The 250431-nt window shown below is 35.1% G+C and overlaps 2 protein-coding genes across 10 annotated transcripts; one reads left to right on the top strand and one right to left on the bottom strand.

Moving 5' to 3' along the window:
• Positions 1–16229: 16229 nt before the first annotated feature.
• Positions 16230–21916, top strand: LOC111051028 (pre-mRNA-processing factor 40 homolog B). The gene is made up of 4 exons (XM_022337446.2): positions 16230–16519; positions 18347–18376; positions 20015–20256; positions 21841–21916. Exons 1-3 carry the CDS (start codon positions 16472–16474, stop codon positions 20201–20203), a joined length of 267 nt encoding a protein of 88 aa, XP_022193138.2. The 5' UTR covers positions 16230–16471; the 3' UTR covers positions 20204–20256; positions 21841–21916.
• A 29522-nt stretch (positions 21917–51438) lies between these two features.
• Positions 51439–247785, bottom strand: LOC111051029. Of its 9 annotated transcripts, none has more exons than XM_039432099.1 (9): positions 247578–247758; positions 200918–200977; positions 104558–104623; positions 94938–95140; positions 79061–79196; positions 67802–67935; positions 56314–56503; positions 55002–55148; positions 51439–53655 (listed from the first exon to the last, which is right to left on the bottom strand). In XM_039432099.1, exons 2-8 carry the CDS (start codon positions 200958–200960, stop codon positions 55012–55014), a joined length of 909 nt encoding a protein of 302 aa, XP_039288033.1. In that variant the 5' UTR covers positions 200961–200977; positions 247578–247758; the 3' UTR covers positions 51439–53655; positions 55002–55011. The 9 variants fall into 9 exon arrangements, with proteins under 9 accessions (XP_039288033.1, XP_039288034.1, XP_039288032.1 ...); XM_039432100.1 differs by lacking the exon at positions 247578–247758 and adding an exon at positions 233994–234215 and having other exon boundaries at positions 51439–53690; XM_039432098.1 differs by lacking the exon at positions 247578–247758 and adding an exon at positions 233994–234214.
• Positions 247786–250431: the final 2646 nt, after the last annotated feature.

Below are 250431 nucleotides of genomic sequence, written 5' to 3'. Positions count from 1 at the left end.
ATATTATTCAAAGACACATTTTAAATGTGTATAGCTGTTTTGAAAACTGTGTGATTCAAGTATTCTGGGAATTACTGAGCGTATATGTTCCAAAGACCTTAAAGAGATATAGACCCACAATGCCTATGCCTTCCCAATGATAGCTCTTACTTGAAATTGAAGGCCGCCATTGGGGTATTTTAGCACGAGATATTATTTCTATATATTTGTAATACTATAGATTACAAAGGCATTGGTATGTAATAATCTTATGGGTTGCCCCCTCAATGGCCGATTTCAATTCCAAGTACGACACTAGCGCTGCATGTAAGTCTATGCATCTTTAAGGTCTTTGATATGTTCGATTATGATGTTTTTTACTTTCCTTGCCCTATTACCATAGGTAAGGAAAGTATTGCTTTCCGAAAAAAATTAAGGTACCCCAATTTCCTAATTTCCATACGTTTCAAGGTCCCCTGAGTCCAAAAAAGTGGTTTTGGGTATTGGTCTGTGTGTGATACACGATATCTCATCTCCCAATTAACGGAATGACTTGAAATTTGGAACTCAAGGTCCTTTCACTATAAGGATCCGACACGAACAATTTCGATCAAATGCTATTGAAGATGGCGGCTAAAATGGCGAAAATGTTGTCAAAAACAGGGTTTTTCGTGTTTTTATCGGAAACGGCTCCAACGATTTCGATCAAATTCATACCTAAAATAGTCATCGATAAGCTCTATCAACTGCCACAAGTCCCATATCTGTAAAAATTTCAGGAGCTCCGCCCCATCTATGCAGATAGATTCCCAATTATCAGGCTTCAGATACAATTGAAACAAAAAAAATCAAGTGGAGTAGATTGAACATGAAAATCTCTACAATTAATATTCAGTAACATTTTCACCTAAAATTGAAAATAAGCTTTAAATTCGAGAAAATGTGATTATTTAATTGGAAATTATTGTTGATTCTATTAAAATCATTCACTATGAAGGGATAGCAGACCTCATGTGTGTCTCCAGCGTTATTGCCCTGTCACCAGCTGGCTCAAATCTTTGAATAGTAGTCTTGAGATGCGTGAACACTAGCGTCAGGTGATCAATTTTCATAACGGCAAGGAAAGTTGTGTGAGTGCGCCACACCAGATTTTTCCATAAATGTTTATAAAATAATAAGAGGATATATTGGAATTCAAGAACTTTATAATTCACTGGGAAGCATACGTTATCCTCGCCCACTGATTTCAGTTGCTAATTCTTCCGTTCCTCATTTTTTAAAATGTAGTCATGAATTGAAATTAAGAAGTGAGAATTTGAAACAATATTTTCTCCCTTGCAATCTTTAACTTCAAAAGAGATAGCTGCCGACTACATACTCGCTTCTGACATCATTTATGTTATGCAGCCGGAACTAGGAGACTGGACAATTTGCTTTGAATCTAATCCAATAAACAGATGATACATTTTTTAGGAATTCCATTGCTTTTTAAGATAGGCGCTTGCCTTCGTTACTTGAGCGTTGTCGGCCTTGTAGCTATTTGGCAAAACATGTGAAAGGATAGAAGAAAGAAAGAAAGAAAGAAAAAGCCGAAAAAGAGAAGAAAGAAGAAGAAGAGAAGAAGAAGAAGAAGAAGAAGGGGGGAGAAGGAGTAGGAGGAGGAAAAGGAGAAGATGGAGGAGGAGAATGCAAGTGGAAAGTGAAACGAAGCGGATGTCTGGCTTTTGTTTTTGTTACGGACAAAAATTTAATTAAAAACGTAAGCCAGAGGGCGGCTACTAGCCACAAGGGATGATGAGGGGGGTCGTTGGTGGTGGGGGTTACAGGGGGGTATGTGGCTTTGAAATGACCAGCTGAGTAGTTCTTCTCGCCGCTAGCTCTTGTTTTGCACTGCCAAACCTAATTTTGGGGTTAGTTTTACGTGTTGCGTCGGTCCTCTCCCACGTTTTGGCCTTTTCCTTATTACAAACTCCCTCCTTCATTTCTCTTTCAGTTGGGCTTCCTCCTCTTTTTTATATTTTTTCTCTCTTTCATTATCTGTATTCAACTAGATATTGTAAAGAGACATGTATGACACTATTTTTTGGTGTATATGAATCATAGATGAATGAATTATTTCATAGTTTATATGGTGATATGCAGTAGTACCAAGACTACTTCCAAGGTAGCTTACCTACTTCCAGGTAACTTCCAAGATAGGATAAACTATGGAGATTTGAATCATGTTCACAAATTGACAAATTCCCAATACCAAAAATTAATTTCGAATTCTTCAAATATTTTGATTTTTATATGAAATACAGTGACAAATAATATTTGGAAGAGAAGATGAGATATATCATGAGATATATTCCTCATAACAGCAGTCATCCAGGATAGCAACAGAGCAAGCAATTTTATCAAATGAATAATACGTTATTGGATTGTATTGCACCAATACCAATATTTGGTATTCTGTATTACACCATCTCTCTCGTCTTTATTTGAAGAGAACCTATGTTTTTGACAGCGTTAGTCTAAGTTGTATGTCCTTTGGGCCCTGTGTCCTCAGACTTCATCTCCACCTAAGTTTGATACTAATCATAGACCTACCCATATCCTAGCTAGCAATACAATATCATGTCATAGTTATTTATCACTAGGAAAATATGATACAGAAGAATATTCACCTCTGAAATTCCCTCATTGATTCAAGTCATCAAAGAAAGAACAAAACTTGTTTTGTACAAAGTAAGAGAAAAACAAACCAGTTGAATTGAATTGAATATGCTAAAGATGCTACTACATAAATGTTCACTCTAGAATAGGATTCTTTATGCGCGGGTGAATGGGAGAGATGATTAAAATATATTAATATAGTCATCGAAATGGGCTCAAAGAATTGTGTTGTTTGAAAAAGAAAGTTGTAAAAACGAAAATAAACAGAAGTTTATAAAGTAAGTTGGGAGAATCTTATTTCAAAATATAGGATATCCTACATTTACTTATAACTTAATCTATAAACTTCTGTTTATTTTCGTTTTTACAACTTTCTTTTCTACACAAACTAATTCATATAGAGCCTCATTTTCAAGTGTGTTTTGAATCCACGAGAAGTGATGCCAAGGCTCATAAGTGTCTATTCAGTTAACAGAGCTGACAGTACAAGCAAACACCCACAACACCAGAAAGCAAACACCCACCTTACAACAGAAGAACGAAGTGCATGCTGATCTAAAACAAATTTTAATGCCTGTGAGAGATCTCGCTCCAGTTGCGAAAAGGTAAGACATCCAAGCAAGATCAAGCAAGACATCCCCTCAACAGTAATATTTTAATGAGAAATTAAATATCTATGAACCAGTCAGTGTATGCTTCAAATTTGAATGCTATGAGGTATTTCGGGAAGAAAAATCTGGTGTGGAGCACTCACACAACTTTCCTTGCCTTTATGAAAGTTTCCATTACAATTTGAAATTGATCAGCTGACGAGATCAATTCTGCTATCTCTTACAATGAATGATTCAATAGAATCAAAAGTTGCCTCTCTAATTAAGTTTGCATTTGAATAATTACATTTTCTCGAATTTCGAGCTTTTTTTCAATTTTAGGTGGAAATGCTACTGGACATCAATTGTAGAGATGTTCATGTTAAATAATATATTCCACTTGAAATTTTTTGTTAAAATTGTATCTGGAGCCTGATAATATTGGAAATCTAAAATCAAACTTCTCATAGATGAGGCGGAGCTCCTGAAATTTTTACAGATATAGGACCTGTTGCAGTTGATAGAGCTCATCACTGACTATTTCAGGCTATTCAGGTATAAATTTGATCAAAATCTTTGAAGCCGTTTTCAATAAAATCTCGAAAAACCCTGTTTTCGACATCATTTTAGCCGCCATCTTGAATTGCATTTGATCGAAATTGTTCGTGTCGGATCCTTATAGTGTGAGGACCTTAAGTTCCAAATTTCAAGTCATTCCGTTAATTGGGAGATGAGATATCGTGTACACAGACATACATATATATACATTCATACATACAGTATACAGACTAATACCAAAAAAAACTTTTTTAGACTCAGGGGACCTTTAAACGTATAGAAGTTTAGAAATTTGGGTACCTTAATTTTTTTTTGGAAAGCAATACTTTCCTTACCTATGGTAATAGGGCAAGGAGAGTAAAAATAGCTAATTGGGTGGTTTTTAAAATCAACCACACTCTTGCAAACCAAGAATACCTGTTGCTGACTTCTTATCTGACTTGTAGCTATAAACTTGTTGCATGCGGCTGTATAGGAAGCCACTATGTAAGGATGAAGGAAGGGGTGGAGCATGCATTGCGCCATGGTGATCCTGTTTAATTATTGAGGATATTCTGAGCAATGCTTGCCCTGCACTCCCTCCGGGGAACAGTTAATGTGCTTCTTCAGCATCCGATGCTGCATCCTGTCTAGGGTCATTCAAAACTTTCCCGGCAAAGCTTTCCTCCGTGGAAAGCTGTTTTCTTACGCGAAAAGCCGTTTCCAGTTTTCTTCCTGTACAACAGCCACTTGCGTATGCAGTGAAAAGCCAAATTGGAAAAGTTTCAATACACTTCTAGAGTAACTTAGAACGAGCCTACATTCTCAGGTGGCTTCCTGATCTGGATAGAGTCTCTAGATAATCTTGTTATCTTTGTTCTAATCTGCATCAACTGTCTTCATACAGACTACTTTTAATGACATGCAGAAGAATAGTTTTGAGTTGTAATCTGGATATCCCTGTCCACTGACCTTATTTAATAACCGATGACTGCTTCAATTGGGACTGAAACTAATAGGTAGATGTCTGGAAGATTAGGCTATCTGCTCGATTGAGCAGAAATTGTTGCTGTACACTTCACATACTAGTATGTGTTCCTAGAGTTTGTAGGGTTCACAGACTAGTATAGGTACTTGAATTTTCTTCAATTGGTGGTTCACTATTCTGAGTAGTCTACGTCCTCTAGGTTGAAAATCTTTGCAAAAATTGTCAAGAGTGTTGAAGACTGTACAGTATTTTAAAGTATATATCAATATCTCATTGGTCGCATCCCGACACATATTCATATATAGTGGGGGCCACATTTTCTTAGATCAGCAAATAATCAACCAATTATATTAATACTTTGTAAATAATTGTAGCTTATATGCTTTTTGTATCATGTCAAATTATATTTTGAATGAACTCTTCTCGTCGTGTTGTACCCTCGACCAGAGAAACAATTATTATATGAAACTTGATTGCTCGGGAAAACGGAAACGCTCTGCATTATACTGAAAAAACTGGCATTTTCAACTGATGAATTATTATTTCCCTCACTGTAATATAAAGCTCATCGTTGTTTCCCCTAGGTACAACATCTTACAGTTAGATCCACTTCTTTTCTGGATTTCCGCAGAACTATTCATTGAAATCTTCATAGTTGGATGAGCTTTCTTATTTTATCCTAATGGCTTTCTCTCACTGAAGCTCTCACAATGCAATAATTGGAAGTGGCGCTAATATTACCACAAGAAAACATGTGAAGCTAGAACCTATAATCTATGGAATTTCTTAAAGGGAAGCATGTTGACACTAACACTAGAAATAGAGATGATTGGAGCCCTCTACATTTACCAGTTATATCAATATTATAAAATCGAAAAAAAACGATGATATGATTATTGCTGCATGATGAATTTTGCAACGCACAACAAAACAGGGGGCACTGCTATTGTATTGATAAGAATGGCGCTTCAATTATTCATTATTTTGAACGTTCACAACATATTGTGAACACAGGTGCAAATTCAGCGAGCACCGTACGAGGATCGGGTCGGAGCTTTTGGCTAATTCCAGAACAATAAAGTTGGCCGATACGAAGATTGGCCGTAATGATTCCCAGTTGGAATTGATAACCTGGTGATTAGGCTGCTATCACGTATGCACTGCCGCCGCCTCGCCTAATGATGTTTTGTGGTCATTGTCATTATTAACTGGCAATTGTCCTTCCTGGCCCGGCAACAACTGGGAATCTCACAATAGCCGCCGAGCTTCAATGAGGTTAGGTTAGGTGAGAGGTGGTGAGGTGAGGTGAGCTACAGGGTTGAGGTTTAGCAACAGGCATACCGCTCATTCTAAGCCTACTCCACACTGACCAACAGGCATGTCAAAAACATGCATTCAACAATACAATAAAATCTGTTATTGCTATTCCCCTTATTTCGTGCAATGTCTCTTATATAAGAGTTAAGCTGCGTTTACACCAAAGTTATCAACAAAATTTTATTTCTCCGTCCTTATAGATCCCATTAGATTGAATCATAGAGAAACAATAGCATATAGATATCCCATGGTATACAGCGTTTATGTCGCAACTTTAACTGTTATCTCCGATAGTCCATGTAGTTCTTTCCCGTGAAGCTGTGTGACGCTGGTAGTCTCTCATATTGTGCCGTTCATACACTCTCACCCCAACAAAACAGTGAAAATCGACTATAATCGACAGTAATCGTCTTGAGTTAACAGTAAAAATTGCGACATAAACGCCCTATACCATGGGATATCTACTTATTGTTTCTCTATGATTGAATATAACTTATCATACACATGATGAACATATGTGTTTGTCAAGTTCTGTTCAATCTAATAGAATCTATAAGGACGGAAAAATCATCAGTCGAAAATATACTAGGCTACTGTTATACTACTAAAGTATTGTTGATTGTGAATGGTGAGCTCCAATGTTGTCCACGAAGGATTGCTGACAACCATATCACGTGTCTTTGCACTTCAGCAGGCTTCATCAGTTTTGCGTAGGTCTTTTGTAGAAGTAGTAGGTCTTTGGAGACCTGACAAGCTGATAGAAATCGATGTGGCACAGGAGAAAAATCACCAAGATTATAAAACTCAAACAATCTTTGCAGGCCTACAAGAAATTTAGTTACACTTTCAAAACAGCCTGGTTTTTGTGTAAACTACAAACATGATTGTACTTGCTGAGGTTATCAGGACTAAATTGATTTGTGATAATCAAGTCTCATTCTTACATACATATTGAGAATTAGGTACACAAAATAAACATTTACAAATAATATCGGGGCACCGAGCTTCGCTCGTTATTTTTATTTATTGACTAGCCGTCAGGCTCGCTTCGCTCGCCATATCCGTGTAGCCAGGGGGCTCCGCCCCCTGGACCCCCGACTGGATCGTCCAAGAATGAGATCAGCAGGCTCGCTTCGCTCGCATGCATTTTTCATTTGGGCATTTTTATCATATGTTAGGACAATCCAGTCGGGGGTCCAGACTAAACGGCTGGCTAAACGGATATGGCGAGCGAAGCGAGCCTGACTGCTAGTAATATAATATTCCCAGGATTGAAGTGTCTGTGCCCAATCAATTTTTCCGCGATAAATGCATTTAAAACTTCAACTTGGTGCCAACCTAACAAAGTCAACTCAACTTAATGCCAACCTGACAAAATTATTAATTTAGTTGCCAGTTTACAACTGTTTCGAAGAGGTACTCTATCTAGATTATAGTTCTATAGTAACATATGATATGGAAATTTCAATTATAATTAAGAGATTGGGAGAAGAAGAATATACATGCTAAAAGACAAACTTCAAACCCTTAAAAACAACCCTTAGAGTTAAAATATTGCCAAAAGATTTCTTAGTGCGCCTCTAAAGGGCCAACTGAACATACCTACCAAATTTGAACGTTTTTGGTCCGGTAGATTTTTAGTTATGCGAGTGAGTGAGTGAGTGAGTGAGTGAGTGAGTCAGTCAGTGAATGAGTGCCATTTCGCTTTTATATATATAGATAGATAAACAGAACACAATTCTCTAAAATGTTCGTGTTTATACAGCTGGCTATATGTCATCTTATGAATTTCGGGGATGCGATATTTTGATTTTTCACATACTAACTCGCTCACTCACTATTTCACTATCCACAGCTGTTTCAGCCAAGAATGAATTATCCTGTTGTTCAGCCTATGTTGTTTATCCTATGTCGTTCAGCGAGTTTTCCCAAGGATGAGACCTAGTGCAATCTAATTTTAATATAATAAACCTATTATGTTCCAAAATCTTGGAAATCGTTAGAGCCGTCTCCGAGATCAGTTGAACATAAATAACCAGATATAAATTAATATAAATAACCAGATAGATAACCAGATATAAAAATACAGAAATTGCTCGCTTAATATAATAGGATTTAGACCTACAAGAAATTAAGTTACACTTTTAAAACAGCTGGATTTGAAAACAACAACAACAAACTTGATTGCTTCAAACTACAAACTAGCTATCAGTACTGAATTAATTATTTTTGATAATTGAGTCCTATTTTCACAAATATATTCAGAAGTATTACAAATTTTTAAAGTTTCAAAAGCTACGAAATTGAAGGTAATGTCGACAATCTACATTATTATTTAGCAATAGACTCTACTGAAATAATGTTGCAATAAACCATGCCCATAGCATTGACGTTCGATCATCTCCATCTCATTAATTCTCCAACGTAATTTCCATCACTAAAATAAAATAATAATCAAGGAGAGGCTACATTCAAGAATAAAGTTAGGGAGGCCGAGAATAAGGTGGGAAGATGAAGTGAGAGACGATCTCCAAAAAATGGGATATAGAGGATGGAGACAATATTAACAGAGGACCGAGAAGCGTGGAGAGCTGTAGTGGAGGCGGCCAAAGCTCATATTGGGCTGTAGTGCTGAAAAAAAAAATTCCATCACACACGCACAAGCAAGAAGGTCATGTGGGTATCATCCACTATAAATAAATAAACTTGACTCATTAAATGTAATGTCTCATGAAACAATTTTGATTTTGACAAATTTAAAATTCAAGTACCCAACTTATAAAATTGATATGAATTGGTAGCAGCACTTGATTATGTTCTGTGAACAACATTTTCTGGAATAGCAGTAATGATGCATATTGAAATCTGAAATATATTTAGGTAAGGTCGATACCTATCTTTCCAATTAACAAAAAATCTATATACGAATAATATACGAGATTGGATGCGAATATATACAATAATATCCTGGAAATTTCACTTCCCATTCTTCCTTCACAGCTCGTGCTACAACTTGATAGTGTAGTTACAACTTTGAGTCCGATGTATTCAGAGATCATCAATACAGCCATGAAACCGCCATCACATCCGAGTTAGTCGTAGGCCTAATGTAAAGTAGGGCTTAATGCAGGACAGGGCCTACAACATCAGTTCATGCCTAATAGATGAACTCTGCAAATGACATCTTCATGCAGCTGAGATGAAACCAGATCTGTGTCAGACGCCGCCGTCATATCAACTCAACGCAGCGCGACGCCTGCATAGTGTTAAGTGTGATAACGACAAACGTTAACAGGGTCTGTGACAAGCAAACAAGTCGTTATCCAGAGCTGGCTTATTAGCATCCTACTTCACCCCCATCCTCTCTCAACCATCCCCCCAAACTGCTGCTATCAACCCCCCCACCCCCTACTACACACTTAGTATAACCCCCGCTGACACTGACCCCTCATAATGAGTATGGAGTGAGGGATCAGTTACAAAATCGTAAAATAGCACTTTGCCACTATTAGGATTGTGATATTGGGTTTACATTGATGATGGTAAATGTTGCTGAGATGAGGGTTTTGCGAGTGACGTCAGAAGTTTCAATTCTCGATAGTTTTGATCGATTTAATTGAAATGAGGTATATACTATACACCCTCATAATGGGTATGGAGTGAGGAATCAGTTACAAATCGTAAAATAGCGCTTCGCCACTATTAGGATTGTGATATTGGGTTTACATCGATGATGGTGAATGTTTTTAAGATGAGGGTTTGACGTCAGAAGTTTCAATTCTCGATAGTTTTATTTTTGATCGATTTAATTGAAATTTGGTGTATACTTTATGTTCTATCGTTTTTAATAATAATAAGATAATATTAAGTGACCTGACTGGCTCAGGTCAGGTGTCAGAGTTTTCAGGTCTTAGATGATCAATTTCAGGGGCTCTGACATGATCTAACGACTGTTTTTTTTCTAGGCAGCCGGGGCCGACGATTTAACGTGTACATCCGATCATAGGAGTGGCTCGAGAAAAATATCTAAAAATGATGAATAGATAAATGCCTTCATTCCCACCGTTCAGATACAATTACAAATGCTCAAAATTGAATATTGTCACCTTTCTTATATACTAGTTTCATTTTCATAAATTCCACACGGATTGTTTATTACACAGGATTTGACATGATATGTACCGTACCGTATCGACTATATTTATTCAATCATTTGATTATATTTTTGTTGATGAAGTCTCTCCATAATGAATAGAACAAATAAGGAGTTTTCAAATACTATTTATTTGCTACCACAGGTGTGAAAACCCTTCCCAAGACCATGGACGCACCCCTCCTAAAATGGGGAAAAAATAAAAAAGCTGCTACCCCACCCCTTTAATTGAAAACCCAAAAAACCTCATCATTCAAACCTATCATTCATTCTAAACACTGGTGACTTTGACCTTATTTTGGTACCTCCTCCCCCTATCAAGAATTTGAAGGTTAATTTATAATTAAGTAACAAGAGGGCACTTTATCAAGGTCTATAAAAACAGGTCATGACACGATCCCGTGACAAAATCCATTTTGTGGGGTTCTAGTTCACCAATTTTTAAATCAGCTGTTATCATTATAGATTAAACAAATGATGTGTTATTTTTAATATTGTTCACGGGATATTGCTTGGCTTCGAATTTCAAATAAATTCTCCCGACAGAATAATAATATTTAGAGTCCAACTGGGAACTGAATTAATGATTTTTAGATTCAATTGATTGGGAACTTTAAACTGTTTTTGAGGTTAGCCTCTTGTCCCAATGCCTTGTGAATCATAACATGTTACAAGAATAAGAACAATTTTTAATAATAAATAAATGAGTTATTAAACCATTAATTATTGACATTTCATTATTAAAAATGTAAACCTGAATTTATGTATTATCTGAGCCAGAATATTGTTTTTAAAATGCATAATTTGGACTGATGAATCTTTCTATGAAAACTAATCTTTATACTTTTATTCTTATTTAAATTAATTTGTATCAAACATGGAAAATGAAAACGAGTTGAGTGGAATTATTTATTTTCTTTTTTTATAACCATATTTATTGTTACAAAAATCTTGGTTATCATTGGAATTGGTTAACCATATTTGAGATATTTTTATGAGCAGTTATTGACACTTATGACCAAACTATTGGGGATCAAGGAGTGATCCGTGGTCTAGTGGATAGAGTGCTTGCGTAGCAGCATCGAGATCCCGGGTTCAAACCCTCTCAATACCAAAAGTTTTTTAACCAGATCACTCCCGTGTTATCGGATGGGCACGCTAACTGTCGGTCGCGGCTGAAGTATGACAGTCGTAAGGCTCATTGACGGCTTAAATTATATATTCAGGCGGTGGGACCTTCCCGCAAGGGTCTCCCCACCAACAAAAGCCATACGAATTTATTTATTTACCCAACTATTGAAATAGATTGATCGTTCTCTGATGGATTCAGGTGTGCATTCTGTTACACATCTCACTCTATTTTCAGCTATGACCTTTCATTGTTGATTCCAAACCAGATTCCATCAAATCAATAGAGCACTATTCCTGCTATCCACATTGAAGTTCCAGTTTAGTAGAAACCATGTCAACACCTTCATTAATTTTTTTTACAGAGTTATAGACAAAATCCTACTACATTTGAAATTTTCAGTTCAATATTATCATCAGAATGTTTATACTTTTTGCTTTTAAAATGTGATTTCGTGTTTGAAAATAGTTTCTTGATTTAAAAATTCATAAAATAGAAACTCAGGAAGTGAAAGTGCATATTTTAGTGAGAAAACATGAAGAACCTAAGACGTAACCTATGAACTTGAGTGTTGATAGGAAATGACATTGGGTATTACGGCAAGGCAGAACATCCGAAAGGATCTCTCTGCCGATAAAAGCCATTAGAGTGAATAATAACTACATCAGACATTATATTCCATGATAGTCTCCTTCGAAAAGCATTTTTTTTGTAAATCTACAAATACCACATGAAGATTCGTGTCTGTAGAGTATTACATTTCATGAGAGTAGAAAGCTTCAAGATTCAACTAACAATTTTTTGTGAGTCAACAAATATGAGGATTCGCTCCTGTAGGCGAGAAGGAACTCTCCATAGAACAATAATTAGTGAGACTGTTCATTTTGCATGGAAATGCATGTTCGGTCCTGTGGAGTTGCGTTTCTTAAGAGTTGCACCTTTATCTATCAAACTTCTTGTGAATCTACATGTCTGACATGAGAATCCTCCTGGAGAGTTATCAAACTGATTGTGAATCTGCAAGCTTCACATAGGATGCATCTTAGATCCTGCAGAGTTCAACCAGCTCCTGAAAGTTGGTCTCAACAAATAGTGAAGTCCACCAGCCAGCTGTTGCCGGGTGTTAAGCTGATTGCCAATGACAACAACCCAATCAGACCGGAACCGGAAGTGGTAGTCGTAGTGGAAGCGGAAACGGAACAAGTCCCGGTGGAATTTGTCTGTGGAATGCTAATGTTTGCTGTGTGGGTGCTAAGGCAGGCCCCGAACGTGTGGGATTCGCTTGGCATTCCTTAGCATTAGACGGATACTTTTCACTGAAACTAGGTACACCCACAAGCTGCGCCTATCCCACCTACAAAAAGCAACAAGTACTGAGGGACCTCGCCTTCATATAAATGCATGAGGCGTCCTCGGGTTTCCATGGTAACCAATTCCTCCCACCTCTCTAGTTACTTCTTTCAACGATCCCCTTCAACAATGAAAAAATACTTGGGATTTGTTCGTCGCTTCGCAGCTACCATTTTTCACAATTTTTCCCTCGCTCGGGTGCTCAGGTGGTCAAGTGCTCGTTGCTTCTCATTTATCGTCTGCGCTGTAATGTGGTCATTCTAGATAAAAAGTAATGGGTTTGTCGCGATGCTTGCAACAGTTTAATGGTTGATGATGAGGTGGAACTTGGGTATGAATCCACAAACTAAATGGAAAATACTTTGAATTCAGTGATAAAAAAGACAAAAAAGAAACCTAATGAATTGTGTATTATCAAATCAATATTCACCAATCAATTCTATAGATTCAGTATTCTGAATTTTCAGAATGAGATTTTATAATATCAACCAGGAAGTTTCTGAACCATTCAGCACACGACAAACAATAAATGAAAGGTATTCCTATTTTCAGAACTGTAATGAGCCCGTGGGATGGAGATAAATGAAATGTATTCCAATTTTCAGAACTGAAATGAGTCCGTGGGATAGTTGATTACAAAATAATAATATTATTATATACATTTCAATACCTGATAAGTTTGATGCTTTAGATATTGAAATATGATACTTGGAACCGTCTCTTGATACCAATTATTGATAACGTTACATACTTTAATCATTTAATATCTTCTAGATAACATATGTACACTCCCAAATAGAAACAGTCGATATTCAACACCGTGTCCACCGTGTCGATATGAACAGTAATGCAATAATTTATTTGATATTCTGTGATTGATGAGCTGTTGATTCTTGATCATGAAATTCACAAATTTATTATGTATTCTGTAATGAGTATAAAATTTAAATCAATTGAGTTCAAGTAATTAGAGTATTTTATAAAAAAATCAAAGATAAGACTGGTTCACCTATTTCAAAACTTCTCTTACAGAGAATAACATACTACTTGCACAAGTAGAATGCTTGGAATACAAGGCACATAATACTCTACCGAGAAATACTGATGCCCACTTGCACAATTAGGACTTGTCAAATCGACTTTGATGCTTGCCAAATTAACTTCAATCCAACTGAACCTGGAAGGAACATTTTATATTGTAAAATGAATGTTTATTCAATTGAATGTCCATTGTAAAGTTTATTCAATGAAACTTCAAGTAGTCTACATGAACACAAGTACCAGAATCTACGCTAAGCTAGCATTCCATTACTCTCATTACTTCACCTCTCACAATACTCCATTATCGCTGCTAAATGAGCGCCAATCATTCTCCTCTTACACCTATTTACCCCTTTCAAATTACTACTATTACCGCAAATTGGATGACGTGTAATTTTCGCCGCATATCACCACGTTGAGTGGTGCAAGTCTAGCTCGGTTAGAGTAAGAGAGAGTGAGAGACAGAGGGAGGGAGAGAGAGAGAAGTGGTTGTCCGGAGTCTTCTCACATATCTTACTAAGTCTTGCGAAGGCTGCTGCTGCTTACACTTTGTAGTCCTCTTCTACATCCGGGGAGTGTTCACATTAGCCACAAGTGATGCCTTGAGGAAGGTGAGTGTGAAGAAGGGAAAAAAGAGGGAAGAAAAGGGTAAGAGGGAGGAAGTAGCGAGAGTGAAGAGAGGAAAGAGGAAAAACAATTTAGAGCGGTCGGTGGTGTATCAAAGAACGGTGATGGGAATACATTACATTAGAGCGCCATATACAAGGCACATTCTCCCTTATCTTACACTTCCGTCTACTGACTTCCTCCCCCCTCCACACCCCTCATCACCACTCAACCATCAATCCCTCGCCGACCGCGTTTTTTTCAATATGGCTGGCGTAGTAGGTCTCTCTGAAAATCACCCTTTCCTAACCTCAAAAAACCACCTTATTCTGTCACCCGGGGTTTCTATCGACAAACTTCAACCACCTCTTCACCCCTAACCACAACCACAGAGACCATCTGTGAGCCACTTTTGGAAGGGTTGTGGGTGGGGGGAGGTAGTATCAAGCTTCATCATCGTCAATCACATCTCTATATTCCGGCGCATCGCTTTGCTACATTTGTGACTTTCGCCGTGTCAGGAAACCGCATTCACTGCTCTGATATTTTCACCTGCCATCTTTGGTTTGGTTGTTGCTGTATATCTTCTTCTTGAAATCTCATAAATTTTGTTTGGGAAAATACAGATTATTTGAGTAATGGGATACAGATATATTGAGTAATGTGATTCAAAGCATCATGGGAGATCAAAGTGGGGTGTATTTTTGTAAACCAACATTGCCAAATTTTATACAGCCCAATATTACTTGAAATTTTATCACTGATTCAATTAATGATTCCAATGGGTTACTCACATTTGGCCCAAGAGAACATGGAAAATGAGAAAGGAAAGCTATCTAGACATACATAATTTGATGAATAATAATTTATTTTTTTAGAAGACTGTATTATAAAGAAGCTATATAAAGATCAATTCTCCATCATAACTCCAAGCTGTTAAAGTGAAAGATGGAAGCTATCATTAAATTTATATGATTTTTTGAAATGGAATCTGAATTATTAGGATGATATTGTTTTTATGCATCGAACTGTATCAATATAATAATATCATTATATCATAATGTATAGAAATTACAGTTGCGGATTACTTTTACGGTTGAAATTCAGTGCATGAATTCTATCATTACTACTAATCTGCTTTTCAACTTACCAAAACTGTGATTCATTCTACAATACTTTTACTATCTGAATTGTATTTAAAATCATACAAACATTGAGTTGGTCCAGTTCCTCTGATAAATAATAATAAAAATACTACATTAATGGCGGAATTAAACGAAGAAGCAGCAACGTTATATGCTCATGTCTTGAAACACCTAGAACAATATTTTGAAATCCCCCGAAAGTCAAAATAGGATGAGCATTTCTATAATGATGAATGAAAAACAAATCAAGATGAAGAAAACTTGGTGAATGAGAATTTTAATCTGAATTGCAGTTTGCGATGAAGAATAATATTATAGTAGAATTTTTGTAGATTATTTATTATTTGATGGAAATGTGAGAAAATATATTGTGAAAGAATATTGTTCATGAGGAAAATGGTGTGAAATACTCCAATATCTAACGTGAAAGAAATTTAAAATTGTATGTTAGAAGGATACAGTGAATAAATGAATGAAACATGGTAGCAGAAACACCAAAACTACTTTACAACGTTTGAAACTCAATTGATATAGATGTAAGACCTGACATACTCCACATTTCACTGGATCAATTATTACTGTCATCATTGACTGAAACAAATCTGTCTCGATTATTAGAACTGATTCGATCAAAACGAAAGATCAACCTTACAACTAAAATAATAATTGTTGATTCGATCAACTATTGTGATTGATTATGAATGTTTACATGAGACGTTAATAGATGTGCAAGATGTCAGGTGTCAAGAGCCACGTATTGTTATCGATTTTTGAGAGCTATTCAGTTGTCACACCTATTGTTATTTTCAAAGTTCTATAATTTGTTCAAATAAGTTTTGACGTTTCTCTTATCCTAAAATCAAATGAACTGTGATTGGGGAGATAGATTTTGGTATAAAAGGTTTGGAAAAGAAGTGATCAATCACACTTTCAGCAGTTACAGTTGCCTTTCTTCTGTGCTCAGCCTACACCAACACCATGCAAATGAGGAGTGCTATCATACTTGTCTTGTCTGGCATCTTGGCTGTAAGTAGAAACCATTTCTGTCTATTCCAATTTCAATTCACGCCTTGAGTAACATCAAAGCTCGATCCCCTCTACAATACCATCTTGAATACATAAATATAAGTTGTTATTTTCCATAAACCCTGCAAATTTTATCGATTTACATCATGATGCCATTTTGAAGTCATGTTATATGATTTGTTATTTATATCTTGGCTGTAAGTAGAAAAAATTTCTGTTTATTTCAATTCAAATTCACGCCTTGAGTAACATGAGAGCTCGATTCCCTTGTACTATTCTGAATACATAATACAGGTTGTTATTATCCATACACTCCTTGAATTTTGTCGATTTCCATCATAATAAGATTTTGAATACATAATATCAGCTGTTATTTTTCACACAAATCTTGAATTTTGTCAAAGGTACTTTGATATACAAATTTAAGAATACAAATGGTGAGACACCATACTATACACATTTCGTATAATTATCCTAGGTACCGTACCTTATCATTAGGGTAGAGTGGTTCTTGAATGATAATTTTTCATAAGTTATGAATTATTTTTCATGAAATCAATTGTCTTTTTTTTATTTCGAGGTCAATGTTAAACGGTGATTTTGAACTGACTACATTGCTACATGCCTGATTTAGAATTTCTTGCACAATAGCCTTGAATCATATACGTATTTCCTAGTATAATTTTGTATAGTTACACTATTATTCTTCAATAGCTTATATTGAATATAGTTTTCCAGAGTCTTTTAAAAAAATCTTACCAGTCCAATTTATACTTCTCATGTTGAGAGAGGTCGTCAATCTTAGCTATATAGAACCTCCTGTTCTCTCTATTAAATACTTTTTCCTACAGCTACCTCGGAAAGTTGCTGTTCCTGTACAATACCCAAAGATTCACTTTTCCGCTCTAGTGCGGGAAAAATGTTTTCTGCACTCCAGATTTGCAACATGGCAACACAAAATAGTTAGTAGGTTATATGGAGCACCAGTGCAGCAAAATCAAAATTAAGTTGGTAGCTGTGGTATAGTGTGGTATAGTGTTGTGGTGCACGTTATAATAATATGAAGGCAGTGGACAACAGTGGATGACAGCGACAGCCACCACATCAGTGACAGCTACCTTCATTCATTTACTACTACATTATTCATTTTTAAATAAATTAAGGTTCTCATTAATAATAAAATTACACAGAAAAACATTTGATGGATTTCAGGGAATTTTACCCATAATTACCCACTTTTCATATTCAATGGTAACTGTAGGAAAAATTTAATGTGAAATACGTGCGCAAAGTTCCTCTGCTGCACTCAAGAAATCATTCCGCCCTCGCCTACGGCTCAGGCGTAAACGTTTCTTTCGGTGCAGCAAACTGTCACTGCGCACTAGTTGCACAAATAACTATTACTTTTCTCTAATATCGTACATTCCCTCTGATCTCTTTTACATACGCCCTTTATTGGAAGTGATTGGAGTACTCTTTTCTATTTTCCGAGAGAAACTAGAAGAAAAACATGAAAGAAAAATTAAGAAAAAACTAAAAAAACTCACTCATAAAAATTAAGAAGAAACTAAAAAAACTCACTCATAAAAATATTGTTTTGATTCTTATAGTCTATAGGATTATGTGGAAGAGAATTCAAGCTTCTGTTTTATTTGGAAAAAATATTGAAATCAACCAGATGACACCATACCTGAGGGTGAAGCAGTCAGGTCATTCCTAACTTTTTAACAAGCAGAAAGAGCTAGAATCTTGCACCGATATGAGAAGCAAAGATTTGAACTCTTCAGAATTTGATCGATCCATAGAAATAATTTTTTTCTGTTTCAGCTTGCTACCGCAGAGCCTAGGCCAGGTCCGGTAAGTCGTCATCCGTCTTGTAGGCTACTCATAAATATTACAAATGTTTTTTCCTTGAAAATGTATTGTTTGTTGAAATTATATTAATTCAGTAAGTTGCCTACCAAATCTAATGAAGTAGCATGAAGTACTTCATTATCAAATATCAACAGATTCGCATTAAATAATTGAACGAGAATCAATTTTAATATAAAATATAATTATAATAATCATTGTAGTTTTAGTGTTATTAAATATTCATGCTATTTAGCATTGAAACCTAGGTCTTGTATGGATGGAGCTGAGCAGGTAGAAAGATAACATATTGTGTTTTAGAATATTTAATGACAATTTTTCACTCCAATCAATTATTATTGTGTTCAACCATACAATAAGCATAGCATATGCTTGCTCTATGATTATACAAAATTTTGGCATTTTAGTAAAACAAATCATTCTGTGAATTTCACTGTTTGTTGTATTGATTATAGCTTGAAATCAATAGAAACTAAGGGTGAGACTGACGGGAGACCACACATAGAGGATATATATATGAGTTCTAGGAGTTTCACTTGAACTTTCAGCATTTCTTACAAGTGACATCAATGCTTCCCATTCAACCAATGCTGACAGTTTGGAGAGAATTCCACCATAGATATTATGAAAACCTACTACGGAATAGCAAAATTCCACTTTGGCAAGCTCATAAGTAACGCTGAGAAATTATTAAATTTAAGTATTTTCATAAGTGGGTTACTTCTCACCATTAGGGAACCGCTGGTCTGAACTTTATTTTGTTGAATTATGAGTTATTTTTGCATGACTATTCATGTTTATGTTTGGATTGCTGGAGCCTATTGATTTTGGTCTATCCTAGTGTGATATGATTGACCAAGCGAAGTGAGGTCTAAGATTCAAGTCGACGGTTTTGCATTTCTCTTTATGTTTATATTTATGTTCCGAATTTACAGCAAAAGCGGGAATAGATTCTCATGAAATTTGACAGGTATGTTCCTTTTTGGATTTCGCGTCGACGTGTATATAAGGTTTTTTTGAAATTTTGAATGTTAAGGATAATACAAAAGGAAAAGGAGTCTCCTTCGAACGCCAATATTACCGTAAAAAACCAGACTATAGAGTTATTCATCATAAATCAGCTGTCGTGTGGACTATTAATATTGTCTCTCGACTTTTCTCTGCTTTGAACTCGGGCTTACCTCTTGCCAGTATGTCTTGAAGAAGATTAGATTTTTATGTTAGCATTTTTGATACACCAACCCCAATAGCAATTAGCCGTTTTCACACCGATATCTCGCCGACACGACATACAGACAGGATTTATTCTGATGGACAGTATAAGAGAAGGATGTCGATTATGAATGCGCGAGGTCTACTGTTCCCAGAACTACTAGTATTCTTATTATTGGTTTCAAAAATTCACTCCAATAAACGTATATATAATAACTTTTTTACAGATGAAAATTACTGATATATTGCAATTATTCAAAATAATAATTTTTGAATAGTAGCGCTCATCGAATTTCCATCTAGCTGTTTACTCTGTTGTCAATATTTGCAGTAGCAGAAGTCTTTGGGGTGAATTTCAGCATTTAATTTGATTTTCGTTCAATAATAATAATAAATAATTTTTTATTGCAGGAGCCAGCACCATTCATGTTTCCACCATTCGGCCCATTCAGCCCATTTATGATGACACCAATGGGGATGATGCCCAACCCTATGATGCCACCTATGATGCCCCCAATGATGCCCCCAATGATGCCCCCAATGATGCCCCCTATGATGCCCCCTATGATGCCCCCCGTGGGTCCGCCCATCCTCATGTAATTGCATCGCTGAGCTGAAAAGGGGACCTCGCTTCAAGGCATTGCCAAGCACAAGTAGGTGATACAAGAATATTATCATTGCGAAGTAGCAATGATAATAATTTGAAGAAACTTCAAAGTTTCTTCAGCATACATATAAGGTTACTTGTTGAAGATACATATCTGATGTAGCTGAGTTTGTACAGAACTGATGTTGGTTTTATTCATTCACTAGCCGTCAGGCTCGCTTCGCTCGCCATATCCGTCTAGCCAGGGGGCTCCGCCCCTGGACCCCCGACTGGATCGTCAACAGATGAGATCAGCGGGCTCGCTTCGCTCGCCTACATTTTCATTTGAGCATGCTTCAGAAAGTCAAAGTACTGAGAAAACGCAGAAAAGCTGAGAAAAACGTTGGAAAAACGCCGATTTTGGGCGTATCTTTGATGAAATTTTAAAGTCACCTCTTTACAAAATTTTTAGACCCTAGCTAAACCTCTGAACCAAATTCGAACATTTTCTGTCTAATATGTGATGAAAGAAATGAGAAAACGCAAAAAAAACGCTAATTTTGGGCATATATTTGATATTATTGCAAATTCCTTCCAACACAACATTTTTACACCCTAGCTGAGCTTCTGTACTAAATTTGAACATTTTCTGTTCATTTGTTCTCGATAAAGCTGAGAAAACGCTAAAAAACGCTGGAAAAATGCAAATTTTGGGCGTATCTTTGAAAATTTTCCCAAATCCGTTCTTAGTGTACCTTTAAAGGGCCAACTGAGCATACCTACCAAATTTGAACGTTTTTGGTCCGGTAGATTTTTAGTTCTGCGAGTGAGTGAGTGAATCAGTCAGTCAGTCAATCAGTCAGTGAGTGAGTGCCATTTCGCTTTTATTTATATAGATTGGACAGAGCAAACAATTTTGGGAGTAGACGTCTTCTCTATACTACGATAGAGAAAATATAGCATACGAAAATATTCCATGATATAGGTCGTTTATGTTCCAAATTTCAAACCGATTTTTGTTAACTCAAGCCAACTACTGTCGAATACTTACTGTTTTGGTGAGAGTGTAAAAATGGCACAGTATGAGAGACTTCCAGCGTCATATAGCTTCACAAAAAAGAACTACTAGGACTATCTATCGGCTTGAGTTAACAGTAAAATTTGAAACATAAACGCTCTATACCATGGGATATCTTCTTATGCTATCTTTGCCCTATACTACGCTATACTTTGCCCTGTACTACGATACTTCCTACTTGAACGATAAAATTATATCAAGACTCCACTAATAAACGTTCTCCAATAAGTAATTTGTAAAAAAAGTGTGTGCAAATGGAGAGTGGTCAGGCGTTCCGAGTTCCAGCGGTCCTAGAAGGATAAAGATAAACATCATTTTATTGTATCATTGATATTCTATAATGATTATTATTATATCCTCTTAAGACCACTCTGACCGCTGACCGCTCTCCGTGTTAACGCATCCGTTATTTTCGAAATATTATCATTTTTTATTCTTCATTTTATCAATTTTTGAATAGTATTTTCTCATTGAATTGATTCATTATTTATATTTTAAATATTTGTATTCAGGAATTCAATTTTCAAGCAACATAAATTGGATTACACTAATAATAATTTCCGTTTTTTGCAGTATGAACGTGGGATAACTGGGCACTGAAGATATAGTGGTATTTTAATCTGCTGGCAATAAAGAAAATTCCATCAAATTGCAATAACTCATTATTTTTATCCTTTTATCCTTGCTATAACCAATAGACGTAGAATAAACAATGGATAGAGTATGTCAAGTTATGCTCCTTGGGGGTTATCTCTTATGATAGAGTCCCATGTTGTGAAGCCATTATGTAAAGATGTAAATTGCAAATTCTTTACAGATGATACAATGTTCTTGAAATTTATAAGAGCAGTCGCTAAATTCCCTCTTTTGTGAATAAATTCACAAAAAATTAAGGCCGTCCGGCTCGCAAAATTGCTGGGTTCAAACCTCAGCTCTAGTTCAGGGGTAGAAACATGAATTTTCTTAATATAATTAGTCACCATAGGGTTCAATGACCGGTGATTATTAATTCTTACCGCTGCTTCTTTGAAGTTCTTGAAGAATACCAAAGAGGAAATCAAAAGAATATTTGATGACTGATTATCAGTAACCATGTACCCACTAGAGAATAATAAAGACCAACTATAGTTTTTTCTAGTTGATTCTTAAAAAGCTCACCATGAATACAGGTATTCTCCAATTTATCCTTCTGAAATTCCTTAGAACTTACAGCGCCAGTTCTTGAAGCTCTCTGGATCCTTATATGATATAACTGGAACCTTATTAATATAATTTTCAATATACTTGTTCTGGCAGACTAAAATGATTATCATCAAAGGATGATAAATACTGAGTGCTCTTAATAAGATCAATATTAATTGATTCAATAATTTTATGTGCTGCTGAATATTTATTGGTATCAAAACAGCTCAAACTGTATATCACGAGATGAATTAGGATAAAATAAATTTCTATGATTTTGTATGCTGACATAAAACACAAAATATATTCCCATAAAACAGTGTATATAAAATAGTTGATATCTTTAATTTTTCAATATATAAAAAAAATTTCTTATATCTATAATTCTCTTTAAATAAATTCTTTTCTAAAATCTGAGCAATTATCATAGGATTTGCTAGTATTCACAATAGTGAGTTTCAAAATTTATAAATATATTATATTTAATACTGATGCTTAGACTTCCAGTCAATTCAAAATTCTACAAATAAAAACCTGTTTGGTCTATAGATTTGATATGATATACTTTGTTCAATTAGCAAAAATAATAATTAACCAATTAATATTCAAACATGAGATCTCAGGGATTTATATGAGTTTGGGCCGTGCATGGAAGTAAGCTTCCTACATATATCAAATAAATTTATAAAATGTTCTTATGAACTATGTGCTATCACTCAACATGTTGTGACTTTTTCTTTAATTTAAGTTAATTTGAATAGCGCTTTGATTAATTCCCCCAACTATGCGTAGAAAGCCTAAAACGAGCTCGTTTGATTTATCACTCACATTAATGACGTTCTTGATGGTCTCGTGGATTGAATTAATTATTTCCAATAATTAATTGGGCAGGCTCCTTTCGTCTCTGCTGGGCTAACGCGTGGTCCAGATTTCTTATAGATTTCTTTCTAAATTAAAGATATATTTATAGGGAATGATTACAATCACTAACTCTTTAACAACACTGAGTTCACATATAATTTGACATTAATTACAAATATTTCACATTTAAAAAAGGGGTTGGCTTGATAATTTTAAAATTTTAAAGGAAGAAAAAACCCCAAACTCCATGTGCATCCTCTCAGGTCAAGATCTTAAGCCAGAAGAAAGAGGTTTTCAGAAAAATTTATCTCTTCCTAGAACAATTTTGTAAGCTTCTTTCTGATTGGCCTTCAATTTAATAAACTCAATACAATTGGTCGCCTCAAGATCAGGGCTTCTTCAACTTTATAATAGGAAAAATTTAAATAAAAAGTTTTTATATAAATATATGGAGTGTTTATCTTGAATTAATTCCATAAATAAATTGCAATATACGATGTTAATAAACAATATACATTTAGTTTTTTATATGAGTTTTGTATACTCTGGATTTTCGTGCTTTTTAGATTATAATAGATATTTATACAGCAATAATAGTTGTCCGTATTTCTATACATCAACCTTCCTTAGTATTGTGAAGTTGTGAATTGTAAATCCTTCACAGATAATACGATGTTTCTGATATTTACAAGAGCAGTCTCTAAATTCCCTCTTTCGCAAATAAATTCACAAAAAATTAAGGCCGTCCGGCTCGCAAAATTACTGGGTTCAAACCTCAGCTCTAGCTCAGTGGTAGATACATGAATTTTACAAATATATATAATCACCATAAGGTTCAAGGACCGGTGATTAATAATTCTTACCGCTGCTTCTATGAAGTTCTTGAAGAATACCAATAAGGAAAGTAAAAGAATATTTGATGACTGATTATCAGTATAGAGAATAATAAGGACCAACTATAGTGGTTTCTAGTTGATTCTTAAAACGCTCACTGTGAATACAGATATTCACCAATATATCCTTCCAAAATTCCTTGGAACTTACAACGCCAGTTCTTGAAGCTCTCTGGATCCTTATATGATATAACTGGAACCTTATTAATATAATTTCTTAATATACTTGTTCTGGTAGTTGAGATGAATATCATCAAAGGATGATAAATATTGAGTGCTCTGAATAAGATTAATATTACTTGATTCAATAATTTTAAGTGCTGCTAAATATTTGTTGGTATTAAAACAGCTCAAACTGTATATCACGAGATGAGTTAGGATATAATAAAAAATTCTATGAGTTTGTATGCTGACATAAAACACAAAATAGCCGTCAGGCTCGCTTCGCTCGCCATATCCGTCTAGCCAGGGGGCTCCGCCCCTGGACCCCCGACTGGATCGTCAACAGATGAGATCAGCGGGCTCGCTTCGCTCGCCTACATTTTCATTTGAGCATGCTTCAGAAAGTCAAAGTACTGAGAAAACGCAGAAAAGCTGAGAAAAACGTTGGAAAAACGCCGATTTTGGGCGTATCTTTGATGAAATTTTAAAGTCACCTCTTTACAAAATTTTTAGACCCTAGCTAAACCTCTGAACCAAATTCGAACATTTTCTGTCTAATATGTGATGAAAGAAATGAGAAAACGCAAAAAGAACGCAAAAAAAAACGCTAATTTTGGGCATATATTTGATATTATTGCAAATTCCTTCCAACACAACATTTTTACACCCTAGCTGAGCTTCTGTACTAAATTTGAACATTTTCTGTTCATTTGTTCTCGATAAAGCTGAGAAAACGCTAAAAAACGCTGGAAAAATGCAAATTTTGGGCGTATCTTTGAAAATTTTCCCAAATCCGTTCTTAGTGTACCTTTAAAGGGCCAACTGAGCATACCTACCAAATTTGAACGTTTTTGGTCCGGTAGATTTTTAGTTCTGCGAGTGAGTGTGTGAATCAGTCAGTCAGTCAATCAGTCAGTGAGTGAGTGCCATTTTGCTTTTATTTATATAGATTGGACAGAGCAAACAATTTTGGGAGTAGACATCTTCTCTATACTACGATAGAGAAAATATAGCATACGAAAATATTCCATGATATAGGTCTTTTATGTTCCAAATTTCAAACCGATTTTTGTTAACTCAAGCCAACTACTGTCGAATACTTACTGTTCTGGTGAGAGTGTAAAAATGGCACAGTATGAGAGACTTCCAGCGTCATATAGCTTCACAAAAAAGAACTACTAGGACTATCTATCAGCTTGAGTTAACAGTAAAATTTGAAACATAAACGCTCTATACCATGGGAAATCTTCTTATGCTATCTTTGCCCTATACTACGCTATACTTTGTTCAATTAACAAAATTATAATTAATAAATTAATATTCAAACATGAGATCTCAGGGATTTATATGAATTCGGGCTGTGCATGGAAGTAAGCTTCCTACATATATTAAATAATTCATAAAATTTCTTATGAACTATGTGATGTTATTCAACATGTGGTGACTTTTTATTTAATTCAAGTTAATTTGAATAGCGCTTTTTTATTAATTCCCCCACTGTACATAGGCCTAAAACGAGCTCGTTTGACTTATCACTCACTGAACTGAAGTTCTTGATGGTCTCGTGGATTGAATTAATTATTTCCAATAATTAATTAGGTAGGCTCCTTTTCGTTACTGCTGGGCTAATGCGTGATCCAGATTCTTATAAGTTTCTTTCGAATTAAAGATATTTTTATGGGAATCGTTACAAATTACGAACTCTTTAACAGCACTGAGTTCACAGATAATTGAACATTTAATACAAATACTTCACATTAAAAAAGGGTTTGGCATAATAGTTTTAAAATTTTAAAAAGAGGAAGAAAGAACCCTAGACTCTGTGTGCATCCTCTCAGGTCAAGATCTTAAGCCAGAAGAAGGAGGTTTTCAGAAAAATTTGTCTCTTCCACGAATAATTCTGTAAGCTACTCTCTCATTGGCCTTCAATTTAATAAACTCAATACAATTGGTTGCCTTGGGAATCAGGGCTTCCTCGACTTTATAATAGAAAAAATTAAATAAAAAAGAGTTTTTATACAAATATAGTAGTGTTTATCTTAAATTGATTTCATAAATAAATCATAACATGCGATTTTAATACATTTAGTTTTTATATGAGTTTTGTATACTCTTGATTTATCATGCTTTTTTAGATTATAATAAATATTTATACAGAAATAATGGGTGTTCGTATTTCTACACATCGACTTCCTTTAGTATACATGATATATCCTTTATGAGTAAATTTTATATAATTCAACCTGTTATATGGGTTGATCGAATAATCAGCTGATTCGTTCAGTATTGATTTTAATAATTATCGATTTATCCAAGATCGACTAATTCTTTTCAAAATGTAAACAAATAATTCTAACCTCAATGTTCATGCATTTTATTTTTTATAATCCGCCAATAATAAGTAAGCCGCTTTATAATTTTTTTGATCCTACCAATGGGTTCTCATAATTATTAAATCACAATTATACATGTTTTCCTATCGTTTTTGATAACGCTATTACTCCTAATCGCTAATGATACTTGATTTAAGTTGATTTATCCTTTGAGTAGGTCTAACCTTCTTTCCAATTTATAGTTCTATTACATTTCATTGGTTCATTTTAAAATATTTGGTGGTTTTAAATTAACAGGCTTGAAGTTATAAAACAATCAAACTTCTAGAGCAGCTGTGTTGAAAGCTTCCAGTACTTTAATGGAGGAGTGCTTGCGCGTAGCTATTCTGATAGTTGATAAATTATTAAATGTTGGGAACCATCTGGTGAACTGCGTTTTATTGCTCATTAAATTTTTCTCACGCCTATGAGCTGATTATGTAGTTGAGCTGTTAACATTTTATGTGGTGCTCAACAATCATGATAGTCCTATAGTATATCAAGTGTATTCATTCTATACTCACTGGAAAATAATCTGGTACGAATACCAGAAACGGAATACCACGAACGGAAAATAAATAAAAGTATAAAGAATAACGAATTCTTTCAAAAATAAAATGACTCAATTATGGTGAAAGGATAGAATTGGAGACGTTATCCAAAATTCATAAAGGGCTTGATAAAACTCTCTTAAACAAACATATTCACTCCAAGATTAGAATTCATTCAATTATCATGAATGTACTGAAAATATAGTCTGTTAAACTTTGGGGAAGAAACAGCTCTGGCTTGAGATTATTTTGTCTTAGTTATTGTTATGCTCTTTGCATTCATGCGTGGAAGCATCAATCTCTTCAAAGTTATTTGGGTGGATAACATTATGACACAGATTAATAAATGAAATAATATTTCTTGGTAATCTGTAAAACATTGGCGTCGGCAGCACTCTCTGACGGGGACATCCGCATGATGGGGAGGTGACCCCTTCGGGGAAGTGGTGGTTCGGGAGGGGGGTATTCCCGGTTACCCCATAAGCATGAAACTTGAATTGTCGGAAAAGATTTATAGAATTGAATAAGAACAATAAGAAATTGTCAAAAAATCACAGATTTATTGAAAGTTAGAAAGACAGGTTTCGGTTGTTACACCATTGTCAATCTCTGATAAACTCCTCGTCTGATAAACTCCAAATTCTTGGAATGATGAAAAAAATGAAATCAGTACCTAACACTACTTGATATCAGGTCAATATCATAGCCTGTAAAAATCTCAGCTTTCAATGCCAAATTTATCTAACTTTTTTATTTATTCAGTCATGTACAATTAATTATTACACTTATGTGTGAATGCACCACAGGCTTATGCCCAAAAGTGTCTCCTCTCAAATTCATACTGCAGTCCAAATCAAAATGTAGGTTACGCTACTATCACTTATTAAAATAACAATTTAAACTTCAGAAATACTATCCTGAAATATTTTTGTTTGTATTTTTTGTATGAGATGGAGTATTATGTATTTCTTGCTTATCTATTGTTTTTATAATTTACCTCACCTTATACCTTATACGCGGGTTTTTACAGCCTCTGCCTCTATCTCTCCATACGTCTTGTTGGATTTTATAATTTATAATTCATAAAAAGTCTTAATCACTCTAAAAACAGAATAGAATAGAATGACTGCCTTTATTTTATACCTGAGGATAATACAAAGGATAATATACATGTTATGTATATTACTTGTGAACTTTTGAACATAAATCATAGAGATAAAATCAGTGTCACTATAACAACGTAAAATCAAATCAATGTAATTATTTTATCATATCCTACGCTTCTTGCACGGTTTAATCTCATATCTTCTCCTATATATTTTGGAAAGTATACTATAGAAAAAGTTTGGATAGTTTGAAATGTTGAATAGTAAAACTTGTCTGAGGAACCAGGCTGTAATCTGTAATTTAGATACAAAATATGGAAGATAATAGTAGTATTAAAATATCTACATGCAATTCAATTCTGGATGAAGTTTATCAAGACGTTTTCAAAATTTCGAAGTGGTAACCACATTAGCTGCCCAAGTATCGATCAAATGTCAGCAATTATCTTGAAAGCCGCATCATTTCTTGAGAACCGAGATGGCAATCAGAAGCGACAGCAAGAACTGATCAAACTTGACGTGTAGCGTGAGAACACTGCGAGCTTTAAGACAGCGTCGCCTAGCAACCTATCCACGAGACACAGCCTATGCATTTGCTATGAGTCTCCCTCACCTCACTGTGCTGATTGCATTTCTGGCTTTGGCCTTCACACAAAGTTCATGACACATGTTGTCTACATCCAGCATACACACTCCAACTGAAACAAGGTTTTCATTTTATCATATATGGCTCCTGGCAACTAACTCCGTGTATGGAAATGTGTCTTGCCTCGCCAAACAACCGACGTATCAATTTTCTAATGGGGAATTTGAAATCAAACCATCCTCCAAGACAGAGTTGCTGCCACATTGATTTAATTATTTCTCAGAAACTAAGTTAACTGGCATTCGAACTTCAGGGGCTGAGAACTTCAACTGGTTCATGAATTTTATCAATTTGAATTCATGGTCACGATAAGTCGAAAATTGAATAATTTGAGTTATCTAGTTTGGAAGGAATGCTGTCATGCTGATTCACTTATTCTGGGTTTCATCAAGAGATCTGACACAATTTGAGACACAAGGATCTGAATGCTATAGCATAGACTTTAATGAAAATCTTAGTGCCGGTTGCACAAAATCCTGTTAAGTTTTTACAAGAACCAATCAGAAAAGAAATTCTCTGATTGGTTCTTGTGGAATTAATCACTGTTAAAATTTAACCGGCTGTTGTGCAAGCGGCTTTTAATCTTTTCTCTATGGTTATAGCCTATGTAGTTCACTACATATGAGTAATACAAGCTTGTTTTCTAGCGACTTCTAGATCATTGAAATAATGTGAGTTCAGTTGAAACTAGACTTGTGGTTTTAATATAAGTTTTTTTTTTTTAGTTGAAGGAACAAAGGGTTGTGTTGGAATAGGCGGATTGTGATGTGTGCTCATAGTTTATTTGTGTGTCTATAATGATTTTTCCAAATAAAATTTGTTTAATCTAAGACATATCAAGCTGCCATATTTTTTGTGAATTACATCTACTGCTGCTCATTGCTGCTCTTATAGTACGTGGAAGAATTTGACTATTCTTCACTTCAGTTAACATCGTCTAGCACGTATTCACGTATAAGTATTCTTCATTTTCGTAACCCTAATGAATTACAGGAAATATAACAACTGAAAAACGGAAAAATGAATAAGATGTTTGAATCACTATATTCTGTACAAAATTACTTCTTACTTGGGATGGACATGCGCAGCAGAGAAAGCATACAGCGGGAGGGATACAGAGGCGCGATGTTGCCGTTTTGAAGCGGCCAGCGTTCTCCAACTTCTAGTGACTGTTCATGTGCTCATGCTACACATGTGAAGTTTCCTGTCTGAAAGCAGTCACACTGTAATTACACTGTAATTAGCTGATCTCCCTCCATTTCTCTGCGCCGCATATTCCTCCAAGTCAGAAGTAATTTTGTACGGACTATAGTAGTTTACTCAACTAGTGTGTATACTCTTGATGTACTTACAGAGAGTTAGACCTCACCTCTTCAAAAGGTATCAATCAGTTGCATTCAGTACCATATGAATTGTGTAATCCTAATTCTGATGTATTCTGTCACATGCAATACTATAATAATGCATTGAAGGTGATTCTACAATTATACCCGCTGGGAATTATTCAAGACACAACAATTACAAATGTGCACTAACATCTTGTCTGTGAAGGAGATGATAATCAAAATGGCGTCGTTTGTTGTTCCATAGCCTCCAGCTAGTCAGGTGAGCTTTTGTCCGTCTGACAGTCTGTTATGATGAGATAATTAACTTGATTTGATATTCCAGTCTGTGGTTTTAAGGGCACACAGCAAGGCAACATATCATATCATTTACCGGTAACTTATCACTGCCACGAGTCAGCACATCCACATTTCCCGAATCATTTACTACACGTTTCAAATAAATGAGTGACACTGCTATGACGTGTAATTTATTTTATGGAATAGATTTTGCAGTATCCAAATTTCATGATGTAATATGTGTTCTGTACATGATAATTTTAATTTATTCAATAGAATATAATTTATGGTAATTCGTGTTAAGTACTGTGTACTGAATAGCCTACTTTGTAGCGAATCAAGCCTATTGTGAACCGCCAAAGTGACGTTTGGATGAACCGCTAATTGTGGGAGTGGCTTGTCTAGGCCAATAGCAGACGTTCACTATGATTCATCTACCAATCATGGCGCTTGCTTGTTGCTATTATATTCTGTATTTTCTGCTGCTCTGTACTTCAGTTGAAGTTTATCCGAGATTGACAGAAGTGTAGAATCCGAAGACGGTACATCGTTATTCTAAGAGATTTTGGTTTGATGACTTCAAATAATTTTCTCAATAGAAACCAATTTATATTTAGCTCTGCTGAATCAACTCATTTTACAGAGATTGTCATATTGCTATTGGGAGTCTTTCCTCATGGAAACTTATGCATTATTTACCTAACTAATGTATTATGCAAGATTTTCTAAAATATAATAAATAAAAAGATAAGGAATGTCGACATAAAAGCTGAATTGAATGTAGAACCGCTATTGGATATTCTGAAGAAATATCGGGGAAATTTGTCCACTCATTTATCCAGAATGCCATCGAATAGGCTCTCAATATTAGCATGGGAGTACAAACCCGAAGGAAAGCGAGGCATAGGGAGACCAAGAAAGAAATGGATGTCGGTACAGGCCAATAGAGCCTAATCCTTGTAAGAAGCAGATGATGATGATGATGAAATCTTATGAAGTCATAAGATCAATAATCATGATTGGGAATATTCATTATAATTTGTGCTTCAATTCTGAAGATTCAATCTCCAATTTTTTTTATCTCTATTTAATACTTCTTTAAATGACATCCAACAATGAAAAAGTAACATCCAACTTCAATCTTAATAGAAACTAGTGCATCATTAATGTCTCCGTGATGTAAAAAGTAATTTCGTGGAGTAGCTTGGCGAAATAACTTAGTGTAGCAATGCAGTTATGTCTACAAGAAGTGAACAGCAAACATTCTTAGCTGATTCTTATCTATTCATTTCTCAACCGAAACTGTAAATGGCTCTAGAAACGAGCAGTGATGGAGGGGGATAGAAACATCTTGAGAGTGTGAGGATGGCAGGGAAAGGCTTGAGGATTGGATGAAACCGAAGGGGTTGCGGGAGGTGGTGAAAAAGGGTGAGTAAGAGGGTTGTGGCGAAAAGCTCACCGACTTCCATTTAATTAATTAGCTAGAAATTAATCATCCTGAAAATATCTCACGTTGAGCACCAGATAATAATTTCTTACTGCGAGTTTCAAATACCGCGCTGCGAATCTGAGATAGATGCAGCTCGGAGAAGAAATAGGAGTAGAAGAAAAGGAAAGAGCAGTAAGAGATGGAAGTTGCCGTTTTTGTTGCAGATTGAAAGCGTTTGACGAATTATCTATCTTCCTGTCAATGTTGACAAAAAGTGTGAGTTAGTTACTTGCAATTCTAATAAATGGAAATGAATATCAGGGAAGTTGGCTGGCATTTATTGTAGTGGAATGATGGATTCGCAAGCAATTTATTGATTCGAAGCGGAAACTTGCTGGAAATGTTATTAGAGTGAGTGCTGCAGTTATAGCTCTTCGAGAACTTCATAATTTTTAATCCATTAAAAGTTTGTGATAGTTTGTTCACTGCTGGAGTCGTAAGGAATGAAGGAGATTTTCTGTATCCCGTCGAATATTGTGATTAAATTTTCTCCTGAATAAAGTCTGATACGACTATTTTTCTTCTCTATCTTTCACTCTACTATTCTTCGAATATTTATGATGTTTACATTTTTCGTCTGACTGAAAATTCTACCGTCGCTAACCGTTGACAATAACGTTTTATTTCAAAATGAATTTTCAAAAAAAAAATTAAAATTCTCGTGCTTAGTAATCCAGCTTTCTCTTGCAATTACATCTACCTCTCCTGCAATTCGCCCTGTTTTCCAGCATTTCAGTATCATTATAATGATTACCATTCCTTAGTTACTTGCGTGGAAGCAATATTGCAAATTAAAGTGTCAGAAGCTAGAAGAGAATAGTTCAGTTGGGTTGACACACCTCTGCAATTGGCTGAAAACAACTTAGACTAAAATCAACCTGGCTAAATACAACATTTTTTTGTATTATTTAAACATATAAACCTATGATATTAAACATATAAACCTAAGTTTTGTTTCGGTTTTGTATATGTTTGGACTTTTTAACATCAAAATTAACTTTATTTCGAAGTGAAAAGTGTAAATTTAAAGTATTATGCTCACTATAACCTTAGTGTCCGGTTTCCCATTAGGGAACTTTGCGCTATATACGGCGAGGTGGAACTACCCACCTTGGGTCTCCCCACCATTCAAAGCCATACGCTAATAATAATAATAATAATAATACAACCTAAATCATATTTTTCATGACGACTCAGTAAATTAACATGATAATGTTGTTCACTTTTTTCTAATCATTTTCCTAATTGTTCCAATGAAATTAGTTCATTTATTATCCCAGTTTGTTCATTCATTTATATTATTAAATAATCATCCCCATTGAATAAATTAGTACCCTCCTTTCGGTTTTTTTTCAAGACTCTAATAGTTTCGGCTTATTAATCTTAATAAAAATAATAATAATTATATTGTGAAAATAATTAAGGACTGAAAATTTTGTGAAGTGAACAACTACAAGACAATCTATTTCGGACTATGTGTAATCTTATCTAATTTTGTAAATGGAATAGCACAAGGTTACCTTATTTTTTCTCTCCCTATCATTTTGATGATGTACTTTTTGTATGAATCAGTAAAGAATAAGGAATGACTGAGTATCTTCATAGAGAAAACATAAGTACCAATTTCTCTATTATTATTCTATGCTCTATGAAAGCTCTAAGCTCTAAGCTCTAACTCCTATGCTCTATACACTTTGAAAATAAATTGAAACTAGAATAATTGAAGTACCATAAAACTATAAGAACTGAGCAATACACTGCAAGGCTTCATTCAATTTATTTTTTCTGGTCCTACCTCCATTGTGATTTTTCCATTGCTATTGTGAGAGGAGAAATTAGACTTGGTAGATAAATGAATTTGTGCAGAGACGAACAAGAATCGGAAACGGATGATCACAAGAGATCGCATGAAAGCGCACCCTTTTCCAGTCTATTCTATTATGACTTCCTTTTCAATCTGCCTTATCAGTTTTCCGTCTTCCTTCCATCCTATTAATGCAGCAGTCGCTGCCTTTTACGGGATTCATCTTTGTCAGCACTCATTGTGCTGCCTTCAATTTTCTGTCTGAATTAGCAAGCTCAACATATGAAGAAAATCACACAATTAATTATATTCTTTAAAAACTTGTTAGGTGTAATAACAGACTCAAAATGAAACTTAAATATATCGAGATGTATATTTGAAACCATTTCTTTGGGGAAGTACATATCAAACATCCCTGTTAAAGGTCCTGAAGTACAGAAACAGCACGTTATAGCCAACTTATTATTAATAACACCATGGAATAAACAATTTAACTATTTTTCAGCTACTGTATAGAGTAATGTAGCCAATTATTTGCCATGAATTTTCACAATCCAAGACCCCATTGTTTAAAAATTTAATAGTGTTGACAAAAATCAATAGATGACAGTGAAAATTTTACTAGAAAAATAGATGCCTCTTAGTAATCGGTTACGAGGACGGGACCTGCAACTGTCTACATAAAATGTAAGAGTGTTCTCTGATTACACCATCACCAGGATATTCTGATATCCATAGTATATCTATACCAGGATATCCAGGTGTCAGGCTTCGGTTCATAACTAGGTTCAGTCAGCTGGTCAGCACGAGTTGAAAGCATGAGGGCTAAAGAAACTTTGAATAAATAGGGTTGAATGCATTGGAATTAATAATATTCATGTAGGCCTATGTATAGAATTGAAGCTGAACCATGACTTAAGCTGAGTTTACACCAAAGTTATTAACAAAATGTTTATTTTTCCTTCCTTATAGATCCTAAGCCGATCTCCTGGTGACAAATGATTTTGTTGGAGAAGGCTTAGTTGTTGAAATTGTGCTAGACCCTGAGATCTGCGGATTTTTATCTGATCAATAATGTGATCCTAATTCTAGTGGTTTGAGGGTCTTGGAATTAAAAACATAGATATGCGGTTGACTGACTGCTCTTATGATAATGAGAATAATATAGAGAATATTACAAAATACATCTTTACATGGATAATCTAATAATCAATCTGTCTTTAAGAGACCGAATACACATGTCTTTAAGAGACCAAATACAATATGTCTTTAAGAGACCAAATTTACGGGGCACATCTGATATTGTAGTGGGGGTATCAAGTACTTATCTAAAATCTGTCGTCCTCGAGTCCGGTGTCCAAAGGGTGATGGATGAGGATGAAGGGTTATGGCCTCCAGGCGTCAGATCGAAGATCGTCTTTCAGCCCCGCACGGCAAGGTCAGATGTCCGATATCACCGGCCATCTCGGTCGGCGAATTCGTAAGCCCTTGTTCGACAGCAAGGCATATTTACAGCACGATCCTCGAATGAGTATTCAAGAATACACACACACACAAAAAAAACCTGCAACACAAGTCACAACTACTTAGTAATGCTAGAATAAATAACATACTAAATATTGTATTCAATAATGATTTCTCAAGAAATCATCTAATGAATACAATACATACAATTTACATGAATATTAAAATTAGAGGAATTAATTGTAGAATTTGAAATCTATAATGAATGGGATTATGAAAAGAAATTACTAGTTAAAAGAATGATGAACAGTTACAGAGTTACAGTTGATGTACAACCAGTGAGTATTTCAAACTTTACTCACGATTACAAAATTCCAGAGATATAAATGACTGTATCAATAAAAAATAGGAATATACTCCATTTAGTATAGCTTTCTTGTACATTAGGATATCGTCATACATCTCAGATGTAAGACTACAAAATTGAGTGGAGAATTAATTAAATTAATTGAATAATTGTTAAATCAGGGGTTGTTACCTGATACATCAAAATAAAGACAATACAACGATACTATAAAATATTCATTACTCACCCTTAAATGGGTTTTCGACTGTCACTAATCCATAGCCTACAATAATAATAAAGTGCAGCAGTCAACCGCTCTGAATGGAAATTAACTATGCCATTAATAATTTAATGAAAGAATTAGCGAATTTAAAACTGATGGGATAAATGATTCCCAATAATATAATTTTAGTCTCCGAGAGAGAATAAAAAACTATCTGGAAAAGACATTATTGAATCAGGTCAATAAATAATTAAGCTCAGAAAACATGTCTGTACTCTACAGAAGATAAAAACGGTCTCCTGTTCAGGTCTCCAAGTCGACCGAATCAGGCTCAAAAATAGGTATCAGGGCTGGCAATATTATGCATTAGAAAATACCAAATTACAAAGGACGTGGTGGGGACGACAATAATTTCCCTCAATAGAACGAGAAAGGAATACAACTAACAAAGACAGAATACAGGAAAATTCCCTCGATCAAAGTAGAAGACTCAGCAATAGAATGGACGTTCAACTGATTTTTTATGATGAATTTGCGTTTACAACAATTCTAAGTACTCTAGGAAAACGTTTGAAAACAATAGAGGAAATATCAGAATTTAATTACGTAATGTGCGGAATGACATCATGAAACTATTCCGATACCGTGAGAAAATCACAACGTTAATCCAGCACTCTAATAAAATTTTATCTTGGAAAAGTTATAATTTCGAAAAAATAAATAAATTTTGGCACAATCCTATTGGATTAAACGGAGCTTGACAAACACATATGCACATCATGTGTATGATAAGTTATCTTGAATATAGTAGGATCTATAAGGACGGAACGGAAAAATAAACATTTCGTTAATAACAAAAACGCAGCTTTGTGTAAACGCAGTTTACAAAAACGGTGTAAATGCAGCTCTAGTAGTAGTACAGCATTACTAGCTCGTTGGACATGACATTTGACTAAAAATTGCTGTTCCATTTTCAATTTCATTGAGCATCTATCATATTGTTTTAATCCACATTGATATTGATCAAAACGGTAATAATCCCAAAGAACTTGTTCTTGAATAGAATATATAGAAGACAATATCTATCACAGGAGAAAGTTTTCTGAGTTTATGTATTATTCGAGCGATTTTTATATTGTAATCTAATTTATTTAATTCAGTTGACAAATTCTATTCTATAAACCCCAAACACTAACCTCTTTACATTCTTTTCTCCTTCTGTTATTTTCTCTCGTTTGAGAGTGCGTATTCAAGCAATCCCTCTCAACGCTTCTTCTCCGTTGTAAGTACTATTTCCTTTTTCCTCATCTCATCACTTATTCTTACTGTACTATCGAAGACTTGATTCAACACTGTGCGGTTAACTAAGGAAACCCCAAAACCGAACCTCAAGCGGCGTGTATTTTGATTGGAACTCAATTAACTACTACCATCGTTGTTGCTGAAGCAGTTTGAAGTGTCTTATCCCCTCCTTCCACCCTCTCACTAAACCTTCCTCCAACACCCCCCTTCCCTCGGGAGAGTTTGTCATCGCATCCGCTAAGGTCCGATAACGGCAGATACTTGTGAATAAATTAATGAGAAACTGGACTTACGCTGGATGACGATGCTGGTGGACAAAGTAGTTGAAAAGCCGGCTGGGGACTGAAGGGACACACAGAGACAGGGACAGGGTCAGTTTGCTGAAGGGTCTTCATCCCTTCAATGGCGAGCCAGCAAACAAAACAACGTCCACTGCTGCTTGACCGGATGAAGCCTAGCTCACCCCTAATGAATCATTCTTACCTTGATGGGATGTCGGCCATCACAACTTGGCCAAGTCAAGTGTGTGCCTCCATCCTTCCAGCTATTCTTGAAAAGGTGCTTACAAAGTAGATGATTCGAAAAATACATTGATTATGAGATCAGAGAGGATACGAAAAATTTATTATAATCAGAGAATTGATAATTAAATTCGTGCTCAAGTGTGTACTTCAATCATTGGATCTTTACGTTCTGGGAAAATACAGTGAGCTTAATCATCCACTGGTTGAGTTATCACTTTCTGTGTAGTTGTGAAGTTGATATTGTGGTAATTATTTAAATTAAATAATACTAAAAATACTAAAAAATTGTCAAAACCACAGATTTTACAAAAGTAAAAAGACCGGTTTCGGTTGTTACATCATTATCAACCAGATTGAGTTATTATTTTGAGAGAGAGAGTTATGAATAATCATATTGGATGAAAGTGAATGAGAGATTACATTTGTTAAAATGCTAATGAACATATACAATAATATTGTTGAACGAAAATCAAAATCAATTTATGGATAGTAGCTCTCATCGAATTTATTTTTTGCAGTAGGCCTATATCCTGTTGTCAATATTCGAAGTAGGAGAGGTTTCCGGGTTGATTGACAGCATTCTATTTCGATTTTTGTTTGATAATATTATTTAATGATCATTATCTTCTTCTTTCTTACTGATCAAAATTAGTATAGGAGACAAATGATAAGTCTAATAGTATAATAATTATACGATGAGTATAATATTCATCAATAAAACAGTGTATCTTGTAGCGTGGACATGAGCCAATTCATTGATGAAGGAAGTAGACGTTGTATAGTGGTATTGGAAAAATCAACGTCTTATTCTTCATGGAGAAATACGAAGACATCTCTTACCAAACAATCAAATTATTAATCCATTCATAGTTGAGCTTATTGACCAAATTACAATTCGATACAAATTGGACTTATAGTACAAAGATTAAAAAAATCCTCTATTAATGTATTAGAAGGAATAAAAACCCAACACACAGAGTTCTTAGGGTGTTGATATACGAAGTGTCCAGCAAGAGAAGTTACCCAGCCCCCTGAATAGTAAGCATAACCTGCAGCTAGCAACAGTGTTCTCCATTTGTTGTCCTTTTAGTAGCACTTATGAAGAGTACCCAAGGTCCACCAATACACGGCACAGAGAGCATTCACTCTGAAACGCTCGTTTCACAGCGACGACATTTCCATGAAGGAAAAAGCCTTGCATTGTGAATAGCACAAAGAAGACATTAATCCAACTGGAGTAGCTCATTTATCATCTCACTGACCCTTGTTCCACTTATTTCCTTCCTCCCCCCGCAATCACCAACCTCCCAACCACCCAATATCCCCCCCACTCCAGCACCCAAACATCTTTTACACATCTCGTTTCATCTGTTGCAATTATTTTGCGGCGCCTCCCTAAGTGACAGGAAACTGAGCTGCTTTTCAGGACCAGAATTTCCATTCAGAGAAAGAGTCGGCGAGTTTCAGTGATTTCTGAATGGAGGCGAACTGTTGATCTATTGAGAGGAGTTTCTTCCGATGCTTTTGAAACAAGAAAAGTAGAGCTACTTTGATATTTCCAGTAGATTTGAATAGTCTGAGAAGGAATCATTAGTTTGAACATTAGGACTAAGAATAACTCCATTCAAAAACTGTTCTATTCTATGTATATTATAAATGATTCATATTTTCTGCAGGTTTGAATAATCCAAGTGGAGGAAGGAATCATTCATTTGAAAACTAGAACAAATGAGAACTTAGTCCATTCAAAAATTTTTTCTGTAAAGTGTGAAGTTTTTAGCTCAAAAATTTCTAGTTTCATTCAAAATTTAGACTTTTAAAATGATTATTAACTTACTGTTCTAGATTTTTTAATTTTAGACTCTGATAGTATCTATTTGATTCAAAATTTGCTCGTTATCTGAGTATTGGAGAGCGTAAATTGTATTTTGAAAAGTGCAAGTGACATAACCAACATTTTGATTTGGACAGTATACAGTAGTTTACATTGGAAATGGGACAGTTTTGGGCATGAACCTGTTGTGCATTTCCTCATGTTAAGTATTTGTACACAATGTGATAAAAACTGTTCAATTTTATTTACGAAGATCTAAATAAAGAAATGATTCAATGCAGCTTCTACTCTATTTGAACGTAATTTACCAAAATCTGTTATTGTAAAGCTTAAGAAATGAGAGTAGGATGGCAAATTTTGATACTTTCACGATTTTGATATGAGGTTCGTTCAACTTGTGCAATATTAGTCTGATTTCGTGATTTGTTAGCCAGTAGAACGAAATAAATGAAGCCTCAAGTAGACTCTCAAATTAGAAAGGGAATGTGAAATTAAGGCAATACCTAGTTTCCTAGTAATATTTCCGGTCTATTTAATTGAACCTCTGTAGAATGATGTCATCTACGGAGAAAAATGTCAGGAAAATCGTCAATGATAAAATCTGACGAAAATGCTATCACGTCAATATATTTTACAACGATTACATTTGATAGACGTGAATGCAAAATACGATTGATGTCACGAATAATAATGATACATACAATTACGTATAATAATTCCATCTTCAATAAATTCTTTCCTACTTTAATCATCATTATAAATATCCTAGTTCATCATAAATAATGCTCTCGACAAATAACAACGATTCATTGAGAACATTTTACTGGATTGAACTGGAATAATACAATCATCTTCACTAGTATCGCAAGTTAATAATATTTCTAAAGTTGTTAATGAAGTAGTTTAATAGGGCTACTTTGAAGTTAAATTATAGAGAATAACTTATAGAGTACTCTTGTAATATTTTTAATTAAACACGACCAGTTACGACATTTATTCAGTGTTGAAATTAGTCGTGTTCAATTCAAAGTTATTACGAGTGTACTAGTTATTTTCCACAATTGCCGTATTGATCAAATTTTAAACACTTTCTTTGGATCAAGTAATATTATAGTGCGATTACATGACCCAACGAGTTGATTCAAAATAAGACTTATAAAATGATACATTCCGACACTGGAAGATCGTCACCCGCCTCTATTGTCAATTGCAGTTTTCGTCCAAACTATGTTTTGTTGTCATATCCTTCCCACTTATTTGAAATTTGAAATTTATTTGCAAAAAAATTCAAACTGGATTCATAATAGGTTGAGAAAAAACATCACAACTGGCTTCACTCACAACAAAATATTTCGAAGTCCTCTACCACTGAATTCAATTTTGCCAGAACGCTGCACACTTGATAATAATTATCCTGCCTGGTTGCAAGAATATTTGTCATTTGAAATGAATAACAAAGATAGGCGAAATGAATAGACTGAGAGTGAAACCAGCCGTATGGTGACCTGCTAATTAAATGTAAATATTGTTTCGCGCATCGCGCGGCGCTCCGTTAAAAGCGTTCAGCTGTAGTGTGGTGTACTCAACCATATATGTCTAGTCAGATACACAGATATAGCTTTGTATGCATGTTTGCATGAAATTGACTCTTCAATCGCGTTAGATGCTTAATGCAAATTTGAATTGATCATATTATTCATATTGCCTCATTCATTATACATGGCAACGAGTGCTGTAATCTATCGCTTTCTATCAATATTTGCAGATAATGATAACAATGCAGAGCTGTATCGGGTTTTCATGGCTTGCATGTGATGTGCTGCATGACAGTGTGCAAAAGAGTATACTATCGTAAAAACTTTTTGAAAAAGATTATAAATGGACTCATAGATTTCAATAGGTATGGAATTGTAATGCAATGAAAATAGGTATTCTCTTTTTTTAACCAAGAAATTGAACGTTCATCAACAAAACCTTATTTATTCAATAATGCACAAATCATGATTGACGAAAACGTCATCCCTACATTTTGATATAGAAAAACTGGTTGGTAGTACGTGTGTTATATTTAATCGCGATTAAGTGACGTCATCGCACTGCGTCCGACTGTCGTCCATTTGTTGTCGAAGCATTTATTCTATTAGATGACGTCAGTTATTCTCGTTAAAACTTAATATAGTGAGGTCCACGTTATAATGGCAGTGTGTGATTTGCAATGGTGTTGCTATCCTTGTCTATCATTCAGCAAAGCAGATGGCGTTATCTCTTTCACGCTTTGCAATGTTGCCACATCGTTTATCAACAATGTAGAAATACAACTAATTGACGAAATATTTAATCTCAATCATGAAAATTTATTATTACATCTCTAAAAAATATATTTTCTTAACAAATAAAATATGATTAACGATTTTCAACAATAATGAACAGTTAAATTCATCAGATATACCAGTATCAGCTGTTTGGGTGGCAAGGCTGAGATCTGGCAACCATTTTTTCATACCTTCCTACACTGCCATTATAACGTGCACCTCACTATAGATGTAAGTTACGTGAAATCTGAAGAAAATGCTCCAGAAATAGGGCTGTGCTTCCACTTCAACAATTTGCGACCAATTCTCAAGTCCGTGAATAAAAGAACCAGAATTTTTGAGTTTGAATTGATTATTAGAAAACATATCGAACACCAATGCAATTCATTCACAATATCATTGATACGCCTAATATTTGTATCTAATACACCCACTTGATTGATAAATATTAGTTAATTGGAAGTGTTGAATTACAAAATTCCATCTCACCATAACTGATTCAATATGATTATGTACTATGCAAAGATTATGATTGAAAGATTCCACGATTATTCGAACAACATTATTCATCATTTGTATGTGCACAGGTGTCTAAATCATCTGGAACTAGATCATCATCCTCACCTATGCTTTAAAGTACTGGATATTGTGAAGTTGTGCTCCTTGGAGGGCTTATCTCTTATGATAGAGTCCCACGTTGTGAAGCTATTATTATGTGAAGTTGTTAATTGTAAATCCTTCACAGATGATACGATGTTCTGATATTTATAAGAGCAGTCTCTAAATTCCCTCTTTTGCGAATAAATTCACAAAAATTAAGGCCGTCCGGCTCGCAAAATTACTGGGTTCAAACCTCAGCTCTAGCTCAGTGGTAGAAACATGAATTTTATAAATACAAATAATCACCATAAGGTTCAGTGACCGGTGATTGGTAATTCTTACCGCTGCTTCTATGAAGTTCTTGAAGAATACCAATACGGAAAATAAAAGAATATTTGATGACTGATTACCAGTAACCATGCATCACTAGAGAATAATAAGGACCAACTATAGTTGTTTCTAGTTGATTCTTAAAACGCTCGTCGTGAATACAAGTATTCACCAATATACCCTTCCAAATTCCTTAGAACTTACAACGCCAGTTCTGGAAGCTCTCTGGATCCTTATATGATATAACTGGAACCTTATTAATATAATTTCTTAATATACTTGTTCTGGCTGATAAAATGAATATCATCAAAGGATGATAAATATGAGTGCTCTGAATAAGATTAATATCACTTGATTCAATAATTTTAAGTGCTGCAAAATATTTGTTGATATTAAAACAGCTCAAACTGTATATCACGAGATGAACTAGGATAAAATAAATTTCTACGATTTGTATGCTGACATAAAACACAAAATATATTCCCACAAAAAAGATGTGCATAAGATATTCGATAAATCTATAATTCACTTAAATAATCTACTTTTAAAATCTGAATAATTATCACAGGCTTTGCTAATATTCACAATAATGAGTTTCAAATTCATAAATATATTATATTTAATACTGGTACTTAGACTTCCAATCAATACAAAATTCTACCAATAAAAACCTGTTCGGTCTATAAGTTTGATATGATATACTTTGGTCAATTAACAAAATTAATATTTAATAAATTAATATTCAAACATGAGATCTCAGGGATTTATATGAGTTCGGGCTGTGCATGGAAGTAAGCTTCCTACATATAATAAATAAATTTATAAAAGGTTCTTATGAACTATGTGATATTGTTCAACACGTGGTGACTTTTTATTTTAACTCAAATTAATTGGAATAGCGCTTTTTAGTTAATTAATTACCCCCACTGGACGTAGAAAAAACGAGCTCGTTTGGTTTGACTTATCACTCACTGAACTGAAGTTCTAGATGTTCTCGTGGGTTGAATTAATTATTTCCAATAATTATTGGGTAGGCTCCTTTTCGTCACTGCTGGGCTAACGCGTGATCCAGATTTTTATAAGTTTCTTTCGAATTAAAGCTATTTTTATGGGAATCTCTACAATTACGAACTCCTTGACAGCACTGAGTTCACAAATAATTAACATTCAACACAAATACATTACATTTAAAAAAGGGTTTGGCTTAATAGTTCATTAAACATTTTTAAAAGGAATAAGAAAAAACCCTAAACTCCATGTGCATCCTCTCCGGTCAGGATCTTAAGCCAGAAGAAGGAGGTTTTCAGAAAAATTTGCCTCTTCCTAGAATAATTCTATAAGCTACTCTCTGATTGGCCTTCAATTTAATAGACTCAATACAATTGGTTGCCTTGGGAATCAGGGCTTCCTCGGCTTTATAATAGAAAAAATTAAATAAAAGAAGTTTTTATACAAATATATGGAGTGTTTATCTTAAATTTAATTCATAAATAAATCGTAACATACAATTTTAATAGATAATACATTTAGTTTTTATATGAGTTTTGTATACTCTTGATTTATCATGCTTTTTTGGATTATAATAAATATTATACAGAAATAATAGTTGTTTGTAAGTCTACACATCGACTTCCTTTAGTATACATAGTATATCCTTTATGAGTGAATTTTATATGATTCAACCGGTCATATGGGTTGATCGAATAATCAGCTGATTCGCTCAGTATTGATTCTAATAATTATCGATTTATCCAAGATCGACTAATTCTTTTCAAAATGCAAACAAGTAACTCTAACCTCAATGTTCATGCATTTTATTTTTTTTTTATAATCCGCCAATAATAAGTATGCCGCTTTATAATTTTTTGATCTTACCAATGGGTTCTCATAATTATTAAATCACAATAATACATGTTTTCTTATCGTTTGTTGATAATGCTATTACTCCTAATCGCTAATAATACTTGATTTGAGTTGTTTTATCCTTTGGGTAGGTCTAACCTTCTTTCCAATTTTATAGTTCTATTACATTTCATTGGCTCATTTAAAAATATTTGGTGGTTTTAAATTACCACGTGACAATATTTAATCCATTACAATTGCACGGGTATATATTGTATGTGTATGAGTGATTATTCAATCACTATCAGTCACACCCAGATAGCCACACTCAGCTAATGTAGGTCAAAATCTCGGCTTTCAGAAGACATTAGGCGATTTGACTATCCCTCCCACTCCGTATTGATTACTCAAGCCAAACCAATCTGTAGAAGTGGCAGAATATTAGCGAGAATGTCTTCCATGTTGGTTAAGAGTCGTATAGTGATCCATCGATCTAGTCAATGAATAGTTAATCGAAATTAATGGAAAAATATAAAAACTTGTAGTACCCTTTATTATTAAAAACTTTAAAATGTTTCAACGACTAGTTTCGATCATAACTTAGGTCATTTTCAAGTTGAAATCTAGGTCAAACCTAAGTTATGGTCGAAACTAGTCCTTAAAATATTTCAAAGTTTTCAACAATAAAGGGTACTACAAGTTTTTATATTGTTTTTATTAATTTGTACAAAAGTAGCCCATATAAGTGAAGTGTTTTTATAATAAATTCATGGAATATGCGACGATTCTCCGCTTCCTTCATTGGTTTGTACGTTTGTAGTGGTTTCGAGTTGAACTAATGCTCTCACCTGTTGCATGTGAAAATACAAGCTAATATTTATGTAATTTCCTATTCTGATAACTAGCTAATAGCTGATTACTAATATTATTAGTATGTTTTTTCTCATGCGCTAGGCTGCTGGTGGCTTAGCACGGGACCTCCTAAATACCTAGTATTTAAGAGGTCCTGCTTAGCATGAGGTGATAGGAGCGTTTAGGAGACACTAGTACGACTATTAATTCCATTAATATGTTCCACCTCATTTCCTGTGAATAATTGACTCTAAAGAAAACATTTCTCGTATATAAAATAAAGCTGAATTAGTTTCAAAGAGGTCTCTAAAGTTTTGTCGTAAGTTACAAAATGATATAAAGTTGAGCAAACTAAATTTGATGCTCTGCACAGTGTTGTTGAAAGCACAACATTTTCTGAGATATGATTAGCTGATTTTTTTAATAAAATAAGATTATAGTACCCTCTAAAATTAATAAAATAAAAAAAAAACAATAATATAAATTGTAACGTAACTACTAGTTTCGATGATCACACCATCGTCAGGTTATAAAAGTTAATTACCAATAAATGTTTACTAATAGTTTTGTTATTTTAAATATTCTATTCAAGTAAATTATATTAGCAGCTGCCCCTATCTAAATAATTCTATTTTTTTATAAATACAAGAAAGTAAGAAATACAAGCTCAGGGCTGCCCCTGAATTCATACATTTTAAAAATGAATAGCTGGCATTAGTTGTTGTTGCAAGAAAACTACTGAAAGCAAGAAGCAAATAACAGCTGAATAAGTGAAGTGGATATGTTGGGAAAGTAATCGATTTTCAGCTTTACTCATTTGTAGATTCCCACTTTCTGTAATACGAGAAACAGTGTCGAAGGAATGAACAAGCAAATACTGGCGCTCACCCAAACAGGTAGCCAAGAGCTTGTTTCTTCACTTTTCAGCTTACTGCTTCACTCTCCAATAACATTTGGTTGATACTTGCGAACTGAGTTCAAACTTCCCGTATTGATCTGTGTTTTTGATTTCTATGAAGCATATCATTCTGTGTGAGAACTCTGAATGAGTTCACTTCTTCATGAACCTTCTACTTCTTCTACCTCAGGATTATGTGCTCATTCGGAATGACCGATTACACAAGAATGGGGGAGGGGTTGCCGCGTTTGTCAAGCGTTCTCTGCTGCCTGTTCATAAGTTTTCCTCTGATACCTCCCGTGCAGCTAGACCTGAATACATGTTTATTGAGGTTAAGTGTAACGGGGTTAAAATGTTAATAGCAGTTTGCTACAGGCCGCCTCATATTGGGTATATGTCAGAATTTGAGGAAGCACTACTTGAGCTGATGGTGCCCTATGAACATGTGGCTATCATGGGTGACTTCAATACTGACTTACTTGGACCTGATACTCATGACAAAATACAACTGACCACTATGTTTTTTGCGAATGGTATGACCTTGCTGCCTCTCCAAGCTACGCACCGTACATCCACTTCGGACACATTGCTTGATCTTATTGCAGTTGCCGATGTGAGAGCAGCTGTGTGCCATGGGCAGATCCCCTTTCAGGCCTCTCTGCACATGATATGATATTCCTAGTTTATAATATTAAGAGGCCTAAACCTAAACCAAAAATAATCACTTATAGAGATTACAAGAATATAAACTACCACAATTTGTTCAATGATGCAATTAACCTTGACTGGTTACAGATATTACAAACTAACAATGTTAATGTTATGTTGGACATTCTTAACCACAATATATTTTCTCTTTTTGAAAAACATGTTACTTTAAAAAATCGCAGAGTAACCAGAGATCCTGCTCCATGGCTCACAGATGAGATACGCCAGCTAATGAGGGATCGAGATTATTGGTGCAAAATTGCAAGAGCTTCAAAAAGCCCCAATGATTTCAATCATTATAAGCGTTTGAGGAACTCTTGCAAGCAAACAATTAGAAATGCGAAAGCTACATTCTATCGTAACTTGATCTCCTCAAAGCGATCATCAACTTCATCTCTTTGGCGTGCTCTGAGGGAGATTGGGGCTGGCAAGGAGAGGCAGGTACCGACTGTAGCTCACTCGCTGGATTATCTCAATGACTTCTTCACTGACATCCCTGTGGGTTTGGACCAAGCTCGTGCTCACTTTGACTCTCTGCCTGATTTTCATCCCAATGAGGACTTCTACTTCTCCAATGTCACGGAGCAAGAGGTCTTCTTGGCTGTTCATCGAGTGAAGAGTAATGCTGTTGGTGCAGACGGTATCCTGATTAAGTTCATCAAAATTATCCTTCCTTTTATCCTCCCATTTCTCACCCATTTGATCAATACCTCACTTTTAACATCCGTTTTTCCTAATGACTGGAAGCTATCTATAGTGATTCCCTTGAACAAGATCCCTAACCCTCTCTCTCCATCCGATTACAGGCCTACAAGCTTATTGTCTGTTTTGTCCAAGGTTCTGGAAATTATCGTTCACTCCCAATTAAGCTCATTTATCCATGGTTCTGGATTGATTGGTGACTTTCAATCGGGGTTCCGTAGTGGTCATAGCACCACCTCTGCACTCCTGAGAATCACTGACGACATTCGTAGGGCTATGGATGGTAGAGAGCTAACAGTTCTAGTCCTAATAGATTTTAGTAAGGCATTCGATAGCATTTTCCATCCCACTTTACTCTATAAACTCAGAAACTTAGGTTTTTCCAACTCCACTGTGGCATGGGTGAGGTCCTATCTTCAGGGTCGGTGTCAGTGTGTGAGAGTCGGGGATGCCTCTTCACGGTGGCGTGAAGTGAACAGAGGAGTTCCTCAGGGTTCGGTATTGGGTCCTCTGCTGTTCAGCATCTACATAAATGACGTGACAAGCACTCTACTCACGACCAGACATCACCTGTATGCCGACGACTTGCAAGTATACCGGCACTGCAAGAAAAATGACTTCGACGTCACAGTTGATGAAGTCAATGCTGACTTGACTCGTTTGGTACGATGGACTGAGAATAATGGACTGAAAATTAACGAAACTAAATCAAAATCAATAGTCATAGGTTATTCAAGACTTTTAAACACACTTGACATAACTAACGGATCATTTATAAAATTGAATAACATACAATTGCAATACAGTTCTGACGTGAAAAATCTAGGACTTACAATGACAAGGACTCTTGACTGGACCAGCCACGTGACTCAGACTTGTAACAGGGTCATTGGGGGGATTATGACATTGAAGAGGATCTCTGACTTCATTCCCTTTTCAACGAAGGTTATGTTGGTCAAGACTCTGATCTTCCCGATCTTCAACTACTGTGACATTGTGACTCTTGACATGACAGTTCAACTTCTGCAGAGGATGCAGCGTGCACATAATTACTGTGTTCGCTTTATCTTTAACCTGAGACGTGACGACCATGTAACTGAATACTTTAACAGACTTGAACTTATGAAGCTGCGTGAGAGTAGATCACATCATGCTTTGTGCTTCCTCTATAAGATATTGAAAACTAAAACCCCTAAGTATCTGGCAGTAGAGTACCGTTACTTGGGTGGCTTTGGTCGTGGAGGAACGCGGCATGGATCCCATCTGCTGGCTGTCCCAACACATAGGACTGTTATGTACAACAAGTCGTTCCTTGTGACAGCCTGTAGTTTGTGGAATTCTCTGCCTGCTGAGCTAAGGCTTGTTGAGGGACATCGTCGGTTCGGTGCGGCTGTCTTGCGGTGGATCAGAGGTGGTGGACTCGGCTGGAATGTTCACTAAATCTTAACGTGTGTGTTAGTTTGTGTGTGTGTGTGTGTTGTGTGTGTGTGTGTTGTGTGTGTGTGTGTGTGTGGTGTGTGTGTGTGTCTCATTTCCTGTGAATAATTGACTCTAAAGAAAACATTTCTCGTATATAAAATAAAGCTGAATTAGTTTCAAAGAGGTCTCTAAAGTTTTGTCGTAAGTTTCAAAATGATATAAAGTTGAGCAAACCTTAATTTGATGCTCTACACAGTGTTGTTGAAAGTGCAACATTTTCTGAGATATGATTAGCTGATGTTTTTTTTATAAAATAGAACTATATTACCCTTCAAAATTAATAAAATAAAAAAACAAGAATACAAATTGTAACGTAACTACTAGTTTCGATGATCACACCATCGTCAGGTTATGAAAATAAATTTCCAATAAATGTTTACTAATAGTTTTGTTATTTTAAATATTCTCTTCAAGTAGATTATTTTAGCAGCTGCCCCTATCTAAATAATTTTATTTCATAAATACAAGAAAGTAGCCCTGAATTCATACATTCGAATTAATACATTAATTCATTAATTAATACATTTTTAAAATGATTAGCTGACATTAGTTGTTGTTTGCAAGAAAACTACTAAAAGCAAGAAGCAAATAACAGCTGAATAAGTGAAGTGGATATGTTGGGGAAAGTAATCGATTTTCAGTGCTACTCATTTTATCACCTCAAATACAACTGAAGGATTTCACTGGGAATCCACAAGATGAGAAACAGTGTCGAAGGAATGAACAAGCAAATACTGGCGCTCACCCAAACAGGTAGCCAAGAGCTTGTTTCTTCACTTTTCAGCTTACTGCTCCACTCTCCAATAACATTTGGTTGATACTTGCGAACTCAGTTCAAACTTCCCGTATTGATCTGTGTTTTTGAGTTCTATGAAGCATATCATTCTGTGTGAAAACTCTGAATGAGCTTACTTCTACTTCTTGATGGAGATATTCCAATGAGTAGAAAGGGAGAGAAACGTTTGAAATAAGAAACATGATAAAAGGATACCTATGAGATAAATTAGTTTGATTGATTGCCTTTATTAAGGGCGGAGTTAGAACTCCAGGTCCTCTCTGCCACACAACCCTTGAAAATAGAGAACCTACAAACCTCGAAATAGAGAAGAAAGAAGAATTGTCCGAAATATGAATTGATAAACTTCAGAGTTTGGATTTTTTATTTAAATTTCCGTGTAAGATTTGCAATTGCTTCAATGTTAGATAATGATAGTCTATTGTAAAGTATTCTAGTGTTGTAAAGTCTTGTATTGAAATATTGTAGAGTGATTTGATTAGATTTTTGTAGATATGTTTCATATTGACAAACGAACAATAGTTTTACCAACACCTATTGAAATATTGATTTGGAAATCAGGAATTCAAGAAATAATCTCTGTACATAGTAATAAAACACGAAAATTCCAATAAAATAATAGAAAGAAGTTTGAATAATTCAGATTTCAAACATATTTCATTTTATGTTTGATTCCCTATTTTTAATGCTTCCATACTTGATGAATGAGTGGGGCATGTTGAGAAGCAGGATATTTCCGAGAAACTTTCCTTTGCTGCATTTTTTAGATTTCTTAATAATTTCAATTCTCCTGTTTGAATATTGTACTCGCCTCAATTTTGAAACAACCTTAAAAGATGATGGGGTGTGTAAGAAAAACTCAAACTCGGAAATATACATTGTATAAAATATAATAACATAATTATATTATTACAATATTACAACAGAGAGCAACAAAGTTATCCACCATATTATAATGGAATTATAAAGTTACCAATAAATTGTAAATATATTACAAACATGATGTGGTAAATGAGGTCATGATTTTCTTTGATGATCGATGATACAATGAGAGATTGATTAGTAATACATATATTCATGGGAAATATTGTTGGATTTATCATGATGATAACCGAAAATACATTTATAATTTTTGAAACTATGATACAAATACAGGATTGAAAACACGCATGGTCGTAGTGTTTTTCAAAGTTGATTTATTTAATAAATTCGAATAATTCATTTATTATTGTATAAAGAACACAAATTTGCGGTAAACATCTATTATTTAGCCGCTATCAATTTTTTTTTTGAAATTTCAATTATTGTTTCAAACTACAGACACTTAGTCGCTAACTCGCTAACTAGTTACTAGACACAAAGTTGATTGAGTCTGAGTTTGTTATAATGTTGCCAGAGGGTGATTGATAATCACCAACACTAGCGGAAGACATAGATATTTGAGTCATTGTTCTCTTCCAAAAACTATGCTCTGCGACTAAAAATTATCTAGATTATTTCCGAAAAACATCCAATCAATCATCTAAAGCCCTCTTAAAATGTTCAATTACCTCAAATCAGTTTACTCCCTCGATACAATCAAACATACAATTGATCTATATATACATCGGTTGCTTTTTTACACCAACCCATAGCTAATGGATCACTCCAATGCGCTTTATATTACTATATTTATTCAACAATTAAACCAATCAAAGGCAATTTATACCAAAATACATTTACATTCGCTCAACATTCGCCTCCCCATTCACGCTAATATTAGTCTAATTTATGAGATCGCTGAAACTTTGACTGCAAATTTTAGTATTTTCTGAAAAATCGTGTTTAAAGAAGCTATAAGCAGATTATTCACAAGATTTACTGAACATTCACTATCAAACGCTGAGAAAACAGAGCACAAGATATTTGAAAATTTTTCACAAGAATTATTTCAAAGTTGATGTATCACTAGTCAATATCAATGTCTTCGAAAGAAATGAGATAAGAATATTCATATAGTTTCACCCATATATCTTCAATGATTTGACATAACTTTCTTCTGTATTCTTGACAATCAACAATCTATTCCAGTAATAACATAAATGTTACAATTAATTTTTCAACATATACTAATGTGGTCATCAGTAGTTATAATTACATTAGAAATGGTGTATTCACTGCTTTCACGTCCAGTGACAATCTGACCACAAAAAAGTGTTCATTAAGAAAAATCCTTCACTTTTTTGTATAGGGGGAAACTCTTCTTATAGAATTCTCTAAATTTCGACCCTGATGCGGACTCTTTTCCAAATATTCAATTTAAAACTAGTTTTTAAACGTTATTTCAAGAGGAAAACTAGTGCTTTCAACATATTTATCGTTTCCTTACCTATTCATTCTCTCTCAATCTTATCTTGCATTCATGAAACTATTTACAAGGCAGAATTAGCTTCAAGAGATAACTGCTTTCTTTATTAACACAAATTCTCTAAAAACCGTCACTATTTCATCAAATCCCAATTTAAAACAATCAATGATAGTTGTTGACTAACAGGGAACACTTTACACTTTGTTGCAAAAGTCATTTTCAACCTATCTAAACTAACATCATGGGTAGGCCATTCAATCTAGTTGGAACTGAGGATTCAAGAAATGCTAGTTATATTGTCAGTGTTAAACAAGCTGGTCAAATTTTTAAACATTTTCTCTTCACTCTTCCAAAGTGAAGTCCAACAATTATCAAATCAATATGGCTTGTGTTCATGACTGATGTAGTAAACATGGAATCAATACATTTTAAACCCAAAAAGGGTATAAGATCTTATAATTGACTAGAGTCAAAAATATTAAAACAATTTTGGAAAATAGTGAGTTAATAAATCAGTACTATTTAGCACCATTCGCTCTTTTATCGTATTTATCTGATGCTTATATTGAGAGTGTTAATTGGAATAAATTGAATTCGAATAAAGTTATCAGTTACAGTTCAGCGCTATTTAAATTGTATTTGAAAATTCATAGCACTAACAATAATACAATAATTGATATACATCAATAATCATTCTCGCAAATTATCAATTCAAGCTAATAATTTGATCACATCAAGCCACATTTATAATGTTCCACCTTATTATTATAAAAAACATCAAGATATTTATTGGGAAACCGTTTCAAAAAATATATATTCAATTATTCAAATTTAGAAAATTAAATTTACAAAAATACACATATCGTTTGTAAATGTGATTGATCCAACGTACGGTAGCTTCAACTATGTGAAGCGTTTGATAATATTATTTAAATTCATCTCGTATTAGTCATGATAAAAGAAATCAGCTATTTGAATATTGAGTTGTAAAATATGAAATCGAAAATGCGGCTGTCTCTCCTTAGCTGTAACACGTGGGCTACTGTTACGGATCACATTGATGGTGTTTTGCCGGTGGAAAACTGATTTTCCGATTTCCATGTTATCCGTTTTTCGAGTTGGAGATTCCCAGATTAAAGTCCTGGAAAAAATGGAGAAGTCTACTTAATCCGTGTACTGAAATTTGAAAAATTTCAAGAATAAGTAGGTTGATTCAATTGGTTTGAAGGCAAATGTGAAATTTTACATTTTGAAAAAATTGAGAAATCTTCACTATGCATTATTATTATTAGCACTATCTCTAGTGGAATAGAGAAAATCCTACAAAATGATTTATTCTTTCATTCAATTGATTTCAAGATGGATAAATAATTTCAAGGATTTCGGATGCTTTAGGAATTCAAACTAGATATAGGATTTTCATTGAGAGTCTCCATTTACGGTATTGATCTAGAGCAATGGTCGCCAAACTTATAAGCTTGTGAGCTAGAATATCATATAAAAATCTTCTAGTGAGCTACTAAGGAATATTTGACTGAAGAAAGTACGGTATACAAAATGAAATTTCACACTTTTATTGCCTATTAAGATACATTTCTAGTGTTGAAATCCACTTATCTCAAAGCAAAAAATATAACAAAAGTTGAAATGTACATTTCATTGAGAGCAGTGGAACTCTTTTTGGTCATAAAGTATTTTCTTGATGTTTGGAGTGTACGATGTAGCCGCCATTCTGATGCAGTTGTCCAAATGTTCATCAGTCAGTCTGTTCCTATATAAATTTTTTTATGAATTTCATACTTGAAAAAGATGCTTCACACAAGTAAGTAGAGCTGAACGTAGCTTTCAACCTCAATGCAACTTAAATAATATTTGGATATTTTTTTCGGGGACTTGAGGCCAAATATCTCCAGTTGTAGAAAGTGATCTGAGAGACAGATCATTTTTAAAATCCACAAATTCCATTTCAACTGAAGCCTGATCTCCACCAAAATGTATTACAACACAAGCTGCAAAATCTTCTGCATAGATCTCTACAAAAGAGAGTTGATGGATTGTACCATATTCGATATGCTTTTGAAATCTTGAAATCGTTGATCAAACTGTTGTCTCAAGTCTGAAAGAATTGTAACGTATTCTTGGTTATTGCTGCGGTGCTGTGGAGGATTTTTCTCGTCATTGATTTACTTCAGACTGGGAAAGTGTTTATATTCAAACTGGACGACATTCTTTTGCACGAGCATTTCTGTGAGCTACCAAAAACTACTCAACGAGCTACCGGTAGCTCGCGATCGTCTGTTTGGCGACCACTGATCTAGAGTCACTGGATACTGAAGTCAAATGTAAAAATATAACCATTCCTCTGCTTCAAAAGAAAACAGTATGAGAATAATGAAAGTTTGATAGCAACATCTCCAAGTCTGGAGAGTATTGAAGAAGAGAAGTGTAAAGGAATTGGAAAATTGGAAACAATTTAATTGTGATTACCTTAAATAGTTCAATAACGCCAACAGCACTGTACAGCAAAGAGTAGAATGACCGCCAAAATGAAATGTAGTTCGCACCTAGCAGAAGAAGATAACACTGGAGGAAGCATGCTCGTCTCGACTATCTTCTGCGCCTCTATCACTTCAACTGGAAAATGAAAATTTGACTTCAATAATAGTATTTTCATAACAATATATTCATGATATAACAAGATTATATCCAAAGTTATTGCATATAGCTAAAGTAATTGGAAAGATTCTTGCCAAGATTATCGCATAATTATCCAAAGCTTGGTAAGATAAAAGTTCACCTAAGGCTGGGCGCACACCAGTCAGTCAAGACAAGACAAGACACGTTTAGTCACAATACTTCACATTGTTTTTTATGATGCAATTCACACTGATTAGTCATTGCAATTAGACATGTCTTCATAAGTAACTATGTGAAGTATTGTGACTGAACGTGACTGATCATGTCTTGTCTAACTGGTGTGCGCCTAGCCTCAGGTTCATTGGAATTATTATTCATGTTCTTCTGATCTCTCAATCAGTAGATCTTCTTCCATTAGAAGACTGTTTAAAATGTTTTAAAGAAAAATTTCGCAAATTTGAAAGCTATGAATCATAAATATTCATGGTACTAATAAATTTTGAATAAAGATTGAAACATAGAACCACGGCCTCCTATAGCCATCTATACCAGGCCCAAATAGGTTGACAACACTGGGTACTAGGTCTCAATCAGCTGTCTGATTTTGACATGATTTGTCAAAGACCTTAAAGAGATATAGACCCACAATGCCTATGCCTTCCCAATGATAGCTCATACTTTAAATTGAAGGCCGCCATTGGGGTATTTTAGCACGAGATATCATATCTATATATTTGTAATATTATATATTACAAAGGCATTGGTAGGTAATAATCTTATAGGTTGCCCCCTCAATGGCCGATTTCAATTCCAAGTACGATACTAGCGCTGCATGTGAGTCTATGCATCTTTAAGGTCTTTGTGATTTGTCTGTCTGATTTTGAAAAAGTCTTGGCATGCAATAATCAATGCAGTGCACTTATTTTAACCAATCTTGGACTTTCCACTGCTTTCAACTCGACTAGCTGACAAATCTACTCAACGATGTTGCTATTCTCCATGAGGCAGTTAACTCTATTGTTGGTAGCTGTAATAAAGCTCTTATATGAGTGCCAGCATCGTCCGCTGATTCGCTAATTCCCTTTGGACGACTCTGAGTGTCGGCCGACAATCGGTAAACAAGTGGGAAAACGGCCACTATTGGGGAGGAGTGAATAATTACCTGAGACAGTGGCCATCCGGTGATCGGCGTACTGCGAGTGGCGTGCGTGGTGGCCCATGAACCCGGGAATGGTGGCCAGACAGGTGAGCTCCAGCTGATCCCTGTGCTCCTCCTTCACCTCGAAGCTCAGCTGCACGGTCACCTGCGACGGTCGCTGCTCGGGGAACGTCCTGATTGCGCTGTCGTCCACCTGCACATCAAACACACTAATGAAATATAGATGAAAATCCCATGAATTCAATCGCAGCAACGAAGTCAGGTCATAGCCACCTCTAATAAACGCCATGCTCAATGCCACATCTACATGTTGGCTCAGTAAGCTGACATTCAATGGCTTGGAACGTGGAAACCTCTCAAGCTTTAATGTTATGATCACGAATAAATAGATATCCTCACTCTGTCATCATGGTAGTTTAGAGGGCCAATCTTTGTTAAAAATATGCTAGATAACTAGAATATCTCAAAGGTATAATAGGAGGACTTTCATAATATTGGAGAGTTACATAGGTACATCGACTTGCACTTCCATTTCAAAATGGAGATTCGGATAAACATTGGAATGCTAAAGCAAATGATTGCTAAAAGAGGAGCTGGAATAAATTAAGACGGAAATCTGAAATCTCAGGATACTAAAAGTTCATTCAACATAAACCTCTTTATGTAGAAGAGGAAAACATCTTGAAGTTAACATACGGAAGTTAGTAGTCAGATAGTGAAAAGTTGAGGGAACTAGGAAACTTATTTGTGGAAATACTAGAGTTAGTTTTAATAGTATTGATGTTTTAGCCGCGAGGAAATGGTCGACTCTTATTCCGTTGCAATATGAACTTTTCTTTCATGAACAATTTATACTGGGGTTGAAGAAGTACTAAGTAGCAGGAAGTCTCTTGATCAATCCCAACACAACTAACTGAAAATTAATATTCTCAGATAAGAAGGAGGAAGGGAAGGAACATTGTACATTAAATGATAATTCATCTTGATAATATCATTTTTATAATTGGTTATGATTGATGACTAATGATTATCCTTTCTAATTTAAAAATGTCACAGGAATATATGAGCGATTGATTCTTGAATGAATTTTTGAAGTTGAAATTCATTTTCCAATTTTGTAATACTCCTTAATATTAATAAATTATGCAAATATTTTTGAAAACAATCGAAAGATAAAATAGATCAATGACTTCTGGAGAGAATATTTTCTAGAAAGAAGTACATACGACTGGATCCATTTAAGATTACATTCAAAAGTGATCATCATTCCATGGGAAGAAATACAGCGCAATTTCTATTGAGAATACATTTTGAAAGTGAACATAATTTTCATGTAAAGTGCTGTAACGAGGAAAAGATGGATTTTAAATTGTGACATGTAAGGGGCTTGCTGCTCTTGAATTATTAAATAAGGCGTAGGGAAAGTGAAATGTAACGTCTATATTCGAGACAAATTTATCATCACGGTAGAAATTTTCATGAAGCTACGTGATAGGAAAGAGGAAGCTGGCCTGTATATGATATGGCGCTGTTTTCTACGGTATGGGGACCTGGATAAACAAATTCTTATCATTATCTGAAGCCTTAGCGGCTTGTGACTCGGGGCTGGGGGCTGTTCTGCGTGGTTTTATGCCTCGGATATGACTATCAGATATCGGTCGAAGGTAGCAAGAGTTTCTGCCGAATGACGTTGGAAAGAAGAGTCATGGTGAAGAGAGTGGGGGGAGAACGAAAAGAATCTCTGGCTATACGGTGGCTGAATGAATAATATATGTGGGAAAATAGGGCTCCACCCGAAAGCAGATAAGATATGATGGAGGAATAGAAGAAATACAGAAAGAAACGGCAGATAAAATGAGTTGAAGAGATGTTTTGATTGTTGTCGAATCTCTTGAAACCGAAACGAGAAACAGAAGAGTTCCATCTGCTTTAAATCACATCCAGATCTCGATCTTTGGGACTTCATTTTGTTCAATGTTATACAAATCATATTGTTGCAGCGAAGCTATTCTTGAATTATATTGGCCAATATAATTGATGATGTTGGCTGGAGATATTGGTATAAAATAAAGATGCTATTAAGATGAGGCGGAATAATATTCCAGATTCAGTACCCCAATTCTGGAGAGAATCAAATCTAGAATAAAGTACAAGTACATACGACTGGATATCATTAATCCACCTACAACTCCGATAGAGTCCAGAAATCGTTATAAAAAAGGAATACCTTCGAGTGAAAATTAATGTCACATGGATTTGAAACCAGTACGCTGGCCTTTAATGCAATACTGACATACAGGTAATGAATTCAAAACAGTAATTTCCAATCTAACTTGAAATAAATGAGAATGTTTTTAAAAATCACTCTGAATGCCAGGGAAATTCTCTGGAGGTCGCGAAGCACAATTCCAACACATTGAACATTGAAATAGGGAATTTTCCATACGCTAGATAAAATACATGCTTTGAAGGTTTCTGTTCAGTGATTTACAATAATTCCACTTCAGTGTATGGAGTTTGACACACTATGTAAAGTACTGAAGGCTGACGTTACTGAGAGTTCTGGTAGTATCCAGAGATTGTATTCCAAGGACTAATTGAAATTGAAATTCAAATTTGAGTTCACATTGCTTGTAACAGACATGTTAATACTATTTGCTTGAAGATTTAATTCTTTTTTTACTTTAATTAGATTCTTTACAGCTCTTAGAACAATCAACCCTAGTAATAAAGGTGAAGGAAGAGGTCTAACACTCTTTTAGCGAATTTAGATTATACAAGAAGATTCGATCCATATTCTTAATCGCGAGCTTTGTTTAGCACTCAAACTAATCACACAGCAATCTTCCCAGTAGTCATTCGAGGATAAAACACTAGATTCACACAAATAATAATTCTTGTTTTTCAGAGAGCTGCATTTCGCCCACGTATTCTCAATGGAAATAATCTAGCTGGAATGCTAGTGCCAGTGCCATATTGACTCTGCCTTTTGTCTTGTTGATTTAATTCGCTTGAAGGCTTTCATTCCTCGATGGCCGAGATTTCCCCGTTTTAAGTGGGTCAAACTCAGTCACTGACGACTGGATTTACTTGGAATGGACGGGATGAGGAAAGGGAAGAAGGTGATTCAGAGAGAGAGAGAGAGAGAAAAGAATAAAGCGATCAGAGTAGCTAGAAGAAAAAGAGAAAAGCAAAAAGGGTAGAGAAATTGTAGAATAGACAGAAAATAGAAAGAAGCTGGGAAATATGAAGAAAGAGGGAAAAGAAGGGAGTGTGAGGCAATAACTTGCACTTAGAGAATGATCAGAAGAGAGAGAGTAAATGGCTGGAAGAGGAAGCTCAGTAGAGCTAGAAACTAGGAAAGTAATCATAGAGAAAGACTAGAAGAGATGAAGATATTGAGAGAAAGCTTACAACGAGAAAGAATATCTAGAAGTCAGAAAACTACTAGAAGAGAGACAGTGAATGACTAGAAGACGGAGAGAAACGCTAGGAGAGGTAAAGATGGACTAGTAAATATTGAGAGAGACTGGAAGAGATAAAGAAACTGAGAAAGGGAGGAAGGTAGTTTATCAGAGATTGAAATTGGTGTAACAACCGAAACCGGTCTTTCTAACTATCAATGAAATCTGTGGTTTTTGACTATTTCTTAGTAGTCTTTTTATTTCTCTTCATCATTCTATTTCTATAGTCTTTTTATTCAATATGAATAATTACCACAATATCAACTTCTCAACTACACAAAAAGTGAAAGGGAAGAAGCTTGATCGAATGAAGTTAGAAGTTGGAGAGAGAATGTAGAAGATTGTGAATGATTGATAGTTCTAAGAAAGACATGATAGTTCTAAGAAAGAGAGAAAATAAAGATATAGGAAAAATAGGTGATACTAGATGAGATGAAGAAAACTAAAGGAGATGAAGGAATTATAGAGAAAGGAGAAGAGTGAGATAGAATGACTAGAAGTTGAGAAACGGCTAGAATAGCGATACAGAATGAAGCTGGAGAAAAACTAAAAGAGAATATTGAAAGACTTGAAGAGGATGATAGAAGCTTGTAGAGGTAGAGAGAGACAGAGTGCTGAAGAGTGAATGAAAGTGAGAAGGAAGGAAAGTAGAGGACAGTGAATCATCCGCTCACGATCAACGAGTCAGCTCAGCCATCCTCTGCTCTGAATAGTTAGGTGAGTTACTGCATCTATTATCTCTTGACTCTATTTCACTCACCGATAAAACTATTCGCGAAGATTTGTTGCCACCCACCCTCTTTCCCTAGATAATGAAATCGTTGGCAAGCGTGGGAGTCTCGTGGAAAACTGTTTATGGTTTGAGGAGCGCCTCGGAAAAGACAACACAGCCGCGTCACGATTAAATTCCTTTCATCCTTTCGGCAATGTTTACACAGGCCGCGTGCACACCTGACGCCCCGTGTAAACGCTATAATGTAAACGCTGCGACTTTTCACCGTGCACGGGTAACCGAACAATACTCCATTACATTCCTCCTCTCGCCGCTGAAAAGTGGGAAAACATTGTTCCCTAGATTGATTCATTTATTTTGCATTTTCAAACACTCATTTTATTTATCAATACAATTATTTCAATGATGTATAATAATAGATAGCATAATCTGAAAGAGGAAAACTGAGCTTAGCATGTACTTGATTCATGGGAGGAGTTTTTATGAATTGGGTGTGATAGATTTCGATATATTGTTGCTTTCAAAAAGTTGAAGAATATCAATGTCAACCAGTTGAAGCTATTTTGCTAAGGGAAAGTGAAAGGTTCAATTGGTGTGTGGAGGTAACTCATTTATGAAAGGTAATGCAGTCTTTTGAACTGAATGGAGTGATTTATTCCAGACATTATGAATGGACAGAATGAGGAAATTGATAGAGGGGAAATTTGTGATAATCTAGTTGTGAGGAATCAAGATTTCTCATAAAGTAGAACGACGTTTAATACAATCTTCCATTGATGCTTTTATGAGTCTTGTTTGTTAGAAACGCTAATATTCCACTAATATTTCAACTATATCCGGGAAGAGAAAAAAAACATATTCAAATCCGAAATTGAAATTCCACTTCCATATTTACAGTATATCGTTGACAAGTGGTAATTATTGTTGATGAATATCTTTATTATAAATCAGAGTATAAGCTAGCACCTACTCTTATCTACATAAATAATTAAATCTAATCTCCAGTTTATCTTATTCCTCTCGCAATCCTTTTCCTTCTTCTTCTTTTCTGTCTTTTCCTCATCGTTTCCCAAGAATGTACGGTTATCTGATTACCATAGACTCATTCAGGTACTTCACAATTATTATGGAATCGTATTCTATCTTTGGAATCAATAAAAATCAACGAACCAATAATTATTCTCAAGTTCATACTTTGTAGAATTTATTGAATCGTCAGCTATCTTGTCGATTATTATCAATCCCAATATCTTTTCCTCTCCGCCTTGTTGGATATTCCAACCTCTTGGGGAATGTATTCTATTATATTCAGAAGCAATAACGTTTCGGGTTGACGCTGATTTTCTCTTTTTTTGTTATTCTTATAGAGAAAGGAGAAGAGTGAGATAGAATGACTAGAAGTTGAGAAACGGCTAGAATAGCGATACAGAATGAAGCTGGAGAAAAACTAAAAGAGAATATTGAAAGACTTGAAGAGGATGATAGAAGCTTGTAGAGGTAGAGAGAGACAGAGTGCTGAAGAGTGAATGAAAGTGAGAAGGAAGGAAAGTAGAGGACAGTGAATCATCCGCTCACGATCAACGAGTCAGCTCAGCCATCCTCTGCTCTGAATAGTTAGGTGAGTTACTGCATCTATTATCTCTTGACTCTATTTCACTCACCGATAAAACTATTCGCGAAGATTTGTTGCCACCCACCCTCTTTCCCTAGATAATGAAATCGTTGGCAAGCGTGGGAGTCTCGTGGAAAACTGTTTATGGTTTGAGGAGCGCCTCGGAAAAGACAACACAGCCGCGTCACGATTAAATTCCTTTCATCCTTTCGGCAATGTTTACACAGGCCGCGTGCACACCTGACGCCCCGTGTAAACGCTATAATGTAAACGCTGCGACTTTTCACCGTGCACGGGTAACCGAACAATACTCCATTACATTCCTTCTCTCGCCGCTGAAAAGTGGGAAAACATTGTTCCCTAGATTGATTCATTTATTTTGCATTTTCAAACACTCATTTTATTTATCAGTACAATTATTTCAATGATATATAAAATAATAGATAGCATAATTTGAAAGAGGAAAACTGAGCTTAGCATGTACTTGATTCATGGGAGGAGTTTTTATGAATTGGGTGTGATAGATTTCGATGTATTGTTGCTTTCAAAAAGTTGAAGAATAGCAATGTCAACCAGTTGAAGCTATTTTGCTAAGGGAAAGTGAAAGGTTCAATTGGTGTGTGGTGGTAACTCATTTATGAAGGGTGATGCAGTCTTTTGAATTGAATGGAGTGATTTATTCCAGACATTATGGATGGACAGAATGAGGAAATTGATAGAAGGGAAATTTGTGATAATCTAGTTGTGAGGAATCAAGATTTCTCATAAAGTAGAACGACGTTTAATACCAATCTTCCATTGATGCTTTGATGAGTCTTGTTTGTTAGAAACGCTAATATTCCAATAATATTTCAACTACATCCGGGAAGAGAGAAAATAGACATAATTATTCAAATCCGAAATTGAAATTCCACTTCCATATTTACAGTATATCGTTGCAAGTGGTAATTATTGTTGTTGAATCTCTCCATTATAAATTAGAGTATAAGCTAGCACCTACTCTTATCTACATAAATAAATAAATTTAATCCTCAGTTTATCTTATTCCTCTCGCAATCCTTTTCCTTCTTCTTCTTTTCTGTCTTTTCCTCATCGTTTCCCAAGAATGTACGGTTATCTGATTACCATAGACTCATTCAGGTACTTCACAATTTATTATGGAATCGTATTCTATCTTTGGAATCAATAAAAATCAAACGAACCAATAATTATTCTCAAGTTCATACTTTGTAGAATTTATTGAATCGTCAGCTATCTTGTCGATTATTATCAATCCCAATATCTTTTCCTCTCCGCCTTGTTGGATATTCCAACCTCTTGGGGAATGTATTCTATTATATTCAGAAGCAATAACGTTTTGGGTTAACGCTGATTTTCTCTCTTCTTTGTTATTCTTATCAAAATCTTTTCATTTTGCATTGATAAACCAGATCTTAGCTCACCACCATTCGCGAGGGGCAATTGAAACGCCATACAAACATCAAATACCATCTTTACAATATACCATGCTACTACTATTGTACTATCAGCCCAATTACTGATGTTCAGCTCATGACCAAATAATTGACATGACTTACCAATTTTCAAACTAACTCAGTGGACACAACAACTTCACTATTCCTTGCTCCATAACTCTATGTTTCCAACATCCAACTCTCATCATATAAAGCCCATTGCTTCTTTCAAATGACTGCAATAAAAACCTGAATTCAAGACTCATGTTTTATCACGGTCTGTGATTATAACTCACCTTCAGTGTTGCGGACAGTGTTCTGACAGTACTGGTTGAATGAGAAGCATTTGTGTTATCCATAAGGTATGCTGACAGTTTAAAGTGAATTTCTCTATAGAATATAAGTGAGCATTTATTCAGTTGAACTCACTTATGTCAGCATTGATTGAATAAGGAACGTTAGTGTTATATTAGTGAGGAATGCTGACAGTAGGTAGTGAATCTCACTTTAGAATATAAGAGAACTTTTCTCAATAGGTAATTACTAATATGACTTTACGACAGGAAACTTGAGGGTGGCAAGAAATCAAGAAGCCGAAGTTCTTTGTGTGTGCTCTCCATCGACGTTTCCCTCACCCTTCCTATAATAACGCGATCCACATAATCTTAACGCACTTTGAAATTGCTTACAGCTTTTCTCAGCAACCGAGAAGTTCAGAAATGAATAGCAAGTTGGACGGGGTGTAAGAATCGGGCGTCAAACTTTTTTCATCATGCGTTTCATAACATTACACAGTACTTTCAGACGAGCTAATAAAACGGCATGAAATATATGCGGCGGATCAGAAGCCAAGAAGCGTAATACACATACCACTATTAGCATTACGTTTCAGTGGATATAAGAGGAGGGAAAACAAGAGAGTGAGAGAGAGGAGGTTGAAAGAAAAGTAAGACAAGATGTCGATCGTCTTATCCAGTTGCTATCTAACGCTCCGACGATAAAGTTGCAAGTGGATTATACTAAGCACTGCGAAGTGCAAGAGTTTATACACACAGTAAGTAGTTAAATTGGAACAGATATGCTCATAGACTGGTGGCTGGTGGGCCCCAACTTCAATTTCCTAGGCGGCTGCTTCCAGAGTTTGCTCTCTGCTTTCTCGCAAGGCCGCCCGCCGCCCGCCGCTGCCTGCCTTCCAAAGCTTTCAAACTTTGTTATCTTTGAGACAGCTTCTCTTTCCTTCTTCTTATCTCTTCCTTTCTTACCCCGTATCACCTCGCACACTCCATTCTTTCTATCTCCAGTTCATCATCTCTTGCACGCACTACTTTCTTCCTTTCTCTCTCTCCCTTATCATTCTCCAAAAACGGTCGGTTATAATCTCGACTTCGCCGATTTATGTAGCTCCAACGCGATATTAAAGAATCGAAATGCAAATCATATTTCATATTGATATCAATTGATAATATTTCAGTTTATACTTTGTGAAATTTATTGAATAACTAGATATATTTTCAGTTACTCTATCATAAATTAGAGTATAAGCTACCATGTACTTTTATCTACATAAATAATTAAATCTAATCTCCAGTTTATCTTATTCCTCTCGCCATCCTTTTCCTTTTTCTTTTTTTCTGTCTTTTCCTCATTGTTTTCCAAGAATGGACGGTTAGCAGCTTAGACACCATCGATTCATTCAGGTACTCCACAATATATTATAGAATTGAAATGTAAATAGTATTCTAACATTGGAATCAATAATAATCAAACGGATCAATAATTCTCAAGTTCATACTTTGTAGAATTTATTGAATCGTCAGCTATCTTGTCGATTATTATAAATTCCAATATCTTTTCCTCTCCACCTCGTTCTTTCCAAGAAAGAGTGTTTTTCCTCGTTTGAACTTATCTGGTTGAACTCTACAGATGTACGGTATGCTTTTACAACGCAATATTGTAGAATTGTCATTCGAATTGTATTCCATATTCGCATCTATTAATAATGCCTCAGTATATTGCCAATATCTTGTGACATTTATTTAATACAATGGAAAGCTCCTTTGTTAGTTAGTTAATCTACAATAGTTTAGTTACCATATTGTCAGTTATTGTGAATTAGTATATGAACCAGCATAATTATTTTGGAATCTACATGGATGAGAAACTCGAATTCAATCTTCATTCAACCTCCTCTCATGAAAACTCAGTTATCTCTTTCTCCCTCATTTTCCAATCTCCATATAAATTCAAATTGCACTTAAATGTACATGGAGTTCTTGTTATTGTTATTGTAAATTAGTGTATAAGCCTGTAGCTTTTGCAATCAACATGGAAGAAAAATAATCGAAATTTTCATTTCATACAAACTCTCATACAAACTCTGTTATCTCTTTTCCCTTCATTTTTCTAATCTCAGTTTAAATTCAAATTGCATTCAATCTTCATATCGTTCAAGAACTTTCCAGATCATATCTTGTGAGGCTCTTCAATAGTAAGCTACATTGTCAGTTAAAGTTATTATTAATATACAAGGCAATTTATATTGTAATTTAAATGAATGAAGAAAAATGATTTAATATTAATCTATTTATCTATCATCCTCTTACTCAACTCCACCATTTCTCACTCTAAATAATGAAGTTATCATTGATGTGAGAGGCAATCTATATTGAAATCTAAATAAATGAGGGGATATCATTTAATTTTTATCTCTTTTTCTCCTTTTCTCTTTCTCAATAATTCAACCATTTCTCGCTCCGTCGATTCAATGTGGCGTAAGGGAGAAACATATGAACGCGTCTGTATCATACTGGCTGCGGTGTGTAGTATTGTCAACACAACACTTGTCACTACATGTTACAGCATTTCTCGCAGCAAATCCATTTCTCATGTTGGTTGCTTGTCATTTTCAAAGCCATACCGAACGCAACAGTGGAATGGGGAAGGGTTTTTGTATGCAGCCAACGGAAATAGTGTCTGGATCATTCCGCAGCTTAGATATTGCTGAAATTCATTCAGCATGAGATAAAAATCGACGAATGAAAAGGATATTTTGTGATTGGGATATCAGTGATGGATATGATTGAGAATGAATTAATTTGAAAACTGGGCAAATTATTGTTTTTTTTTTCAAAAAATGAGCAATTTTTGGGATTTTCCCGTGTGCTCCCGTTATTGTTGAATAAATAAATAAATGATAAACTTGCATTTGTCATTAAATCAATTTTAAAGTTCATTCTCGTTCACACTTGAAATTTTTCGAAATTCTGCTTTTTTCTTGTAGTTTTATTGGCTGTTGTACCGTACGATATACACATGTCGTCTCATCATTTTTTAAACCACAGCTTTAAAACCTTAACCAATCTAAAATGTTATCTGTGGATGAATTGGTATGTTACTCCTATTAGTAACTGTTTCGAAATTATCATGTCCTATGAAAAACGTAATTCAAAATACAGAGAGTTTCAAAATGTTCTTCGGGGTTACGAAAATTCATTACAAAAAAACTATTCCACTTACAATAATGAAACAAGTACTATACGAAAGAACAGTTCAAACAGTTTCTCACTGGACTTTTATAGATATTGAAAAAACTGCTTAAATCCCTTCAACTGCATGTACAACTTTCATTTAGGCAAGTGGAATAGCCTTCATGTATAGTGAATTATCGTAACCCCGAAAAACATTTTGAAACTACCAATAGAAAACTTCTCTCAGAGAAGATATCCATAGACTTGTTTGTCTCTACTTATTGACTATCTTGCATGAATAGGAGAACAGAATTCAAAAAGCTGGAAATGCTTCTATTCTATGCAAATTTTTGGCTCAAATTTGTCTATTCTGAAGTAAATGGAACATGAAATTTGGGTGTTTTCAATGCTCTTTTCAAGCAAACACCTGATTTACCTCATCGTTTTGGATGCAGAATAATTATACTCTCTATTGAACAATACAGTATTGTACAACAAATATATCGGTTTGTAGCAAATAATTGATATGAACTGTGTTGTAGATCTAGAACTGTACTCTCTATTGAACAATTCCGTACTGAACAACAAATATACTGGTTTGTAGCGGAAAACTGATATAAACTGTGTTGTAGATCTAGAACGAGTATTTCTCGAATGAAACAGAGTGAAATTGATGAAAAACGAGCCCATCATTTACTGTAATCCTACACAAATACACGTTCAGTGATTTGAAAAGCAGAAAAAATAGGTTGTTCGCCTACCTGTTTTCCATTTAGAAGCCAGGTCACGTCGGGAGTGGGTTTGGCGATACCAGATGTGCAATTTACTTCCAGAATCTCTCCAACCGTGTACACCGGCTTTTGGAAGGTAATATTCGGATCCTCCAGTTGGCCCTCTGAAAAATCGCACAACACAACACACAGTCAGTAGAGATAGCAGACTAGATACTGTTTTCTACTGATATTAATGGGAAATAGTTAGGTGCTATTGATCTTCATTATAGGTATACTTATGTACTCGTATTATAGACTAATGATACCTGTCACTGAGCTTTCACCTATTGTAAAATGAATTTCAAAATATATTTCATTTTACAAATTATTATTGAAACAAATGAATGGAGAAGCATTACAGTATGATGAAGAACAATATATATGGATAGGTGAGATCCTCTATATATTATTTACTTCTCTCTCTCATTTATCACTAATATACACTTAACAGATTATAAGTCTTGTGGGTGAAGTTGAGACAATGACAGCCCTTTCATATAACCCGCAAGAGAGTTATAACACTTGAAAGAGCGACAAATGGAAGAAAAACTGGGTTTTCGAAAATGCAATACTTTAGAACATAAATATATCTCGAAAAATATCAGATTTTACGAAAACCTTTACCAAACAAAACTTGTAGGAAATCTATTAAGCTTCATTTTTATGTAGTTGATTATGTAAATGGAACTCATTGTTTCCAAGATATAAGCATGTAAGTAATAAGTGGAAAATGCAACTTTCAAACCACCCTCATCCCTTCAGCACATGATATAGGGGTTGGGATTTTTAATATGCTCACCTCCAAACTAGTGTCATCAAAGCTGCAAAGTCTAAAATTGAGTTCCAAACATTCCCCTCCAAATTTCATTGTCAACTGATCTATTGTTGCTGAACAGAAAATTTCACTCTCAACACTAAAACTGCTGCAACAGTCGTAGGGAAATTCGTAAAATAGTGAAAATGTACATAAAATTGAAGATAATTGAATTATCTTAAATTATCTTCAATTTGAAGCTCCATCAGCTCATAATCAGCACGGATTTTCTTCATCAATCGTTCAAAAATTTTAAGGCCGAAAAGATGAAAAAATTGGAGGCAGAAGTGTTTTTTTCAAAAAATGCCTCACCTTCAAGAGCGGATATCTCAGAAACTATAAGAGATATGGAAAAAATGTAAAGGACAAAACTTGTTGGTAATTTTGTGTGCTTCAATTTTGTACAAAGTACAAATGTTCATAAGATGCATAGTTACCGAGATATATGCGAACAATGAAAAAATGGTACTTTCAAACCACCCCCATCCCTTAAGCACATGGGGTTGGGGTGAGGACTGGTGAGGACTGGGGTAAGGGTTGGTGAGAGGATGTTAATCCTCTCACTATTCTCAAAAGAGCTGTGGAGTTGAAAATTGTGTTCCAAACTTTTCCCTCTATAATCTTTCGTTGACTGGACTAGAACAGTAACACAAAATATCTGATTAAACTATTTTTATGTTCGGAACAGATACGGTACACAATAAGAAAACATAATTAAGACGGTAGTTTTAAATCAAGAGACTGCAAGAGAGTATTAGGCCTATTTAACTTGCTGAGTAATTAAAACTACAATTGCTACAACACGAGTTTGTTCAACACACCTGTTTAGTTGAGTAGAACTCGTCTGACCTTTGCATAGAAAAATTCCTTATCCAGTTCTTCAAGATCTAGGGACTGAGCTATTTTATGTTCGCTAGACCACTCAGACGTTCCTGGGATATTGTTGATCTTAGATTATATGTCTTCATTAGCTTGAGTTTGGAAAAGCTTCTTATAAAATTTCACCATTCACATTGAATATTATGAATTTATTATTCATTTGCATTGAAAAATTTTCCGTTCCTTGAAATTTGCCGCCCCCAAAAATCTGCCGCCCCGGGTGACCGCTCGGTCCGCCCTCCCCTGCAGCCGGGCCTGACGGTTTGATATAATATTCTTTGGCATAGTAAAGCAACTTCTGTGCATTAAAGTTTTTGAATCAGATTCCAAATCAATGTTTTGAAAACCAGATCAATAATTCATTATATTTTTCATATTTATCAGAATCGTCAGAAAATAGATTCTAAAGTTTGTAGAATAATAATATTTATTTTCAAAAGAAAACAGGGAATTAATCAATGAATACAAGTCTAAATTTGCCAAATTCTTAGGATCAAAATAATCTTGTAGATCATCCACAGAGGATGCTTCTATAGATAATGTTGTAGAAATTCCTATTCCAATAGATAAAATTGGACATGATGCAGCTCCTATTGCAGCAAGCGACCGACCTTGGCCGAATTGATCAATTGCCCATAAATATTTATCGGCCACTATTCTCCACTTATAAATTTTCATCGAGGCCTACCTCCCGCACTCACACACGCGCACATATTTGTGCACGATGCAGCACAAAAACATTCGCCGTCTTTCGTGCACCAGCATGTCCAGAACAGAGTAAAGACCTTTACATTCCACACTGTCAGTATTTCTAACAAGATAAAATCAATGCTTCTCATTTGATCCATTCTGACAGTTTTGAGTGAATCGTATACTAGCGTTACACGGCAGCTGTGGCCCATCGGATAATAGAAGAGTTTTCCGGGGAACATATTTTAAAGTGCCGTATATCATAACGGGGGGCCTTCTCTTCCTCTTCCTCTCCCCACTCTCGCACTCACTCTCTCTCACTCCACCGCCACAGCAAACAATCTCCAATTGGTGGGAGGGGGGGTTTAGGGAGAGGAAACTCCCCGAAGGAGCGCCTGACTCTTCAACCTCCCCCTCCCCCCGTCTTGTGAAACAGCCACCCCATTGGCTCATTTTTATCGAAATTCCACACAACCCTGGTTCCTGGTCCCCTTGGATGTTCTCGTATCGATGGAGGCTCTGCTGCAAACCCTCCCCTACCCCCTACCGCTGTTCCACAGCAAAACTCCACTATTATTATTTCTAGTTTCGCTTCCGAAGCAGAAAATTGAATTTGACAGTGTACGTAGTTGGCTCTCCTGTCAATGCTATTACACCGCTCAAGAGTGGCAACAACACTATTACATTATCATCAGCTCGCCTCGCTTTGAATGCTGTTGCCGTTTCATAAGTGTAACATAACAGCAACCTGTTTTTGCTTGCTGCTACAAACCTGTAGCTATCTCACTTTTCCCCCTCGATGTTTATCAGTTACACTTCCAGGTTCCTTTCTCCAACCCCTAGAACAGTATGTGAATTGTGGCTGTAGACTCTTCGCCCCCAAGTAGGTATTTTCGCTTCAGGGGATCCAAGATATTATAAAGTTGTTCACGAGAAGTTGATGCACGCATATGCACTGTAGCATGAGATTTTGCAACAGAAAATTTAAATTCATTTCTCCTTGAGAAGAGTTTTTGAATGATTGATGTCAAATCATTATTTTGTATCAGCATAAAGTTTACCTAGTCCAGTCAATATAGACATAAAAAAAAGGGTTTGCTTGCAATTTATATTGTAGTTGAAAATTTTCCCCCTCCACCCACTCCAATAAAATAATAATAATCTTGATTCCAATACAATTCGAAAGTTACAGAAGTTTTTAAAAATAATGTCGATTTCAGTTTTTACATTTTTTCGTGAATTTTCTGTTGATCAAGAGTTTCTAAAACGAGTCTGATAGAAACTCACGATTGATTCCGAATTGTAGATGAATTCATCCTCTACGAGCTCAGTTGCCTAACATCTAGCTTGAATCAATTTTCTTTATCATAGAACTGCCAAATATCACTTTACGAACATATTTTTCATGAATCGTTTACAGCCGATGAAAGAGCAAATTATATTGTACATTTCAAGATCAAGTAATGATTTTTATAATAAGAGGTTACCGAGATAAATAGCTTTGAATATAGAAATTGGCCATTTTTTTTTGTATTGGAATATGGGCTTAAGTAAACTCAACAATAAATTTTCCATTTTTTGACCAAATTTGACTTATGATGCATGATTTAGGATCGCCTTGACGAGCCGAGAAAAATAAAGTGTAGTACGATGAAATCTAAACATTGTGTCAAAAGTTATGTGTTTGAGATTTTTATCCTTGAGGTGTCATTAAACGCGCCTCTCCACTAGGGAATACTGAAATAAAGTGCAACTAAGGAGTGATTCTCATAGAACATGATCTCATGAACTTATGTCATTGTGCGAAATATCAACGTGAGGACAATGTAGTTGTTGATGATGGTTGAAGCTGAAAATGAGGTGTTTTTCACAATACAAGGAGCATTGTTGTCAGGTGTACCTGGAAATCTATATGAGATAGAGCGCTCTACCTGATCTCAGATTGTAGAGCACAAAAATACGCCCAGAGGGATTTTGAATTATACATCTAAATGGTAACAATTGGAAGATATTGTTGACCAAAAACTAAAATTCATCAAAATTGATTTTCTTTTCAAATTTCACTCATTTTTGAAAAATCATAGCTCAGTGCTCATTGGAGATAGAGTGTACCGAATTTTATAATCTAAAAGCAGGAGCAAATTTTTTGGCCGATTACGATATTTGGCAGAAATAGCTGAAAACTGGAAAATGACCGAAAATACGAGTTTTTTGGGCCACACTGTATCTAGCACAAGGAAATTTTGCATGAAGAAATTGGTTCTGGACTTCTCTTATGTACCCAAATAATATATTTAAAAAATCAGAACTACAATATAAATTGCGTGCACCAATGTATATAGTGACTGGACTAACTGTATTATATATCAGTATAAAGTGTTTTTTTCACAAGAGACTCCTACTTGCAAACAAGTTTTTTATAATTCAGCAAGTAGTATTTTTGTTTTGTCCAATTATAGTGATTCATAATTTTGTATGATGTAACAAAATTCATTTTATTTCTGTTGAATCCTCGTTGGATAAGTATATTATCTACAAAATGTTATATAATGTGAAGTGTCATTCATGATGGTGTCAAAATAAAAGTGATTTGATTTGATACCGAATAATAATAAAATAGTATTATAAGAACATAGAGGAATAAAGAATATCATTAGAGTTGTATTCTCGTTATATCAGGATCGACAAGCTAGACTAATCTATTACTAATTTTTCTTTACATAAAAACCTCATGACTGTTTGCGATGTGTAGATCTATTTATAAATATATATAAATACATAAAAAGGCAATAGCCTGTTTTTTTGGTTTCTGACTATTGTATTGTTTGCTGTATCAAATATAAATGATAAACCATGCTAAATATGATCCAAGGAAGGATGAATACTCCAATACTGAATCAATTCTATGAAGAGAACACTACTTGGTATTCTCCCTTAGTCAGAACTCTTGCGATTGGATAGCCTGTCGCATGTAGGAGAGACTATTTATTTATTTCACGAACATTATTGAATTTATTGGTAGATATAAACTTAATATTCAATCTCTTGGACTCAACATTGCATAATTAAAGAGTGGGATTCTCAGAATTCCAAATTATAAGTCAACAAACTGATACATTCCTAGAATTGCTAACATTGTAGCGAGATAAAAGGGGAAAAATTGTGATTTTAACAAACTTTCAAAACTGTTCTAACAAACAAACTTGTGATTCTAACTTTTTCATCTTATGAGCAAATGTCCCGTCAGCGTGAAAACTCCAACATCTAACATTTTTTTCCCATTAGCGAAATTTTCCCCGTAGATAAAAATACCTCAGTGAAGCAGAACGGAAATTCCAAGAAGCGGACTGTATCATGTGAGAATAAAATTCTAAAAAACTCGACTCAATCGAAAAGAGTACCTCAAACAATACAAAGGTCAACAGGATCTGGGTGAATTATAAATTGACATTCTCCTGAACTAACACAAATATTTTCACAAAAATCAACTGGATAACCGTTAATTCAGAGTGTTTGAATTCGGAGAAAGCACTTTCCGCCTCATCTTTTTTCAAAGTTTGCCTATTCACTCCTTTTACCCCTTATTCATTCCTTCTTTTCCTTCTCCCTCTTCCGACCGAGTCCCTGGGGGTCCTTTCGTCCTGCCCATCCTTAATTCCAGGACCTTCCACAGCTAACTTGATTATTCCTGCTTTCTTAGCCGTTCAGGCTTCGTAGAAGATCACGAAAACATGCAACGCATAAGTTATGCGTTTCTTCTCGTCCTTCTTTTTTATCAGCAAACCCTGCTCTCTTCTGAATCTCGTATTCAGACTCCATCCACGTTTTATGCATAATATTTCCTCAGCCTTAATTTATACATCTTACAATCCAATAAGGCACAGTAGGTGTGGACTCCCAAATATTACTTCCCCCTCCTCCTCCACCACCTCCTCCTGCTCCTACCCTTCCTCCTCCAATGCCTAGTTTACATTTTGGCCATCATAGAGGTTGGATTTTTCATCATTTTTGCCTCACCTTGAAATCTCAATAATCTGACCTTCTTTTTAAAAATCCTATCATTACTAGAAGAGAACACCTGTGCCGTAATCCTAGCCATGATTATCATGCTCTATGATAATGCTTGTATTTACCGACAATAATAATTTGTGTTATTTAATTCGAGTAATTCAGGAACTATGACGTTGTTTTTGTAGATAATGTGAACGATTTGAGAGAGACCTATCATCTTATAAGGCTGTTGAGACTCCAATGTATTGCACCACGATGGCCGTAATCCTAGCCATGATTATCATGCTTTATGATAATGCTTGTATCTACCGACAATAATAATTTGTTGAATGAAGAAGACTAAGACACAGATTTATTGATACTTAGAAAGATCGGTTTCGGTTATTACACCATTGTCAATCTCTGATAAACTAAAAGACAAACTAATTGACAATTTCTTAGTCTTTTTCATTCAATATGAATAATTACCACAATATCAACTTCTCAACTACACAAAAAGTGAAAAAAAATTTGTGTTATTTAATTCAAGTAATTCAGGAACTATGACGTTGTTTTTGTAGATAATGTGAACGATTTGAGAGAGACCTATCATCTTATCGAGCTGTGGAGACTCCAATGTATTTCATCACGATGGCTAATTATCTTGTATTTTACTGGGATTCCTGTGCATTATACTATTGTCATAGTACTGTTTTGAGAGCTGTAACGCATTAAGTACCAGGCTGTTGCTGGTGAAAACTACTGGTTACTAGAATCATTTACTGCTGGCTCCGAGTCTCTATAGTTGCCAGGTAGTGACAGTGGCTGATTCCACCTTCATCTTTTCAAGACCTGTCTGCAACTGTTTATAATACGACTACATACAAATTGAGATGTTATATACGTACACAATTAAATCATCTATTCCGTTTAATACTATCATTTATACTATGTGGGGAGAATATTCCAGAAATCAATTCATGCTAAATTCATAGTCTTGAAACAGGGCTGTTCCATTTGAAGTATAGCCTATTGTTTACTTATCCACCATATTGGGGAGAAGAATGATTGGAATATAGAATTTCCAATCAAAACATCCTTATTAAGAGGAATCGGGCTTTCAGTTAACACCTGAGATCTTAGCTCTTTTATTCCTTAAACCAGGTCCTGTGTGTGATATAAGATTATTACGAAAAACTGGGCAGTGTATCTTAGCAGTACTACAGTTATGTTGTGAAGCAACAGCTATAAACTAGGCTTATCGTAATGATTAAGAATATTTGATCACAGCTTCCCATATTTTTAAAGTGAAAACTGTTCAGTCCACAGATTCCTTCTTTGTTATCTCCAACTTCACTGAAGTTACTCACTGCCTTGAACATTTCAAGGCTGCAAAGAAGGCGAAAAATGTGCAATGAAATTCATGGCAGATAATCCTGGCCATGATTTATCACTGGAAACTCTCGGGGGAGTGTCATCACCAGACAAGAGAGCGTCATAGATTGATGGTGCAGACCGCGCGTCCACTGCTCACCACAGCGCCACAAAGTATTCAATTCAGATAAGCAACATATTTCTATAAAAACTTAGTTTTAGACGTAGATAGAATAGAGGATTAAAACAACTTCGCAGTGTGGTAGTGTGAACCTTAAAACAGCATTCTGAAATTGCAATAAGGCATTTTATAAAAAGTGTGAGATTCCATTATAAACCTGTTAAATCCAACTGGAGGTTACTCATAAGGTGGAACATAATTTGATAAGTATGCTTGTTGAAACCACTACCAGCAATCATGGTCAAGGCTCAATCGTGGAATTGAGATTTTCAAGACTTCTACCTTACTAGTACATATTCCAGTAACGTAACTCATGATTTCGGTTTCTTTTCCATTCTAATTTCCATTATTGAGTTGGACTTGTATCCTTCATGATTTATTGAAAAATTTTTTCAAGATCATAATATGAATATGCTAAATGAGTTTCCTGCATGATGAGTATGTACGAAGTTGAATAACGATTGGAAATATTGAAGCCGATGATCAAGGTGTACTCCAAACCAAACGTACATCATTGTTGTTGGCTATATTGTTCACACCCCAACACCCTTCCACAAAAGATAAGAAGAACTAAGTGAAAACCTGTCTTCCTGATTTCTATAAATCCCAGTTGAAGAAATAGTGGTTATCCATTCTCAATATTCATCTAAAGGTGTGTACAGATTTACGCGCCGCGAACATGAGAAATAAATTCACATTTAATCAGCTGATGCCAGAGCTTTTTATATATGTATCTTACCGTTTCTGTAAAAATACAGATATAGTCAGCTAATTAAAAGTAAATTGCTCATGTTCGCGGCGCGTATATCTGTACGCACCTTAACAGTTCACTTGAGAAAACTCAGGGGAAATTTAGAAATTGGGGTACCTTATTTTTTTCGGAAAGCAATACTTTCCTTACCTATGGTAATAGGGCAAGGAAAGTAAAAAAACCGGAGATCGTTGTAATAATTATTTCTGAAAATTTTTATAGGCAAAAATAAACATAGTTTTAGAACCAAAACTATCAACGTTTTTTACCACAAATCGACTTCACGAGGATGCTGATTGCCCTTTGAGAGAGCTTCGACTAAACTTCAGCGCAGCTACCATCCTGACGTGTGTAGCATACTAAAGCCGCCTACACACTTCCAGACCAGACCACAGAGACTGACCAGTCTGAGTCTTTCGTCTGGTCTGGAAGTGTGTAGGCCTGTCTAGTTCTAAGGCAATTTCTAAGCTGCACTAGATAACCGTACAAAAACTAAATGTTATAATGTATATCTTTGTAACTCACTTTTTTTGTTCAAATAAATAAAACATTTGGAACTATAAAGCTTTGCATGATTTGAAACTTTATGAAAACCATTATGGTTTTCATTCCTGTAACTCGTATTTTGGAATACTGCATATCACACAACTTGTATCTTTATAACCACACTTTCATATTTCCATATTTCTTGCTCTTCAGAAACAGTAATTATTCCCCAACTACATTAAAGGCGCATCTTCGTAATAAATGATGTGAATAATTCATGACGTCACAGTCGTAGAGATGCAGGTCTGGAGAGAATTGCGCAGCTCCACCAGATTCCGAAATCAAAGCGGTCTCTCCAAGATGGTGGCTGCCGTTGTGATGTATAGCTGACTGGAGCTGGAGGATTCTGGAGCTGAAACAGACGCGCCTGGAATTCCCCGATTCAACAGTCGGTTCACTAAAAATTGTCAGTGCTCCTCATTTATATAACATCATTAATACTCATTCAACCAATGCTGACAGACTGATGCTGATCTCACTACCTGTAAAGCCACTTCAAACTGTCAGCATACCTTATATATGTTGGATCAATGCTTTCCATCCAACCAATGCTGACAGGGCTCTTCTGAATCTCACTACCTGCAACCTGCAAAGCACACTTCGAATAGTCAGCATTCATTATTTGTAAAATCATTGCGTCCCATTCAAATAATACTGACAGGCTGATGTGAATCACACTCCTGGAAAGCCATTTTGCCTCCACAGAACGGCGTGCATTCCCATTCCGCAAGGGATTCAATGTCTTTTTGACAGGATTTAAACTCTCTGAGTAACAGATTGCCGGCTGAATTTTGTCAACGCTCGGTGACTAACACCTACACGCTTTCCCTGGAAATCCTCACGTATTCCATCATAAATATAGGTTTCTTCATCATATTTATCCATCTATAATTTCATCGTAATAATATATTCTCTGTAATTTACGCTCTTCTTCACAGCTACCATTTTCAATACAGCTTCTAATCCACATTTATCATATTCACTCATTACTAATTCTATCAAGAGCTGAACAGCCGTATCTGAAGTTGTCGTGATAATAGTGTGAAGTTTTTCTTTTACATATGTTTGGTTTTGAAACATCTGAATTTAAAAATCTACTTTATTATAATTAGGAACTGAAAATTTTTTGAAGTGAACAACTATAAGACGTATCTTATTTCGCACAATGTGTAACAATGTGTAAATTTGGGAGAGGAATAGCACAAGGTTACCTTAATTTCCCTCTCCCTATAATTTTTGATGAGCTACTTCTTGTATGAATCAATCAGTTTCAAACAAGAGCTCAGATAATTCATTATTCCAGGAATATCCCTCAATAATAATATGTTCATAAATAATCAGACATGTTGTATTCGTAGTTGTGTGAACCTGTATGAGAAGTCGTTCTACTTGTAGTTCTCTTGATAATTATACAAGTGATATTATTAAAATATCGGGCTTTATGATAATGCGGATGGAGTTGATAGTATTTATAAACTACTCCATATGTTGCTTCCTATTCAAGAAGCTGTTTCAATTTTATGCCATCAAACGTGATACATTACAATTTATTTTCTCAAAATAGATGGGAGCTGATCCGCATATCATCTAGACTGGGAGCTCTGTGAGGTTTGAGAAATCATATCTTCTTTGTTTGTCTTGTCAAGATTAAATTCCCTCGTCAATTTATTTGAATACATCTGAAAAAAGAGGATACCCCAAATTGGATGCTGGTACATTCCAATTCATGTGGAGTGAGAACACTGAGAACAAATGGATTCTTTGAGAGATTTCGTTAATTATTGTGCGATCAATCTTTATACGATAATGCATGCAGTGTAAGTGTGACATTGAAGGCTTGTATTCTCTAATATGACATCAATTCAGTATAATTCTCAAATTATAAGCTAATGCTTTTCACCTCTCGATTTGCACTACAAGGAAAAACAAATTGATGAAGGATTTAGATTATGAAATGGGTAACCAACGAATAGAACGAATGATATGATTCTGTTTAGGATATGTGAAGACATGTTTACTCACGCATTATGGTCAGCTCTTGATCATCAGAAGGTTTCGTGTAGATAGGATGATCGGTGGTCACCTCACAGGAGTAGACACCTGAAGCAGTGAAGTCCAGATTCCTCAGCACTATTTGCTTTGAATCGCTGTGTGACCACTGGAACAACACAAAATCAGTCAATGCAGCCAGATCTCCAGTTTAATTGAATTCCGTTCTTAATTGAAAAACGTCCATCTCTGCACTATTTGGAATTGTGGAGGGTTAGGAGGATCATCGAAAGAGGGACTGGATTACAGTTGAAAATAAGGTTGTGGTTTAGTTCCATACAACACATCCTATGATATACATGATGAAACTTTCGAGAACATTTTTTGTACCTCGTAAACTTCATCTATGCAGAGATACTCAACAGATCCGTACAGTAAATATAGTTGCTGAAGAACTGAAAATATTGATGAGAAAAATAATTGCATAGCTATGTGTGCCCGTACAGTATTTGGTTTTAAAAATAACAGAAGAGACGATATCTACAGGGAAAACAAAAAGGAAATAGGATCACACTCCTAGATCTATCTCGACAGCAGAGAGATATGAAAAAGAGGGAACAGTACATTAGTTTTGAGTTCGAGGTAGAGTTGATTCGGGAGGAGTTCTTCTCTAGCTGATTGATTTGTCAAATGAAACTTTTCATTAGATGGGATCATTAGTGAACATTTGCAATAAACCCCTGAATAGATGAAAAGCCTTTTCATATCCACTCTACTTGCTTCGTTCCCTTTTATTTTATAATTATTTTGCTTTTAGTTTCAATCGGATATCATATTTCAATAAAATTCTATTTGCTTCAGTGAAATTAGGTATCCCAAATAAGATCATTTTATTGAAGAGATTTAAATCATCAATATCCACCTTTCATAAATTATCTCTCATCAACCAGCTCTCCATAAATTTCGAAAGTATTTTATCTTGATTTTATTTACCCACAATCCTGCTAAAGAACATTGCATAGTGTTTTTGTACCAACTAAGTCTCTCAATCGTCGTACCACTCATTTTCTGATGTCAGAAACAATCTCATCGAACCTACCTGTTGGACCCGCTTTGTAATTACTTCACATTCAGTCAAATCCCATCTATATTTTACGATCCTCCACTATGAACTTCCTTGTCAAGCATTGTTAAAAAACAAAATAAACCCTCTGGTTACCGTATTTTGCATAAAAAAACCGGAGGAAGTTGATTGATAGATTGCTATTTTTATCATGTATATAATTAATAATATCTAATATGCTATTATAAAGATTTTTTCATGTCCGGTAACTCGAATTTATACACTCCATCTCATAGTTATTGACCGAGCGAAGTGAGGTCTAAGATTCAAGTGACTGTTTTGCATTTCTCTTCATGTTTAAATGTTTATAATTATGTCGCGCATTTACAGCGAAACGCAGCAATAGATTTTCATGAAATTTGACGGATATGTTCCTTTTTTAATCTGATGATTGAAATTGAAACAAATATTATTGAAAAGAAATTGATTACTAAAATAATGAAAAGTGAGAAATGAAGTTTGTAGGAAATCAGAATTATGGAAGTTTATTTTGTTAATTTCAACACACCGATTTTTCGCCAACACAACAACACAGAATGTTCTCTGATGAGTTGATTGGATTGGCGAATCTACGGCAGCCAGACCTGATAACAGCGCTCACACTCACATTCCGGGACGTCACGGTACGATAGGACAGAAAGCTGTATGCTTATTTAGGATTTTTTCTAGACACTTTAAATTGATAAACTATTAATTAATTTTTGAGAAAACATAACAACAGGTCAATGTAACTCACTGAGCGCGAGGTTCACTCTTCACAGAATTACTAGTATGAATATCCTACTGATTTACGCACGAATAATGATTATTATTCATTTATTTGAAGATATACATATATGAGAGCACCAGGAAGTCAATCCCATCATTGCCTTCATAACGCACACCGAGCAGTACAATTCAATCGGTGTTTTTCCAAGCTCTATCGTAAACTGAAAGATAATTCTAGGTTGTGAATATTGTGAGCAGATGATAGTGAGTGTAAATGCAGCCAATAACAACGTAAGATCCCAGGAAATCTAACAGATAATGAAGGAAATGAGGTACAGAGGTTCTAATTGTGGCCATTGTTAAGTAAGCGCTCCACAGATTATTATAAAGACCTTCATTTCCGCGCCACAAAAGGGAGAGCAGCGCTCCCATTTCCATTCGCTGCAAGAATATTTTTCCGACCTGGCCCTATTTTCCCCGAGTTTTTCTCCGGCCGGAAAATGCATTTTCCAGTATTGAGCAATGATAAATAGCTGTTTCTAATTGGAAACTCCGAGCCATTTCAGGAGGAAGTTATATTAATGATTATTGGCGGGAAGGTTCGACTTGTGTAGTTTCATGCTGAAATTTATTAGCCGATTTCAGTGCAACTGAACTTTAGGTTAATGGCGGATGGCGGATGAGGGAGGGGAAGAGTTTGGCGTCTGTTGCGAAAGAGGAGAGAAGAGAGAAAGAGAAGAAGCAAACTGGAGGTAGAAAAGGGAATAGATCAATGATTCGAATTTATTGTTTCCATGTGAGCAGAGTCCATATTTATTTGCCAATCAATTCTTGGCGTATCTCTTTTTTCAATGCATAAATCGAGAGCTTGGGGCGTTGAGATAGAACATAGAGCTGATAAAAATTGCATTCGAGAGAAATTGCTATATTTATTCGTCTCCATCGGTATTGCTTGTTTTCTCCGGATTCACTATTTTAGCAATTTCCAAGTATTTTCACATTATTCTATCAATCTACAACCGTATTCATCTACCTCATCTCAACTTTATTCCATTCACATCATCATGATTTGTTCTCAAGAACCAAACTCAAGATAAATATTCAGCTATCTTATCATAGAAGCTCTTAAAACATCATTTATGTCAACTGCATTGAAATATGAGATGCATTGTGACTCCAGTGGAATGGATTGTCAAAAACATCGATTGCATAAGACTAATGGTGAAGACTTATAATGGTAAAGATTGTTAATTTTTTGAATTAGGTAATTTTAAATTAGGTTAGAATAATTCAATGTCTATAATCAAGATTTTGAGAATTTATCATCATACTTCTTTTTTCTATGAGATGTTTCTCTTCAAAGTTTACTCTTCTGACTTGTGTGCTTGCTTATTCTGCAATCATTTGTAATATTCATCTAGTATAACAAATCTTTTTTTTAACACTGGTCCTATTGATTTCTTTTTCCATCCTTCCCTTATTATTCTCACCCTATTCCATCCTTTTTTTAATATCTTTTTTCATATCATATACAGTTCAATAATAATTTTCTCAGTCTATATTATGTAAATTCATCTATAATTTTGCTGTATTGTAAGCTATTTTATATAAGTGTATAAGCCAGTATATATTGTTGTAATCTACATGAATAAACTACTCAAACAATCAATCAATCCTTTCACAGCTACCGTCTATTCACTTTTCCTGATACCTTTTTTACCTTCTTAAGGATTGAAGGTTTCCCTAGTACATGGATATTTATAGTTGGAAAAACCCTTCAATCTTCCATCCTTTTTCTTGTACCACTTTCTTTTTATTTTGTTTTAATGTGTATTGTTGTTGCTGTTGTTTGCATGAGTTCTTTTTGTTATTCTCTGTATTTAACTTGTATGTGTGTGTAAAAATAAATTGAATTGGATATTGAAATATTGAATAAATACCGCTAGTGCTAGTGTCAAGGAGAATATCACACTCAACGTAATTTCAAATTCTGCAATTTCAAACTGAACAAGATGGTTCTCCGGAGTAGGAAATATGGAAAGTAAATTCAGTCAGTCAACTCTACATTATTAAATACCTCGTTCATCGCATTCAATAGTTAATTATCGGTCAAACCACTGTTAGGAATCTAATTACAGGATTGTACTCAATATCTCATCCTCAATATCGCAATATGAATACCTCAGTATCATTAATACATCAAATAAAAAACAGTTTATTGAAAACAGGTCAACAAAATGGTGCAAAACGAAATTCATGAAAATCATCAATCAATTACTTTTTACAATTTGAATCAACAAGACATGACGAGAGTCATGCCTACACTAGATAATTTTCCAATGTAAAGCAGTCCTATGGCTTCTGTAAAGCAGATTCAGACTGCTTGTGAAATCTGATCAATTGGATTAGAAAATCCCTGTTCAATCCGCTTATCTATCGTCCCAACAAATTCCTATTCGAATCCTGCATTCATCTCTCTACTTCTGCAACGATTCTGTTCACACACGATTGCATCTGATTTAGTCACTTTGGAGAAATCAACAGGTCTCTTGTAAGACTCACTGGTAATTGGAATATTGAATGGAATCCAGTTAGTCTTCTCTAATTAATTCGGTTTATTGGAATCATCTACAGCATCATTTATACTTCAAACTGTCGGCATTGCCTGTGAATAATGTGAACGCTTCCCATGCAATCAAGGCTGACAGTTTGTATTGTATCTTACCACAAGAACAACTAGCTATATCAGCACACACCTTTGTTACCAATGTTACTTTGAAAAGTTATCAGTCCTCTTGATATTTGATTAATTGCAATCACTACAGTTCTTAATACAATAGACCATTTACAATTCACTATTATTTCGATTAGTATTAGTTGAAACTGTTATTTTAATTTTCCGGATTGGAGGAGAATAGTTACTACCTTATAGTTATTACTGTATAATAATAACATTTTCAACTAATACTTATCGAAATAATCGTGGATTGTGAATGGTCTATTGTATTAAGAACTGTAGTGATTGAAGAACTAACTGATTGCAATTGATTAAATATTGGTATTGATTTTTGTAGGTGGGGAAAGTTTTAAAGTGGATTCCCACATATCAGTATGAGTGTACGTTATAGGAGCAGTGAAAATATTATTCCTAAGAGTTCCAATGGGAATATTCCCACACAGTCTGGACGAGTAGTATGAATAGTTCAATAAGAACTCATAGGAATTATATTTCCACTTCACCTGATACGTACACTGATACTGATATGTGGAAATCCGACTTTATAAGAAGAAACATCACTCCGAAGATTCACTGAACACACTGTAGATATGTTCCAATATTGTGAAAGAATAAAACTATTACTTCTGATTCTCTTACAGTCCATGTTTATGGATTTGAAGCAATAACATAATTGCGAACTTTCAAGATTCATCCCATGTTTCCCTCCTTATATTGACTTGAAGTTATTGTCTTGTGTTGCAGTTTCTGTACAACAAATTGTTCTTATTCCCTACTACTAGCACTCATCTGCACGTTCTCAATCGTAAGTTCTACAATAATTCAATCTGCTTCAATAATTCGAAGAAATAATATAATTGCAATCTCTCAAAATTCATCCCATGCTTTCCTCCTTACATTGACTTGAAGTTATTGTCTTGAGTTGCAGTTTCTGTACAAGAAATTGTTCTTATTCCCTATTGTATATTACCAGCACTCATCTGCACGTTCTCAGTCGTAAGTTCTATAATAATTCAATCCGTTTCCTACTCAGTTCCGGATTGAACACTTGTTACTCACAAAGTTCAACATTGGAAATAAACATTGTGCAGCTCGAGTGTGGATAAGATTGAATGGAACGTTGCGAGTTGAGATTCAGTCCATGTTCGTACACCATTCACAGTTCACCGGACGGGACGGGATGGGAATCGATCGGAGCGATCTTTATATTCACGGGTTGTACGGCAAGAATCGAGTTGTCTGCTCATTGGAAGCTGTGCTGATTGGACGTATTGTTGGCGCAGAGTGGATGATACAGGCTACTTCCAAATGGAGCGTGCTTCTTTTACTGTGTGCTCTTTCTACTGTTGGCATCGGCGTTGGTGTAAGTTTTGTAAGAAATGCTGACAGTGTAGAGTGAATCTTATCATGGCTGCCTCTCTCACTCAATGGACGGACTGTCCAAAGTTTGTTCGCAAGACGGAAGAGGAAGTTCGAAATTGACTGTCTTAAGAAATTAAGAGTGCTTGAATGAATGCTGTGTTGCTTGAGGAGTGGGATTGTCAAAATTGGAAGAATCTTCGAAATGTGAATGATACTCTTTCTCTGCAATTTTTTTCAGTTTTCAATTTGAATGTACAGTCAGATGGAAGGAATAGATGATACTATACATCTCAATTTTTTGAATGTTTAGTTAATGTAAATCCTAGTATTGAGAAAGTAAATCCTCATATTACACCTTTTCTAACAGGACTTCTCAGTCTTTCGTAGTTGGAAATTGAGAAATGAATTCTGCTAGATTTTACTTTGAATTGCTTTAGGAATAAGAATTTTGTATTTGAAAGAAACCAAGAAATTGTGTACTAACATTTACACACTCCCATATAGAAGGATAACAATATTTATTCAAGTTTCAAATTTATAGATTATTATTTTACAGACATTATTTATAGACAAATTTATAGACTTGAAATTTTGTCAAACTGATTTACTGAACGTTGATTAAAAAGAATACGCTACGTAATTTTAGTAAGTTCGGTAATGTTTTGGATGTGGTTGACTGTATATATCACCTTTCACCAAATTTACTCATGTACAATTCTTAGTCCACATCACCAGTAAAAAGTAAAATAAATTCGTATGACTTTTGTAGGTGAAGAGTCCCTTGCGGGAGGTCCGACCTCGACTGAATTCAAGCCGATGTGTAATTTAAGCCGTCAATGAACCTTACAACCGTAATACTTCAGCCGGGACCGATAGTTAAACGTGCTCTTCGATATAGAGAAGAAGGGGTGTCATCCTTTGGCCTTTTGATTTCCTACTAGTCAAAATCTTCTCATATTAAAAAACGTTTCACCAGTAAGAAATCAAAAGTCAAAAGGATGATATCAAATTCAAATTCAAATTTATTCATTCCTTGTACAATATTACAAAATATCACATCTTCCTTATCTCATTGATATGATAAAATTCAAGCAAAAGTATGCAAAATTCAAACAACATTGCTCCAAATTTAAAATATGAATCAACCATCCTAAGAAAACCAACTAGATCATTCCTTTCAACAGCCTGACAAAGCAGTTCCAACCGCATCGAGATGTGTTGTTTTTGGAAGTGGGAAGCTCCTGGTGTCACGTATCTCTCTATTAGAAACACCCACTGACTCAGTGACTGATGGCCTTGGAGTATGTTAGATCAATATGGCCGCCAACCAGGATAGCATTGCTTGGAAGACGCCCTTGTGAGACAGAGAGATGACGCACTATCAAGAGTGAGTGAGAGGGAATGAGGGGGGAGAATTTGAGAGAGATGAGCGTGCTTGCGGAGTTAAGCTAGCGTGTAACAACTCAATCAAGTAGGCTAGTATCCTGCCGGAACAATGAGTCTCGCTGACTAAATCTTGCGGCCCAGGTAGGAGGTGGGGGTAGGGGGTAGGAGGGCTCAATGTTTGACAAAGTCCCATCCAAGGCACAACACTGTTATTGCATTAAATTAATTCGCTGTGTTCAACATCTAAACTACTTGCAGCTGACTTTTCACGATATATTTGATTAATGAGAAGAGTGGGGTGGGTGCTCCAGTTTAATCAAGTTTATTCAATCAAATAAAGTAATTTTTAACTTTCTTACAAACTTATAAGTTTGTAACTTAAGTAACTTATATCATAGAGAAACAATAGCGTAAGTAGATATCCCATGGTATAGGGCGTTTATGTCGCAACTTTTACTGTTATCTCAAGCCTATGATTGCTTTCTTTTATTGTCGAATTTTTCTGTTTTGTTGGGGTGAGAGTGTATGAACGGCACAATATGAGAGACTACCAGTGTCACACAGCTTCACGGGAAAGAATTACATGAACTATCGGCTTGAGATAACAGTAAAAGTTGCGACATAAACGCCCTATACCATGGGATATCTACTTACGCTATTGTTTCTCTATGCTTATATCAACTATGAATTTTGAAGTGACACATAACCTCTAGCTACATTTGGACTGTTGTAAAAATTAGAATTGGAAACGTTTTGGGCGTAAGTTAGCCTGTGGTACTTTTCTGTAAGTTGTATAATTCTGAATGATTGAATAAATAAATAAATAAACTGCCTGATAACTTATTATGAAATATGGATAATAGTTTTCTTGTCATAAACCCACTTTACTTGTATGGAAGTTAAACAATTATATTGTTATTAATAATTTTTTGCCATATCAATGACTTGGTAAAGAGAGGTGAGGCATAGAAGATGGGGTGAAAGGGTGAACTTCACCACAGATAATAGAATGAACATAAATATGAGTATTATGTTAGACTAGCAGATAACCCGTGATCTGCAAGTGTCTAATTAAAAACTTGACAAACTAAGAGAACAGAACAAACTAAGTGACAAACCCACTGAAATCTTGAATGATTCAAAATAGTCCTGTAAGCATCCTTACTAAATAATTAAGAATCTATATGCTAAGTTAAAAGTTAATCAGTCTAGTAGTTTAGACGATGTGTCATTCGTAAATTTCCTACTCAGTACATGTTCAAGCAAATTCTTTCCTTCATTACATTACAGACTAGCAGGTAACCCGTGCTCCGCCAGAGTTCAATTTAAAACTTGACAAACTGGAAACTTGACGTAATGAAATCTTGAAGAATTTTGAAAATAGTCCTGTAACCATCCTTGGTGAATTAAGAAAATTTTTCCTAAATTTCAAGTAAGTCAGTCTAGTAGTTTAGTCGTGATGATGCGTCATTCGTGAATTTCCTATCCAGTACGTAGCTAATTCTTTCCAGTAAATAGCCAATTCTTTCCTTTATTACGTTAGAGATGATAGGCGATGCTATGAGTGATCCGACTCTCGTTTTGATTTCTATGTATTTTATCAATCAGTGGCTCTTCTCTAGTGATAATAATGTTCACATAACATGAATTCCTGGCCAAATACTGAAAGTGTGGATTAATCCACACAGGCTTTGATAAGCCTACTGAAAAATAACGGTTCTGAAAAATAGAATAGAGAAACAATACTGAGCCTACGTGTGATCACAACACGCTCCAATCCACCCTAATGTTAACCTCTATAACAAAACTACTATTGTAGGCTTCATCCAAGAATCACATAAATAATGAGTGATTTACTCATTATACCAATATTTTGTTGTGAGTTACTGTTCGCTCAAATATCTCCCCTAATCTGTGCTGTAGGGGGCTTGATGATTATTGATTATTGGCGTACTCCCATGAGGATGAATGGTTCAAGGGGCTCGTATTGTGTCAAATTAATGTGACAATCTGATAGACAGATAGGTCTATTGTGGGCATAATTATTGTTCGAGATTGCTGTTGTGTTTGAAGTGCTCTATCAACTGCTGCTAATGCAACACATTTTGAAAATCATTATACACTAGTTATTTATGGAGGATATTTCTTTTGTCCATTCCAAAATTGATTATTTCTATTAAAGAGAGGTTAGTGATATATGAATATTTTTCAACGAAACTTCTATTGTATGATATTACTTCCACTCATAAGTATTCGCCTCTTTGAATTCAATACTAAGTATTATACTTTCAAGTATAGAAGTAGCTTCTGGAAGTGAGCAAGTTTAGGTAGAGAAAGATAAAAAATGACACCAGATAAATTGGATTGCTATCATTTTTCAAAATTTAATGGTAGAAAGTTGAAATTTTTCTGAGAATGGTGTGTAATCTGTGCCAAACCAATTCAATTTACAGTTTCAATCAATAGAATAGTTGGATGATATCCGGTCTTGAAATACACGGTAGTGATTGTTTTACTCTAATTGTTATGGAAAAACTTGGAAAACATTTTTGGATTGTTCTATAAATCTGCTGGGTATTGAGTGGCGATGGTAGGATATTGTAGGAGATGAAAACTAAGTTGCTAATTGACAGTTTTAATTAATTTGCACAAATTTTCTTGATTGTACTCAGCAGAGTTTCTGGTTTGTGCTTGAGAAACAAGAACAAGATTTTGGTCTCGGCGACAACGATGGGGAACAATCAGAAGGAGAGAGAGAAGAATAAAAAGAATAAGAGGAGTAGATCCGCTTCAGAGTAGTGTCAAAAACGAGTGGATCCAAGGGAAAACTTTTACGATTTTATAAAGCGCTGTCGCAAGAGATTTTGCAGTAGCGCTACTCAGCTCTGAAACTTCCACTCAGGCAAGTAACTTGCTCCTTTGCTGTGCTCAAAGTCATTTTTTAGAAACGTTTATTGTCGAAAATAGAAAGGAAAAGTTGGAATTTTCCGCTTCTCCTACATTTAACTCTGCCATTTTCCAGACCGAAGTTAGGGGCCCAAAGTCAAACTGGAAGGTGAATTTCATGTAGTAGAACAAAGAGTGAAAACTTTCATGTTTGATGTTAACACAGAACAACATTAGCTGTATTATATCCAGCCAGCTTACATTTCATTGTGGTGTATTATCGCTACTATCTACCGCAAACATAAATTTTCATATAACCTTTAAACGTATAGTATTTCGTAACGCTATAAATCCCCTCAATGTTATTATCAAATTTATTGTACATAAATCAATCTTTTAGATCATCCAAAAAAAGTGAAAGGAGTATTCTACTCCTTCAGTTCTCTAGTCTTAGGAATACTCTAGACTCTGGACCTAGAAAGATCTCTAGTCCTTTTGAGGAAATTGATAAATAATCCTCACATCATACTGGGATAATAATTAATATATTACTTTGAAATAGTTCATAGAGATCTTTATAGATATTTTCATATATTGTACATGTGCACAATATTTAGCGGTCACATTTCTTATGTGTGAATGTTCCATGTTTATTGTCTCAAAAATGGACTGAGGAGATTAGGTAAAGTATTAGGTAACGTCCGTATTTGGGTAGATCCGTTCAGCATGGAATATTGTGAACAGCTCAACTAATATGAGTATTATGTTGAATTTAAGTTGAAAATCTCAAGGCAAAACTATATTTTATTATCTTGAATATCTTAAACAATGTTTATGATATAAATTTTTGTTTGGATTTGTATTTTGAAATAAATTATTCTGATAAATTCAAAATTGTAGTAGATACATTTTTTTTGGACTCAAAATAGTGTGTGAACTAAGTTATCATTTTACATAACCTCTACACTGTGTATATCAAATTAAGGTTCAGAGTAGTTCTGGGCGAATGCCTGTTGTTTTCACCTGAATTGTATTTGTAAATGAATGAATAAATAAAAAAAAATGGTCAAGACCATTTTGAGTATTTCTTTTGCAAAATTCTATCTCAAAATGATCAAGACGAGACAAAGAAAATTCTTTCCCAAAATTTAATTTCGAAATAATGGAGACGAGATAAAGTAAAAGGTTTGTAAATGTCGGCAGCTGCGACGGAAGTTGAAACTATCTGAAGCGTGCAAGCGAACTGCTTGATAAGACAAAAAATCCAATATAAGTAGGTAGCAAAATGAAAGTGGAGTGGATAAGTTGGAAGGCAAAGAAAGGAGTTGCCCGAAGTTCCAAAAGGCGTAACAGTAACGTGTGGAGGGACCTGCCCACGAAAATACAATGAAAATGGATGAATTAGATTGGAAAACGGGAAAGCCTGACGTAGCAGGTGGAAAGGTGTACTTACGATCAAGTTTTCATTCATGCAATATTTTGCCCACCCTCTCGTCGAGCCTCCCTCACTGGAAAACGTTTCTAGAATCGTGCGCGCGTTGGAAAGAAATTGGAGAGTGGAAGTAGCCTACTTTACTGTCGAGTGAAAAATTCGTTGGTAACTTTTCATTCGCTGGCACGATAATATTCAACTTCATTCAGCCCTTGTCGGCTTGTAGTCAAGGTGAATGAACTTCATTTCCGCCACGTTTATCTTTCATAAATTTATAGCTTCACCCAAAACACGTCTTGTGTATCACGTGCATTCACTGATTGATTTCTAGCCGAGATGTATCAAAGATTATTAAAAGCAGCCAATGATGGAGTAGCATTATCATTGATAGCAGAAGAGTTCATAGATGGGAAGATAAAGCCCACAAGGTTCAAGGACACTAGAGGAGAAAGAATTTTAGGTGAGGAAGAGTGCTATCTCAAAATGATGACTTTCAAGCATTTGGTGAAAAGATTCGAAGGCAATCAGGCATTCATTCTGTTAAACATTGGAATGAAGGTCGTGAGTACGACTTGACTTCGCTTTTTGTGAATTCATAAAAATGTGAACACTCTGTTATTCCATTAAAACTGACACTTGCAGTTAGAGTACTCATGAAGCCAACTATGAATATATGTGTAAAAAATGCTGGTCTGTAGATAAAATATTTGAGTAGCCTATTTGTATTTTAATTGGTAATATTATGATATATATAACGTGTACTTGTATACAAAGTATCAATGTTACTGTATCCTTATGAAGTGACTTTTGTCAATGCAATTATTTTGTTTGTGACAATAAAACATTCTTGATAAAAAAAAATTGAGTGAGAAATGAAATAAGTAGTCTACGGGTCTACGCTATAGAAGCGCTAGAATTTTCGTTGAGTTGTTTGTAGTTATATTTTAACTAAAGCTGCTCTAATCGGTCTTTCAATGTATCATATGAATTTATTATAGAATTATTGTGATTTTGAAGTTTGTTTCATGTTTTTACGAAAGTTTTATTATTAATCTATCTTAATTTGAAATTGTTTGTTTTATTCTGATTGTAGTTTCATATTGCCAATTTAGTGTAGAAATTGGAATAGACATAACCTACATAAAATTTTGACAATTTGAGACAAAATTAGGAAATAGAAGAAGTTTTGGACAATATCCTGTTTTTTACTCTGCGACTATTGTATTGTTTGCTCTATCCAATAAATAAATATGAAACTAAATAGTAACGTGTGGAAAGATTAGAGTACTTTTTAAAATTCAAATTCAAATTGAGTTTTATTCACAAAATCATTACACATACAGTACACGTATAAATAATATAAAAAACTTGTGAATTTTCCCCACATAGACAAGTCTGTGCGTGGGGAAAGAGTTCTAATGAAAAATAACTTGGTACTAAAAAGAAAATAATAAATATTTACAATATAACTTGAAAAATAAAAAGTTAATCAAATTTAGTGAAGAAAGTATATATGTTTGAATTGAAGTAGTACAATATACCTAGTACGATATACAGCTTTAACATGGCACAATATAAAATTTAAAACTTGAACAATGATTAATTATGAGCAATATATTGATGATGATATATTTATGTATATGATGATGAATATAAGAAAAATATATACATAGTATTAAAATCGGTAAGAGGAGTAGATGAGCTGATCAGCGACATCCCTGCCGGTTTCAAATAACCACATAATTTAAACATCGTTTGTAAATTGTTAAGGCTAAGGGCTATTTGCTTTATGTGGGCTGGTATATTTCTATAAAGAATGTGGCATATGTAATGCCTATTAAATCTATTGCAATTGCTAACTAATCTTGGTTGTGAAATTCCAAATATATTCATATTTCGTGTTTGATAGGGATGGATAAGAGGATTGAATATTGCATTTTTATAAATAGCGGTATCAAGTATTTTTTATCGATGATCTTCAACTATCATGAACTAATTCAGCAAACTATATTGTGACAAACGGCAAGAAGTAGAATCAGTTTTAGGTGATTGCCTATTTCACCTCTCCATCGTATTATTTGTTTTCAGTTTTCATTATCTAGATACAATACAACAAAAATATCCTTTCTCATCAATACCAGAAGTTTGGTGAAAAACAGACCATCCTGTCACAACAGCTCCCAAGTGAATTAATAATGCAAAGAACACAGTTTCTAGTTAAAAATAATTTGCACTCAACTTATCCTACTATTCTCTATCAGATAAGACTTCAATAAATAGCACCGTAGGCGACTAGTTTGAACACTCTTGAAATTCTCCGCTAATTGGTGTACGTCGATTTTGCAATTCACTCACGACGCCAGTTAATTGATTCGCGCTAAATTATTCAAGCAAGTGTCAGAAATGCGAAAAGTGAAAATTATTGTCGGCTGATTGGCAGGCGAGCGGGCGGACAATTGTTGAGCGAAAATTTTCCCGGCTTTGAGTGGGAGCTTGAAAAGTTTGTGTGTGAATAATTTAGAGGCTTTGAAGCCTGCCGCCGCCTGAAAAGCTTGCCGCTATCCTATTGTGGAGACAGCTTCCATTATTGTAGGCCAAAGGTGCTTATCGAAGGGCTTTCGCTGTAAGCACTTCAATACCCAATGAATAGCCAACGAATGGTTTTGTGTGTGGTGTCGGTGGGAAGGGAAAATGTGGACAGGGGTGCAGGGAAAGGGAAGGGAAAAATCCCTCGGAAGGGCGATCGGCCTCTGTGGAATCCCTATGTTACCAATAACAATAAATCGCTATCAAAGAAGACTACCGGAAAGAAATTGATGGCTTTTGAGAATTCAAATAGCGGTGCGACGGTCCCATTTGAATGGCTCAGTTGTCATTCGAAAATAAATCATAATATTAGTGTGCCGCTACTAGGCTACTGGTGGATGACTTTATCTGCCATCTGGATCTGATTTCTGATTTGTTAGGAAAGTTACGTCTGACTGTGGATGTGAAATGTCATGATTTAACGCTTTCTTCAGCCGGCTTTGTTGTTCGATTTCGAATAGGCCTGTCGTTTTGGAGTAGGAAGCTTCAATCCAATATGCTTCTTACCGTTTATATGGTCATATGATCATTTTTCTTCAAAGCAATAACAACATTTCATTTGTATGTTCGATTTTTCCACATCAACAGGTCTACAGCTTACATGACCGTTCCAAGACTTTAAGTTCCGTCAATTGAATTGATGTTGAATATATGAAGTTACATATCTTCAGGGTATATGAATTCGGGGTTAATTTTTTGTATTTTTAAAATAGAATTGTAGTACCCTTTGAAAATAATAAAAATATAGAATAAAAATACAATCGTCAGGTTATAAGAATAAATTTCAAATAATTGTTTAGAGTCTTGGAATTTCGTTCTTCTTATTTGTATGGAAACATGTATTTATTGTTATGGCAGTATTTGTTCTTAGAACCGTGAAGAAATTGCTGGATGCAGGAACGCTTAGAAGTGTTTATTTTGCTGTGTTCCATTCTCTTCTTTCATACGGTGTTATATTTTGGGGCAATTCTACTCATGCAATACATATATTTAGGATTCAAATTGAGCAGTTAGAGTGATGGTGGGTGAATCTATTAGAGCAAGTTGTAGAGATTATTTCAAAGAGTTAAAGATTCTCTCACTACCAGGTGTATATATTTTGGAGGCTCTTTGTTTTGTTGATAAGAATAAAGATAGGTTCAATAAAGGAGAGTTGTTCCACTCATACAATACCAGATATAGACAAAACCGAGACGACATTCATCGAACTGGTATGTATGAGAGGGGGTAAAGAGTGCAAGAATTCGGCTTCATAATTCATTGCCAACACACGTAAAGGCTCTAACAGGTGAAAAGTTCAGAATTAAGGTGAGGGAGGAGTTGTTGCAGGTTTGTCCTTATTCCAGTGAGGAATTCTTTTCGCATTATGGAATGCAAAGATTGACGACTTAGATTCTAATTGACAAATCCTTATACCCCTTGTGTAGGTGGTCAGTGGGATGAAAAAAATGTATCTTCTTGGAAACATGCAATCCAGTGACAATACGAGTATATGGTTCAGTCACGATTTAAGATAGAAAGTTGTAATTGTTCGGCGTATTGACAACCGACTTTTTCTCGTAATATATTAGTGATAATTAGTAGTACTAATGAATTATATATATTTGCAACTTAGTAATATCTTTATGCTAGTATTTTTTTAATAGAAGTAATCACAATTATAATAAATAATCATAATTAATGTACTCACATCGAGCTGAGCGCCAACAATGGAATAGTTGCGATAGGGCGGCGTCCTGCCGTTGATGTACTGGAATATCTTCCTGCCCTGACGGAGCCATTCGACCTTGTGCAGGAGGTCGGGAGGGACGTTGTAGTCACACTTGAGGGTCACCATCTCGCCCCACCGCACGTAGCGAGGCATGCGGAGCTCCACGTGGAACCCGGTGCAGCCTGCAACCGAACCGATTACTCAAACACTGTCCCAAAACTTGACTAATGTTACTGTTACTGTTCACTACTCATATCCAAAAGTTCTCATTCATTAACTACAGTAGATCATTTATTGTTAACAGGAATCATTCAATCTAGCGAGGAATAATTCACTTCCATTCTGACCTGAATTTATTATCTTAATTAATAATTCTATTCAGACTTATGAATATTATATATTATTTTCAGGGTTAAGCTTGATTTTACGTTGTTACATTGAATAATTTGTGTGTTATGAGAGCAATAATAAGGTTCTCCTGGTGCTCTCACATACTGCACCTTTTCAATGAATTAATAAATTATTCTCTTGCATTTTCATCTAAATTTATCAATTTTATTAAGGCTTATGAATATATTTTTCAGGTTTTAACTCAATTTTACGTTACATTTTATAATTTGTCTGTTATGAGAGCAATAATGGAGTTTCCCTGCTGCTCTCACATACTGTTACCTTTCTGATAAATGAATGAATTATTATAGTAATCGAACCAATTGGAGCCTCCTATGAGAGCCGGGTAGAGACCAAGAATAGTGTATAGCTATATACCATCCTTGGGTAGAGACCACCCTTGAAATTGAGCTTTCATTTGTAGACCATAGCAACACAGGAAAAGACCACACATTTATTTCAATATTTAAAACAATAAAATACATCAAGGTAGACATTTATTCTATAGGCTATGTTTGTGTTAACCTCATAGTTTCGTACACACATGAAAGCCTCCTCTATATTTTTTGCTAGAATAAAAATAGGGGAAAAATCTTGAACTTCTCTGAATAGTAGAGAAAATGTATTTCTATGCTTTATTCAAGATCTTCATCAAACTCGTAAGAATCTGTGTTATATATAATACACTGTGCAATACAACAACCTATACTCTACTCATTTATTCTTGAACAGAGATGAAGTAACTATGAGGTGGTTTATAAATTTGCCATAGATTTTTATGAAGAGCGGATTATTCTTCAGTGTGTCTCCGAGTACTTATCACCAATCAGTATATATTCAAATTTGCACTACAGTATTATAATTCTACCTCCAATCCGAACTGAGACAACATAAAATGGAAAATACAGCTAGTTCATGAAAATCTAGATTCTAGATAGACTCCAATTGAAGAGTGCAGGTACTTCTAATCTACGAATGATTTGCAACTCATGCAATGAGGCAACAGAATAATGATAAAGGAAAAGAGCCAAATTCATGCAACTTTGTCGAGAGATAACAAGCAAAATTGAAGGAGCAGTGAAGAAACTTGAGAATTTTTCTCGTTTTCCCTCAAGATCGCAAACAATTTTCCATTTAAGCCCTAGCGCCCTGTTGCACACTTCTCACTCCAGTGGATCACACTTACATTCTCTCATACCGCATGAGTTACGTTATTCTCACTCTGAAGAGTCTGATATATATACTTTTATTCCTTTTGTTATTAAAATTTACAACCTTATTTGAAAGGTAAGCTTCCATACACCCTCTGTCACATTGCAAGATCATATTTTCTACTTACGTTCGGCTTTATTACCTTCAAGTTTATTGCGTCTTTCTTGGTCTATGCGAATAACAAAAAGAAGAGGAAGAGAAAGAAGATGATGTGGAGGAATGGGAGGAGAATGAGATGGAGAAGGGTTAGGAGGATTAGGAGGAGGAAGAGGTGGTGGAGGAAGAAGAGAGGAACAAGAAACGGACAAAATATGACTTTCGAAGAACATTCCACCCTGAGAGCTCAAGTTAAAGGGATCCCACAAGGTGTAAGAACAAGGAAGAATACTACCTAACAATAAATCGGCTCCAAACTACATCACAGGAAAAATGAAAGGTAAGGGATTTATTTTTTCTGATCAGCTTCTTGAAAACCCCTCAATTTATGGTTATATTTGTCCGCACAAATCTTCTCCCTTTCTTGCGTGAATGACAATTTGGAGGAATAGTTGGGGAGATCTTATTTTATATAACTTTCTCGATGAAGTAACGAAAGGAACAAAATATAGTTTTTTATTTATTAAATATATTACTGAGACTAACCTTGATCGATTCATTACTAAGGGTGTTCACTAACGACAGAACAACTGTGTACACACATGTCGTCATACATTGTTGTGTCATCACAGTGAAAAGCTCCGAACAAAATTTTTTGTAGTTGTGTTTCGGTATCTTCGATGTTTATTTTTTCTTTGCTGCTCTATTTAAGGTTGAATTATTTTTCCATTATTATATTCTATCTAAAAACTTCTCCCAAATGATAAAATCGAATATTTATAATGAAACGTATAATAATGATTTATTATGATTTGCAATATTCCAGATGTTTGTTTTATGCAAGAAGCTGCTGTCAAACAGCTGTTCGATGCCTCTCGCTAATGACACAACATGCTTGACGAGCATGTGTGTACATGCATGTTCACCAAACTTGTCCTGTCGTTAGTGGGTACCTCACTCTTGTTCAATGTGTGATTTTTTGATAGTAAATAAAATAATAATATCGAGTTACGTGGCTGGCGTAGGTCTGGTATAAGAGTTTTCAGGTCACAACTGATCCATTTCAGGGCCTCTGACATGACCTTACAACTGCTCTTTTAGCAGCCGGGACCGACGACTTAACCATTAACCGACTTGTCCATCCGAAACACGTACAACTACAGTATTGATAGCAATCAAACTATCAGACATTCAGACAGTATTCTAAAACTTATTTGAAGGGCTTTCAAAGGAAACATTTTCTACAGATGGAAATTATTCTACATGGAATATTTGCAGTAGCAGAAGTCTTCGGTGTGAATTACAGCATTTAATTTGGATTTTCGTTCAACAATTAAAAATAATAATTGAAAATATTCTGCATTTAAAATGAAACTCTCAGTTTATTCATTTCTCACTATTTCAAGGGAGTATTCGAAATATAATATTGGTGGCAAGGATCAAAATCTAATGGAATATATATTTGTATTGATGAATCAAAATTTTCACTGATACAATTTCTCCATGAAGCCCACGTTGACTAGAGCAACAGCGGCAACATTCCAGAGCGGACTTACTAAGGCCGCAATAAATTTCAGGATTTAACAAGAGAAGAGGGAAGTGGCATCGTGTACAGCAAGTGCTAGTGGAAAGGTGAATCTCCTGTGACCATTAATTTCTAGCGCTCAATCGATCGAGCTGAAGGGCTCTTATGAGCCAACCTGAGCTCACAACCAACCTGATTTCCATTAATTTTATACATTTGCTTCACAGCTTTAAGCTCTGCCCTAATAAACTGCTCGGAACAAGCGTTGCTAGCTTTTGTACAAGTGGGGTGAGCTTTTATAAAAGCGAGAACAAACTATGCTTAGTTATTTTCTATGCTTTTCCGGAGTAGGTACATTGAAATATTAGTAGATGTAATAATGTAATCAGACATAAATGTTTTTGTGCATGATTCATTTAGTCTGAAGAAAATTTGAGAGACAAAGTAAAAAGATATTAAAGTACATGGAACATGGTAGATGTAAGAATGTGACAATACATGAATATTATTGTGCTTGATTCAATTTGAGAAGCTAAGAAAATTTGAGAGACAAGTATGAGGAAATTGAAATTTCCATTCACTTTTTTGGAGTCAGAATGATTACTAGAAACAGAGATAAAGTTCAATGCTCGATCTTATATCCTCTCCTCTGCTAGTACGAAAATATTGAAAAATAGTAATGCTGAATACTTTTTGATAATAATAATAATAATTATAACTCCGAGTCGGTTCAGGTCTAGTGTCGGAGTTTTCACAGGTCTCATCTGATCATTTTTAGAGCCACAGACTTAAGGACTGCTTTCTAGGCAGCCGGGACCGACGACTTACGTTTTCATCAGAACCATGTGAGTTATCCGAGAAAAGTATATTGCCCGTGCCGGGATTTGAACTTCTTTCTGATATATTTCAGTGATGCTCAAATAGGTCAAATAGGAGTTGTCTTTCAGCCTAATGAAGAGAATCGTGCGATTGTAATGTTATACAATAACAAACAGTAACAAAATATCTTCTGATTGGAATATAAAACAATAACAGACAGTAACAAAAGCTGACCCATGTCCCTAAGAAGCTATAATTCTGAATAGATTATTTTTAGTATTATTGAGGATTATGTACAATGACTGTTGATTAGAAGAGCAACTCCTATTAGCAAATAAAACACAGTGTATCAGAAACAATTTCCTTCAACAGAAAACATCACAGCTCCCACATTAAATTTATTTATTTCATGAGGAAAATTGAGTTGTTGTCTAGCGTGGGAGGAACAATGACGGAAGGATTCAGATGAAAGAAAATCAAGATCAGATTGCTTTAATTATTGTGTAGGTAGTACGGTATATTTCTCTGCATTCGAAATGAATAATTGGATGCTGGATCATGAACAATATTCAACTCTCAGGAACAATATTGCTTTCAACAGAAATAGATGAGATTATTCCTCAATTACAGTGTCTGCCGTTATTGATTGTAAACTCATTTCATTGTCAATGAATACGTGGAGACTTTAGATGAGTATTCATTTTCCCGAGAGGAAGCTCTAACTATGAATTTCATTTGAATGTTTCGTATTCAACTCCTATTTTAATTAGAATTTCAATAGAACTTCCTCTTGTTCTATGTTCAATTTTAGCCAATAGAGTATATTTCAGTTAGTAACTATTGATGGAGAGGTGTTTCATTCATATTTAAAATCCTACGAATTGTTGTATCGCTATCGTAATAAAAGAATAATTAAGGGAGAATTATCGTATAAGGGAAAAATTATTATTATTATTGATTATAGTTATCGTAGTAAGGGAAGATTATTATTATTGATTGATTTGGAAGGTGATATTTACATTATTCGCATAACAATATTAATCAATCACAATGTATTACAATTTCAGTAAATCATAGATGAAATATTATAATTTATGAATTTATTGTGATCCAATTGAATACAGTAAATAACCAATTAGACGTTGTGTGATAAGAAATGATATGTAAAAATAGTGGATGAAAATGTGGATATTCTGGCGAACATCCAAAAGCAAATTAGTTAAAGTAAAGAGCAAACAGTTATTAAAAAAAATAACTCAGTGATTACTGATTGCACTTCTATTTCCGACTATTTTTTGTCTGTGTTTCTTTACCGACTATTGTATTGTTTACTCTATCCAATAAATAAATAATGATTCGCATTATAGATCCTATTAGAGAGATACCATATTATCCTGTGTATTCTTCAAATATCATACAATTATCACAGATTACATTCATATTATAATAGTAATTTATTATTGCTCAAAACAAAATTCAATGCCAATGCAATTGAAATAGCGGAACACCTCAAATAATAATAGAATTCACATTACTATTGCATATTTATTTATTTATTTATTTATTTACAATGCAAATGACACTAATGTAATAACATTGAAATATAGAATAATAAGATAGTCCTTGTGCTATTTTTCTTCCAAAAAATATATTGTGATCGAATATGCAATAGAATGCACCTCTATGTGTGAAAAGTGGACTGTAATGCGAAATAATTATTTGGTAGATTTGTATTGGAAATAGATAATATTCTGGTAGAAGATAGTCAAAATATTGTATTCGCCTCCCATATCATTATGATTATCCAATTATAGGCTATACGATTCGAAACATCATATCAAATTATTGAGTATCTTAATTATTTACTATAGAAAGTAGTATAGTTGAAATCAGATAGTATAGAATTGAAATTGAAATTGAAATTTATTGCCAAAACAAAATTACAATATTACAATATATTAAGTTACAAAGTGTTAAACAAATAAGCAAAACTCAACTTAATTATTAGATGAAAACTTAATTTATCTTTATTTTGGCAACTGCTGGCATAAGTAAGAACTTGAGAGCCAGCAGTGAGTCTACATTATTAGATTTAACAAGTTTAGCGCTTAACTAAAATTTGTAGAATACTTATTCTATTTGGCTTTTTTAAATAATTATATATATATGATTGAACATCATCAAAAACTTACGAATAACTAAAGAATACTTAAGAGTAACTAAATCTATTGTAGCGTTAATTTAAAAAAGAAATTCCTGTTTATCCACTCTTCCACAGTTTTGTGATATTTACCAGTTGGTTTTTCTATAATGAAATTTGACGGAACTAAGTTGATGAAAATATTACAGTAATAAAAGAATTGATGCCTACATGTAGTGAGCTTGATCAAAAGCATATTGTATCTATTGAAATGATTTACTCGCATATTGTAAGGGGTAGTGCGAGCTGAAAATAGAGAGTGATTCTTGTTTATGTAGAGTATTACGGTTTTCATGAACGTTTGCCTCAATGTTGGTACATCAAATTCAATAAAAATATCTCGGCTTGGGTACAAACGTGGTCTCCCTAGAGCTGCTCTTATAATATGTTTTTGGAGGACAAACAGTTTTCTCAAGTGCGTATCAAAAGCTCCACCCCACACCTCAATGATATATTGGAATAAGGAGTGTGCATATGCAAAATAAATTTTTCTTATTATCTCCCTGTTTTTAATTTTATTTATTTTATAGAAAATATAGATGAGATATTTCAATTTTGAGCAGAGGTACTCTAGGTGAATGTTCCATTTGATATGGCGATCTACAAAAATACCAAGATATTTTATAGATTGCACTCTTTCTAAAGGTATATTTTCGTGGGCGACCTCATTCATTATTTGGGTGCCATTGTTATGTTTCTTTGATTTTTTTATAGAAAGTTCAAGATCTATTGATGGTTGACCAATTACGGTGGGTGAGAAAGTTATATATTTAGTTTTCTTTGCATTTAGGGTTAGTATATGATCTTCAAGCCATTGTTGAACTATTTTCAAACCATTATTTGCAACTTTGAACGTTTCTTCCCATGTGTCTCCGCTAAAAATCAAAGTTGTATCGTCGGCGAAAGATAAAATAGTACAATTTTCAAGGTTTAATTTTAACAGGTCGTTGCAATATTACATCCTATCAATGTACCTAGAATACATCTATTCTACATCATCCTATGCTCTCTAGTTGTAATAGTATAAAACTAGTTGTTCTGGAGGTTACCCAGTTACACTTCAGTATTTTGTTGCTATATTGCATGGAAAACATTGTTGAAGAAGAATATAAGGGACTGGGAATTGAAGTCTGAGGTGTATAGAAAGAGCAGTCAAGATAGGACACTCAAGTGTCTGAAATAACAATAAAAGTTATTTGCGTGTTGGAAAGTTCTCAACAGAAAAGTGCTTGAGGGAAGGATAGCCCATAGCCCATAGCCCACTACGTGTTATTCAGTATCTTGTTATTCCAAGACATGCTGATGCCTGCTGCTTTTGGCTTGTTGAACTTGCAGTTAGAACATGCTTCGCTGCCTACATGTTCATTCGCCAACTTCACCAGATGAACATGTTGCACCAAATCTGGTGCTAGTTTTGAAACTAGCTTGTATACTCTGACATCTACATGGATGGTCCCATGTAATCGACAGGATGTGATCTTGTATGATGAACATTGAATAATGAACATCACAAATTATTCTGTTGAGAGTTGATAGCTACGGGGTTATGCAGAAACATCGGTGTTCATAAAATACATACATTGTGGTAATAATGAAATTCAATGTAGTGAAGTTCAAAGTTTCACTACCACTTCCTAAATATAATAACTTATAGTGTCCAACTCCTGACACCATGTAGTTTTAATACAAATCATAGAATCAATAACCAATACCAATTTGACGAATGTGTACAGAAACAACTCAAACATGAAAGTGTTGCTGAGGAAACATATCTTAAACACTACTGTTTTGGTTATCATTATCAAACACTGGTGTGCCTGAGCCCTGAACTAAAATCGTATGCCAGTCTTTGATAATAACGAAACAATCAATCAATTAAAATATAGTACATTTTAATGCTATGAGAAATACATATTGATAAAGCGAACATAATATGAATATCAGATCCATATAACAACTGATAATAGTGTCTCATTTTTTCAATTGAAGGATAGTTAAAAATATTTTAGTCAATCCTAATTACACTTTGGAAGTCACTAGTTTCAATCAAGCTTCAATAGAATTTCTTGCTGAATCAGAAATAATCGATACGATTTCAACAGCTTAATCGGATAATCACGTTCTATTTTGAATAATTGATTGTATTATAGATTACTTCATGAATACTTTTCATAGAGTAAGTTATGATAAGAATGATAATTATTATACAGAATGCAACACTACAAAATGGAATATAACGAAGTGAACAAAGCAAATATTCTAGTGGATAAGCAAATATTACAAAATATGCTGATAATATTGTGGATGAATAGTTTTTGAGGAAAAAGTTTCCGACCATGTTATTGATAATAATAACTAGGATAAAACGTTTTTGAACCCAGTAAGATCCATTTGCTATTTTGTAGGCTACTAGCAGAGAGATTAGAACTATAACATAGTTTCATAGAGAAGAACTTTCTATTCTATTCTCTCTGGCTACCACTACTGATAATTCTTCAATACTATTAATTTATTCACACTATTTAATTAGTAGTTTATTCGTGATGAATTAGTGGTGTGCTTGCAATCTAACAAATATAGTACAGTTTGATGTTATGAGAAATACATATTGGTGATGCCAACGTAATATGAAGATTAGATATGTATAAAAAATTCTGAGTTGTGGGAAATGAATACTACTCTCCTAATATTCCTTCGATTCTATTAATTTATTCGCACTATTTTATAACTATTCGTGATGAATTAGTGCTTGCAAACTAAGAAATATAGTAGGCTGCAGTTTTATGCTATGAAAAATACATATTGGTTATGCCAACGTGATCTGTATAAAAAATTCTGAGTTGTGGGAAATTCACCTTATCATTATGAAGCAATGACAAACATATAACAATAATCTATTAATTTAGTGAAATGCTTGAAATTATACTCAGTTCATTGATATGTGCATTGAGGCGTGCTTATGATAAGATTGTCTACTACATAAACTTCCATAATATTCTATTTTTATTCCTTATGTCTCAATATTATGATTGTTTTATGATTTTTACGTATTTTTACAACATACTCAGTGTCTGACATATCCAAGCTACATTTTTACATTCTACATGAACGAGCTACATGATTGTATCATGATTCAATTTACAGCATATTCAGCGATCTACATGTCCGACCTACATGTCTTAGCATGAATGATACATTCTCTACCAGTATACCAAGTGAGTGACTGAATTCTGTGTGGGTTGCAATGATTATTTACAATTCAAATGATCGATATCGGTGAATGAATGATGGATGTATCTTCGTATATCAAATGATGCATGGTGATACGTGCTTTTGCTTGACTGCTGGAAGACTTACCACCAAATGAGCAGAAGCGCATCACTGACTCATTGTTTGAGACACCATATCTTGGTTTACCCATTCCTTGAAAAGAAATCAAAGTATTCCAGTCACTCTAAATTGTTTGTAATCATTATTTATTCATATATTTCATTCGTTCAATTGCCTTGGCAATCAATATTTTCACCTCTCATTTTTGGCATCACAACAATATCCACTCATATATTTTATTCGTTCTATTGCCTTGGCAATCAATATCTTCACCTCTCTTTTTGGCATCACAACAATAAGAAATTGCAGGATTGTTGGATGGGAGATTCGTAGAAAATACTCCCATCAAGTCTTATTATAAAACCATTACATTGCTTCCAAATATTCATACTATCTGTACATCCTAATAAGCAATATCTTAGCTTTATTTTTCACGTTAAGCCATCGGTCCCGGCTGCCTGAAAAGCAGTCGATATGTATTGTCAGAGGCCCTGAAATGATTAGCTAAGACCTGAAAACTCTGACACCAGACCTGAACCAGACCTGACTCGATATTATTACTATTACTTTCCATTCAATTTCAATTTTTAACGTGAATAGAGCTATTTCACAACTACTTAGAAAGTACTAAATCGTATTCGAGACGACTAGTATCTAGAGTAAAACATCACCTTCAGTACAACAGAGAAAGTTTGTCACTGTCTAAGAAATTAAAAAATTGAATTTTTCCTTTGGCTCATAATAGCTTCTTGCTCATTGCCGCATTTTACCCACCCAATAGTTTTATTCTCAATAGAATCAAACTTACATTGTATCTCAAATTATTGTCGAATTAGATAATCAAAAAAATTTGTTAAATGCATTGGAAATGAGATGGGTATTGTGCTGGGGCATCTGAAACTGAAAGTCGATTATATTTCCACTGCAATGTCAAAAGTCGATTTGAAGTTTATTGAAGGGTTATCACAACTTGCACATCCATAGTACTCCGTAATGAGTATTTCTCACAATTAAATGTTCAATTATTTATTTTATTGATTTGATTGACGTTGAACTATCAGCAAAGGCTAGTTGTTAATGATGTGTTCTGATAGATAAATCATATCCTAGAGAACTGAATAAACCTGGCAGAAGTATCAAAACCTTACTTCATAGACTTCCAAACTTCGAGAATACGTTATCATACTTCAAAGGTCAAGTTGAATTGACTTCTATTTCTAACTCTCCAGTTGATGCTTACTGGCACTTGAAAGGATGCTTGGAATTGAATATTTATTTATCGTTTTGTTTGATATAAAATCACCTTTTAATCGTGGAAAACGTTATAAATATTATTTCAGACAATGATCTGGAACAAACTTATCACGTTTCGGTAATCCATTAGGCTAAAAGTGTGTTGATAAAAAAGTAATTTGGTTGTTGCACTGCCGGGAGAAAGTGACGTTCTCTCAGCCAAACATTCCAAAGCTGTCAGGATCTAAAAGTTTCACGGGATCAAAAGTTTTCAATAAGCTGAATTCTTTATAGAATTTTAACTTACTTCCTGTGATGAAAGTGGAATTTCCATTCGAGAATTGACCTGAACTTTACTGAGTTGTATTCTTGGGAAAGATGCAGGATCAATATAACTCTTCATCAAAAAATCTGAAGCGCTTCCCAGAATTTTGAAAACCGTTAGAGAAAACTGACTCCAAATATATTATAAGTTGTATCTGTAACCGAAATACGGGTGGGGTGGTAAGGCAGAGATACACGAATTCCCAAGTAGGCCTAAGCAGGTTTAAATTATCCGCCCTTCGTGGGGCACACAGATGGCCTTGCCAAAACGATCCCTTACTAAGCTTAACACTAAAACTATTTCTAATTATAAAATCCCTATCAATATATATTTAGAAAGTTATACTACTGGGCCAGCATCGGCAAATTTTTACTACTGAGCCAGAATCGGAAAATTATACTACTTTGTGAGGAATACTATCAAGAGTCTCCAAATTCAATAATAAATTGAAATAATTAATTCACCAACGAAATATCTACGAAACAGCTTGATAATAAATAAATCTATCTTTACAAGTTAGAGTATAGCAAAGAAAAATTAATGAACAAAACGAAAATTAATAACCATTAATTAAATAAACATATTAAAAATTGATAAACATTTAATAAACAACGCTACTTCCAAACAAGGAATTATGAATTTCAATTATTATGTCATCAATTCAGACTGTGCATGCATTAAGCTTCGCATAACTACTCCTTATCTCAATCGTCATTCCCTAACTACTTGTAGGGCTATCTGATCATGTTTAATTGAAACAATTGGTATTTCCCTCAATATCTGACATAAGGTTATGTCATAGGTTATATCCAATCTCATTCGATCATACATCAATTATTCATTTCAGCTCAACATAGACATTTTCAATAATCGGTAAATACTGTACAAGGAAATTAGTGGAAAGATGTAGCAAAACTGTACTCATGAACTAACAGTACTGATAATGAAATTCTTTCATTGGGTTAATCTCAATTATAAGCTATCACACTGAGTATTTGTTCACTTAAAGGAATATTCAACATAGTGTATAAAAGAGATCAATTGCCAAATGAAATTAAACTGTGCTCCTAAACCTAGACTTTATACAACATAATTAATATATAAAGGAAATAATATCTACAGGTATTCAATGTTTGTCTGGAGAATAGCAATTAATTATAACTCCAAAAGTACTTCTTAGTACTGGATACGATTAGATAAGCAAATACAATAAAATCAAACAATAGTTTATATATAAAGGTAATAATAGTTTCAATTATTCAAGGGTTATCTTGAGAGTAGCAATTATAACCTCAAAAGTATTTCTTGATTACTGAATACGATCAGATAAATAAATACAACAAATTCCAAACATGAAAAGATAAAATCAACGGTTCTTCCAAAGACATATTACAATTAACCCTTAAGTGGTCGCGCGGGGTGTTTTAAACACCCCAGTAAGGTAAATTTTGCTCTAGCTTGATTGATCGATTGGCTAACCTGCTGACCGGTACAGTACCTTCAAACCAGTGCATGAGTGAGAGAACCAAATCAAAAAACTAGTTCTGCGACACTAATTGTATGAGTAAGATCTCTTCAATTGTCTTTGGGGTGTCGGCAACACCCCGCGCGACTACTAAAGTAACTTTTTGTTGAGTTACTGACACATGAAAACAGTATGTAACAATTGCCTAAACTAGGTGAATTATGTTGATGAAAATAAAATGTAAGTTGAACATGGCCTAAATTTACTTTTCCTCATATTCTATGTCAATTTCAGATCAATATAAAGTTACCTATTTAGTAAAAATTTCTGTTACACTTTCTCGCATAATATATGAATTGGTCATATTTGGATATGAGCTGCCATGTCATGGAAAGCATGATTGGATTGAAATTCATGGGATTAATTTAGTATTATTCATATTCAATGCAGTAAAACATTGAAAACAAGAAAAACATTATTCTGAATATATATATTTTTTACAAAACTTGTACAAATACAGCTTGACTCGAAATCTGGTGATCTTTTATTTAAAAATCTGATAATTATAAACTAAATTTTGAAATCACATGAGTGTAAGCACAATGATATCAGGGGAGTCCATTTTATTGTTTAAAAATAGTTTCTTCCCTTAGTAACAAGAAGGAAAGCAGTTATAAAATTTTTCATTTGGGGTGTTCTGAACACCCCATGCGAGCACTTGTGTTTCAAAAAGCTGCGCGACCACTTAAGGGTTAATTTTGTCATATTGTAAGACATATACAATTTGACCTCTATCTACTCTCTCTCTCTCTCTCTCTCTCTCTCTCTCTCTCTCTCTCTCTAAATTGTTACTTTACACTTGAAAAATTTGTATTCTTGAGAATTTTAAAAAGGAAGCCCGCCCTAGACTCCCGAGCTTTCGATAATGTAATAAGATTTGATATTGCAATATGTTCAAATAGTTCTCACTCACCGATCAAAATAATTAACAAACAGGTCACTTTTCCGAACATTTTAGAATTTTCAGCTCTGCCTCTGAACCCGTCCAGGCTGTGTTCCAATCTAATACTCGGCCACGACTGCCTTTAGTAAGACGTTATTTTCCTTGTTGGACACTCGGAAAATCACCCCAATTTTCAGAGAGAGTGTAGATGATACATTAACTCATGTTAGAAAGAGACAGAGCGGCCTGAACTGGCTGGTCTCATACTGCTGACTCCTCTTTCATTGTTTCCGATAACGATTCACAATAATTCTATCAATATTGATTTCCAATTTATTACTGTCATATCTATCATTATTCATAACTCGATTATGAAAATTTTAGCTTACATTATAGTCTGGATTGTTTTTATTGGATGCAAGAGAGCAGTATGCTCAATTTGATTTTTAATCATGTAAGAGATGCAATCAGAAGAGTTTTGCTCGTTTCACGAAAGTATAGTAGTTTCATTTGATTCTCTCTAACAATATTTGGCTACAGAGAAGCCTGATGATTACTGATGGATTTCAGTTACCTGCATATTTATTAATCTCTAGTATGAAACTCTATCATCAATTTCCCTATAAATGTTGAGAATAATACTGATTCCTTCCTGAATTTTTTATTATAATGATTATCATAAGCACAATATATCACTTGGAAACTGCATAAATATTAGGATGTAGCATGGAGCTTCCAAAACAAAAAATCACGGTTTTTTCATAAAAATTCAATTGTGAATTTAAAGGAAGGACTTTGAATGAAAATACTTGTTGCTATTACAACAACAAATCAATTAGAGTTACGGAATACTGGTTTCGGTTTCTACACCATTGCCAGCCAATCACTGTTTGGTAAACTGAAGCCAAAGCAGCAGCTCGATGAACACGCGTTATGATTGGTAGACGAATGATCTGTTAAGGTAAACATATTATGCCATTGGCCTAGAGATTCCTTTCCTACAATCAGCACCTCACTTAAACGTCACTGCAATGGCGGTTGAAAACTGACATCGTAACATTTGTGGATGGGGCTTCTCCAGACCAATGGCAGACGTTCACCTTAACAGGCCATTCGTCTACTAATCGTACAGCTTCGAACTCATCATATCTACTATTTTGTACTTATCATATCAGACATTCATGGTAAGATAAATTACTTTTATTTTGTAAGCTGATTACATTTACTGGAAGAAGTAAACAGTTTAGGATATTATATACGTGATTATATGATTTATTGAGAGGAGGAAATATATTAATTTGTTAATTTATTGATCTGTACTTCGGCCTTTACCAGAGATGTGGAAAATGGTGCACAAGCGATATCTCGTTATGAATAAATTTGTGGTTTTGATAACTATAAATCTTTTTATTTGAAGTAATTGAACCACAATAATATCTGCTTCACTACTTCACAGAAAGTAGAAGAGAAATTACATTCTGCTACTGATCTGAATACTGATTCACGTAATTAGAAAACAATGCTCATAAAACAGTGCTCTGTTTACTCTTATAATAACACTGCATTCACAGGTAGAACTATTCTCACTCGCTTGTGAGAAAAAATGTATACATAAATACGTCCAGAAACAGTTCTGATACTATATTTATTATAAACTGAAGTTGAGAACTTTTTTATAAATCTTTCAGCATCTAGAGGCCAAAGTTGATATGAGATTTTAAATTTCACTGATTCCTATGCCCTTGTGAATAATATTTTCAATGAATTAACATGATTTCATGCTTAAAACATGATTATACCTTAGAGTGAAACGCTTTTTCATCAATATTTCTGAATCTCTATTATTAAATGAAGTTGAGAACATTATTTAATCAATCTTTCTGCATCTTGAGACTAAAGTTGATAAAAGATTTAAAATTTCAACCAATCGTATTCCCTTGTAAATAATATTTTCAGTGAATTCACATGATTTCATGTCTAGTTGATACTAGGCTGAGTAAAACACTTTTCCATAAATTTTTTCTGCATCTTGAGTCTAAAGCTGATATTGGATTACATATTTAACGCTCACCATTCCCTTATGGATTAATTCCAGTAAATTTAGATAATTTCATTTTTAAATTACTTCATAGAAGAATAATTATTTATCTATGATTATACAAATACCATAGCTGAGCTCCATGGGTCTGCCATCTTGAGACTGGACGTGATCGACATGAAGAAAGCGGCACCAATGTCAATTCAGCCTCGGACGACAGGGATTACAAGGCGGGGATTACCGTGGCTCAGGAATCGAGCAAGGGACTAAGTGAGCTGAGGATGAAGCAATTAGTCACGGCCCGAAGATCAGGGATAAAGAACCGGTTAGAAGGGACAAGCGAGGGGCAAAAGGGCAAGGGAGAAATTGGGTGAAGAGGTAAGAAGGGTACAGAAGAGAGGGTTGTGATAGTAAAGAGGAATTTGCGAGGCACGTCAAATCTGTCCATGACATCAGCTATACGCAATAAGCCGATGCCTCTTCGCTTCGCCACTTTTACTCTTGCACTTCACCCTTCAATAAGGGCTCATCAATCGCCTTTTTTTATTCCCAGTGCTATTTCATCGCAGCGTTGTAGGCCTATTGAGGTCGTAGTATAGGGAGCAGAAGCGTGGTTCCCTTCTTCCAAAATAATTGTGATTCAACTATAACTTATCTGTAGCTTGAATTAAAATTCAGTTTCGAACTTTTGGGATTGAATATTATGCCCGGTACCTAGTGATGAATTGAATTGAATCGCTGCCTTTATTTAAAACCAAAGTCTGAATTGATGAATGATCAATTATGTTGCAGTGATGAATTTGACACTTGAAAATGAACGACGTTCAGCAAACGCATTGATATAGATTAGGAAACCTTGTAAGATCAAATTAAATCATAATTTTTCGCTTCCAACTGAACTGCCAGATCTAAATATGAGAGAGATATGGAATACGAGGTGATTATTAAAATAAGGGGAAAATACAAATTAGAAACGATTAATTATTTTAAAACAATACAGGAAATAAATTATACATCAATAGCTACTTGTTTACTCAAGTGCAAGCTCAAATTTAATGTGATTGTGGTTGTAGCTAATAGCTACCATAATCAACTGTGATTTTGTTCGTTGATCATCCAATAGCATGATTTCGCGTCCTTGTTTTGTATTGCGTCCGTGTTTAATCAAAACTTTTTTGTGAGGATGACTTTTTGGGCACACCTGCATGTTGTACATTCACATATTGTGAGTGTTTAACTTGAGATATAAGATTAATATGTTTTCCATTGATTGCTTTGTCAAAAATTTTGAATTATCAATATATTAGAGTATATACGGGTAATATTTCGAATGATTCCGAATGTGATTTAGAATGAATCTGTTCAGATCTAATTCTATCTAGAAGAAATGAGTACTTAGAATAATATCATAATTCTTCTCAAATTGATCTTTGATCTACTCCAGTTCCATCATGTTGACAGCATAACTTGGTTGTGAGTTCAATCAATATATTGATGGAAAACCCATATAAAACTGTACCACGAAGAATTAATTAACACAATAGTTGATATTGAATATTGAATTGGGACGTGAGATGTATGAGCACAATGGAGTGTGGCAGCTGTTATTTGTTTACGAGTATGTTGCGTGCTTGTCCAATGATACATGAAAATTGTACGGGAAAATATAGCGAGAAAATTGGATGAGATTGTGTTGAAAATTGAAGCGGTGGTCTGGGGAATTCACGGCAGACACAATAAGCCTTTATTCAGTGCATGGCTGGGGAGCTGTTTAGATCTGTTCTACCTCATTCTTTCCAGTACCTATCTTTCCAAAATGGCCGTGCTGTGCGTATAAAAAAGCTGCGTTTTCAGCAAAGATGCCAGGGCTGAGAAGATAATAAAGTCCATGCTCATTTCCACTGTACTTGGGGGTGGATATTGTGAGCCAATTCAACTTGAAAGTAAATATATTCCCATTATTACCAGGTTTTTCTGAAGCACCATGTTGCAATAAGAATTTGGAAATATTTTTTTGTATCTTTCACAAATTGATATCAAATCTGTATAATCACTTTTTCCCAATAAGTTCTGCCTGTAGTAAACTCAAAACTTTGGTGTATTTGACGAACTATCGATTCATGTTACTCACAACTGCAATTAGAAGTATCCATCAGTTACAGATTTCACCTTGTTTTGGGATTCTTGAACTTTCGTCTCTTGCATAGTACTCAACCGAATATCATAGAACTCATGATGACTATCATGATATCATGATAACTCTCCCATTAAGATTCATGTAAAGCCTTGTGCACATTAATGCAATTCGCATGGCGGCGACGGCGACGACTTCAACCAATCAACTCAGGTTTAAAAATTCTCTTACTTCCGACGCCTTCATGCAAAGATGCAAATCGCAGTGGTAAACACAAGGCGTGAGTAGAAAAACCAGGAATTGGGTGTTAATTTATCCTAGGTTCTCACTAAAAACTTTTTCTTTTAAATTATTACCTGTCTTCTCAAAGATCATGAGATGTAGTGGCATTTTATCAATAAATTATATTGGAATCCGAATTTTTGTTTAGAAATAAATTTTAAACTTCATAAAATAAAAACTCAAGAAGTGAAAGTGTAATATTTTTGTGAGAAAACTTGAAGACCCAATTTATATATAACCTATAAACACGAGTGTAAAAATAGGAAATGACATTGGGTAATAAGGCAAGGCAGAACATCCAAAAGGATCTCTCTGCTAATAAGAGCCATAAATGAATAAATACAATTAGAATCTAATAGAAAAAATGTATTTAATATCGAAGGGTATTCTCTTCATACAGACCATGTCTCTTGAAATTGATAACTGTTGTTACAGGCCTCCCCATGTCATTCATCCCTGGTGAACTTATCATGAGTGGCATCTATGCAAATGCTGACCTTTGAAATCACTCTCGTTTAAAATAGGCACATTAACTCGAACTCAACTCAAAGAGACGAAATTATCTATATTTCCCGCCTATTCTAATCTTGTACACAACTGACGCACAGGATAAAGTGATGTATGCTGTACCAACCTTTTAGAAGACCACTTCAAAATGGCTTTTAATCTATTCCAGTTGCTAGTTATACTAGGGACGTGCACGTTATTTATTCCGGGAATTCAACCTAAACTTGAACAATTTACTTCTGATGTACTCCATAAATACAATATATAATATATGTATATAATACAGTTGATGCAAAAAAGGTATGATGTTATTTAATAAATAATACAGTATATAAAATCTGACACCAGACCTGAGCCAGCCAGGTTACTCAATATTATTATCATAATATATATTAATTGTTTTACTCCATGAATACAGTTAAGTTACCCTTGTGGAATACCATCTATTGATCCCTTGGAATTCAATTTATACGACTACTTTGTCAGTCTTTATTTGGTTGATGGTTTATTTAGAAGTTAATATTACATCTCTGAATTAGTTATATTCCGTCAGTGCTCATTTCATTCACTCAAACCTATTCCTGAAGCTGGTTAGATCTCTTTCAGTTCTCAGTTATATAGTTGGAATTGGTTATATTCCGTTAGCGCTCGTTTGATCTACTCAAAAATATACCTGAAACTAAAGTTATTCTGGACTTTGTCAGTATTTATACAGTTTTTATGTATTGTTTCTCACTAGAGATGGGAGATACATTCTTTTTATTCCTGGAGTTTGGGTTACACAGGGAGAGTGCAGCAAGTTCAGGATGTGGTGTGAATGTGATTCCAGCTTTTAAGTAAAAGTGACACTGTCAGCTGTTGCTTATTGAAGCCCGCGCCATGGTGTCATCTCTTCATACTGACAGCATTCCTCACAAGTAGCATCGATGCTTTCCATTGAACCGATACTGACAGTATGGAGTGAATCTGACAAATCTAACGGATGGCCTCGGCTACTTTTCACTGTCAATGCAACGCCCCGTCAATGAAGACCCAGCAACGCATCTAATAAATCTGGTTGCCGGCTTAGAATGGGATGGAACCATGTGACCATGTGAGCATGAGAGCTTGTGAGCGCATCATGACTGACCATTACGGCACTAATGGCCGAATCTGGATAGACATTTTCTGTGTCTGATGTCGTCCTGTTTCCTGATGAAAAATGTCGTCCGACATGCTATTCCCTCTCTTTCCGGAATATTTTTCCATTTTAGGAAGCCTGATATCCACTCCATATCCCGTATCCTTGTAGGTTTCATTCTAAGTAGTAGAAAGCCCATAAGCCCAGAATTCACTTCTGTATCAGCAGATAAACAAAGTATTCTACATTTATTTCTATTATGCTACTCAATATTGATATTTTATTTATTTACAATGCAAATGAGACTAATGTAATAACATTGGTAGATGAAATAATAAGGTAGTCCTTGTGTTATTTTCTTCTAAATTTATAGGTGACACAGTCCAATATAAGGTTAGTATTTCACGTGTACAATGTATTCTCAAATCAATGATCATAGAAATATATACAATTCTTGGAAATGTATCCAATATTGGATAATGATTATTAAATTGTGTTGCATCTCAGTGCTCTGTTCATTCCTCATTTCAGTTGTGATAATGATATTATTTCTGGTTTAAATAATTTTTATTACTCAATTTGCTCTGGAGCTGATTTAAAAAAGTTTGAAGAATCAAGAGATTGATTTTTTAAACACTTTTGAGAAATTTCACACTCAACATAATACAGTTGTTTTTGTTCATTGCTGAGTATATAATGTTTATTCACTTATTTATTTATTTATTAGGTTATCACAAGCAATACAATGATCGAAAAAGAAAAAACAGACTATTGCCCAAAACTTTTTCAATTTCATAATTTAGTTTCAAATTGTCCAAATATTATACATAGGTTATGTCCATTTCAATTTTCTACACCAAATTACAATCTAAGAATATAGATTAGAATAAAACAAACAATTTCAAATTTGGATAGATTGATAATAAAACTTTCGTAAAAACATGAAACATGTAATGTTATGAATTATTCTATTGTGATAATTGACCTAATTCACTCAACCACGTAATATCCTTAAATCCATAATATTTCAAATAATTTCGGGAAAATACGGTCATTTTTTTCAATTATTGCTGTGTACTTTATTTTGAAACGAATTTTCTTTGTATTGGCATTAGTAAAACCTCAGTCAATAATGAACTCATTCTTCATATTACAGTAAACGTTGTCCTCAAAAACAGCCCTTTTCAGGGAACAAATTCAGTTCATATCTCTTTACTCTAAATATTGAGTCAAGGACATTATTTCCTAGCTGAATTTATGAATAGAGCTCCCACCCACACATTAATAATTTAAAAGGTACTTGAGAGCTGAAATACACCACGTTTGCTTTCCGAGTGACCGTAATCTCTCATACTACACCTTTGGTGGAGAGATATTGCGCGAATTGGTTATTTGGTGTATTATTCCTCACCAGCAGAATAAAGGACTGTAGCAGTGTGTAGTGGTGGAGTTGTACATATAAACAGGGATCAGAATGACAGCTTATTGCGAGAGAAAACATAATTCCCGGGATGGAAAACTTGTGGTCGTGGAATGAATACAGCAGGGAAAATGTCAAGGACAGAGATATGCCTGAGTACGCTGTGAATAAGATAATTCGAGTTTGAGTTCTCATTGCTAACCGAGAAGAGATTATGGGGCCACGTGAATTGTCAGCATTGGTTGAAAGGGAAGCGTTTGGGGTTTTTCGTAAGGGTTGCTGACAAATTGGAGTGAATCTGACAGTGCTAACCTTTCATCTGTCTGTTTACCGCAACACGAGCATGGAGGTCACTATGCAAATAATTCTATTCAGAATGGCTTGCCGCCGCCAGTAATGAGAAACTGGGTTAGTTGAGGTCGGGTTAGGTGTACTCAGGTTAGAGGTTAGCTTGGATTGAATCAGATGAGCAGTTCCGCGAAACACTGATGTATCAAGCCAATGAGAATCAATACTGTGGGGAAAACTTTGACCGATGTATTTCGATACATTAGTTACACTTTGCTACATTACATTAGCTACAATAACATACATTAGCTAAACCGTTAGCTCCACTTCCAAAGTAATTTTTAACCGTTTTTGATTAGGACTATGATCTGAACTCAAAGTGAAAATTTGCTTTGCTTGATATTGTACTGTATTCTGAAAAAATGATTTTTTCAAATTTGTGAATAGTGAATCCAATTATATTAAGCGAGAAATATATATTTAATTATAATAGAATAATATATATTTGTTTATTTATATGGTTGGTTATGTATTTATGACCAACGGATCTCGAAAACGGCTCTAACGAGTTTCACGAAATTTGGAACATAGTAGATTTATGATATAAAAATTCGATTGCACTAGGACTCATTTCTGGGAAAACTCGCTGAAGGACATGAAAAGGATAATAATTATTCATCCTTGGAAAAACAGATGATGATTTCGTCGTCTTTCGATAACACAAGATGCGTGTGCATGTGTGGAAGAGAAACAGAATAATGTTCAGCTGTGTAATCAATCAGCTTATCTCACAAGAAATATTATTTAGAAATTCTAATCGACTTGTTCAAAATAATCTGATTTGTTGACATGACATGATATATCATTCTAAATTAGATTATATCATAATTTACAAAATTAATCATTATTTTTCAATTTAAGTGATTAGTGAGTGTTAGTTTGTTATTCAATTTGGTTTGTGAACAATCTGAATTGGAGCTTTTCTGTTTTCAAATGTTTGTACTGAGAATTGGACCTGATTTCAAGTGTATAGAACATAACTTACTTTTTGGACTATTTATAGTGTATGAATCGAAATTCGGGGAAGAAGCAGTTTTGGGCTGTGCCTGATAGCCCTTCCTCAATCATTTTGAAGAATTGTGTTCTGTTTATCAATAAATAAGTAACGAGCGAAGTTTGGTGCCCCGATATTTATTTGTATTCCGGTATCATACTCCTATGAATTGATAATGTTCCTATTTGATATGGAACCTTCGCTTTTTCAATCGAAATAAGCCAGTTGAACGTTAAGCAATACAACACTCTTCATCATCTATTTTCCTATGTCTATGAGTTAGGTTTGCTTAATCATCTTAACCTTTTTTTTTGAACATGTTATTCACTATGAAAATTTGGGAATGGAATAGTTTCAGGCAAAGCCTGTTGCTCCTTCACAATCATATTTATACGATGTGTGATTGTATCCACAGATAAACAAATAAATGAATAAATAAAAGATTTACTGCAACCTATAGGACTTGAGATTAAAACTCAATAACTTGAATAACCAGAAACTCTCATGATAATAGTACAAAGTTTTGTGAGGTATCATTTGTATGGTGATTTCAATGACGAAATATTATTTGTTTTTGATAATTTGTTCAGGACCATCATCTTCATCCACCTCATTTATTTTGAATTCTCTGAAGATCAGTTAAGAAAATCGAAATATTAGAACTGTCGGTTGTAATTGATAGTAAGTACTAGATAATGAGTACTGTACGATAAATTAATGATTATAATTTTCGAACAGTTTTGTTACTCGACGCCAGCACACTAACCAATAAGGCTTTGCTGGTACTGTAACGCCAACTAATTTTTAGAAATGTAATCATCATATTTTTGTACTTTCGAGTGTTTTTTCAGAAATGTTTCTTACAACATATTATGTATTGTTTGTTTGTATTATTTTCAGGCAATAACTGAATTAGATTCAACCATTTAATTATTGATTCACATTAAACTTGAATTCAAGTATAAAAATTTAAGAACTGTCGATTGCTATCGATTTACTTTAAACACGAATGAAAAAAGGAAAATTGGACTAGTTTCCTAAATTTTGTTTGACAGTGAGTATCTCTCGTGACTTTCTGGCGTGAGACGTCTTTCAAGACACGAGTGAAGAAGAGCTGCCTTCGTTGCTATGGAAACGAGGACAAGAGAACACATTCTCATTTTCGTTTCGGGTGGTTTACAGTTACCACGTATCATCTCACTCTGTACCTAATAACATGATTTGTTGAAATTGGATTCACTCTGGCGTTGAGAAGTTACTCAGTCATCCTCACATTTCATGGCTAATCAAAACGCAATAGACATTTTCCAATTGTAGAATAGTCACAGATTCCATTCTTACATGAATGATTCTCTTATATCCTGTTATTTATTTATTTATTTGTCATTTTTACAAGAAATCATTGTCCTGAAGAGAAGAACTTAGGATATTCCTTGTACTATTTCTCTCTCAAATTTAGATTTTAAAATTCCGAAATAGGGTTATAATTTACATTTCTATTCTGGATGAGATTATTGTAAGAATCTTTGTTGTATGAAAGCCTCTCGTTCACTCCAGCTGTGAAATGTATAAACATTTGTGACAGAGAGAACCTGGAGTCCTAACCCCGTAATTAATAAAGACAATTATTACTTGATTCAATTCAATCCAATTCAGCTTGCTGGAGATGAAATATTGGCTGTGATAGTGAGGCATTGAAGATTAGTATGAGATTTACTGTACTATATTTTGGATACACTAAATACATTAGAGCTCAACACTTGTGAGGATCGATTTACCAAAGATATAAGAAATAAAATTTGTTTAAAAACTGTAGAATTTGACGATATATGTGTTTTTATTTCATTAATATAAATAATGCTAAAAGCAATAGAAAAATATGAAGGTACCTAGGTATTCAAAACTACATTAGGTATACATTGAAAACTTGAAATCGGGTTCCTTAATTTTTTGGAAAGCAATACTTTCCAAAATAATAGGGCAATAGGTAATAGAGCAAGAGAAGTAAAAATGAGATATGATGTTTAAAGCTGGCTCGTACACAAAAAGTAAGAGAATGATTGTAGAACTCTTTTAGTGGCGGCGGGCAGATGGGTGGTGGTAATTTCAATACAGAGGTTCCTGACTTGATAAGAATGGAGTGAATATATACTCTTTGTTATGTACTCGTATGCTTACTATCTAACCTCACTTCTCTATTCTATTTAAGATCGTCATCGTCTTCCTGCAAGGATTAGGCAATTTGCCTGTTCCGACTTCAAACTCACCATCACATCCATCTTTTACGGGGTCTGCCCACACTTCTCCTTCCAACCGGGTTATAAACATGACTGCCCTGGGAATCCTGTCTCTCTCCATACTTTCAACATGATCTTTCCAGTTTCACCTATTTAAGATAATAATATCAAATATATAATTCAATTCAATTCTTCAAAATGCTTACAAATCGTTATTTTTCACTTTTTCCATAATGTTAATTTTGAAATTGATTAGATTCCAGTAGAATATATATTTTTTTGAATTCAATCCGCTTGAATTGGATCAAATTATACACGAGTAATAATCCTAACCATCATAATGATTTTAGTCTTCATATTTGCCACATTGACTAATTTTAATTTTCACATTTAAATAGGATAATTGCGGGTTTATTTAACGATTTTTAACTGCAACAATCATCCCAATAGCTCCTCAGTTGTTGATCGAAATCGTCCCAGTGCTCTACATCAAGATGTCTCAACAGCCATCCCAAATTCAGACTGTTTAATGCGGCCATAAAAGCAGTCTTCTTTTATTCATTGCTATGAAGAGACCCTCAATTTACGGACTGGCTCTCCGATGGGTATACGGTCTCCTCTCCCTTTCTCTACTGTTTGTTTGTATACGATCTCTTTTCCTTCTCTCTTGTGCAAGTTTGTTTGTTGTTCCCTGTGATGAAAGATTTCCTTTTCCTGAAACTCTCCTGATCCGTTCATGGAGCTGCTACACTTGACTTGCCGTATCCACTCGTTTATCCGAGTAACTGAGTCAATCCTCAGTGACAGAGTAACGTAGCAGACTAATGCATATGGAGATTTATTGTGTTTTTATCAAGATAAGAGTCTTGTGACTCGTCTCTCTCTTGTTTGTTTGTATACGATCTCTTTTCCTTCTCTCTTGTGCAAGTCTGTTTGTTGTTCCCTCTGATGAAAGATTTCCTTTTCCTGAAACTCTCCTGATCCGTTCATGGAGCTGCTACACTTGACTTGCCGGTATCCACTCGTTTATCCGAGTAACTGAGTCAATCCTCAGTGACAGAGTAACGTAGCAGACTAATGCATATGGAGATTTATTGTGTTTTTATCAAGATAAGAGTCTTGTGACTCGTAATATTCTGATAAAAATGTTTTACTTGTTGGATGATATAGTAAGTATCCATGAGTGAACTGTCTGAAGATGAGTATATTATAGAGAAGTCGTCTTTTCTGCATTATATTGACAATTTGAGCGTGAAATTTGTTTATCAGTGCATGGTAATTACGATGTTATAGTTTCCAAGGAAAATACATTTCAGATGAAAATAGGAATATTCTCACTTAAATTATTCTCGCGGAAATATTTAAGCAAACAACTCAATTGAAATAAATATACAGAAATTTGAATAATTAAAACTTTACCAGTCGACGTTAAATATAAGGATTGTTGAAGCACGGTGTATTCATCTTGAACATCCTGAGCGTTTGCTATATCGACAAAGAATATTCAAGAAAACAGGAGAGCACCCATATCTTCACTTTGAATAAATGTCTATGACTTCACCCTGAATTTGATAATCTATATTTTATAGAAGAATTAATTATTTCGTCACATGAAAAAAAGGCTTCTTTTACAAGGCTGCTGAAATCTCAAGTATTTCCTCGTAACTGAATCATCAATGCGGAGAATCTATTTATTATGTATGACCTTTTTGCTTGATAAAGAAGGGAATCACAAGTTCCTAGAGGAGTCCTCAACACAAATCATCATTTCAAATCGTTCTTCGTCATTTCATTATCTCGAACACATTCTATCTTTCATCCTCCTTTTCTCTCCTATTTTAGCTCCATCCTCTATCATTTTTTCTCCTCTTTTGGTATCTTCTCTTCTCACTCTTCAAAGTATAATCAGAGAAAACTACTATAATGAGAAAGACGGCGTAGTGCATTTAAAACATGACGCATAATTTAGTTCTGTACAGTCCCACCAGATCGCAGAAGCATGTCCACAGACGCTTGTAGTTGGTGGAAGGAGAAAAGTAGGCTGGCATTAATATAATAAGGGAGGAGAGCGTCAGTTTTTAGAACCATTTTTTGTGAATTGATAGCTGCTACTGGCAGCCTATAATATGCTGTATTCTGTGGTATAATTTAACAATTCCTTCCTACTACTCAACCCTATTCTCTTTTACTCTTTCACTTATTTTCTCTTCCTTTTCATCCATCCTCTTTCTATTCTGTCTCCTCTTTTACTATCTCCTCTTCTCACTCTCTCAAAGTATTTAACAATTCGAGCAATCAAAGAAGAGTGTTTGCAATCAGAGTGAAAGCGTGTGAGCCAAACATCCTGAATAAGACGTTGGTGTTTCATTGGCGCGGAGAAGTTTGGCCAACAGTTGAAGCTCGGCCGAGTCGGGCCTTATGTGATCAACAACATCCGACCAACTGTCTTGAGGCAGCGGCGGCGGTCTGGATGTGTGCAGACAAGATCCAGCAAGGCATTTAGTTGGTGGGAGGGGCAGCCAGGAGGTACTTCATTAGCAGCGACCCTTGTCCGACGAATTAACCGCACATGGTCCCCCCTGGACCCCTAGCGTACCCCCCAGGACCCCGTCACTAATTCGTCCAAGTCAAAGTTTGCAGCAACGGACGAGTTTAATGCCACATTTACCGGACAAGAGCCAGCCACTGGTAACTGGTCTTGTAGCTGCCTCTCTTCCGTGAAAGTAGTTAGTGGTAAACTGTGGCATCAAGTGTAATGACCGGGACAGAAAGTGGTGTGAGAGGTGGAGAAGGACAGGAAGAGGAGGAGAAGGAGGAGAACAGGCGAAGGAGGAAGAGGAGGAGGAGGAGGAGACAGATGTGAAGGAAGAGAAGGAGATGAAGATGGTGGAGGAGGATTGGGAGGAGAGGTGCAGGAGCAGGATGTGATTAAGGAGTAGGAGGATGATTTGGAAGAGGCGGTGGAGGATCAGAAGAGGGAGAAGGAGAAGATAGATGAGGAGTGGTGAAGGAGGTGGAGGATGTGGAGGAGTAGAAGAAGAGGGTCCAGAGGAAAGATGCGGGAGAAGGATATGAAGGAAGAGGAGGAGGTGGAGGAGGTGGATGAGAAGAAGGAGTAGGTGGAGAGAGAAGGGAATAGGAGGAGGTGATGGAGATGATCAAGGGGCATGTGGGTAGCAGGATGTGACGAAAGAGTAGGAGTGGGAAGTGGAAGTGGATGAGGAAGAGGAGTAGAAGAAGAAGGTCAAGGGAAAGATGCAGGAGAAGGATATGAAGGAAGAGGAGGTGATGGAGGAGGATGAGGAGGAGGAGGAGGAGGAGGAGGAGGATAAGGTGATGGAGGAGGAGGAGGATAAGGTGATGGAGGAGGAGGAGGAGGAGGAGGAGGAGGAGTAGGAGGAGGAGCAAGGAGGAAGATGACAACGGCGACTAGGAGAAGTGCATGTACATTAAAGCCTAGATCCTAGATAATAGAATTTCGGTGGTATGTGTGGTGAAGATCCCGGGAGGAAATAAGTGTTGGGTAGACAATGACTGGAATTTCTTACTGAGAACGATGTCCACATATGACCCTTAGGTATGTTCATAGGTGATGAGATTCCATCATAATCCCGGACCACCAGTAAAGGGGTTCCATGAATGAATAGATAGAATTTTATTCCCATCAAATTCATTGAAAACAGACAACGTCAAGTTTATATAGTTAGCGTAGCAAGGATAATGCCAGTAAGGGGGTACCAAACCATCAAGAGGTGATTTTGACACTATCAAAGTGATTCTGGTCATTTGTATTCGTAGTCACACTTCGAACGGGAGGTCCAATAAAATCTGAATGATTGGACAAATGTTAAACGTATATTTATTTATCAACTACCTAACATGAATATATTCAATTATACTGTGCGATACATTTCTAATACTTGAGAATCTAAAGCTGCGTACAGACTTAATACCACGAGCACGCTTCCACTTTTAATCAGCTTATCAAATATATATATGTTAGTTCAAATACAGATATGATCAGCTGATGAAACCTGAAATGCGCGTGTTCGTGGCGCTTAAGTCTGTACGCAGCACAAGATGGCAAATTCAAATGATGTAAAGTCACTTCTCGATAGCTCCTTACTCCAATTGTGTGGTGATTTCCTATTTTATAAAAGTTTATTTGACTTCTTAACAATCGGGGAAAAATTGTCGATTTAAAGTCATTTTTCAACTTCCGACTTTTCAACTACAGTCAGTTGCTACATATTTCTTCAATGTAATGATTCACGTCTATCTTGTGTCAGATAGACATCCTCTTTCAACAGCCCCAATATATGCCGAGCATGGATCAATTTTTCACGCTCAAGTCATCTATCACTGTCATTTGAGATGTGTATGTATTCGGATGTTCAAAGAGCTTGTATCTTGGTACGCTTGAAGAGGGATGATTCTCCAGCACCAAAACTGGGAGATATGTATACCTATATAGCTATTGGCAAATCCGGGAAGTAAAATCTCAAACAGGCGTGTGATGGGTTTGACCACTAGTATATAGATATATATATCATAATATGAATTGTATGACAATGTGTAACACGTTGATTGAGCTCAACTCAACTTCTGGGTACCAATAATGGTGAATTTCGAATGTTGCAATGTAAAAAAAGGATACCATGAGAGAGTGTTGCTTAAAAAGAGTGAGGTTGTGAGGAACGGGAGAGAAGTAGTGAAAATAATATGTGTTTTCGTGTGAGAGACCGAAATGAAAAGCAAGACAGAGAGAGAATTAGTTAAAATTTTTGGGATGTGAACGATGATGCCATAAAAAGTATTACTTAGAGAGAGGGAGTGAGAAGGAAATGATATGTATTTTGTGTGAGAGATGGTGATGAGAAGCAAAACGGAGAGAGAACTAGTTGAAATTGTTGTGATGTAAATAGAGGATAACATGAAAGAGAGAGGAAGTGGGACTCGAGAGAGAAATATTTTTAAAAATATGTGTTTTTGTGTGAGAGACCGAAATGAGAAGCAAAATAAGAGAAAGAACTAAAATGAGAGAAATTCTATTGAAATACTGAGAGAGATAGAGTGAGATGATGTGCGAGGAGGAAATGACTGTTGGTGAGAGAGAACCAACCAATTCTATTCGTTTTCGATGGAATCAATTTGTGCAGCATAGCGTTCTATTTAAATAACGATTTGATTCTTGGGACGCCGCTGGATATGAGGGTTGACATGCTATTACATGAGGGATGAATTCTCATCACAATGTTTCCAGCCCCTATCTATCGCCCGCCCAGTTGATAACATTCCACTTTTAGTTTATTTGTGAGCTGGACACCGTTTGATGCATGAGGTTTGCCATGACAGAGATTAGTTGAGTTGTGGCTACTGTTCGTGTATCGCAAATCATGTAGATTGGGAACACTTGATTTGTGATTTAGTTAGAGTGTGATGGAAACTCCAGTCGATGGAATTGAAATTTGAAAGATGCTGAACAGAAATGTTTGCGTATTATTATCCTTGATATTCTTTTCCACATGACCTCTCTCTCTGATTTCTTCCTTCTTTCCAGACATTTCATACATTGTTCAAATTAATGTATTCATTGATAGTCTGTTCCAAAGAGGAGTAATGGAGTATTGTTTTTGATGCATACATCTGAAGCATTGCAATGTGGAACATATTGTACGGTTGCTTTTTTTACAAAATTATTTATACATTCATTCAACAACGATAAAACACATAATCATAAAATGATTGGAAATGGAAGAACATGCTTAAAGCCCTTTCTATTCCATTCCCGAATTTTGATTGAAAATTAGTCCAAAAGAGATTATGATTCTTCATCACTTTCAAACACAATATATACTATTGCAATATATCGTTCCTCAAAGATAGAACTATTTTTGAGAGGGTAAAACCAACTATTATGTCACAATGATCAGAGGAAGAAACTAACTATTCGTCACTTGAATGAAAATTCAGTATTTATCAATCAATTTGAATGGATTTCATAATAGAAATATCAATTGTTCACTGAATCCTTACTGCTTTGGATCCGCATTTTGTCTCTCAAAGTGATCATCTCACCTGAAAAAAAGAAGAATATCGTTGTGAATGAAGACCAAACTGTTGTTATAATTATCATCTACTAGTTACTATATTCTAATGCATTCATTCGCTATAGAAAAATTGCATATGAGCTGAGAGTAAATAGAGTTTAAATTTATGTCTAACTCGATTATAGCTTGATTCACCCATGAAAAATTCAACCTTTAACCTGTTATCACCTGTTAAACAAATATTGTGGAACTATAAAATTCTTGGTGATACCATCGACCACATCATTCTCCTGGAACAGTTCTGTGAGAATCAATGAAAAGTTTTGTTGTGTGAAAGTTGTGACAGCACTGTCCGAGATAAGTTGGATGACAAATATCTGTGAGATGTCGAATCTGTTGACCTTTCCTCTCATGACCGACCTCTGGAACTTTTCGCTGTCATGAATTGTTTATACTTTCTGACACTCTCTCACCGGCAAACTCACATCTTGTTCTCATGTCCGAGGAATTAAAAACATTCCCAAAACTAGCCTATTTCTCAATCTATTACCAAGGAACCCTGAATTATTACACTCGTAAAAAGAGCCTATTTCTTAATTTGTTACAGAGGAACCCTGAAGTTATACACTTGTAAAAACGATATCATGATCATAAGCCAATACTCGAGTCGAAAGGATGCAGTTTTCCGATTGTGTCCTGATGTAGTAGACTCATGTTCCGTAGTTGAGTGTATCCAATACCAATAAGTGAACAGTGAACAGTGAACATCACAGTCACAGTGTCTCATTACCTCTATTCATATTCATGAGAGACACATTATCATGATAATTTCACGGATATAATATGAAAACATGATACAGCTTCATCAACTTCAATGAATGCTCTCAACTATGAATCGATTTTTGCGTTTACAATCATAAAATTACAGTTCACTTGCTAATCATGTTTTTAATCAGTTTGGTTCAAGCGGTTTTGATATTCTCATAGAGTGTAGAACTCTATGAGCCATATTGAATAACAATGAGAGAACTTTTGATCTATCAGTATTGGTAATTTTGTACAAACAATAATAACAGCGGAACATTTCAATTCTAATTGCCAATAGAAACTGATTTGCATTATTGAGCTCCATTTGCATGTTATGACTGGATAAAAACTATGGAGAACAAAAGATATGATTATAGTGTTGTGTAATCCTTCGATGGATATTTTGTTCCCAAGGGGAGAATTTTATATTTGAGCTTTGTAATACGAAACTCATAACTCATTTGGAAACTTGTTCAAATGAGAGAGTATTGAGTGTAATATTATAGAGTGTTACATTCTATATTCTCTGGTTCAAATACACACATGGAGAAATCAAGTATTACTTTGAAATGAAACAGCATTCAATCGAAAAAAGCTAAAATTTCAAATAAAATTAGTTCAGATTAAAGCCTGTTTTTCAACTAAATTATAATCAAAAATCACTTCACTTATATGGGCTACTTTATTCGAATTGATAGAAACAATATTAGTTATTTGTATATCTAGAGTGAAAAGTACGACTTTTTCTCCCTGAGGGAAAAAGTTTGAAGCCCGAGGCGAAGCCGAGGGCAACAATTTTCCTGAGGGAGAAAAAGTATTTTTCGCTCGTGATGTACACAACATTTTTCCTCCATCTATATTTTTTTATAGAAACTGCAAATTAAATCATTCTAATAACTTACGTATTGGTGACAATGTTTCCTAACAACATAACCTAAAAACTAAAACCTAAAAACCGGTCGTCTGATAGGCACTGCTGATTGCGCTATCTATCGGCCAAAGTTGTAACAATCATATCAGCTGAGCTACCAAAAATGGCTGACTCCAGATCACGCGGTTCAGATTTGAATTGCAGAATGCAGATCAAAAATATTTTGAATAGAATAAAATATTTTAAAAATTGTATAAATTTTTATCATCTACCAATATTAAGAATATAATATCATACAAACATATATTTCATGAGTTGATCAAATTTCTGGTTGTGGTATTGAAGTCAGTTGACTCAATGACAGACACCTCTATTACGCTTTCTCATCTGAGCTTAGACCATGTTATTTAAATGGAGTCACTTTTACTCCCTAGGGAGTTTTTCTGTTTTTTACTACCTAGAGCGAAAAAGTGACACTTTAGTATTATGTTTCAGGGAGTAAAGTAAGTACTTTAGACAGTAGGTGGAGGAAAAAAAATTGTAGTACCCTATATTAAAACATTTCAAAGACTTAAAAGTTTTAGAAACTATTACTACACTACTAGTTCCTATATTGTTTCTATTAATAATAATCAACTATCTGCTCTCATCACAAAATATAAATCTAGAAGCTATTGGCTTCACAGAAAATAAGAATAAAAAAATTCAAATTCTCAACTAAAGTTTGAGGAACAAGAAATTTCGGAAAATAACCTCATTGAATTTTCCTGTATCAGGTCTCCCAATTATCAATATTTTCTGTCGCTAGAGTCTCTAGAGTGGCTAATAGCAGATCAGTTTGAATTTTGTCTTTATTATTACTAAAACTACAAACTTCTTTAAATCCGCTACAATATAGTTCATCTCCTGCCTCAAGAAATATACTCACAACACAATGAATATCAATTTATATTCCATTTGATTCATGAAAATAAGATATCATACTTCCAACAGGTTATCTTTAGGATCTATTATATCATTCCTCCACTCTTAAAATAAACAAATAATACCGAACATTTCCAATCCCAGCTTAGTTCCACAATCGTTAGATCTCCAATTTCGCAAGTTCCCATTCGAGAAAGCAGGTATGTAGGTGGCAGTAGCTGCTACAAGAAGCGGTAGATTGAGTTTTATTGTTGAAAGAATCGCTGCTTGAAAAGTTTGATAGCCTGATCCATTGAAGCGAGATTGTTCAGCACTTTGGTTGGTTGCAATCTCATCTAGAAAATCCTTTTAAACGTCATTCAGCGCTCCGCAACCTACAACTCGCTACCCCTGCTTCATTGCCCATAAACACAGCTCTTCTAATCTATTGAAAAAGAAAGCGATGCGTTTTTATCATAAAAACACTTTTATTGTCGCCAGATTTCCACTGCTTGACAGAGATATTCCCCAGTGATTTCTTGATGACGATTGTTAAGACATCGCTCAGGAGGAAATGTTCCATTTATGACTTGCTTCATTGTTTGTTGTGTGATTTGGAAGATGTAGTGATAAATTATATTATTAGAAGAGCTTTGTTCTCTTGAATCCTGTAGGAACTACTTTATAAATGTGATTCCCTTGTTGAGGCTCATCAACGGAGGAATCGGTTGTTTTTGTAATCTGTTGTAGAGATATTTCAAGAGAAGCTTCGTTGAAGCAAATCCTGGGAGACCAAAGAATAATATAATTCATTCATGATATCCTCAGGACAACCTTCAAAATCATCCTTCATTGAATCATACAGTAATACAGTAATGAAAAAAACCCTTTAAATATGGAAACTATTCTATAGAATGAACTTTATATTTATCACATAATTGATATTACATTTCATGTTATTGAATCTTATAATTTATATCCCTCCATTAATATCAATTTCTGTGTTCGCAAATGCCATAAATAAATAAATAAATATGATTTTATTGCCGTTAAATTCTTAGAACAATAGGCAAAGTCAAATATTGATTACAGTAAGACAAAAGATAAAAATCAAATTTTTATGAATTAAATTTTTTATTCATTGAATATACAGTAATACAGTAATGAAAAAAACCCTTTAAATATGGAAACTATTCTATAGAATGAACTTTATATTTATCACATTATTGATATTACATTTCATGTTATTGAATCTTATAATTTATATCCCTCCATTAATATCAATTTTTGTGTTCGCAAATGCCATAAATAAATAAATAAATATGATTTTATTGCCGTTAAATTCTTAGAACAATAGGCAAAGTCAAATATTGATTACAGTAAGACAAAAGATAAAAATCAAATTTTACAGCAATTGTACATACAAAATTACATTACTGAGTCTTAAAATAATACAGTACCTAAGTAAACTGTAAGTCAATTGGATTTTACAAATACATTAACAATATTCATTTGAATGTACAAAACATATTCCTTACAGCACAACTTGAGCCTTTAGAACAATATATAAATACAAATAGAAACCTCTTAACTCTAAGCAACAATTATTCCACTCTCAAAGAACTCTTCAACACTATAAAAAGGATTTATCACAAGCCAATTCAATAATCTCGTCTTAAATTTCTTTTCTGTCTCTGATATTAAATCTGTAGGTAATTTATTGCAAATTTTTATACCAAATGTATCATAACTTTTGGCTGTTTTGGATAACCTATGATAGGGAATATCAATCCTATGACAATTTCTTGTGTTGTAGCTATGAGTTTGATGCCTTAATTTTAAATTGGATGAGTTTTTTTAACATGCAACGATACAGTATAAATGTAAAAATTCACTATTGTCATTATTCTAAGCTGGACGAAAAGAGGCTTACAGTGTGCTAGTCTATGAGAATCAGTTAAAACCCTGACCACCTTCTTTTGCAATAATAAAATATTTTCTGCATGACTACTATTTCCCCACAGTAGTATGCCATATGTTGCAATACTCTGAAAAAAGGCAAATATATCGATCTCAAATAATTATCTGGAACATGATTTTTCAGTTGTCTGATCAGATAAATCACTCTTGAAAGTTTGCTTGATATATAATTAATATGAGCTTCCCAAGTCAAATATCTGTCAATGAATATCCCCAGAAATTTTACATCGCTTATTGCATCCACACAATCTAAGCCACCTCTAAGGGTGAAGTGCATAGTCTGTGTTTTATTCTCGTTGAGCATGAAGCCGTTAGCCCTAAACCATGTCGCTCTGTCATCAGAGTGGTCTCAGTTAGATTTTTAAGATTTTGAAGGTCAGTACATTTATTGATAAACATTTATTGTATGTCATCAGCATACAGTATTGAACGGCAATTTAGAACAGCAGGAAGGTCATTTATCATAAGAATAAAAAGCAATGGCCCGAGAACTGATCCCTGTGGGACACCGAATTTTACATATGCTACATCTGATCTCTTATCTCCAATACACACCACTTGTCTACGTCCCACAAGATAAGTTTTAAATAAGCTAAGATCTGCTCCACAAACGCCATAAAATTTCAATTTATCCAGTAAGAGATAGTGCACAACACAATCAAAAGCTTTGCTCAGGTCACAAAAGGTCACCTGAGCATACTCTTCATTTTCAAAAGCGCTCAGAATATTCTTGACAAGAGCATCCATGGCTCCAGTAGTTGACCTACCCTTAACAAATCCATTCTGAGCATTACTTATAATATTGAGCTCTTGAAGATATTCATATAACTGCCTATGCATTATGGTCTCAAGGACTTTTGAAAAACATCCTCAAAAATATCGAATAGACCACCGACAAAAATATCTTGTTCATATAATAATTTTGAATTTCAGTTGTTGGCTGCTTACAGGTTGCAATCAAACTCACCCAAAATATTTCTTAACGAATTAACCTTGTACTTAGAAGAAATATTTAATATTAACGAAAACAATGAGGTCCCTTTCTTTTTCACGGGAGATATAAATATAAATCTTTTTCAGAACACCAGAATTATTGACGATTACAAATATTTAATGAATAGTTTTGGATTTGAATCACTCAATACTGATTACACTCATAGGTCCCGATTTTCCAACTCTTTAATAGATCATCTTTACTTAAAATCCAACAAAAATAGAACAAAACTGAATAAAATTAATCTAATTCCAGAAATACTACATTTAGATATAACTGATCACAGTACAATCATACTTAAAGTTGAAGGATTGAAGAGATCCAACGAAGAAGCAGATACAAATATAAAAAATATGCCTAATCAATTACCGGAAGTTGAATAATATTTTATCATCGATTGATTGGGATAGAGAAATACCAGCAGTATCAGTTGATGAGGATGGGAAATTCATTGACATTTTAAAAACGCTATCAAAGATTCACAAGAAAATCTTCTTTTAGAAAATAACTTGACACAGAAATAGGTCGCCATGGATAAATAGTTATCTGATCAAGCAATAAACTTAAGAAATGAGTTATACAAGAATGTTATCAAACAACCTAATAATGACGAATTAAAACAATATACAATACATTCAAAATAACTTACGTAATGAACTGAGAGAAAGAAAACAATATATTATTCAAAACTGTTTAGAGAAAGCCAGGGAAACATTAGAAAGATGTGGAAAACAATTGACGCGTTAATAGGATTGAAAAAAATAAAGAACCACTAAAACTGATTGTTGATGAGCAGGGAAATAGCATACATGATAGTAATAAAATTTCTAATTCTTTTAATTCTTATTTTCTAAATGTTGTGAATAAAATGAATGATGAATTAGAACAAACCACATTGCAAACTAGGGAAGAGTCTGCTAGAATATCAAAATAAGGTTTCCATACAATTCTCCAACAAATTCAATTTTTCTCCACCTACAAATCCGGAGGAAGTAGCAAGTACAATAAGAAAATTGAAAAATAAATCTTCGCCAGGTGTAGATGGGATAAGCACAAGCATGATTAAAAAAACTTACATGAATTATTTGAACAAATTAACCGATCTAATTAACCTAAGTATTGCCAAAGGAAAATTCCAAGCATGTTCAAACACAGCGTAGTTATACCTATTCCTAAAAAGCCAAATTGTAAAAACATAGATCAGTTCCGCCCAATTTCACTTTTACCGTTTTTTCCAAGATTTTAGAAAAAATATTCAAGATTAGACTTGAAAACTTTTATAAAAATAATAACTTTTTTAGTGATAACCAATATGGTTTCCGTGAAGGAAGAAGTACAGAAGCGGCAATTAAAAATCTCATTTCAAAAATAAATGACAGTTTTAGTGTTAATAATAAGTGTGCAGCTCTGTTTCTTGATATATCTAAAGCATATGATGCAATGATAAAAACATGCTTCTAAAAAACTTGATTTATCAGGAGTAAGAGGAATTGCCAATGATTGGTTAAGATGCTACCTATCTAATAGGAGTCAAAGGGTCAGAATTAACGATACGTTGAGTGAACCCGGGGACATTACCATAGTATTCCTCAAGGATCAGTGTTATCAAGTACTTTATTCCTGGTCTTTATTAACGATTTGACGGATGGTGACTTACAGGGAAAGATTACATCTTTTGCAGACGATACAGTTATATTTTATTCGGCCAAAACAAATCAAGAACTTAAAAATAAATTAGAAATGGATCTTAAGCACCTTAGGTGGTGGTTTTGCGAAAATAAATTAACTATCAACACAGACAAATCTAATATAATACAATTTAATCTTCAAAACACGGATCAGGAGTTAACTAGTATTTACTTCCATAAATGATTTGCGCCAACAGGTGAATAATATATTGTGTAACTGTGAAACTATAAAACAAGCACGTACAGTTAAATATCTGGGCCTCATATTGGATAGTAGGCTCACTTGGTCAGATCATGTACAGAAGATAAAAAATGAGTTATTTGTATACATAAGGAAGTTCTATTACCTCAGACAGTTATGTCCAAAAGAAGTATTGTTACAATTATACCATGCAATTATGGTTCTAGAATAAATTATGGAATAATATGCTATGGGAGTGCATACAATGTTCATATTAAACCTGTGATTACTGGTCAGAAATATATTAAAAATAATTTGTAATAAACCTAAACAATATAGTTCAATGATGCTCTTCAGAGAACTGTCAATATTATCAGTGAGACATTCTTTTCTATTCAAAGCATTGCTGGATTTAGCTGAAAATAATTTCGATATTCAACAGATGAGAGAAAGAATAAACCTCAGGAATTCACAGGACATTAACCTCCCAAAACCAAGATTAGAACATTCCAGACGACACTTCAAATACATAGCTATAAAATATTCAATTCACTTCCAGTAACAACAAGGAAAATAACGTCACGTCAGTTATTTAGAAAAGAAATCAAGAAATTCATTTTACAACTAGACAACCCGAATGATTTTTTTAACAAATTAATATAGGTCTAAATTTAGTATAATTTACACATTACACGACATGAACACTGCAACAATCAAAGATCATTGAACTCACAAATCCCGTCCGGTATGCGTAAACAGTAAGACAGTATCAAATTCAATCACTGTATCTTTCTTCAAAACGCATTCATTTATGGTATAATTACATCAGCACTTTGAAAAAAAACGAAACGTTAACTATGAATAAAATTGAACTAAATATGAAAAAAAACAGCAACCACTCCGTACATAGTTTTAAGTTTTGTGTAAGTGTGTGTGTGTGTGTGTGTGTGTGTGTGTGTGTGTGTGTGTGTGTGTGTGTGTGTGTGTGTGTGTGTGTGTGTGTGTGTGTGTGTGTGTGTGTGTGTGTGTGTGTGTGTGTGTGTGTGTGTTGTGTGTGTGTGTGTGTGTGTGTGTGTGTGTGTTTGTGCGCATGTGTGAATGTGTGTGCGTATGAATGTGTGCGCATATGTGAATGTGTGTGCGTATGAATGTGTGCAAGAATGATTATAAATATTGACATATTGATTTATTTCAATATATACCATATTCAATTATTATGTTCTTCATGATATAATATTTAAATTTGTATATAAATATTTTATTATATATATTCAAGTGTCCCCACACAGGGTAGCCTATAGGGAACACATATTAGAAATTAGGAAACAATATTGTATTTGATTTTTGGAATGCATTTGATTGTATAATTATTTTTTTTGAATAAAGAAAGAAAGAACATGGCACCAATGAGATGGGACGATAGCTACATGGAATATCTTTAGGCCCCTTCTTATAGACAGGTACAATTCTGGAAACTTTTAGCACTTCAGGAAAAACTCCATCTCTCAGGCATCTATTATACAATATGTGAATGGATTTATAATATTATGAATAATTTTCTTCAATAGATTACTTGAAAAGCCGTAAATATCAACACTGGATGAAGCTTTGAAACTAAGTACTATATCAAGCACTTCACGTGTGGAGACTTTGTGAAATGAGAATTTGGGCTTATCCTGGTTAAGAGGGAAATTGAAGTTTTGCTCCAATAAATTAATTGCCGTTAAATTGGGCCGGTCAATCTTATCATGAACATCCATCACTGCGTCCAAGAAAAACTTATTCATTTCATTGGGTGTGAATGGAATTGGATCTTTTCGAGCCTCTTCCTGAACAGATTTTATTATTTTCCATGCGGCTTTGCACTTATTACTAGTAGACTCAATTTTAGAAATGTTATATGTTTTCTTAGCTCTATTTATTAACTGCTTATATGATCTTCTAATATCTAAATATGCCTTCCTAGCTTCATCAGTATTATCTCTCCTTGAAATATCTAAATATAACAATACTGTGTTTTTCATTTTCGCTAATTGCGGTGTGTACCAGTTTTTTAGTTTTGTTTTTCTTGTTTCTTTGCCCCTTGATGACTATTCACAACTATTTTTCTTTCAGGAATGAACATATTAAAATAATAATGTATTATATTGAAAAATCTATTAAATATCTGTTCAGAGTTCAAAGAATGAGTTTCACGCACAAATTTGTTCCAGTCTACATTGGAGAGTGAATTCTTAAATAAGTCGAGATTTTCATCTGTCATTGGCCTAGTTACTACTGTCTTCCTAGTCTTTCTACCGTCCGTATTGGAACAAATATTTAAGTCAACCCATACACAATCATGGTCTGAAAAAGGAAATGCCAGAACATCACATGCAACACTGTCAATCCTGATATTTGTAAAGATATTATCCAAACATGCAGAACCTCTGGTAGCCTTATTATTATGGCAGGCCAAATTGAACTGCCTTAGTAAATTCTTAAATTCATGTACAGTTGCTTTGTCCTGAACAATATCAAAATCGGAGTTAAGATCACCTCCGAATACAATACTATAGTTTCTCCATCTAGGTCTACTAAAGAAATTCAATACATTCTCAAGCCCTTCTAAAAAAACACTAGAATCGCCCAAGGGTGATCTATATAGAGACTAGAGCTAATTTCAGTTTATCTAAAGATATACCAGTAACTTCAAATTTTTTTCACAATTGAAACAACTTAGATCTAAACAATTGCTATCTGGTACTAGCTCCGGCCTAACATAGATTGAAACTCCTCCATGACTGTAATTTTCTCTACAATAACTATTAATCAGAACATAGTCATCTAGTTTATGAAAAGGAATATCGTCCACCTTACACCAGTGCTCGCTCAAGCAGAGAGCATGAAAATCATTATCATTCCCAAACTCATTCAAAACTACATGCTTTTTATTAATTCCTTGTATATTCAGGAAGCCCACTCTGAATTTTGAATTTCCTCTGGAATCGTCAATAAATTTATCCGAATTGACCCCCTCAATCCCATCACGATCACTATTGCTGTAACAATCGATATCAGTATTTTCATTGAGAGAATTTACAATGTTTCGCTCAGGAACACACCTGATATAGGAATTTCTAAAAAATTGTTCTCATCAAGTGATTGTTGGTTGTCTGACAACCGCGACAAGATTGAGGAATTCATCTCAGAAAGGAGAAATTGAGAGGGAGACTGGGTCACAGGATTTTGAAATTCTATGAGAGAGGATGGCTGCTGGAACTGAATGGGAGTAACAGGATTAGGTGTGACTCTACGGGTTGGCTCTACAGGTGATTCAGGGCCAACAATACTAACCTCATTCGTGATGGTCACAGAACAATCATATAAACCACACCCTACACTCTGCTTATAGATATTATTTACATAGTCACTCATAGTCTTTCCCAGTACTCTCTTTGTCGAATTTTTGTAATGAAGTCCTTTTCTCGTGAAATGATGACGCACCAGTGTACTGCTCACATCACTGTATTTAATTGATGAATTTCCTTTATATTTGATTGTTCTATTTAGAATAGCCGTGTTGGTGAAGCAGATGTCGTCATTGAGAGAAGGTGAATCGAAGCGAGATGGTATGCACTTACTATAATATTTGTTCCAATGTCAGCAGACTCAATCAAATCCAGACCCTGCATTACGGTTAGATAACCGGGTTCATATTTACCGAAGTCATTTGAGCCTGCCATGATAAATACGTAGTCAGACGTTTTTAAATCCTCAATAAAACTCATACCTCTTTCAATCACTTGTTTCATCTTTGCTCCAGGCAGACAATGAACGAATACATCGAAATCGTCAAGATTATTCAGGTACTTGTGCATGTCTCTTCCCTGGCTGTCCGACAGAACAACCACTTTTCCTTTTTTACAGGCAGAGCGATTTCCTATTTTTTTCAATTTCGGTTGGTTGAGGGGAGATCTATGAACTTGAGCTCTCACTCGGAAATTTCTCTGTCCAGACTCTGGTGGTGATGATAACACTTCACTGTCAGCTAAAATTGAAAAACGATTTCTTGTGATCAGTGGATTCGGAGGCGATACATGGGCCATTTTGAAAGTCGTTCTAGGCTTCATGAAAGAGCCTGCAGAATGTAGATTGTGTGTGGATGTATTACAATCATTTTCTTCCACATCCAACATCGATGAAACTCTCTTCGAATCAGCTTCCAATAACTTTATTATCTCCTCCTTTGAGGCAATCTCCAATTTAAATGAATGCACTGCTTCCTCCAAGTCTTTCACTCTCAATTTCAGAGCGCAGATTTCACTCTCCGCCTGTTTTTCATTGGACAATGAATCCTCAAATATCATAGTTCTGTTTTCCCTTTCAATTTGTTGTAGAGATACTTCAAGAGAAGCTTCGTTGAAGCAAATCCTGGGAGACCAAAGAATAATATAATTCATTCATGATATCCTCAGGACAACCTTCAAAATCATCCTTCATTGAATCATACAGTAATACAGTAATGAAAAAAACCCTTTAAATATGGAAACTATTCTATAGAATGAACTTTATATTTATCACATTATTGATATTACATTTCATGTTATTGAGTCTTATAATTTATATCCCTCCATTAATATCAATTTCTGTGTTCGCAAATGCCATATTCACTATAAATTTCTTCATTCATCTATTGAATCACAAGTATTACTATTACTATAATGCGGTATTGGAATAACAAAGCAGGTGGTCAAAAACTTCTCCTTCTTCTGAATTTAGTCAATAAAAACTATGTTCTATTAAGTGAAGTAGTTCAACAAGTATGTAAGTTGAGTAGCAAGTAGTTCATCTTATCTTATCGATACGTATTTGTAAAATCTGTCCTCTATTTTGTTCTACCCTAATATGTCTTCAATTAAATATTTATCAAAGTGGACTTCGTATATATGTTCTGTTTGATAAGTTTTCAATCTTAGCTTCTCCTCGCTCAAACTATATCCAACTATAATCCTGAAATCCGTATCTCACAAGTCTACCCACTAATTTTCAAGTCATGCATACGTTATGTGACATCTCCGAACTCGCTACAAAGTTTGATATGCACCCACGCGCCTCGCCGCAACGTCGGAATGTAATATCGGGCCAATTCAATTGTTGAATGCAATTAAGCAATGCAGGTGTCTGCTAATACCGCTGCAGCACGAGTGTGTCATATCTCATCTAATACTACATGCCACCAACACTAATAACATCCGATCTCAATCTGTGCAAGACGAGCAACTTTCCTTGAGGTTAGTCACTCGCGCGCTGTGCTAAATTCAATGGAGCAGAAACCATGTCATGTCTACATTCTGAAGTGTAACAGTTGAAGTTTTCACGTGTGCAAAGCTAAGGATTTGTTTCCATAATAGAGATGCAAAACTTTCTGAATTGGAGTGCAGTTGAAATGTTGCAGATCTACATGAAGTGTTCTCATCATCCCCTCCCTCACTATCTCTCACTCATTCTTATCTATTATCCCCCACTCACCAACACTATCTCTCACTCACTCTTATCTATTATCCAAGTAACATCGCTTACTTCCTCTCTTTCATGAGCATTATTTCCTCCCCATAATCCTATCTCATGAGTATCATGTCATGTAAGTTGAACTACTCTATTGTATATGACCTAATTATACAGTAGTTTGAAATAATCATTGTTTCATTTCAAGAGTTGACTGTTGCAATAGCTTCTGTAGTTTGTACTCAGTGTTCATAGTCGATGCTAGAACTGTTTTTCTATTAAGTTGGATACTAGAAGAAGTTCTGGTACGTTCTACAGTAGTTTTTCAACTTGGTATTCATTGTTGTTTGAGAGATACTTGTATGAGGATAGCTAGGATTTAAAAATATGTACTGATACAACAACTTCATTCAGAAACTGAAGTTCCCTTTCATTTTCTCCTCTTTCCTATCAATTCATTGTATTCGAATGACTGCAGGCTATGAACCAAAGAGTAACATTCCATACTCTCTGCTGTAAACATAATTGACGAGAAGCTGTTACTCTTCTGTACGTATGTGATTTTTCATCACCGGAAGCTAAAAAAATTGAATGAAGCAAGACAAATTTTCATCTCTTGTCAAAAATATTTCAAAAACCTCTTCAACAAGCTTCTCTATGAGAGTTCATCAACGGTATACTGTTCTTTTTAGTGTATGGGAGGAATCGGGTTTTAAAAGAGCTCTATGAATTTATTTGATAGCATTCATTTGAAATACGCCTCCAGCAATCAGCACACAAGTTATTGCTATCAATAAAAAGTGTTCCATCAAGTGTTTTTCACAGCGATTGATTGTTTTTCAATGACTGCAGGTTATAATCAATTGACAAACACTTCACTCCTTTTGAAATCATCGTGTTTGTAATCAACAATTATTGTAATCCGAATCAGACGCGTGGAAAACGACTTTTTTATCTATAAAAAAAACAAGTAAATAAATTTATACACATTTTGTTTTTGCTTGATTGTTTCTGGAATAAATTGAATGAAGTTGCAATTCAGCAGCATTCGGAAACCCTCCCTCATTCAATTACTATTCTCTTCAACAATCGTTTGGAAGTTTATGAATAACAATTGCTATTCTCTCTGAACACTTTTCTCTTTTTCGGACTTCCCGCCCAATTTGCGACAAACTTTCCGGTTGCAGTCATTTTCCCTTCTGTTTCCTTAATTCCCGCGAAAACTCAAAATTTTTCACACATTATTGTAGACGTTAAACTCTAACCTCACATTGGTAGTAGTCACCTATAAATTTGGAAGAAAAATAGGACAAGGACTACCTTATTATTCTATCTACCAATGTTATTACATTATTGTCATTTGCGTTGTAAATAAATAATGAAAAAAAATTATGAAGGAACTTGTTTAGTGATTGATAAGCTATAGCAGTTGTTCTTTATTTCTGCCCCGTATCATTTTCACTTGTTTTTCTCAATGAAAAGCTCCCTGAAGTTTTGTAGTGGGTTTCTAAAACTAATGAGAGAACTTGACTTTGGAATCCTACATGATATGAAAGATTTTTCCATCAATCTCTAAAAAATCATCGTTAGGTTCTCAATGAATTAATCAAATTGACAACTGAAAAAGTACCATTGATCCTAAAATAAATAAAACTTATAAACTAGAGTTATAGATCCTTGTCAAATCCGATCGATTGAGTATCCACAATTTGATATCAAGATTACAATAGAATAAAGTTTTCACTGTTCTATTAAGTCCTATTAATTTAACAGTTCCAGAAGACACCTTACTATTGAAGTACTAATCCATAAGAGTATTCTCTGCTATTGAGCAGAGAGTTTAAATATTCTCTGAGAATAAAGTAGAATTAAATATTCTCTGAAAATTTAAGTATTCTCTGCTATTATTGTAAATCGACGAAATAATATCTATAATAGATAAAAATAATATCTAGTGTAAATAGATATGAATAATAGCAGAGAATATTGAATTCTACTTTGAATCACATAAAATAACACTTTCAGCTTTTGCATCTGAAAAGAATATCAAAGTCGAAAAAGCTGATAGTGTTATTTTATGTGATTCAAAGGACTGTACTGGCACATTCCATTCAAATAGCAGAAGCTATCTGTTGAATACCGCGAAGACGTATCGCAGTTAGTGGTGGAGTGCGGTTGGAGAGATAGATTCCTCAACAAAGGAGCATAACCGAGGAGCTATTTGGACAGATGCTACTGAAGTATTCAGGAAGCTATTTTGAGAGACGCAGCCCACTGGAAAATCGAGTAGAGTGCACCATAAGTAATCCAACAGAAAATTCACTATGACATGCCAAGGAACTTCGCTCTTCTCGGACAGGAAGCTGCCGGACTGACTAAACTATTCCGGGCGAATATTACAGTCTATCTTGCAAAATAACGACGCTTTGACATTCAGTGACTTTCCTACGATAGCCATCTTTTACACTCCTCTATTTTCGATTGGAGTGAATTGAACTGTATTCGTTCTCAAGAACAGCGTGAGTGTTTGTTGTTGGGTAGGATGTGGGTGGCGAGAAGAGTATTATTTTACGGGGCTAGTTTTGACACTTATTCAACTTCAGTATTGTGATCATTTGCACTTCAGTGTAAAACAAGAATTCGAATAGGCCTTGACAATTAATGTCTTGTCGGAAGTTTATAGATAGAATGAAGCTAAATGAGTTGTTGCAGGATACGGAAACGTATTATGAGGATTTTGACATCCATCCAACGTCAGTAACATGATCGTTCGCATTCCTTTAGTACAAGTGGTAACTACTCGTAAAAACATGACAGTATTGTAACCATTCAACTATATCATAAAGTGAAGATACTATCACTTGGAAATGGCATCAATGTCCGAAACATGTTGTGTTGTACCCTTCATAAAGGGTACTGAGATTTTTATTTTTCTTTCTATTTCTATAAAAAGTAGCCCTATACAGAAAACAAATAAGTGGAGATACTGTTTAAGTAAACCTGTATCAGTTGTCTTTAACTACAGTTTCTGAATTTATAGTGAAGTGAGTTTCTAAATTTTAATTGAACCGTCAACAGTTTTGGTTTGATAGCAAGTATTCTTTATTTCTTGTGGATCAACGGTAGCAGACGAAATAAATACCTTTTTTGTTAATAACATTGAAAATAGGATTATTTATACAGTATTATCTGTTATTTACCGTAATTACTGAGTATTGAGGTGCACACAGACTTAAGCGCCACAAACACGAGCATTTCGCTTTTCATCAGCTGATGCTATCCTATCATATCATCTTCTATCATATCGTTTTTCTATCAGCTGATGCTTAATATATCTGTATCCTAATGTTTCTGTACAAATACAAATATGATAAGCATAACATCAGCTGATCAAAAGAGAAATTCGTGTGTTCGTGGCGCATAAGAGTCTGTACGAACCTTAATATGCTGCAAAGCAACTATTCAAACATTTATAACATATGTTATGCAAGTATTTAAACTTCAATACATGCTATGAAGTTTCATAAAAAGTAGGTACTATGCTTCGGAATTCTCAAGCAATATATCTTCCAGAACTTCTTCGGTGATGCAGTTTTTCTTAGCACAGCTGAAGCGTTAGCAGCCCATACAGACTAGCATTTCCATCAGTCTCATGTTTTAAGATGGATGTTCAGTACAAGCATTCCCCACAGGAGTGCAATAAAATATTCATGGGCCGTCTGCCTCGTTTATAGATTCCGATTTAGCAGCCGGGTTATGAACGGTATTGTATTGAAACTTTCATGTTACAGTTGTGAAAAATAGTGGCGGCAGCGAGTAAGACTCAAGGCTCGAGAAAGAGGCTCGGGGAGGCTCGGGCTCGCTCGGCCATCGGCCTGTCACGTACGGTCTCAGTTCGTCTTCTTTCTCATCTCGTCGAGCCAAAACAAACTTCTATATACAAGTCATCTCTTCTGGACTCCAGGGAATCGATCAGCCAGTCCTGGAGAAATCCTTTTTCCTCTCCAAACATGCCCTTTCCTGCTCCCTGTCTCCCTTCATCACAGCTCACGCTTCGTAGTCTCCATCCTTCTTCACATCTTCAGCTATACGAGTTCAACTTCAACTCTGTCTTTCGAGTACTTTTACTAGTTCTATTTTTTCAACGTCTTTCAGTACTTTTTCCTACATGTTCATAGCTCCCTTCATATTATACCGTGACATTTGTAGCATGTATTCCATTTCATGAACGTCATCTTACTTCATTCCTTCACCCTTTTCTTGAAATTTTATTCTAGCAGAGTCAAGACTTGAATGTTATTCTCTCTACCACTCAAATCAACGAGGTTACCAATTCTATGTCTATTCATCTTTCATTAGTTCCACATCAAATTTACACTGTCCTCAATCTATCCGTCATTCAAGTTTCTAATTCCCAACCATAATGATTCTCAGTTTTTATCAACAGTGTAATAGAGTCCTATCGAAGAACGGTCAGTATAAAATATGAAGCAAGCTAGATTTTGTTGCTCCTCATTGACTGCTATAGACAGTCACTTATCGTGACTAGACTGTATAGTTCTCAACAGTTTAAAAAAATATGCTGAGTTATTACAAAGAAATGAGATTATTACAAGTTACTGTTATTTCTAGAGTGCAAGATTCTATTCGAAGAAACATGTTTCAAAACCTCCTCATTAATGAATGAGATGAATGTGAAATTCACATTTTAATGAATTCTATTCGCCTTCTGCGTTATTCTCCTAAAACAATATTCATTAATCCATTAAATGATAACCAATGATACAAAATATGTGAATATGTGAAGCTCCTCGCCCGATAGCTCAATGAAGAACGCAGTCGCGAACTTTCTATTCCCCATTCATGTATTTTTTTAATACTAGTAGTTCTGTGAACAGTAGACCTCACGCAGTATTCTCATCCACAAGTACCTGATTGAAACTATAGACCTTATGGAAATACAGAAATAGACTGGCTCCTCCACACATCTGTGTAATCACTTGTCAGCTTATTTATGATGAATAATTCTGTAGTCTGATTTTTACTCTAATATTGGCGAATGAAGGAGGCTCCTTTTTCCTTTTATATTATTCTTGAATTGCAAAATTTCCAAAAACCTTGTACATACGTCGACGCGCAATTAAAAAGGAACGTACCTGTCGAATTTCATGAAAATCTATTACCGCGTTTCGCCGTAAATGCGCAACATATAAACATTTAAACATTAAGAGAAATGCCAAACCGTCGACTTGAATCTTGGACCTCACTTCACTCGGTCAATAAAGACACCTTTTGAGGAAAATCATTTGTACAAACATGGGTAATCAAAACAATGAAGTGCTTATTTTTCACAAACTAGTGTGATACGTGATACACACTTCAAAATGTATTCAGTTCATTATATTCTTCAATCTCTCCTATTTCAGGCTTTTGTCTCTGTTTAGAATCAATTTTTTTTTGAGAGTGCTTTCTTCAACCATCAACCAATGAAGAACATGCATGAGTAATCTATGTATATATTCTGTGGTATACTTTTTAGTATAATTATTTTCAAAGCTTGACATGACACTTGTTCAAGAATGATTTTTTTACTAGTATCCAATAGTAAACTTATGAAAATTGTTGAACTATCAAAAGTTAAACGTGATAAAATATACACCCTTCGTTCTCCCAGTTGTTCAAGAACGATACTTCGGAAAACATCTCCCACATTTGCTCAGGAATTATTGTTTACTTCCAACTGTATAACTTGAAATTGATGATATCCACCTCGTGGGTAACTGAGAAAATAAAAGATTCAGAGTGAAAAATGAGGTGAAACGCTAGTAGCACCAGGGGAGCCGAAACTAGGAGAACTGTCAGGATAAATAATAGTGTTCGTTTCAAACTAGATAAAAGCGCTGTCGCAATGTGGAAAAGAACTGTAAATTTCCTCAGTACCGGCACACTTACCTCCGAGTACAGACTTGATTGTATCAAGCGAAGGATGCATCCATGGCCTCCCAAAAGTGATAGGTCGTTGACGGTTTCAACGTCAACTGAATGCAACTGTTTTTCAATATAGAATTCAACTAGTTGATGAACTGTTGATCCATTCATTCGCTAGAGAATCAACTAGTAGTTGATGAACATTTCTTACGAATTCATTAAACTATATGTTTTGAAAATTGAAATTTATAGCACCCTTCTAATATTTATTTCAACACAACATGCTTCGAACTCTTCATTTCCGGTGTCTATTGTTCGAACATGATCAAATCAGGTGAACAGTTGATAGTTGATGGCCAAAAGCAGTTCACTGAAACTAGTACGTTGAATCAACGCTCAACTCCAATAGATTCTCACTCAGGTGCACTATTTTTGGACGTGATTCGGTTGTTGGAGCATCGATTTGGTGGCGGCGATGCTACACCGATTTGCACTTCGCGATTTGAATGGCAGTGGCCGGAGGGGGGTTGGATTGGAGGGGGAATGCATCGCTCGTTACGTTCAAAACAATAGAAAAACACCACCAATCAGATCCGCCCGTTCGGCCTTTTCCGAATAGAGAGGCGCGTGAATAGGATCAGAGTTTGAGCGGATTGAGTCTATTTCATGGTATCATTATTCAGCCACAAAAAAGTTGTTATGGAAGTTGTTATTTGCAGCCTGAAAAAAACCTGAATAAGTTTTCTATTGGAATGATGCAGCCACATCGTGTTGAACATACACTATGCAAGATAATTTTTAATTGGGAGTGAATACATTCTCTGCACAGTATTCAGATTTTCAGTAACGAATATCTTTGAGGAAAGGATGTGTCAGTGTAAAGAATGTATTGATGGAGGAAATAGCAAGTAATTGAACAGCTTACATGTATGTATATACATTACAACCAACCATTTTTGTGTTTATACCATATACAACTACAACATTATCTGTGTTTATCATTACATTACAATCATTCTCATCAGATTATCTGATAATATACAATTGTCAGAGTATACATCATCAAACAATAATGAACAATACTTCATCAAAAGAAGAAGAAGAAGAAGAAGAAGAAGAAGAAGAAGAGAAGAAGAAGAAGAAGAAGAAGAAGAAGAAGAAGAAGAAGAAGAAGAAGAAGAAGAAGAAGAAGTGATCAATCATGATCACTTCCACGGAAAAACCAGTATAAACCAGTATAGTACTGTAACAACGAGTTAATCTGCGATAGCACCTTGAATCAAAGTTTAGATAAGAAGAGCCGTATTGCCCAATGCAAACAAGAGACGTGGCTCCAATAATTGTTAATCTATTGAATAAAACAAACAGAAGCTGATCATTCTCTGTCACTGATAGCGTTGAAACAGTAATTCTAGCGCGGCAACTGATTCAGTGATTCTCATCTGACAGAAAAGAGCTGCTTCTTTGCGGAATGAGTGAGGTGGAAGTATGCCAGCCAACCAACCAGCTTTCCTATTAGAATGGAAATCAATCCGTACCTGTTGTTTTCCAGACTATTGGAGCAGAGATCTTTCCAACTAGCCTTTTCCCCCTCTCCACCATCTAACCCATCCCCTCCTACTATGGCTTTGCGACCTGCTACCCATGAATTTCCACTAGAAAAGAGACGATTTCACCCTGCATTGGCTTTCAACTCCAATCACTTACCGAACGCTGAATAGAGGTGTTTCTATCGGATCGCTGCTTTCTTCGGTTACTTTTGACTGCGTGTAACTGTGAATGCTTTTATGACTAAACTCACTAGTTTTCAAAAAGAAACCCATTGAGTTCAATTGTTATAGGTTATATATTTTTTTTACTTTCAATGCTATGATTCCATTTGATAGGGTTTCAACTAGAAACCTGTCTAGTTCAATTTTGCGTAGGTTTTTCAAGAAATTCTTATCGGTTATAAATTTTTGGACTATCAATATTAGGAAATTTACTAGGACATTGAGTGAATTGTAATTTTTATGATATTTCATCCAATGTTTTTTTAAGTAGTTCATTGAGTTTGATTTTGAAAATGTGTTTTCATGATCTTGTTATCGGTTACTTTCATGGATTATTCCAACAAAACAATTTTTAATAATATTTGTTAGAAAATTGAGTGATAGCATAGTAATAAACAGTCCAGTCTTCTTAACTCTGTGGTGATAGCTATTTTTCATCAAGTTTTCCAGAGGAAACAGATAAACTGTATGAAGTTTGTTATTGAATGTTCGTTATGTTGATAGCTGTGACACCTGAAACTATCCCGATATAGTATCGGGAGGATCTATTTAGAATCCGAACATTACAGATTGATTATCAAGTCATGAGTTTTAATTGTGAGCTATTTTATAGCGAATTGCAGATTGATGATCGCCTGAGTTTCCTCTGGAAGAGTGTTCAATTCTAATGCCTGGTTCACTAACTCAAACTTATAGAATACTTCCAGTGGGTTAGAATCCACATAGCAATTTGAATACATTCATCTTATCTTTACTTCCATTGCCTACCCACAAATCGAATGCTGAGTATCATGAGAATGTGACGTGTTTGGTCACGAAGCCATGGTCCTTTACCAAATAAAACTGTAGAATTTGACAATATATAATATCTTTCTTTTTCATTCTCAGTATCATGCTTGGCGAAGGGTGTCCATTTCCAATTAACTTTATTGTACACTCAGTTTCCTAATATGAAAAATTACTGATACTTTTCCTCAAGTTGAATGAAGATAACTTTGTACTTTGAAAATGATATTCATGACGGATGAGTGATAATTTATGAAATTCCTTCTCAATTTAATTTATAATATTTCACGCTATCAGTCCAGAATTGCGTGTTGATTTCATTATACCTTGATCGAAATTTCTGAGCCTTCTATAGCTAGCATTGAAATGAGCTTTCTACTAATTGCTTTCATTCCTTGATTGAAAAATGATATTTCGCATAATGAGAATGAAATGAATGATGGACTTTGCTTATCTGAGTACGGTATGTCTGTTGTTGACTTTATTGCGTGCACTAATATTTTCCTGGTTTTCATCAATGAAACACACCCAGGTAAACGGGAGCTTCATGAGATAAACAATATTCTTCTCTTCACTGAATTTTCTCACTTCACATGAATGACTTCGAGGCAAATTCTACATTGAGGTGACTCATACACTGTAGCTGCACAAACGCGATCTAATAATGAAATTAATCAACCTGGAGTGGACGTAATAAATTTTTCATGAATGTAAATTATGTTCCTTGTAGCCGTGACTGTGTGACCTAGATAGCTACGAGTAGATTATGATGTTGCGGTATGTAAATGCAATTGTAAATTAACTGATGCTACAGTCTGATGCTGATAGAACGCGTCAAAAGACATTTATTAGCATCACATTTCAATTAGCGAAAGCGAAGGTGGAGGCAGAACAGCGTGTCACGACCGGTGAATGGGAGCCCAGTTTCAATGACATAAAGCGCCCTATCTGTCGTGCCAGTTTGGCAACACACCTCGTAAAGTTCCGCGAATTGATGGAATAGAATTATCTTTGTTGGGTTGAAATTTTGGAGGTTAAAATTATAATCGACGAATTATAAGGTATTTTGTATCCATTATCAACTGTCCATTTGATTCTTCGATTAATTGATATTGTGAGGATAATTCTTTCCTAGATAGTCTCTGGATCAAATTCGTTCACAAAATCAATAAGAATGAAATGTTTGCAGATTAATTGAATTATGAGAATTGATTTGTAATTATAGATCTGATGGATGAATTTAAGAACGAGGAGTTAATAGCGATCATGGAAAAGTGAATAGAAAAAGAAATTCCTGAAGAGGAGAGATTTGGAAATTCAAGTTTTATGGAAAATATAAACCTGCGAATCGCATAGTGACAGATTTAGTGACAGATGGTGTGAAAAGTAAGGGATACGTGATATAGTGATAGATGGAAGCGAGTAGATTACATTCACATTTTCTAGTGCCAAAACTTGATATTTTTTACTCTTCCACTATACATTCCATGGTCTAACTCCGGTGTCTTGAAAAAGGACATTATTCATCTAAACAGTGGAAATATGTAGAGAAATAAGAGAGCGTGAAAAGAAGTAATTCAATGCAATGAGCCAAAAGCTGAAGAATAAATGAATATCTGCATATTTAAACCCCGAAAGAAATAGCTTTAGACTCTTCATGGAGCGTCAACTCCGTTTTCATAAATCGACAATATATCATGCGTGGTTAAAGGCACTCAGCCGCTGTGTGATGTGGGCCCGATATTAATTTTTTGATATTATATCCACGGTGTGATTTGATATTTCGTGCGAGGACGGGCGTTGGTGAGGAAGAAGCAGCAGAAATGCTTCATCTCAGTGGGTGAGCGAGAAAGATAGGGAAGGTGGTGGAGTGGTAGAGAGAAGAAAGAAAGAGGAGGAAGAAGATGGAGTAAAATGATGAGGAAGAGATTTATGTAAAAGGGGAAGAGAGAGAGAGAAATGTTGGAGGAGAATAAGTAAGAAAGGCAGCTAGCAGAAGAGGGAGTTCTCTATGTGATAGAAGGAGGAATAGGGTGCAAGAAGTATAGAGAGAGTGTTCAAGGTAGGAGGATGGAAAAAATGGAAGAACATAGATGGAAACGGAATGATAGGTAATGTTGAGGAGGACACATAATGTTCCACCTCATCGTGTGAGTGAGTAAGAGGTTGATAGGTGAGTGAGAGGTAGAGTGGTTAAGTGAAGGAAAAAGGAGTTAAGAAGAAGAAAAAGGAGTGGGTGAAGAAGAGGAAAGAGAAGGCAAAGAAGAAGCAGAAGAAAGAGGAGTGAATGGAGGGGAAAGAGAAGGAGGAGAAGAGACATTTATTTATTTATTTATTTATTTACAATGCAAATAACACTAATGTTATAACATTGGCAGATAAAATAATAAGGTAGTCCTTGTGCTATTTTTCTTCCAAATTTATAGGTGACAAAGTCCAAGATAAGGTTAGAATTTTCACGTATACAATTTTTATAAAATTTTGGTCCAAAATAAACATTAAAACTATTAATTTTGAACTTAGATGGCTTAAATTGATAAATTAATTATAAATATTCCACTCAATTACCACTTTTAACGAATAATATTGTGTTATTCAAGAAATTTGGAACTATTCAAGAAACACAAACTCGTAAACACTGAAAAACGTGTTTGATTAAAGAGGGACGAGAAAGTGGAAAGAAAAGAGACAAAGCTAGCGTAAGAAAACATGAGTGTTGAAGAAGCTAAAAGAAGAAAGACAGTATGGAGCCTAAGAAGGGAAGAATGAGTGTGACAAAGGAGCTGAAGTTAGAAAGAAGGAGTAAGAAAAAGAAAGTGATAACATAGAGAGAAGATAGCATAGTGAAGACACATTTCAAGACTGAAGAAGAAAGAGATAATGGAATATTGCGCGAGAAAGGACAAAGGCGAGGTTTTAAAGGAGGAACGAGAATGGAGTAAGAAGCTGGACTGAAAAAGAAGATGAGGATAGAGGAAGAAGAATGTGGAAGGTTGATACGGAGGAAAACGAAGGAGCAGTCTTTGAGAGTAGTGGTGTTGAGGAAGGAGAAGAGATACCAGTTTTTGGAGGGAGAGGGAAGACGAAGACAAGGATGGAAAGTGGTAGGTGACAGGTGGAGGAGAAGAAGAAAAAGGAGGAGGACGAGGAGGAGTAGGGGGAGGAGAAGTAGGTAAACGAATAAATAGATTGCAAGAGAGAAGTGGAGGAAGAGGAAGAAGAAGAGAGACCAGTTTTTGGAGGGAGAGGGAAGACGAAGACAAGGATGGAAGGTGGAAGGTCACAGGAGGAGGAGTAAGAGGGGACGAGGATGAAGAGGTAAACGCAGAAATAGATTGAAAGAGAAGAGTGGAGGCAAAGGGAGAAGAAGAGAGACCAGTCTTTGAGAGGAGAGGGAGTACAAAGACAAGAATGAGGAGACCGTCTGAGGGTGTACGTCTGAGGTGTGAGTAAGAAGCCGCGAGTTACCATAAATAGCGAAGATCTCATTTGGCGCCGTCTTGACAGCATGAGGTGGATAATGACAGCGAGTCTGTCAGGAGGTGCTCCAAGTGGTCGCAGATGGAGAAAAAGGGAAATGGAGGAATGGAGAAGGATAAATGGAGCAAAGCAAGCAACAGGAGGATTCGGCTGTAATAGATGGGTGTGAGTTGTACCCTGTCCTTGTAAGCCTTCAACAGAGAGAGTCAGCATTGGTTAAACGGGAGGCTTCTATGTTATCCATAAGGAATACTGACAGATTAAAGAGAATCTCACCTTGGGAGAAGTGTTCATTACCAGTCAGCATTGTGTGAATGGAAAGAGCAAATGCTACTCATAAGGAAATCTGACAGATTGGAGTGAATCTCCAGTTGGTTACCATGGAAAGGGTTGTAAGCCTTTGTTGCTTACAGGGAGACCAGGTAGTGCTACTGCTATTGCAACATCTGATTGGGTCTATCCACGGTATCCGTGATCTTAATCTTGCAGCTTCCTTCTGTAACTACTGTGTACTGCTCAGGTATTATACTGCACATAGAAGGCAAATATTTGTTGGGGTGATATTTGGTTTTTGTGAGGTTGGTTTGAAGCAGTGTCAGCGGGATAAAGGGTTGAGTTTTCGTGGTAAGATTACCTATTTGATGATTCAATCTGATTCTTGTGGTAATTTATTTGAGAACGAAAAGGAATAGGACTTCCTTCCTCTAATATATGATGAAATAGATTCTGAATTAGAAGACTTTATTAGTTCAGGAGCTTCGAATTGATACTGTAGAGTGATCAATCTATTAAATGTTCAATGTTAGTTCACACGGAAATTATTGCATGAATTACCACTACTACCATATCCAATAAAATTGGCTTATTAAACTTTGACTACTATCATGATATTTTTGCTTTTTTGAGGTTGGCTTGAAGCAGTTTCACTGGGATAGAGGGTTAAGTTATTGTAAAAAAATTACCTATTTGATGATTCGATCACAATTATTCGGTAATTTCTTCCAGAACAGAAACAATTCCTGCCATCTTATATGATGAAATAGATTCTGAATCAAAGGTCTCAATCAGTTCGAGAGGTTCGAATTGTTACTCGAAAGTGTTCCCTCTAATAAAGTTAAATGTCAGTCCATTCAGAATTAGCGCATGATTATCTACCACTACTATAACGTCCAATGATGAATGTTTCCGGGCTGACAAATAATTTTTGTTGACCGAGCGAAGTGAGGTCTAAGATTAAAGTCGACGGTTTGGCATTTCTCTTAATGCTTATATGTTCCTTTTTAAATTGCGCGTCGACGAATATAAATTCTGCATTTCAAGGATAATATAAAAGGAAAAAGGAGCCTTCTTCATACGCCAATATTGGAGTAAGAATCAGACTATAGAATTATTCATCGTAAATCAGCTGTTTAGTGGACTATAAAACTACCCGTTCAAAAACATCGAAAATCTTGAAAATGTATCTTTTCATCAACGTTAGTAGACAGCTGTCTACTAAATTTGTCTTTCCATAAGATGAGGCTATGATTCTAGTTTGGAGTTCAGAGTTATTGATAGGAAACATTTTTCTTTTTTAACCTGATGATTAAAATTGCAACAAATATTATTGAAAAGGAATAGATTTCTAAAATCATGATAAGTGAGAAATAGAGTTTGTAGAAAATCAGCATTATAGTAGTTTATTTTGTTAATTTCAACACACCGATTTTTCGCCAACACGACAACACAGAATGTTCTCTGATGGGTTGATTGGATTGGCGTATCGACGGCAGCCAGACCTGATAACAGCGCTCACACTCACTTTCCGTGACGACACGTCACGGTACGATAGGACAGGAAGCTCTATGATTATTTAGGATTTTTTCTAGACATTTCAAATTGATAAATTATTTATTAATTTTCGAGAAAACATAACAACAGGTCAATGTAACGTACTGAGCGCGAGGTCCACTGTTCACAGAACTACTAGTACAGTGGCACTCATCGAATTTTCATCTAGCTGTTCACCCTGTATTCAATATTTGCAGTAGCAGAAGTCTTCGGGGTGATTTACAGCTTTTAATTTGGATTTTCGCTTGATAATAATTATTTCTTCCACTCTGACTCCTAGCAGCCATTGTTTGAATTCGCTATTTGTGTTTCCCATGTTTGAAATTATAATTATTGAAATTCCTTGTGAATTATATGAATTGCATAATTCAACATGATTAATACAGTGAATATTTTTAAGAATCGATTCGCTATGAAAAGTTATTGAAGAGATATTTTGATGAAGTGATATGAGGAAATGAGATTTAATAACTCCAATTCCTTAGTATATTAGTAATCCTCAGATAATGATTTTTTCCAACCACAGGGCTATTCTTCACCTTGATCCACATTATTCTGTGCATTATTTGGTATTCAGGAATTCAGTAATTTCATTACTTGGTTAATGCACTGAACCAAACAAACTCCTACGGAAAGTAGGTTCAATTGTTAGGTTGACCTGACTAGGCCACGGTATGAACCATCAATGTTATTAGATCCAATCTCAACCAACTTTACCCATAAAACATGTGTTGACCATAAACGCCAATAATAGAACGAGCTGGGTAGTCATTACGAGCTTCACATATGCATATAAAAGAGAAAGGAAAGAGTGACAAGATGAGGAAAGAGAGATAAGATCGAGGAAAGTAGAGAGAGAGGACAGAGCTTTATTCAAGCAAGTTGGAGTGAGAGAAAAAATAGAGAAAAAGGGCAAGAGAGAAGAGAGAGTATGTAAGCAAAAGAGAGATTCCTAGGACACAGGTAATAAAAGAGTAACAGGAAACATGCAACTAAAGTTAACCAGTAACTTCCTGCAGGCTCTGAAAATCAATGTCCACATATCGGTGTACTATGGTGTATATGTATATATACTATGGTAGATATATCGGTGTACTATGGTAACATACTGAAAGCGCAAAATGAACACGATGATATTTTTCTCTGATAAAAAAGCTTTTGGATTTGATTGATAGGTCGACAACATTCAGTCGGGGTGTGATTGAAGTGCGACGTTTCCACAGAGTACACCCGACTGATACGGACATCACGTTTTTATGTACCAAACTCAAAGTACTGCATGTCAATCAGCGTTGAAAGTTTGCGGTGTATCACCCTTTTCAATAGAAATCAATCAGTGCTGAAGCGCGGTTAGTACAGCTTTCGCAATCTGCGCATAATGAATGTGTCCAGCATATTGATTGTCCTCAGAAAATCTGTTAGTTCTCTGATTTATCTCATGTTTCCCACACAATTCTAATGAATTTTCATCCTTGATTCGCTTAATATATTGTACACTGTTATTGGAGATGTTCGGAAAATCCCTCAGAAAATCTGCTGGTTCTCTGATTTGTCTCATGTTTTCCTACACAATTCTAATCAAATTTCATCCTTTATTCGCTTGATATATTGTACACTGCTATTAGGGATGTTTTAAAATTGTTCCATTATGAAATATAAGAAAACAAATGCTCCAATTAAAAATTACCACCTTTCGGTTAGTAAAACCAGTTACACACACATCGATATTGGACGTTCAATTTTTGCTGTTCTCATGAGATAACCCAGATTGAATGAAACTTGACAAACACATGAAAACATCATCTGTTTGCCAAGTTATGTTCAATCTAATAGGAGGACGGCAATCAATGTGTGTGTAACTGCCTTAAAATAATACCTCTATGTTTTCTCATTATTTCATCCCTTCAAAACTGATAGCTAAGATAGATCCAGCTATTGGGAAAGAGTGGGATAACGCTAGGGATGAAGATAGAGAGAGTGTCGGAGAGATAAACAGAGAGAAAAAGAGAGAGGGAGAGAAAAAAGGGAGAGAGATCTATATCACAGCTATAGATCATACGAGAGGGAGTGAAAGATGATAGGAAAAGTGCAAGAGAGAAAACAGATTCTCCCCCATATAACATGAGTTAATTCATTCATTCATCAATTGAAAAATACTATTCTGCATACATGATATTCCATTAAGGTGCGTACAGATAAACGCGCCTCCAACACGCTCCACGCACCTCCGCAATCACTCCGATCATGAACGTTACGGGAGATGTTAGCTCTTCTCGCGTTCCACTCTTGCTCCCCGGTCTATCATCAATCGATCTGCTCGAGTGACGTTCGATTGCGGAGCAGAGCGAAAGTCTGTACGCACCTCAATATTGTATAACTTGGGCTGATCCAAAACTTTCCATAATAATTGAAATTTATTGGATTTTGAACCTATATTTTAGAACTGATTCAACGTAACAATTACTATTTCTGAATTGAGAATACTAACCAAAACTGCAATCGCTTTCTTAAGGTTTGAATATTTTTTGTATAATTTCGAAAATATATTCATTATTCAGTATTTTTTTCCTAATTGAAATTATTTTTGTGTGTTTTGAATTGTAATTTGAGTGTGTAATTGAAGAACGTTGAGTAACATATAACTTCTAGCTACATTTGGACTGTTGTATAAATTAGAATTGGAACCGTTTTGGGCTTATAAGCCTGTGGTACTTTTCTGTAAGTTGTGAAACTCTGAATGATTAAATAAATAAATAAATTATCATATTGGAAACTTTATCAATATAAAGCTTAAACATTTTTCTCATGGAATCGTCGTCCTTCACTACCGCATCAATCCAACAAATCACGCGACTTGCAGACGACAATTTACTCTAATTTTTATCACCACGTTCAGACTCATTTTTTAAGTTGAGCTTAATATCTACATACATCACACGGTATCAATCCCGAATTTGTATTCATAGTCGAAGCAGCTCAGTCGGGGTAAGCTGATCATCGAGGAACGCGATCTGGCGGACGGAAAACCAAACACAACCGAAGATAAAAAAAGGCGGCAAAGCTCGCTTCTGGAATATTTAAAGGCTGTTATCACTCTCGGTCGCCGGATTTGCATTAATTGACTGCTGTATGCTGACTACTATGATGCCTCGCTTCTTCATAATCTGCTTTCCTTGCTCGATTGTGCTCTCTCTCTCATTCAGCTTCATCGTATTATCTCATTCATTGCAGCTTCTGTAGTTTCTAATGGGGCCACTCTTGGACATGACTGAGAATGAGTTACAATCAAAAAACCCTCATTGCATCATCTCACGGTGGATTGATAACGAATGGAATAGATTGCTCAACAACCTTTAGACTCCTGTCATTCAAAAATATATTTTCAATACAATTTGTGCTGTTTCAATTCAGGTGTGACTGTGTATCGAATGGATGGATTCAATATCGGGATTTGTTTTTGGTTATTCTACTTGCTGATGAAAAAGATTCGAAAAAGCAATTTCTATCAATGAAATTGTGTTTTTCTTCATTGAATGTATATTCGAATTTTATTTTTTCCATTGTCGAAAAATTGAGTTGGTATCAATCTGAAGGGAACTATGAACCTTTTGAAATATTCAATACCATATTTGAAATGTGTGTTATTTCTGCTACGAAAATTTTGAATCTACATTTTGTTCTAGTATTTTCTATTCACGTTTTTATAGAAAATGCATTTTCTATATTTATTATTTTTATATTTATATACTATATTCTATATTTCTAATTATTTCTCAAATGAATGACCATGCCAAAATGTTGTATCATCCCAAACTAAGGTTTCAATTGAAACTGTATTCTATTTCTACATACTGCTCTTTTCTTCAACAATGTCATCATCTAGATTCTTGTAAAGCAGAAAGATCTGGTGAACTGAACATCAGTATATTTTCATGCCATGCTGTGTACTTGAGAGATTCTAATTGAGCACTCCAAGTAATACAATCAATTTTATTCAAGAGGTCAGTATTTTCTACTTCTGTTTGGTCAATACTTACAAGATTGTAGCTGAAAATTGGAACAAATATTCTATTGTCAACTACAGTTCAAGAGTCTAAACTTTTACAGATTCTCCAATAGTACGTTTTTTATCAATCAGTAATCTTGATGACTAGTGTCCACTATTATCGTACACTATTAATGAATATGCTCAACTATTTATCAAGTAGTAGTAATACAAAGTCGAACCTCACCTCACCTTATGCTTCTGATTGAATTCATTGTTTAAATCAACAGTAAATGATCTATATGGCAGTAATATTTTAGTCTCCAGTATATAAGAAAGAAATATAAATAATGCAAAAATAATGAGCAATGGATTTTATCGTGAATTAGGAAGAAAGATAGATACCATGATGGTCCTTGAAAAAAGGTTGAATTTCTAAAACCACGATTCAAATTAGGCTACTGCACAGTGGAAAAGGAAGTGGATCACTTTGAATAACGAACTGAAATAATAGTCGGAGTGCTCCATAATATTTCAACGGCAGAGGACAGGTCAATGCATGGTTGGTATCCCAGTGTTACGCATGATTATAACTCGCCACAGAATCTAATTCAGAGTTATTCACTGTGAAATTGGATTAAGTATTGTGGAGGCTTTAAAACTCGCAGTAACTCGATTCCAAATAGGGCAGCAAGTTTGTTTGTGAGACTACCTCCTCTCAGAATATGATAAATGAGATTTTAACACTCCTGCATCATGAGTATAATGCTATTAATGACCAGCCCTGCAAGTTCACCGTCTCTTATTTTGAACTCTCGCATTAGTGGTCTCCAACTGACATCAATGAGCAAAAAGTTTACAGGGACTCATCGAATGAGTGACTCGATTTCGATATCATTAGAATATTTTTATAGAAGAAAAGAAGGGGCTTCAACCTGCTGAGCTTGCACCCTTTTTTATTCTATCAAGACTGCTGATTTTGTTTCAGATTGTGAATTATCATGAGAATGTCTGTGATATTCTCAAGGACCCAGAATAAACTGCTCAATTATTATAATTGAAACGTTCTTAATGGGCTCATTATGAATGAGAAATTCTACTCGAGGAATGAAGCTTATTTATTGGCTATATGCATATCAGTTCATTTTTTCAGTTGCAACTCTGAAAATTTTTCACTGTTGCATCTGATCTGATAGTTTTTACTTTCTTATTTGGGACTACTTGTATTCAAAATAGAAAATTGAAAATCCAAGTACTCTGAAATGACTTCAAAGTCGGAACATCTTATGGAAAATGAAACTATATGTTGAAGAGAGTTCATTGATTTTTCCATGTAAATCTAGAAGTGATCTTCAAGAAACAGGGAATTTCCAACACATTCAGAAAAGTTTCAGCAAACTGATCCAGAAATCATCAGACTCCGATAATTGTGTATAAATATGGAAGCCTTCTATTGATTATTTCTAAATATATCTAGAATGAGATAATCTTCTATTGCAATATGTTTCACCTCATGAAATTCCAAAAACGTTTGTGCTCATACTGAATCAAGTACTGTAAATGAGTCATTATCATTGATGGCAGAATCAAAATCTTTCAAGAATCAGAGGCTACTCGAAGTAAAATGGAATAAATTCAGTTTCCATTATCAACGAAGAATGTAATATTCATAAATCCTACTATTATGCTTTTCCTCGTTATAATGACTACTTATTATAATTTTCCCAGTCATCAAATTAATGTGATTGGTTCGATGAGGTACATGAATTTATGAAGGATCAACCAAACTTAGCTGAATATATGCCTCAACTCCAGATTAGTTGAATTGATATAATCATGAAGTTATAATAGTTTTGGAATCGGTTTCCATTCAATCGGGATAGGGAATAGCAAATTCAATTCACACAGAAGTTTATAATAACCTAGTTACCCCATGACTGTGACAACTATTATAATGGAAATCACTTACCATGAATTCACTTAGAACTTTCTAGTTAAAATGGAACAAAAACGGTGTACCAGGAATAATAATTACAAGCTGGAATGGTGCTGAAACTTCTAGAAGTAGAAAAGCTGATTCTCCTATTCCTCTTTACGTTTGTATAGAAGCTGAGAAGAGAGTGAGAACGCTCTCAAACAACTTTATTGAAGTCATTAATAAGTATAAAGCCACAATATACAATTTTCACGATCTCAAGAGAAAATCTCAACTTTGCATCGTGGCTGGAAAAACTTTTCAAGAGTGTCACTGAGTAATGACTTTCAGCACCTGTTGAAGCGCTGAGCGAAAGCGAGAAAGAAAATGTGTCAAAGAGAAAGCAAGAGTGAGAGGGATGGTATTGAGGGATCTTCTTTGTTGTCTTAACTTTGATCAATCATGCATTCAAGATGGATTCCTCTCGTATCAGTCCAAGTTCTCTGCTTTGTAACTGTGATTGCCAAGTTCAAATAACTCAATCTGGCTTCACGAGTTAACAAAAGTTATGTCTCTTCCTTTCTAGTTGCACTGAGAAACTGTATCGACTGACAGTAGTTCGAACTAATAGAGGTATGCAAGAGACACACCAGAGAAGGAAGCTTTATGTGAACTAGTTCTTCAGTACATTCCGAATACTGGGTTCATTCGTTGTTATTCTGCCATCGGATCCTATTGAACCCTGCATGACATCATTAATATTACCATTGTCCTTCAGTTCCAATAATGTATGTTGAATTATGGAATGAAATGAAAGAATCATTTACTAGGCGGAGCTAGGATATGTTAGTACTCTCCGCCACTCAACCTCGAGATTATTATTATTACTTGAAGCAAATCATCTATTTTTTTCAATTGAATTAATGTTATATTTCTTGAAATTTGATTTGTTTAAGTATTTTTCAATTTAGTTGACTCATGATGTTCATGATGTAGGATTATTATGCTGATACTGTATTTATGAATGTTATGTCTTTATTTATGTATTTGTTGATATAATTACAAATCATATAAATATGATCGGGATAGATCAACAGGCATAGCCCAAAACTATTCTGTTCCCTAATTTTGATAAATAATAAAATGTCCGAAAAAATAGGTTATGTTCTTACTGAGGAAAGTTAAAGTTCAAAGTTCTGTCCAAAAATATATATGAGCTAGAAATTTTAAATTTAGAATGATCAAAATACCAAATTATAGTCAAATATTGCACTTAATATCACCGCACTTTGAATAAATTAAGTTATTTAAAAGTTATTCAAAGTTATTTCAGAAAATTTTGAAGCCTTGTTTCATTCAGATCACTCATAATTATCTTTCGAGTGAACTTGAAAAAAATTCTCTTTTCAGTCATAGATAGTTCAATTGTTGCAGTCCTAAAGGCTAACAACATAACATGAAATTATTATCGAATTCAATGTAATAATTCCTTCACAAAGTTTTTCAACAGTCATCGAAAATGCCTTATAGTTTGTCCCCAGAATAAAAGGAATTCCCTGGAAAAATATTCCGTGGTATAAAAGGAAGGAAAATTAAAAGATTGACAGTACAAAAGATTCTGCACAATTGAGTTTCCACAATTCAGGTTCTACAATAATTGAAAAATTACGAAATTGGGTTAAATTTAGAACACACTATAGACATTTATCTATCATTCTATCACTACTATCCTTTTCATAACCCAAACACGGTATTAGTGCTCAAGGGGGCATCATCCTCAACAGAAGAAACAACCTTCCCATTACTTGATTACATGTAATGCATGGTATCATAAAATCAAATTATCTGCATTCGTTCATTCGTTTCCGAGTCCAGGTCAAACTAAGAATGAAACAATTTCTACACATAATATTAATCATCTATATATTATTGGATTTCCAGTGATGAGTCACCATTACGGCTTTATGATCAGTTGATATTAACTCCTCATAGCTAATATCAACTCTCTTGACTACTAGAGATTATCTTCATTGTGTAACCGGTGGAGGTATTTTTAACCCTACACCACACCTGACATCATTTCTGTAACCGGAGATATCTTTTTCTCTATTTGATTAATCTTCCAAAACATAAAATATATAAGAATACATGTGATTCGATAGTCATTCTTGCAGACTATACCATCGCTGGCCACCAATGTGAACGGATGGGGGTTGTTTCTTCTCTTCTATAATATTTGCTAAAGTTTACTGCTATCAATTCATCTACCGGTATTTGAATCCTCTATTGGTTGCGAGCTTTTAATGGATTCGTTCATTCAAATGCACAGATTATCATCATTGTCACATATTCTAGCAAACATAGTAACTACGAGCCAGGAACTTCAATGAAAAATACTTTTCAAAATACAACCTCAGGTTTATTGAACTCATTGACGAATCAATAGAAATCATGTCAAATTTTCAAACAGAGTTACTCAGCAAAATAAGGAATATTCAATTTCAATCTATACATTTTGGGAACCTGCTAACTTGCTGCAACTAAATTCGGGCCTCGGTCATTCTATGTACTAAATATCAAGTTAAATAAAAACAACAGTTTGGCACTCACCATTCCAACAATTTCAAATTCTACTTTTGAGACCACTTAATCCAAAACTCAATAAACTAAGACGTGATGAAACTCAATACACTCAACTTAAATTCACGCACACAACTAACCTTTTAATTTTACATCTACTGATTCTATCAATTTTAGATTACTATACAAACTACAACAAAAGTACTGATAATGAAAAACTTTTCAATTTGTCCCTCTGGATGGGCAACAGACCCATTCAGAGGACCGAGGCTCGCGCACCGTTACATGATTTTTCGTTCGCGTCTCAATACCAACTGTGGCCTTTCCACTGAAAATTATTCCCCCTCCACGAGCGTTGAGCATAACTTCCAGTGGAAAAGCCAAAGCTGCCAAAAGGTCAATGCTCGAACAATTTTCAAATATAGTGGCTTTTTCGACATGAAATTGAAACTGTATTTCAAAAATGCACGAAAATTGCTTTAATTTTGACAACTAAGCAACAAGTTAGCAAATTCAACACAAGACAGAGTCAATTCTCACACTAGAAACGCAGGGTTCAACATATAGTTAGAATCAAAGTCCATTTCAGTTCAAAAACCTGAAAAACAATATAAGATACACAAAAACAACTACAATAATACCCACTCAATATTCAAACTATTACAATTGATTCTGCACTTTCCAGTAACTTTTCTTTTCTATTGAAGGATTCAAATTGATTCTTTCATTCTGTCCATCTTTTTAATTTTCCTTCCTTTTGTACTAGGGAATACTTTTCCAGGGAATTCCTTTTGTTCTGAGGGAATTATTTTCTCACGTACTGCCTTTTTCACATCTATTCTTCACTATTTTTGGCCTTTCTTTTACCTTTTGCCTTCATTCTCCCTCTATTTGAATTCTTGATATGCGGTTCTAAAGTATTTAAGAATACACACTATCCTCTAAACATCTGCTTCAGCTAAGTCTCATACTTTTGTGTACTGTAACCGAGGCCAGTAACTGAAGCCAGTTCACAAACACCTGCAAATGGAAAGCCAAGAGGAGAGTATCCCACACACCGCGCGTCAGATGATGAGACGACGGCTAGAAGCTGCAGTTATGATAAAATATGTAAATAAATTAGTCTCCACCTAGCACACCCCCTCCTCCTTCCGGCCTCGTTGCTGGCCGTTATTGAATTTCAAAATCGGGCCCAAAGAGTGGCTCTCCCCCCCCACTCTCAGTAAATCAAAAGCTAATTAAAATTCAACGAGTTGCCAACACTAACCAAAATGAGAACTACCGCTGTATGTATATCTGTGTCGCTCCATGTATATCCGTGTAGCTTTGTGTATGTATATACGTATGCTGGGGAGAACACCACATGCATAGTAATCACCCAAGGGTGATATCCTCTACCCACCTACAATACTGTCCTAACCTCTTCATCAACAGAACTTGTTACACCGGCAGCTTTCCAGAAGCTGGCTAGTTTCATTTCTGCAGTGCAAACATCATAAACCTGCCGAAAAGGGTTGGTGGGTAGAGGGTAGAGGGTAGAGAGTTGTGGGTGGTGGGTGAGGGGTAGTAGGTAGAGGGTAGAAGGTTCCCTGAGTTGTGTGTCTGCACCTTCACGATAGGCGCCGTGTAGGCAACCCGCCCTACACCACTGCTCCACTGGGTCAGAGATAGTATAGTTCAACCTATAAAAACTTTAATAGCCTCATACATTATTGTTATTCGCTACCCGTTTACAGTGACCGTGATTCGCGATGATGCGTTTGTTATCAGGGGAGAAGCCTCATTTACTGACATACCAATCAGCAGCATCGCTTATAATGCTACAACAGACACGTTTCAAATTAATAATTTTACAGATGGGATTTCCATCTAAGATTTAGTTATAGAGCCTGGCCAATAATGGTTTTTTGTTGATTTGTGTGAGTTGTGACAGAGAGAATAAAATACTTGTTTAGTATAATACCTGTTTCCTCAACTTTTTTCCGCAAATCGTTTCTTTTTTGGAAGGTAAATTCTTAAATAGGTTGCCAGAGAAAATTTCACTTATAGGATCACCACATCTGTTTAAACGTAGATTAATTTTTTTCTAATTGCTATGCCCGAACAAGATGTAGAGAGCATGTACAAAATTATTGTGTGGTATCTTTTGTGTTCTTTTTTCTTTGTTTTGAGTTTCTCATAGTGTGATAGTCTTCACTTTCATGGCTATTGACCGTCGCTGTAAGTTTAGATAATTTTTCAAGTACCGTACTTCCTTCATATGTTCTTAATGTAATGTAATGCTCAAGTAATATTATTGTCAGTTAGAATTTGAGTGAGGGAAAATTTTCGATGATAAAACATTCAAAGTTCGTTCTTTTTGAATTCTGAATTTATTTTTTTATTCAGCATCATGACGTTTAATTCGTAATTTATATGTTATGTATTCAATACTCCCATATGCAGTCATGCTCGAAAGAGCTTGCATATGTGTAATGTTACTTTATGTTATACTGTCATAAATAAAAAAAATAATAGAACACTCGAATAGGATAATCATTTGTCTATGGTTGCAGTAAATTGATATTGTGTTTTCATTCAAAACGCAATCCACTATGGAATATTATGGAATGGATATTTAGCCCTAATTATAGAGGAATTCGAATGATTCAATTTGAATTAATCTTCCATGGCCTAGAACTCTCACTAGAGAGGGAGACCTCTCTGGCCCAAAACAAGGCTCTCAAATAAAATATCCAGTTATTGGATATTGGATTATTATATCCAGGTTGTTCTACTACCCATCAGAATGACGAGTATCAAATAAATAGGGATGATTCCATGATTATGACGGAGTAAATTGATAACATTGTGAAAATGTTGATCAAATATTAAATATTACCTCGCAAAATTTGGAATTTAAAGAAAAACTCTCAGCAGTTATCAGAATGGAACAGTAATGATCAAATCTCTTCAAACGGGTTGATGTTGCTTTACAGTGTTGGAATTCAAAGTACACCAAACTAAATCTGGATTAAAATTTGAATACTATACCTACTGAGTAGGTGGTCTGCCTATGTCACATTGTCAAAAAATCGAATACCTTTTTACATTGTAGTTTTCTAACTTCTAGAACGGAATCTTCTATTCAAGCGATCCTTTATTCAAGATCTTGACTGAAATGATCAAATTAAGAACATTAGTTTGCTTGAGGAGCAATGTTTGTCAATTGATTAATTGACCGGATAAATTTTGTAATTAAAATAACATTACAATGCGTTTTAGTTTGTATCTCTTCATTTAATTGTTTTGAAAGAATAGACGAGAATTTCATTGAAGAAATGTTCATAATTTTAAATAATCATAATGATGGGATTGAGAAGGAGGCTTCTGGAACATGAATATATGTCATGACGTGAAAGAAATTATCGATAGCCGAAATTAAAATTGAATTCTTCAAAGAGAAGTCTTTGGATGAGAAGTGAAAGCTCGGCTCAAAGTATCACCATCAATGAATTATTATCAAAGGCCACTTGTCCCATCCCTGTTAGCGAATATGTTCAGGATAATTATAATTCTTTATCAATAATTTTTGTAGAAGACATTTCTCCTTCCAAATTAACGTCTTATTATAGTAAATTTTTTAGAGAAATAGTACCAGGTATTCTTAGTTTTTCTTTCCCGATCTGTGCTTCATTGTAAAAAAAAGAATAAAGTACATTCGTTGTCATTATTATCATTGATTAAGCATGTATATTCTATTGTGTATTAAATATTCATATCTATGATATTATGCTACAATTATGCTTTTATTCATCACCATCTTCACTTCAGGGATTGGGTTTATTAATGAACCTGTTCCGGTACCCATATCTTTATTGGTCTTCCTACATCTCTTTTCCCAGTAGGTCTATAGTTTTGGACTTCCAATGGCATTCTTCCAGGTGGCATTTTATTCAAATGACTGCGTCTATTTATATATATAAAAGCGAAATGGCACTCACTCACTCACTCACTGACTGACTCACTCACGTACTCGCAGAACTAAAAATCTACCGGACCAAAAACGTTCAAATTTGGTAGGTATGTTCAGTTGGCCCTTTTGAGGCGCACTAAGAAATCTTTTGGCAATATTTCAACTCTAAGGGTGGTTTTTAAGGGTTTAAAGTTCGTCTTTTAGCATGTATGTTCTTCTTATTCTCTTAATTATAATTGAAAAATGTCCATATGTTAATATAGAACTATAATCTAGAGAGAATACCTCTTCGAAACAGTGTTGTTAACTGGTAACTAAATTAATAATTTTTTCAGGTTGGCATTAAGTTGAGTTGACTTTGTTAGGTTGGCACCAAGTTGAAGATTGAAATGCATTTATCGCGGAAAAATTGATTGGGCACTGCTACTTTAATCAGAGCTATTCCTGGGAATATTATATTACTAGCCGTCAGGCTCGCTTCGCTCGCCATATCCGTTTGGTCTGGACCCCCGACTGGATCGTCCTAACATATGATAAAAATGATTAAATGAAAAATGCAGGCGAGCGAAGCTAGCCTGCTGAACTCAATCTTGGACGATCCAGTCGGGGATCCAGGGGGCGGAGCCCCCTGGCTAGACGTACATGGCGAGTGAAGCGAGCTTGACGGCTAGTTTTGTATAATTCTTTCATGCAGAGTTCATAAATTCTTCCATTATGCTTTTATTATGCTGATAGAAAGGTTTATCTGATAATTTTCGAAGAGTTCTAATGCAAGTCACTAAATCGAAGAGCAGATACTCTCAACTCCATAGAAAAGTCCAACACACTTTGCTCCAGGAAAGTTTTCGAACTTATTGATCTTCGGTCAGAATGGATCTTGGGGTTGGGATGAAGTTGTTGGGATCAAATAGAGTGCAAGTTTTGAAGAGCGGATGAGAAAGCCATAGCTGTAAGATGATTCAGGGACCATTAGATGGTAATGGGATAAGTTTGACAAAAATGATACTTTAACTAGGGCCTCTAAGCCAATGGGAGCCCGGAACACAGGTGCTGTTCATTGCTTCTTGCTATTGGTCGAGCAACAGGAGGCTCTCTTTTCTCCTCCATCTCATCCTCCTCCTCCTCCTCCTCCTCCTTCTCCTCCTCCTCGTCCTCCTCGTCCTGCTCCTACTCCTCCTACTCCTCCTCCTCCCACTCCTTTGCTTCCTTTTCCTCCTTTCCTTTGCTTCCTTTTCCTCCTCTCCTTCTTTCTATTCCCTTTTCCTCCGGCACATTCCTACCACTCTTCCTCCTCCACCTCCTCCTTCTCCTCATTCTCCTCATATCCCTCTTTGTCTTTCCTCATTATCTCTCTCGTTACTCGCATCTTACCATCACACCACTCTACTTGGTGGTGCTTAGATCTCGCCTCTCTCTGGCATCATAATTGGTAAGCGCTATTGCTAAGAATTCAGCGCAGTTCAGAAGCAAAAAGCGGGTGTACTTTGATCTTCCTCCATTACATTAATATTAATAATAGCGCGCAAGTTGAACCCATAATTCTTCGAGCATTCTCATGTGAACTCAGCAGTTGAATTAGTGTATGTGTGATTCTTGTCTCTATGTTTCAATTTTCACTGTTTCCACTGGAATTGTGAGTATATATAGAATAGCTACATTTTATAGAAGATGTATTAATCGGGATGAGTTGAAGATTTTTACAAATCATCTCTGCGAAAACTCCCTTTTATGAGTATATCCGTCAAACCTCAGTGTAATCATCAACCTATAATTTCATAAAAAAACGTCTCTACGAAAAAGAAGAAGAAGGAGAATCAGGAGAATGATAAGAAATTAAGGGAAGTCCAAGTCATAATTACATCATTTTTATAATTTTTCGGTTTATTGGCTCATCATGTAGTTTGAAATGAGCGCTTTCCAATGGTGTCTGAATCACAATTCTAAGTTAACTGGAAACGATTCTATCAATTTTCTAAAAATGTTCTGCTTGAGTATTTTTCCTCCAATATATTTGAAATTGTTGGATTCTACTTGCGTTTTTATTTGATTTGTACTCCATTAACAATAAATTTATTCAAATTCCTTTACTATTCTGTTGTAGCAACGTATTACTTTGCTTTTCAAGTTGGTATCACTGACAATCCAGTGAAATCAAAATCTAGTCATACAGTGTTTGTTTACTTTTAATGAAGATGATGAAATGAATCAGTCTTGTCTTCAAAGGAATCAGGAAATTATCATCAATCATTGCTCTTTATCATCTATTGACATGATGACAAGATTCTAAACACATGAAAATGAACGTTCTAAAGCTGGTGCTCAAGAAATTGATAAGATACTCGAGGAGTCCAATTTATAAATTACTAGAACTCATGAAAAATCTTTGAAATTGAATAAGAAATGATGAGCTAGGAATCATTTTTTCTCCAAGTAACCTTGAATTCTGTCATTCTCAATCAATTTCTATTCAATATGTTTCATCACTTTGTTTTTATAACTTGAAAAATTCATATAATAATCTGTTTCAGATTAAACTTCTTCAATAGAAGAGTTTGACATAGAACATTTTTGTAAAGAGTAGAATTTTTCAATGAAAAGCTCCACTACGATTCAGTTCAGCTATGAAAGAGCATTAGAGCTTTTGGAATGGGGAGATAAAGTTATTACAATCCTAAAATATTCATGAGGAGATAGAGTTGATAGGGTACACAAACTATGAAAAATCAGACTAGATGACCATTCAAAAATCAATTTTGCAAAAAAGCTGCGAAGCGCTCAACTACACTGCAAAATCACCAACTAGCCATTTTTCGATGGAAAGCTCCTCTACGTTTCAGTTCAGCTATGAAAGAGCACTAGAGCTTTTGGAATGGGGACATAAAGTTATTACAATCCTAAAATATTCATGAGGAGATAGAGTTGATAGAGTAAACAAACTATTAATAAGACTAGATGGCCATTCAAAAATCAATTTTGCAAAAAAGCTGCGAAGCACTCAACTACACTGCAAAATCACCAACTAGCCATCTCGTTGGCGTTCGTTTGGCTATGTAGGTGCTCCACTGTATCCGATATGCAATCTGTCCGATGTCATGCTTTAGCACATTGATGAGTTATTTTGAGCGCCGTCGAGCTCAGTGCAGAAATCAATTTCTAGTTTAAGTTCACAGCTCATTTCTCATTTGAAATCGACTTGATGACAAGGTGTGTGTGTGTGTGTGTGTGTGTGTGTGTGTGTGTGTGTGTCGGCAGCAATCAGCAGCCCCTATATGAGTGGACACCAAATAGGCAGCATAGCATGTGACAATCACAAAATAGGCAGCCAAGCCTGTGACAATCACATGTGACAGGCCCTCATGCATGTACTATGGCACGGTACGGGGTCTACACCCCTCACATCACGTCAGCTATCGATTAGGCCTGCACATTCGATATTCCTGGTGTTGCTAGTATTCGGTTTGTAACTCGGTCAAATATTCATCACTCCATTGGTCACCTCTATTAATCGCTTCTATTTTCAATGATAACTCACCCTGTAACAGCCGTTGTAACTGGTTGACACACTACTAGTAACGGCGCAGGAGTTGTTTGAAAAATTGATCTGTTTTGAGTTGTCTGTTTTTTCGCAATGGAGAATCAATACTTCCAAACTCTCAACTCTATTGAGAATATAGGTATTTCATAACCCTGTTAATATACTTCCCATATTGTAGGATTTCGAAATATTCATGTTATATTATGCCCAAAACTCAGACCAAAGGAGACTTCACAAGACCTCACAGATTTCAGACAAGCTATAGTGAGGTCCAAGTTATAATGGCAGTTTTTGATTAAAATTGGTGTCTTTATTCTAGCCTATCATTCGACAAAGCAGATAGCACTATCATTTTCTAGCTTCGCAACGTTGCCAGATCGTTTTCAACATAGTGGAAATATAATTGTATATGTTTGTATGTTTCTAGACTCGAATCTGATACCTTTTCTAGCTTAGCAAAGTTGCCAGATCATTTTCAACATAGTGGAAATATAATTGTATATGTTTGTATATTTCTGGACTCGGAATTTGATTGAAAGTGAAGCAACATAACCTACCTTTTGGACATTGGCTTACTACTATCAAAATTCGGAAAGAGAGCAGTTTTGGGCTAGGCCTGTTGGTCCTTTTCTAATCATGTACATGTATTTGATGTGTGTAGTGTAAAATGTAAAAAATATATAATTAACTTGAGCCTGGTTGCACAAAAGCCAGTAAAATTTTAAATGTGATCAACTTTACGAGAACTAATCAGAGGAGGCTTTTTTGGAAAGACGGCTTCTCTGATTGGTTCTCGTGGAATCAATCACGGTTGAAAATCAACCGGCTTTTGTGCAACCTGCACCCAAAATTTCATCTTATTGGAATATGTTATTAACCTTCCGGCAGTCGCGCTGTTGTGAAAAGTACAACAGTGTCAGTTTTATTGCTGCACAAAACTATTGAATGGGATGGTGTCAGTGAATGAGTCACCTATGCATTCCAAAACTTTCTCCCCATCACTCTACTGAGTTGTTGTATCAACCGAACAATGGTTGAGTCTTTGGGTGCCATTCAGTTGCGACAGTGCATGAGTAGTGCATATGATAGGGAAAGAGACTGTCAACGAACCAATAACACGGAATTGTTGGCTTTGCTTTGTGTACCTTATTGGGCTACAAAAAGGTAATCATGCAAATGTTCTTAGGCGTAAAATAATCTAATGAGATGAAATATTAATTATACAATTAAATAGTATGTTTTGTCAATAAACAGAGTACATAACACATAAGAAATAGGATGTTGTAAAAATTACAACACGCGACTGCTCGTGTTATCAATTAGGGCGCAACTTCCGGAAGGACAAGTCATTTAATAATTTATTTTCCTGACGAATGAAATAGCCTATGATTTGTTATTCTCAACAAGAATGGACATTTGATATTACATCATATATACCGGTATCAGCTAGTCTTTATAGAAGGTAGTGGCAAGACATAGAATCGGCAACGCTATTCTCCTATCTTTCTCTCAGTCATTATTACATAGACCTCACTATATCATTCAAATCTTCACAAAACATAATGCTTCACTCTACAAAAGTTGCATTACAATATTGATTGCATAACCGAATCCATCTAGAAAGCAGTGACAAGACAGAGAATCAACAACGCTGTTCTCCTATCTTTCTTCACTGCCATTTTAACGTAGCCTCACTATATACCATTTAAATCTCTACAAACTATACAGTTTCACTCTAACGAAGTTGTATTACAATATTGTTTGCATAACCAAATCCAACTAGAAAACAGTGACAAGACAGAGAATCGACAACGCTGTTCTCCTATCTTTCTTCACTGTCATTATTACGTAGACCTCACTATATCATTCGAATCTTCACAAAACATACTGCTTCACTCTACAGAAGTTGTATTACAATATTTTTTGCATAACCGAATCCAACTAGAAGGCAGTGACAAGACAGAGAATCAACAACACTGTTCTCCTATCTTTCTTAACTGCCATTTTTACGTGGACCTCACTATATACTGTATATCATTCAAATCTCTACAAACTATACCGTTTCACTCCAACGAAGTTGTATTACAATATTGTTTGTATAACCGAATCGAATTCAAGGTCACATTTCCAGCTGTTGGCAGTCACTAAACAACGACCGATACCCAACTGCCAACAAGCCAGAAATGGGGATGAGTAGTAGCAGACCTTTGGCGAGACGGGAAGAAAAGCCACAATTCGTGATTAGGCTCGCGCGCGATCCGATCATTGCCTTACTACTATCAAAAATCGGAAAGAGAGCAGTTTTGGGCTAGGACTGTTGATCCATTTCTAATCATGTATTTGATGTGTGTAGTGTTGAATGTTAAAAAAATAAATAGATAATTAACTTGGGCCTGGTTGCACAAAAGCCAGTAAAATTTTAAATGTGATTAACTCTACGAGAACTAATCAGAGGAGGCTTTTTTGGAAATACGGCTTCTCTGATTGGTTCTCGTGGAATCAATCACGGTTGAAATTCAACCGGCTTTTGTGCAACCTGCACCCAAAATTTCATCTTATTGAAATATGTTATTAACCTTCCGGCAGTCGCGCTGTTCTGAAAAGTACAACAGTGTCAGTTTTATTGCTGCACAAAACTATTGAATGGGATGGTGTTAGTGAATGAGTCACCTATGCATTCCAAAACTTTCTCCCCATCACTCTACTGAGTTGTTGTATCAACCGAGCAATGGTTGAGTCTTTGGGTGCCATTCAGTTGCGACAGTGCATGAGTAGTGCATATGATAGGGAAAGAGACTGTCAACGAACCAATAACACGGAATTGTTGGCTTTGCTTTGTGTACCTTATTTGGCTACAAAAAGGTAATCGTGCAAATGTTCTTAGGCGTAAAATAATCTAATGAGATGAAATATTAATTATACAATTAAATAGTATGTTTTGTCAATAAACAGAGTACGTAACACATAAGAAATAGGATGTTGTAAAAATTACAACACGCGACTGCTCGTGTGATCAATTAGGGCGCGACTTCCGGAAGGTCAAGTCATTTAATAATTTATTTTCCTGACGAATGAAATAGCCTATGATTTGTTATTCTCAACAAGAATGGACATTTGATATTACATCAGATATACCGGTATCAGCTGTCTTTATAGAAGGTAGTGGCAAGACATAGAATCGGCAACGCTATTCTCCTATTCAGTCATTATTACGTAGACCTTACTATATCATACAAATCTTCACAAAGCATACAGCTTCACTCTACAGAAGTTGCATTACAATATTGTTTGCATAACCGAATCCATCTAGAAGGCAGTGACAAGACAGAGAATCGGCAACGCTGTTGTCCTATCTTTCTTCACTGCCATTATGAAGTGGGCCTCACTATATACCATACAAATCTTCACAAACTATACCGTTTCACTCTAACGAAGTTGTATTACAATATTGTTTGCATAACCGAATCCAACTAGAAAACAGTGACAAGACAGAGAATCGGCAACGCTGTTGTCCTATCTTTCTTCAGTCATTATTACGTAGACCTCACTATATCATTCGAATCTTCACAAAACATACTGCTTCACTCTACAGAGGTTGCATTACAATATTTTTTGCATAACCGAATCCATCTAGAAAGCAGTGACAAGACAGAGAATCAACAACACTGTTCTCCTATCTTTCTTCACTGCCATTTTTACGTGGACCTCACTATTTACTGTATATCATTCAAATCTCTACAAACTATACCGTTTCACTCCAACGAAGTTGTATTACAATATTGTTTGTATAACCGAATCGAATTCAAGGTCACATTTCCAGCTGTTGGCAGTCACTAAACAACGACCGATACCCAACTGCCAACAAGCCAGAAATGGGGATGAGTAGTAGTAGACCTTTGGCGAGACGGGAAGAAAAGCCACAATTCGTGATTAGGCTCGCGCGCGATCCGATCATTGCCTCCCACTATTTGTCAGCATTATTCAAATGGGAAGCATTAATGTTGGCCTATAAGTAATACTGACAGTTCGAGGTGAGTTTCACTATATCTCACAAAACGCAAACGGCGACCGAATTAAACTGTAAACTCTCACGCGACCCCCTTCTCCCTTCTTGAAGACCACCCTTAAAACCCTCCTCCACCCCTAAAAGCCAAAGGCTCGATTCACAAATAACTGTTATTCGCAGCTCACATCAAAGTTACCACCCTACTAGTCCGGTCGCCTTTAATCGACTATTACCGATATTGAAACAATCTGGAAAGTACTTCCTTCAACAGAGGTCAGCGACCTTCCAAGTGTCCGTCTTTTCTCACTTTATTAAACTGTCTGAAGAGTTTGTTGTGGATTGGCTTTGAGATTTTCACGAGTAGAGCCGTAGATTAAGTTTGAAAGTCAATCTATCTATTCAGAGAATCAATACAGATGGAAAATTTTACATTTTTACTGTCCTCTAGTTTGGCAATTTTATTTTTCACTAGCTGGCCCGGCGAACTTCGTACCGCCAAATAGTTAATGCATCTCATGACAAACTTTAGCCTGAGGAGGCGCGATGTGGCATTTCATTTATATAGATAATTTTCCAACTGCAAAATAAATAATTTACTAAAAATCAATTAATTCTGAACACCGAAGACAGCACAATTATTCAAAACAAAGCAATGTCTAGAGCATGTAAGTCTTTAACCTGAGGCCGCACTGCTGGATGGTTACACACAGAACAGTCGCTTTGTTTTTAGTCGGGGCGTTTAAAATAAAATACATGGGCGGTTATGGTCTTGTATATTATCTGCCAACGGCTGTTGTATGACGCAATGATTATAACAACTAATTTTTATTTCTGTGTGTGGCCAGCTCACAAATCTTCTCCCATAAGGATTACATGTAAATTTTGAAGGACCGTAGGAAAGAGTCCTGAAGTCGGATTATAAATTTCATAGTCCATAAACCTGGTACTGAACATAACGAACACAACAAAAAAATCATCGAATTTTGTGCACACATGAAAAAGTTATTGAATGTCAAAATTTGAGGCTCAATTTTATTTATATAGATTCTCAGTATCGATTAGAAATTTCCCACAGCGAGTTTTAAAGATTTATCAGGTCAATAGGTAGCCACAGTCGAAGTATATTTGAATTGGAGGGACTAATAAGGAGTAATAGACTAATAAAATCCTTTCTTTTGAAACATGGGGCAGCATCATCTCATCATCATTCAGTACTATTCAGTACCTACACTCGAGTCATTCCCTTAAATAGTTTAGATTCGCCAAATCAATCGAAGAAGTACTTTTGAAAGTATTCACTGGACACTTTGAGCTAAATTATTGATTCTTCTCGTGTGATCAGGAATGCTGAAATGTTTTTTTTGTTCATCATTGACTAGTTGATTATGATTTTGTTAGCTTTTTCCAATCAGAGGAAAAATAGCCAAACAAACCTTTACAAATAGCCTGGTACAAGATACTTGTCGAACGATTTTTCTAAACGGATACTTTCCGAACGGTTTTTCTCTAAATTTATATTGCCAATTGCCAAACATGAAATGTGTGAACTAGTTTTGAGCAATGATTTTGGTGTTGAATGTCAGATAAAAACAAAAAGTTTCATACCTACACAATTTTTCACTGCAATTCATTCACATATATTTCGAGCATATGACATGTGTGGTCATGTATGATAACGGGCAACGGAGGAGGGCGATAAAAACATTTGCACCGATTCCACGCAGCATTCATATGTGGTCACTATGAATACAATAACAGGATTATTCCACGACATTCGGTTACCTTGTTTAACGGCGGTACTGTAACATGTGAAATATTGTCCTTTAATATCATTTCAAGAGGAAAATTTATTGTATTACAACGATCCTGTATGTATGACCGATGGTGGTGATTCAGAGGGATTTGGGAGTTATACGACTACGGGAGTGGGAGAGGGGGGAAGTAAATGAATGAGTGAGAAGAGAGATTGGAGAAACAGAGAGAGCTTGGTTAGAGGAAGATCAATGATTGAGAATTACGGTTAGAAAATAATTTAGACACAGAAATTTGAAGATAGAAACACAAACATTTTAGAGGAAGGTATGTGATAGAAGGATGTATAAACGACGTGAACATGGACGTTTTGGAGGAGAAAGCTTGAATTTCCTGTATTCAAATTAATTCTCTACTACTCAATTATTAGATTTGAGGTTGATATTCCAAATTTTATCATGAACAATAAGATTTGGAAACAGATTTATGGGCACACAAATAGTAAAATCGAACTTGTTCAAGCAGGTAATAATACCACCTTTCTAATTTCCTCTATGTATATCTGTAGCAGAGCTTTACAATCCACTGTCTCTGGTTTGAAAAAACTAAGGAAACTTGAACTCTGAAAATTATATTTCTGAAACCATTTAATATTAGAGTTAAAATATGGCATCGTTATTAAACAATGTTATTATTTCACGTAATGATTATTTACAAGGGGAGAAATTGTGAATGGGTTTTAAAAAATATATCAATCTCCAGTTGAAGATGAAATAATAGCATTTTGTACTCTTATACCAGATTTTTACTGGATAGGAAGCGTGACCCATTGACCCATTGATGACGATCGAAAGAGATTTTTGAGTGCTTTGACAACAGAGAGTAGGAGACATACAGAGAGAGTAATCAATGATGAAGCCTGAGATAGATTTTGAGCGAGATAGAAAGGGAGATAACCAGTGAAGAAGAGGGACAAAGACATACGGCTTTTCGGCAAGTGTGATTGATGATGTTATTGCAGGACAAAGCTGCCAGAATCAACAACATTTGTGGATGTCTCCAAACTCTATGTCCTCTCTATGGTTCACTGTGCTCTATGCAGTGCAGCGAATTCAGCATCTGTCTGTTACATAGATGTCTCGATGTGCTCTCTATGGTTCTCTGCTCTCTATGCAGTGCAGCGAATTCAGCATTTTGTCTGTTAAATAGATGTCTCGATGTACTCTCTATGGTTCTCTGTGTTCTATGCTCGTCCGGTCCTTTACAAGAGTTATCAATGCAAATCGTAGAGAAGCGACTAGTAGTTGTGGCCGGCCCTGCAGCTTGACAACAGTTAGTTCCACCTGTTCCCACAAAACCGAATGTGCTGTTGTGTCCCCCCATTGAGCCCTGTCATAAAGTTGCATGCTAATCTGCATAGAGCGCACTGGCGTCCCCGCATGAATAGCAGATATAGTTTTCCGATAATTTGTCTTCTTAGAGCTGCCCCAGCTATAAAATATGGCATTGAGTGAACGCTGTGCTTTGACCATGCAATGCATAGACGTCTCCTCGCTTTGTTGTTTGTTCCAAGAGTTGAATTTATGTATGGACAGTAGGGTATTGATTCATTTGTGGCTACTTCCAAATAACTTGTCTATTCAGTTATTTAGTATATGCTACTGGCCTGATTTGAGTTGATTCAAATTTTGAATTACATTGTGGAAAAATGATATATTATGGGGTAGCTCAACATTTTTTTATTGATTTTAATTTTGATAATACTGTACTGTAATAGATTAGAATATGATATAATGTTGTGAGTCGGAAAAGGCAATAGCCTAAACCATGAATGAAAGATGAAGAAGAGGTGTGGAGAATTCTCCAACAACAAATCAATAAAGCAACATTTTTAAACTTGAATTTTGATTTTTTGCTACGGGTTATGATCACATAAGTTCCAGGGAGTAATGACCCGGATGATTAAAGACGAGATGTTTGAATGCAGTCTCTTCAGTAGATCTAATATGACTTTGTTGTGAATTACAATCATTTCCGGCTAACAAGCTATTTTTCTATATATTATATATCTAATATACGTAACATTGTTGTAAATTACAATCTTTTCCGAATAATTTAAGCTACTATGCTATTAAGAATTATAATGTCTGTGATCGATATCCATGTAAAAATGTGACGTACCAGTATCAATGTTATTGGATATTTCGACTTACAAAAAAGGATGAAAAAGGATTATAGTTGAAATATGATGCAAGTTGAAACTCGCTCATAGAGAATCAACCCTCTAGAAACTAAATCATCATAGATTTTTTCCACTGATGAAAGCTGCTCCAATTTTATTTCGAGAAATATTACTTTGTAGCTCCACTAAATTCACTGGGAATTCTTATGTGTTTTTGTGAGAACGATTTACACGAAAAACTCCCATATGAGTTCCCTTCAAAGGTGATATAGGTCTATTTTATAGCGATTGATCTATTTATAGCGTTGAAAGATCTATATAGCGCTCAAGATCTATTTTATAGCGTTCAAAATCAACAAGTATATTCAATTTCTCATTCGAATTTCAAATGCTTTCGACCCTGCAACAACATTATCAAAGTATACCTAGAAAAACTGGAACAATGATGCAAAATTGAAATTCACAGTCGATTAAAAAGAAACACGAACTCCCAACACACTTGATAAACGAGCTAATTTCTAGTAGGTGGTGTACCAACCATATAAAAGTTATCGCACAGCACATTAACAAGACATGTCGTCGTTAATTCTAAGCTGATCAATCATGAAACTGTTAGACGCCTATAATTAGCATGGCGGCACTCTGTTATTATCGGGGAGAGGAATGACCAAGCAGCCAACGCACCCTTGTATGAGTTTAAACCAAACAATCACAGTCATTACAACCATCAAACACGCAACTAACGCTAATTATGAGCGAAAACAAATTTGCAGCCCAATCGGCGACATCGAATGTGTCAGAAATTGACGCCTCCACGGCTGCGTTTCCATAATTCACAGCGTCATAAACTGATGGGTAGCGACCGGTAATCAATTATCGAACGAGCGTTGCGTCAACATCATTAAATTGCTGACAGTTGGCTACGCTAATGGCCGACGACGAAACAGCCTTGCATGACTGACGTTCAGGTCATTTTCCGCCGGTTTGGTGTGAATTTAAGGGTTCAGGTCATTCGAGTTCATCATTGTGACAGTTGAGGTGAATTTGAGTTCATCATCGTGAGGTTAGGTGAATTTAAGGAGTGAGATACGCCAGAGATTGGTGGGTAGACACAAGTAGTGAATTTGAAGTGCCGAACGATTGATTGATTTGTGGAACACGAAATAACAATACCATACACTATTGTATGAGACAAGAGTCAAACTTGGATAACAAGAGTCACATAGGATAACATGCTTTGAGATATTCAATCATTTAATTTATTCATGGATAGATTCAGTTTATCATAATCAATATTAAACGGAATCCCAATTGAATGCTGTAAATCACCCCAAAGACTCCTGCTTCTACAAATATTGACAACAGGGTAAACAGCTAGATGGAAATTTGATGAGCGCTACTAAACAAAAATTATTTGTCAGTCCGGGATTTATCATCATGGTTAAGTGATCACGGTATATAGAAGAAGACGGTAGGTGTCACGCGCATGTTTGTGCTAAATTTCCGGTGTAGCTGACGTCATTTTATATCCAATCATCTGTTTTTAACAAATAAGTTTCTTAAATTGCCAATAGGTGTTGGAAACCTCGGTTGGTGGCGATGACGCAATCTAGCTGGCTGGCCACTGCGCACACATTTCATAACCACTACCGTTTTCATCTAAATACCGTGAGTATCATCATGGTTTATGGTTAAGTGGTAGAACTCTATTCAAACTTCCCTACCTCAAGTAGGGAATAAGTAGTGTAAAGAAGTCATTCTATCCTTGTTAAAATTTGTTGTAGAACTTCTCCCTAGTCGAAAAACACTGTTTTTGCTCTCAAATTCACTTTATTGATCTTAGGACTGCAGTATTGTGTTTAAACATTGAAACCAACACATCTTTAGCTATACCATAGCCTACTATAGATAGAAGGTAAGCCATGGCTATACTGATAAATTTTCCAAATTGATACATACAGCTGCTTTTCAATAATTCTATTATTTTCTACCGATAAATTTAATCTAGTGCATTTATAGAAGGTTATGTTAGCTTATTTTTCCTCGCCTGGTATCTGTCTTCAACAATACTGAATAATATGTGAGTTTCAAAAGATAATAAGGCACCTGCATAGGCTCTCAAACGACCTGTTCAGTCTTCACCTCACATCTACAAGACTTTCGGAACGCGAAGAGTATCCTCTTTGAAATTCACGAAAAGACTATTACTTGGAACGGTAAAGACAAGCCTCGTTCACTTGGAGTCAGCTCACTTTCCATTCGAATTGTCAACAAGTTGGCTGCTTATTGCCATGTCAAAGGCTTGTTATATTGGAACGGAACGCAGCGTCAATAGTGATTCGATGTGTGTGTGTGTCTGTGTGTGTGTATTTACAGCAGAAGCACTCCACATTATATTCATGGGCGTTTGTTAGTGTGGAGCGGCCGTGTGTGTAAAACGACAACTGACTAAATAAGCATTTGCAAGCTCCTTACTGCGTAAAAGGCGGGCGCAGTTAGAGAAATTGGCTGCGACATGTGATACTATTAGGCGTGCCGAAGATAGGGAATGGTGAGGAGGAAGAGGGAAGAGAGAGAGTGCGAATGGTTAACGAGGAGAGGAAGACATAATTGGAAAGAAGTTTGAGGGAGAGGAGGTGGATGCAAGAAGAGTGGTTGAGTATGTAAAAAAGGAGTGATAGAATAGAATAACTGCCTTTTTTCTAGAGAGCGAAGTTGGGTCGCAGTCGACTCTCTCTTACACTCAACTTTCTATTACATATTATAAGAATACGAATGATATGATTGAGGAAATAAAATAATAATATTCATGACAGATCAAGAACAAACAAACAATATCTACTCATTTGAAATAAAACAAATTTTGAATAACTAAAGAGAAAAAGTAAAATTTACTTGAAAATTATACATAACAATGCTGAATAACTGTGTTTTGTGATACTTCATAGTTTTAGTAAATGAAAAACTAATATATACAAAATACAATACAGTACATAAAAACTAATAGGTAGGCTTGTTGGACTGATGAAGACTGGGAATAGAAATAGAAAGATTGGATGATTTTATAGAGGAAGATGATTGATGAAGAAGGTAATAAGAGGAACCAACCATCTTTCAATTTCAACACAGAGGAAATTGGGTATGATTGTGGAGAGTAGACATGGAAGATAATGGAAAACAGTTTAAGCAGAAACTGTCAAATGAGGTCAGAATCGAATTTTTAAGTAAAACCATAGAGAAACAATAGCGTAAGTAGATATCCCATGGTATAGGGCGTTTATGTCGCAACTTTTACTGTTATCCCAAGTCGATTACTATCGATTATAGTATATTTTTACTGTTTTGGCCGGGTGAGAGTGTATGAACGGCACAATATGAGAGACTACCAGCGTCACACACCTTTTTGGGAAAGAAATATGTGGACTATCGGCTTGAGATAACAGTGAAAGTTGCGACATAAACGCCCTATACCATGGGGTATCTACTCAAGCTATTGTTTCTCTATGGTAAAACACACCTACGATAGATGTATCAAGTGGAATTGAATGGGTAGATTGAGAGAATTTCAAGAGATAATTGGATAAAAGGGTGGTGAGATGGGGAGTTTTCTTTTTGAGAAGAAAGAATGAGAGTGAGGACATTCAAAAATTATATCAAATTGGCAGAGAGTCAATCATTATTCAAGAAGAGGGTATATGATTCAAATTAAGGAATGAGATCAGGCTACTGAAAGAAAAACAAGAACTGAGGAAGAACGAAGTGAATGATTAGGTTGAAGAAGAAGAAGAAGAAGAAGAAGAAGAAGAAGAAGAAGAAGAAGAAGAAGAAGAAGAAGAAGAAGAAGAGAAGAAGAAGAAGAAGAAGAAGAAGAAGAAGAAGAGTGTATTTGTAATAAATCGACGAGGAGCTACAAGGAAAATGCAACAATTCAAGAAAAGAGAATATGCATGTTGAAGAGAATATGCAAGATGAAGCACTTGAGAGTACAATTTAAGGAGCTAGAGAGAGCAATACATAACCTATTCGGAAGCTATGTGAGAAATTATCTTATCGAAGAAAAACAGAATAAAAGTATCGATAGAAGAGGAAAAAAGCATGAAGGTGAGGAAGAGCACACGTGGATAAATTGCTTTCCAATTTCTCGTGTCAATGGTTTACACAGAGTTGATAGACATGGGGACATCGAACCCTTAACGGCAAATAGACGAACTCGCGTCGCCTTTGAGAAGCGCTCCATCTAGCTGAAGTCGTACAAACCATTTGCTTTGTCAACTTGATGTGCAGAAAGTATTACTTATTATCTGAAGAATAATTTTCAAATGAAAAGCCAAATTATAAATTAATAATTATTGAATTATGTTACAATTTGTATTCTTGTTTTATTATTTTATTAATTTTAAAGGTACTATAATTATTATATTTTATAAATACAAGAAAGTAGCCCTGAATTCATGCATTTTAATAATTATTCATCTATAAGCATTTGAATAAATGCAGTATCTCAGTAATTTCCATCTTTAGACTGAGATATTCATCCCCAAACAATCTCTATGAATCGCTTGCTCACAAACAATTGCACCCCACTTTAGAAGATCAAATACAATTGGATTCCGTTCATATTGGATTCAATTATATGAAGAGCCAAAAAACGCTATCCATATTTCATCGACATCCAACTTGATAATCTAACTGCATTCAGGAGATAGAATTTGGAAAATTCAGTAGAAGAAGAAATAAGACAATGAACTATACTGCATTTTGGAAAGAGAAGAATTCGAGAAATGGGGGAGAACGATGAATCCTTGCATTCAAGAGATGAAAATAGGAAGATGTAGACGAAGAGAGGAAGAGAAAGAGCTGAATTTTCTAAGCAAGGGAGGTGGGAATGGGAGATGATGTTCAAGAACAAAGAATCCTTGCATTCATAAGATTGAAATTGGAAGATGTGGAGGAAAAATTAAATAACTGCATTTTGGAGAGAGCAGATTGTAGAGAGAACAACTGAGAGTAACTTGAAGAGAGAACAACTAGGACTAGCTTGGAGAGAGAACAACTGCAAATTGGGAGATAAAGAAGGAAAAAGAATGGTGTGAGAGCAAGAGGGAATAAGTTGCAGCAAAAGAGAAGGTTCGGAACAATGGCGAAGACCAGATTCAAAGCATCTGATTGGCTCGAAGAGCTAGAGGATTTTGTAGATTCCATAGAGTCGTGAAGTACGGCGAGGAAGGACAGTAGAGGAGAGAGACAGGAAGAGCAAGTGTTGGCTGGAAGCGAGCATAGAAGACCAGGCGGCTGAACTGGAAAGAAAGGGTCCGGGAATCAAATTATGGGCCGCCATGAAATGAAATCTTGTCGCTGGCTTTCGCTGCTGCTTGGCTGGCAATACGCTCTTAATAGCACTTAGAAGAATCAAACGCTGCTCACCAAACCCCTCCCATCCCTTGCTCATTCCCCACCCCACTCCTTGCTTCACATCATCGTCATCAAAAGAACACAGCAAAAGCATCATCATCATCATCATGGTCAGGACATAGCAAGAGCACCAACGTCAATATCTTCATCATCATCATCATCATCACCATCATCACCATCATCATCATCATCTCAATGTCTATTAGATAATACCAGGAGCATCATCATCATCGCCGTCAGAAAATAGCAAGAGCACCAACGTTATCATCATCATCATCATCATCATCATCGCCGTCAGAAAATAGCAAGAGCACCAACGTTATCATCATCATCATCATCAACATCGTAATGCAGATCAAAACATGGCAAAAGCATCACAATCATCATTAAAATCACCAGACTTAGCATCAGAAGCATCATAGTCACAACATAGCAGAAGCAGCATCATCATAGCCATAAAGAACTGAGTGAGGCTGGAAGAATCATCGAACCGTCGACTTTCAAGAGACAAACGTGACAGCCGCAAATTCAATAATTCTGGGTCTTATCATAGAGAGCAGTCGATTGCTATTACTGTAAGCTACCAGCAGCTTCAGCTTTTTGTTCTTATTCGTGTGTGGATTATTGGTAGCGGTTTTTGCTCTCAGGGATTTCTTTGTCACCTTTTATTATTATAGTTCATAGTAAGGGATTTCGATTTTTTCTTTTTGTTACCCATCGTATAGGCTACTTTCAAAGTAGGCTAAGGGTGATATTGGATGTAGCCATTATTGCTCAGCTATGAAAGTTGAAAAATATCAACACTAAATTTTCAACAAAAGTCTTCTGTAAGATGAAGTTGGAAGAATATTGATAAAGGATGCATCCATTTTAATCGAGTCCTGCAACTTTTTTGAGAGGAAAAGAAATAGACGTTTGATTGGAAGATAACTATGAAAGTTCAAGTCGAACCAAGATAGTATTGTAATCGATCCAAGAAAGAGTTGTAATGACATTGATAAAAAAGCAAACCTAGTCAAATCTCTGATTCCGAACTTTTACCATCTTCACCATCAAGTAGTGGCTTTGAGTCTTCCTGGAATTCAAAGCTAACATTGTCTTCTAAGAGACAGCTCGAATAAAACGTTCAAATCATAACATTGAAGAGCTCTACTCAATTAGTTCTCTCATTGCAAGCGCTTTTCAATGGCAGTTCTTACAAGAGTACAGCTCTGAAAGTCTTCAAAACTGACAAAGTTATTAGAATCTTCCAATTATTGTGAAAACAGTTACTTTTCAGGAATTTTTAGCATATTAGACAAATTTTTGGGATATCAAGTGGTAATTCAACCTGGAAGTCTGGAAATTACCCCAAATTTTCCAGAAAGTTTGACTGACATTCTCTTATAACCAAGTTAGTAGTATGTTACAATATTGAATTCGATTCCGATCATCATCTCAACAATGCTAGAATTACAAAGAAAATGAAGCAGGAAATCATAAATTGGATAAAAAGCAATTATTCTTCCAATCTTTAAATTATTGTAACCGTTTCCTGGATCGTTAATTCACATCCTATCTTCCCTTCCCTCAGCCATGCCTATCTACCTACCTTCTTCCACTTGCCTATCACACACCCTTCCCTACCAGTTATACCTTACCTGCCTATTACATGGGAAACCATAGTTGGCAAGGTATTTTCCCCCTTTTTCTTCCAGCACACATAATTTTATTGTTTTTTAATGTGTTAATATCATTGTTACTGTTAATGTTATTGATGTGTTGTATATTGCTTTTACTCATTGTATTTTTGTGTGTTGTGAATAAATTGAAATTGATTATAGTACTCAGACTATCGAAAAACTTCAAATTTATTCATTCGAGACCTGGGAAGAAACAACCAGTGATGGCATATCAGTGATACAAATACCGTATCTTGTAGCTATTTTGGTAAGTAATTCAACTAGAACCTGATATTTGGCAGCAAGTAACAAGACAGTATGGGAAACATTTGATTAGTAGCTACAGCAGTGTAGTTGGGAGTTTGGAATTAGAATTGGAGAGATCGTTTAGTCGTCGTGGGCACCAAGAAGACCTAACTTCGCCAACTGACATGCAACAACCGACTAACGCCCTTTTATTCAGCCAAAGAGCAGAGAGGCAATTAGAAGTTCATTACTCTAATAGAATCCACCGGGCCCTTCTCTTGATCGATCCACCCTCTCACTCACCCCCCCCCCACCAAAACAACCCCTTCTTTGGGAAAGCCCTCGTTCTTCTCACGTGAGCCACTCATCTCCTAACTTCAGATAGTAGACGCCTTCTCTGACAGCTGGTGCTAAATTAATCAACCTTAGTGGCGCGTGGATTGACACGTTTCTCTATACTAGAAAAGTTGATAATTTTGAAATTTACGATTATAATACGAATAGTGATAATTTTATTCTTGACCAGATCAATGATAATTCCAAAGAAAGTAGAATAGCGCCTTTTACATTGGTTTATTCTGTTTTTAGTCGGATTTCTTATGTTGATTTTCTTATATACCAGGTATCAGTAGTATTCCAGGTACGTTGGTTTATTCTTTTTTTAGTCGGATTTCTTATGTTGATTTTCTTATATTTCCAACTTTTCTCACACTTAGTTGGAATATATGAGGAGGAGAAAGTGAAGAGTAGTCAATTGATGATATTTGAGCACTATATTTTCAATCTTGGTTCACAGACGAGAGTGTCGTAGAGACGCAAATGATACGTTGTTAATGCTGAAACTGACGCTCTAACTTTCTCTATAAAATCTCAAAATAAAAAAGAGTATATAACTAATTCATATTAATATTTCTGGACGGTGTTGTTTTGTGAAAGATTTTGAAAAGAGTGCAAAAAATTATTTTTGATTATGATGATATCATTATGAATGTTCGAGTGAGAAACAGTTTTGGGTTGAGCTGATCTTCTTTCTGATGCATCATCATAATTTGTTGAATGAAGAAGTGGAAAGAAATTAAATACTTCAGCTTTAAAATTATTATATTTTTCTATTTCATATTCTTATACTTAAAACTGACTTCACAAGTAATCAGATGGTCCATAGAAATGGATTCAATGATTTCTGCACATTCGATCTCCTGCAGTATTTCATAGTATATTATAGACTTTATAGTTTTGCAGTATTACAGTCTTCTAAAGTGTATTTCAAACAAAACTCTTCACAGGGATTTATGAGGAAAGCTTCAACTCGTGAAACTTCATTCGCCAAAATGTTTCCATTCAACACAATAGTAAGAAATATTTGCTTATGGGAACAGAATCAGCACATAAAAGAGAGCTAGACAAAACAAACAACAACTATTATTGAAAGATAATATAATTCGAATGCGTTCTATCGATATTGATATTCCAGAACGAAAAATGCAACTTATCACGAGTAGTATTATCAAGGAACTGCTAGACAGAGTAATTGACGATGAAGAAATGAGAAATAAGTTCTTAATATCTTCTATTCACTTTATTCAAAACCAAACCTCAAGAAAAAAGAATATTGATTTATCCAGAACGGAAAATGCAACTTATCACAAGTATTCATTTGTTGGAGGAACTGCTAGAGAGAGCAATTGCCAGAAATATGTTCAGAAATAAGTTCTTGAAATCTTGTATTCACTTCATTCAAAACCAAACCTCGAGAAAAAAGAATATTGTGCACTGTGACAGAAATCAAGCTTTTCGTAATAACTGAGTTTGAAAAAACTGCTGTTCCAAAAGTTGATTCAAAGTAAGCAAATTACTTGAAAATTCATTTGAGGTAACGAGAAAGAATTCAAACTAATATTAAAATCAATTGAGTCTCTCGTGAATCACAACTGTTTCAAACAAAACGACTACATAAAATTAAAGTAGATGAATCCCAGCGCTGAGTGAAAGACTGAGAAAAAGTTTCAACGCCTGGAGCACTTTCGCTGCAATCTGAGTATCTTTTTGCAACTTTCTCACCATTTCATTCCAACTATTTCTATCTCTCCTTCGCCAATACTCCTTCTCCTCCTCCTCTTATTCTCCTTTCTTTACTTCTTATTCTTCTTCTTCTTATTTTTCGTCTTCGTCTTTTTCCTCCCCATCTGCTTCTGGTTATCTTCTCTCACTGCCCCGCGCATTGTACATTAATTCCGAGTAAACAGCCGCAAGCAAAGAATTTGGCCATAGCAGGGATTATCCGCAGCTGCAACTTATCGTCTAGATTTTCCGTTTGTCTACAAGCGCGTAGCACTGATGAAAAAGTGATATTAGTAACTCTGATGCGAAGAAAGTTATCTGCTGGAAAATCATAGGGATGTTGTTTTTTGGATCAGCTTTTCTCATAGAGATTTCAAGCTAGAACAGTAACTGAAATCGGTTCATACTAAGTTGAGATTTACTCACAGTGGTTTAGTTCAGTGAACTAAATTTAATTCTCCCTCCAATTCAAATTGTGATACTGATATTCACATTGGGAATACGATTAATCAATCTAGAAACATATTCCACTTATTAAGCAACATTGTTTATATTGAGTAATTGAATAGAGTATATTATTCATATTGTCACACTACTTATATTCTACTTTTTACTCTTGATATCACATATCATTAACGATTATTATCAAAATGATTGAGAGAGAAGGAATAAGGTCAACCTTGAGCTACTTCTCTCATATTTTCCCCTGAATTTTCATAAAACGACAAATAGTCCAAAAAGATGTTACATTTTCAATCCAACATCATTTTTAGTCCAAAATATCTATACAAACCAGAATTTCAAATTAAGATGCTTTGAATATCAAATATTTAAATTTTTATGTCACACAAAACTAATAATATTAAAATTTTACAATTTGCGTGAAATTAAATTTGATAAGTTTTGATCTCATCATCGTGAATCTGGATCCAGTCTGCATGGGATAACTAACCACATTTTTTCTAAGAATTCCTGCAGTTTTACTGCAAACTTATCTTGTAATTTTCTTGGAAACTATTCAAATCTAAACGTGAAAAAGTCTCAAACTGTCTCAAATATGTCATATTCCATCCACACCGATGTGAGGGAGGTTTTACTGAAAATAGATTCCATTGGAATTGAGATGAGAGTCTGACCATGTTCAATTATTATTAAGAAAATAATGTGTTCATATGTTTAATTATATAAGGAGGAAAGAAATGAAGATTCAATTTGATCTGTTCGAGTTAAAGTGGAAAACGTAGTAGAAATCGTACAATGCATAATCTGACAAATCATAAAATAACCAATTTCGACTTGGTTATCATACTCCACAAACCGAATAGGCTGAAAACAGAGCAGCAACCGAAATTTGGCCAGAAAGTGGTTGGGCAAGGAGATATTTCGGGAGTCTGTGGAAATACTGCCGGCGGTGTAACTCACAGAAAAGCAACATGTAACTGAGACAGACGTCACGCGGAATGGCAGGGCGCTTATAGAGAGAGAGGCTGACTGCTGGATAAATGAATTACGCCGGGAGTAATGGGGGGTTGAGAGTCATGAGGGGGGTAAAGGAGGGGTGATAAAGAAGGGGACGAGGTCAGTTGTCAACTTGTATTTCCTTGATGACTGCTGACCCCGCAGCTATTCCGTTTAGCCACGATTACAGGGTTGAGATGACTCACTCTCCACCAATTTATCATCCGCCACTTCGATTCCATTGCTTTTGAATCCCTCTGATGGCTTCAGAACTATTGGGAAAGTTGGTTATTTCTGTAGGGATTTTTCTATGGATAGAAATCCATTTGATAAATCATCTATTTTTGAAATAGAAACACATATATATCGTCAAATTCTAGTTTTATAAAATCATTATGGAATGGTTCTACAACATTGACAGTGACTCAGTCGAATTTTTATTCATTTTTGTATGTTTGTGTTGGATTGATTGATATTTTAAATCCCAGATCTTCCCAATATTCAATTATTTAAGACAAATATATGCATTTTTAGAAGCAATTAACTAAAATGCATTGCCTCATGAAAATCGAATCACACACCGGTTACTTGTAACTACAGAGGAAATGTTGTAAGGAAGCAATATCAATACAGGTTAATTGGAACTACAGAGAAAGTGTTCTCAGGAAGCAATAATTTCCTTACCTTTGGTGGAAGTTGGACAATAATTGCTTTCCGAAGAGATTAAGGTGCCTCGCTTTCAAGTTTCTTATACGTTGCAGGGTCGTCTGTGTCCAAAAACATGATTTTTTATCTCTTATACTGAGTTTACGAACCAGAAAAACCTTGGTTTGAGTAAGAGTAATAGCAATATTGTTATTGTTATTCTACTCCACTTTAATTTATTGTGATCAGAAGAGGAACAATGTCTGTTATAGGGCAGCCACGGAAAATAACAATACAAACATAAGGATAAGAACAAAGTAATCTTCTGATAAAGAATACCCCGCTTGACCCATTTGGAGATGGACCGTTCTATTTTAGAACTCATTCAATAATACGCATTTATACTGAATGTAACACTGAATGCCCGTCTTCTTGCAGTTGGATCACAATATTTCTTATCACCTCTTCCCATACATCAAATTAATCCGACGCACCCCATTGATTCAGATTAATATTAGCAGCGTCAATACGAAAACGAAATGAAAGCAAATACCTACAATTCATGCGGCGGCTGTTAAGAGTTTACAAAGTGGCCACCTGGAAAATCAGAAAATTGAATATTTTCAGAGAGCCGGGAAGAAGAGAAACGCGCAAGCCCTCTAATCCCTATTCTAATAGCCGGGAAAAGGCACAAGGGCACAATGTAGCTAATTATCAAGCTCAGGGAAAAGGGAGAAAATATTGTCCTTGGGGTGTTTGTGGAAACTGCCGGCGGTGTAACTCACAGGAAAGCAACATGTAACTGAGACAGACGTCACGCGGAATGGCAGGGCGCTTATAGTGAGAGACGCTGACTGCTGGATAAATGAATTACGCCGGGGTAATGGGGGGTTGTGAGTCATGAGGGGGTAAAGAAGGGATGAGGTCAGTTGTCAACTTGTATTTCCTTGATGACTGCTGACCCCGCAGCTATTCCGTTTAGCCACGATTACAGGGTTGAGATGACTCACTCTCCACCAATTTATCATCCGCCACTTCGATTCCATTGCTTTTGAATCCCTCTGATGGCTGCAAAACTATTGGGAAGTCGGTTATTTCTGAAGGGATTTTTCTATGGATAGAAATCTATTATTGAAATAGAAACACACATATATCGTGAAATTCTAGTTTTATAAAATCATTATGGTACGGTTTTACAACATGACAGTGACTCAATCGAATTTTTATCCATTTTTGTATGTTTGTGTTCAATTGATTGATATTTTATCTCCCAATTCTTCCCATATCCAATTCTCTTAGACAAATGAATGCATTTTTAGAAACAATTAACTGAAATGCATTTTTAGAAACAATTAACTGAAATGCATTGCCTCATGAAAATTGAATCATACACCGGTTACTTTTACTACAGAGGAAATGTTTTTAAGGAAGCAATATCAATAGAGGTTTATTAACCAATATTTTGGAACTACGAAGAAAGTGTTCTCAGGAAGCAATAATTTCCTTACCTATGGTGGAAGTTGGACAAGAATTGCTTTCCAAATAAATTAAAGTGCTTCGCTTTCAAGTTTTCTATACGTTGCAGGGTCGTCTATGCCCAAAACCATGATTTTCATCTCTTATACTGAGTTGGCGACCCAGAAAAACCTTGGTTTGAGTAAGAGTAATAGCAATATTGTTATTGTTATTCTACTCAACTTAAATTTATTGTGATCAGAAGAGGAACAATGTCTGTTATAGGGCAGCCACGGAAAATAACAATACAAACATAAGGATAAGAACAAAGAATAAAGAATATGTGTATGAATATGTATCTGATAAAGAATACCCCGTTTGACACATTTGGTGATGGACCGTTCTATTTTAGAACTCATTCAATAATACGCATTTATTGTTTCCGATTCAAAAACTGAATGTAACACTGAATGCCCGTCTTCTTGCAGTTGGATCACAATATTTCTTATCACCTCTTCCCATAGATCAAATTAATCCGACGCACCCCGTTGATTCAGATTAATTTTGGCAGCGTCAATACGAAAACGAAATGAAAGCAAATACCTACAATTCATGCGGCGGCTGTTAAGAGTTTACAAAGTGGCCACCTGGAAAATCAGAAAATTGAATATTTTCAGAGAGCCGGGAAGAAGAGAAACGCGCAAGCCCTTTAATCCCTATTCTAATAGCCGGGAAAAGGCACAAGGGCACAATGTAGCTAATTATCAAGCTCAGGGAAAAGGGAGAAAATATTGTCCTTGGGGTGTTTGTGGAGGGAGGTGGGCTAAGAAGAGTAATTTTGGGTGAAGAGGAAAGAGGTTCAAGGGGGTGAGAGAGCGTGAGAGATAGTGAACATCGTCGGCAAACAGAGTGTGCACCGATTTAATGCGAAGCTGGTTAAATATGCAGGCTGGCGTGAAATATTTCCACACCGGCCTCGTCTTCTTTCAACTGATCAGCATTGCCCGCCGCTGCTACTGCTGTTAATTAGGCCTTCTTTTACGGCGTTAATGTTTAATCAACTTTCAGCGCCAGGACTCAACGCGTTGTTCCAAACAACGGCGCTGTTATCATCATCATCATCATTATCCTAATCCTGATATGCAATTTTCTTCATTACTTATTAAGGAACGAGTAGGCGGGCTGGTGAGTAGCTTTCAAGGCTTCTATCAACGGAAACCTAATCTAATTAAAACAAATAAGCTGCAACAATTTATTACACATTCTATGACAAAACAAAAACGCCTGTAAGATTTTGCTAACTCTGATCTCTGGTCGTTTGTTTACGAAGGTAGCGAGGACTCAACTCAATTTTCTACTAAATGAATATAATTAGGGACCCGGTCAATTCGGGTTTCTAAAACATGAGCAAGACAATATAATGGCAATCGCTATCTTTAGAACTATTAATCTCATCACGACTGAAACCTTTCACTACACTACGTTGTTGATAAACAATAAAATACATACACAATTCAAACTACTTCAAATAACTTTACGAGATCGGACGAACTGAACTATTCCACGCAAATTATGTTCCCTTTCCACCAACGAGACAACGTTCCACGTGGAGACGAGCATAATTCCGTGGGAAAGGAAAATAATGCAAGTTTGAAATATTCCCAAATACTCGTGTACTTTCCCTTGCTAACGGAAATACAGTTCCGTGAGAATACCTCAACCCTGCATAAAATTGGAGTCTTCCCGGACGCAAGTTAGCAAAATCTTAATGTGAGAATTTTTTTTTTCAACAGGAAAATGAATTTCTCACGATTAAAATTCACAGAGCTACAAAATCACTAGAGTCTCATTATTGAATCCCTTATTCTACTCTTTTCGAATGAACCCATACTAAATTCATCTCTATGAAAACACAAACCCATAATTAATTTATTTCAATAATCATCACCATTACACATTCATGTATAATAATTATATAAGGAGGAAAGAAATGAAGATGCAATTTGATCTGTTCGAGTTGAACGTAGTAGAAATTGTAAAATGCATAATCTGACAAATCATAAAATGACCAATTTTTACTTTGTTATCATACTCCACAAACCGAATAGGCAGTAACAGAGCAGCAACCGAAATTTGGCCAGAAAGTGGTTTGGAAAGGAGATATTTCGGGAGTCTGTGGAAACTGCCGGCGGTGTAACTCACAGGAAAGCAACATGTAACTGAGACAGACGTCACGCGGAATGGCAGGGCGCTTATAGTGAGAGACGCTGACTGCTGGATAAATGAATTACGCCGGGGGTAATGGGGGGTTGTGAGTCATGAGGGGGTAAAGAAGGGGATGAGGTCAGTTGTCAACTTGTATTTCCTTGATGACTGCTGACCCCGCAGCTATTCCGTTTAGCCACGATTACAGGGTTGAGATGACTCACTCTCCACCAATTTATCATCCGCCACTTCGATTCCATTGCTTTTGAATCCCTCTGATGGCTGCAAAACTATTGGGAAAGTCGGTTATTTCTGAAGGGATTTTTCTATGGATAGAAATCTATTATTGAAATAGAAACACACATATATCGTGAAATTCTAGTTTTATAAAATCATTATGGTACGGTTTTACAACATTGACAGTGACTCAATCGAATTTTTATCCATTTTTGTATGTTTGTGTTCAATTGATTGATATTTTATCTCCCAATTCTTCCCATATCCAATTCTCTTAGACAAATGAATGCATTTTTAGAAACAATTAACTGAAATGCATTTTTAGAAACAATTAACTGAAATGCATTGCCTCATGAAAATTGAATCATACACCGGTTACTTTTAACTACAGAGGAAATGTTTTTAAGGAAGCAATATCAATAGAGGTTTATTAACCAATATTTTGGAACTACGAAGAAATTGTTCTCAGGAAGCAATAATTTCCTTACCTATGGTGGAAGTTGGACAAGGATTGCTTTCCAAAAAAATTAAGGTGCCTCGCTTTTAAGTTTTCTATACGTTGCAGGGTCGTCTGTGCCCAAAAACATGATTTTCATCTCTTATACTGAGTTGGCGACCCAGAAAAACCTTGGTTTGAGTAAGAGTAATAGTAATATTGTTATTTTTATTCTACGCCAATCAAATTTATTGTGATCAGAAGAGGAACAATGTATGTTATAGGGCAGCCACGGAAAATAACAATACAAACATAAGGATAAGAACAAAGAATAAAGAATATGTGTATGAATATGTATTCTGATAAAGAATACACCGCTTGACACATTTGGAGATGGACCGTTCTATTTTAAAAACTCATTCAATAATACGCATTTATACTGAATGTAACACTGAATGCCCGTCTTCTTGCAGTTGGATCACAATATTTCTTATCACCTCTTCCCATAGATCAAATTAATCCGTCGCACCCCGTTGATTCAGATTAATTTTGGCAGCGTCAATACGAAAACGAAATAAAAGCAAATACCTACAATTCATGCGGCGGCTGTTAAGAGTTTACAAATTGGCCACCTGGAAAATCAGAAAATTGAATATTTTCAGAGAGCCGGGAAGAAGAGAAACGCGCAAGCCCTTTAATCCCTATTCTAATAGCCGGGAAAAGGCACAAGGGCACAATGTAGCTAATTATCAAGCTCAGGGAAAAGGGAGAAAATATTGTCCTTGGGGTGTTTGTGGAGGGAGGTGGGCTAAGAAGAGTAATTTTGGGTGAAGAGAAAGAGGTTCAAGGGGGTGAGAGAGCGTGAGAGATAGTGAACATCGTCGGCAAACAGAGTGTGCACCGATTTAATGCGAAGCTGGTTAAATATGCAGGCTGGCGTGAAATATTTCCACACCGGCCTCGTCTTCTTTCAACTGATCAGCATTGCCCGCCGCTGCTACTGCTGTTAATTAGGCCTTCTTTTACGGCGTTAATGTTTAATCAACTTTCAGCGCCAGGACTCAACGCGTTGTTCCAAACAACGGCGCTGTTATCATCATCATCATCATTATCCTAATCCTGATATGCAATTTTCTTCATTACTTATTAAGGAACGAGTAGGCGGGCTGGTGAGTAGCTTTCAAGGCTTCTATCAACGGAAACCTAATCTAATTAAAACAAATTTTAATGAATTAATAGATTACATCAATGGTTAATACTAAACTAAACCAGGTTCCAGTAATATTATTTACAAACGGAAAAACACATATCATATTGTTGTTTATCCATTGACATCTACACTGTGTCACGTTATTTTTTATAGTTGAATAACGATTAGCCTCCTGCTTGGCATCAGTCGGTAGAGCATGAAATATTTTAATAATTATAAATAATCAAGGTCGTGGTTTTTAATAGGATACAGTCTCATAAAAATCTTTATAGGCACAGATATGAGCTTCCACAATAATTCTGATAATTCATTAAAAAATATATATATGGTACTTATCCTATAGTATTGAGGAATAAAAAATAAATCGCACACCATAAACAATTTGATACATATATTAACAAATATTGCAAAAAATAAATCAGAGCAAAAAATATATAGAGCGATTAAAATATATAATATAAAATAGAACAATAATCGAAATCAATAGAACATCACAGGCTAAATACTATTCTCTAAATTCTACAGCACGAAACGTAACCATGTGCTTTTATTTTTATGATCATATGCATTTATTTGCATGTAGCTGCGATATCAGCTTGCTAATACCTGTCGACTTGGACAATTCCATTAAAACTAAATTCTAAAAATCAACTTGATAAATTGACAACTAATAATCCAAATATATATATTAAATTCTATAGTATCCAATAGATTTCTTTGTAATAAATATATATTTCATCTCAGGGTGCGAGATTCGGCACCTGACGGAATAAATAGAGCAATTCATCTAGTGAATCAGAGCTACAACAAACTATCGCAAATTATATTGCAAAAATTAATGACCATATGAATGTGTATTGACAGCCTAGATTTCATACTTCTTTGATTGGTAGATCTTCTGATATGTGGATTGATTCGTTACTTTCTAATAAAATACCTTCAATACTACATTTACTTGTGCAAGTATTTTTTACCAAATTCTTAATTTATAAGAAAACCCTTTCGACGAGCTAGCTTTGATTCTTATTTAATTTCGAAGCACTGAGGGCGCCCTATCACTATTTCAATATTTTCCACGCACGTGTCGGAATTTTCTTATGAGCTGCTGATGTCGATCCAACTCCTGGTGGTCCTGGATTATTGTAGCCGGAGTCGTCTCTTCCAAGGGGTTACAAAATTATTTAAAAATGAAAATGACTTTTTCTTTATAAGAGCATCACAAAGTCTTATAAGAAATTTAGTAATTCAATTTAACTTTAAGTTATTACAAGATATAGCAAGGTATTACGCTCTATAATTTTTAGTGACCTCTCATGGTGGCAGTTGGCAGGCGAGTGTCGTTCTCGTTTCTCAATTTTACAATTTTCATTTCCGATTTTCAAATTTGCATAAAATTTGAATATTCTAGTCCTCCGCCATTCAAGCTCAAATAGACCGTGCCAAAATATTAAACTATTACTTATGTTATATATATAATAATTTCTTTGCCTTCGGGCCATATCCAAAACATAGATTATATAACAATTTTTTCATAAACTCTATTTATTTGTAGAAATATATACAAATATTTTTGAATCGGCTCACTATTGCCGCCTATCAATTGCCATTATTTGATTGGTGCATGCAAATTATTACAGTATTCATGCGCCTGGTAACCTCCTACTTCCTTAATACATTTAATTATTTTTATTGGGTTTTTAAATATGCTCTCTACATGCTAGTAATTTTTTTATAGGTTATTATTTGTTTCATACATCATAATAATTAGCCACGTGAGACCTTTAGTTCCTCAAATTGCATACCGTTTTGCCACAATAAATTTCTGCCAAGGTGTTTGGTCAGATTCTACGTTGTATGGCTCGGTCGATCGTTAGGTCGCCGATCACTAAATGTTTATGCCTAACCTCAATTTTCAATATTTTATATAATATTATATATTAGCAAAAAATTATTCCAATTTCTCTTAGGCTGTTGTACAGTTTAGCCAGGACGTCTGATATTATCTAATCTTTATGTTATCTCTTTGGCGATATTAGCCAATTACTTCACTTAGACCTATAAATTATATTTCAGCTAGGGATTTTTATTTATCTATCCAAATTAAAATATGTTACAACTGTAATAAAGGAAAAAGGAAAGAACTGGCTTATATTCGTACAGGATAGGCAAACTATGTTTTACGCATCATCGCATCTGAACTACTGGACTGATTAACTTGGAATTTTTCATATAGATTCTTAATTAACCGAGGAAGGTTTTAGGCCTATTTCCAATTCTTCAAGATTCCATCACGTCAAGTTTTCAGTTTGTTAAGTTTCAAGATAGACCCTTGTAGATCACGGGTTTCCCACTAGTACATAATAAAATTGGAGCTGGCATTTTTCGAATTTCCACTAGCATTATTAAAAAGCGTTATATGGCGTCATTGTTTTTCCAACAAAACAAAAAAGATAAGAAACGTTGTTCTGATGTATATGACGTATTATTGTATTACATACTAAACGCTAGTGTACATGAGAATATGGTATACTTTAATGCAGAGATTCTACAAAACGTGTGTATGATCTGGAAGCACGTCATAGTAGTGTTTGATGAGATAATGTTACCAATAATGGTCAATAGTCTCTCGTCAAATACTGTGTGATCCGAAATACGTGTTTCCAGTCATTCTAGACAAATTTCAACTTAGTTGACAAATACAGCTACGAATCAATGGAGATTATAGGATAGGAATATAACCTCGCTCCTTTCTTCAAACTGTAGTATAACCTTGGAAATGTTATTTTCAAAACTACTTGCAGAGTGATCAAGATAAATAAAAGTTACTCTCCAAGTTTTCTTTTTTGAACTGAAGCACAATCTTGAAAAACTACCAAGACTTCAAGAACATTTGGAATCGAATCCTTTATAATCCTTTCCTCCTTCTTCAGCTAATTGAAAAACGAAGTGTTAATTATAGAATGCGACGAAAAGTGGAGAAAAACCTAGACCCGCTTGGAATAATTTATCCGAGTCGCAAGTTCGACTGCTGAATAAGTTAGGCAGTAAATGCAGATCAGCTGTTTCCTGCTGCTTATCCATTCCTTAGCACTGGGAGCTCCACTGATACCTTGGCCTACTTCGGATTGACATTTTATCCCTCTATTCAGCCTCCACCCTCCGATTCACCTTTTCTCATTCTTGAATCACAGTCCCCTTCTCTCTTTGTTTCAACGTTTCTCCCGACATTTTCAACCAGAAGCGTTTTCCTGTAGGTGTCTATAGTGAGATCCTCTTCAAAATTTCAGCATTTCTAATGTAAAACATTGATGATCCCCATTGAGTCGATACTGAAACTTCAATATAAATCCCACTTTTGACTCGATCTCTGTGAGTGTCCCTGGAAATTGTTCAATTGTCATATCTTGGAACCCTCTTGACTAAATTTGGCTCCGATTCATGCACTTGAAAGCTATGTTTGGAGGCGCTAAATTCTGTTTATACATCATTCACAAGATTTCCTGATGTTACGTCACTTACAAACGTACACTTTATAAAGTCTTACTCCTCCATCTTACGATTCACCTTTACTCATTCTTGAATCGCAATCCCCTTCTTGCTTTGTTTCAATGTTGCTTCAATGATATATCATAAAATATTTTTGTATTATAATGTGTGATGATAATAATAAATATATATCATGTTTCACACAATTCTTGAATTCCCACCTTCCTCAGCATAATCGTTAAGGAAATGAATTATTGGAATATTGAACTGGACTTGAATATTCGAGATTTCATAGGATATAAAATATCATTGGAATATTCATAATATCAATTTCATAGGATATAAAATATCTTTGGAATATTCAACATATTTGTCATATCATTTGAATATTCAACTGGAATTGAATATTCGAGATTTCATAGGTTAGAAAGGAAATGTACTCTCAACAACTTTGTGGAAGAAGACATTATTTATCCATCTTCGACCAACATACTTAGGGTACGAACAGAACGGTCTGATCGATGATACGATTTAAGCTCACTATCAACCTTTTTTATCAATACTTATATCAATAACTCCAAGTAATAATTCAATTCAATTCAATTTATTTTTACACACACATACAAGTTTGATACAGAAATTAACAAAAAGAATACATGCAAACAACAACAATACACATAATAGCAAAATGAAAAGAAAGCGGTACAGAAAAGAAAGGGTGGAAAATTGAAGGGTTTTTCCAACTATGGATATCCATGTACTAGGAAAACCTTCAATCCTTAAGAAGGTGAAAAAGGTTTTAGGAAAAGTAAATAGACGGTAGATATGAGGGGATGGGACGGGGGAAGAATGATAAGGGAAAGGATGAAAAAAGAAACCAATAGTACCAGGTTTAAAAAAAAAAGATTTGAAGGTCTAGATGAATTACGAAGGATTGCAGGATAAGCAAGCACACAAGTCAGAAGAGTACACTTTGTGAAACATCTCATAGATAGAAGAAGTAATTGCATTTGATCCAGGTGTTGATATCCTGTTTTAGTTTCAATATATGTTTTAGTATTAATATTTCAATCATTGCTCAGTTGTTTAGTGACATCGATTTCACCGCGACTTCTACCACTACCTCCGTAAACACTACCACTACCCCCATAGTGCTTCTACTCAGTCTGTTCGCACCTTATTGTGGCTGGAAAATTATAAATCATAGAAGAAAATCTTCCACTGTACATTCAAAAACTAGTCTATAATTTTAATAATTCTTCTAAGCTTTCTCTCGAAATTCGATTACATTCCAAAAGTATCAGAATTTTTATGATGTATGCCATATGCCATGTATGAGAATGGAATGTGTATTCATATAAGGTATATTAATATCCATATCATGACTAAATTCAATATTGCAACTAACATATATTTTCAAATGTAAATTGTTTGTTTGCCATAAAATACAATTTCGTTAAGGAAATTCGAACTTATAAAATTGAATTCAGTTATATTTTTTATCAGAAAGTATCCCGATTTTTTGTAATGGTGTCGATCCAGTAATGTACCACTGAAAGTAAACTTGTAGAGTGGACTGAAGTCGATCAGTATTCATGGAATGCCATCGTCTTGAGCCATTGAGCGTCGCGACGCTCAGCCCAGCCTAGCGCAAAATTGTTGTTTCTCTAATTGATCGAGACGCTCCCTTAGGCGCCCTTAAAGGAAGGGCGAAATAAGGTCTGAAGGGATAACAATAAAAAGAAGTGGAAAGGTCTGTGCTCTTGTCGACACCCGGCGCCCTTTTATTCGGCCCTGAGAAAGATTTTCACTTCCTCCTCCTCCCCCTTCTTTTTGTTATCCTTCTTCTTTGGATTTTTCTCCCTTTCCATTGTGTTTCCCTTTTCAATGCCCCATTGCCGCTGACTCATTAGTGCTGGCGACAAAATAGCAGGGCATTACTGTATCATCATCGTCATCATCATCATTGCCGTCATAATCATCCACATTGTTATTTCACTTGCTCTTACCTGCACATTTTCACACTCCACAATGCTGCGAGTACGCTTTTTCTCTAAATGTCGAGTCGAGATTTCTATGATAATATTTTTTCTCTGAACAGTTTTTGAAAGCTTTGTGTGAGCACAGTATGAATGTACTGTATGACAATTTTCCATTTTTGAAATATTTTTCTATTGAACAAGAACTTCACTCTAGAACTGTGACCCATATATTTATTGAGTATATCAGTGTGGATGATGATTTTTCATATTTATTCAAATGAATAGAAAAATTACAGCATATTTGCTTACAACTTTATGACGAAACAAGCCTTATTGAAAATCGTACAGTAACGCAGATTGGTATCACAAGCTGATCCCTGGACCGATTAACTCCTTCCACAGATAGCATCAAGAGGCTACAATTTATTTACAGATGGAATTAAATAGAGAATGCATTTATTCTCTATTTAATTTTATCTGTAACTGGTTGGCCGCTATGGCTTCGTATAAAATGAGCGCTGCTATCCAGATATTGTCAGTTTGGTGTAAGGGTAAGCATTCCTGACTAGCAATTGGGAGGTACCGGGTTCGATTCCCGGGCTGGCAACTAATTTTTGGATAGTAGTTCTCATCGAAATTCCATATAGCTGTTAACCTAACCCTGTTGTCAATGTCTGCAGTAGCAGAAGTCTTCGGGGTGATTTACTGCATTTATTTTGGATCTTCGTTGAATAATTATATATTACAATTTATTTATTTTCATTCATGTAACAAACGACACTAATGTAAAGCATTGGTAGATAAATGGTAAGACAATCCTTGTGGTACTGTATTTCCCAAATTTAGGTGATGACATAGTTCAAAACGTAGATTGGGCTTCCTTTACTTGTCCAATTTTCGATGTAGGCATAAAAATTTGAATTTATTTTTGCAATTTAGAGCAATAACATCTGATAATCTAGTGTTCTGAGTCAACCAGCCAGCACAACATAATTTTAATTAGGAATACAGACGTTTAGTGATGTGCATTAGGCTTAACTCTCAACTTCTGCCCGCCCCCGCACCGGAAAACTAGGGTTCATCTTATTATACCCCATCTGTAAAATCATTATCATACAATTTTATTTTTAGGGTGGGATTTTGTTAGATTAAGTTACTTAGCCGTGGCGTTGAAAATCTAATGACTTCAATTGGTCCAAGATTGAGTATGGAGATGAATGCAGATGATCCCAGATATTTGATAATTCAGAGAGATATTGGATAATTGGTAGTGATTGATCCAAAGATTAGCATGATAAGTGTAACTTATGTTCCAGAGGACATGGATAGATCAGATTCTCTCCAAATCTGGTTGGTCTCATCAGACTGATGGTTGTTCGAGACCTACACAAACTTCAAAAAATAGTCCATCTGATCTGTTATTCTCTTCTGAAAAATCGCAATACAGGAAGTTGAAAAACTACTACTTGTTAGTAGTACTACTAACTTGTTAACTAAAACTACTTGTTAGTTTTAAACTATCCTGATCTACAGAAGGATCATTGCTCAGTTAGCAGTTAACTGAGATCAGAATTATATAATTACTATGGAGTTTCTGATTACACATTCCTACAATTTTTAATAAATCTGCAACAATTTTTAATAAATCTGTAATAATTTGTTCAATAATAATTATTGAACAAATTGTTGCGTAATTATTACGCAGCATCAGTCCTGTATGGAATGATGTAAAGCTTGTTGCCTAATCTACGCCGTACTGTGTTTCGGTCCCAATGCTCACTGAATCTCACATGAAAACTCAGCGAATTTTGTCAGAAAAGTGTGAGAATCTTCGCCTGTCAAGAAGCTATTACAGAGCAGAGTGATATTCCTCCATATAGACTCTCGTTTATATTTTGACATGTAATATACATGTGTGTATTGACATGTAATATACATATAATACATGTAAGGCTGTTCAACTTAAATCAAGTTTGATGATTATTCAATTTTTGTAGTTGAACAGCATCAAGGTTGTTCAACTAGGAAACAGTTTCTTTATTCTAATGATAAGGGAGAATGTTTTCAAACAGTTTTCATGTTACACCAAAAGACAATTGTTTTGCATCAATTTTGTAATGGAATTATCAAAGTATGAAAAGTGGAAATATAATTCACCATAAATATTCAGAAGCACTCACCTGTTGCAAATATCAGAACAGCGGCAACACAATATCCGAGCATTCTTGTGTTATGCCAATCTGAAAAAGAAATTAGGAAATCATGATAACAATCAAGACCAATGTTAATTTGGTGTTGACTTTATAAATGGAATCTCACTATAGTTCCCAAAATATTAACTCAATATTAGTAATCATGAAAAATTCAAATCAGCTTCCAGTATAAAATTACTAATTTTGTTGATGTTTATGAAATTGAGAGAACAAAGATCAAATGATAATATAGGTTGATATTTTTTGTCAGTACTCTACCGTTCTCATGAACTCATGTGCTTTTTTACATTGTCTCTCTAACTCCGCCCTTCAGGTTAAAATGAAGGCAGCCTACCTATCTCACTCACTCACTCTCTCACTCTCTCTCTCACTCTCTCTCTCTCTCTCTCTCTCTCTCTCTCTCTCTCTCTCTCTCTCTCTCTCTCTCTCTCTCTTATTTTCACTTACACTATCTATATCATCTCTCTTACACTCTCTTTCCCTCTCTATTTTGAAGTATCGTGCTGAATAAATAATTAGTTTTTCAACGTCATTGAAAGATATGTAGACCGGTGAAAATTATGAAGCTGTTCCGGAAAGTTTTCAGTCAGCCACTATGGTTGACAGCTTCAAAACAATGCGGTGCCATTGCGATGAGAGCTTGAAGCGTGGATGACAGAGGTTTGAGGCTTTTCGAAGAGAATGGGTGAGGCTCTTTGGGGTGAATAGGAGTGAGGAAGAAAGAGGAGGAGTGAGAAAGAGAGAGAGGGGTAGTGAGTTGTGAGGTGAGAAACGTGTCAGCCATTGACAATGCAACACCATTAAGCCTCGTTAACAACAACTTTCCAATAAGTATCTTATATTCTGAGGAATAAAGTGGGAACCTGTCAACAACAAACCGGCTGATTTACTTTCAAACAAAAATTAATCGACTTTCTGAACGCTCTCCAGTTGCAAACGACCTTGTTTTGGTGATGATTATTTTTCGATCTCACTAAATTCAGATCTACCTGTCATTATTCCTTCTGAGTAGCATCAATGATTCTCATTATCACAATACTGACAGTTTCAAATTTCACTAGAGAACCTGAACAGGACGTAGTATCTTGATCAAAGTTGAAAAATTTCTAGTTTAGTGTAATGTTTTTATGAAATACATCAAACCAGTTTTAATTTACATTACACATATTGTGTTAGCTTTATCGAATAGGTCGATGTTGACTGATAAATGGATTTGACAGGCAAATTACATCACATGAAAGGTTTCATAATCTTGACATGCATTATTGAGCACAACGTCATGACTATTATTGAATTCATGTATTTTCAGTTGACAATATAACAATTTTCAATACTTCATGAGTTCTATTCGCTTCCGTTTGTTGTAGAACAATGGTATATGAATAGCAGTCAATGAGGCTTAAAATTATGGAGTTTCACTTTAAAAATTCAATAGATTCATACAATGAAATTTATATAAAATTCTCAGTAGATCTTACTCATTTTCATTAATAAAGGTTTTGGAATACCTGAAAAATTGAGGTTCACAAAATGCAATACAATACAAAATATGATTTATAGACATATGAACGAACGTTCCAAATGAATCCATCAATTGAAGATCAGTACAAGATACTACAGACTAAGAGCTAGTATCGTAAATTCAATATTTCGATAAACTTTTTTTCTCTCGTGATAATTCAACAATCAACTCCTGTTTCCATGCAGTTTTAAAGAACGCGAAACTCAGAACAACTGACAGCTCTCTGTTAACCAGTTGAACATTTCAATCGTGATTCTTATTGAATATATAAACTACTCAAGAAACTAGAATAATTAGTAGCTCGATAAAATTACAGGAAACGTCACTAATCTTATGAAATCATATGAGTTGTGGTGGAGAGAAGTATTATCTCTTCAAAATATGATATTGGTCTACAGAAATGTGTGTTACAATGGAAATGAGTGAGCTATGATGAAATAAGTGGATGAAGTGAGTGGGAAGTAGAAAGTAACGTATGTTTATGTGCGGTTGACAGAGACGGGAACATTGAATAAAAGATAAAATAGGAACGAAAGTGCAAACATTTGAGGAAACGGTCAGATGGAGAGAGAGACAGTGAGGGAAACAGAGAGAGTGAGAAGAAAAGAAAAAGTGACAGAGATGTGTGAGACTAACAGAAATGGAGAAAGGAAGTAGAAAACGTACCAGTAATAGAAATTGATGAAAGTGAGAGAAAGAGACAGAAAGAGAGAAAGAGTGATAGAGAGACTAACAGAAATGGAGAAAGGAAGAGGAAAAAGGACCAGTAATAGGAATTGGTAAATCGATTTGGTAAGCAGTACAGGACAGCCTGAGCACAGTACAATGTCACCAAGAGCATTTGCATTCTGAGCCCTCTTCGTTTTTCTAATCGGTGGGGGGGAAGGGAGCACCTTGACAAGCCCCCCACCACCAACGGGTCCCCCCTGGCAACAGGTCTGTTTGCCACCTTCTGTAAGCGAAAGGTCGGAATGATATTTCAGGGCTGTCACAACAAATAAAGTCGGCGGCTGGAAGAACGAGCCAAGCAACTAGCATCGAGTGAAAAGTGGAAACGGATGGAATGTGAAACAAGAGAGGTAGGAATAGGGGAGGTAGGAATAGGAGAGGTGAGAATAGGAAATGGAGGAAAAGGAGAGGTGAGAATAGGAAATGGAGGAAAAGGAGAGGTGAGAATAGGAGAGCTAGGAATAAGAGAGGGAGAAAAAGGAGAGGTGGGTATGAGAGATTTAGGAATAGGAGAGGGTGGAATAGGAGAAATAGGAATAGGATGGGTGGGAATAGTAGAGGGAGAAATGGGAATAGGAGAGGGAGATATAGGAATAGGAGGGGTAGGAATAGGAGAGGTAGGAATAGGAGGATTGTTTGATTGATTGATTGAGTACTTTATTCATGTAGATTACAATATATACTGGCTTATTCACTTATATACAATAGCTTACAATACAGTAAAATTATAGATGAATTTACAAAATATAAATTAAGAAAATAAGAGGAGTAGGAATAGGAGAGGGAGAAATAGGAATAGGAGGAGTAGGAATAGGAGGGGTAGGAATAGGAGAGGTAGGAATAGGAGGATTGATTAATTGATTGATTGATTGAGTACTTTATTCATGTAGATTACAATATATACTGGCTTATTCACTTATATACAATAGCTTACAATACAGTAAAATTATAGATGAATTTACAAAATATAAATTAAGAAAATAAGAGGAGTAGGAATAGGAGAGGGAGAAATAGGAATAGGAGGAGTAGGAATAGGAGAGGGAGAAATAGGAATAGGAGGAGTAGGAATAGGTGAGGGAGAAATAGGAATAGGAGGGGAAGGTATAGGAGAGGGAAGAATGCGAGAGGTAGGAATAAAAGAGGGAGAAATAGTAGAGGTGGTTATAAAAGAGGGAGCAAGAAAAGAGGTAGGAATAGAAGCGGTAGGAAGAGGAGAGGTTGCAATAGGAGAGGGAGGGACAAGAGAGTAAGGAACAGGAGAGGTGAAAAACATAGAAGAGGAAAAGATGAGGTGATAAATATGATGTGGGATGAAGAGGAAGAGAATGAGGAAATAATGAGTAGAATGAAATTGAGAGATGGATGGGCGTAGAGAAGATTAATAGATAGAAATGTTGAGGAGACATGTAAGGGGAGGAAGATGAAATTTAATAGAATAAGAGAAGGAGAAACAGAAGTGAAGTTGGATAGAGAGGACTGAGTAGAAGTAAGGAGAAGAGAAGATAGAAGGAGAAAGAGACGGTGAGTGTAGAAGGAAATGTTTGATATCTATTTTTTATATATTTTACATTTGCTGGTCTGATTGGATTTGATTAGAGAGGTAGAGAGAGATGTAAAATGAAGAGAAGGTTGGAAAAAAGATGAAAGTGATGGACTTTGAGAGGATGAATTTGAAAATAAGTGTGTAGATGTGAGTGAAGAAGAAAAATAGAGGAGAGAGGATGAGATGATGAATGAAGAAAAGAGTAAGATTCTGATATTCCAGTAAGAAGAGGAAGAAGAAGAAGAAGAAGAAGATGAAAGTGGAGTAGGACGTGTAGAAGTCGATAAGGAATATTAAAGTATGAAGATTGAGGAAAAACGCAAGAGATGGAAAATGAAAAATGCTGAGAAGGTACAGGGGAGGATAGAAAAGTTGGACTGGGATGAAAAGGAAGCTGAAAGTTTCCGAAGAAAGGAAAATGAGAGAAGAAACTATGATGTCATTCTATAGGAAAGTAGAAGGAATAATTCAAGAAAAAGGAGACGTGGAAGATGACAGAACATTCACAGAAGAGGACAGTGAGATGATGAGAGAAGAATACAAATGGTGAAGAGTGGCGAAGAGAAGAGAAGAGAAGAATACGAAAAGCATTAAGAGAATCAGTATACAGTCTAGTCACAGGGGAGAAAATAGTATGGAGTAAATGATATAGAGCTTGAAAAGAATGAATGAATTGATTAATCGATTTATTTTTCAGATATTAGTGAAGCTGTAGAGATTTTTTCTCACTCATATCCACAGAACAAAATGCTAGTTCAATGCGCGTGTAAAGGTCTGGCTTATAAATGTCTCGACTAAAATTGTCTCTGATGTGATATTGTTGGATGTTTTCTTGATAGGTTGGACGAAAATGAACTCAAGTGTGAATAAATGTGTAGAGGTCGTAAGTCTCATGAGACTTCAATTTCAAATTTATGGAGGATGGAATTCTCATGTGTGATATTAATATGGATATTGAGTGAATGAGATTTGCATTCCATTAATATGGAGTGAAAATGGACTTATGATTCCAGTTTTATAAATATTAACGCTGAGGATATCTGTATCAGCAAAACCAATTTCAAAATTTTATTAAATTTTACTAAATATTACAATACCAGACAAAACGGTGACCTTCTCACACCCTATGTAAGATTGTCTAGAACTCATAGGAGTCATATGTATCAGAGGCATGTAATGTTTAATAAACTCCCCATAGCAATGAGAAATTTGCAAGAAAAAAGCTTTAAATTAGTGGTAAAGAATTGGCTGAAAAAGAATCCATTTTATAACTTAAGAGAATTTATAGACTGTGATATTAGTAGTATTGCTAGACTGTGAGCTATAATTAGTTTTCATGTTATATATTATATTGTAATATGTATTTCAAATTTATATTTTGTTGACGAAGCCTATTGCATTGATGTTTATATGTTTAATGGCAAATAAAATTCTTATTCTTATTCTTAAATCCAATCTGATTTCACTACTTCATTCATTTTCCACTTTTCTAAAATCCTTGAGCTTCTGAAATAATGTACTTTTTTCTTCGGATAGACTTGATCATATAGTTTTTGGAATCTTATTTCATATAATTTTGATGATTAATTGAAGTTTGATTGAACTAAAATACACCATGATAACTCTCTTTCAACTGATTTGTTTTTGATGCCATTGTTCAAAAACTTTTTTTTTCTTAAATAATGTATAATATTTATATTTTTGTTTGTGAGCTGTGTTTTTGGATGAGCATAAAATTGATTTGATTTGATAGATGTCTTCAACCTGTCAGCTCATGAAACTAGAGTCAAAGCGCAGATTGGAGGAGTTGGAAGCAAGTGATAAATCATAAATAATGATCAGAAATTAATTGTTGAATAACTGAAAATAAAATACGGGAGTTGAGAGTGAGTGAGTGTCATAAATTCAACACTAAATAGATGAATTCTCTAGATTCTAAATGATAGGAGAAAATGAAAACTTTATATTATTTGCAACATCATACATTAAACTCAATTTTCTTTTTTTATCATACTTGACAATAGAACTTTGGAGTTGTCATCTTTCTTGAATAACTTGGAGAAATATCATTACAGTGATATTTTCCAGTGTTTGTCTGTTTATTTATCTGTTAATAATCAGTGTTTATTTGTTTATAAATCAGTGTTTATTTGTTTATAAATCAGTGTTAATACCATGAAGATACCTATTATATTACTAGATACTCTAGTTACTCTAGATTTCTAGATACTCTGGAATTCCACTTATATTATCACTACCATACTTCATTCAGCTGGAAGGATATTTTATCCTTTGTCATACAAAGCTTTTAACATTAAGCCTACTTCGTTGAAATTTATTCACATTTGTCACCAGTTGAAAATGAAACATGAAATCCATTATTTGTTACAATTGTTCAAGACACTTAACACTGGAGTCAACAGAGCGCAGCTGTGATGGGAATTTAATTACATGGCACTCCTTCTAATAAGGTGTTATTACGGCGGTAGACCGTTATTTATGATAGCCGAAAAAGCCACCAGGACCTCAACGCGGTCCTTATCTATTAACAGGCCCTAACAAAATGCCCTTATTTCAAATAATCTACGAGTTTTCAGGTTAAGGGCCAACCGTCGCCATTCCACTTCGCCTTGATTGTCGGTGGCACGCAATAGAGCCTTTCACGACGATTGTTTTTGTGTTTCGACATGAATATTGGAGGTTTATTGAGATGAGAACTTGTTATGATAACGCTTCGGCGGCAGTAATTGGATTGGAGCACATATTTCCATTATTGTCCAATATTTGTACATCGCTCAATGAGTAATAACATCGAATGGAATGCAATGGTAAGTGGATTCTTGACAAATACGGTATCAGCGTGATATCATATTACTGCGTTGAAATGAGGTTTCTGACTCATTCAATTATTGATCAAATATATACATTGATTTCCTTCATTGATGTCATGTCGATATTAGTATTTGAAATATGTTTTATTCTCACGAGTGACAGACAGCAACCGCCACCGTCTACAGTTGCATAAGTAGAACCAGAGACAAATGATACAAGATATTGACAACAAATCAAGACTGATACAATACAACTGATACGCTATTTCTTCTCTATGGTAGAACTAATGGGTTGATAGAATTGGCCAACTCGGAACTCGCTGACATGTTAAACTGCCATATGAATAAAAACTGCTCTGATCGGTGTAGTATAAATAATATTCGTATGGCTGTTATTGGTGGGGAGTTCCTGACGGAAGTTCCACCTCGCCTGAATATATCATTTCAGCCGTCAATGGGCTTTAAGACTGTCATACTTCAGCCGGCACCGACAGTTTAACGTGCCCATCCGATAACACTGGAGTGATCTGTCAAAAACGTTTGGCTCAGAGTGGGCTCGAACCCGGGGAACTCTAGATTGCTACGCAAGCACTCTATCAAGATACAACGGATCACTCCAACCATCCACCATCCAATACTCCAATACTCCACCATCGGTGTAGTATTGATTAATACGGCAGTTTAACATGGAGTCAGCGAGTTCCGAGTGAGCCAATTCTATGAACCCGAACTGATATATAATATAATCATTTGTGTATGTTCCAAGAATATTAATAGAATTATTCGTCCAAGTTTCAGAATTTTATTACCTTCATCATCATCGCATCAATCCAAAATTATTTCAATGATTTTGATAGTAGCCTACTTTCATCCAGGATTAAACATATTGGTGAGTGGTATCACTCATATGGCATAAAAGATATAGCATGGTATAAGGCGTTTATGTCCCAAGTTCAATTCAATTCATTTTATTCAAAAACTTTATACATTACATAGTATGTAAAAACAAAGTAAACACGATAAATTAGTTTGTAACATTAATATGAAAAACAAGTAAAAAGTAAATGAATAACTCCATGCTTGGGCGTCAAGTCCGTGTGCATGGAGGAGTCTTCTGACAATCGATAAGAAAAATTATAACTATAGCCTACTTTAATGACACTAGATACAATAAAAAATCTAGTAACTAAAAACTTAATAATAGAATAAGGAATTGAAAATTATAAGCAAAAAATAATAGGGTTCAACTAAGTGACGAACTAAAAACAACTATTAAATTATTTTAATTAGATGCTCTGTTTTTTTCTTAAGCCGATTGTGCAAGTGGTTTTTATCCGTGAAGTTATGTATTATTAATAATCGACAAAAGTAGACTGTAATATTTAATAGGCTGTTATCAAATGTCGATAATAGGCTTGAAATAGAAGTAAAATTTGAAACATAAACCCCTTTTACCATGGGATATATTCTAATGCTATCTTTTCTCTATAGTTGTACTGATGTACTCTCTTTTGTAGCAGGCTATGAACAAATATTATTAAATCCAACTTTCTTTGGTATACAGTATTTCTCTTAACTGAGTCTCGAACTCAGAGATTTTATTGAGCAATGCAATGTCTGAAACTATAGTCAGGTTCACGTTATAATGGCAGTGTTTGATTAGCAATGATAGACAACATTCAACAAAGCGGATAGTGCTATCTCTTTCTCGATTTGCTCTGTTGCCAGATCGTCTTTCAACAATGTAGAATCAACAATTACTCAAAAAATATTTCGTCTTAATCATGAAAATTCATTATTGGAAAATATAATTTCTTGCTTAATAAAATATAATTGATTATTTTAAACGAGAATCAACAGTTAATATTACATCAATAAATCTGTATCAGCTATCGTATAGAAGGTATCGACAAGACAGATGTTCGGCAACATTGTTCTCCTATCTTTCTCCACTGCCATTATAACGTGGACCTCACTATAGTGCTTACTGTAGAGCTTCATATATATTATTTCAGTAGTATGTACCTCTCAACTGAATCTCAAACTCAGAAATTTCTCATACATGGTATTTTATTACTCAGAGATTTCTTGTCTAGAACTTAATTGAGGAAAACCAAGTCTTACTGGTGAAATTATTTTGATTTATTAATGACTCCAGTAATCAAATAAAGAAATACATTAGCCATTGCTTGGAGGCTCAAATACATGAGGGAATGACATCATTTCTCAGGAAGAGAATTCATTAGAATAAAGTATAATTTTTCATACCTAAAAACCGTGACAGAAATGGAGTGTTTGTTGATCGATACCCAACTAATCTTTTCCAATATTTTAGAAGGTCCAACTACGGTTTTTTCTGAACGTATAGAATATTAGGGTAGCCACTCATCTTCCATTCAATAATTCATAACACATGAAATGGAGAGTCGGTTGGTGCCTGGTGACTCTCACTTAACTGATTAAACCCACATTGAATTCGCTTGTTCCATGTCAATCTTTTTCTCTTATTGACCAATCACTTCCACAAGTCGATAACTCAATGTTTTTGGAGAACTGAATAGGAAATAAATGAATGGAGAGTTCTCTAGGAAGTTTATCATATCCAGTTGAAATGATATGCCACAAAACATGTAAGAATGTTGAAAATTGAGAATATATCCTATACTATATTATATCTAAAATCACTTCGCTAATATGGGCTACAAGTTTTTATATTGTTTCTACTAATTTATATTATATTTATTGTTTGTAATACATAAGATCTACATAACCTGTAGACTATTAATTTCAAATTAAGGTTGAGACCAGTTTTGAGTGAATGCCTGTTGTTTTTATCTGAATTGTACCCATTGGCTATGAATGAATAGATATTATAATAATAAAATTAGCTGAATAAATATGTATCGAATCACAACACAACACAGCTTATGAATATTTTTGCTATGTTGATGTTAGAATTCGTACAATATTATGATATATGATGTATTAGCTACAATGTAATGTAATGTATTGATGTATCTAATACTGTAGAATCGAGAGTATATCCTTTCCATATCCGATAGTGGACCATTGTTAAGTAAGTTACTGGAATAGTATGCCAAATATTTGTAATTTAGGAATAAAGTCTTCAACACCTATATCATTGTACATGTAAAAATATAAGCTGTACAAGAAACTACTGTATTATTTTGTTTTCGAACTTCCATCAATTCTGTTTTACACTTTTTTCATATTGTGTAACTCTTTGAATGTATGAATCAGAGCCGCTCTCTTCCACACCTTGAATAAATAAGAGTTAAGCAGGCACTTTATATGTTCACCTTCTCCTTTATTAGAAGGAAATACGTGCAATCACATGGAAGACCAAAATAATGAAGAATAAATGTAATGTAGCTATCTCAATAGAAAAATGCAGGGTTGAGCTTACTATCGGTGCCAAAATCAAAATAGCATTTCCTAAATTATTCTCAATTTGCATGCAAATAGAAGGTCAGTAAAAAAGCTCTTTGTTGCTCAAATCACAAACACTATCACTGGAACTCAATATGTTCATTAACCCCGTGATCAATAACCGTGGGTGAATTTGAATGTGTGTAAATGTGGGTGTTCGAGGTTTTTGAACGTTGCAACGTGTTGAATGTGCTGCTGAAGTCACAATTAATTAATTTGTTGAAGCAAATAGTGTGAATCACCCACACCAATTACGCCTGCGATGAAAAAGCTGTTCAGAATCATTGTAACCCGAGAATTTAGAGTTCGATGAATCGAATTAATTTCGAACGTAACAAACTGAAATAGAACCATAGTGAAAGGGGGACTCACACCACACGTACAGAATATATTTCCACATAGCTATAGTTGAATATCATACTATAATGAGATAAAAGCGAGTCATGTGTGTGTAAACTACACATCGATTTCAGAACGTACTATTTTTACCGTCCCTGTATTATATTCAGAGTGAACAGATTATAATTAGACTGACTAATTTATAATTAAAACTAGCAGGGCACCCGTGCTTCGCTACGGGAATTATAAGATAAAATTATTTTTGTGAAACATTTATAATCTAGATCCTACCAAAATTGTTATAATCGTTTTTGAGATTAGGCCACAACTTGGCATGAAAATTATTAAGTCAAATCATTCAAATAATTAATTGATGTGTTGGAAGTGCTCTGTTGAAAGAGTAGTCTAATTGCAGCAAATTTTGTAGGATATGGGGCGGGGCTTAAGGGTCGCCCTCGACTTTATTCATTGGCAATTAATATTTCCCGTTGACAGTTATCAAATTAGCAGTGATCATGTTATTTTTGCTTTGGCAATGGAAGATCAAATTCCAAATTAGGTTGATTCGGAATTTGATGACTCTGGTATCCATGGATCTCTTGCTTATTCTGGAATTTTTGGCATAGCCTGTCGCTTACTTTTCGTTTTACTTATCCAAAAGTGTAAAAGCAACCAATACACTGATTCTTCCTTCCATGGAAGTCCATTCATACATAAGAGTCCTATCATAATAGTATAACATTTATTGTGGCTGATTTCACATGTTCTAAACTCTACAATCATACACATTAAAGTGGGATCATTCTAATGTGAATTTGCAATCTGAATAAAGTTAATTCAATCGCTTCGATTATTGACTACCATTATATGATTTCTCTCTTTGATCTTAGCTTGAAATCAAAAGCTTAGGGATGGAGATTTGGATGTAAACTAACATGTAACTCAATCAAATTTCTATCTAAATTGACAACTTTAGAATTTACTTGTGATCTATCAATATCAATAGGTTTGCCTTGTGTCGAAATAACATCTTGAAAGGAAATAGGAGCAGCTGATGGAATATTATGTTTTTTTTTATTCAGTTTTTTACTGATTTTGAAACATGGAAATATCAGGCCCAGTAGCACAAAAGAATGTTCAATTTCAATCGGGATTAAATTCCATGAGAATTAATCAGAGCAGGGTTTTTATAATAGAAGGCTTCTCTGATTGGTTCTCGTGGTATTAAGTCCAGATTATGAATTAACAAACAGTGCAAAACTGTCTCTCCCAAGGCCATGGCTGCGTACAAACATAGAGCAACAGGAGAACCAATACAACAGGAGCTGAAGAAATTAGTCGCATTTCTATCACCTCACAATGAACATTACATTCAACTACTATATGTTTGAAGAGATCGATTTTAAATTTCTTTTACTATCATCCGGTCACTTTCTGAACCAATTCTTCCAGATGTTCCATGAATACTGCAATATTTTAAAATAAGGTCGCCAAATTTGGTAACTCAACTACAGCTATTATAATGTTTCTTATTTGCTCACACTTTCTTACGTTTTCAACAGACTATGGAAAACGATTTTTCTGATCAGCTGCTACTTGAGGGACCTATAATCCTTTCTCTTGGTAGTTCAACAAATTTTTCCAGAGTTGAGACCTGTTCCAAAATAATGTTTTTTGTCGCAAGCACAATATATTCCTGATTTAATCAAAATCGTTAGAGCCGTTTTCGAGATCCATCCAACATAGATACATATATCCACAAACACACATATTCAAACAAATTAATTTCTTAGTATAATTATTGACTTCAATGATTATGATTTCATTCAATGAGAGCTCATTTCACATAATAATAACAGCTGGCATCAAAAGCAGAAATGTCAAACATGATTGAAATTGAAACAGTAGAGATCATCAAGATTATTTTCTTCATCTGATCTAAAGTAACCAGATTATAGTAAGATTCACATCAATTTGTCAACATTGTTTGAAAGGGGAGCATTGATGCTATTAATGAGGAATACTGACAGTCAACGAACTGTTAACTTATACAACATATTCTCCAATATTTTTATCGAAAGCTATAATTGATTCATGGGAAAAGCGCCTTACTTCTATGCAAGATATTTTCACATTAGGAAAAGCAACAACAGCTATTTGGCCGTTTTAATAAATAACCCCTTTCTTTCGCCCAAGTTAAATTTTGGCCGAATTTCCTCATTCTTTACAAACAGATTCCACAACGGACACTTCTGAAGTTTTTAAAATACCCCTTTAAGCAGTTTTCGCGATCTGTCGGGTTTACAAACAAAATTAGTCTTGATAGAATAGGATAATTGATAGAAGCAACTCCCGTCATAAAGTTTGTTTTATGAAAAATAAAAATATCTATACTCCCAGTATAGCTCTGATTGATGATGTTTATCAAGTTCCGTTTGATCTCGTAGAATTCATAAGGACGGCAAAAAAATGAACGTCCAAAAATTCATTAATTTATGTTTACTGGCCTCACTGTTCAATATTGTTTTTCACAAGAGTCTTGAAACGAGCTGATCTATTATATACTCTAATTGTACACTCACATTTATGAGTATATAGTAATCAACTAACATGTTAAAGATAACACTCTAAGATAAGATAGAGTACCGTCCATATTTGTATACCTAGCCTGTTTATAAATACTCGTATTTCCTCAACTTACCTAACAGGCTTGAATAGCACCTGAAGTTAGTAAAAAAAAATTTTTCCTACAGTTACCTTGAAAAGTGACCATTCCTGCACTGATTACAGAACGCAAAGAATCACTTTTCCGCTCTAGTGCGCAAAGTATTACTTTGCGTACTCCAGATTTGCAACATGGCAACACAAAATAGTTGGTGAGTTATATGGAGGATTAGTGCACGAAAACAAAAATTAAGTTGGTAACAATGACTGTGGTTAGATTTAGATAAGAATCATTTCAATGGCTACCCTACATTTATGATAAAATCCCAATCTAGAAATCCAAAACAAGAATAATGTTCATCTAAATCATAATTAAATAATCATAATTTACAAACTCTCATCATTTAATAATAAATAAAAGTTCTTTTCTATTGATAATTATTATTTCAACTGCAAGCAATGAGAAAAGTAGCAAATATACATTATAGAATTCGAATTTTGAGGTTAAATGATTACCGTTTGATATCCATTTAAATAAAAATAATAAAACACATAAGAATACTACAATAAATATTCTCTGTTGTCTATGTTATTTTTCAGTTTACTTTGAGCATTTTTCTCGGTAATTTGAGCAAAAGTCTAAATTTCTGAATCCTGTTTCAGTACTTTTTAGCTGGATTAAGCAAACTTAGGTACGATTTTTCCCGCTAGGTCGCGCGCTTGTCGCTTCAGCCATCTTGCAGCCATCCCAATCAGCTGTTGGCGTGTATTTTGAGTGCGAATTTTTTTTCTATCTGTATTTCTTCTGATTCTTGAATGAATAAAAATGAGAACTATGGCTGAGAATTTTCAACTTCAATTGGATTATTAATTTTTAAATGAATTAAGGTTGTTATTAATAACAGCATCACACACACAAACATTTGATGGATTTCAGCCATTAAAAGTTTAATGTGAAATACGTGAGCAAAGTTCCTCTGCTGCACTCAAGAAGCCGTTTCTTTCGGTGCAGAAAACTGTCACTTTGCGCACTAGTTGCACAAATAACTATTTCGCTTTCAAAAAGAACGATTAGAACAATTAGTTGTCAATATTACAACCAGGAAGATGGCGGACCTGCCGAAAGATATCGTTGTCACAGTGAGTAATTAATTCATTTATTGGGAAAAATCTGACTGCTAGTCGTTCTTTTTAATAGCAAAAAGTGATTTAATAATAAGCACTCTGTGATTGAAAACAACATTGAAGAATTTATATAGAAATCATCCCCCACTTATATCGGCCTAAAATAATAAGACGGCAGGCTGGTCTGGAATAGACCCCTATATCTCTCTATCCCTACCCCCTAAGCTCCATATCTTATTCAGCTCCGTGATTATACACTGTGATTCGAAAATTCCGTTTTGAACACTTGAACAATTTCAAGAATAGAACGTTAAACTGCAAATAGATTGCACAGGAAGACTGGGAGACTCTCTTCTACAAATTGTCATTATCAAATATTGTGATTCTAAAAATACATGTATCTTGCTCAAACTGTCATTGAACAGATAAAGATGATCGCTGATATGAGAATAAAATATTTAATCATTTGTTAATGTATAATGTAATTTATTTATGTATTAATGTATTCATTTATAATGTGTAATTGACAAATGAAATTGCGTGTCAAAGTTGTTTGAAGTGGCGGCAGAGTAACTAGTAAGTAATTAGTCGGGTGATCCGATTACGATGAATCTAATTTGTGCACAAGCACAAACTTAGCCGATGCAACCTGTATTTGAACTGTCAGCATTACTAGCCAACGCTTGCCATCCAGCCAATGCTGACAGTTTGAAGTGAAACTGGCCATAGTAATTTAGCCGACTACCATAATTGAGTTGGAGCTCTCTTCGAATGCTTCAACTTGCTGATAAGGGTTGGTTGCCAGTCGCGCGGCTTTGGTGGTCGCGCATTATGTGGGCGCGATACTAATCGCTCCGCCTTACAACTTTGTTGTGCGGAATGCCGTGACGTCATTTGTTGGTGGTCTTTGTGCGGTTAGTGAGTTCTTGTCTCCTGTGAGTATCGTTGGATGAAGACTCTCAACTTCTCTATTATGGGAGGGATACTTTGTTTTAAATGCTGATGTCGTCTTCTAATACCAATGATCTGTGTTTGTACTTGAATGTGTTTGTGCTGGTTAGTGACTTGTATTCTTGTATTCACTCTTAACTTTTCTATTATATGGAAGAAACGATATGGGAGGAAATTCGAATACAGATTGCTCCGTATTGAATGCTGATGTGGTATTCCAATTTGAATGTAGTGATTTAAAGAGTATTGTTGATCTCTATTTGGCGGCAAGTGACTTATCTCTCCTGTGAGTGTCGTTGGATGAGGACTCTTTACTCCTCTATTGTAGAAGAAACTATGTGGGAGGAAGTATGAGTACCGAATTAGACGTATTGAATGTTGAAATGATCTTCCAATCTTCCAATTCTTCATATCTGATAATCATTCAAGGAGTATTGGTGGCTTTCAAGGCGGTTAATGACTTTACGTCTTCTGTAGGTATTGTAGAATATCTTATCTCTAGTATTAAATATTAACCATATACAGTATATATGAGAGGGAAAACTTTGAATGGAAACACAGAATTCTCCCATCTATTATTTTTCCAAAGCTACAAATTTAAGGAATATTGGTATTCTTTGTGATGGATGATGACTTCTTGTTTCTTGTGGAAATCGTTATTCTCATAACTCCTTTATCGTAGAAGAAACTATATGAGAGATGATATTATTCCTTGGATGGAGATACAGAATGCTATAGGCTTCAATTAGATGAACATTGGTGGTCTTTGTAGAACTAAGTGACGATTAATTGTTGATCAATCAGGAGAAAAGGTTCTCGAAATTTGAGAAAATGTTCATGACCCAGTCACTACTGACATCTATCAGACGATTTCAGAGCTGAGTCTCGAAAAATGTTGACCAATCAGGAGAAAGTAGGCGGGGCTTAATGTCATGCAACGAGCTGTTGTAACTGCACCCAATACTTGCTACCATCTAGTGCCAGAATTTGAAACTATGTTTTGATCAATTTCTGTACAATCAGGGAACAGTAGGCCAAGCTACGAAAGAATGTCTGATTGAGAGAGTGGGAGCTTGAAAGGCAGTGTTACACAAGATTCAATCTGAATTTCTTTCGAGATTTGTTTCTTATTTGTTTTTATTCTGTGCTCGATTGATAGAATCCCCCATTCATATATCATCTATTAATATTTTCTTCTGTCTATCATACTATCATTATTTGAATTTCCAACGTTTCACTGTAAACTTCTCCACTAAGACTGATTCTATTTTTTTATGCAGATTCAGCTACAAGAGGGGGGAGAGATTGATGTTGGAAGTGCCTCAAACTACGCCCGAAATGAGAGACGTCACTATAAGAGTTCTTGATGCTATTTGTGATATATGCATGGCTGGAGAATTCGTAATTATTTGGTTCAAGAACAAGGAAAACATCAGGCATCACTCTCAAATTAGTTTTCACCACTATTTACAATCAAATTGAGCAGGTAACATGAAATTTATGAAATGGGTTTTGTTTTTTATATTTGTTTCTGCCTCTGCATATCCATACGAATCAAATGCATTATAACATGGATGCATAACATAATTATTATCATGTGACCAAAGCCCAAAGCAATCCTCTCGGATATTAATAGTACAGGATAATCATTGACGGCTGGTACGTATGGTGAAAAGATGTTTAATGTGTATCACGAAAATTAACGAAGATCCAAAGGTGGGTTGCCAAACATAAAACATTGAGAAACACTAGATTAAAAGATTAGTAAAGCAAAGTTTGGCAGTGTATTATACGGTTACAGTAACTCGTAATTTATGAAGTGTTTCAGCGTGCATCAACCTGGCTAACCAAGCATCAAGTAGAAACACACAGTCCATAAAAAGCGCGCAGCATCCGAGTAATTTGGACGATGAAAAAGTTGCCGAAATTCCCGAGTGAAAAAAGAAAAGCACACCGATTACTCTCCCAGGCAGTAGTGAGGTTTACTTAGCTCTGTCAGCGTTCTTTGTATATAACATTAGTGTTTCTCATTCAACTAATGCTGACAGTTTGAAGAGGAGTTTGCAGTCGTGAGATTTATTCCTGTTTGTCAGTGTTGTTTATAAGTGGAATCAAAGCTCCACATTCAACCGTTTCTGACAGTTGAAAGTGAACCTGGGAATAGGAATCTCGGGGCACTGCACATAGAGACCGACCAACACATATAGAGAGGCCAGTAATGAGGAACTATGCGATTTGCACAAAACTGATAGCTGCACTGAAAGTAGAGCGAACGAGTTGGCGAAATTCGATTTTACTTTTCTCTGTGAAGAACATCAAAGACCTGTTCAGTCTGCACTCTACAAATTTCTCCTTTCATCCGTGCGCCTCCTCTCAATGGGAACAGTACAAGTAATGGAAAGAACATAGAGGAAGTAGAGCATAGAGAGGCCTGTGCCGGTGCAATTGGATTTGTTTGTCCATCTGGCTTGCGCATGCGCAGAACGTCTGCGAATGCTGACTTATGGCTACCATTCTGTTCGGATTTTGTCCTGTGCAAATAGCAGAGGAGAATCCGTCCTACATCCCTCTGGTGTCCTGGCTCACTGCTATTAGCCGCTCTGTGGGTTTAGATGCCAGTGAGAGGGATCTTCCATCAAATAGACGTTACATATTTTATCTTAAAATTCACACAATTGGGAATATCACTGGATAACTAAATGGAGGTGGTACCGATTGAGGAAGCAGCGTTCCATAACATTTTTCATAATCTTAAAAAGCTCACTAATTTCTTCTTCTTTTATTGATTATTGAAAAAAAAATGAAGGAATTCAGGTCTCCTATTGCAACTTCAGCTTCTGCTACTTCTAGTTAGTTATTCCGTTCATTGAGAAATACTGAGTTTTAAGACTGTGCAAATGCTAAAAATGAACTTTCGGAAAATATTAATTTTTAGAAAGTTTTCAATTTATTAAAAATTACATAAAATAGCTTTTAGTTGAGTTTTTTTGCCATTTTTGGTAAATTGAATAACTTTCCAAAAATTAATATTTTGAGAAAATGTTTGTTTTATTCAATCAACAATACCGGGAAGAATTTATCCACTGAATCTCATGGATTCATCTCTTACCGAATTTGAAATGTTCTGTCCCAAAAATTTAAACTTTGGGCGCTCATATCTCAAAAATTAATAATCGGGAAAAAATGTTTTCCTGGGAAAACTTTTTCATTTTGATAATTATCTTGATGATATACAAATCGAAAAACTTTGAAAAATATCACCAGTAGAATGTTTACTTTCAGCCTTTGCACAGCCTTAGAATATGGCAGATTCATAGAATATGTTGAATAGAATATTCTTCATAGTGAACAATTATCAAACTCATCTTTTTCCAAGACATCATTGTTGATATTGATTAAATGATGACTATTAGATATCTTCACATTTGAGTTCAACAAAAAGCGTTATAACTCGAAGAATACAACGGAGCAATAGAATGAAGATCGAAAAAGTTTCAACGTAACAAAAGCCTACTTTTGTTATTTCCAGCATTACAATGAAGATTGTTATTAGACCATAATTACATGGAACTACAATCGATCAATCAATGCCAGATTGGTGGAGAACTAGCCTTATTATTCATGAAAAATAAATTATTGTATGAGAAATTCAAGGTTTGCCCTTTCTAGGTGTTGATGTAGTTTCACTAGATCACTGCTAAATAATGCATAAAAGTTATATAATAATAGTCTGTATTTTCCTTCAAATCAACATCATCCTGATGATTGAAGTATAAGATTCATCTATCTCACTATTATAGGGAAGTCCACGTTATAATGGCAGTGTTTGATTAGCAATGGTATTGCTATCCTTGTCTATCATTCAACAAATCAGATAGCGCTATCTCTTTCTCGCTTTGCTTTGTTACCAGATCGTCTCTTAACATTGAAGATTTAATAATAAATTAACAAAATATTCCATCTCAATTATGAAATTATTGAAAAATATAATTTCTTGCTTAGTAAAATAATATAAATTAATTGATTATTTCAAACGAGAATGAACACTTAATATTACATCAATAAAGCTGTATCAGCTACCATCTATAGAAGGCATTAACAAGACAGATGGTCGGCTACGTTATTCTGCTATCTTTCTCCACCGCCATTATAACGTGGACCACACTATAGTATAGTAGACTGTTTGTTGAAGAGTATAGCACTTCTATTCCTCACTATCTATCACTAGGGATTAGTTTTTGAGGAAAATGTAAAACTCTGGATTGTTAAACACTGAGATTTACTTATAATGGCTTTATATACAGGCTGGAACTAACCTGTAATCAGGCCTTCAATTTAGTTCAGTGTGAGTAGAATGCTTCGATAAATTGCTATGGAAGTAATGGATTTGTTAAGGTAACTACTGAGCCTCATTCTGCAGCGTTTGATATCCATTTTGGCTATCGAATAACAATAGACATAATGATGGATCGACGAAGCTTTTCCCCTCTTCTAACGAGGGAAAGAACACAAAAAGGCTTGACCTGTTTAGCAGCCTGTTGCTTGTTTCCAGCGGCTTCGAATTTCGGATGAAGAGAGAGAAAGCACGAGGATAAAAACGAGCGGAAAAGAATGAAATGAAGTGAGAATGATGGAAGTCCTTCGTACCGTTCTTTATACATCATTGATTTTGATGGCTCAATAATCGAGTCGCCTTTCCCAGGTCGACAAATTTAGGAAGTTTCCAATTTGCCTGTCAAAGCCAAATACTCAATACTGAGCACTTTGTTTGATGACGTCGGGGAATTCACCCTCAAATCGAACCTGTTGATCTGATTTTTGTGCCTTTCAACAGAGCTCTTGAAGTATGTGGCACAACCCACACATGGTGTGATTGGAGGGAAGGATTGGAACATGTTTGAAATTCTTGAAGACATGGAATGATTGTGCAAATATGAATTATTAAGATCAGCTAATGGAATGAGAATTCGTATTCCGTGTTTGAGAAACTGATTTTAATCCGAGTTATATCTTTTCCACTCGAGTTCTCCATTGACTTTTATTACTGATTACTCTTGTTTGTCTGTATTGTTATGATCAAGAATTTCACCAGGAGATTCAACAATTATACTGATATTGATACTGTAATATGATTTATAAGTAACTGATGTCGTTAAAAATAAAACTTAATTTGATTCATTACAACTCGGATTTTAGTCACATGTAATTTACAAACTTTTGAAATATTTCCATTAATAAATTCCGAAAAAGACCATTTCTGACAAAATTATGACTGTGAATGAAGTCAAACCATTCCCCGGCAGCTAGATAAGGAAAATAATATGATTCGATATTTGAAAAATATTTCAGAACTGAGTTCAATGTTGCAATATTGAATTGTGTTTATAATTAAAACCCAGTGTTTGAAGAACTATTTGATGAAGATATTGAACTAAATTGGTTTTCAACTTGCAATTAGTAACTTTTCTGTAATGATCATTCATATCTCATCCTCGAAATCAATTCTCACTCCACAACAATAAGTTTATTCCACTTCAGGTACACGTTCCACAAAATATTTGAAACGAGTGTTTAATTCTCAACTTCTTTTTCCGCTTTGAAACTTATTTATTCTCAATAATATTCTACTGAATACTCATATACTGAGTCTTCTCCGTTCTGTTTTTTAATAATTCAATTTATTTATCTAATGTACAATATACTATGTACAATGTACATAATACAATTGGAGGAAGGAAAAACTAGGCTGAGCCTGTACTATTTCTCTTCAAAAATTGTGATCAGAAGTTAATGTTGTCCAAAGGTTAAGGTTATGATATCGCACACTGCTTTGTCACTTGATTTTCGGTCCAGGAATAATTATCTGAAAATTTTGAATTTACTTACAGTTACACGAAAGCTGCAAACTTCAAATAACTGAAAGTTTAAGATATTTTCATCAACCCTGATCCGAAACCCCCACAAATCATGTGCAATCACATTAAATTTAACTTGAGCATCGTTATGTGGTGTAAAATATCACAATTTTAGCCAGTGGCAATAGTGCAACTGGGTGTGTGTATTTAGTAGCCTACCTGCAACGCACTGTATCAAAGCTATTCGAACTCCATTGAGCATTGCAACGATTCGAGCTTCGCAAAGCTCTATGCAGTGGCCCGCATGTAGGTACCGTTGAGATTCATTTTAAGCTGTCAGCATCCCTTATGCTCCCAACTACAGTGCTCCCCATACGACCAATGCTGACAATCTTGAGTGAATACCACCATAGCTTCAAACTGTCAGCATTTCTTATAGAATAACACCAACGTTTCTCATCCAACCAAAGATGACAGTTTGAAGTGAATTTTACTCTAGCCACCCCACATGCTTTGCGAGCTGTGATTACGATTTGGTCGTCTGTAAAACCCGATCAAACCCTGCCAACCACCCGTAAAATCCCTTGCCTAATTCAGTGCAATTGGTAAACATGTGAATCACATTATTATTATAGGCCTACACATAGGCACAGTATTGTTGTTAGCATCATCAGTTTTTTTAATTGTTCATTAGTCAGAGAAATGTTCGATGTTCAGTCAAAATAGTATGAATGGATGGTAACCTCATCTGAATTTGTGTTAAGGCATTACATTTCGAACATTCCTTTTTATCCGCAGTTCTTGTTTAATTTATCAAGTTGTATCGCTATTACAAATTCTTGTTACATTACTACTAACAGCACACAAGTATATTTCCCCATCCAGAAGATCCAATGATCCTTTGATCATTTGACCATGAATTGGATACCTTTATTAAGGGTGGAGTTAGGACTCTAGATCCTCTATGCCACACAACCCTAATCTTGGGTAAACGTCTCTGATAGACTCTATTCTAAAATTTAATATGCATCTTCTATAATATAAATAAATAAAAATCGAGCCTCAAATTTCAACATTCAATAACTTTTTTTTGTTTGGACCGAATTTGATGATTCTTCTTTAGTTGTGTTTGTTATGTCCGGGAGTAGGTTTATGGCCTATCAAATTTATGATCCAACTTCAGAACTCTTTTCTACGGTCCTACAAAGTTTGCATGTAATCCTTATGGGAGAAGATTTGTGAGCTGACCACGCACAGGAATAAAAATCAGCTGTTATAATCATTGCGTCATCCTGTACATGTACCTATATTCTAGGCTATTCTATATTATTTCTACTGATTTACAAAATTTTAATTCTAATAATAATGCCGCGGTACGAACGACGTCCAAACTTGGGTCGTAGAACTCGAAATGCTGTGAATTTAGAATATGCTCGGGAAAATCAGCAGCAAGGAGATATACCATTCAATTTCCCAGCAAGCTGAATTCAACTGTATCTAAAAATACAAACTGCTCCACAACTAACCAAGCACATAGGAAGTCTCTATTTAGATAATTATAAATTTAAATACTAATTTTGTTGGATAATTTTCATAAAAATATAATGCATCAGATTAAGCTATGGCTCAGCACACCTGAGGAGGCGCGGGTGGTGATACAAAGTGTTGATCTTATGGAGATTGCCTTATCACACCGTTCCACGCAATGCCCGATTCAGTGTGTGTGTGTGTGTGTTCTTCCATTCAAACCAATAAGCAAGAAGCACCTGTATGCAAAATGTCGCATCGCGCCTCCTCAGGTGTGCATCCAGCTTAAGTTTGTCATAAGATGCATTAATTTGGCGGTACGAAGTTTCCGGGCCAGCTAGTAGGAAATAAATTTGTTTTCAATGAAATGAAAAAATTAAATATCAAGTAACAAGCCTCTTAATCATTCTTTTCATTAGGTTTCATTACATTAAGCAACATTATCAACAAATTCTTGGTTATGGAGAGTCTGAGGCTTTCTATAATTTGTGCAATGCAGGAGATGAAATATTATACCGTTATTCAAGTTACGTTAATGGGATATTATTAACAGGAGGATATCACTACCAGAAACTAATAATAATTTGGTAGCATGAATACCTTGCATTATAGTTTAACTTGATAGTGAAGACTCAAGTTATTTGAACTTGAGAGTTTCGCAATTACCTTAGTCAAGATGCAAAGATCATCATCATAATATCTTTACTATATTCATTATTATTATATCCTTCAATCATGAACTATATTGAATAGAGGAGATAAACCTGAATCCAGATTGGTCCAAGTTTTAAGTGATGACTTCAAACTGCAGATGATTGCGATCCTATGATATCCTGGATTAATTATCAGTCATTAACTTTAATGAGTATGGGATATCAATCGTAATTGTCCAACTGTAGGTGTGATACCATTCAAGCCGCGTAGTGTGATAGTGTGGAAGGAGCGAGTATAAATCACACATAAAAGCTGCATAAAGCGGGTTGTTGGCGATGATTTTCAGCCGTTGGCAAAGTGGTAAACATGTTTTTGAGCTTTGAACGCCGACCCAAATACAAGTTCATGCACTTTGAATAGCTTCCCTTTCCACTCTATATTATCTGGTGTTCTATGGGCCCCCTCCACTCTATATTATTTGGTGGTCCATCCGAGGCTCCTTCCTCTCTATATTATCTAGTGCTCTATATAATCCGCATTGCAATCCAACAATGGTAAGGTTGGGCTAGATTGTCCACCCACTTCTCAAAATAGCTTCTGACTGGAAGGCGCCATCAAAGTTGGCATTGTCATATTTCTTGAGAGGTTAGGGCGCAGAATTGTCGCCCGATTGTCTGCGCAGAAATAAGTTTCTGCCACTAACTGTCTGCTGCGCCCAAGGCAACGTAATAAAGAAAATAATGTTGAGAGCAGAAATTGCTGCGACGAAAGTTGTCGCCGGGTTTCTTTGCCGGGACTTCGTAAACATGTTATTGGTCGAAATTTATGTAGTTGTATCGCTATTACAAATTCTTGTTAAATTACTACTAACAGCACACAAGTATATTTCCCCATCCAGAAGATCCAATGATCCTTTGATCATTTGACCATGAATTGGATACCTTTATTAAGGGTGGAGTTAGGACTCTAGATCCTCTATGCCACACAACCCTAATCTTGGGTAAACGTCTCTGATAGACTCTCTTCAAGAATTTAATATGCATCTTTAAAAAGAAAAATCGAGCCTCAAATTTTGACATTCAGTAACTTTTTTTGTGTGCACCGAATTCGATGATTTTTCTTCAGTTGTGTTTGTTATGTCCAGGAGTAGGTTTATGGCCTATCAAATTTATGATCCGACTTCAGGACTCTTTCCTACGGTCCTACAAAGTTTACATGTAATCCTTATGGGAGAAGATTTGTGAGCTAACCACACACAGGAATAAAAATCAGCTGTTATAATCATTGCGTCATCCTATACATGTACCTATATTCTAGGTACCTTGTGTTTTTCTATTTTATTTCTACTGATTCACAAAATTTTAATCCTAATAATAATGCCGCGGTACGAACGACTTCCAAACTTGGGTCGTAGAACTCGAAATGCTGTGAATTTAGAATATGCACGGGAAAATCAGCAGCAAGGAGATATACCATTCAATTTCCCAGCAAGCTGAATTCAACTGTATCTAAAAATACAAACTGCTCCACAACTAACCAAGCACATAGGAAGTCCATATTCAGATATAAATGTAAATACTAATTGTTGGATAATTTTCATAAAAATATAATGCATCAGATTAAGCTAAGGCTCAGCACACCTGTGGAGGCGCGGGTGGTGATACAAAGTGTTGATCTTATGGAGATTGCCTTATCACACCGTTCCACGCAATGCCCGATTCAGTGTGTGTGTGTTCTTCCATTCAAACCAATAAGCACCTGGATGCAAAATGCCGCATCGCGCCTCCTCAGGTGTGCATCCAGCTAAAGTTTGTCATGAGATGCATTAATTTGGCGGTACGAAGTTCGCCGGGCCAGCTAGTAGGAAATAGATTTGATTTCAATGAAATGAAAAAATAGAATATCAAGTAACAAGCCTCTTAATCATTCTTTTCATTAAGTTTCATTACATTAAGCAACATTATCAACAAATTCTTGGTTATGGAGAGTTTCAGGCTTTCTATAATTTGTGCAATGCAGGAGATGAAATATTATTCAAGTTACGTTAATGGGATATGATCAACAAAAGGATATCACTACCAGAAACTAATAATAATTTGGTAGCATGAATACCTTGCATTATAGTTTAACTTGATAGTGAAGACTCAAGTTTGAACTTGAGAGTTTCGCAATTACCTTAGTCAAGATGCAAAGATCATCATCATAATATCTTTACTATATTCATTATTATTATATCCTTCAATCATGAACTGGATTGAATGGAGGAGATAAACCTGAATCCAGATTGGTCCAAGTTTTAAGTGATGACTTCAAGCTGCAGATGATTGCGATCCTATGATATCCTGGATTAATTATCAGTCATTAACTTTAATGAGTATGGGATATCAATCGTAATTGTCCAACTGTAGGTGTGATACCATTCAAGCCGCGGAGTGTGGAAGGAGCTAGCTATAAATCACACATAAAAGCTGCATAAAGCGGGTTGTTGGCGATGATTTTCAGCCGTTGGCAAAGTGGTAAACATGTTTTTGAGCTTTGAACGCCGACCCAAATACAAGTTCATGCACTTTGAATAGCTTCCCTTTCCACTCTATATTATCTGGTGTTCTATGGCCCCCTCCACTCTATATTATCTGGTGGTCCATCCGAGGCTCCTTCCTCTCTATATTATCTAGTGCTCTATATAATCCGCATTGCAATCCAACAATGGTAAGGTTGGGTTAAATTGTCCACCCACTTCTCAAAATAGCTTCTGACTGGAAGGCGCCATCAAAGTTGGCATTGTCATATTTCTTGAGAGGTTAGGGCGCAGAATTGTCGCCCGATTGTCTGCGCAGAAATAAGTTTCTGCCACTAACTGTCTGCTGCGCCCAAGGCAACGTAATAAAGAAAATAATGTTGAGAGCAGAAATTGCTGCGTCGAAAGTTGTCGCCGGGTTTGTTTGCCAGGACTTCGTAAACATGTTATTGGTCGAAATTTATGTAGTTGCGCCGTGGCGAAAAAGTGGAGTAACTGGAGTGGAACCGCCGAGAATCGTAATGAGAACAATTTTATTATTTGTTTTCAAGATGTTCGTTTTTCTAGTTGTTTCTTGCAAGTAGGAAGAGTGAACAGAACTGATGAGATGAATAAAGATCTGCACTCAATTCATCTCATGTTTTTGATTTGAGTTTACAAATACCAAACTTGGTAGCTGTGTAGATTGTATATCGAATATTTTGTACTTCCACCTCTGTGATAGCTAACGTAACTGAATGTTTTATTGCATACTTTTCATGTACTGGAATCTGTTTTTGAGCCCTGTGTGGACATTTTCAATTTATAGATCTTATAAATCCTCATTCAAATTAGATTGAGATTAAAATCACAAGGATGCTCAAAAAGTTTTAGAAATGTTCAGTTAAATATTAGTTCAGAATAAAATTAATGTTTGAAGATATATGTAACTGCAGTTCAAAACCGACATTGAAACGTTATTGATGGCTTTTAAAAATATTTTCATGAATCATTCTTCATTCATTTAACCACCCTTGATCAAGAATTTGTGTAATATGAATGCAAACCGCTGTCAACTTCAAAAACTTTCTTCATTGAATTTTTTTCAAAGATTATTCTTATATTCTTGTGAAAATGCAAAGGATTTCAAAAGTCTAAAATATAAACTCATATTGTTGATGAATGAGACTCTAGTAAGCCTAATCAATTACGATTGACCAGCGATTTCTCGTATCTCACACAAACAGACATTCGAATTACTGTGCATCACAATTTCGACAAAAATCCTATCATTTTCATTTGTAGCAGAGCCTATTGATGTTGAGAATGATAACCGCTTTTTCCCTGAAACGTTCTCCATCACTCATCTCATCAGTCAAGCACAAGTACCTCCCAATCCTTCAAGGCAATTATTGCAAATGCTAAGATACGCTGTCGTCATACTCTATTTCTGTTGAAATAATACAATATACTAGTAGTAAGTAGTACCACAGATTCAAGACTTTGTTTCGAATCATTGTTTTCCACCAAGTCAAGATTTTGTTTAATTAGTCTATGGTAGTACGTAATACTCAAGTGCAATAAGCACGTTTTATACTCTATGAATTCGATGTAGACAAATTGAGTTCAGAATTGCAATACTCCAATCATTCATTCATGAGGAATACGACGAATTCAATATTCTGAGATTATTATTTGTGTGGACCTTATTGTCAGAGCTCGGAAATTCAATAATGAAGCAGGCTGTTGTAGAGCTCAAGATGGAAATCATTGTGGGACCGAGCATGTTCTTGTCAAAGCTAAAATCCTCAACAATGGCATAACAGGTAGGGAATTCTCTCTAAATTCATTAGGAGCGTTATATTTCGCGTGAGGTGCTCACTAAGCGGAAGAATGTGGAGGGCCTGGCACTTTATGTATATCTATATATACTTACAGTATACATAGGGTCTGCTACATAAATATATCTATATTTATAGCGGGTAGACATAGCACCAGCCAGACATCTAATAAGAAGGCGCATGGAAGCGCCATTTAAATTTCTGTTTGACGTCCGAATTTTCATGATTTATTCAGAAAGGAATCGTGCAAGTGGCGATGGAAGCGTGGCAATATAATGTTAGGCGTGTAGAAATGGCGGGAAGGAGTGGGAAATGGCGGGAACGGGGCAAAAATGGCGGGAACGGTTGTGACAAACTTCCCGCCAGTAAATGGCTTTCACACGCCCCATTTCGCCTATGAGAAAACGGTGCCTGATAAATCACTGTATGGTGAGAGAGAGATAGATGAAAAGGTCGCGAGAGATAGATTGAGAGTGAGATGGAAGGGAGAGAGAGAAATTGAGCGGGAAAACTCGAAGGAGGAATGTAATATTTCAGGTTAGCAAGTAGAGCTGGAGGAAGCGGTACTCTTCTGAAACTACTGCGTGATACTCTAAGAGACGGCTCCTCTGTCATTAATTTCCACCTACCAGTACGTTATTGGAATTTGTTATACATTAGTCATGGTATTGTCAGATTTTTGTGCCGCTCCAATGCCTCTACTGATCAAACTTGACATTTGTCTGTGAATTGGATGACGGTGGTGAAGTTTCTTGATTCACCTAGGGCATAGTTCACATATGACTGGAGTAGAATGAGGAAATGCTAGGATCAAGGGGAAGAGTATGAAATCCTTCGAGTATTGGGGAGAAAAAGTGAGGGGAAGGGTTTTCCTGATGAAGAATATTGATCTAGAGAAATTTGTTCTAAAGATTCAATTTCATGTCAAGAGTACTCAAGCAGTGAAATGCAGATATCCTGAAATGATTTAAGAACAGAAAGTTTGGAATCTTGATAGGATTGTCAAGAGAATGTGAGAGAAGGGGTTTTCCTCGATAAAAAATATAGATCTCGGAGAAGTGCTCTGCAAGGATTCAATTCCATGTTACGAGTTCTCAAGTAGTGGAGTGGTTGAACTTTAATAAACAATACAAATCTTGAATTATTATATCTGGAACATCATTTTGTTGACTTGTGTCGTCAAGTTACCAGAAAAATTAGTGAATAGTTGAATAATGTGAAAAATCAAGGAAAGAATAATATTTTTTTCAAGCGAATCCCTTTAATGATATATCAGTGATAGATATATTTTAGGACAACAAAATAATTTCAATTCTTGACTAGAACTGTAACCTTCGCAAAGACCAACACTAGTCCCACTTATCATTTTCCTACAAAAACACATCTCATCAAATGTTTTACAGATAGGAGTAGGCGAAAAAAATTGCCTCTAGAATCAAATAAATTCATTCGTCATGTATCATAATCAGAATTAACTGGGCATCCACTTACTTATTTTGACTGAACATACACAAAAATTTATCATTACGAATGTAGTAATAATGAAAAAGTAAATATTCATCCTAAAATATCATTTAATTATCGAACAAGATGATTATAACGACAAGTATTGAGTGACATTGTAGGCTCAAATGAGGAGGATAGAATATAAAGAAAAAAGTAAGGAGAGATGATAAAGTAGTTATAAAAGTTTTTCCGATTGCATGTCTATCACAATTTGTGGTTGATAGTTTTATAATTGTCGTTTTCTATTTTACTTTGCCCCATCAACTCAACTCTCAATTAACTTCCACTATCGTAACAGTAATTTATATTCAAGACGTTCTATTAAAAGTTTTCCAAGTGTTTGTAGTCTGAAGCAGCTATAATAATAATTGGATTACTGGTTAGAAGTTCAAGAAAAGCGTATTCTTCCTTTTGTCATAATCTCCATTTGAAAAGGAGTGGAAAATACTTCATATCTCATTAATCTCAAGTTTCAATTACAGGAAAATAGTAGGGTGATACATTAACTAACAAGATAAAGTTAACAATAAAACTCCGTAGAAATTTCCAAAATAAAACATACAAAATGAATTTTTGTCCATTTCACCAAGATGTGAAATACAATTCCTTGAATCGTCACCGTTAAAGACTGATGAAGAGCTCATAAAGAATAGAAAATGTTAAAAAATCATTTGAGAAATTCTACAACTTGGAATTTATCTCATTCGGTTCAATAAAACACTGTATGAGTAGATTGAATAAAAATAACTTAAAGTAGGAAGACGACTTGAAATTATCAGAGATTGTGATAGGTAACATCTAATTAGGTATTGCTAGATTGGAATAACTCAAAATGTGGGAAATATACTATCATATGGAAAAAGAGTCTGAAAATAAAAGAACTTCATGGAAATAAGGACTACTTCCTGCTTAAAAATACTTCCCATCAACAAACAGTAATAATAAAGCATCAAAATTGGCTTATTTCCTTAGCCTATATTTGTTAGAAGTGGAGTTGCTTAGAAATCATGCTTGTCTTTTTTCTTTCTTCCTCTCCCATTATTACATTTTTCACTCCTTTTCATCTTTCATTCCTTAATTTTATACCCTATACCAGCCTACCACATGGGAATCCAAAGTTGATTATGCATTTTCCCTCCGTTTATTCTATTCAACACACCCTATCATGAAGCTTGTTCTTTGTATTTTATAATTATTGAAAAAATTGTATTGTTTTAAAATTTTATTTTTATTGTGTGTTTTGTTGAATAAAATCATTGATTGATTGAGATATAAAAGAAAACCCCCCAGGTGGTCAGGACTATTAAAAAACTAGTACCTCTCAAACACAGTGATATTATTTTTCATTTTTACAGACTGACGGTTTATGGTTTATACTTCATTAACTGCAGTTTAACAGCCTTTTAATAGTGAAAACGTCTGTCTCGAGTACAAATACCCCTTATTTGTGTAACGGAGTTTGTGCATTGAAGCCTGCAATATCTTATTGGAAGGCAACAGCATGTTGGACCTCTTAAAGAATTCCAGACAAGTGGCGATTAATCTTATCGTTTGATGGCGTGTTTAAAAAATGATATATTGTTCATGGTTGTGTGGAGCAGTAGCACGCAGAAGGGGCAACAGCAGAAGGGGCAACAGCAGAAGGGGCAACACGCAGAAGGGGCAACAGCCCGCTTGCTTTTTGGGAAAGCTTTATTATGCTGCCAGCTCCTCCGAACACATTCTCAGTGGGATATAATACTCATGTTCCCATTTCCTCGGAATATTTATAATAAATGGAAGACTTGGAGCTATTCGTCAATACTTAACTACAAAATCACAAGAAGTGGAATATCCATGAAATAATTGAGTTCTAGATGAAGATGTAACCTATTCCACTCCTATTTTGAAGAATATTTCGTGAAATGCGAACACTCCGGTTCATTGAGGAATTGTCAAAACGTTGGAAAATAAGAAAGTCTCAAGTACCTATTTCCTGTCCCACTATTCGATTAAAGATATTCATTCTATAAATATTTTGGTATTGTTAACTGTATCATATTATTAATATGATAATGAACATTTAGGCGAGGTGGAACTCCTGTAAGGGAATCCAATAAATGGAAAAAACCTTACGTTTGTATTATATGAGTATACTGATCATAGTTTTATATTTATACATAACAGTTCCTAGAATTCTATAAAATACTATTCATACTCATTGTCGTAAAAATTCTATTGCAGATTTTATTCGCTTAGTTTCAGTAATAATATTTAGATGCTTGCAATATCTCTGTAATTTCAAAAACATTCTTCAGTAACTCACATGTTTAAATTTCTAATTAATAAAAATAGAAACATTTTCAGTTCTCAATAAGAAGGACTTTATTCAGTTCCATGTTATCGCTGATTAGTTGGAGATGCTTATTTTTTTCTTTCGAACATCATGTATGTAAACTTAACAGATTCTCTTAAACATTCAAAAATTTCAATAAATTCCACTATATTTGCAACACTTGACCCGATATCTGAGAAGCATTTCAGAAAACAACCCAAAAATAGCACTAGAGTGCAGCCTTTGAATCGCCATCTTGACGTGATCAAGCTAGCTCAATTTGAATTAGGACAGAATTCAATTTAGGTCTCGGGGAGATTATGACAGGTTCGCCATTTTAATCCTTCTACGTGCTCCTTGATTATAATATTTTGTAAATGAAGAAAAGAAGAGGATTTTGTTCGCTGTATTTTTCCTTTGCTAATGATAAAACGTCGCAGACAAAAAAAGGAAGACAAAGCTAAGCCGTAACAAGTGTGTTTCAGTAGTAAACTGAATAGTTTCATTACTCATTCTAGGATCTAGTTCGAGATAGCCGCAAGTCCTCCAAAAGGATGAAAATGTTGTTTCTGATATAGAAGTGCACCCATTAAATCTTATATTATTTCGAGTTTTTGTAAGTAGTTCATAACTTGATTAAACTCTGACTATTTAGTTAATGAAATTCCAAGTAATCAAAAATAATCTTATCCAATAATATGAAGAAATTAAGTGAACTCATAGATAATCTCATCGAAAAAAGTTTTTTTTTATACTTTCAAATCGAGAGAGGTTCGATTCAATCAATGAAAAATTTCAAATAGGATTAGGCGTTGGAGTTCATTCTGAGAAAGTTAGGAGCAACGGAGAATTATCAATTTCATAAAGTAGATGGATAAATAAATAGTGTTCTTCTTTTCCTCATATCAACGTCACAGAAAGATTTATTATAGAAATAAAATTCAAGCTCGAACAAGAATCAAGGAGTTTATTGATTTTTTAGATTCTTTTTTCTATGTAAGATAGAAAATCTTTTATTTCTGTAATGTAGAAATGAGGAAAAGAAGAAAACTAATTTATCTATCCACTTTATGAAATTGATAATTCACCACTACTCCAAACTATCTCAGAATGAACTCCAACGCCCAATTCCCTTTGAAATTTTTCAATATCCACAATTTTGTGGAAAATAGAATAATTACTTAATTCCTCATTTGAATAAGGGATGCTGTATCACTCAATGCAAAAAATAATATTAAAAATTTTGAATAGTTCTTCATTTTTGATGATGATATCACGTGAGAGTATATCTTCATCCCGTCTCTATCGTATAGTTTCATTAGCCCATTATTCAACTATCCCCTCAACCTAAATTGGAATTCCATTATTACTTTCCAACCTACCCAAACACCATTAGTTGGCAAGTATATCAGATTTTGTTAATTCAAATCCAGAACAACAATTTTTACCAAATGAATAATTACTTCAGAGTGATGAATTCAATTGAATGCACTTCTTATTGAGTCGCTTCATATAGCTCTGAGCATTCAGTTAGCTTCATTCTGCAGAAGTAAAATGAAACTTATTGAAATTAGAAATTGCAATATGAAATTCGCGGGAAAACATACCTTAAAAAGCATCAAGCAATTTAAAATCAGATTATACTATGTTTCATTACTTTTTACCCCGTAAGTACAACTTTCCAATCACTTTTACCTGTTTTTCCTCCCTACAATGGCGGGGGAAATGACGCTTCCCGTCGTTTCGCGTCCGCAGACGTTCCGGAGGATTCCGACACGATTTTTTCCGTATCCGACGTCACTAAACTCGTATTCCAAGTTTTTCCTTCAACTGAAACCAACCCGCTATTGAACTCTGTGCATGAACAGTTGTTACAGATCCATAATTTCGCACACACCCCGCCACCGGCTCCAAGCGAACTGAGTACCCGTTCACAATTGTCAAGTAAAAACGTTTACTGCGCATGCACCAACTCGTCTTCCCCCTCCCTTCCAACCATAGTTGAGATCCTATCAACCCCTTATCACCCTTCCTACCTGTTACTTGCGTATACTAGGAGAGCGTACCACCGCAAATAAGTGGATAAAACCAGTGTTACACGTTGTGTACGGCAGACTTACAAGGTTTGCGTGGTTCAATTATTGTTATCGATCCGTAACAATTGTTTGAGCTCATCTTCTATTCAGAAGTAAGCAGGTGAATACCTGTTGTAGTAGTAGCAGCAGCTTGTTAGAGCGTGGCTACTGGCGTTAAGTGAGTTCAATTTGGAATGTGGCTCTCGTGGGGATTAGGCAGCTTACATGCATTTAGGTTCCAGTCACGGATTTTGTAAGGTTTATAGACGTATGAAAACGATTACACGACTAGACATGAATTTAATCAGATTGGAGGAGCTCAATTTATGTGAAATAATAAAAGTTTCTCTATTATTTCGTACATGAGAATATTCCTTAGATATAGGTACTGTCCATGAAATGAGTTTAATACTTCCCAATGTAAATACACTCCTACAATATGACAAAGATTTGCATCTTGGATACGGATAATCCGGAACTCTATTTAAGTGGGTTGAATTATTGTAAATGTATCTAGATTGAATTTCAGTTTCTAGCAAACTATATACATCATAATAACTCAGAGAGGATTCGAAAGACATTTTGATCAAGTGAACACTTCTTTGTTATGTGTCATCCACCATGACCCTTGTAATAGAATAACATGGAATAATTTGTGTTTGAAGGTATATATCTCATCTAGAAATTAAGGTTATTCAATTAGAGAGATTAGATATTGAGTGATAATGGAAAGCTTCTTTTTCAAGTAATTTTTATCATTATTGTTCCATTCAAGAATAATCTTGATATAATGATCAATCATCTTCACTAAGGCTAGTGATTTCATATTCGATAATCCAGATATTTTAAGTCTCAACAATATTCAAATAGCACTGATTTTGATGAGATATTAATTCAAAATTAGCGCTGAAATGTATTTTTAAATGTATTGTTCATTGTTCTTGTTCATGCCGAAGCTTATGGATATATTGCCGATTTGAGGAAGAGTTGAACTTATCAGGAATTTCATAACGTTGACTATTGAAGCAATAAAAATATTTCAATTCAAGAATTTCTTGTGACAAAAAATAATCATCAACAAGGTCACGCGTATTAGAGCATAACATTACATGGGTGTCAACTGAATTGCTGAGCTGTTGGATTTGAATAAATTTCACTGAAAGGTATTCAAATAATATCTGAGAAGCACTCCAGTTGAGCAGATTAGAGCTGAAAAAAAGGCAGGCGTAAAGTACAGATGAGATTGTTCAATGATTACTTGAAGCATGATAATCTGTCTTCAAGGAGCGCTCCACTTTAAAACCCTCCGGTGCACCTGTTACGTTCTGCACGATTCTCTCTGTTCTATCAGCTTCTCTCTTCAATTCGTTCTCTCTGCTCTTTTCCTTCCTCTCTTTGATTTTCTTTGTTTCTCTCTTTTTGGTGTTTCTTTGTTTCTCTCTTTGATTCTATTTATTTCTCTCTTTGATTCTATTTGTTTCTCTCTTTGATTCTATTTGTTTCTCCCTTTGGTTTTCTTTGTCTCTCTCTCTGAATCTCTCACTTCTCTCTGTTCTTCGAGCAGTTCAGAGTTGCCGTATCACGAACAACAGTTGTTGATGAAGCATGTGTAAAGAGTGCCAGAATTATTCAGACAGCTTCCTACTTGAGTGAATTATGTGAGGCGGCGGTCTGTCTCTATAGACCGTTTGGCAATGACTCAAATTGTTGATGCCAGCTGGAAAGAGAGGGTGGAGAGAGAATTACAAAAGATGAAGACAGTGTGGAAGAGATAGAGAGGGAAGTGAAGAGAAAGAGAGGATAGGTGTCAGATAGGAATCACTACCAAAAAATGTTGATGCCAGCTGGAAGAAGAGGGTGGAGAGAACCACAAAAGATAAAGACAGTGTGAAAGAGATGGAGAAGGAAATGAAGAGAAAGACAGGAAAGGTGGCCATTCAGATATGAATCACAACTACAATTCTATTCGTGGACTCAATTGAGTGGAAACTGTTTGTGCAATTTTTTCATCGAGATAGTGAAAAGCAAAATCTAGAAGGATGAAAGGGAGCAGTAATATGTTTACGACAAGATAGCTGACCATTCTCTGACCATAGCTGATCATGTGTTCGAAATATTCTAATAATAAGCTATTATATTGTATTAAACTATCCCTCTATTATATTTGAATAGTACATTATCAAATGATACAGTACCCAGTTGAAAAACGTTCAGAGGAACAAGTTATGCGCTTCAGAAATTCAAACCATTCCTTTATTCATAACACAAAAGCACATCAATTTTGATTTGCACTTTTTGGTGCTCTATTGCAATTGTTCAACAGAACCGTTTTTTTAATGATTTTCCCATTACAAGAATAAACGCCTTCAACTGTCCATCAAATACCGTATTTTCAATCTCGTATTAGACCTGATATGATTATTGATGACACTATTTTAATATTAACTTTTCCAGTGAGAACTACTCAAATTCGTTCGAAAAAATTAAAAGTCAACATTCACTTATTCATTTATTGATACAAGTGCAAATCAATCAAATTTCACAAATATGGAAAAACAAGTTGCTCAATACCATACACATTAGTGTTTCTCAACTGTGTTGATCATTCCGTAGTAGATATTCAACTGACTCACAGTATATTATTACTCTCTGTTATGAACTGAAAACAATTACAACAAAAGAAATGGAAGTCTCTCATAAACAATATTCACGTGTAAAGCTTCTATATGGAAACGTGTTTCGTAAAAGGTTGATGACGCATGTAAAGGTGGGAGAAAGAAATGAAGAATATTATTCTGTAATCTATCATTCTGCAAGTAACAGGTAGTTGCTACTGGCCATTGTCGAACTGAAGGTTTTTGTTTCTTCCAGCTGTCAAATACTGTTGTAGGAAGTTCATTGAATCTAGTGGAATTAAAAATGTGTTTTATATATAAGTTTTAAATATAAGTTTTATTCATGAAATGATCCGTCAAAGGAATTTCCACTCTATCAGCGCATAGAATTGATAATATTGATTATATTGCTCCTTAATAATAGAATTTGACGTCCTTTATTCGGTTAATAAGTATTTGACAACTTTTGAATCAAACATGAATTTCTCATATATTTATTGAAGATGGAGATAGTAATCATAGTTATGATCAATGGTTGATGTGAATTGAATTCTGATTGCATGAAATAATCATATTCGAATTATGAACAAACTGCCAGTGACGTTAGGCAATTTAAGTTGCATCAGTTTCAGCGAAATGAGACAGCTGGAAGGCATAGTAATAATTCATTCTTAACTTAGGGAAGATTAATACTTCCCTTGGAAGTGCACCAAAACCAGATTCAGACGAGTGAGTTCTACACATACAGCTCAGTTAATACTTCTCCCCACCCAGTCAACTCTCACAAACATCTCTATTCCTCGGGGCAATACTTAATTGTTGTCACGTCAAGATGATACCAAACTTACTATTTAGCATCAACTCTTAGCAAATGGAGAGGAAATGAAGAGAGAGAGAATAATACTCGTATTTTGACTTCATGCAGGTGAAAACATTTATCATTAGATTATTATCATTTCTCTTTAAGAAACAATATAGGTAAATGTGGAATAATATAAAAAATAGATTGAGTAGATTAGATCTCTACCTAGATTTCTAGGTAGACTGAGCCTAATGGTAAGGGATTTACTGTGAAGTTAGTATGACAAGGCGAGCGATGAGAAAAGGAAGAGGCGGTGCATTCTGAATGCTTCATTAACCTCTCACTTTTCCATATTCATCAAAAAAGCTTAAAGAAATGAGTATTGTGCACTCCTTTCCCGCCTCTATACTTACTATCCTGATCATAATATATGAGTACAGTACTATATTTATAAAGTAACCATGCTTATGTAATAGAGACTGCACTTCTGCTTGTGTGAATATTCTCTATATTCCACTTTAAATAATCATATTCCTAATATTCCAAACAGCGTCTTTCATTGCTTCAGTTATTGTTGAGATTCTGTTCCAATTTTAATTTTTTGCGGATGATGCCAACATGAGCTTCTTGCTTGTGCGTGGGTAATGGGAAGTGCGAGGGTGAATCATGAGATGAACAAACGTCCATTCCTATTCGATGGGATTCAGCGGGACTCGAACCTGCGACCAGGTAGCACTAGCAGACTGAAGGGTGCAACGCCTTAGTCAACTCGGTTATCTTGCCTGTAATTTCAACTCGAAATTCAATATTTATGCAGGAGTGCACACCACCACCCCCTCCCAAAATTTAGGGAATTTCTTCTTCGACCCTACCCTCTTACAAAAGAATAAAAAATGTAGTCATCATTTCAAACACTGCTGATCTTCTTTCAGACCTCCAAAAGGGGGGACCTCCAAGATTTGATTCCGTGCCCCTTCCCCCAAGAATCTCATGGACGCAGTCTGCGTCCGAATAAACCCCCTCCCCACAATCCTATATATTGGTAATAATATTATTAAATTAGTAAATATTATTTACAAATTAACTCTGACAGTAGTTTTTTTCTGGAAATATTTTCCTTCAATCAAGCTGTTGTTACTGCTAGGTCATGTAACTGTGAAATACAAGTTATAACAACTTGAAACCATAAAATGTTCAACTGGAAATTTGAAAGAATTGCATAAATAATACGCCATCTTCTCTCCTTGATAAATGAGTGCCCCATACCGGTGTTTAGGGAGGTTTAATGCGTGTGACTATCAATTTCATAATTTGTCCTCACCAAAGACTCCCAAAGCCGTCCTTAACCCTTTAATCCTTTTGTACGTTATAATGTTCAATTTGCTGCCATCATGAATACTCGACAACGCTCTTTCAAGATTGTTTTCAAAGAATGGTCCCCTCAGGACTTTGTTGTTGGAAACTCTGAAATTCCAGGAAATTTCTGAGAAGTGAAAAGAGTGGCTGGTGTGTAATGCACGTGACTAAAGTGAGATCAAACTGTCAGTATTACTCATAAGTGATGTCAGTGCTTCCTATTGAATCCATGCTGAAAATTTGAAGTGGATCTGAGTATGGAGATATGAACAGACTGGAGTTTAACAGGTAGCAACTGTGAAAGGTTAACGAAGGCCACACAACTTCCTAGCGATCGATATGGCAACCTCATTTCTCGCTCCGCCACTGTATCTCTCCAAAATGCAATTTTAACTGCAACACAACACAAGAATTTGGAAGGTCACACAGTTCTCTTCCTACTGCTAAATAATTCCTGCTTTTCAAGCAAAACTTACATTCACTATTTCCCAATTTTTTCATGATGTCTCTCCTACATTCTGCTTGGTTAATAGTAAATAAATGTATTAGAATGAGGGTAATTGAGCTGAAAAAATGCTCGTCATTGAAGTAGGCTATTGTACTGGAGTTTTTCTTTATTCTAATTATAAAATGATCAATTACAATGATAGAACTCACGATTGAATTACTAACAGTAGAGTGGAAAGAATTTACCGGCCAGATTGCCGAGTTGACTAAGGCGTTTAGTCTGCTAGTGCTACCTGGTCGCGGGTTCGAATCCCATAGAATAGGCATGGACGTTTGATAATCTCATAACTCACCCTCGCACTTCTCATTACCCACGCACAAGCAAAAAGCTCATGTGGGCATCATCCGCAATAAAAAATTCTAAACAGTGAAAAATCAAACAAAGAGAACAATAATAACCTTAACTCTTCAGAATTCATTTGAGCAATGCTATACAACATTCAATTTTCAATTGTAGTTTACAAATGTCGATTGATATGTTTAATCAAACTAGTGTACAAGTTTTCTCTGGTTTAATATAATAATTCATTCAATCTACTCATCAAAGACAATATAGATACTGAATTATGAAACCCAGCTATCAATTATTTTTCAATGCAAATTTTCACAAGCACACTCACTATTTAATTTCTGAAGTGCCATTTTCACTAAGGCTTCCATCCATTGACAACATTCTGCCCAGTGAGAATTTCCTTTGAAAAAAATGTGAATGAGCTTTGTAAATCCTCCATGATCTGTGGAATAAAAATGGTCGCGAAACGACATGAATTAATGTTTCTTTGCCCAGCACAAGTGGGACTGCGGGAGCAACAGGTGACCTATTCACAAGCTTTGCTTCCCACTGTACAACACTAATAAAAACATGATGCTTTGCAGGATAGCAAGTTAGCATGGCCCCATTTCTATGTTATCAGGCGAGCTACGAACTGTTAATGAAATACTAAAAGTGTCGTTCCTACGCTACTGATTTGCAAACTTGTTATGAAACTATCTCTAGATTTTCAACAGCTCTGTTGAATCAATAATGGTTTCTCAATGATAAAGCTCTTTGAATAGAGATTAGAGAAGAGTTTCTCTGTTCCTTAGTATTTCATAAGCTGAGCTTTCCCCATTTTATTATATAATTATTGTTGAAGTGGCGGATTAAATCTTCAGTTTCAGGTAGGATAGAGGATTAGTTTAGAAAAGTGAATTTCAAAAAAAGGTTCTATACTCAAGGATTTTCTAGCACTTGAATCAAATTCAAAATAATATTGAAGTAATTCAGTTCATCAGTGAAATTCCATTAATCTATTGTACAATGATATCATTAATCTATTGTAAACGTTATGTAAATCCTGGAAAGACAAATCATTGGTGCCTTACTACTTACCGTTCAATCAACGAATTTATGAATGACTAGCAGGTAACCCGTGCTCCACAAGGGTCTATTTTAAAACTTGACGTAATGTAATCTTGGAGATTTTGAAATAGGCCTAGAACCATCCTCAGTTGATTAAGAATTTATATGCAAATTTTGAAGATAATCAGTCCAGTAGTGCAGACGTGATGATGCGTCGAAAACAATTTTCCTATCCCTACGGCTGTAAAGCTCGCTCTTTCCTTTATAGATTTATTCATGAAATAATATAGATTATATTATTATTTATAGATTTATTCATGAAATGACATATTTAATTTCACAATTAATCATCAATTAATTCCATGAACCCTCAATGGACCCCACAAAACAATGAACAGACGAAATAATTTGAATTCGATTCCTATTAGTAATTTTGTTTTAGTTCAGTAGTAGGCTAGTCTTCACTACTAGTAGTAGTTGTCTACTTGTAGAAGTCTATTTGATTTCGTTCAGACACGACTAGTTCCGGGTAGAACAATTATTACGTGTCAAAAAGGAAATAGTCTACCATTTGACAATTTAATTTAAATTCATTCATCAACTCGCTAACAATATTCACATTCACAATAGGCTACATATTATATTCACTGACAACATTCCAATTCATCCATTGACAATAAATCTATGCGGAAATATACAAATCGAGTGAAATATGGGTGTTTACAGTGCATGTTTACAAATTCAGCTTGTTTACCAACTTTAAATCGAGTAAAATGTGTGTGCAGATGAGATAATTAGTTACAAGTGCAACCCCAGTGCCCCGTTTGCCAATCTCGGATGCTGGGATGCACCATTACCCCATTTGTGCCATTATATACCTGAGGCGGCCGCTGCGTTAATATCGAGCTACTAATGTATTAATAATTCACTCCGACCATGATGCAGCTGATCGATATTGGCCATATTAATAGCCACACAGAACTACCTCTAGGATCCACCACTCACCTCTGTAGTGCGAAACTGTGTCGCTTTTAATGGACAATTCACCTACAAACTGTCACACTCCACGCTCTCATTCCTATTTGATTAATACTATTCTATTATAGTATTCCCAGTTAGTAATTGTTGTTTAGGTGTTGAATAATTCACTCGACACATAGTGAGATGCTGGGATGGAATTTGTTTGTTGAATAGTAGCTATAGTTTGCATAAATAAGGAGGAATTTGAGATATGTAATGGAATTTGGGAATCTATCAATGTATTTGCAGTTATTGATTGTTGTTTAGATGTTGAATAATTCACTCGACACATAGTGAGATGCTGGGTTGGAATTTGTTGAATTGAATTCGTAGTTGTTTAGGAATTGAATAATTTACTTGACACATAGTGAGATGCTGGGATGGAATTTGTCTAATTGAGTTCGTAGTTGTTTAGGAATTTAATAATTCACTCGACACATAGTGAGATGGGATGAAATTTGTTTGTTGAATAATAGCTATAGTTTGAATGAATAAGGAGGAATTTGAGTTATTTAATGGAATTCGAGAATCTATCAATGTATTCGCAGTTATTGATTGGGTGATAGCTGTTTAGGTGCTGAATAATAATCACTTGACACATAGTGAGATGATACATTGGAATTTGTTTGTTGAATAGTAACTCTAGCATTGCATGAGTAAGCAGGAATTTGAAATATGTATTAGAATTTGGAAATCTATCGATTATTGAACGAGCGTTAGCGAGTTCTCACTTTCGACTTACTGAAGGCCAAAGTCGTTTTCTGTCTGTTTGTATGTTTGACAAGACATTTAGAGAGAATTGCTTTTATCATTTAGTCAGCTGGAATTAATTGCATGCTATTTCTTTAATTTTCCATTCATTTAAAAAAGCTGATGCTATTTGGGAGATATCACACAGACTGTCAGACAGACAGACTTTATGCGCCGGCACATGATTTCAGCTGAATAATACACTGTAATTAATTTAGAAGTTCTATAAATCTATATTAACTCGGTTTCGTTAACGTCTGTCTGAGTGTCTGTAACATGCACATAATTAATAATACTACTTGTTATAGCAGTTTCTATGACAAACTTTCTTTTTCAAAGTGTTAAATTTGTGATTGGAAGCTACTATCGGTGTTCATTAATACTTGGAATTCAATGTATATGTACTCATTCATTTCATTTTTGTATTATTCATTAGTATCTTCAAATTTTGAGATCATTGAAATGGTTTGAGATATCAATGTGCGGGTTTCACCATTAATTTTCCTTTGAAATTCTATATCGAAATCATGTATCACATGACTACCTTCCCATTTGAAAACATGAAGTTGAATTCAAAATGAAGCTAGATTCGAAATGAATTTGGATCCATTATGACGGATCCAAGATGGCGGACAAAAGTTTTGAAGCGACAGAAAGTTTTTTTTTTCATTGGATTAGGATCCCAATTGAACCTACTACTGTAATATCATACTCTTGTAAAATATATATTCAGCTGTTTTCGTAATAATTCTCACCAACTCTGTAAAATACTTGCGGATCTCATTTATCAATACAACATTAATAGATAGAAATTTAGATAAATAGATAGATATTAATAGATAGAAATCAATACAACAGTTCATGGGCGAGTTATTCAACCCAGGGGTCTCTAGTTATATTTTAGCATCAAATCAAAATCAGTTTACATCTAAAATATATTCATTGATATTTGAAGGAACCATACCCATTATAGTATTCGCAACTATTGATTGGGTAAAGATTCTTAAGGCTTGAATTTATTCAATTATTATCACGTAGATTTGTTGAAGTGGAATACGGTTGTTGAATAGTAGCCTGTTGGAATAGTAACTCTGTTTAAATAAATAGGTAGATGGAATTTTCAAATCTATAGACTTTCATAGTACAGTATTCGAAACTATTGATAGGGTACTAGATCTTTAGGCGTTGAATAGTCCAATTGACAAAATAATACAGTGGGATGTTAGGATGGAATATTAGGGATGTTAGGATGTATGTGGGATGTTAGGATGGATTTCACCGGAATGTGAAAAACTGGAATCTAATAAAAAAAAGAAGGCATCAAAGTCACCTGGATGGGATGAGTTCCCTCCTTTCCTCTTAAAGAAATGTATTGTAAACTTGGCTAAACCCTTAACCTTCCTAGTCAACCAGTCTTTTAGGTATGGAGTGTTTCCCGCTCTCTTGAAGTACAGCAGTGTGCAACCCTTTCTGAAAAAGGGAGACCCACTGGACTTTGGAAATTTTCGACCCATAGCAATACTATCTGTGTTTTCAAAAGTATATGAAATGGCTGTCGCCAGTAGGTTGACTGCTCATCTTGAAAATAATGGATTATTGAATGAGAATCAGTTCGGTTTCCGTAGGAGCAAAGACATTGTAGGTGCAATTTATGAATTTGTCAAGGTTATGTCGCATGTGATTGACAGGTCGCAACATGCTGCTAGCATCTTCTGTGACCTGTCAAAAGCTTTTGATTGTGTGAATCACGAGATACTACAAAAAAAGTTAAGCTTTTATGGAATACATGGCACCGCTCTAAAATGGTTCAGCTCATACCTTAATAATAGGCAACAATGTGTGAGAGATAAATTGTCCGCTAAATCTTCTTCATATGCTATAGTTTAAAATGGAGTCCCTCAAGGATCCTTACTAGGACCTTTGCTTTTCCTAGTATATATTAATGATCTGACAAGTGTGCACCTGATATAAGATCAATTATGTATGCAGATGACACAACTGCTCTGGCAACAAGCTCCGGTCACATCACTCTTGCAAGTAAATTGAAAAGTGCACTGTCAGCAATGTCAAAATGGTTCAAAGCAAACGGTCTATCGTTAAACTATAATAAAAGCCATCTTATTCAATTTAGCTCTGCTCGTAATCCAACAGCAGTGAACAGAGTACATCTTCCAATAATTGAAGAGTGTTAAAGTGTCCTCTTCAACAAAATTCCTGGGACTTATAATAGATCAGAGTTTCACTTGGGGAAGGAGCATATTCAGGTCCTTGCAAAAAAACTAAATCAAGCTTATTTTGTAATTCTCACCCTCTCTCACTCACTAGACAAAAGCACCCTATTGGCCGTCTTCAACGCATATCTCTACTCATATCTGAGCTACAGAACCATTATCTGGGGAAATTCTGTTGATAGCGATAAAATTTTTATAATCCAGAAAAAATAGTAAGAGTCATTTGTGGATTGAGATCAAGAGATTCTTGCAAAGCATTCTTCAAAAACCTAAACATTCTAACGCTGCCATCTATTTTTATCTATCAATTGTTGGTTTTTGTTAAACATAATTTTGATAAATTTCAATTCTGCACAGGTATAATACACGTAATAGTAGTCTCATTGCTTTTCCAGTACATAGGCACACAGCTCTAGAAAAAACTCCATTCTACTCTGGAATACGTGATTTCAATAAATTATGATTATAAATCTGCAGCCATCAGAAATCTAGATTCAAAACAAATTCAAACTAACAGTCAGAAAAATGCTAGTAGAGAAAGCCCTATACTCTGCTGCTGAATTTTAATTTGTGAAAAGGGGCTGTAGAGTGTAACTTAACTTTGTGACTTCCATTTCCATGTGAATTTGATTGATTGATTGATTGATTGAGTACTTTATTTATGTAGATTACAATATATACTGGCTTATACACTTATATACAATAGCTTACAATACAGCAAAGTTATACATGAATTTACATAATATAGACTAAGAAAATAACTATTGAACTGTATATGATATGAAAAAGCAATTTGTAATATAATAACTATAGATAATAATCATATTGCTATGCATCTACATAAATTGGCGGAGCTTTGGACATATCAATGTCCATTCTTTGGGAAGAATATTAAAAATATCCTCCCACTAACTCTCTACCAAAACCTTAATTTCGTTATTTAAATAAGGATTTATTTATTAATGGAAATATTGTAAAAGTTTTAATCAATATGAATATTGAAGAGAAAAAAAACAAAAATTGATAAAGTAAAATAATTATATAGGTAGATAAGATCAAATAATTGATTAATAAATGAAGTAGGCTGAAAGTAGAACAGGGTTATCAAATTTCAGTAATATACAGCAGTATGCAGTGGATAATTGAAATAACATGATTTATAAATAATATATATATATATATATATATATATATATATATATGTACATATTCCTCAACAAGTGGCATCACATAATGCTAATTTCGCCATTACAAGTGGCAGCCCCTACTTATTGCAGCCATATACGGTTGCCACTTGTTTTTCCATTATAACTCATCTCCCGAATTTCAAAAACGCCTAAAAAATTATTCAGTAATCTTCAAGGTTAAAGAACCTGATGAAATCGATTATAAGGGTATTCAAAGTAAATGGACGTCAATAAAAAATGATAAAAAAATGTTTTCTGGTTGTCATAAGTTGGGAAGATGTATGAAATGTATAAATTTAGTTCAGCGTTCTACCGTCAGATAGGGCTGTCATCACCCATGTATATTTTTCCAGAAATATACAAAAACGGTTCTACCGTACAAATGGCAACCGGAGATTTGGCAACAGTGTATGAGCGAATGACCGTGAGTAGTTCTCGCGGGAGTGGGTGCGTCTGACTATTGACTACTGATACCTTCCCTTTCATTTGCAATTCTCTAAACTTAATTCTCCGCCCACTACTCCTTCACAGGCTTCCTCACTCGATGTTTCTCTCTCTCACTATGTCTCTCTTTCTTTCTTCCTTCCTTGAGTTTGTGTTTATGTTTCATTTTGATGCAGTGGAGATGATCATATCATCAGTAAACAACATAAAACAACATAATTCCATGAACGGATATAACTCTATAGTGATCTATGTCTATAAAATCAATAGTATTTTCAACCATTATAATCAATGATTCCAGTCAATATAACTTGATTTCTCATGGATGGAGTGAATAGTTAATCTTACAGATTGAATAATAATGTAGATGAAAACTACACATATCTATATAAATTTTACCCCATTCGTAAACAGTACAGGGGAAATAATTTCACCATTGAAAATATTAATTTGCCCCCATGCAAAGCCTATGGTAGTGATTGGAATACTGTGTACGTAGAACAGTATCCTTTCCTGATCAGATCAACCCTCTAGGCTACAGAAGAGCACGACATGTCAATTGGAAAATTTCTCACTTTCAATTGATATATCTTCTAATTTACATTTAACGATTACTCAAATACAATTCACTACTCTCAATTATAAGTGATGACTTCCCAAATACAATTGACTATTCTTATTTACATCTGACATTCTCTCAATTACAAGTGACTATTCTCAAATACAATTGATACTTTCTCAAATTAACTTGATACTTTCTCAAATAAAATTGGAATAGGTGTAGTAAAAAAATGTGTTATACATTACATAATATTTTTCTGTTTCTTGTTCGATTTACAGTAAGTAAAGCTTCCAACTTTAAATTTTACTATCACACTTCAGACTTCACTCTAATTTGAAACAACTTGTGAATTGAATTCAATTTAACCATCGTTCAACTTGTCACTAACCTTTGCTGCTTAGGAAACTGATTGAATTTTCCACTGGAAAACTTGAAGTCTGCGTTCATTATAGAATAGGAAACCAACACTTATACACATTCACATCACGTATTGAGTTTCGAACTAGAACACAACACACAGTTAATATTATGAGAAAGCAGTTGAAGAACTGAGTCAAGAAACCTTCAAGTGGGTGACTTGTAGCGACACTGACACTAACAAAGAACGACATGATTGGAATCATCTTGAACACCTCCCTCTTTTCTCCTTATCATCCCATCTTGCAAAAGAGGGTCACATAAGGAGAGCTCGTCCGTGATTGGGTTGAATTGAAACTTGTGCAAGACATCATTCATGTTAGTTTATTGGATTTCAAGTTGAACAGATAAGAATTCTCTTTTGGATTCCTGTAGAGTAGAAGATTGAAAATCAATCAATTCTGTAGTTTGAACTTTATGTGATTTATTTGTAATGAAATATTCCTAACTGAATGAGATCTGTGGAATGCTAAACGAGCAATGGAAAAGTACAATATATGAGCTTGGAGAAGGTCATATGAGTAAATTTGTTCTAGCTCGTCAACGAATAATAATGAAGGAATAATAATGAATGAATAATGATGTTGAATATATAGAAAATGCTATAAGAGAATTCAGTTTACATAAAATTATTATGTGATGTGGATGAAGTCTTACTAAAGTCACTTGATAAATTTTCTTGCAATTTAAAACATTATAAATTCATATACTTTGATGTTGACATTTTCTAATTAGAAACTAATATTATTGATAAATTTTCTTGTAATATAAAACATTATAAATTCATATACTTTGATGTTGACAACATTTTCTAATTAGAAACTAATATTATTCAACTTAATATAACGTACATTTATCAGAATTGTGATAAAAAATTCGAGAATTGAAGCTGAAAGATATGCTGTTGATAATAATATTAATGGTAGGCTACAACTGGGAACTTGACCTATCGTATTTAATGTACTTTCGTATGTTCATTATTTAATCATTGATCAGGATTAGGTTTTTATACTTTTATCAACTATGTTTCAGTTCTATACTCAATCTCCTCAGTCAGTATTCTCTAAAAATAGCACCAACGCACCCCATTCAAACAATTCTGACAGTTTGAAGTCAATCTTACTATAGTTATAGTTGAAATAATGTGCACAGACTGGAAAAAAGAAACGGCACACATTATTGAAGTGTGAAAGATTACACTTTGTTCAACAGTACCCTTGTGAAACAACATGAATGTAAGTAATATATTTTGTGTTATTTATTTATTGTATGCCACCATAAAGCTTTTATACATAGGGGAGCATCGAAAGCGAGATGGAATTTGTGAGACATTGTTGTTGATCGCATGCATAATCAGATAGGGAGGAAAAAATATGTTGGGAAATGAATATTTCTGGAAGATATCGCGTCTACATTATTTGTTGGCATGATACTCTGTTTACTTAATGAACTTGTTCACGCAACTCGAAAGAAGTACTGTACCTGTCAAGAAATTCTGGTAGTTTCACAAGTTGCATTTCTGGAGTTGAAATCATGGGTAGTTTCCTCAACTCGGGAGGTTTGAGCTGTTACCTTATTATGATCTGTATTTGAGATTATTCTAAGAGTATATAAAGTTGAATGATCTAGGATTGATTATGTTTCAATAATAGTTTGTACAATATATTGTACAGAGTTTTGTGATATGAGAATAATAATTCGTTTCGTACTATTTTCACGACACTACAGTCTAATTTTTCAATAATAGTTATTGAAAACTAGTACTCACGTGTGGAACGCTTTCAGATTTTCAAAATCCATTTTCAAAATTTAAAAAATCAGGAAGCGCTCTACGCTTAACTAAGTACTAGTTTTTAATATTATTATTAAAAAAAATAGACTGTAGTGTCGCCAAAATAGTTCAAAACGAATAATTAACTTGCAATTCATCATTTTTAGTGAAGAAGGTGAGTAAAAATAATAATTAATAAACAGTCCAATTGCGATAATTATGATTAGCTTACACCTCTGTTCACTATCAAATTTACTTCGTACATGACAACACAGTCTTATAAATTCATTTGAAGCTTTTCCGTTATTCATTCCAAGAATAGCCGAAAAGTTTCTCAATTTATTATCGTGGAATCAATATTTGAATAAATTGTGAGAGTGAATAAATTACTAAGGTGAGGAAATTTGATCGGAAAATAATTATTGTGTATCTCCTCACTCACTCAATTTTGAATTTTTTATGATTTCATTGCACTACAAGCAAAAACTTGGAGGTGAGATTGTGAGACGAGAGATCCTTGTCAGTTCATTAATCTTATAGAGCTGGCAACAAAGATGGCCTTGTTCCGGACACTCCTTTTAATTCAGGCCTTTTCCCAAGTTATAATAGTAAATTTAATACGCAATAGACTAGAGCCATTATTGTAAGTGAGTTAGCAAAATAAATTATTTTCTCTCTCTATTATGAACGGCCATGACTTCGAGTTTCCCATGATAGATATTTAAAAATTGTGGCTCCGAGTCGTCGAGGAATGTAGATTATGGAATTATCTCTAAAACTTAGCCTTCTTGTCGCGACATAAAGTGCGATAAGTTGGAAAACAGCAAGCATTGAAATTATAACAAACTACCGATTTTGCAGTTACTATTTGGTCCAAAGGCTCTAGAAGCCACGCGACGATTGGTCAAATTGATTCCTTTCGCCCAATAGGAGACCTGTTTCTAAATACAGTAGTGGGGGGATTCCCCAACCGCGAGACCAGATTACATTTCGGAGGACACTTTGCTAGGAGCACTATGAGAGTAAAGATGTAGTCACTATGTTTCGCCCTTTT

Source organism: Nilaparvata lugens, chromosome 7 (assembly GCF_014356525.2).
Source record: "Nilaparvata lugens isolate BPH chromosome 7, ASM1435652v1, whole genome shotgun sequence".
NCBI classification, from domain to species: Eukaryota; Metazoa; Arthropoda; class Insecta; order Hemiptera; family Delphacidae; genus Nilaparvata; species Nilaparvata lugens.
The sequence above is the reverse complement of the archived record's forward strand: the minus strand, read 5'-3'. Positions and strand labels throughout refer to the sequence as shown.

What these genes read in the sequence shown, in the direction of transcription:
- LOC111051028 (XM_022337446.2), top strand. Translation starts at nt 16,472, where the DNA reads ATGCAAATGAGGAGTGCTATCATACTTGTCTTGTCTGGCATCTTGGCT. An exon ending in TCTTGTCTGGCATCTTGGCT is followed by an intron (nt 16,520 to 18,346) that starts GTAAGTAGAAAC and finishes TTTCTGTTTCAG; the next exon opens with CTTGCTACCGCAGAGCCTAG. An exon ending in CAGAGCCTAGGCCAGGTCCG is followed by an intron (nt 18,377 to 20,014) that starts GTAAGTCGTCAT and finishes TTTTTATTGCAG; the next exon opens with GAGCCAGCACCATTCATGTT.
- LOC111051029 (XM_039432099.1), bottom strand. Translation starts at nt 200,960, where the DNA reads ATGCTCGGATATTGTGTTGCCGCTGTTCTGATATTTGCAACAG. An exon ending in TGTTCTGATATTTGCAACAG is followed by an intron (nt 104,624 to 200,917) that starts GTGAGTGCTTCT and finishes TTTCTTTTCAAG; the next exon opens with GAATGGGTAAACCAAGATAT. An exon ending in GGCTTCTAAATGGAAAACAG is followed by an intron (nt 56,504 to 67,801) that starts GTAGGCGAACAA and finishes TTTGATGTGCAG; the next exon opens with GTGGACGACAGCGCAATCAG.